This window comes from Nycticebus coucang, chromosome 14 (assembly GCF_027406575.1).
Source record: "Nycticebus coucang isolate mNycCou1 chromosome 14, mNycCou1.pri, whole genome shotgun sequence".
Taxonomy (NCBI): Eukaryota; Metazoa; Chordata; class Mammalia; order Primates; family Lorisidae; genus Nycticebus; species Nycticebus coucang.
Genome location: NC_069793.1, coordinates 77,439,906 through 77,728,263, shown reverse-complemented (window position 1 = coordinate 77,728,263; position 288,358 = coordinate 77,439,906). Strand labels below are relative to the sequence as shown.

The 288,358-nt window shown below is 39.3% G+C and overlaps 3 protein-coding genes, 1 long non-coding RNA gene and 1 pseudogene across 9 annotated transcripts; 3 read left to right on the top strand and 2 right to left on the bottom strand.

Moving 5' to 3' along the window:
* Positions 1-75,010: 75,010 nt before the first annotated feature.
* Positions 75,011-112,723, top strand: CCDC90B (coiled-coil domain containing 90B). Of its 3 annotated transcripts, XM_053560165.1 has the most exons (10): positions 75,011-75,492; positions 80,067-80,186; positions 81,541-81,644; positions 85,434-85,535; positions 86,731-86,772; positions 86,852-86,923; positions 87,020-87,073; positions 88,347-88,461; positions 93,529-93,666; positions 112,423-112,723. In XM_053560165.1, exons 1-9 carry the CDS (start codon positions 75,393-75,395, stop codon positions 93,621-93,623), a joined length of 804 nt encoding a protein of 267 aa, XP_053416140.1. In that variant the 5' UTR covers positions 75,011-75,392; the 3' UTR covers positions 93,624-93,666; positions 112,423-112,723. The 3 variants fall into 3 exon arrangements, with proteins under 3 accessions (XP_053416140.1, XP_053416139.1, XP_053416141.1); XM_053560164.1 differs by lacking the exon at positions 112,423-112,723 and having other exon boundaries at positions 93,529-97,227; XM_053560166.1 differs by lacking the exons at positions 93,529-93,666; positions 112,423-112,723 and adding an exon at positions 92,422-92,911 and having other exon boundaries at positions 75,015-75,492.
* Positions 97,586-194,930, bottom strand: ANKRD42 (ankyrin repeat domain 42). Of its 3 annotated transcripts, none has more exons than XM_053560163.1 (12): positions 193,917-194,930; positions 191,865-192,028; positions 184,810-184,917; positions 162,012-162,131; positions 160,784-160,919; positions 145,440-145,640; positions 140,495-140,620; positions 128,174-128,279; positions 114,515-114,690; positions 110,115-110,241; positions 106,850-106,994; positions 97,586-97,830 (listed from the first exon to the last, which is right to left on the bottom strand). In XM_053560163.1, the coding sequence occupies exons 1-12, from the start codon at positions 193,972-193,974 to the stop codon at positions 97,744-97,746; spliced, it is 1,554 nt and encodes a 517-aa protein (XP_053416138.1). In that variant the 5' UTR covers positions 193,975-194,930; the 3' UTR covers positions 97,586-97,743. The 3 variants fall into 3 exon arrangements, with proteins under 3 accessions (XP_053416138.1, XP_053416135.1, XP_053416136.1); XM_053560160.1 differs by having other exon boundaries at positions 191,865-192,031; positions 193,917-194,909; XM_053560161.1 differs by lacking the exon at positions 145,440-145,640 and having other exon boundaries at positions 191,865-192,031; positions 193,917-194,909.
* LOC128564643 (polyribonucleotide 5'-hydroxyl-kinase Clp1-like) lies at positions 173,472-175,093 on the top strand (annotated as a pseudogene).
* A 51-nt stretch (positions 194,931-194,981) lies between the features above and the next one.
* LOC128564641 (uncharacterized) lies at positions 194,982-204,264 on the top strand. The gene is made up of 3 exons (XR_008374138.1): positions 194,982-195,174; positions 196,444-196,563; positions 203,835-204,264. It is a non-coding gene; the product is annotated as an uncharacterized LOC128564641 (long non-coding RNA).
* Positions 201,762-226,451, bottom strand: PCF11 (PCF11 cleavage and polyadenylation factor subunit). Of its 2 annotated transcripts, none has more exons than XM_053560158.1 (16): positions 225,915-226,451; positions 222,099-222,224; positions 220,050-220,238; positions 219,527-219,721; positions 217,245-218,359; positions 216,696-216,879; positions 216,104-216,587; positions 213,989-215,547; positions 212,338-212,437; positions 209,488-209,607; positions 208,778-208,883; positions 206,268-206,451; positions 205,323-205,478; positions 204,828-204,920; positions 204,281-204,316; positions 201,762-202,874 (listed from the first exon to the last, which is right to left on the bottom strand). In XM_053560158.1, the coding sequence occupies exons 1-16, from the start codon at positions 226,104-226,106 to the stop codon at positions 202,659-202,661; spliced, it is 5,055 nt and encodes a 1,684-aa protein (XP_053416133.1). In that variant the 5' UTR covers positions 226,107-226,451; the 3' UTR covers positions 201,762-202,658. The 2 variants fall into 2 exon arrangements, with proteins under 2 accessions (XP_053416133.1, XP_053416134.1); XM_053560159.1 differs by having other exon boundaries at positions 216,497-216,587.
* Positions 226,452-288,358: the final 61,907 nt, after the last annotated feature.

Below are 288,358 nucleotides of genomic sequence, written 5' to 3'. Positions count from 1 at the left end.
GCCAGCAGGATTGTGACCCTCTCCAAGCATTTTGTGAGTATTTGTATTGGCATATTAGGGGTAACAGCCACTAGAACCACAGCATATTGAGGTAATGACTTCATCAGCACTTAAGGCATGAACCTGGAACTACTACAGACAGAAAGACCAAGAATTCTCAATACCTCGATACTAGGGAGTGGCTCTCTTAAAGGCCACACCTTCCCCTGCCAGTCTCAGTCCACTGCCTTCAAGCTTCTTTTGGAGTCAGACCACCGAGCCCCACACAGCTCACCTTTGCTTGCCAGACCAGTTGGAGTCAGGGGACCTCACCCCCACCTGCCTCTCTCATTCCACTGCCTGACAAGTCTCTGTTCGCAGGCTCTGTTACAGTCAGGGCACTGCACTCTGCCTGCAGGTCTCTGTCCTCACTTGGTAAGCCTCTGCTCACTGCCCCACTGGAGGCAATGGAGCACGCCCTAGCCCTCAGTGCTTGGTTCACACCCAATAAGCCACTGCTCGAGGGTTCTGTTGGAATCAGGGGACCACGCCCTTGCTCTCAGCCTCTGCTTGCAGGCCCAGCAAGGGCTGGGGACCAGCCCTGTCTTCCAAATTCAGTCCACACAGGGCAACCACTCTCCTGCTGTGGGTGCAGTCAGAGCCAGTGGTTCTGCAACCTGTCCCACCAGACACAGCCTGAACCGAGGGTCAACACTACCACTGCCCAGGCATAGTCATAACCAGGGGATTGCTCCTCCTCCCATCAAATGTCCCTTTCTTCCCACACCCTCTTTCTTCCCCATTAGTCACAGATTCTGTCCTGGTGGTTTGTGGTCCACACTATGCCCAGGTCTCTCAGGATAAGACCAAACACTCTATGTTCTGCAAGGGCCAGAACTTCAGACCACCATGCAAGGGGGAATGGATGGACTGGGAGTTTGCACTTGTGGGGAAAAACATCTGTTCAATTGTATGCCTGGCCGGGTGGTGTCTAGGTTTATAAGCAGGACCTCCTGGACAAAGAGACCTGGACTTTAGCAGCTCTCTCCATGAGGTAAAATGAGAGGTCTTTTGTTTCCTGCTCATTAGCAGACAGCCTGCAGCAGGCCTCCTGCTTGGGGGAGGGGTCTCCCATCCTCTAGTCAATAGTCTTTGTAGCTGTAATTTGTTTTCTTGAATGCTCTTCCTTGGATTTATAGCTTGCTGAACATATTTATTGGCTCAGCTCCCTGTCTTTGACTTCATAGAGCCTGATTCCATCTAGTTTTTCTTCCTCTGCTCAGGAGTCTCTGACGAGGGTTGCGACCAGTCAGCCATCTTCCCAGAATTCTCAATTATCTCACTTTAAAACAATCCTATATCATTCCAGTTTCACAAATGAGAACAACTGATGCTCTATTAAGTAACTCACAACATCACTCAACTGGTAAGTAACAACACTAAGACTGGCTTAGCAGCCCCATTCTTAACCACTGTAATACAGTGGTTCATACAGCTGAATCTTGGCATTTGTGAGTGGCATACCAAAATATCAGACTAAGCCCACAATTTTACCTCCTCCTTAAAATTCTATAAAATTGGAGGCAAGCTATTTTGAAAAAATTATAAATCGATTAACATGAGAGGGAGTATAGTACTTTGGGTAAGCACACAGACACTGGACTCAGACTACCTAAGTTCAAATCTCAGCTTTCTACCATCTGTCAGCTCTGTGACACTAGCCAAATTATTTAAACTCTCTGAGCCTCAGTTTCCTTGTCTTTAAAATTGGTTGTTTTGAGGATTAGAGAAATTAACACTGTAAGTGTATTAGTGTCCTTTCACTACTATAACAAATTATCACAAACTTACTGTCTTAAAACAATGCAAATGTATTATTATATGTTATAGTTCTGGAGATCAGAAATCCCAAAGGGGTATCACTGGGCTAAAATCAAGGGTTTTGTTCCCTCTGGAGGTTCTAGGGCAGAATTTATTTCTTTGCACTTTCCAGTTTTATAGGCCACTTGTAGTCCACCTTCAAAGCCAGAATCACATCACTCTGACCTCTGCTTTCCTTGTTACATCTTTTTTCTAATTCTGACTTTCCTGCTTCCCTCTTTACCTAATAAGTGCCCTTGGGTCCACCTCAATAATCCAAGATAATCTCATTTCATCATTTACTCATATCTGCAAAGTACGTTTGCCATGTAAATAAACATATTCATAGGTTCCAGGGATTAGGATATGGATATCTTTGGGCCCATTAGTCTACCTATCACAGTAAGAGATTTGCACACACTAATAACAACAGTAAAAATAAGAAAGGTTACCCATGACCAAGGCAGAACTTTGGGGAATTCCCAAAACACAGAAAATAATTGAGGTCATGATAATGATATAACCTTTGCCCAAAATATATTGAGAAGATTATTGGGGATAGTTCCAGGGGAGCATCAATCATGGAGTCAAAATAACTTAATATCAAGGTTAGAATGGCCCCAGGGTGCTTAACTAAGGGACTTTGCTAGCAGTCTGTGGGGCCTGCTGCATCTCTTGCTTCTTCTGGGCAGATGGCAGGGTTTGCTCAGTGAGAATGATCTGTGTGGTGTGACAGGCATGGAGTAGATGAGAAGCCCTGCACTCAAGAGACAAGCTGCCAGCACCAGGCTATATACAGCACTTTTTGCCTTTCCCTTTCCACAGCATAACATGTAAATCACGTTGAAAGGCCCTCAAACCTAACTAACATACACAAAGATAGGAACTAATTGAGAATCACCAACATTTCAATAAAGCAACACCCTTAAAGATTAGGACCAAATCCAACTAACGAGAACTAACACAGAAAAAGTAAGCAGAAGAAAACTTCCCACTTAATGTCATTACTATCCTCAAGGATATTTGAGAATATATTACTTACTAAAAAGAAACAATAAATTGCCCTGAAAGAAATAAAATCAAACATTAATGAAAATGGCATAAAGAAAAAAATATATTGTATTGAACATTTTAAAACATCCTTCTAAATTACTATTAGGTTAAAGAGGGAAAAAAATCTAAATTTCAAATTATTTTTTTAAATAAACAATAAGGTAAAGGGGCAGCACCTGTGGCTCAAGAAGTAGGGCGCTGGCCCCATATACTGGAGGTGGCAGGTTCAACTCTGGCCACAGCCAAAAACTGCAAAAAAAAAATACAAAAATAATGAAAAGTCTAATCTCAAAATGTGTTGGAAACTGCCAAGGTATCAGAAAAAAAAGTTCTATACCCTCAAATACATTTATAAAAAATAAAATAGAAGCTAGATGGAGGAAGAATAACAGTCAATAAACCCCAAATAAGTAAAAATCACAACTTAAAAAATTAAAAATAGCAGGAAAGAAGTTAAGCTGGTTAATAAAAATCCAAGGCTAATTCCTTGAGAGAATCTAATAAAATAAGAAATCTCTAATAAGTCCAGTCAAGAAAAATAAGACACCAAAAATTAGCATTAAAACAAGCAAAGGGGGCGGAGTCAAGATGGCTGACTGAAGCCAGCTTTCCACAGAGGCTCCCATCTAGAAGAAGAGTTAAAGGACGCAAATTTAGCAAGTAACCTGGTAGATTAGAGCTGCACCAAGAGAGAAGGTTGAAGAACACACATCAACCCTGCTGAGGTGAGCTGCGATCCCAAGGATACAAACAAAAGGTACAAAATCCATCGCCAAGCAGACAGGAGTCCCCTTCCCCATGAGAATGCCTCAGAGGACTCCATACAAACAAGCAGAGTCCAAAACTCCTCTCATTATGTCCCACAGGAGAGACCCTCTAAAAACTGGACCTACTTCCCCTACTAGGGTGCCACGGTGCTCTCCTGCCAGGCATAAAACTATATAAAACTGTACATATTCTCTACCTGCAATTTGGAACTCCCAGCACTCCTCTCCACTCTCATTCTGAGGTCTGGAAGCCTGTCCCCCAGGAGTCCAGATTCTTGGGTATTTTCTCGAGAGGTGTGGACAGGGCATGGACTGCTGCTGGTCAGTGCTGATTCTGCAGCACAGGAGAGAGGTGAGGATGGTCAGCTGAAAGGGAGCAATACAGGAGCAGTGGTGCCCTGAGGCACAGAGCAGCACACACTTTAGCAACAATAGGGCTAACCCCTGGATATCCCAAAGTCACACCCCCTGTCTCACTGGGCAACCAGAGGAGGCCGGCCATCTTCTCTGGTGGCAGCCACTGGCAGAACAGATCTGGGATGGAAACACAGGCCCCATGAGTAAAGGATTTGCCTGAGGTGGTATCGGCCTGGGCGGAGCACGGGGACTAAAATACACATGTGCAGAGCCCACGATTCCCAGGGTGGGGCTGACCCAGAGGAACGCTTTACTGAGGCTGGAAAGTACTGGCCCTCAGGGGATCATTAGGTGAGGCAAAGAAGGGCAGTCAAAGGCTGGAACTGACAGCTAACTGTGCTGCAAATACAAATACAGCTGAGACCAGGCAGCAATACAGACAGGGCTTGAGGCACAGGTCCTGTGAACTCAAAACAGCTTCTCTTCTGCGGGGAAATTTAGCTGGGACAGAAATAAATTCCACAAAATTGTTCTGTTCTGTCAGTAACATCAATCAGGGGCAGGGCTGGAACTGAGTGAACAGCCCCAGACTCCATTAAGCACCCGAGGTTGTCAGGACTCACATCCCCCTGCATGATAGTGGCAGAGACCAGCAGCCTGGCTGAGGAGACATAGATGTCCCTGTGATTCAGGCAGGTGGAAACTTCTGGAGTATTTGCTTATCATAGGCAATTGGGTCACAGCCCTGCGGGGTTATCAGTGACTGAGTGTGACATAGGTCCAAGATGGGGAAGGAGGCATCAAGCTTCCCAGACTAATCTATTTGCTGGGTGGGTCCTCTGGACCTCAGAGAGCACTGGAGCAAGTTATATTTGAGTTGTCAGCAGATCCCTGCAATCTAGTTTCCAGAGACCTTTTAAACTCACCCACCTGAGACAGGTGCTAACTGAGACAATTGATTGGACTTCTTGAACTGGGCCAATTGCCCAACTACTATCCAAGTGGTACCCTGGGTGTGTGGTTGTGGGAATGTTTGATTTTCCTTTTCCACTTGTTGCCTGTGGGGGCGGGGTACATAAGTGCTGGTATTTCTCCACAGCTGAGACTTCAACCAGAGTAACTGATACACTAGAGTAGGACAGAGACCAGCTGAAAACAAGACAGAGCCACTTAGCCACCACACCAAGCTGATCCCCAGTTTCTCAGGCTGTAGCATTGTACAGGTCCTTGGCAAAGCTGCAGGGGAAAAGGTACAGTCACCAGTCCCAGCTTTGGGGCAAAGGGCTGGTTAATCACTACTCCTGGAGCCCCAAACCCCAACCTTTCTTTATCCACTAATCTAGTCAAATGGTGTAAAATAATCATGGGGCAGAATCAGTGAAAAAACTCTGGTAACATGAATAACCAGAGTAGATAAACCCACCCACCCCACCCCCAAGGAAATATATGGCAGACATAACTGAAGATCCCATTCATAAACAGCAGGCTGAGATGTCAGAAATTAAATTCAGAATCTGGATTGCAAACAAGATTAATAGAATGTAGGAAAAGTTGGAATTAGAAATTCGAGAAGCGATTCAAAAGTTGTCTCAAGAATTCAACGAATTTAAAGAGAAAAATCACCAAAAGATTTTGACACATTGAGGCAAGAATTTGCAGCACAAAAAGATCTGAAAAATACAGTAGAATCCTTCAGTAACAGAGTGGAGCAAGAGGAAGAAAGAATTCCTGACATTGAAGGCACAGATTTTGAATGCTCCCAAACTCTCAAACAGGAAGAGAAATGGAGAGCAAAAATGAATCATTCTCTCAGAGAGCTCTGGGATAATTTGAAGAAGGTTAATATTCACCAAATTGGAATCTCTGAAAGCAATGAAGTGGCTTCAGAAGGCACAGAGGTTCTTCTCTATGATATTATGAAAGAGAATTTTCCAGATATGCCAAGTGATTCAGAAATTCATATAGCAGACAGTTTCAGAACCCAGCATGGCTCAACCCCAATAAGATAACCCCCAGGCATATTACCAAATTTTTGGAATGAAACAACAATGATGACATGAATTATCACAACCTCTGGGATACCACAAAGGCAGTCCTAAGAGGGAAATTTATAGCACTGCAAGCCTTCCTCAAGAAAACGGAAAGAGAGGAAGTTAACAACTTAATGGAACATCACAAGCAACCGGAAAAGGAAGAACATTCCAATCCCAAACCCAGTAGAAGAAAAGAAATGACCAAAATTAGAACAGAATTAAATGAAATTGAAAACAAAAGGATTATACAACAGATCAAAAAATCGAAAAGTTGGTATTTTGAAAAAGTCAATAAAATAGATATACCTTTGGCTAACCCAACCAGAAAAAAAAGAGTTAAATCTCTAATTTCATCAATCAGAAATGACTAAGACAAAATAACAACGGACTCCTCAAAAATTCAAAAAATCCTTAATGAACATTACAAGAAATTTTATTCTCAGAAATACGAAAATCTGAAGGAAATTGACCAATACTTGGAAGCATGTCACCTTCCAGGACTTAGCCAGAATCAAGTGGAAATGTTGAACAGGCTTATATCAAGTTCTGAAATAGCATCAAACATACAACATCTCCCTAAAAAGAAAAGCCTGGGACCAGATGGCTTCACATCAGAATTCTACCAAACCTTTAAAGAGGAGCTAGTACCTATATGACTCAACCTGTTCCAAAATGTAGAAAAAGAAGGAAGATGACCCAACACATTCTATGAAGCAAATATCACCCTGATCCCCAAACCAGGAAAAGACCCAACAAGAAAAGAAAATTATAGACCAACATCATTAATGAATATAGATGCAAAAATATTCAACAAGATCCTAAAAAACAGAATCCAGCAACACATCAAACAAGTTATATACACCATGACCATGTGGGTTTTATCCCAGGGTCTCAAGGCTGGTTCAATATATATAAATCTATAAATATAATTCAGCACATGAACAAATTAAAAAACAAAGACCACATGATTCTCTCAATTGATGCAGAAAAAGATTTTGATAAAATCCAGCATCCCTTCAAGATCAGAACACTTAAGAAAATGGGTATAGAAGGGACATTTCTTAAACTGATAGAGGCCATCTACAGCAAACCCACAGCCAATATCATATTGAATGGAGTTAAATTGAAATCATTTCCAATCAGATCAGGAACCAGGCAAGGGGGCCCATTGTGTCCACTGCTCTTTAACATTGTAACGGTAGTTTTAGGGAAAAAAATAGTAATTAGGGAAGAAAAGTCGATCAAGTGTATCCATATAGGGTCAGAAGAGATCAAACATTTGCTCTTTGCAGAAGATATAATTGACTATCTGGAAAACACCAGGGATTCTATTACAAAACTCTTAGAAGTGATCAAGGAATACAGCAGCATCTCAGGTTACAAAATCAACATTCATAAATTGGTAGCTTTTATATATACCAACAATAGTCAAGCTGAAAAAACAGTCAAGGATTCTATTCTGTTCACAGTAGTGCTAAAGAACATGAAATATTTGGGAGTTTATCTAACATAGGACATGAAAGTATAAAGAGAATCTCTATAAAGAGAATTATGAAACTCTAAGAAAAGAAATAGCTGAAAATGTTAACAAATGGAAAAACATACCATGCTCATGGCTGGGAAAAATCAACATTGTTAAAATATCCATAGTACCCAAAGCAATATAAAATTTTAATGCAATCCCTATTAAAGCTCCACTGTCATATTTTAAAGATCTTGACAAAATAATACTTCATTTTCTATGGAATCAGAAAAAAAAATCAAATAGCCAAGACATTACTCAGAAATAAAAACAAAGCAGGAGTAATCATGCTACCAGACCTCAGACTATACTATAAATCGATAGTGATCAAAACAGCATGGTATTGGCTCAAAAACAGAGAGGTGGATGTATGAAACAGAATAGAGAACCAAGAGGTGAACCCAGCTACTTACCACTATTTGATCTTTGGCAAGCTAATTAAAAACATTCAGTGGAGGAAAGATTCCCTGTTTAACAAATGGTGCTGGGTGAACTGCCTGGTAACCTGTCGAAGACTGAAACTGGACCCACACCTCTCACCATTATCTAAGATAGACTCTCACTGGATTAAAGATTTAAACTTAAGACACGAAACTATAAAAATACTGGAAGAAAATGCAGGCAAAACTCTTGAAGAAATCAGTCTGGGCAAATATTTTATGAGGAGGACCCCCAGGCAATTGAAGAGGCGTCAAAAATACACTACTAGGACCTGATTAAACTAAAGGCTTCTGCACAGCCAAGAACACAGTAAGAAAGGTAAACAGACAGCCCTCAGAATGGGAGAAGATATTTGCAGGTTATGTCTCCGACAAAGGTTTAATAACCAGAATCCACAGAGAACTCAAACGTATTAGCAAGAAAAGAACAAGTGATCCCATCTCAGGGATGGGCAAGGGACTTGAACAGAAACTTCTCTGAAGAAGACAGGCACATGGCCTACAGACATATGAACAAATGCTCATTATCCTTAATCATCAGAGAAATGCAAATGAAAACTACTTTTAAATATCATCTGACTCCAGTAAGATTAGCCCGTATCACAAAATCCCAAGACCAGTGATGTTGGAGTGGATGTGGAGAAAAGTGAACACTTCCACACTGCTGGTAGGAATGCAAACTATTACGTTCCTTTTGGAAAGATGTTTGGAGAAAACTTAGAGATCTAAAAATAGACCTGCCATTCGATCCTACAATTCCTCTACTAGGTATATACCCAGAAGACCAAAAATCACATTAGAACAAAGACATTTGTCCCAGAATGTTTACTGCAGCCTAATTCATATTTGCTAAGTCATGGAAAAACCCCAAGTGCCCATCAAGTCATGAATGGATTATTAATTTGTGGCATATGTATACCATGGAATATTATGCAGCCTTAAAGAAAAATGGGGACTTTAGGTCTTTCATGTTTACATGGATGGAGCTGGAACACATTCTTCTTAGTAAAGTATCTCAAGAATGGAAGAAAAAGCTCCCACCTCCAGAATAGCTATGTGGGGACCTGCAATTGGCACCCACCCAGTCCTCCAGAAGAGCTGCCCCAGGACCCATGATCAGCACCCTCCCACCTCCGGAAGAGCTGTGCTGGACTGGGATTGGCACCCTCCCAAACTTCTGGAAGAACTGCGCCAGGACCGTGATTGACACCCTCCCACCTGTGGAAGACCTGCATTGGGATCCATGATCAGTGCCCTCCCAGACCTCCAGAACAGCTGCATGGGGACCCGCAATCAGATCCCACACAGACCTCCAGAAGAGTTGTGCTGGGATTATGATTGGCACCCTCCCACCTCCAGAAGAGCTGCACTGGGACCCGTGATCGGCATCCTCCCACCTCTGGAAGAGCTGCTCTGGGACCCATGATCAGTGCCATACCGGACCTCCAGAAGAGCTGCCCCATCGGTGCCCCACCAGACCTCCAGAAGAGATGTGCAAGGACCTGTGATCAGTACCATCCCGGACCTCTAGAAGAGCTGCCCCAGGACCCGCGATTGGCACCCACCCGGACCTCCAGAAGAGCTGCACTCGCCCAGACACTAGTAAGTGCTGGGACCCTGACCAGGAATTGTGGGAGCTGTGCAACTCAGTGTCTACCCTCCTGTACTCTCCCTGCCTCCACATCGGCCCACTCATCTGGCCAGGGACTCTGGTAGCCATGTGCCCTCCGGAGACCTCCCTGCCTCTGCGCAGAACCCTATTCCTGGCCAGAGACTGCTGGAGCCTTGGGTCTTCGGTGCCAAACTCACTGGGCACCAGGCACTCGCAGAACTGTGTGCATCACCCCTGCCCTGTTGCTGGATCTGGGGTGTCACACTCTGGAGCTGCTCCCACAACCAGAACTCCTGGCGGGGGAAACCCCAGAAGAGCTACACAGGGTCACTCCCTACAAAGATCCAGCAACAATAGAGTGATCCCCCCAGGGTCTAATCTCAGAGAGATACCACCCTAACGCTGAGGACAGCCAGAGGCAACGGTGAAAAACAATCATCAGATTAAATCAAGGGAAACACTCTGGCAATATGAATATTGAGAGTAGATCAACTCCCCAAAGGAACAATGGGGCAGACACAGCACAAGATCCCATGCACAAACAAATAGCTGAGATGTCAGAAATCGAATTCAGAATCTGGATGGCAAATAAGATCAAATTAGAATTCCAAACAGTAACCCAAAAGATGTCTCAAGAATTCAACAAATTCAAAGACCAAATGACACATTGAGACAAGAAGTTGCAGCCATCAGACATCTGAGAAACACAGTAGAATCCCTCAGTAACAGAATGGAGCAAGCAGAAGAAAGGAATTCTGACATTGAAGACAAAGCTTTCGAACGCTCCCAAACTCTCAAAGAGGAAGAGAAATGGAGGGCGAAAACAGATCACTCTCTCAGAAAGATCTGGGATAATTCGAAGAAAATCAATATTCATCTTATAAGGATCCCCAAAAGTGATGAAGTGGCTTCAGAAGGCACAGAGTCTCTTCTTCATGAGATTATGAAGTAGAACTTTCCAGACATGCCAAGAGATTCTGAAATTCAGATAGCAGACAGTTTCAGAACTCCAGCATGACTCCACCCGAATAAGACATCCCCCAGACACATCATAACAATTTCACTAAAGTTAACATGAAGAAGAAAATTCTGAAAGCAGCCAGATGAAAGAAACCCATTACCTACAAGGGGAAGACTATTAGAATAACTGCAGATCTCTCTGTTAAAACCTTTCAAGCTAGAAGAGAATGGTCATCAACTTTTAATCTCCTAAAACAAAATAACTTTCAACCCAGTATCCTGTACCCAGCTAAACTGAGTTTCATTTATGATGGAAAAATTAAATACTTTAATGACATTCACAAGTTGAAGAAATTTGCCACAACTAAACCCACTCTCCAGGATATTCTCAGACCTATCCTCCATAAAGAAAAAAGCATAATCCTCCACCACAAAAGTAAACCCACCCAGAAAATTTTTATCAAATTCCAACTTCCACAGTCGCAAAAGGATTAAAAATGTCCACCTAACTCTCGAAAGGCTTATCAATATTCTCAATTAATGTGAATCCTCTAAAGAGGCATAGGTTGGCTGACTGGATACAAAAACTCAAGCCAGATATCTGCTGCATACAAGAATCGCATCTTACCTTAAAAGACAAATATAGACTCAAGGTGAAGGGATGGTCATCTATACTCCAGGCAAATGGAAAGCAGAAAAAAGCAGGCGTTGCAACTTTATTTGCAGATGCAATAGGCTTTAAACCAACCAAAATAAGGAAGGATAAGGATGGACACTTCATATGTGTTAAAGGTAATACTGAATATGATGAGATCTCAATTATTAATATTTATTCACCCAACCAGAAAGCACCTCAATTTATAAGACAAACTCTAACAGACATGAGCAACTTGATTTCCTCTAGTTCCATAGTAGTTGGAGATTTTAACACCCCTTTAGCAGTGCTGGATAGATCCTCCAAAAAGAAGTTAAGCAAAGAAATCTTAGATTTAACCTTAACTATTCAACATCTGGACATAACAGACATCTACAGAACATTTCATCCCAACAAAACTGAATTCTTCTTATCAGCCCACGAAACATACTCCAAAATCGACCACATCCTAGGCCACAAATCTAACCTCACCAATTTTAAAAAAATAGAAATTATTCCTTGCATCTTCTCAGACCATCATGGAATAAAAGTTGAAGTCAATAGCAACAGGAATCTGCATACCCATACAAAAACGTGGAAGCTAAAGAACCTTATGCTGAAGGATAGATGGGTATAGACGAGATTAAGAAGGAACCTACCAAATTTTTGGAACAAAACAACAATGAAGACACGAATTATCAAAACCTCTGGGATACTGCAAAGGCAGTCCTAAGAGGGAAAAGTATAGCACTGCAAGCCTTCCTCAAGAAAATGGAAAGAGAGGAAGTTAATAACTTAATGAGATATCTTAAGCAACTGGAGAAGGAAGAACATTCCAACCCCAAACCGAGCAGAAGAAAAGAAATAATCAAAATCAGAGCAGAAGTAAATGAAATTGAAAACAAAAGAATTATACAACAGATCAATAAACCCAAAAGTTGGTTTTTTGAAAAGGTCAATAAAAGAGATAAACTTTTGGCTGACCTAACCAGGTAAAAAAGAGTAAAATCTCTAATTTCATCAATCATAAATGGTAAAGCTGAAATAATAACACACCCCTCAGAAATTAAAAAAATCCTTAATGAATATTACAAGAAACTTTGCTCTCAGAAATATGAAAATCTGAAATAAATCGAATAATACTTGGAAGTACACCACTTACCAAGACTTAGCCAGAATGAAGTGGAAATGTTGAACAGGCCTATATCAAGTTCTGAAATAGCAAAAACTATACAAAATCTCCCTAAAAAAAAAAGCTCAGATGAGGTTGCTTTACGTCAGAATTCTACCAAACCTTTAAAGAAGAACTAGTACCTATATTACTAAACCTCTTCCAAAATATAGAAAGAGAAGAAATACTACCCAACACATTCTATGAAACAAACATCACCTTGATCCCTAAACCAGGGAAAGACCCAACAAGAAAAGAAAACTATAGACCAATATCACTAATGAATATTGATGCAAAAATACTCAATAGGGTCCTAACAAACAGAATCCAACAATACATCAAAAAAATTATACACAATAAAAAAAAAAAGAAAAAAAATTATACACCATGACCAAGTGGGATTTATCCCAGGGTCTCAAGGCTGGTTCAATATACGTAAGTCTATAAATGTAATTCAGCACATAAACAAACTAAAAAATAAAGACCATATGATTCTCTCAATTGATGCAGAAAAAGATTTTGATATATCCAGCATCCTTCATGATCAGAACACTTAAGAAAATGGGTATAGAAGGGACATTTCTTAAACTAATAGAGGCCATCTACAGCAAACCCACAGCCAATATCATATTGAATGGAGTTAAATTGAAATAATTTCCACTCAGATCAGGAACCAGTCAAGGTTGCCCATTGTCTCCATTGCTCTTTAACATTGTAGTGGAAGTTTTAGCCATTGCAATTAGGGAAGAAAAGGCGATCAAGGGTATCAACACACGGTCAAAAGAGATCAAACTTTCACTCTTTGCAGATGACATGATCATATATCTGGAAAACACTAGGGATTCTACTACAAAACTTTTAGAAGTGATCAAGGAGTATAGCAATGTCTCAGGCTACAAAATCAACACTCATAAATCAGTAGCCTTTATATATACCAACAATAGCCAAATCAAAAAAACAGTCAAGGACTCTATTCCTTTCAGAGTAGGGCCAAAGAAGATGAAATATTTGGGAATTTATCTAACAAAGGATGTGAAAGATCTCTATAAAGAGAACTATGAAACTTTAAGAAAAGAAATAGCTGAAGATGTTAACAAATGGAAAAACATACCATGCTCATGGCTGGGAAGAATCAATATTGTTAAAATGTCTATACTACCCAAAGCAATATATAATTTCAATGCAATTCCTATCAAAGCTCCATTGTCATATTTTAAAGATCTTGAAAAAATAATACTTCATTTTATATGGAACCAGAAAAAATCTCGAATAGCCAAGACATTACTCAGAAATAAAAACAAAGCAGGAGGAATCACGCTACCAGATCGGAGACTGTACTATAAAATGATAGTGATCAAAACAGCATGGTACTGGCACAAAAACAGAGAATTAGATGTCTGGAACACAATAGAGAACCAAGAGATGAATCCAGCTACTTACCATTATTTGATCTTTGACAAGCCAATTAAAAACATTCAGTGGGGAAAAGATTCCCTATTTAACAAATGGTGCTGGGTAAATTGGCTGGCAAACTGTAGAAGATTGAAACTGGACACACACCTTTCACCATTAACTAAGACAGACTCTCAATGGATAAAATATTAAAATTAAGACATGAAACTATAAAAATACTTGAAGAAAGTTCAGAGAAAACTCCTGAAGGAATCACCCTGGGTGAATATTTTATGAGGAGGACTCCCCAGGCAATTGAAGCAGTATCAAAAATACATTACTGGGACCTGATCAAACTAAAAAGCTTCTGCACAGCCAAGAACATAGTAAGTAAAGCAAGCAGACAGCCCTCAGAATGGGAGAAAATATTTGCAGGTTATACCTCCAATAAAGGTTTAATAACCAGAATCCACAGAGAACTCAAACATATTAGCAAGAAAAGAACAAGTGATCCCAACTCAGGGTGGACAAAGGACTTGAAGAGAAACTTCTCTAAAGAAGACAGATGCATGATCTACAATCACATGAAAAAAGCTCATCATCCTTAATCATCAGAGAAATGCAAATCAAAACTACTTTGAGATATCACCTAACCCCAGTAAGAGTAACCCACATAACAAAATCCCAAAACCAGATACGTTGGCGTGGATGTGGAGAAAAGAGCACACTTCTACACTGCTGGTGGGTATGCACACTAATACATTCCTTTTGGAAGGATGTTTGGAGAATACTTAGAGATGTAAAAATAGACCTGCCATTTGATCCTATAATTCCTTTATTAGGTATATACCCAGAGGACCAAAAATCACAATATAACAAAGACATCCACACCAGAATGTTTGTTGCAGCCCAATTCATAATTGCTAAGTCATGGAAGATGCCCAAGTGCCCATCGACCCACGAATGGACTAGCAAATTGTGGTACATGTATACCATGGAATATTATGCAGCCTTAAAGAAAGATGGAGACTTTACCTCTTTCATGTTTACATGGATGGAGTTGGAACATATTCTTCTTAGCAAAGTATCTCAGGAATGGAAGAAAAAGTATCCAATGTACTCAGCCCTACTATGAAGCTAAATTATAGCTTTCACATGAAGACTATAACCAACTATAGCACAAGACTATGGGGAAAGGGCCAAGGAAGGGGAAGGGAGGGGGGAGGTTTTGGTGGAGGGAGGGTAATGGGTAGGGCCACATCTATGATGCATCTTAGAATGGGTACAGGCTATTGCACTAATGTACACATGATTTAACAATAAAAAAAATAAAACATGCTATTGCACTAATGTATACATGATTTAACAATAAAAAAAAGAACGAACGAACATAAATACATACAGAAAAGGAATCAGACAATTGCTACAAAAAAAAAATTAAAAAAAGAAATAAATAAAATGCAATAAAAATAAAAATGCCTAGAGATAAGATTATCAACAATATGAAGAAAATACTGTGAAATACTAATGAAATAAAGTGGAAAACAATAAAACTTACTGCATGACATAGAAGGGTAAGTCATAAAGGTGAGCCACACTATTTTCTGAATTGTAAGACTCAGTGTTATCAAGATGTCTATTCTTACCAATCTCTAAATGCAATTCACAGTCTTCAACTCAGTTTCAAGAGTAATTCCAGCTAGATTTTTAATAAAATTTAAGCAGAATTCAGAATAGATTCAAAGGTCTTCAAATATTCAAGTTACAAATATTACCTTTGCTGATAATTTTCTTTCTAATACTTCTATTTTCCAGCTAAAATCATTAATTCTATATTTCATAAACAGTAGAACCAACTGACTTTCTTTTCTGGCCTACATTTTACAAAAAAACAAAATACAAGGTACTTATGAGATAAATATAAGGAAATGTATGTTTATTACATGCTTCACCCTTTATGTGAATGTATTAAGGCATATATTATTGCTTATAATACATAGAGCCCTGTATAAGATACCTTCAGCTATAAGATATACCATTTATTTTATCACTAAGAAACAAAAATCCCTGTCATTTAATCTATACATCCCAATTTCAGAGCTGATAAAAAGAAGATGCATCTTGGAATCAATGGAAGATGGTATTATTATCCCTATGGTATGGGAAAGAAAACTGAAGCTCATTCGTAACAAAAATTTTTTTGAGACAGAGTCTCACTATGTCATCCTCAGTAGAGTGCTGTGGCGTCACAGCTCAAGCAACCTCCAATTCTTGGGCTTAAGCGATTCTCTTACCTCAGCCTCCCAAGCAGGTGGGACTACAGGCACCCGCCACAACACCTGGCTATTTTTTGTTGTTGCAGTTGTTTAGCTGGCCCAGGCCAGGTTTGAACTCACCACCCTCGGTCTACGTGGCTGGCGACATAACCACTGTGTTATGATGCCAAGCTGAAGCTCATTCATAAATTTAAGCAGCTTTTCCCCAGTTAGTTCTGTTCATGCTCGAGCTTGGAATTCTCCTGCATGGGCTGTGTTTCCCCTTCTATCCTTCTCCACATCAAGAGACAGTTTGTTTTTGTTCATTTGTTTTTAATAAAGCATGTCCATAAAAGCACACTTTACTTACTAGAAGCATCCAATTTACCTGAACAGTTCCAGAAGGCCATGGCTATTTTGTACAGTGGGATTCCCTATGTTTGAAGGCAATTCTAATGTTTCATATGACCTGAAGACAGGGCCCTTCATTCAAATGGTATATTTCATATAATAATAGGGCTTTCCCTTTTATGTCAAAAGTCTCAGTGTTTGGAGGAGACTGACAGGGAACACTTGAAAAGAAAAGTAACATTCTCTGGGAGGAAGATCCAGAGGCCTTATTCTAGATCTAACCTTCTCCTTGGTCCACCACGATTGGTGAGAACATACAAGGAAGAGTAGCTATGGATCCTCAGGGACCTCTGTTCCAACCCTTATGTTATAATCAGGAAACTAAGGCCATGAGGAAGCAAGTGGCCAGCCCTCATCACACAGTCCAGGGAAAGAGCACAGGCTCTGGAGTTTATGTCAGGCCAAGCTGCAGGCCCAGCTTTTCCATTGGCTATCCATGTGAACTTGGGCAGGTCCCTTAACTCGCTTAACCTTGGTGGAAATGGATGTCATAATTCTTCCCCTTAAGAAATGAGAATTACTGAATACCTGGCACACAGCCCAGCATAAAGAACATGATCAGTAAATATCATTTACTAATTACTCTCTGCAATTCTCCATCATTTGCCTGGTTATACTTGCTCAAACTGTATGGTGTAAGTCTGATTTCTTCATATAGCTGAAGAACATAGTCTTGTCCCCTGAGTCTCAGCCAGATTAAACTACATAGTCCCTTTGATCCTATTTTGTGTGACACAGTTTTTTGACACCTCAGGAATCCTTCTAAAAAATTCCATTTGAAAGTCTCTTTAAAATACTACATACCACTAAACAGTCAATGTAGAAAGAAAAACAATAATAGATAATGAAAAAATATTCACAGCCTAAATAAAAGGAAGGATTACTATCTTTCTATTTGGGAAATTAAAAAAAAAAATTCTGCAGACTAACTAGAAATAGAAAAGTAAAATCTCTAATAACCTCAATCAGAAATGATAAAGGGAAATAACAACTGATCCCACAGAGATACAAGAGATCATCTCTGAATACTACCAGAAACTCTATGCCCAGAAATTTGACAATGTGAAGGAAATGGATCAAAATTTGGAATCACACCCTCTCCCTAGACTTAGCCAGGAAGAAATACAGCTCCTGAACAGACCAATTTCAAGCACTGAGATCAAAGAAACAATAAAAAAGCTTCCAACCAAAAAATGCCCTGGTCCAGATGGCTTCACTCCAGAATTCTATCAAACCTTCAAGGAAGAGCTTATTCCTGTACTGCAGAAATTATTCCAAAAAACTGAGGAAGAAGGAATCTTCCCCAACACATTCTATGAAGCAAACATCACCCTGATACCAAAACCAGGAAAAGACCCAAACAAAAAGGAGAATTTCAGACCAATCTCACTCATGAATATAGAGGCAAAAATTCTCAACAAAATCCTAGCCAATAGATTACAGCTTATCATCAAAAAAGTCATTCATCATGATCAAGTAGGCTTCATCCCAGGGATGCAAGGCTGGTTTAACATACACAAGTCCATAAACGTTATCCACCATATTAACAGAGGCAAAAATAAAGATCACATGATCCTCTCAATAGATGCAGAAAAAGCATTTGATAAAACCCAGCATCCTTTTCTAATTAGAACACTGAAGAGTATAGGCATAGGTGGCACATTTCTAAAACTGATTGAAGCTATCTATGACAAACCCACAGCCAATATTTTACTGAATGGAGTAAAACTCAAAGCTTTTCCTCTTAGAACTGGAACCAGACAAGGTTGTCCTCTGTCACCTTTACTATTCAACATAGTGCTGGAAGTTCTAGCCAATACAATTAGGCAAGACAAGGAAATAAAGGGAATCCAAATGGGAGCAGAGGAGGTCAAACTCTCCCTCTTTGCTGATGACATGATCTTATACTTAGAGAACCCCAAAGACTCAACCACAAGACTTCTAGAAGTCATCAAAAATTACAGTAATGTTTCAGGATATAAAATCAATGTCCACAAGTCAGTAGCCTTTGTATACACCAATAACAGTCAAGATGAGAAGCTAATTAAGGACACAACTCCCTTCACCATAGTTTCAAAGAAAATGAAATACCTAGGAATATACCTAACGAAGGAGGTGAAGGACCTCTATAAAGAAAACTATGAAATCCTCAGAAAGGAAATAGCAGAGGATATTAACAAATGGAAGAACATACCATGCTCATGGATGGGAAGAATCAACATTGTTAAAATGTCTATACTTCCCAAAGCAATCTACCTATTCAATGCCATTCCTATCAAAGTACCTACATTGTACTTTCAAGATTTGGAAAAAATGATTCTGCGTTTTGTATGGAACTGGAAAAAACCCCGTATAGCTAAGGCAGTTCTTAGTAACAAAAATAAAGCTGGGGGCATCAGCATACCAGATTTTAGTCTGTACTACAAAGCCATAGTGGTCAAGACAGCATGGTACTGGCACAAAAACAGAGACATAGACACTTGGAATCGAATTGAACACCAAGAAATGAAACTAACATCTTACAACCACCTAATCTTTGATAAACCAAACAAGAACTTACCTTGGGGGAAAGACTCCCTATTCAATAAATGGTGTTGGGAGAACTGGATGTCTACATGTAAAAGACTGAAACTGGACCCACACCTTTCCCCACTTACAAAAATTGACTCAAGATGGATAAAGGACTTAAATTTAAGGCATGAAACAATAAAAATCCTCCAAGAAAGCATAGGAAAAACACTGGAAGATATTGGCCTGGGGGAAGACTTCATGAAGAAGACTGCCATGGCAATTGCAACAACAACAAAAATAAACAAATGGGACTTCATTAAACTTAAAAGCTTCTGTACAGCTAAGGACACAATAACCAAAGCAAAGAGACAACCTACACAATGGGAAAGGATATTTGCATATTTTCAATCAGACAAAAGCTTGATAACCAGGATCTATAGAGAACTCAAATTAATCCACATGAAAAAAGCCAACAATCCCTTATATCAATGGGCAAGAGACATGAATAGAACTTTCTCTAAAGACAACAGACGAATGGCTAACAAACACATGAAAAAATGTTCATCATCTCTATATATTAGAGAAATGCAAATCAAAACAACCCTGAGATATCATCTAACCCCAGTGAGAATGGCCCACATCACAAAATCTCAAAACTGCAGATGCTGGCGTGGATGTGGAGAGAAGGGAACACTTTTACACTGCTGGTGGGACTGCAAACTAGTACAACCTTTCTGGAAGGAAGTATGGAGAAACCTCAAAGCACTCAACCTAGACCTCCCATTCGATCCTGCAATCCCATTACTGGGCATCTACTCACAAGGAAAAAAATCCTTTTATCATAAGGACACTTGTACTAGACTGTTTATTGCAGCTCAATTTACCATTGCCAAAATGTGGAAACGGCCTAAATGCCCACCAACCCAGGAATGGATTAACAAGCTGTGGTATATGTATACCATGGAATACTATTCAGCCATTAAAAAAAATGGAGACTTTACATCCTTCGTATTAACCTGGATGGAAGTGGAAGACATTATTCTTAGTAAAGCATCACAAGAATGGAGAAGCATGAATCCTATGTACTCAATCTTGATATGAGGACAATTAATGACAATTAAGGTTATGGGGGGGGGAAGCAGAAAGAGGGATGGAGGGAGGAGGGTAGGGCCTTAGTGTGTGTCACACTTTATGGGGGCAAGACATGATTGCAAGAGGGACTTTACCTAACAATTGCAATCAGTGTAACTGGCTTATTGTACCCTCAATGAATCCCCAACAATAAAATAAATAAATAAATAAATAAATAAATAAATAAATTCTGTACCATGTCTTATATACAGGTTGTCCATAAAGTTCGTGTGCAATTTAAAATTGTATAAAATTTTATGCGGCCGCCTTGCTATTTTCACGTGGGAACAGATCTTGATGTTGAAATTGTAAATGTGTTTTGTTTTCACTAGAAGGTAACAATATTAAAAGGACAACCAAGATAATATCTTCTTAGAAATAACTTCCCAAATAGCTCCTTGAGAACATTTTTCTTTATTTTAATTCATTAACTGGGTCTCGTGAAGACAGTCTAAGAAACCTCTACTCCAATCCTAGTTTTGATAGTAATAACTACAAGACTTTAAGGAAGTTATTTAACTTCTATAAACCTCAATGTTCACATCTGTAAACTGGTCGTGATAATACATAGTTACACAGAGGTGTGGTAAGGTTAAATGAGAAAAGGTATATGTTTGCAAGGACCTATCAAAGCATTAGAAATAGAAGGAAATAAGGGAAACAGCTGGGCACAGCACCCCCGATCCACAAGGTTCTTAAGGGAAAAGTAAGTGTGGGGCAAGGTCTGGCAAAAGAATACTCTGTACTCTCGAAGTCCTTGGCTTGGGCAATTCTCTTGCCTCAGCCTCTGGAGTGGCTGGGACTGCAGGTGCCCACCATAATACCCAGCTATTTTTTTAGAGTTGTGGTCTCGCTTTTGCTCAGGCTGGTCTCGAACTCCTAAATTCAGGCAATCCACCCTCCTAGACCTCCCAGAGTGTTGGGATTACAGGAGTGAGCCATAGTGTCTGGCCTTCTTTATATTTCTTAATCCCAGCAATAAATTAGTTGTATGCAACAATTGTCACATAAAAATAAAAACAATTATAATAGAAAAAAATAAAAAAGAATATTTTGTACTGAGTCCACAGAGACCAATGCAGCCTAGACCAGGTAGAGCACTCCCTTATCTAGACAGCCTGGATGGTATTTTTGAAGCTGACTGAGTGGTCTCTATTGCTCCTTCCCTATAGGCCCACCGTACAATGCCACATCTTACAGCTCAAGTCAGGGGAGCAAACCCATACAGGAAGATCACGAGCATACGCGAGGGCACACGTGCACAGCAGCCAGGCTAGAGAGCCTGTCTCTACCATAGCAAACCTGGGCTGGCTGGGGCAGAGAGAGCAGCCCCAGGCCCGTCTCACCTCCATACAGCATGGGAAAAGATGCTAAAAGAGCACAAGACAGCAGGAGAGAGACAAGTGCAGTCCTCCCTAAACAGGAGAAACCCAAAGCTTCTGAAAGAAAGAGGATCCCAAGAAACCAAAGAAACCAGACCTGCCTAAGCTTTAATTTTAAATGTTCAGTTTAATACAGTGAATACTCCACTTCCTGGTCCAACAAAATGTGTTCAGACATGAGGGATCAGTATGGGTACTTCTTATACAGGGTGGAGAGAATGAGGTGGCAGCAAGAACAGGTGGATCTCCCCCAGTGACGCATGACCAGGACCCACACACAAACACTGTTTCCCTTCCCCTTCTGGACTCCTGACATTGTTGATATAGAGAGCCTATCTATTCTAGGAAGGAGGGCTGGGTCCCAGCTAATTAGGAGTGGACAGAGGACCAGAAGAAATCCCTTGCCATCTCTCACCTGGAACCACCACCACAGAGTTTAACAGCCCTCTGGCTGATCTCTCCCTCCTGTCTGTTCCCCTCTATGTGTTGTCTGTGCTGCAAACAGAGATCTTTCCAAATTGCCCACCTGATCATGCTTCTTCCCTGCTGAAGCTGCTTCAGTGTTCTCACTGCGCATGAAACAAGGCTCCAGTTCTTCAGCCTGGCATTCACAGCCCTCACCTTCCTTGTCAGCCTCATCTCCCATCCTACCCCGGCACACCATGCTGTCTCACTCTCTACCACTCCTAGCTGCATCACCTTTGATGAGCTCATTAACTACTCTATGATTTTGTTCCCTCATTTGCAAAATTAAAATAACAGAGTCCCTACTTCATAGGGGTTTGTAAGGACTAAGACATTAACTATATGTGAGTTTTATTTAACTCATGTTAGTTTTGAGCCCAGGGCCTCATGGAGCTGTGAAACCTCTATTCATTGTTTTCTCTGTAAATCGTCATAGCTCCCTCACCTCCTGTCGCCCTCATCCAGACACCACCTAAGCTCACCACATGTGCTGGATTGTGTTCTCTAATTACCCAACTTCCAATTGCACGTTTCACCTTGAATTTTTGCCTGGAAGCTCTTTGAATTAAATCTATATTAATATAAGCAGTGAGGTGACACTGTTGCAGGTACTTTGGGGGGTATGATTCAGAGTTGTCATCCAGGGCCACTCAAGATCTACTCTGGACACAACTAAATATTTATGGAATGACAAAAGACTCAATTCTCAAAAACAAATTCAATAAGTATGTTGTGAGTCACAAACAGCTCAACATGATTTGCAGTGTAAAATTGATTCTATAAAAAAAAAAAAAATCGGGGCGGCGCCTGTGGCTCAGTCAGTAGGACGCCGGCCCCATATGCCGAGGGTGGCGGGTTCAAGCCCAGCCCCGGCCAAACTGCAAAACCAAAAAATAGCCGGGCGTTGTGGCGGGCGCCTGTAGTCCCAGCTACTTGGGAGGCTGAGGCAAGAGAACCGCTTAAGCCCAGGAGCTGGAGGTTGCTGTGATCTGTGTGAGGCCACGGCACTCTACCAAGGGCCATAAAGTGAGACTCTGTCTCTACAAAAAAAAAAAAAAAAAAAAAATCAAGCCACAAAAAAAGCATTGATTCTAGCGCCACATGAGTTGCATATAACTCATCCACAATAAAAACAACAAAATTTTCATTAAGTTAAAGTGGATTTTTTTTAAGTTTTTATTCCATTTTTGTAATAAAACACCATGGCCCCAAGGAAAAATATTTTTTCTAGTGTCGGAGTCGATGTATTATTAAAAGAGATAACACATGTGCAGTGCTTAGAGTAGTCCCTGGCACACAGAAGACACTCAGGACTTCTTAGCTGTCATCCTCACCATTCTCATCACTACCATATTATTTCATACCCTTATTTGTGTATTTGTGTTTTCCCTTTGCCTGGAATAACCTGCCTACCCTTATACATCAGCTAGCTCCTGCTCACCCCTCAAGATTCAATCCAGCATTGCCTTTTCCAACAAGCCTTCCCGGAATGCCTTAGGCTGGGCTGAGTGACCCTTTTCTTTGAGTTCACACTGCTTACCTCTATCATAGCGCTTACTCCAGCCCAATTCCCTGTGATCTGTCTCCCTCACTGATCTGGGGAACTCCTCAAGGGATGGGACCAAGTCTTATTTATCTTTGAACTGCCAGGCCCAACAGCATAAATGATGCATAGTAAGTAGTCAGTAAATGATACATTGAGTCAAAAGTATCATGAACCCAGCACTAATGAGCTAACTAGGAGGGAGACAAGGGGAGAATGGGATAAATCCTTGGACTAGAAGAGTATACATGCTTGCTGACCTGTCCCAAACCTTTGGGGTATAAACAAAAGAGCTCCAAAGCAGTTCTGAGATGAGGTACATTCCCAAGGCCTAAGGACACATGGACTGCCCAGACTGGGTCAGACACCAAATCAGCCTATCCAGCCCAGTTTCTGACATTTGCAGCTAAAAACATTGCTAAGAAAGCCCAACAGTCTCATCTTCAACAAGCCAAAAATGAGGCTAGCTGTGACCTCACCACCTTGAAATCATATAGGGGCAATAGGAGGCCATAAGTTATACAAAGTTGTCACAGCATTTGGACAAGTTCAGTTTATGCCGCCAAATCTGAGGGAAACCACCATGCCCATGCTCTGTATTGAAGGAAGAGTCCATGCTCTGAGCCCCTAGACTTGTCCTTCCTCCTTCGGCCAGACTGTTTGGAAGTGAGGGGAAAACTACTCAAGGACAGTCCGTCCAGAGGCTGGCCAGCAACCTACAGAGAAAAGTTCTGGCCAAACATGAACAACAGTAATTAACTGAGCTAATCTGATTCTCTCTCAAGAACTTAGTTGGAGAGTAAGAAGAATCAGACATCTGACAGAGAAGACTCAAGAACTTAAGAACACCATGCCAATTATCTTCTGCTTGCCCTCACCCCACCATCCCTTATCTATTCTCCACTCTCCTTCATCCTGGTCTCCCATGGGACTGACATATGTGGGTGCATCATTGAGTCCCATACATGCTGGCTTCTAGCTGGATTTGGATTCAACCAATGGGGCAACTGGCAGGAGGCTGAAGACAGGAGAGAGAGGTCACAGTATTTCTTCCCCCCAGTGCTTTCATCCCTCCTACTACTCCCTAGTTGTCATAATGTCCACTTTCCTCTAGAGCCACAGTTCCAGTTAGGCAACCCTTAAAAGACTCCAACTTCCAACCAAGCTCTCCAACTACCATCTCCACAGGCCTAGGAGTGACAGTGACTTCCTGGTGTTACAAGTATCTATGCCCACACCTTTATGAATATTCTCTGCATTAAAAAGTTTTCTTCAATAGAGAGTATAGATTGGTAGTCATCAGAGGCTGAGGAGAGTGGCAAGAGGAAGGGGGATGAAGAGAAGGTGATTGATGAATAGAAATATACAGCTTATATAGAAGAAATTAAGACTGAGTGTTAGATAGATCAATCAGTAGGGTGACTACAGTGAATAATAATCCAGTCTAGAAAAATTTGAATGGCTCTAGCATAAAAAAAGACAAATATTTAAGATAATGGGTATTCCAACTACGATAATTTTCTCTTTACAAATTATATAAATGTATTCAATGATCACATGTTCCCAGAAAATATCAAGTTGTCTCAAAAATCTCAGCTGAGGAAGACTGTCATCAAGCCCTGATGGCCCTGGATTGAATCCAAAGACTTCCCAAGAGGATCAGAGCAGTCAACTTAGAGGTGGAGCACTGGAAACAGAAGCTACAAAGTCCTACTACTGAGGCCCTGGATTCTGAACGTCCTTCCTGCTCCAGGTCTCATTCTGTCCAACTGTACTGAGGGCCTTGTACATCAACTTTCCCTGAACCCCAGGGCTGGTTCCCACATCTGTCTTCCATATTACCACATGTCCCTTCAACATATGACATTCTCTCTCATTCTCACACTATCCACAATGGCAAGAGAAAGTAAGAGGGAGAGAGAGATGTCACAGTATTTCTTCCCCCTGCTCCCCCCCCCCAACTCCCTGCAATGGCAAAGACGCAGACAGCCAGGCCCTGGTGGACTATAGAGAAGTACACATTTGAGAGAGCCCACCTTACAGCAGTTGCCATTAGCTAAGTGCTGGGCCCCATCAGATGTAGGGAAGGCCACTCAGAGCAGATGTGAACTCAGAATTAGACTCACACCGTTACCAAAGAGACAGAATAAATGAAGTAGGGACAATTTGGACACTGTTAGTACAAATGAGGCCCATTTAGACACATTCCTTTCTGACGTACGCAGTATCCTCAATAGCTGCTCTTTCTGCAAGGATCATCTTCCCATCGTACACCCTTCAGAGAGAACTCACAGCTCTGCCTCACAAGCCTCAAAAACTCAACACATTAACTAAGCTGCTGTGGGAACCAAACTCCTATGATTCCTTTGTGTCCTGATTTCATTAACATTTTTAAACTCACTGTTACTAAATTTTTTATTCTTATACCTGTTCGCATATTTTATCTGGGAGGAAACCTGCCACAGAGTATTGACCTGTAAAATGAGAACCTGAAAAATAAAACTTAAACCAAGTCAACATAAAGCTAAAAATAATCTCAATAACTCCTCAGAGACGCTGGAGAGAAAAAAGTGTGTACAGCCATCCCACTGGACAAACCAACCTCTAAGTCCCTTTCCGGCTCTGAGAATTTCACGCTGATAGGCCCAGCCTCATTCACTCCTGGGATCTGTGCCCCTTATCATCCAGTGGTGGGGTTAGAGGGTGCTGACTCCTAAGTGAAGAACCATCTCCACCCAGTCTCTGAGCTACTCCTGTCCTCAGGCATGGGTGAGAGTTTCATCCTGACCATTTCTGTGTTGCTTTTTTGAACTGTCAGTGTCTCAAGGACAGGAACTGTGTCATGCCTCTCCTGATTGAGGACTCAAACATGGTAGGTTCTCAGAGAATGTCCATTGAATGAATGAAGGAGTGTGGCTCCCTATGCCTAACTCATAGCCTGGCAGGCTTCCTAGTAGCACCTGCTATGGTAAACACACTGAATTGGCTTGTTCAGGCCCTCTTTGGTATTCTATATAGAGGCTTTAAAACTAAAAACAGGTGGGGGGAGATAAGACAGCTGACTGAAGCCAGCTTTCCACAGAGGCTCCCATCCAGAAGAAGAGCTAAAGGACAAAAATTCAGCAAGTAACCTGGTGGATTTCAGCTGCACTAAGAGAGAAGGTTGTAGAATGCACGTCAACCCCGCTGAGGCGAGCTGCGACCACAAGGATACAAACAAAAGGTACAAAATCCATCACCAAGCGGACAGGAGTCCCCTCCCCCATGGGAACAGCTCAGAGTGCCCCACAAACAACTGGGCAGAGTTCAAAGGCCCTCCCACTACACTCCACAGGAGACACCCCCTAAAAACTGGACCTCCTCCCCTACTAGGGTGCCACGGCATCCTCCTGCCAGGCATAAAACTGTATAAACTGTATATAGTCTCTACCTGGAATTATGAGCTCCCAGCGCTCCCCTTCACTCACACTGGGGTCTAGAGGCCAGTCCCGGTCGGTTGGCAGAGACGGGACTGCACCGGAGTGGCAGTTCCCTGAGGCACAGTGCAACAGCCATCTTTTGGTGACAATACGGCCAGGCATAAAACTGTGTAAAGCTCTGTGTGTTCTCTGCCTGCAACCCCAGGCTCCCAGCGCTCCCCGTGCTCTCCTCTGCTGTCGCTCCAAGGTCTGGAGGCCTGTCCCCCAGGGGTCCGGACTCTTGGGTGATTGCTCGAGGGGTGTGGACAGTGTTGGGCTGCAGCCGGTCGGTGCAGACTCTGGGGTATGGGAGAGGAGAGAGGATGGTTGGCCAGAGGGGAGCTACACCGGAGCAGCCGTTGCCTGAGCCATAAAGCAGCGGCCCCCTTTTGCTAGCAATACGGCTCACTACTGAATATTCTGAAGCCACACCCCCTGTCTCCCTGGGCAACCAGAGACTCTGAGTTTGCCTGAGGCAACTCCAACTTGCAAACCAGGGAAACTCCCAGGGTGGGGCTGACCCAGAGGTCCGCTTTACTAAACCTAAGACGCACCTGGCCTTCAGGGGATCGTCAGCCTATAGACAATACAGGAGCAAAGACAAGCTGATTTGGAGCTCAATTCAGCTTCTCTTCTGCAGGGGAACTGCAGAGTTGTTCTGTTCTGTTCTGTCAGTAACATTAATCAGAGGTGAGACCGGACCTGAGTGAAAACCCCTCAACCTTCATCAAGCCCCCGAGGTTGTCACTCCTCACCTCCTCCTGCTGGACAGAGGAAGAGCACAGTGGCCTGGAAGACTTCCTTGTGATCAGGCAAGTACAAACTCTTGGAGTACCGATTCACTACAGGCAACTGGGTCAGCCAACTGTAGGGCTATCAGTGACTGGGTGTGAAGTGGTGCAAGGTGGGGAAGGAGGCAGCAACCTTCCCTGACTGATTTATTGGCTGGGTGGCTTCTCCTGACTCCACACAGTACTGGAGCAAGCCACACCAGAGTAGTCACCAGACCCCTGTGATCCAGTTCCCAGAGACCTCTTGAACTCTCTCACCCGAGACAGGTGCAGATGGAGACAATTGATTTGGACATTTCTGAACTGAACCAATCGCCTGAGGACAAATCAGGTGGTGCCCTGGGTGCACAGTGAAGGTTTGATTTTTCTTCTCCAATTGTTTGCCAGTGGGGGGCGGGGTGACTTAATTGCTGATATTTCTCCACAGCTGAGACTTCAATCCAAAGTATCTGTTTCACTAGGTTGGAACAGAAACCAGCTGAAAGCAAGACAGAACCACTTAGCCCCATCACACCAGATAGGGCCCCAATTTCTCAGGCCACAACACTGTATGGGCCCTCGACAAAGCCCCAGGGGGAAAAAATCAGAGGGAGTAAAACAACCGTGGGGCGGAATCAGCGGAAAAACTCTGGTAACATGAATAACCAGAATAGGTCAACCCCCCCAAGAAAAGATAAGGCAGATGCAATTGAAGATCCCATTCATACACAACTGGCTGAGATGTCAGAAATCAAATTCAGAATTTGGATTGCAGACAAGGTTAACAAAGTGGAATTAGGAATTCGAGGAGAAATTCAAAAGCTGTCTCAAGAATTTAACGAATTTAAAGACAAAACCACCAAAGACTTAGACACACTGAATCAAGAATTTGCAGCCCTCAAAGATATGAAAAAATACAGTAGAATCCCTCAGCAACAGAATGGAGTAAGCAGAAGAAAGGATTTCTGACATCAAAGATAAAGCCTTTGAATGCTCCAAAACTCTCAAAGAGGAAGAGAAATGGAGAGCAAAAATGGATCATTCTCTCTGAGAGCTCTGGGATAATTTGAAGAAGGCGAATATCCAAATCATAGGGGTTCCAGAAACAGATGAAGTGGCCTCACTGGGTACAGAGGCCCTTCTGCATGAAATTATGAAAGAGAATTTTCCAGACATGCCTAGAAATTCTGAAATTCAGATAGCAGACAGTTTCAGGACCCCAGCATGAATCAACCCCAATAAGACATCCAACAGGCATATCATAATTAACTTCACTAAAGTTAATATGAAGGAGAAAATCCTCAAAGCTGCCAGGAGAAAGAAAACCATTACCTTCAAAGGGAAGAATATTAGAATGAATGCAGATCTCTCTGCTGAAACTTCTCAAGCCAGAAGAGGGTGGTCACCGACTTTTAATCACCTAAAGCAAAATAACTTTCAACCCTGGATCTTGTATCCAGCTAAACTGAGTTTAATTTATGATGGAGAAATTAAATACTTTAATGACATTCATATGTTGAAGAAATTTTCCATAACCAAAGACCTCTTCAGGATATTCTCAGACCTATCCTCCATAATGAACAACCCAATCCTATACCACAAAAGTAAACTCACTCAGAAACTTCGGATCAAACTCCAATTTCCACACTGGTGAAAGGATTAAAAATGCCCACTGGACTTTTGAAAAACTCAATACCAAAAAGTTCACCAGACTTATCAATAATCTCCATTAATGTGAACGGCTTAAACTGTCCTCTAAAGAGGCATAGGTTAGCTGATTGGATACAAAAACTCAGGCCAGATATTTGTTGCATACAAGAGTCACATCTTAACTTAAAAGACAAATACAGACTCAGGGTGAAAGGATGGTGGTCCATATTTCAGGCAAATGGTAATCAGAAAAAAGCAGGTGTTGCAATTTTATTTGCAGATACAATAAGCTTTAAACCAACAAAAGTAAGGAAGGACAAGAATGGTCACGTCATATTTGTTAAGGGTAATACTCACTATCATGAGATCTCAATTATTAATATCTATGCACCCAACCAGAATGCACCTCGATTTATAAGAGAAACTCTAACAGACATGAGCAACTTGATTTCTTCCAGCTCCATAATCGTCGGAGATTTCAACACTCCTCTGGCAGTGTTGGATCGATCCTCCAACAAGAAGCTGAGGAAAGAAATCTTAGATATAAACTTAACCATCCAACATTTGGATTTAGTAGACATCTACAGAACATTTCATCCCAACAAAATTGAATACACATACTTCTCATCAGCCCACGGAACTTACTCCAAAATCGATCACATCTTAGGTCACAAGTCTAACCTTAGTAAATTTAAAGGAATAGAAATTATTCCATGCATCTTCTCGGACCACCATGCAATAAAACTTGAGCTGAATAACAACAGGAATCTGCATACTCATACAAAAACATGGAAGTTAAATAACCTTATGCTGAATGATAGCTGGGTCAGAGATGAGATTAAGAAAGAAATCGCCAATTTTTTGGAACAAAACAACAATGAAGACACCAACTATCAGAACCTCTGGGACACCACAAAGGCAGTTCTAAGATGGAAATTTATTGCACTAGAAGCCTTCCTCAAGAGAACGGAAAGAGAAGAAGTTAACAACTTAATGGGACATCTCAAGCAACTGGAAAAGGAAGAACATTCCAACCCCAAACCCAGTAGAAGAAAAGAAATAACCAAAATTAGAGCAGAATTAAATGAAATTGGAAACAAAAGAATAATACAACAGATCAATAAATCAAAAAGCTGGTTTTTTGAAAAGGTCAACAAAATAGATAAACCTTTGGCCAACCTAATCAGGAAAAAAAGAGTAAAATCTCTAATCTCATCAATCAGAAACATCAAAGATGAAATCACAACAGACTCCTCAGAAATCAAAAAAATCCTTAATGAATATTACAAGAAACTTTATTCTCAGAAATACAAAAATCTGAAGGAAATTGACCAATACTTGGAAGCACGTCACCTTCCAAGACAGCCAGAATCAAGTGGAAATGTTGAACAGGCCCATATCAAGTTCGGAAATAGCATCAACCATACAAAACCTCCCTAAAAAGAAAAGCCCGGGACCAGATGCTTTCACGTCTGAATTCTACCAAACATTTAAAGAGGAATTAGTACCTATATTACTCAACCTGTTCCAAAAGGTAGAGAAAGAAGGAAGACTAACCAACATGTTCTATGAAGCAAACATCACCCTGATCCCCAAACCAGGAAAAGACCCAACAAGAAAAGAAAATTGTAGACCGATATCACTAATGAATACAGATGCAAAAATATTCAACACAATCCAAACAAACAATCCAGCAACACATCAAACAAATTATACATCATGACCAAGTCGGTTTTATCCCAGGATCTCAAGGCTGGTTCAATATACGTGAATCTATAAATGTAAACCAGCACATAAACAAAGTAAAAAACAAAGACCATATGACTCTCTCATGCAGAAAAGCTTTTGATAATATCCAGCATCCCTTCATGATCAGAACACTTAAGAAAATCGGAATAGAAGGGACATTTCTTAAACTGATAGAGGCCATCTACAGCAAACCAACAGCCAATATCATATTGAATGGAGTTAAACTGAAATGATTTCCACTCAGATCAGGAACCAGACAAGGCTGCCCATTGTCTCCATTGCCTTTTAACATTATAATGGAAGTTTTAGCCACCGCAATTAGGGAAGAAAAGGCGATCAAGGGTATGCATACAGGGTCAGAAGAGATCAAACTTTCGCTCTTCGCAGATGACATGATAGTATATCTGCAAAACACTAGGGATTATACTACAAAACTTTTAGAAGTGAGTACAGCAGTGTCTCAGGTTAAAAAATCAACATTCATAAATCGGTAGCCTTTATATATACCAACAAAAGTCAAGTTCAAAAAACAGTTAAGGACTCTATCCCATTCACAGTAGTGCCAAAGAAGATGAAATATTTGGGAATTTATCTAACAAAGGATGTGAAAGATCTCTATAAAAAGAACTATGAAACTCTAAGAAAAGAAATAGCTGAAAATATTAACAAATGGAAAAACATACCATGCTCATGGCTGGGAAGAATCAATATTGTTAAAATGTCTATATTACCCAAAGCAATATATAATTTCAATGAAATCCATATTAAAGCTCCACTGTCATACATTAAAGATCTGGGGAAAACAATACTTCATTTTATATGGAATCAGAAAAAAACCTCGAATAGCGAAGACATTACTCAGAAATAAAAACAAAGCAGGAGGAATTACGCTACCAGACCTCAGACTATACTACATATCGATAGTGATCAAAACAGCATGGTATTGGCACAAAAACAGAGAAGTAGATGTCTGGAACAGAATAGAGAACCAAGAGATGAATCCAGCTACTTACCGTTATTTAATCTTTGACAAGCCAATTAAAAACATTCAGTGGGGAAAAGATTCCCTATTTAACAAATGGTGCTCGGTGAACTGGCTGGCAACCTGTAGAAGACTGAAACTGGACCCACACCTTTCACCATTAACTAAGATAGACTCTCACTGGACGAAAGATTTGAACTTAAGACATGAAAGTATAAAAATACTAGAAGAGAGTGCAGGGAAAACCCTTGAAGAAATCGGGCTGGGCGAGTATTTTATGAGGAGGACCCCCTGGGCAATTGAAGCAGCATCAAAAATACACTACTGGGACTTTATCAAACTAAAAAGCTTCTGCACAGCCAAGAACACAGTAAGTAAAGCAAGCAAACAGCCCTCAGAATGGGAGAAGATATTTGCAGGTTATGTCGGTGACAAAGGTTTAATAACAAGAATCCACAGAGAACTCAAACGCATTAGCAAGAATAGAATAAGGGATCCCATCACAGTTTGGGCAAGGGATTTGAAGAGAAACTTCTCTGAAGAAGACAGGTGCACGGCCTTCAGACATATGAAAAAGTGCTCACCATCTTTAATCATCAGAGAAATGCAAATCAAAACTACTTTGAGATACCATCTAACTCCAGTGAGACTAGCCTATATCACAAAATCCCAAGACCAGAGATGTTGGTGCGGATGTGGAGAAAAGGGAACAGTTTTCACTGCTGGTGGGAATGGAAATTAATGCATTCCTTTTGGAAAGAGATATGGAGAACACTTAGACATATAAAACTAGATCTGCCATTCAATCCTGTAATCCCTCTACTGGGCATATACCCAGAAGACCAAAAATCACATCATAACAAAGATATTTGTACCAGAATGTTTATTGCAGCTCAATTCATAATTGCTAAGTCATGGAAGAAGCCCAAGGGCCCATCGATCCATGAATGTATTAACAAACGGTGGTACAGGGGTTTTTGGAGCAAGATGGTGGCCGAGTAACACCTTCCTTGCATCTGGGCACCGTGAGTCTGGGGAGATAGGACTCCATGCATCTCTGGCTGGTGGGAACTGCCTATCATCACTCCTATGAGGATACAGGGAGTCCGCGAGAGACTTCTGGACCCCAAGAGGAGGACTAAAACAGTGGAAAACCGGCAAGTGGTCGCGTGTGTTCAATCCGTCTAAACCCGCCCACAACTGTAAGTTCAGTAGCAGCGAGACTGCAAACCAGAAAGGCCTTACCTGTGAACTGTTTTGGTGTCTTTGGACTTGGCACTCAGCTGAACTGCCTTGGGGAGAGCGTGAGCGGGAGTGCGGAGAACTTTGGCCGTTGTCTAGGGCCCCAGTCTGAGCCGCTGAGCCAGATGGAGCTAATAGTGTTTGGCGGTGGGTCACACGGAACCATTGTCAGTGATCTGCCCCGGCAAGCTCCGCCCTCAGGGTCGCAGAGCTAGAAAACAGTGGGAGCTGGTAACCCAGCAACCAAGTATCCTAAGGGTGGGGTCTGAGCCGCCTTGCAGCCCTAACCCTCAGGGGCAGAGTGAGACCGGTTTTGGCACACTGGGTAAGTGGATAGCCACTCCAGCAGTGATTCCAGCAAGAAAGCTGGGAAAGCTTCTGCTCAGCAAGTTTACAAGTTCAAAGTGCCTTTTAAGTGGGCTGAAGAGAGACTTAGGGTGTATACCTGCTGGGGTTTGACAAATCAGCAGCCTCCAGTCATATCAGAACTGTGATTGATCTGTGATTGATCATCTCATACCCCAGAAGACCACGTGTTGCCCAGACAATATTCAAAAACATATACAAACTGCTTTGTTTTTGGTTGTGTATTTTTTCTTTTTTTTTTGTTTGGTTGTTTTTTTTTTTTGTTTATTTTGACATTGTTGATGTTCTTTTGTTCTTTACTTTCAATCTTTTCCATACAGATCCCTTTTTCTTTCTCAATTTTTCTAGTTTAATTATAATTTCCCATTGCTGCCTTTTTCAATAACTAGAACTTCATTTTTGCTAGTGTTTCTACCGCTATCATTTGGTTTTTCACCCAATTGTAACCCCGTAAAGTTTACTGTTTGCTTGTTTTGGTTTGATTTATAGCATTTTTCTCTTTCCTCTCTACTTGGTGGAGGTGGGGTACTGGGTCTGATCAGGTTAGCAAAGAGCCGCTGACCTCAAGGGAACCACCCAACTGGGCACCCCCAGAAGGTGGGGTTTTTTAAGGTTGTGTCAAAGTACCCTACTGTACACCTATATTGCCCTGTCTCCCTCTTTCTGTGCCTCTCTTCTTTTTGTCAATATTCCTTATAGCCACCCCCTCTCCTTTCTCTCTCTTTCTTTTTTTTCTTATCACTCGGTCCTCCTTTCTTTCATCCCTTTTTTGCTCTTCAACCTTCTCACCCTTCTGGTCCTGTAACCCTTAGTCACACAGGCACAAGAACTTAAAGAGCAAGAGGAAGTGAAAGGAAAATTAGGGCAAGGAAAAAGATAAAAGAAATCACTCATGAGGAAGAATCAGCAGAAAACTCCAGGCAACATGAAGAACCAGTCTAGAACAACCCCACCAAAGGGACCATGAGGTAGCTACTGCAGAAGATTCCACCTGTAAAGAAATGTTAGGAATGACAGAAAGGGAATTTAGAATATACATGTTGAAAACAATGAAAGAAATGATGGAAACAATGAAGGAAATTGCTAATAAAGTGGAAAATAACCAAAAGGAAATCCAAAAACAGAATCGAATAAGAGATGAACGATATGAAGACTATAAAAAGGATATAGCAGACCTGAAGGAACTGAAACAGTCAATTAGGGAACTTAAAGATGCAATGGAAAGTATCAGCAACAGGTTAGACCATGCAGAAGAAAGAATTTCAGAGGTAGAAGACAAAGTTCTTGAGATAACTCAGACAGTAAAAGAGGCAGAAAAGAAGAGAGAGAAAGCAGAACGTTCACTGTCAGAATTATGGGACTATATGAAGCATTCCAACATACGAGTTATAAGAATTCCAGAAGGGGAAGAAGAATGTCCCAGAGAAATGGAAGCCATACTAGAGAATATTATAAAAGAAAATTTCCCAAACATCACCAAAGATTCTGACACACTGCTTTCAGAGGGCTATCGGACCCCAGGTCGCCTCAACTCTAACCGAGCTTCTCCAAAACACATTGTGATAAACCTGTCCAAAGTCAAGAAAAAAGAAAAGATTCTGCAAGCTGCCAGGAGTAAGCGCCAGTTGACCTACAGGGGCAAATCCATCAGAGTGACCGCAGACTTCTCTAATGAAACTTTCCAAGCAAGAAGACAATGGTCATCTACCTTTAATCTACTTAAACAGAACAATTTTCAGCCCAGAATTCTGTACCCTGCTAAGCTAACCTTCAAAATTGATGGAGAAATCAAATCATTTACGGATATACAAACATTGAGGAAATTCGCCACAACAAGACCAGCTCTACAGGAAATACTTCAACCTGTTCTGCACACTGACCACCACAATCGATCAGCAGCAAAGTAAGAATTCAGAAATTAAAGGACAGAACCTAACCTCCACACTGATGCAAAAGATAAAACTAAGCAATGGACTCTCACCAAATAAGACGAATAGAATACTACCACTCTTATCAATAATCTCAATAAATGTTAATGACTTGAATTCCCCACTGAAGAGACATAGATTGGCTGACTGGATTAAAAAACACAAGCCATCCATTTGCTGTCTGCAAGAAACACACCTGGCTTCAAAAGACAAATTAAAGCTCCGAGTCAAGGGTTGGAAGACAATTTTTCAGGCAAATGGAATTCAGAAGAAAAGAGGAGTTGCAATCTTATTTTCAGATACATGTGGATTTAAAGCAACTAAAGTCAAAAAAGACAAAGATGGTCACTTTATATTGGTCAAGGGAAAACTACAACAAGAAGACATTTCAATTCTAAATATTTATGCACCCAATTTAAATGCTCCCAGATTCTTGAAGCAGACCTTACTCAGTCTGAGCAAAATGATATCTGATAATACCATCATAACAGGGGACTTTAACACACCTCTTACAGAGCTGGACAGATCCTCTAAACAGAAATTAAACAAAGATATAAGAGATTTAAATGATACCCTAGAACAACTATGCTTCATAGACGCATATAGAACACTCCACCCCAAAGATAAAGAATATACATTCTTCTCATCACCCCATGGAACATTCTCCAAAATTGATCATATCCTGGGACACAAAACAAATATCAACAGAATCAAAAGAATTGAAATTTTACCTTGTATCTTTTCAGACCATAAGGCACTAAAGGTGGAACTCAACTCTAACAAAAATGCTCGACCCCACCCAAAGGCATGGAAACTAAACAATCTTCTGTTGAATAACAGATGGGTGCAGGAAGAAATAAAACAGGAAATCATTAACTTCCTTGAGCATAACAACAATGAAGACACAAGCCACCAAAACCTGTGGGATACTGCAAAAGCAGTTTTGAGAGGAAAATTCATCGCTTTAGATGCCTACATTCGAAAAACAGAAAGAGAGCACATCAACAATCTCACAAGAGATCTTATGGAATTGGAAAAAGAAGAACAATCTAAGCCTAAACTCAGTAGAAGAAAAGAAATACCCAAAATCAAATCAGAGATCAATGAAATTGAAAACAAAAGAATCATTCAGAAAATTAATGAAACAAGGAGTTGGTTTTTTGAAAAAATAAATAAAATAGATAAACCATTGGCCAAACTAACTAGAAATACAAAAGTAAAACTCAAAGCTTTTCCTCTTAGAACTGGAACCAGACAAGGTTGTCCTCTGTCACCTTTACTATTCAACATAGTGCTGGAAGTTCTAGCCAATATAATTAGGCAAGACAAGGAAATAAAGGGAATCCAAATGGGAGCAGAGGAGGTCAAACTCTCCCTCTTTGCTGATGACATGATCTTATACTTAGAGAACTCCAAGGACTCAACCACAAGACTCCTAGAAGTCATCAAAAATTACAGTAATGTTTCAGGATATAAAATCAATGTCCACAAGTCAGTAGCCTTTGTATACATCAATAACAGTAAGATGAGAAGCTAATTAAGGACACAACTCCCTTCACCATAGTTTCAAAGAAAATGAAATACCTAGGAATATACCTAACGAAGGAGGTGAAGGACCTCTATAAAGAAAACTATGAAATCCTCAGAAAGGAAATAGCAAAGGATATTAACAAATGGAAGAACATACCATGCTCATGGATGGGAAGAATCAACATTGTTAAAATGTCTATACTTCCCAAAGCAATCTACCTATTCAATGCCATTCCTATCAAAGTACCTACATCGTACTTTCAAGATTTGGAAAAAATGATTCTGCGTTTTGTATGGAACTGGAAAAAACCCTGTATAGCTAAAGCAGTTCTTAGTAATAAAAATAAAGCTGGGGGCATCAGCATACCAGATTTTAGTCTGTACTACAAAGCCATAGTGCTCAAGACAGCATGGTACTGGCACAAAAACAGAGACATAGACACTTGGAATCGATTTGAACACCAAGAAATGAAACTAACATCTTACAACCACCTAATCTTCGATAAACCAAACAAGAACTTACCTTGGGGGAAAGACTCCCTATTCAATAAATGGTGTTGGGAGAACTGGATGTCTACATGTAAAAGACTGAAACTATACCCACACCTTTCCCCACTCACAAAAATTGATTCAAGATGGATAAAGGACTTAAATTTAAGGCATGAAACAATAAAAATCCTCCAAGAAAGCATAGGATAAACACTTGAAGATATTGGCCTGGGGAAAGACTTCATGAAGAAGACTGCTATGGCAATTGCAACAACAACAAAAATAAACAAATGGGACTTCATTAAACTGAAAAGCTTCTGTACAGCTAAGGAGACAATAACCAAAGCAAAGAGACAACCTACACAATGGGAAAGGATATTTGCATATTTTCAATCAGACCAAAGCTTGATAACTAGGATCTATAGAGAACTCAAATTAATCCACATGGATAAAGCCAACAATCCCATATATCAATGGGCAAGAGACATGAATAGAACTTTCTCTAAAGACAACAGACGAATGGCTAACAAACACATGAAAAAATGTTCATCACCTCTATATATTAGAGAAATGCAAATCAAAACAACCCTGAGATATCATCTAACCCCAGTGAGAATGGCCCACATCACAAAATCTCAAAACTGCAGATGCTGGCTTGGATGTGGAGAGAAGGGAACACTTTTACATTGCTGGTGGGACTGCAAACTAGTACAACCTTTCTGGAAGGAAGTATGGAGAAACCTCAAAGCACTCGAGCTAGACCTCCCATTTGATCCTGCAATCCCATTACTGGGCATCTACCCAGAAGGAAAGAAATCCTTTTATCATAAGGACACTTGTACTAGACTGTTTATTGCAGCTCAATTTACAATCGCCAAAATGTGGAAACAGCCTAAATGCCCACCAACCCAGGAATGGATTAACAAGCTGTGGTATATGTATACCATGGAATACTATTCAGCCATTAAAGAAAATGGAGACTTTACATCCTTCGTATTAACCTGGATGGAAGTGGAAGACATTATTCTTAGTAAAGCATCACAAGAATGAAGCATGAATCCTATGTACTCAATTTTGATATGAGGACAATTAATGACAATTAAGGTAATGGGAGGGGAGCAGAAAGAGGGATGGAGGGAGGGGGGTGGGGCCTTAGTGTGTGTCACACTTTATGGGGGCAAGACATGATTGCAAGAGGGACTTTACCTAACAATTGCAATCAGTGTAACTGGCTTATTGTACCTTCAATGAATCCCCAACAATAAAAAAAAAAAAAGAAAGAAAAAAGAAAAAAAAATAAATTGTGGTACATGTACACCATGGAATATTATGCAGCCTTAAAGAAAGATGGAGACTTTACTTCTTTCAGTTTACATGGATGGAGCTGGAACATATTCTTCTTAGTAAAGTATCTCAAGAATGGAAGAAAAATTACCTAATGTACTCAGCCCTACTAGAAACTAATTTAGGTTTTCACATGAAAGCTATAACCCAGTTACAACCTAAGAACAGGGGGAAGGGTGAAAGGGAGGGGAGGGAGGGGGGGTGGGTAGAGGCAAGGGGATTGGTGGGATTACACCAGTGGTGCATCTTACAAGGGTATATGTGAAACTTGGTAAATGGTCTATAAAGTTAGTGAATGATGCTCCATGATCATATCAATGTACACAGCTATTATTTAATAAAAAAAAAAACACTAAAAACACAATTTCCCAAACTTTCCATCACCTCGATTGTGAATGTCATTTAGTTTCTCTCCTCAGAGGTTCTTAAGACTTAAATTCAGAACTTAGTCGCACAGGGACAACAACTGAGACATAGCATGAGGCTGCAATTATTGTGTACAGATCAGAGTTGAACTGACTTGGTTCCAGAACCTAAGCTTGGGAGCAGCAGCTTCCTGATAATGTAGGTACCTGATTTGGGCAAAAGCAGCAATTCTGCAGTGGGATTTGGGGGAGCCATTGCTGGAAGCACAATTTAGATTCTGTGTCTTCAACCATAAATGCTTTGAGCCATAAATGGTTTCTTCTAAAGTCCTTTTACCTAGCCATGTATAACTGATTCTATTATTTCTGACTACAAGCCCTGACCGACCCCTTCATAGCCTCTCTGGCTGCTTCTGGTCTTCCATCTTCCAAAGTTGTTCCCCAAACTCAAACTCTCCCAGTCTTCCTCACAGCTTAGTTTACCTAAGCTGAATGAAGAGCTCATTCTACTCCAGGCCCTGACTGGATGCATGATACAATAAATTGTGTAATCAAATATCAATCAGATGGCTCGGAGGCTATAGCTCAGTGGCTAAGGTGCTGGCCACATACTCTGGGGCTGGCAGGTTTAAACCTGGCGGGGCCTGCCAAACAACAATGACAACAAAAAATACCCAGGCTTCCCTCAATGAATCCCCAACAAAAAATTAAAAAAAAAAATACATATATATCCAGGCATTGTGGCAGGTGACTGTAGTCCCAGCTACTTGGGAGGCTGAGGCATGAGAATCACTTAAGCTGAAGAGTTTGAGGTTGCTGTGAGTTGTGACACCACAGCACTCTACCAAGAGCAACATAGTAAGACTCTGCCTCAAAAAAAACAAGCAAACAAACAAATACCAATCAGAGAAATGGAATCCAAAAAGGTTTAAGGGAAGATACTGATGTCTTTAGATGGTTTTAAATGGGAGATGCTTTCATCTGAGAAAACTCTTAGAAGTGAGTTCATCTCTATTTCCCAAGTATTTGCTGAGCATCTTCTGGAAAAAGAACCAGGGACTAGTACATTTTTTTTCCCCATAATAACCCAATAATTGTTACAGCCACTTAAAGTGTCAAGCCCTCTTCAAAGGAAAAGGATATTTTGGATGAGAAAAATAAAAAACAAAAATCTTTTGTTTAGAAAGTGACAGACTCCATGAGAAATGTATAAATTGCCGTTTGGTTTATACTTCAGTTTTCCACAGGCTGGTAGTCCTGGATGAACTAGTATAATGGGTTCAAACAAGAAAAGCAAGGACCCAGATGCAGCACCAAGGCTCCTCTCTGCTTATGTGACCAGACATGGGCTGGCCACCTTTTAACTGCTGCAGTGTCTTTTACCTCCCAAGCACACCCCAGAACTCTCGGGAAGAAAACACACATGAAATGTTTATTCTCTCGCAGGACACTGTTACTGCTACCCAGCATGGACCTGGAAGCAACGATGTGGCTCCCAAGTTTCCTCTCTGCCAAGGTGCAGTTCTCAGAACTGCTGTGCTGGTGAGAGCCCTGCAATCTGAGGCCTGGTCTCTGCTCTGAGCAATGGCCAGCACCTTCCAGAGCAGGCTGGTGTGATGGGTGTCTTAATTCAGGTCCCCACAGCGTTCTTGTGTCTTCAATGAAGACCACGTTGTTAGAATGAAAACTGGGGCTCACTTGGGGTCCAGGCATGAGATGCCCCACAATGAGTGCCTTTTTCTTCTGTCCTTTGATGGCCAGCGGTATGTGGTCGCCCACCTTGCCCACACCATTCCTGTTATAACGTGGATGCACTGAAGAGGAGGACATATGGGGTATTCCCCAGGACCCTAGTGTCCACCACTCACAGCATGTGGTCTTCTGAATTGCACCGAGCTCCAGGTGATGCTGAAATAGCTATGGCTGAATGCTCTGCTTACACGGGTGAAGGCTCCCCAAAACCCAGCACAAAACCCGCTCTCGCCTTCCCAGAAGGTCCCATCGCCCCTGCCCCAGCCAAGTACCTGCCTTTCCCCCACACAGCCTCTTCCCCTGCACATGCTCACTGACCAAGCTACGTGCTCCCAGTAAACATTTTAGGAGGGCTTGGATTGTTGAGTCTGCCATGAACAGAAAACACGGCTCATCATAGGTTGACTTCCATTGGACAAACACTGCCTCACCCTGATTCTTCATAATAAAGGCTCTCCCACTGATTCCTCATGACCTACAACCCTCCAACAGTGCAAGACACAAAGTCTTACCCACCCGTAGCTTGTAGGGAAAAGAATGCTATTTGTCTTCTTTTGTTTTTTCCTTTTTGTTGTTGTTGAGACAGAGTCTCTGGCACCATGGGTAGAGTGCCATGGAGTCACAGCTCACAGCAACCTCAAACAATTGAGCTCAAGAGATCTCCTTGCCACAGCCTCCCGAGTAGCTGGGACTACAGGAGCCAGCCAAACTGGCCCCTTAAGTTTTCTATTTTTAGTAGAAATGGGTCTGGCTCTTGCTCAGACTAGTCTGAACTCCTGAGCTCCAACAATCCACCTGCCTGGGTATCTCAGAGTGCTAGGACTATAGATGTGAGCCACAGCACCTAGCCCTGCTGTTTAATGGATTCTAATGACTCTACAGTGTTCTACAGAGTGAAACTCTATTGTTTCACATTAATTCTTCCATTCATCCCGAGTTTTGGGCACATCTGACCTGCCCCACCCTCAACAGCCGTGCACCATCCCTACCCTAATTCTCCACACTGCTCTACTGCGAGGTCTAAATCCTACCCACCCTCCATGGTGTAGCTTAATGCCAGCTGCACTAAAAAGCCTTCATCCAAGTGTTAGAGACAGGATTAATTTGTTCTACATCTGTACTGCAGACCCTTGACATTTACAGATTTTAACATTTTCCATGTTGACCATTTCGAGCCATCCTAAAAGTCCAAGAACTGGACTAAGGTGGAATTTTCTTGAGAATTTAAATCACAGCTACTGGGAGGCTGGTATACAGGAAAATGTCACTGAGCCAAGTTGGTGGTGAGAAGGTTTGGTTTAAACAAGGCCCTGGAGGAGATAGAATGGTGGAGTTTCCTACTTCTACCCCCACCTTTACCCCACTGTAATAGGGAAGAAGGGACTACTTTCTAAACCCCAGCAAAATGGTTTGGGGCATCAGGAAGTACAGGCCAGGTCCTCTAATAAGGGGAAAAAGGAAGCCAAAGTAAGACAGATGCCTAAGGACCAAGGGAGTAGGACCAAAGCACTGCTGGTTAGGGGTCAGGGCTTAAGCACCTGTTGTTAGGTAGAAGCCCAGGCGTTAGGGCAAGAGAGCTGATGAGGTACCCAAGAGCCATAGTCCTTCTACTGACATCTACTGACTGAGCTTGATAGGGTTACATAGTTTTATTATACTTTTTCTGCCTTCTGTGGAGGACATACAAAGCTATGTCAGACACTCCAAGCACAGTGGTCCCAAAAAACTGGGCCAGTGCCCTCTGAAATGTGAATATCTACTGGACTTGGTCAATGCCTCTAACATAAGGCACCTGTCACTTGGGGGGGCTTGGGTTCCTGTTTCCTCCATAACCAGACTGGCCAGGGACTCATCTGGTGGTCCTTGTAGCAATTTAGAGGACCAGAGATCTAGTGAAGCAATCTTGTACACTTGACCATGTGGATTGGGCCAGGAGTAGAAGCAAACTCAAGCTTTTCCCTTCAGATGGAGCCAGAAAAAATTCAGTCAGCATCTCTCTGGTGGCTGATGTCAGATGCAACATTCAAGTGCTGCCAGAGCTTGTTTTCCTACTATCTGGAAGAAAATAATCTATAGTTCCAATCTACAGGATGTCCCAAAAGTCACCATACACAGGGAAAATGGGGAACTGTAGATAAATGTACCTTTATTTACAAAATATTTATAAAATACTGTCTACATGTTGGCCACTTCTTTGTAGTAATAACAGCTAACACTTTCTAGTAACTCTCTATATCCGAGGAGCTCTGCCAAGCTTTTTATGTGCATTAATTCATTTAGTCCTCACAGCAATCCCAGGAGGTAAATGATATGATCATCCTTGTTACCAGATGAGAAAACTGGGGCACAGCAAGGTTAAGTAACTTTCCCCATGTCATACAGCTAGGAAAAACAAAGGTTCTCTGGCTCCAGAGCCCATCATCTCAACCACTGCTCTATATCTTGTAGAGCTAGCAGGCAGAAGGGAGTAAAACTGAGAGATGGCAAGAGGTCTGGTCACATTAAAGCCCTTGTTCCAATGATTCCTGAAGCCAGTCTGCATCTGTAACCATGTAGAGGAGGTGTAGAGGAGGAAGCTTGTGCAAGCAACACAAGGCTGGTGTCACTAGCAACTAAAAAGTTCCATAATATAACATGCTGTCTACCAACCACCTTCTTCAACTGCATTTTGCCCTTCCCATCTGCACTGGGCAACCAAAATGAGATTCCAATCCCAAGTTAAATCATATCCTTAAAGCCTTCAAATAGCCTTCTAATGCCCTATGAGAAAGTCCACACTTTTCTTTGCAACATACAAGTCCCTTCAGGGTCTTGATTCTGCTTTATTTCTCACCATTCCCCTGACCCTGCCCCCTTCCCATCATTTTCTACAACTAGAACCAAGCTCACCTGGGTCCACCTCCTCACCACTGTTTTTTCTAAGCAAAGCTGTCCCCAACTGCTCACAGGTGACCCTCAGAATTGGTATCTGCCTTGGGTCCTGCTACCCTGAGTGGCTTTGGCTATTCCCTACTCCAGAGGTAGAATAAAGCCAAAGACCAACACTTAGGACCTCAGCAGACCACAAGAGGCCTGCCTATCTGGCTGACTCTCAGACACTGTTCTCAAACATTTCAGTCCATTCTGCTTCAATTATCTGTGCCCTGGCATCACACTGAAATGGCATATGAGGAAATGCCCTGTGCAGTGTCTAAAGCATAGTAGCAGCTGCTCAGCATGCAGTATTTCCCTTCCATCCCTCTTCTCCTCCTCTCCTGGTAATCCCATTATTAAAGAGTTATTGTCCCTAGCCTGCTCCTGTGAAAGTATCTCAAGACAGACTCCCGACTTCATCTGCCCTATAACATACCTGAGAAACATCAGCTCCTGTCCCAGTCCATGGATCTGGGAAGAATAGCTTTAAACCTTAAGGTCTGGGGATAAAGAGCAAGATGGCAGCCAAGGAACAGCTTCCTTACAACTGGGCACAGTGAGTCTGGGAAGACAAGACTTCAGGCATCTCTGGCTGGTGGGATCTGCCCATAAACATCCCTTTGAGGACACAGGGAGTCAGTAAGAGACTTCTGGACCCCAGGAGGATGACAAAAGCAGTGGAAAACTGTCAAATGGTTGTGCATATTTGTTCGGTTTAAACTTGCCGGCAGCTGACTCATTGAAACCCTGGTCCACAGGCACGGCAACTTAAAGAGCAAGAGGAAATGAAAAGAAAATTAGGGCAAGGAAACAGATAAAAGAAACCACTCATGAGAAAGAATCAGCAGAAAAATCCTGGCAACATGAAAAACCAGAGCAACCACCCCAAGGGACCATGAGGTAGCTACTGCAAAGGATTCCACCTATAAAGAAATGTTAGAAATGACAGAAAGGTAATTTAGAATACACATGATGAAAACAATGAAGGAAATGATGGAAACAATGAAAGAAACTGCTGATAAAGTTATTTGGACAATAACCAAAAGGAAATCCAAAAACAGAATCAAATAAGAGATGAACGATATGAAGAACATAGAAAGATATAGCAGAGCTAAAGGAACTGAAGCAGTCAGTTAGGAAACTTAAAGATGCAATAGAAAGTATCAACACCAGATTAGACTATGCAGAAGAATTTCAGAAGTAAAGGACAAAGCTCTTGAAATAACTCAGATAGTTAAAGAGGCAGAAAAGAAGAGAGAAAGCAGAATGTTCACTGAAAGAATTATGGGACTTTATGAAGCGTCAAACATACACATGATGAGTATCCTAGAAAGGGAAGAAGAATGCCCCAGGGGAATGGAAGCCATACTAGAGAATATTATAAATGAAAATTTCCCAAACATCACTAAAGATTCTGACACACTCCTTTCAGAGGAATATCAGACCCCAGGTCACCTCAACTCTAACTGAGCTTCTTCAAGACACATTGTGATGAACCTGTCCAAAGTCAAAACAAAAGAAAAGATTCTTCAAGCTGCCAGGTGTAAGTGCCAGTTGACCTACAGAGGCAAATCCATCAGGGTGACTGCAGACTTCTCTAGTGAAACTTTCCAAGCCAGAAGACAATGGTCATCTACCTTTAATCTACTTAAACAGAACAATTTCCAGCCCAGAATCCTTTACCCTGCTAAGTTAAGCTTTAAAATTGACAGAGAAATCAAACCATTTAGTGATATACAAACATTGAGGAAATTCAACACAAGACCAGCTCTACAGGAAATACTTCAAGTTCTACACACTGACCATCACAATAGATCAACAGCAAAGTAAGAACTCAGCAATTAAAGGACAGAACCTAACTTCCACACTGATGCAAAACATAAAACTAAGCAATGGACTCTCACAAGATAAGATGCATAGAACACTACCACACTTAACAATTATCTCAATAAAAGTTAATGGCTTGAATTCCCCACTGAAGAGGCACAGTTTGGCTGACTGGATTAAAAAACATAAGCCATCCATTTTCTGTCTGCAGGAAACACACCTACCTTCAAAAGACAAATTAAAACTCCGAGTTGGAAGGGTTGGAAGACAATTTTTCAGGCAAACAGAATTCAGAAGAAAAGAGGAGTTGCAATCTTATTTTCAGATACATGTGGATTTAAAGCAACCAAAGTCAAAAAAGACAAAGATAGTCACTTTATATTGGTTACCTTTCAATTCTAAATATTTATGCACTCGATTTAAATGCTCCCAGATTCTTCAAACAGACCTTACTCAGTGTGAGCAATATGATATCCTGTAATACCATAATAACAGGGGACTTCAACACTCCTCTTACAGAGGTGGACATATCCTCTAAATAGAAATTAAACAAAGATATAAAGGACTTAAATGAGACGCTAGAACAACTGTGTTTGATAGATGCATATAGAACACTCCATCCCAAAGATAAAGAATATACATTCTTCTCACCACCCATGGAACATTCTCCAAAATTGATCACATCCTAGGACACAAAACAAACCTCAACAAAATCAAAAGAATTGAAATTTTACCTTGTATCTTCTCAGACCACAAGGCACTAAAGGTGGAACTCAACTCCAACAAAAACATTCAGCCCCACACAAATGCATGGAAATTAAACAACCTTCTGTTGAATGACAGTTGGGTGCAGGAAGAAATAAAACAGAAAATCACTAATTTCCTTGAGCATAACAACAATGAAGACACAAGCTACCAAAACCTGTGGGATACTGCAAAACCAGTTTTGAGAGGAAAATTTATCACTTTAGATGCCTACATTTGAAAAACAGAAAGACGGGGCATCAACAAACTCACAAGCCATCTTATGAAATTGGAAAAAAAAGAACAATCTAAGCCTAAACCCAGTAGAAGAAAAGAAATATCCAAAATTAAATCAGAGATCAATGAAATTGAAAACAAAAGAATCATTCAGAAAATTAATGAAACAAGGAGTTGGTTCTTCGAAAAAATAAATAAAATAGATAAATCATTGGCCACAATAACTAGAAATAGAAAAGTAAAATCTCTTGTAACCTCAATCAGAAATGATAAAGGGGAAATAACTGATGCCACAGATATACAAAAGACCATCTCTGAATACTACCAGAAACTCTATTCCCAGATACTTGACAATGTGAAGGAAATGGATCAATATTTGGAATCACACCCTCTCCCTAGACGTAGCCAGGAAGAAATGGAGCTTCTGAAAAGACAATTTCATGCACTGAGATTAAAGAAACAATAAAAAAGCTTCCAACAACAACAACAAAACAAAAAATGCCCTGATCCAGATGCCTTCACACCAGAATTCTATCAAACCTCACAGCTACCTTCAAGGAAGAGCTTATTCCTGTACTGCAGAAATTATTCCAAAATATTGAGGAGAAAGGAATCTTCCCCAACACGTTCTACGAAGAAAATATCACCCTGATACCAACCAGGAAAAGGCCCAACTAAAAAGGAGAATTTCAGACCAATTTCACTAATGAATATAGATGCCAAATTCTCAACAAAATCCTAGCCAATAGATTACAGCTTATCATCAAAAAAGTCATACATCGTGATCAAGTAGGTTTCATCCCAGGGATGCAAGGCTGGTTTGACATATGCAAGTCCATAAATGTTATCCACCATATTAACAGAAGCAAAAATAAAGACGATATGATCGTCTCAACAGATGCAGGAAAACCATTTGTTAAAATCCAGCATCCTTTTCTAATTAGAACACTGAGAAGTATAGGCATAGGTGGCACATTTCTGAAACCAATTGAAGCTATCTATGACAAACTCACAGCTAATATTTTATTGAATGGAATAAAACTGAAAGCTTTTCCTCTTAGAACTGAAACCAGACAAGGTTGACCTCTGTCACCATTACTTTTCAACACAGTGCTGGAAGTTCTAGCCAATACAATAAGGCAAGACAAGGAAATAAAGGGAATCCAAATAGGTGCAAACTCTCCCTCTTTACTGATGACATGATCTTATACTTAGAGCCTGGAAGTCATCAAAAAATACAGTAACGTCTCAGGATATAAAACCAACATCCACAAATCAGTAGCCTTCGTATACACCAATAACAGTCAAGATGAGTGGCTAATTAAGGATACAACTTCCTTCACCATAGCTTCAAGGAAAATGAAATACTTAGGAATATACCTAACAAAGGAGGTGAAGGACCTCTATAAAGAAAATTATGAAATCCTAAGAAAGGAAATAGCAGAGGATATTAACAAATGGAAGAACATACCATGCTCATGGATGGGAAGAATCAACATTGTTAAAATGTCTATACTTCCCAAAGCAATCTACCTACTCAATGCCATTCCTATTGAGATACCAACATTGTACATTTAAGATTTGGAAAAAATGATTCTGCATTTTGTATGGAACCAGAAAAAAAAACCCTATAGCTAAGGCAGTTCTTGGTAATAAAAATAAATCTGGGGGCATCACCATACCAGATTTTAGTCTGTACTACAAAGCCATAGTGGTCAAGACAGCATGGTATTGGCACAAAAATAGACATAGACTTTGGGAATCAAATAGAAAACCAGAAAATGAATCTAACATCTTACAACCACCTAATCTTCAATAAACCAAACAAGATCATACCTTGGGGGAAAGACTCCCTATTCGATAAGTGGTGCTGGGAGAACTGGATATCCACATGTAAACGACTGAAACTGGACCCACACCTCTCTCCACTCACAAAAATTGATTCAAGATGGATAAAGGACTTAAATTTAAGGCATGAAACAATAAAAATCCTCTAAGAAAGCATAGGAAAAACACTGGAAGATATTGGCCTGGGGATAGACTTCATGAAGAAGACTGCCATGGCAAATGCAACAACAAAAATAAACAAATGGGACTTAATTAAACAGAAGAGCTTCTGTACAGCTAAAGAGACAACAACCAAAGCAAATAGACAACCTACACAATGGGAAAGGATATTTGCATATTTTCAATCAGACAAAAGCTTGATAACTCGGATCTATAGAGAACTCAAATTAATCTACATGAAAAAAACCAACAATCCCATATATCAATGGGCAAGAGACATGAATAGAACCTTCTCTAAAGAAGACAGATGAATGGCTAACAAACATATGAAAAAATGTTCATCATCCCTATTTATTAGAGAAATGCAAATCAAAACCACCCTGAGATACCATCTAACTCCAGTGAAAATGGCCAACATCACAAAATCTCAAACTGCAGGTGCTGGCGTGGATGTGGAGAGAAGGGAACACTTTTACACTGCTGGTGGGACGGCAAACTAGTACAACCTTTTTGTAGGAAGGCAGTATGGAGAAACCTCTAAGAACTCAGGCTAGACCTCCCATTTGATCCTGCAATCCCATTACTGGGCATCTACTCAGAAGGAAAAAAATCCTTTTATCATAAGGACACTTACACTAGACTGTTTACTGCAGCTCAATTTACAATCGCCAAATGTAGAAACAGCCTAAATGCCCACCAACCCAGGAATGGATTAACAAGCTGTGGTATATGTACACCATGGAATATTATTCAGCCATTAAAAAAATGGAGACTTTACAGCCTTTGTATTAACCTGGATGGAAGTGGAAGACATTATTCTTAGTAAAGCATCACAAGAATGGAGAAGCATAAATTCTATGTACTCTATTTTGATATGAGGACAATTAATGACAATTAAGGTCATGAAATGCGTGGGGAAGGGGAGAGCAGAGAGAGAAAGAAGGAGGGAGGGGTGGAGAAAGGAAGAGCAGAGAGAGGAAAGGAGGGAGGAGGTGGGGCCTTGGTGGGTGCCACACCTTTTGGGGGCAAGACACGATTGAAAGAGGGACTTTACCTAACAAATTCAATCAGTGTAACCTGGTTTCTTGTACCCTCAATGAATCCCCAACAATAAAGAAAAAAAACAGGTGCATTGTCGGGAGGCGGAGCAAGATGGCAGCCGAGTAACAGCTTCCTTCAATCTGGGCACCGTGAGTCTGGGGAGATAGGACTCCAGGCATCTCTGGCTGGTGGGAACTGCCTATCATCACTCCTATGAGGATACAGGGAGTCAGCGAGAGACTTCTGGACCCCAAGAGGAGGACTAAAACAGTGGAAAACCGGCAAGTGGTCGCGTGTGTTCAATCCGTCTAAACCCGCCCACAACTGTAAGTTCAGTAGCAGCGAGACTGCAAACCAGAAAGGCCTTACCTGTGAACTATTTTGATGTCCTTGGACTTGGCACTGAGTTGAACTGCCTTGGGGAAGGCCTGAGCGGGAGTGCGGAGAACTTTGGCCTTTGTCTAGGGCCCCAGTCTGAGCCGCTGAGCCAGACGGAGCTAATAGTGTTTGGCGGTGGGTCACACGGATCCATTGTCAGCGATCTGCCCCGGCAAGCTCCTCCCTCAGGGTCGCAGAGCTACAAACAGGTGGGAGCTGGTAACCCAGCAACCAAGTAGCCTAAGGGTGGGGTTTGAGCTGCCTTGCAGCCCTAACCCTCAGGGGCAGAGTGAGACCGGTTTTGGCACACTGAGTAAGTGGATAGCCACTTCAGCAGCGATTCCAGCGAGAAAGCTGGGAAAGCTTCTGCTCAGCAAGTTTACAAGTTCAAAGTGCCTTTTAAGTAGGCTGAAGAGAGATTTAGGGTGTCTACCTGCTGCGGTTTGAGAAATCAGCAGCCTCCAGTCGTATCAGAACTGTGACTAACATCTCATACCCCAGAAGACCACGTGTTGCCCAGACAATATTCAATAACATATACAAACTGCTTTGTTTTTGGTTCTGTATTTTTTTCTTTTTTTTTTTTGGTTTGGTTCTTTTTTTTGTTTGTTTATTTTGACGTTGCTGATGTTCTTTTGTTTTTTTAATTTCAATCTTTTCCACACAGATCCCTTTTTCTTTCTCAATTTTCCTAGTTTAATTATAATTTCCCATTGCCGCCTTTTTTAATAACTTCAACTTCATTTTTGCTAGTGTTTCTACCGATATAATTTGGTTTTTCACCCAATTTTATCCCCATAAAGTTTTCTGTTTGCTTCTTTTGGTTTGGTTTATACCATTTTTGTCTTTCCTCTCTACTTGGTGGAGGTGGGGTACTGTGTCTGATCAGGTTAGCAAAGAGCTGCTGACCTCAAGGGAACCACGCAACTGGGCACCCCCAGAAGGTGGGGTTTTTTAAGGTTGTGTCAAAGTACCCTACTGTACACCTATATTGCCCTGTCTCCCTCTTTCTGTGCCTCTCTTCTTTTTGTCAATATTCCTTATACCCACCCCCTCTCCTTTCTCTATCTTTCTTTTTTTCTTATCACTCGGTCCTCCTTTCTTTCATCCCCTTTTTTTGCTCTTCAACCTTCTCACCCTTCTGGTCCAGTAACCCTTAGTCCACAGGCAAAAGAACTTAAAGAGCAAGAGGAAGTGAAAGGAAAATTAGGGCAAGGAAACAGATAAAAGAAACCACTCATGAGGAAGAATCAGCAGAAAACTCCAGGCAACATGAAGAACCAGTCTAGAACAACCCCACCAAGGGACCATGAGGTAGCTACTGCAGATGATTCCACCAGTATAGAAATGTTAGGAATGACAGAAAGGGAATTTAGAATACACATGTTGAAAACAATGAAAGAAATGATGGAAACAATGAAGGAAACTGCTAATAAAGTGGAAAATAACCAAAAGGAAATCCAAAAACAGAATCAAATAAGAGATGAATGATATGAAGAATATAAAAAGGATATAGCAGACCTGAAGGAACTGAAACAGTCAATTAGGGAACTTAAAGATGCAATGGAAAGTATCAGCAACAGGTTAGACCACGCAGAAGAAAGAATTTCAGAGGTAGAAGACAAAGTTCTTGAGATAACTCAGACAGTAAAAGAGGCAGAAAAGAAGAGAGAGAAAGCAGAACATTCACTGTCAGAATTATGGGACTTTATGAAGCGTTCCAACATACGAGTTATAGGAATTCCAGAAGAGGAAGAAGAATGCCCCAGAGGAATGGAAGCCATACTAGAGAATATTATAAAAGAAAATTTCCCAAATATCACCAAAGATTCTGACACACTGCTTTCAGAGGGCTATCGGACCCCAGATCACCTCAACTATAACCGAGCTTCTCCAAGACACATTGGGATGAACCTGTCCAAAGTCAAGAAAAAAGAAAAGATTCTGCAAGCTGCCAGGAGTAAGCGCCAGTTGACCTACAGGGGCAAATCCATCAGAGTGACCGCAGACTTCTCTAATGAAACTTTCCAAGCAAGAAGACAATGGTCATCTACCTTTAATCTACTTAAACAGAACAATTTTCAGCCCAGAATTCTGTACCCTGCTAAGCTAAGCTTCAAAATTGACGGAGAAATCAAATCATTTACGGATATACAAACATTGAGGAAATTCGCCACAACAAGACCACCTCTACAGGAAATACTTCAACCTGTTCTGCACACTGACCACCACAATCGATCAGCAGCAAAGTAAGAACTCAGAAATCAAAGGACAGAACCTAACCTCCACACTGATGCAAAAGACAAAACTAAGCAATGGACTCTCACAAAATAAGACGAATAGAATATTACCACACTTATCAATTATCTCAATAAATGTTAATGGCTTGAATTCCCCACTGAAGAGACATAGATTGGCTGACTGGATTAAAAAACACAAGCCATCCATTTGCTGTCTGCAAGAAACACACCTGGCTTCAAAAGACAAATTAAAGCTCCGAGTCAAGGGTTGGAAGACAATTTTTCAGGCAAATGGAATTCAGAAGAAAAGAGGAGTTGCAATCTTATTTTCAGATACATGTGGATTTAAAGCAACTAAAGTCAAAAAAGACAAAGATGGTCACTTTATATTGGTCAAGGGAAAACTACAACAAGAAGACATTTCAATTCTAAATATTTATGCACCCAATTTAAATGCTCCCAGATTCTTGAAGCAGACCTTACTCAGTCTGAGCAATATGATATCTGATAATACCATCATAACAGGGGACTTTAACACACCTCTTACAGAGCTGGACAGATCCTCTAAAAAGAAATTGAACAAAGATGTAAGAGATTTAAATGAGACCCTAGAACAACTATGCTTGATAGACGCATATAGAACACTCCACCCCAAAGATAAAGAATACACATTCTTCTCATCACCCCATGGAACATTCTCCAAAATTGATCATATCCTGGGACACAAAACAAATATCAACAGAATCAAAACAATTGAAATTTTACCTTGTATCTTTTCAGACCATAAGGCACTAAAGGTGGAACTCAACTCTAACAAAAATGCTCAAGCCCACCCAAAGGCATGGAAATTAAACAATCTTCTGTTGAATAACAGATGGGTGAAGGAAGAAATAAAACAGGAAATCATTAACTTCCTTGAGCATAACAACAATGAAGACACAAGCTACCAAAACCTGTGGGATACTGCAAAAGCAGTTTTGAGAGGAAAATTCATCGCTTTAGATGCCTACATTCAAAAAACAGAAAGAGAGCACATCAATAATCTCACAAGAGATCTTATGGAATTGGAAAAAGAAGAACAATCTAAGCCTAAACTCAGAAGAAGAAAAGAAATATCCAAAATCAAATCAGAGATCAATGAAATTCAAAATAAAAGAATCATTCAGAAAATTAATGAAACAAGGAGTTGGTTTTTTGAAAAAATAAATAAAATAGATAAACCATTGGGCAGACTAACGAGAAATAGAAAAGTAAAATCTCTAATAACCTCAATCAGAAACGATAAAGGGGAAATAACAACTGATCCCACAGAGATACAAGAGATCATCTCTGAATACTACCAGAAACTCTATGCCCAGAAATTTGACAATGTGAAGGAAATGGATCAATATTTGGAATGACACCCTCTCCCTAGACTTAGCCAGGATGAAATAGACCTTCTGAACAGACCAATTTCAAGCACTGAGATCAAAGAAACAATAAAAAAGCTTCCAACCAAAAAATGCCCTGGTCCAGATGGCTTCACTCCAGAATTCTATCAAACCTTCAAGGAAGAGCTTATTCCTGTACTGCAGAAATTATTCCAAAAAACTGAGGAAGAAGGAATCTTCCCCAACACATTCTATGAAGCAAACATCACCCTGATACCAAAACCAGGAAAAGACCCAAACAAAAAGGAGAATTTCAGACCAATCTCACTCATGAACATAGACGCAAAAATTCTCAACAAAATCCTAGCCAATAGATTACAGCTTATCATCAAAAAAGTCATTCATCATGATCAAGTAGGCTTCATCCCAGGGATGCAAGGCTGGTTTAACATATGCAAGTCTATAAACATTATCCACCATATTAACAGAGGCAAAAATAAAGATCACATGATCCTCTCAATAGATGCAGAAAAAGCATTTGATAAAATCCAGCATCCTTTTCTAATTAGAACTCTGAAGAGTATAGGCATAGGTGGCACATTTCTAAAACTGATTGAAGCTATCTATGACAAACCCACAGCCAATATTTTACTGAATGGAGTAAAACTGAAAGCTTTTCCTCTTAGAACTGGAACCAGACAAGGTTGTCCGCTGTCACCTTTACTATTCAACGTAGTGCTGGAAGTTCTAGCCAATATAATTAGGCAAGACAAGGAAATAAAGGGAATCCAAATGGGAGCAGAGGAGGTCAAACTCTCCCTCTTTGCTGACGACATGATCTTATACTTACAGAACCCCAAAGACTCAACCACAAGACTCCTAGAAGTCATCAAAAAATACAGTAATGTTTCAGGATATAAAATCAATGTCCACAAGTCAGTAGCCTTTGTATACACCAATAACAGTCAAGATGAGAAGCTAATTAAGGACACAACTCCCTTCACCATAGTTTCAAAGAAAATGAAATACCTAGGAATATACCTAACGAAGGAGGTGAAGGACCTCTATAAAGAAAACTATGAAATCCTCAGAAAGGAAATAGCAGAGGATATTAACAAATGGAAGAACATACCATGCTCATGGATGGGAAGAATCAACATTGTTAAAATGTCTATACTTCCCAAAGCTATCTACCTATTCAATGCCATTCCTATCAAGGTACCTACATCGTACTTTCAAGATTTGGAAAAAATGATTCTGCGTTTTGTATGGAACCGGAAAAAAACCCGTATAGCTAAGGCAGTTCTTAGTAACAAAAATAAAGGTGGGGGCATCAGCATACCAGATTTTAGTATGTACTACAAAGCCATAGTGGTCAAGACAGCATTGTACTGGCACAAAAACAGAGACAGAGACACTTGGAATCGAATTGAACACCAAGAAATGAAACTAACATCTTACAACCACCTAATCTTTGATAAACCAAACAAGAACTTACCTTGGGGGAAAGACTCCCTATTCAATAAATGGTGTTGGGAGAACTGGATGTCTACATGTAAAAGACTGAAACTGGACCCACACCTTTCCCCACTCACAAAAATTGATTCAAGATGGATAAAGGACTTAAATTTAAGGCATGAAACAATAAAAATCCTCATAGAAAGCATAGGAAAAACACTGGAAGATATTGGCCTGGGGGAAGACTTCATGAAGAAGACTGCCATGGCAATTGCAACAACAACAAAAATAAACAAATGGGACTTCATTAAACTGAAAAGCTTCTGTACAGCTAAGGACACAATAACCAAAGCAAAGAGACAACCTACACAATGGGAAAGGATATTTGCATATTTTCAATCAGACAAAAGCTTGATAACCAGGATCTATAGAGAACTCAAATTAATCCACATGAAAAAAGCCAACAATCCCTTATATCAATGGGCAAGAGACATGAATAGAACTTTCTCTAAAGATGACAGACGAATGGCTAACAAACACATGAAAAAATGTTCATCATCTCTATATATTAGAGAAATGCAAATCAAAACAACCCTGAGATATCATCTAACCCCAGTGAGAACGGCCCACATCACAAAATCTCAAAACTGCAGATGCTGGCGTGGATGTGGAGAGAAGGGAACACTTTTACACTGCTGGTGGGACTGCAAACTAGTACAACCTTTCTGGAAGGAAGTATGGAGAAACCTCAAAGCACTCAACCTAGACCTCCCATTCGATCCTGCAATCCCATTACTGGGCATCTACCCAGAAGGAAAAAAATCCTTTTATCATAAGGACACTTGTACTAGACTGTTTATTGCAGCTCAATTTACCATTGCCAAAATGTGGAAACAGCCTAAATGCCCACCAACCCAGGAATGGATTAACAAGCTGTGGTATATGTATACCATGGAATACTATTCAACTATTAAAAAAAATGGAGACTTTACATCCTTCGTATTAACCTGGATGGAAGTGGAAGACATTATTCTTAGTAAAGCATCACAAAAATGGAGAAGCATGAATCCTATGTACTCAATCTTGATATGAGGACAATTAATGACAATTAAGTTTATGGGGGGGGGAAGCAGAAAGAGGGATGGAGGAAGGAGGGTGGGGCCTTAGTGTGTGTCACACTTTATGGAGGCAAGACATGATTGCAAGAGGGAGTTTACCTAACAATTGCAATCAGTGTAACTGGCTTATTGTACCCTCAATGAATCCCCAACAATAAAAAAAAAAAACAAAAACTTGAGGTCTTGTGTCAAGACCCATGCTACCTTGGGATCTGAGTCTGCGTCTACAGGTTGGTACCAATTGGCCCAGCCATGAAGAGGGGAAAGGCAAGAGTTTCAAAGGTGCCCACATACCACCTTTCCCTGACCCTAGATTCACTATAAAATGAACTGAACTAGCTCAAAGCAAGCTGTTCTGGGAGTACTATTCCATCTTCACAGCAATTCTATTTGTGTCAGCAGAAGGAAGAGGGATGGAGCACCTCTTTCTGCTACAATTGGAACAATTGCCTCCTAAATGTGATAATTACAGTTGGATCATTTTGTAGGTAGAGGGAAGATTTGCTCCTCCTTGTTGGAACTTTCTACAAAGAAACTGCTTATGTTCCAGGGCCACGGGCATCATATTTTAGAGCCAGATATGAATGTCTTCTAATCCCTACTTTCCCAGAAGGACAAAAATTCAGAACTTTCTCTTTATGTTAGGCTGCTAAATTTAAGATGAACCAAGGTGATTGTATGAATAATTTAAGCCAGGAGGACTAGACTGCACCCATTAACTCAAGAGTGGCCTGTCTTGTCTTGTCAGAAAGCATACTGGTATCTTGGTGTCCATTTAACCAATGTGACAACATAAATAGTGTCTCTATCAAGGCTCTGCATACGAAACAAGATATATTCGGACCACATTTTGTATGGTAAGTTGTGTAACTGGCCTGCCCATTCTGCACATCAGAATCTTATATGTGCAATTCAAAGTTTAGGACCTTGTAATGGCTGCAAAAAGTTGAGAATAAACAAACCCAAGGTATGGAATGACCTTTATACAGACTACTATGCAAATGACGTAAGCTTAAGTATACATAAAACCAGTTATAATCACCACTGTGGGGTAGGAGGGTATCTTCAGAAATGGTGAAACTCTTTGATCCTTAGCCAGATATGCATAAAGACAGAAATTTCTGCTGCATTCTTGTCCAAAAGGTCTCCATTTCTCATCCTGATGTTATGATGCTTCTCTAGGCCCCCTCAGGTTCCATGTTAACCATGCCTACCTTTAAGAGAGCCACTCCCTAGTTTCAAGGTATTAAGAATTCTTGGTCTTTCTGTCTGTAGTAGTTCCAGGTTCATGCCTTAAGTGCTGATGTAGTCATTACCTCAATACGCTGTGGTTCTAGTGGCTGTTACCCCTAATATGCCAATACAAATACTCATAAAATGCTTGGAGAGGGTCACAATCCTGCTGGCACCTCTACAGCATATGTCTCCTTCTAGAGACAAGAGTACCACTTCCAGATGAACTACCTCATTCAGGAATCTTCCACACCATCCAGAAGTCCTACTCTACAGAGGTCATTTCCCATGTCTCACAAACATCCCTACTGCCTACAGCAGCTGAGAGTGTCACACTTTATAGATGGCTTAGACATGTTCTGATAAAAGCTGGAGTGGAGAACTCTGGGAAAATGGCTGACTGGTAGCAACCCTTGGCAGAGGCTCCTGAGCAGAGGAAGAAAAACTGGACAGAATCATACTCTATAAAGCCAAAGATGGGGACATGAGCCAAGAAAGAAGTTTGGCAAGCAGTAACTCCAAGGAAGAGCATTCAAGAAAACAAATTACAGATACAAAGGCTATTGATTGGAGGACAGAAGACCCCTCCCCCAAGTAGGGGGTCTGCTGCAGGTTATCTGCAAAGGAGCAGGAAACAAAAGACCTCTCATTTTACCTTGCTGGAGAGAGCCACTAAACTCCAGGTCTCTTTCTCCAGGGAGGTGCCACTTACAAACCTGGACACCAACCCACCAGGCAAAATATTGAACCCCACAAGTCCAAAGTCCCACTCCACCCTTTCCCCCTTGCACAGCGGATGTAGTTCTGCACCCTGCAGAGCACAGAGTGTTTGGTCTTGTACTTAGAAAACTGGGCACAGTGTGAACTGCAAACCATCAGGACAGAATCTGTGACTAACAGGGAAGAAAGAGGTGTAGGGAAAAAGAAATACTTGGCCGGAGGAGGAGCAGAACTCTGGTTATGACTATGCCCAGCCAGTGGTAGTGTTGACCCTCAGTTTGGGCTGTGTCTGGCAGGACAGGTTTCAGAACCTCCAGCTCAGACTGCACCCACAGCAGGAGAGTGGTTGCCCTGTGTGGACTGAGTTTGGCAGACTGGGCTGGTCCCCAGCCTCTGCTGGGCCTGTGAGCACAGGCTTGATAGGCATGGACTGCAACCTGAGAGCAAGGGCATGGTCCCCTGATTCCAACAGAACCCTTGAGCAGTGGCTTCCTGGGTGTGAACCAAGCCCTGAGGGCTAGGGCGTGCTCCACTGCCTCCAGCAGAGCAGGGAGCAGAGGTTTACCAGGTGAGGACTGAGACCTGCAGGCAGAGTGCAGTGCCCTAACTGTAACAGAGCCTGCAAACAGAGATTTGTCAGGCAATGGACTGAGACAGGCAGGTTTGGGTGTGGTCACCTGACTCTAACTTGTCTGGCAAGCAGAGGTTAGCTGTGTGTGGACTAAGACCAGAGGGTGGGGCCCAGTGGCCTGACTCCAAAAGAGGCTGGCCAGGCAGTGGACTGAGACTGGCAGGTGGGGGTGTGGTCCCCTGAATCCAATTGGTCTGGCAAGCAGAAGCTAGCTGGATGTGGACTGAGACTGGTAGGTGGGAATGTGGCCCCTGGCTCCAGCTTGGCCTGTAAGCGGAGAAGCAGACAATAGGGTAGACTGAGTCTGGCAGGTGGGAGTGTGGATCCGTGGCTCCAATTGTGCTATTGGAGACCCTTGAATCCCTCTCTGTTGGGTAGTGTTTCCACTGCCTGAGACAATTTGGTTGGAACCCATGTCTAGGGCTGTTCCACTTGGAGACATTCTGAGGTTGACCTTCGAATTTCTGTAGCGGGAAAGAACTGAAGGGTAGGGGCTGGGCACCACTGTTGTATGTATATCTTCACAGTCGAGATTTAAATCTAAGAGTGTGGTTTCCTAGGATAGGGTAGAGCATGGCTGATATTAAAAGAGAGCTGATTTGCGCTATCTCACTAGGTAGGTCCCGAGAGTCTCTGGCTAAAACTCTGAAAGGGGCCTTTGTAAGCCCTTTACCAAAGCTCTAGGCTTTGCAATTGTGGCTTATCTCTACTACCTGGGAACCCCAATTCAATGTCACCCTACCAGTTCTAATAATCAAACAGTGGAAAATAAACATGGTGTGGACCCAACAGAAGAACTCTGGCAACATGAATAACCAGAGTAGATCAAACCACCACCACCCCCAAGAAATGACAAAAGAGATACAACTGAAGATGCCATGCACAGACAAATGGCAGCAATGTCAGAAATAATATTCAGAATACGGATTGCAAATAAGATAACTAGAATGAAAGAAAAGATAGAAATTGAATTCCAAAGAGTACTTGTAAAGTTGTCTCAAGAAATTAATGAATTCAAAGCCCACGTCACCAAAGATATGCACATAATGAGAAAAGAGATAGCAGAGCTAAAGGAAATGAAAAAGTTATTCAAGGAGCTCCAATATACAGTAGAATCCTTCAGTAATAGAGTTGACTGGCCAGAAGAAAGGATCTCTGAAACTGAAGACAAAGCTTTTGAACATTCCCAAACACTCAAAGAGGCAGACAAATGGAGAGCAAAAATGGATCATTCCCTGAGAGAGTTTTGATCCAAAAGATCAAACATTCGTCTTATAGGAATTCCTGAAGGAGAAAAGTATGATCCTGAAGGTACAGACGCTCTACACCAAGAGATTTTGGAGGAGAATTTCCCAAACACTGCAAGAGATACAGAACTTCAGATAACAGACAGTTTCAGAACCCTAGCAAGACTCAATCCAAATAAAGCATCTTCTAGACACATTGTGATTAACTTTGCCAAAGTTAAGGCAAACGAGAAAATTCTGCAAGCAGCCAGCCGTAAGAAAAGCATCACCTACAAAGGGAGACATATCAGAATGACTGCAGATCTCTCAGCAGAAACGTTTCAAGCCAGAAGAAGATGGTCATCGGCCTTCAGTCTCCTAAAACAAAACAACTTCCAACCCAGGATCCTATATCCAGCTAAACTCACTTTCATTTGTGATGGAGAAATCAAATACTTTAATGACATAGACATGTTGAAGAAATTTGCCATAACTAAACCAGATTTCCAGGATATTCTCAGACCCATTCTCCACAACAACCAGCACAATGCTCTACCTCCAAAGTAAATTTACCCAGAAATTATTGAATAAAACCCAACTTCCACAGTGGTGAAAGGATTAAAAATGTCCACTGGACATCCAAAAATCATGACACCCAAAACACAACCAGGTTTATCAATTCTCTCAATTAACGTGAATGGTTTAAATTGTCCTCTAAAGAGGCACAGGATGGCTGACTGGATATATAAACTCAGACCTGATATCTGCTGTATATAAAAATCTCACCTCACCTTAAAGGATAAAAATAGACTCAGGGTGAAGGGAAGGACTTGTATAATACAGGCAAATGGAAATCAGAAAAAAGCAGGGGTTGCAATTTTAGTAGCAGATACAATTGGCTTTCAACCAACAAAGATAAAGAAAGGTAAGAAAGGTCACTACATATTTGTCCAGGGAATCACCCAACATGAAGAGATTTCAATAATTAACATTTATGCACCCTACCAGAATGCTCCTCAATTCATAAAGCAGACCCTAATGGATATGAACAACTTGATATCTTTCTGCAATATAATAGTTGGAGATTTTAACACCCCTTTGACAGTTTAGGGTAGATCCTCCAAGAAGAAACTAAACAAAGAAATATTAGGCTTAAACCTGACCCTAGAACAAATGGACTTTACAGACCTCTACAGAACATTTCACCCTAATAAAACTGAATATACATTCTTCTCGTCAGCCCACAGGTCATCCTCCAAAATAGATCATATCCTAGGACACAAGTCTAACCTCAGCAAATTTCAAAGTGTAGAAATTATTCCTTGTATCTTCTCAGACCACCATGGAATAAAAGTTGAACTCAACAGCAACGGGAATCTTCATACTCAAACAAAGTCATGGAAGCTAAATAATCTTAGGCTGACTGATAGCTGGGTCAAAGACGAGATTAAGAATGAAATCACCAAATTTTTGGAACTAAATGATAATGAAGAAACAAATTACCAAAACCTGTAGGATACTGCAAAGGCAGTCCTAAGAGGGAAATTTATAGCATTGCAAGCCTTCATCAAGAAAACAGAAAAAGAGGAAGCCAAAAACTTAATGAATCATCTCAAGCAACTGGAAAAGGAAGAATATTGCAACCCCAAACCCAGCAGAAGAAAAGAAATAACCAAAATTAGGGCAGAATTAAATGAAATTGAAAACAAAAGAATCATTCTGAAGATCAACGAAACAATAAGTTGTTTTTTTGAAAAGACTAACAAAATTGATAAACCTTTGGCCAACAAACCAAAAATAGAAAAGCAAAATCTCTAATATCATCTATCAGAAATGATAAAGGAGAAATAACAACAGACACGTCAGAAATCCAAAAAATCCTGAATGATTACTACAAAAATCTCTATTCCCAGAAATGTGAAAATCTGAAGGAAATGGACAATACCTAGAAGCACGCCACCTTCCTAGCCTGAACCAGAAAAAATTAGAAATCTTGAATAGACCTATATCAACCACTGAAATAGCATCATCAATACAAAATCTCCCTAAAAAGGAAAGTCCAGGACCAGATGGCTTCACATCTGAATTCTATCAAACCTTTCAAACTAGTACCTATATTATACAACATTTCCAAAGGATAGAAAAAGAAGGAATACTTCCCAACACATTCTATGAAGCAAATATCACCCTGATACTCAAACCAGGAAAGGATCCAACAAAGAAAGAAAATTGTAGACCAATATCGTTAATGAATATCAATGCAACAATATTCAATAAGATCTTAGCAAACAGAATTCAACAACACATCAAAAATAAATTATACACCATGATCAAGTTGGTTTTATTCCAGGGTTGCAGGGTTGGTTCAACATACGCAAATCTATAAATATAATACATCACATCAATAAAATAAAAAGCAAAGATCATATGATGCTCTCAATTGATGCCAAAAAAGCCTTTGATAATATCCAGCATCCTTTCATGATCAGAATTCTTAAGAAAATAGGCATAGAAGGGACATTTCTTTTTTTTTTTTTGTAGAGACAGAGTCTCACATACTGCCCTCGGGTAGAGTGCCGGGGCATCACACGGCTCACAGCAACCTCTAACTCTTGGGCTTACGTTATTCTTTTGCCTCAGCCTCCCGAGCAGCTGGGACTACAGGCACCTGCCACAACGCCCGGCTATTTTTTTGTTGCAGTTTGGCCGGGGCTGGGTTTGAACCCGCCACCCTCGGCATATGGGGCCGGCGCCCTACTCACTGAGCCACAGGTGCCATTCTTAAACTGATAGAGGCCATCTACAGCAAACCCACAGCCAATATCATATTGAATGGTATAAAATTGAAAACATTTCCACTCAGATCAGGAAGGAGGCAAGGATGCCCACGGTCCTCACTGCTATTTAACATAGTAATAGAAGTCTTAACTATCACAATCAGGCAAGTGAAGGCAAGCAAGTGCATCAAAATAGGGTCAGAGTAGATCAAACCCTCACTCTTTGCTGATGACATGATTCTATACCCGGAAAATCCCAGGGAATTCAACTTCAAAACTCTTAGAAGTGATCAAGGAATAAAGCAGTGTCTCAGGATACAAAATCAATACTTACAAGTCAGTAGCTTTTATATATTCCAGCAATAGGCAAACTGAAAAACAGTCAAGGACTCTATTCCTTTTACAATAGTGCCAAAGAGGATGAAATATCCGGGAATTTACCTAACAAAGGAAAGCTCTCTATAAAGACAACTATGAAACTCTGAGAAAAGAAATAGCTGGTGATGTTAACAAATGGAAAAACATACCATGCTCATGGCTGGGTAGAATCAACATTGTTAAAATGTCCATACTACCCAAAGCAATCCACAGATTTAATGCAATCCTGTTGAAACACCATTGTCATACTTTAAATAACTTGAGAAAATAGTGCTTTGTTTTATATGAAAGCAGAAAAAAACCTCGAATAGGAAATACATTACCAGAAATAAGAACAAATCAGGAGGTATCACATTGCCAGACTTTGGGCTATAGTATAAATCTATAGTGATCAAAACAGCATGGTACTGGCACAAAAACAGCAATAGATATATGGAACAGAATAGAGAACCAAGAGATGAACCCAGCTACTTATCGTCATTTGATCTTCAACAAGATCTATTAAAAATATTCAGTGGGGGAAAGACTCCCTATTTAACAAATGGTGCTGGGTGAACTGGCTGGTGACCTGTAGAAGACTGAAACTGGACCCCCACCTTTCACCATTAACAAAAATTGATTCTCACTGGATAAAAAATTTTAAATTAAGACATGAAACTATAAAAATACTAGAAGAGAGTGCAGGGAAAACACTTGAAGAAATTGGTCTGGGAGAATATGGTATGAGGACACCCCAGGCAATTGAAGCAACACCAAAAATCCATTATTAGGATCTGATTAAACTAAAAAGCTTTTGCACTGCCATTTACACAGTAAGTAAAGCAAACAGACAACCTTCAGAATGGGAGAAGATTTTTGCAAGTTATACTTCTGATAAAGGTCTGATAACTAGAATCTATAGAGAACTCAAACTAATCAATAAGAAAAGAATAAATAACCCCATTTCTTGACTTGAACAAAAACTTCTCTGATGAAGAAAGGTGCATGGCCTACAAACACATGAAAAAAATGCTCATCATCCTTAATCATCAGAGAAATGTAAATCAAAACCACTTTGAGATACCACCTAACTCCAGTAAGATTAGCTCACATCACAAAATCCCAAAACTATAGATGTTGGTGTGGATGCAGAGAGAAGGGAATGCTTCTACACTGCTGGTGGAAATGCAAGCTAATACTACCTTTTTGGAAAGACGTTTGGAGAACACTCAAGGAACTAAAAGTAGACATACCATTCGATCCTGCAATTCCTCTACTAGGTATATACCCAGATGATCAAAAATCATTTTACAACAAAGACATTTGCACCACAATGTTTACTGCAGCCCAATTCATTATTGCCAAGACATGGAAACAGCCCAAGTGCCCATCAACCCATGAATGGATTAACAAATTGTGGTATATGTACACCACAGAATACTATGCAGCCATAAAAAAGATGGAAACTTCACATCTTTCTGTTTATCTGGATGGAGCTGGAACATATCCTTCTTAGTAAAGTATCTCAAGAATGGGGAAAAAAGTATCCAATGTATTCAATACTACTATGAATCAATATCTAACCACCTACACACTCATATGAATGGCAAAACATAACTATAGTCCAGAAAGTAGAAGGGAAGAGGAGAGAGAGGGGAGGGGAGGGGGGATATTAGAGAAGGGAGGGTATTTGGGGGGACCTCACTTAATGTGCACATTGGTAATGGTACATTTCAAAACTATTAAGAAATGAGTATAATTGTGATGGATGTGTTACTTAGTTCAATGTAAGCATTTCACATTATATATCGAAGCAGTACCCTGAACCCCATAAATGCATCAATGTACAAAGTTATGATTTAATAAAAAATAATTAAAAAATAAAAATAAAAAGCTGGAGAGGATACCCTTTGTCATCTCTGGGTCTTCGACAACAAACATGTACCTCTTTCACAAAGAATTTTCAATCCACTTCCCTACACATGGTCTTAAGCCTCTACAATGTAGCTACAGCTTTTGGGTGACTAATCCACAAGGAGCCAATCAGAGTCCCTTCCTTGGGCATCTGAAATTGGAACTAAGTGATTTCAGATTCACTGGCTACTCTCTTGAACAGGGGAGCTAGAAATGCCAACACTGTGACATGGGTATTTTCTCTCCCACACACTAAGTATCCGAGAAAACCAATGTATAGAAATAAGACAGCAGACACAGAAAGCAGGAACAAGAGATGAAGAGAGAGAAAATAGCTGGTTCTTAGAAACTTTCTGAAACCCAGTCCCAATCCTTCCTGCTACCCAGAAGCATTACTCTCTACGGATGTCCTGTGCCACCTCATACACTTTAGTCTATATTCTCCTTTCATGATTTCTGTACTTGCCGATCAAAACAATCTTCATATCAACACAGTATTACTGGAAGTTTAAAAAAAAGAAAAATATCTTCATAAATGTTATGCTTTTTATTGTGAAAAACTCTACAACAAAAGACTGCTTCTCATTTTTTATAAAAGCTCAACAATATAGCTGAAAACAGCAGCCTAGAAAGTTCTTGAGGAAGGCTGCATAGTGTAACAGAGTTGTCTGGAGTCAGACATAAAATGCTTCAAATTCCACCACTAGAAGCTACTAAATAAGCTCAATGGTTATATTTTGGATTTCAGCTTCATCAGAAATGGGCATAATAATTGCTTCTAGGCAATGTTGACCTGTAGAATACAGCTTGTATGCAAAGAGTGCCTCGCACTCCCCTCGGCACAGAGAATGCATGCAATAACAGAAAACAGCTATTTCTTTAAATCCCTAATTTCAAGTTTGCCACAGGGAGGTAATTGCAATTAACAAACCTTATTTAAAAGTTTCCAAGGTAGGGTGACGCCTGTGGCTCAATGGAGTAGGGCACCAGCCCCATATGCTGCAGGTTGCGGGTTCAAGCCCAGGCCCAGCCAAAAACTGTAGCTCAATGGTTATATTTTGGGTTTCAGCTTCATCAGAAATGGGCATAATAATTGCTACTAGGCAATGTTGACCTGTAGAATACAGCTTGTATGTAAAGAGTGCCTCGGCACAGAGAATGCATGCAATAACAGAAAACAGCTATTTCTTTAAATCCCTAATTTCAAGTTTGCCACAGGGAGGTAACTGCAATTGACAAACCTTATTTAAAAGTTTCCAAGGTAGGGTGATGCCTGTGGCTCAGTGGAATAGGGCACCAGCCCCATATGCCGCAGGTTGTGGGTTCAAACCCAGGCCCAGCCAAAAACTGTAAAAGTTTCCAAAGTAAAGCCAGACACCAAAATTATGTAACTCAGTAAAGGCTGGCTGTTTTCATTCTCAATATGTACATCTACCTCCAATAGGATCAAACAAAAATAGTGGGCCTTTCCTCAAAAAGTTAAATATAGAACAACCATATGACCCTGCAATTTCACTCCTTAGGCATTTACTAAAAGAATTGAAAAGAGGTACTCCAAGCAAGTACATGTACACATGTGTTCCCAGCAGCTCTCTTCATAATAGTCAAAAAGTAGAAATAGCCCAATGTCTATCAATGAATGAATGGGTAAACAAATTGTGCAATATATCTGTACAATGGAGTATTAGCAGTGCAAAGTAATGAAGTACTCTATGCTCCAATTCTCTAAAATATTTAAGTGAAAGAAATTATAAACCAAAGGTCACACACCGTATGATTCAATTTATATGCAATACCCAGAGTAAGTCAGTCCATGAAATAGAAGGCAGACTGGTGTTAGCCAGGGGTTGTGGGGGGTGGGGAAGGGGAGAAACTTACTTAATAGATAAGGAATTTTTGGAGTGATGGAAATATTTTGGAACTAGAGAGAAGTGGTAGTTGCACAATATTGTTAATGTACTATATGCTACTGAACTGTTCACTTTATTAAAATAGTTACATTTATGTTATGTGAATTTCACCTCAAAAATTTTTTTAAGAAATAAGCTAAATTACAGAAGAAGGAGCTAGCAATAAAAGAAAACCCCTATTAATAAAAGATGAAAACAGGGTGAGGATTGTAGTTAGTAAAATCAATCAAGGGACCCAAAATTTTCTCCACAGTAGTACCGATCAGCTCTTCGAGATGGCTTTGTGATGTCCAGGGCTTCTTCCCAGAGCCTGAGGTAATATCAGAAAAAGGCCTCATGTAGGAGCCAGGAGTTGTGACCATTTCACTAAATAGTCAGTCCTCTCTTCTAAGCCTCATACTCCCTCAGCTGCAGACCCAGAGAACTACCTCCCAGGGCTGTTGTGAACCTCAAACCAGTGAATATGAAAGTACTCACCATAAAAATGCAAAGTTTTCTATGTGGTTGAGGGTTCAAATTTCAGCTTGTTGTGAGTCCCCGAACAGGTTACTTAACACCCCCTCAATCTGTTTTCTGTCCCTACCTACCTACCACTCCTTTCAGGAGTGTTGTGAGGATTGGAAATAATACATGCAAAGTACCTAGCACTCAATACATGCTCAGTAAATTAAAGCTATTATTAAAAAGCTATAATTATTACCTAGCAGGGAAGAGAACTGTCAACAAAGAACAACAAGGTTCATAAATTTGGAAAGGAAAGCTTTGTTTCTTATAAACAGTTGCAGCCTGCAAATTGGCCATGTTGCAAACGGGGCAGCATAACCTCTGAGGAAGCTAAGAGGAAGTACCTCAAGGAAAAGGCAGTAGGAACAGGAATTTATGCTGAGTCGGGGGACCAAATATACATATTTAACAAGCTGCTAAATATGTATATTTGTAAAAGGAGAAACATGCACACAAGTGATTGAGCTTCATGTCATCTCATAAGACCCATGTTCAAAAATGGCAGAGTTAGCCCAATCCAAGAGTGGAGTTTTCCATTTCTGATATCAAAAGGTGAAGCAGAATACAGGAAAACCTCCACCGTGCAGCCTGCATAGACTGGGCAGAATTGCTCCATGGTTGGCGGGCCTCTTATCAGGAAGGAACAAGCTGGTCAGTTGCAGGCTGAAACCGCAGAAGGAGAGGAGCAGGCAGTTGACTGAAATCAGCCAGTGGGAGGCAGGGTGGGGGGCAGTCTTTCCAAAGGGCCAGTTATCCAATTATATTTAACCCTTAGGGAAGAAAGCCTAATGGCAGTTAACTGGAGGGGGTGTAACCAGGCATGTCTGACCTCTCCTACTGTCATTGGCTGGGAACTCAGCTCTAAGGTTTTGCTGGGGTCTCCTTAGCCAAGAGGGAAGTCCATGAAGTCTGTTGGTGGGGGGGGCCTTAGGATTTTATTTCTCAGAAGGAATAAGAGAAAATGAGCCAAATTCATGTTGGGGATACAAATAGGTGTCAGTGGAAGTGTCAAGACCCATGAGAATTGCGGTAGCCCAAGAACATGCCAGATCTGGAAATAGCTGTGTGCTGCCCCTTCCCTCTCCTGTATTCATGGCAGATATTACCAATGCATCATGGTGTTCTTTCCTGATACACCAAGATGTGGCCTCACAATCCTCATTCCTTTTTTCAGAGCAGCCACTGTCAATGGAAAGGAGTTGGAATGAAGATGAAACCTAGTTGCTACACCTATACTAGATAACAAATGAAAAAAGATGTGAAACCATTTCTTGGGGGATGAGAATTCATGTGTGGCATCTATAAAAGTACATATAATTTCACAATTTGTGCCCAGGAAAAATAAATGGAAGAAGAAATAGGGGTGACTTAACATGTACAGTGTACATCACATTTATGAGCTCCACCATATGCTCTGTGTCCTGAGGCAAGTCACTTTAGCCTTCTGAACCTCAGTTTTCCCATCTGTAGAGTAGGAGCAATGATACCCAGCTCATAGAGTTATTAAGAGTTCAAATAAGTTAATGTATGAATGAGCTCCAAAAGAAATTAGGCAACAGATATCTAGTGTGTTTTGTTGCGGATGGCAAGGATACAAACCAGGGTGAGGCTGGGGTAAGATTTTCTAGTCTCCCTATTCCCCAGCATAGAAGATGGGCTCCAACGTTGACAGCCCTCAAATCCTATTTCCCTGTGAGGTATGAGGCAGCCAAGCTATACAATAAGGAGCATTTCTCTGATCGGACACCTGGAGGCTGGAGCTGTAGGCTCTTCTAGGTGAGGTGTCCTGTCTGGTGAGGATAGGAAAGGATCTTTAAGGTCTCCCAGGTTAGTTTCCAGGACAGGCAAAATACGAGGCCCTGACTACCAAGTGAATAACCCAGGTAAGAGGACTAAGCAAAGAACAGGCAGAGACCATTTCTTTTTTATGCCATTCCCAGTCTAACATCCTTCAGTGGGATTCCTCTTAACCGTGAGTAAAGAAAAAGAGACACTGAGGTCCAGCCCCACCTTTTCCAACCTCATCTTCTGAATCCCTCTACCCTCAACCCATTGCTCCAGCCGTTCTCTCCATTCCCAAATGAACCAGTCTCCCTTGCACATATTTCTTGGCTTTTGAAAAGCTATTGTGTTTTGCACACAACCCCATACCAAATCTATTTAACTAAACCAAATCTATTTTCTTTTTACTTATCCTTCCAAACTAATGCCCTCCCAGGGCCCCCTACTTAGAATAGTGTAAGCCTCTCTTAGGCAGTCCCCTGGCAGCCTATACTTCTCTTCTCATAAAATATATTAAAACAACTGATGGCAACCTGAGAGCAAGTGTGTCCTGTGTCTGCAACCTCATGGCTTAACACAGTGCCTGGTACCATAAACAGTATTCAGTAAGGATTAGTTGAGAGAATAATTGAAGAGAGACACCAGGATATTAGGTAGCATTGTAAAGTAATATAATGTTTTGACAGTTCTTTTTCTTCTTTTCTTTTAATCATTCTATTCTTTGATTCACTGTAATTGGCTAACTTGTACAGGTAGTCTCGAGGTTATGAACAAGACAGGTTCTTAAGGTGAATTTGTAAGTAGGAATAGGTACATTTACCTGTAAAAGCCTCTATGCGAGTTGTACATCAGTTGGATATTTGTAGCTTGAGGAATTCCTGTAATAGCCTCTGTTTGTAAGTTTGTGAGTTGTACATAAGCCAGATGTTTGGAACTCAGGGACTGCCTATAATTAATTGGGTATCACTGCTAGCTTCCTACTACAATCAGGAAGGAGAGTTTTCCTAGATTTGCTGGGAGGGAGAGGTAAGCACTTTCAAGCCATGAAAAAAGTGAAATTAACATAAAGCTACACAAAGCTTTTATGACATGGGCTCCTCTAACTCAAGAATAACACAAAAACTATAAAATGAGCTTCAGAAATAAGAGTGAATTGTCCTCTGTTCTTTTCACACACTCCCCCCTAGTGTCAGGAACTCCAAGCAAGCTAAGGAAGAAAATAAAGCCCAATGAGTTCAAAACTATTTCTCAAGCCTCATTCACTAGCTTTAAACATGCACTGAGATTCCTTCACATCACTTATTCTGAAAGAAAGGGACCAATCAACATGAGTGGTGGTCCCGGCTGCTTTCTCCTTCCTTGAAATCGCAGAGCCATAGTCATAGGGCAGGGTGGCCCTTAGCTATCTTCATGCAATCGTGCCCTACCTGAATGCCCAGAACCCGGGGCATCAGAAGAAAGAGTATATTGGGGTCCTTGAGAGGGTTTAGGCATTTCAAAATGCCTAAAGAAGTTGTATTATCATTAAACGAGAAATTGAAAACCACAACAAAAGTTGGCAAGTATCTTTGCCTTCTGCTGGAAATTTATCAGCTTGGTACTGGATCAGCACTGCCCATCTCCCACTCACTAATGGTTTACCTTGAATTAATTGAAAATAGGAAAATAGGGTGGCACCTGTGGCTCAGTGAGTAGGGCGCCGGCCCCGTATACCGGGGGTAGTGGGTTCAAACCCAGCCCCGGCTGAACTGCAACCAAAAAATAGCCAGGCATTGTGGCGGGCATCTGTAGTCCCAGCTGCTGGGGAGGCTGAGGCAGGAGAATCGCGGAAGCCCAAGAGCTAGAGCTTGCTGTGAGTCCTGTGACATCATGGCACTCTACCGAAGGCGGTTAAGTGAGACTCTGTCTCTACAAAAAAAAAAAAAAAATAGGAAAATAAGTAATGGTTTCATACATGTGGTTGGTAAAAAGTGTAAGATATGTTTAAATTTGAGGCTCGTGTATAAAGTAAATAAAGTAGTCCTTTCAGGTGAAAAAACCAGGCCCACTTCCATGCTAACCTACTGGCCTTTGAGGTATGGATAAACAAGGCTGCTGTCACAGAGAAGTGTCCTTCGTGCCAAACCAACTCATCAGACATTGGGAGAAGAAATAATTCATTTGCCTATACTAGCAAACAGTAAATAGTTATTTTCTGGAAAGGAGTTCAAACTGCCTTTTATCTGTTTTGGCTCAAAATATTTCAAGATCTTTTGAAGTGAAATATGGAATGAAAAAACCCTATTAATTTCAAAATCTTCTGTAGATCTACTGTATGAAGCCCAAATTCCTGGACCTGTTTTTTTTTTTTTTTTTTGGTTTTGTATTATCACTCCCAAAACCATCCAATCTCCATATAATTCCTACCGGCAGCTGACCAGGTCTTCTCATCAAACTGAGACCATATTTTGAACGTTCGCTGTTCATTGAACACATATTTACCAAATCTACACGTTGTTTTGTGTGTGAGGTGGAGGGTGTGTGTGTGGGGGGGGTGACTTTCTAAAGAGGTGCATTGAAACTGGGATCTGTATGATACAGAGAAATTATCCAGGTAAAGGGGAGACACATTCTGAGTTGAGCGTTACATATGATGTTGTTCTACATGCAAAGACCCTGAGTGCTAGCTCCCTCCAATCTTCTCTCCTGGACCTCTTGCCCTACAATCTCTACTAAAACCCTTAAAAACAGGTTCAATTCTTATCTCTTCTTGATTACCATAACTAAAAAGTATCTCATTCTCAAGTGAACTACAGGATTTCTTTTAACATTTACAAGACACTAATATATTACTGCTTAACAGGGAAGGACATTAACACACTTGTTCTAAAGAGTTATATTACCAGTTCTTAGAAAGCAGAAATCCCTGCAATCCTTGGAAAATCTTTACACATGATAGGAATTCAAAGAGTTGTTGCTCTGAGTTATTTTTCTTTATATTTTTCAAAACCTCCAGCCTTAAACCTAGCTGGCACTCAGATATTTCTATGAGTGAACTAGAAAGAATGAAAATGTTTCAAAAGTCCAAAGAGTAATAATTGTCAAGAATCATGAAGGGTCTTACCCTATTTGCAAGCTATCAAGTTATCCTGTCATGATTGCCTGTGAAGGAGCTAAGGAAATTTCATCCCATAATACGACTCTTTGGCATAAAGAATATTTTGAATTGAAGGCCATTCAAGGTCAAGAAACACTGGAGGCCTTCCTTCTCTCTGCATAAATTGGACTGGCCTGAGGATCAAAGGAGACAGTTGACTCTCCTTTCCCCTTCCTGTTATCACAAAATATTTCAGGAATGAGACCCTGGAATGTAGGTGGATCTGGCCCAAATCATTTGGTCATAATTCTCTTTCCCAGGTTAATCTAAATGTCTCCCCAATCTATTTCATCCTCCATAGCAACCCTCCTTACAACTATACTCCTCAATTTCTCCCTCACCCCTCTAAAATGTCTGTATAAAGACATCTGAACTCCTTTGGAAAATTGGGTTATCACTCTGTGATTTCTCCCTGTGTGCACAGTAAATAAAGCCTTTCTCTTATTAACGTGCCTTATTTGTGAGTTGATCTTTCAGTGACCTTTTGAGGAAAAGGGCAAGCTTCCCCTCACCCTTTCACAGTGATACTGGTAGAAGAAAGATACTCCTTGACTAGAAACAAAGAATGCAATTATAGATGGTGCAGCAAACAGTATAAGCATCAGCATATATGTGTCAGTTCCCTTGGCTCCAGTCCTGTGGGGGTGATGCAGATGGATGTCAGGTGGATGTTCCAGCATGTGCCTCTGATTGCATTACAGAGAGGAACTTTGAACTAGGAGAACCCAAATCTTTTATAACACGCAGTAAGCAGGAGGTCTTTTGTTCCAAAGGGAGACACTATACTTCCCAAGGTTATTATACAAACTGCTTTAAAAAAGAGAGTCCATAACAAAAGGCAGAGAGACCTCTGCATTAAAGGCATGCAGAAACACAGGAGACTCCTAGAGAATTACCTCACCACATTGAGTAAACAGGCATTATTATTATAATCATAGTTATTATTGTTGTTGCTTATGAGTACTTCTATGTGCCAGGTCCTTGATAAGAATTTTATATACATTATCTCTTATTCCTCTAAACAAACTTATAAGAAAATATTAAGAAATGTATGGGGAAATAATTTGATAAATTAAGACCTTCTGTATACAAATAACAGCAACAATGGAGAATTTGAAAATAGACAGGTGCATTAGAGAGGTCTCAGAGAGAAGCTATGAATATTAGCTGAAAACCACTGGACTCTGAGTGTACCTACTATCCCCACTTCTCCCTCACTGTACTTCTCTGGCCCATTTGGTAGAATATGGTTGCTCCCAGCTCTTGAGCTCACTTGATATAGATCCAGCCAGCCTCAGAAAACGAACTGCCAGTTCCACAAAAGAATACATGATTGGCCCAACTTTGGTCAGATTAACAATTGATAATGTATACGTCTGTTGGGGAGAGAGCTTTACAGTAATATAAACAATAACATGTAGTAACAAAGAGGCTCATTTTTTTCCCATAGTCTTTATTTAAGGTAAATAAAAACATCATGGTACTGTTTACTGGTCTGTTTCTCTTACTGTCCTCTGAGCCATCAGTTTTAAAACTCTTAACTACAGATGTGTTTATTTTCTCAAGAAATAGATTCTTAGAAGGGAAACTCTGGCTATTACTTTCTAGAGTTTCATATATACTATTAAATTTCTTTCCAAATATATTGTTCTAATTTACACTTCTGCCAATAGCATGAGTAATCTATCTAATTGCATATTCACAAGAGTTGAGAATTATTTTTCCAAAAAAAAACCCAAAAAACTCTGATAGGTAAAAGTGGTTTCTGTTTTTGTTTTTTTTAGTGGTGAGATTAAACTTTTTTCCAATTTTTAAAATAGTAATTTATATTTTCTCTCCATGAATTTTCGGTTATAAAGTCCTAGTCAGTGGGAATCAATTTTCTTCTTTTAATGTGCCTCAATACTTAGAATAGTGCTTGTTACATAGATGATTCTTACAAAGCTTTGAATACATATAGATAGGAAACCGGGAGGTAACTGGTGAGAATTAAGCCACTACAACCTAACGATTGTGCACCATTTTAGAATTTACAAAGATATTCATGTATATTAACATAATCACCACACAGCTACTGTGCGTTATTACTTTCAGCATTTTACCATGCGAAGCAAAGTCCAGAAAACTGAAGCCTAAGAAGGATAAGTGGTGAAAATTTGGTCCACGGAGGAATTCAGTTCCTAAAGAAATAAATAAACCAGATAAAATTATTTGGTCCTCCCGAGCACCAGAGGGCGAAGCAGCAGGATGTGAAGTACCATGAATGAGCTGCTCGCTGGACTCCATTTCCCAGAAGGCTTCGTCCGCCTCTACGTTACGCGCGATCTTCCAGACGCTCAGCGGCCGGGACTTCAAGCCCTGGTTGAAGGTCGCTGTGCGGCTAGACGGTCCTCTCCCTCCCACTGGCCCAAACGTGTGACAGCCGCTGACTAGAGGGAGTCGGCTGTCGGAGTGTACCTATTTGCCAGGATATGGGCGCCGAAAGTTTCTTCGACAAGATCCTACTGACTTAGGGCGGTAACGGTATTCACAGGTTGGGAAGGGGCGGTGGGAGGAGCGGAGAAGCTCTGAACCATGCTAGCGAACTGTGATGAGGCCCGGTTTTCCGGGGACGCGGTGGGCGTCTGCGCTGGAGGTGTGTCTTGTAACAGACCGAAAACTACATTTCCCGGCATGCTTGTGGTGCCAGAACTACCTTTCCCGAAAGCCTGAGCGAAGCTCATCCGGTCTTGCGTCTCCTCCCGCCCACCAGAAAACACTGAGGACATGTGGAGTCGTTGGGCCTGGCGGCTCCTGAGCTCTAAAGACAACCGGGGCTGCTGGGTTTCGACCCCCCGCCGGCCTTTCTCACCGGTCCTGCAGAGAGGTGAGACGAGGCATCGTGTTAACGTTGCCCGAGTGCTTTCTAGGGATACAGTTCCCGTGGGTCGTGCCTGCTCGGTGAACCCGAGGCAAAAGTGCCACGCCCTCCTCAGCCCATGCCAGACACTGGCGATTCCAGTGCCCCACCTTCCCCAGCTCGCCGCACGGGGGAAGGACTGAAAAGAGGACCGCCTTTGAGCCAGACTCTGAAGGCCTGGGCGTCTCCCCCGGCTTCTTTCTCAGACCTTGTTTCCTTTCATTCTGTGACATGAGGCCTCCTGCAGGTCTCAGGAGCAAAGGTGGGGTAATCTGTGTTTGGCGGTGGGGGGTGTCCTGATTTCTTTTCTGGCCTGTTCAAATTTATACGTATTTAGGTTCTGGCCTCGAGCCCATGTCAGGACTGCTTTATTCTTGTTGTAATTCTCGGTACAGTACATTGTAATCATATCGTAGGCATTCCAAAAAAAAAAAAAAAAAAGAAAGAAAGAAAAAACAGTGAATAGTGGGGCCTGTAAGTTGGCACCCCTGTAAGTGGATGTCCCTGAAGAACATCTGACTTTATTCTGAAAAATGTTTCAACAGTTGGGTTGTTGTTTTTCCCAATTTTAAACTCTTTACATTTGTCCACTATATAGACACCTTGTACCCACCTAGTACTTAGCATTCTGTTTACGTTCTTGAATCCTCATTGCCGGGTAAACTGAGCCATTCAGTACCCAAACACATCTTCCTTCGTCGACGTTCTTGTTTGTGCTTCTAAGTTTCATTCTATTGCTCATTGTTTATTCAGACCAGTGACAGCTGCACTCAAAACTACAGTTGATCTGTCATGTGTGACACTGCCTTAGCTAGCAGGGTCGTTCACGAGGTCTGGTTACATATTTGGGTGTGTAGCACACATACACATTATGATGACCTTTACAAAAAGGAGTAGCATTTTTTGAATCCTAGAAAATCATCCAAATCTTGTCTTTGTTAACTTTTTAGAGATATCCTTTGTTTACATACTCAAATGAAAACAATCATTTTTAGAGAATGAACTTTTAAGTACATGTCATACTGGAAAATACATAAGGGTTAACTGTTTTAACAATTGAATTATCGCACTTGTCCTTGGAGAAGCTTTAAGTCTCCTCTTAACTAATAAGATTTGTGTCCCTCCTCACTAAAATATATTTATTGAATGTTTACTGTGTACGGTAGTTTAAGTTTCCTTAACAACATCAATAATCATGGAATTGAAACCTTTTGACCACTGACCCATGGAAGGACCTTAGTTGTCATTTGGCACTTCTCTTTAGAAATAAATAAGCAAAGGCACAGGAAGGTAATGGGATTTTTCTTAGTTTTATGCCTAATTTGTGCAGGATTTCTAGTTCATTTCTACTTTACAAACTTAGCAAAACATCAGAAACATTAATGTAGAAATGTTTTTATTGTTTTATTTTTGTTTTATTTTGTTTAGTGGGCCCAGGCCAGGTTCGAACCCACCAGCTCCTGAGCATGTGGCCAGTGCCCTAACAACTGAGCTACAGGCACCCATCCAAAATGTTTTTAAAAATAGAGATTCTCAGGCCCTTTTCAAGAACTACAGAGTCTCTCTAGGGGTGGAGCCAGGGATCTCTGTCACAGTTTATTATTTAATGTATTAATCCTGGTAATTATGATGCAACTAGTATAGCACAGATTAATAGGCCAGTATTTAAGACTATATGCTATAATGCCCATTCTTTCCTGATAGAAAAATAACCATGTTACTAAAATGTTTCAGCTCTAAAGTTAGCAGTAAATTAATATAAAGCTTGTAGCTTAGATTTACTGAGACACCATTTTCCATGTTTTTCAAAAATAAGATCTGGACTTTTTTTAGTAAAAAGGAGCTTGGTACAAGGTAGGTCAGAGTTCAATCCACAGTATACTATTTAGTAGGTTCATGAAGCCTTTAAATTCTGAATTTGTTTCTGTCAGAAAAACATAGGTATGAAAGAATCAAAAGTAACAATGAAAGGAAAGATTTAGGGGGTTGTACAGATATCTAAGTTGTAGGAACTTGTAAATTATTAAGGACCTGTTATTCCTTGAGTGGAAAACACTGATTCTGGTCACTTCATCTCTACCTATTAATATGCCTGCAAAGACTTAAGGGGTGCTTGTGAGTCAAACTGCTCACAACAGAATGGTGACCATGACATTTTATTATGACTATCCAGTGGCTTTTCCAGTTCTTTATTGCCTCTAAAGAGGAGTGCAAATTAAGTCCTACTGCCAAGGATGGTATCAGCACCTACCCCATAGGACTGTGGGAGGGACTAAGCAAAATGTTAACAAATATTTGGGCACCTATAAAAATAAATGTTCCACATATCTTCCTGTACTCTCTTCAGCTCTCCTTAGCACACATACTAAATAGTACTAAATCTTTAGGGGTAACTTCCCTTTAAGATTTAACATAGCTCTAGCATCATTTCCAAATAGGCATTCTTGATCTTTTATACTCAAGGAGGGCCAACTGTCCCTCCTCTGTATTCCTTTATGGATATATCTCATATCAAATCATTAAAAACCACAGCCTTGGGCGGTGCCTGTGGCTCAAGGAGTAGGGCGCTGACCCCATGTACCAGGGGGGCAGGTTCAAGCCCGGCCCTGGCCAAAAACTGCAAAAAACAAAACAAAACAAAAACCACAGCCTTTTTCATCATTGTATTCATAATAATGAACACAGTGCCTTTCACTCAACAGATACCTATGGAACATCCAGACTTGTATTAAGCAGTTTGGGACCCAGTGGAGAGTAAGAACAGATGCCTCTGTTCTCAAGGACTTTATAGTCTAGTGCAAGGGTTGGCACTTTTTTTCTGTAAAGATCCAGAGAGTATTATCTATAAGCTTTGTGGACCACACAGTTTATCACAACTACTCACTTTGCCATTATAGCATGAAAGTAGCCATAAACTGATCCATAAATGGATGAGCAGGGTTGCAATAAAACTAGTCTTATTTAATAACACTAGAAAAACAGAGGTAGCCTATGGGCTATAGTTGGCCAATCCCTGGTCTAGTAAGGAAGTTAAACAATTAACAGTTACATAAATGTGTAAATTGTGAGAGGTTTTACAAAAGAATGTTATGTGACAGCAGTCTCAACCTTTTTGGACAGTTTTTTCACAAATTGGGAGGGAGCAGTGAGGGTGGTTTTAGAATAATTTGAGTAGATTACATCTCTACCTCAGATGATCAGGCATTAGATTCTCACCCTCTGCTCTGTGGCCATGCCTCTAATAGCGTAGGAGTCAGGGACCACAGTTGTGTGGTATTATGCAAGACAATACCGAGAGAGAGACAGAGAAGAGAAAAGAGAGAGAGAGAGAGGGGGGCAGGCAGGCATTCGGATTGAGCTCTGAGCAGACAGGCCGGGTGCAGTGGCTCACACCTGTAATCCTAACATTCTGGGAGGCCAAGGCGGACAGATTGCTTGAGCTCAGGAGTGTGAGACTAGCCTGAGCAACAGTGACACCTCATCTCTAGAAAAAACAAGCCAGGCATGGTGGGTACCTATAGTCCCAGCTACTCAGGAGGATGATGCAAGAGGATCACTTGAGCCACAGAGTTACAGGTTGCTGTGAGCTATGATACCACATCACTCTACCCAGGGCAAGTGAGGCCACAGAGTCAGAAAACAAAAGAAATTGTATATAGGAGAATTCTCCCCCAAAGCAAATAACTTCATAATAAAATTCATCAGCAGTATATAGAAAAGTACTGTAGTGTCTTCTAGGCTAAAAATAGGAATTTACCGAAATTAAGACCAAAAAGTTGTTTCAAAAATGAGAAATTTTGGGCGGTGCCTGTGGCTCAAAGGAGTAGGACGCCGACCCCATATGCCAGAGATGGCAGGTTTAAACCCAAAAACTGCAAAAAAAAAAAAAAGAGAGAGAGAAATTTTTCCTAGGGCTCTTACGTTGATACCAGTAAATAATCCAGGTTTTAAAATCAAATTCACTAAAATACTGCAATTCAATTATGTGCCAAAGCACTACTATAGGTGCTGAATATACAGTATGAAAAATACAGTCAAGGTATCATAGAGTTTATATTTTGGTTCAGAGACAAATAGCAAATCATACAATTCCAGATTAAAGCTGAAAACTATGTAGGAAATAAACTGGATATATGAGTGAGTGGAAGTATAGGAACCTACTTTAGATAGGAATACAAGTACAAAGTTTTTGTAGTAACTCTCTGAAGACTTCTACAAAGAACTGAGGAAAGTTGGGCAGTTTCTGTTCTGGGTGATGATATCCAAAGCATTTGATGAACACTTTATTATAATTTTAAACTCAATAAAACATTTCTGAATATTGAAAGAAGGTAAGGAAATATTCATTGAAAGTTTGCCTTGTGCAGGATAATGTGAGAAAAAAGGCTCAAAAGTGTCAGTTACCTTTGTGTGATTATAAAAACTAATGAAAAGAGCTGAAACCATGTTATAAATAGATGGGGAAAATGTTACAGAAGCTAAAGTGTGATACCTCTACCAGTTACTATAAGGAAAAAGCAAGCCTTATCTTCTCTTTTCAGATTTCTTTACCACCATAAACAAGGAAGGATATGATAGGAGGCCTGTGGACATAACTCCTTTAGAACAAAGGAAATTAACTTTTGATACTCATGCATTGGTGCAAGACTTGGAAACTCATGGTGAGAAACATAAACACCTCTTGAAAGAAGTACTAGCACTTACATAATAAGACTGCTTAGTCAAGACAGCATCACTATGATAATGAATATTTTACCATCATTAAAAATAGTGTTGCCTGAAAAATATTTACTGATGGGGAAATGCTCAAGATATGTTAATTGAAAATACATTTATATAAAATTGTAAGTGTAGAAATGATTACAAGTATGTAATAAAGAAAAACTAGAGTTCCTAGGCTGATACTAAAGTCTATGTGGAAGTACAAATATGCAATAATAATAGAAAAAAAAGAACAACACAAAAATTACCTGATATCAAAACAGTGACTTAAATCGAGTGTTGGTATAAGAATAGAAAAATTGATTAATAAAATGGTATTTGGAGACATACATAAATGAATTGAGCATGTGTTAAAGGTAATACAAATTAGGGAAAGGAAGGATTACTTAAATAAAATAACTATCCATTGGGAAAAGATATATTAAATCTTTGCTGAAAACTAAATTTCACATAGATGAAAAGCTAAATGTAAAAGGACAATAATTTTATAGAAAAAATGGTGAAAACCTTTAAACAAGCAGCACACAGAAAGCTAAATATAAATAACAAAAAAAATGTAAAGGTGCTTGACCTCATTACCAAGGAAATATAAATTTAAGTACAAATTTAAGTAGCAGTACAATACCATTTTTAATGCCAATTATACACTGCCCCAAAAGACTGGCGGGGCACAATGACTCATACCTGTTACCCCAGCACTTTCAGAGGCCATGACTGGAGGAATGCTTGAGACCAGGAGTTCAAGACTAGCCTGGGCAACATAACAAGACCCTGTCTCTGGGCAGTGCCTGTGGCTCAGTGGGTAGGGCACCAGCCCCATATACCAAGGGTTTCAGGTTTGAACCTGGCCCCAGCCAAACTGCAACAAAAAAATAGGCGTTATGGCAGGCACCTGTAGTCCCAACTGCTCGGGAGGCTAAGGTAAGAGAATCACCTAAGCCCAAGAGCTGGAGGTTTCTGTGAGCTGTGATATTACAGCTCTCTACAGAGGGCGACAAAGTGAAATGCTGTCTCTACAGAAATTTTTTTTTAATTTAAAAAAATTGGCCAGGTATGGTAGCATATGCCTGTAATCCCAGCTACTTGGGAGGCTGAGGATGGAGGGTCACTTGAACCCAGAAGGTGGAGACTGCAGTGAGTTACGATCGGGCCACTGCACTGTAGCCTAGGCAACAGAGCAAGAACTTGTCTTTTAATAATATTAAAAATAAAAAAAGGCTGGTAAGATCCAGTGTTGACAAACATGTGAGTGTGTACTTTTCTAAAAATACAAATACCTATTTGCTCCTACAGGATTTGACAAAACACAAGCAGAAACAATTGTATCAGCATTAACCACTTTATCAAATGTCACTCTGGATACTATCTATAAAGAGATGGTCACTCAAGCTCAACAGGTAATGTTTTCATCACTTCTGACAGTTTCATTAGATAATCTTTCCCATAATTGCATCTCTGTATACCCACTGGCCTTCCTGACACACCTGTGTCTTCCTTATTCTCTCTGAACAGACCACAAAAAAAAAAAAAAAAAAGAAAGAAAGAAAAACCATTTGCAAAGTCAGTATCTAGAGAGGCTAAAGAGTTAGAATAAGTGTAACAAGATTATAGTAACACAGAACAGAATTTTGCCAAATCTTTTATTATTAGCTTTCCCCCCTAGAAAGCCCACCACAGTAGAAGAGCTAAGCTGTCTATACAAATAGTAAGTATATTTTATTGCTGGCATATGTATGTTTTGGCTAATTTTCACAGACTCAGAAAGCTGGAAGGGACTTACATGCCAAGGAACAACTTCATAAATTGCTTGGCTGAAATGATTTAATTTGACTGGAGATAAAAATCCTTAAAGTCAGATCATGCTATTTACTAGAAACTTAAGATACAGGAAGCACATTGCTGAGTACTTTACATATGTTACTTAATCTCTAATAACTTTGAAAAGTAGGCAGAATTCTATTTTGCCATAGAAGACAGGTTCAGAGAGGAGTCACTGGCAAGTTTTCATCATAGTGATACGGACAAAAAGCAGTAATTTTATATAAAGAATAGAATAAGCTAAATGAATTTAACTGGAATAATACTTCATTTTTGTCAGTTATGAATAATTCACTGTGTTCAAGAATCTGTTTTCTTATGGTTATATTTTTTTAATTTTTCAAATCTAGTCTTCCTCAGATAAATATTTTAGCAGCACAGAGAGAAAAACTAGGATTCTTACGTAAAATTAAAATCTCTCACATAAAATTTGAATCTGTTTTCTTATGGTTATATTTTTTTAATTTTAATTTTTCAAATCTAGTCTTCCTCAGATAAATATTTTAGCAGCACAGAGAGAAAAACTAGGATTCTTACATAAAATTAAAATCTCTCACATAAAATTTTATTACTTTAAGGTTCATGGATAATGAAAAGCTATTAAAAATTTTTACTATAGGGGCGGCGCCTGTGGCTCAGTGAGTAAGGCGCCGGCCCCATATGCCGAGGGTGGCAGGTTCAAACCCAGCCCCGGCCAAACGGCAACAAAAAAATAGCCGGGTGTTATGGCGGGCGCCTGTAGTCCCAGTTACGGGAGGCTGAGGCAGGAGAATCGCCTAAGCCCAGGAGTTGGAGGTTGCTGTGAGCCGTGTGACGCCACGGCACTCTACCGAGGGCAATAAAGTGAAACTCTGTCTCTATAAAAAAAAAAAAAAAAAATTTTTTTACTATAATGTCCAAATAGACACTTAGAGTTCAAACATTCAGTCCCTACTTTTAACTTACCTTTAATGCACCATTTTAGCTAGTTTATTTGGGATCATAGCAGACTACTAAATCCACTAAAGAAAAAGCCAAGCATTTAATTAATTCCCCCAAAGCTCTGAGCCATCCTGAAAGAGCTACTGACATTTTTAATAAAGTAATTTAAATTTTTATATGTCTTCCTATAATATAAGCAGTGAATTAAAATATGACTTGAGGAATCTTCATGATGCTAGGACCATTTAATCCTATATACAAACTGTAGGATTAGGTATAGGAATATTACTATTAAACTTTTAACTTATTACTGTTGTGTGAAGTTACAGTCCTGTTCCACCCTTGAGCTTATACCTATTACTGACCTAGGATAGAGTAAGGCTCAAAGATGTCATGAACAATGGAGCTAAGGCCAGGGCCATCAGGCACACAAGCTCCATGCTTTTATCACTTCAGAAAGGTCTACACTAAGTCAAGCTTCCTCAATCCAAGAATTCATGTATATTATGAATTCACTTGTAATCCAAATTTTCTGGTGGTTCCACGGTAGTTACAATAAGCACACTTAATTGCATTGACTCCTTAATAATGGATTACCTCTTTCCATTTAAATTTTTGAGGATAGACACCTATGCTGTTTCATAAGTCTTTTGAATCTGTATTTAAAGCAGCAGTTCTCAAACTGCAAACCACAGGAACTGTATTAAAGGGCCGCAGCATCAGGAAGGTTGAGAACCACTGATTCAAAGGAAGAATGAGGTTTAAAAAAAAAAAAAAGCAACAGCTATTAGGGCCACAGTGCAATCTATTATTCCAAGGTTCACACTCCACAAGACATCTGAAATTATAATACATTTTCACTCTTCCCCATGTAGTCTCAGTAATAAAAATACATTATATTTAATATCATAAAACTCCTTTATAATGATATTTAGGGGGGAATAGAACTAATAGCCACTAGATGCCACAACTATATGACTGCAGAACTAATTCTCACAAAGTAAAACCTCCGCAGTTGACCACCTCCCTCCAATGACCTCAAGTTGACCTATTTTTAATAGACCCGAGATGTACCACATGTATTGGTACAATAGGCCTAGTGCCTTATGTTGACCACCTCCGTATGTTAACCAATTTGTTATAGCCCTGTGTGTGGTCAACTTACAGAGGTTCTACTGTATTTCAAGCAGAATTAGATACAAAAACTCCCTATCCAGTATTATTATGAGGGTTAGGGAAGGCATATCTTTTGTACACAGCTAAAAACTTTTTTATGTTAGAATAAGATTGATATTTAAGTCAAAACTTTTATAATTATATTATGATATAATGAAAGTCAAAACTTTCTCCATATCAAAACATCAGTCAGACTACCCTGCTTTAGCCATCAGTAGCTAACAGTGAGTGCTAACCATGTGCCCTAGTACTATTTTAAGCATTCTACCTACATTATCTCATTTAATCCTCAAAATAGCTGTAAGGTATAGGTACTATTATTATTTCCATTTTATCAGTGAAGAGACCAAAGAGTTAAATAACTTTCCAAAGTCTTATGATAAATGGCAGAGATTGAATTCAAACCCATATAGCTTGACTCCAGCCTCTGAAAGTTGTGGGAGATGTTTGCATACCAGACCCTTTGAAGATTGAGTCCTTTCAATCTACGATTGTTATAGCCTCCCTTTTCTAAAAGTCATATTAGTTTTTAAACAGTCTTTCTAACCCAAGTTAACTCAGGCCACAAATTACGACTTTAAAAATGGGAGTTCCAGGTACTAATCCAGTTCTTGTTTGGGCTTTTTTGTTTTGTCCTTACCAAAGTTTTACCCTCATCTGTTCTTTCTTTTGGTAAAGAAGGAAAAATGATGAGTTAGCAAGCTACCTAAATTTTAAGAAGCATAGTGGTACAGGTTGAGTATCCCTTATTCAAAACGCTTAGGATCAGAAGTGTTTTGGATTTAGCAGCTGAGGATCCAAATCCAGAATCTGAAATACTCCAGGGAACATTTCCTTTGTGTGTCATGTGGGTACTCAGATTGTTGAACATTTCAGATTTTTGGATTAGGAATATTCAATCTGTAACAGTTATATTTTCTTAAAGCATTTCCATAAAAATGTCCCTCCCTAGCAAAGCAAAGTTTATAAATCTATCAGGTAAGAACCACCTTTTTTCTCCACAAATTCTTTGTAGCACCAGATATGGAGAACATAGCCAACAATTTGAACAAAACTAATTATGCTGACAAAGGGCAATTATTGTAACCACATAGGCATTTATTTTGTGTCACCACAGAAATTTCCAGTGGTAGAAAATCTCTCAAATTCAAAGCAATGAAAGATGATAAAAGACTCTATCAAAAAAATAATAAAAACAAGACATTAATTTGTTGAGGAACTCTTAGGGGCTAAAAGTAAGCATTTCACTGGGAATTCTTTTTGTTTTCTAGGAAATAACAGTACAACAACTAATGGCTCATTTGGACTCCATCAGGAAAGACATGGTCATCCTAGAGAAAAGTGAATTTGCAAATCTTAGAGCAGAGAATGAGGTAATGCAGATTTTAATTTATTACTGATAAAATAACATCTCTAGGCTAAGGCAGGCAGGTTCGAACCCAGCCTGGGCCTGCTAAACAACAGTGACAACTGCAACAACAACAAAAAAGAAAAGCCAGGCTGTGTGGTGGGCACCTGTAGTCCCAGCTACTTGGGAGGCTGAGGCAAGAAAATCACTTAAGCCCAAGAGTTTGAGATTGCTGTGAGCTGTGATGCCGTGGCACTCTACCAAGGGTGACATAGTGAGACCCTGTCTATAAATAAATAAATAAATAAACAAACAAATAACATCTCTACAGTAAAAATAAGGTATAAAAGAAAAAATATTTAGAAATAAACAACTGATCTCACAAGTATTTTACATGGTAAATAAGTTAATAAAACCAACTAACAATTTTATGTGGTTATTAAACAATAAGAGGTTATTTTTATTTCATTTATTTATTTATTGAGGTAAATCTCACTTTGTCACCCTGGATAGAGTGAGGTGGTGTTATCATAGCTCACATAAATCCCAAACTCTTGGGCTCAGTCCCAAGTAGCTGGGACTACAGGCCCCCATGCCACAATGCCCAGCTAGTTTCTCTATTTTTAGTAGAGACAGGGTCTCGATCTTGTTCAGGTTGGTCTCAAACTCCTGAACTCAGACAATAATCTACCTGCCTTCTCCTCCCAGAGTGCTAAGATTTAGGTGTGACCTGTATGATATATTTATATATTATATACTATGCCCAGCCAATTAGCAAGTTTTTAGTTTAACGATACCTAATCTTTTTATATATAAATGAAAATTTTTACACACTGAAAAATAAGTTATATTTTATACATATAAACGTCATATCAAAGAGAAAATCTTTGAGTTCTATATTGATTATATAAAATTTTTAGTATAGCATATAGTATAATGTTCTCCAAACTGAAAGTAATGTAGCATTTTCCATTTGAGTTGATCCTGTATTAATTGTCATTATCACTTAATAGAAAAATGTTTCTGTAGTTAAATCAGAATTTTAAGTTATTAAATATTTTTAAATTGAGAAAATCTTTCTTTTCAATTTTCTTGCTCAGATTCTGTATTATAAACCCATTGAGTGTCCAAATTTTGCTAAAGGGGGGTTTCAGATTTTTTAAATAAATCATGATACAGAATTTCGTTTAGTGCTAATTACATGTGATCTTTCATCCTAGAAAATGAAAATTGAATTAGACCAAGTTAAACAACAACTAATAGTAAGTGAAATTTTTTTCCTACTAATTTCAGAATATTCATTACAAGATCATTTTTTTAAAACCTTTATTTTCTTTAAAGCATGAAACCAGTAGAATCAGAGCAGATAATAAACTGGACATCAACCTAGAAAGGAGCAGAGTAACAGATATGGTAATATGCTTTTAAATGTACTTTCTTGACTACTTATTCCTTTTTAGTGTTCTTTTTTTTTTCTTTTTAAACTTTCTGCTGCTTCATATCCTGTAGTTTACAGATCAAGAAAAGCAACTTATGGAAGCAACCACAGAATTTACAAAAAAGGTAAAGTAGTATGTAAAAATTTCTCTTTTATATACTTCTTGTGCCTTTATAACCGCTTTTATATCAGTTCTTAAGTTTGGACTTTTAAAAAGCTATATGGTTTCCTTATACCTCTTGTAGTTAGCAGCATTTTGTGGAGGCAGTCAACAGGTAGATGGTCATACAAGAGCCATGACCTCAGAGTAACAATCAAACTTTTCACATAGTGTACTTTTTTTTAAACTAAATTATTTTTATATAGAAAATAACTACCTTTTAAAAGCAATGATTCACTACTGGTATTTCCTAATTGGTATTTAAGTAAGTGCCTAGGCTCAGGTAAGTATCTTAAAAAAATTTTTTTAACCTTAATATTTTTTGTTTATGTGCCAGATACTGTTTTGTATGCTGTACTTGTTATCTTTTAACTCATTTAATCTTCATATTACCCTATATGAATAATCTTCATATTCATCCTATTTTACCAATTTGGAAAATGAAGAGAGGTTAGTTACCAGTTAATAAGTGATAGAGCTTGGGAAAGAACCTGGATTGTAAACCCCATGAGAAAAATACTGCTTACCTTCTCAATAAATCCTGAAGTGTAATCTTTACTCAGTCTCTATGGTTTGATTAAAACTCTTTTTGACTCAGCCTAGTCTTTTCTTAAAAGTTCAAAGCCAGCACTCTTGCTCATAATTTAATAAAAGAACAGTCACATTTGTCCTTTCAAGGATACCAATCTCTTCCTAACTATAAAGGAGATAAAGAAATCAGCCAATTCTCTCACAACTAATTTCTGAGCTCTAAGTCCCTTCTTAATCTCCCCTCTTAACCTTTCCTTGGCCTGTACACCTAAGTGCCAGTTCACAGTATAAACGTTGATTTCTTTTTTCATTTACAGAATATATTTAAAGTTTTAACTACAATATGCTAAGGACTTTACACCTATAAAGTGATAGTTCTGTGACTAAAATTTTTGTTTCTTAGTTTATCATCTTATATGTTTAGAATTCAAATATTTTATTAGGAGGTTAGGATTAGAATATGCCCAGTGTGGGATAATCCTAAGAAATGATCTTCAAATGTGAAAGCAGAAGGAAGGTGATTTGTCAGTTTGTAGTGTACATTTAATGTTTTTTTAATACCACTATGTTTTTACTGTTTACCCAACCGAGACTTTTCTAATGCACAATTAGCCCATAAGTGAGGAGGGTTTCTAATGTAAATGTTTTTTTTCATTTAATACATAAGGAAAAAATTTAGTTCTCTTATTTATTCTTATTTACTACAGGATACCCAAACAAAAAGTGTTATTTCAGAGACCAGTAATAAAATTGACACTGAAATTGCTTTCTTAAAAACACTGATGGAGTCTAACAAACTTGAGACAATTCGTTACCTTGCAGGTAAGACTTTGCCAGAAAAAGGAATTGCTGTCATTTAATTTCCAGACTTGTTAGTTCTTTTTACTTTTTTTCTTTCCTTTTATAACAAAGTGACCTGTTATTCTTATCTCCCAAGGTAACCATGTAGGCACAGAGAAAAATCAGAAGGAGCTATAATAAAACTGCTTTATTGCTTGTTCCTCTCTAGTGGTTTAAGAAGGTTCCAAATCTCAGGTATAAATTTAATGGGCAACTCTGTAACTCATTAATAGATAAAAGCATATAGATATCAAAGAAATATATAAACACAAGTACAAAATGATGTAAGGTAAAACTAGGTATTCTACAGTGAAAAGAATGAAAATTTGTTTTTTATTGTTCATATCCTTTCATAAGGATTTGAGTGGAGTTAGAGAAAAAGATGAGTTCAGTATATACAGGCCATTAAAACCACGGAAAGTTTGGTGGGGGTGTGTAAAATTCTGTCTTCTATCAACTGACTCAGCACAGATTGTATGCAAATGTTAGATTACCAATACTGGGCTCCTCAAGTACCATGTGTCCTGACCCAACTACAGGGCCCCAGTTAGTTAGAAAGAATGCCCTAGTCAAGTATTATTTGTCTTTTTTCTTTCTTGTTTATAAAAGCAGTAAAAGTGAAAACCTTCAAATCTGCTCCCCATAAGGATTTACTATTAGTAATAAATATTTCTAAGTTTTTCTTCTGCATATAAATACTATATATACTTTCTAAATATAATCATATATTACAGTCTGCTCCACAACTTTTAAAAGTTTAACTAAATATCTTTCCACATGAGTATATACACATAAACATCTTTTTGTTAGAAAGCATAGTATTTCTTTTTATAAAAGTGTCATAACTTATTTATCCGGTCCTCTGTTAACCGGCATTCCACTTCTAATTTTTCATTATTAAAATACTGACTGAACAGTATTGTTCACACACACAGTTTTGTGCCCTTGTGCTAGTATAACAAATTGGCTATGCACATTTAAAACTGGGGAATCAAAAAGATAATGTACATTTTAAAAATTTTGATTTTAACAAATTGCTGTCCACAATAAAGTTGCTAATTAATCAGTGGTTATCTTGGCAGTCACCACTGATGTAGAGGTGAAGATGGAGCCCCTGCCCTCAACTGATGAATACATACCCCTTTTCTTTCTGCAACCTGAATTGCTCAATTTTTATCTCTTTGAAACCTTGGGCTTCTGTTTAAGATTGATTTGAAGAAATGATTCTAAGGCTACACCAACTTTTGAAAACCCTTAACTCTGGCAAAGTTTCTGGAACTGGAGCCCTTCAGTTCACTTATAGTGCACAGGAAATACTGAAACAGCCTAGTTTGGAGTGTTCATTTTCAGTTTCAAAATCAATCCCAGAGCAACACAGGAAAGGCTTCAAATTCCATTCAGCTTCCTTTAGAGTATTTACCTAAAGAATCAGTATCTTAGTTAATAACAAAATCCTTTTTAAAGATGGTGATGATCTCCAGAAAACTTTCATTCAGTAGTAGATATATACAAGGCAGAATCTAAAAGATTTGGTAGCACTGGCCAAAGAAATCAGCAAGTTAGTGATTGTTTAGGAAAAGACCTTTCCTAAGTCGTGATCCTTTTCTTTTTTACCCGAGAACTTGCAACCAAAAGTATTGAGGTATTTCTTTCATCTTACCCATCTCAAAATAGTGTTACTACTACTTTACTGGTAAGCCTTTCAGGAAAACTGAATCCTACACTCCCAGTAGGTGGGAAGTTAATGTCATGAATGGATCTATTGGATTCTAGAACACTTGAGAAATTGCCAATAAGACAGTAATACCCCATTTATCTGAGATTCACATATTTATTCATGAACATGAGGGAAATGTGAGAAAGAAAATCCTTACTCAGCTGTCAAAGCCCTAGCAATAAAGATCTTACATTTCCCTTACAGAAGAAATCCTTATCAAATTATAAATGTTAATCAGTTTGATTATTTGATTTCCCCACATGTATCAGTCAGTACTCTTCATTTTAAGTCTCATATCCAGCTTGAACTAGTTTAGGCATAAAAGGAGAGCATTGGCTTACTATTGAACTATGCAGAGAGCAGAGTGTATAGCTTAACCATGAGGATAATTAGAATAGACCTATCTTTATGTTGTCTGTGAATGTCTGCCTCATTTTCTCTTACCAGCTTCCTCCATAGGATAGAAACATTGCCACTAATAGCTTCTAGACACTCTTATTCCAGTTTCACTAAGAGAAAGAGATTATCCCCTTTCTTTTGTTCCAATTAAGAAAATCCCATGAAAGGAGTCTTAGAATGTCCATCTTGGATCAGATGCTATCCTTTAGCCCAGAACAATGTTGGCAAGGAGGCAAGAACTGAGTTAATGTAGCTTATTTAATCTGTATAGTTAATGTGGCAGATTCTGTTCTGGGCAGATAAATAATAAAAGCTGATGTTTACCAGAGTGCTGAAAGTACTTGAGCATACTCACCCAAGTATTTTACTATATGTAGAATGCTTCCTGGACTGAAGATAAATAAAAGCAATTTAGGATGACTCCATATAACATAACAACGAGAAATAAAAGCTGAAATAATAAGAAACAAGAAACTTAAATGCAGTTACAGTTATGCTATACAATTCTAATAAAGGAATGAAATTAATTCTCTCCTCATAATTGTTCATTTGGTTATCTAAAACTTAGCCGCTCTTGAGGTACCAGAGGATATACCAGTAACTACATGGAATATCCCCTGAGCACCCTGTGGCTCAAAAAAAGAGATAAGTCCTTCAGTCAGGTGTCAGGCTATAAATAATGGTAACAAAATGTTTAAAAATGAAACAGCCGGTCAGCGCCTGTGGCTCAGTCGGTAAAGCACCGGCCCCATATATATATACTGAGGGTGGCGGGTTCAAACCCGGCCCCAGCTGAACTGCAACCAAAAAATAGGTGGGCGTTGTGGCGGGCACCTGTAGTCCCAGCTACTCGGGAGGCTGAGGCAAGAGAATCGCTTAAGCCCAGGAGTTGGAGGTTGCTGTGAGCTGTGTGAGGCCATGGCACTCTACCGAGGGCCATAAAGTGAGACTCTGTCTCTACCAAAAAAAAAAATGAAACAGCTTTCAAAGCTCTACCTGTGGAGTCAAGTATACTTGTCTTAAATCCTGGCTCTACCACTTGCTAGCTTGCTGCCTCATCTGTAAAATAGGGATAATACCACTAATCTCCTAGAGTTTTAATTATGGTTGAATAAGGTAGTATATATAATTGTCCAGACACTAGGACACTACCTAATGTGTAGGTTGCAGTGAGGGAGAAGAAGTTTAAGAGTTTTTATGAAAAAGCATAGAACGTAGCAAAGGATTCGGACAACTTGTAGTCAGAAGCACCTTCAGAAGTAAAAGTCCTGGCTTGGTGCCTGTAGCTCAGCAGCTAGGGCTCCAGTCACATACACCGGAGCTGGTGGGTTCAAACCCGGCCCAGGGCCTGCCAAACAACAATGACAACTACAACCAAAAAATAGCCAGGCATTGTAGCAGGCACCTATAGTCCCAGCTACTTAGGAGGCTGAGGCAAGAGAATCGCTTAAGCCCAAAAGTTTGAAGTTGCTGTGAGCTGTGATGCCAGGCACTCTACCCAAGGCGATAGCTTGAGACTATGTCTCAAAAATAATAATAATAATAATGTTATTAAATAGTTAAAGATTGTAACTGACATCTACACTTTTTTAATTATTCTGTTTAAAATACAGTAGTTTTTAAGAATTGGCATTAATCTTGCCCTTCAGAGTATCTTTATCCTTAGTTTAATTTTCTAGGTAATAAAAAACAGGGTAGAAAATCAGTTGGATTTCCTTTGTTCTTTGCTCTTTATTTAATGAACGTAACTTATAAACATTATTCTGTTTATCTCTGCAAAATAATCACAAATATGTAACCTTTAACATAGCTGCTTCTTTTCACAGCCTCAGTATTTGCTTGCCTGGCAATAGCATTGGGAGTTTACAGAATCTGGAAGTAGTATTAATGCTCCTACTGCAGCTTGCTGTTGACTTCATAGAACACTAAACCAGCATAGGTTTATTTTGAACATTGTCAGTTGCAGCAGAAACTTACAAGATTATTCAAAGTATTATGGACTAAAGAGAAGCGTTTCAGAATGCAAAGAGATATTTTGTCTTTATTTTGCATGTGTGTCTTTATTTTATTGTTATTGAAAAGCTACCACACAAAACCCTGATTTCTTTGAAGGGCATTTTGTCCTTATCTTTTTGACGGTTCATAGAAACTTAACCAGTTTTCTTGTGTTTGTTTGAACAACTGTGTAAATTGTTGAGATTTTGTTGGAATCTGCTGAAAATTTTGAAAACTACTCCCTAGCCTTATATACTAATTATTGGACTTTCCTGATAACTACTGCATAATTACATTTTTATATAAAATAAAATATTACTATAACAAAGTTTTTGGACTTTAAGTGACTAACCATATAACTGGAGATTGATTTGTTTTTGTAATGAACTAAAACAATACATTTTAAAAATAATGTATACTCTAGTACAAATACATAAAATTTAGTGTGAAATCTATAGTTTTGCTAAATACTAAGTTCTAGTTATTATACGTTTTTAAATTTTTTGATACAAAAAAAAAAATTTATCCCTGCTTCTTAACACCAGTTGACATTAACCCATCTTAAATGTATTACATACAACCAAGCTTTTCTTAATTATTCATTAAACACAGCAGACATTCATACATAGTACCTACTTTCAGGAAACCCATAGGGAAATTCAGATTTTTGTTATGTTTTCATATTGGGTCTACTGTTTTTTCTTACTTATCTATTAATAGATCTTATGTAATTACAAAGTATCATTTTCATCTCAGTTCTTTAGTTTTATCCAGATTGAGGAAAACAAGGCCAGAAAGTGGTAAATATTTCAAAAGATTTCAAAATGCCTTGGCAATAGCTTTATAAGTTTGAAAGGCATATCCCTTTTGAGAGGACTTTTTGAAGTTTGGATTCAAGGCATATCCCTTTTGAGAGGATTTGTGTTTACTTTTCCCAGATCCTACGGAACACTACCAACCTGGCATCACTTCAAAATTAATTTTCACCCTGAAGTTTTTCAGACCACTTGGGTGGTGTGAATTCAGGCTGTAATCCTCTAGGAATTGGCTTATGGTTGTGAATTCTGAAGAGATCGGTACGTTACCTTGTCATTTGTTTAGCTATAAACAGTAATCTATAGCATAAAGTAGTCAAGATAACCGGTCTATATGTTCAGAGGCTTTCCAACTAATTTTCTGCAAGGATCTGTTGAGTTGTTTTCTTTCTTTTCTTTTTTTGTTTTGTTTTCAAAACAAACTCTATTTTAACATTATTCTGCTGCATTCTGTTTTGTTTTTTTACCTCAGAATCCTCTTACCTAAGAGAGTTTTTGCATACTATAGATAAATTTGTTGAGTTGATAAATAAGGCACCATATATGTTAAAACACACTGTAACAAACTACAATGCATTTGTTCACTCAACCAGTATGACTGCCTGCTATGTGACAAACAGCATGCCAGTCCTCATGTGCATAAAGTGAGCATAGTGTCACACTCATGGAAGTGACAATTTTAGTGGAGAAGAGAGACATTAAACTAATATCATTGGTTTGGTAACAATTTAAAATATGCTACTAAGAGGGACTGCTTCTTTCCTCCATGTGAAGGAACCTCCAGTAGCATAACATTGTCATCATCACTCCATCCCCTCATTCACTCTGCTCTAAGGGAGGTAAAGTGACTTAGTCATTGTAAATCTGGAAGGTGAAGTAAGGCCCAAATAGCCCAACTACTTCCTTCCCATTCCCTCACTCCTGCTTGTGACCAGCCTGTCTGCAGAAAACATTGATTCTCTCTGCTCTGCTCTCATGTGATCAAGCTCTGCCTCTGCAGGGTGAGACCTTCCCCAGTATAGCAATGCTTGAGGTGGAATAAATCTATCCAATCCTAGAAGCTCAGTGGGCTGAGGATGGTAATTCCTGCAAGTTACCCTGTACTGTTTAAAGAGGGGAGGGGCCCTTGGTTCCAGGAACTTCACACCCCTTCCCAGAAATCTTCTGAATAATACTCTGCTTAACATAAAACTAAACAGAAGATATAAGACCCTAGAAACTCACAGAGGGCTATTCTGTCTTACTCTAAGAGATAACTGCTGCTCTGCCTTCTGTTTGTAACTTCAATAAAATTGATTTTGCTTTACTCGGTCAGCTCACTCTTGAATTCTTTCAACCCTCAAGCTAAGAACCCACTGGGCTTTCAGGGCAGACCCCAGTTTAGAGGTCAGCTTTCCTATATCATTAAGACTAGGCAAGAGTCAATAAAAACACTGCACCTTATTTGTAAAACATTTCAAGGCTTTTATGATGCCCATTTTGTCAAATTTTAGATGTGTACCATTTTAAGTTAATTTTTAAAGCATATTTTTTAATATAAAGAATAAGTGGAAAAGGCTCTGGTCACTGTCATTGAAATTAATGACCATCATTTGAAGAAAAATAGCAACCATTTACTATATGACAGAAAATAAACTAGGTAATAGGTGTCAACAAGCCTGTTTTTCACACTCTCCTAAGAAGGAGATATTATCCTGATTTTACACCTGAACAAACAAGCTTAGTGAAGGCAAGATCACCCAGCAAGTAAGTCACATGGACTCAAGTCTTTAAATCTTGTGCTGTCACTCAATATACTAGTAATCTCCAACTTGAGTACTCAAGACATGCATCTCCTGAGTCTTAGGAACAAAAATAACTTAAGTCTCTTTTTAACATCATTTTCACTCCTGTTTTTTGTGTTTTATTAATGTAACAACCCTATTCTGGTATTTCCTTCCTCACTGGGAAAGAAACTAGAGAAAACTGGAGCAAGTATAACACTGTTTCCAAGCTTGGGATTAAGTTTTTCGCTTTATCAGTTTAAAAGGAAAAGTAAGGCTGTGTGTACTCCCAGAAGATAAGGGAAACCTTATTTAGAATTCCAGCAGCAGTTAAGAGAATTCAGACTCTTAACTTTTCCTGCCAAGGTTAGAATCCTGGGTCTGTATTTGTCATCCTAGACACAAGTACTTAATCTCCACCTATAAAATACACTTAGCTTGTAATGGCTATTGTGAGAATTAAGAGACAGTAAAGGACTTGGCATAGATCTCACATGAAGTACCCAATAAATGTTCACAACTATTATTACTATAGTTTGAAAGCCTATTGGAAACCACAGAAAAACTAACAGTATTGAATATGAGAGTTATCAAAAGGACAAGCCATTTTTTAACCCTAGTTTATAGACCTTTGACCAGGTAAACTGGTCTCAGCAATCAAATGTAGTCATGTCAGGTCAAACTAGTCCCAGTGATACTGGATCAAATGGACTTTAGCATCCATGTAAGGTGCATCTAGGGTCCAGGTGGGCATTCTGGTGTATGGTGAGGAGGCAGCTGCCAGTGAAGCCCAAAGCTAGTGATCAGATCTTCAGGGGGAAACAGAAGCTAGATAACTGCCCCCCAAGACAGTCACAAATATCTGCTAACTCTTGAAGGGAAGAAAGGAAAAGAGATGGTGAGGCTAGGGGAAAAGAGAAAATTCAAGTCACAACTGAACTAAAATTCGTTTTTGGTCAGTATAGTACAACTAATCTTGGGGAGAAAAGGAAAAGAATTATAAAGCCGTGTGTTCCTTACCCTGTCCAATCTGCCTCTTCTCTACATTCCTTTCTTTAAAAGCTCACAAGACAGAACCGGTTGAATTCTGAAGCAGATTATTTAAATGAGTATCCTTAGCAAGCACACCTTTTTTTTTTTTTTTAAGATAGTTTAATTTTGTCACCCTCTGTAGAGTGCAATGTTGTTATGGCTCACAGCAACCTCAAACTCCTGGGCTTAAGCAATCCTCTTGCCTCAGTCTCCCAAATAGCTGGGACTACAGGTGCCGGCCACAATGCCTGGCTATTTTTAGAGCCAGTCTTAAACTCCTGAGCTCAAGCAATCCACCCACCTCAGCCTCCCAGAGTACTAAGATTACAGATTTGAGCCACCACATCTGGCCTAAGCACACATTTCTTGCCTTTTACAAGACCTCTGTTTCAGGGTTTGGTGGCAGGGGGAGGGGAAGAGGAAAGGGGCATTGAGACAGAGTCTCACTGTTTCGTTCTGAATAGAGTGCTGTGGCATCATAGCTCACAGCAACCTCAGACTCTTAGACTCAAGTGATCCTCTTGTCTCAGCCTCCTGAATAGCTGCTATTATAGGTGCCTGCCCAACATCTGCTAGTTGTTCTATTTTTAGCAGAGATGGGGTCTCACTCTTCTCAGGCTGGTCTCCTGGAGCTCAAGTAATCTACCCACCTCAGCCTCCCAGAGTGTTAGGATTATAGGCATGAGCCACCGTGCCCATAGAGTTTCACTTTATATAAAACTTTCCTCAACGAGATACTTGATTGCTAACCATAAAGTTCTTTTCTAAAACTTAATGGTCTTAAGTTGCAGTTTCTTCTAATTCTAGGTGCTTTTTAAAAATTAAGTCATTTGAAAAATTAAAATTATACATATATACGTATATATATATTCTACATTAATAGTGAATGGTACTTTCTAGAAATTGAAAGAAACATTATGGAGCCAGAGTAGTTTTTTTTTTTTTGTTTTTTGGGGTTTTTTTTGAGACAGAGTCTCACTATGTTGCCTTTGGTAGGCAGAGTGCCATGGTGTCACAGCTCACAGCAACCTCCAACTCTTGGGCTTAAGTTATTCTCTTGCCTCAGCCTCCCAAGTAGCTGGGACTACAGGCACCTGCCACAACACACGGCTATTCTTTTGTTGTAGTTGTCAGTGTTGTTTGGCAGGCTGGGGCCACAGCCCCGGTGTGTATGACTGGCACGCTAGCTGCTGACCTACAGGCGCCAAGCCTCAGAGTAGATTTTTTAATATCTAAACCTCGATTTCTTTTGATACTAGACTGTACCATCTAATATTTGAGTTTATGTAAATGCTTGCAAAATTAATTGCTCATAAATTTCTTGACTTGCTTATGTAGAGATATAAAAAGTATATTGGAAGTAGGTGCACAACTGAGTCCATATAATTTTAAAAATTTCTCTGCGATGTTACGTATTTTTGCCTTCAGAATTGGAATAGCAGACCCTCAAGAGTAATCCTGAGAAGAGTTTACATAGACTTACATTTATATCAATATTTAAAATGAAAGAGAAAAATCAGTTTATTTAAAATTATTTCAGTGATTAGTACCTTCTCACAAACATTCCCCTAGAAGACATCTTTTTTTTCACTCTCCTCTTCTCTTTGCTTGATTCACAAGAGCTCTCTTCCTATAAACAAAGGAAAAGAAGGTTAAATACAATTTTAATACTAGCACGCATTTCTTCTTTCTATAATGTCCTTTCAAAAGAAAAAAATTAACCATGCTAGTATTTTCAACTCTGATAAAATTTCTTTTAGGATTCTGTATAAATTTCCTAATCTGACATAGGAGTGTATCACATTGTGCTGAATCATAAGATTGGGAGGCACCTTAAGAAACCATTCAGTCCTTCGTCTATTAATACATCCTCAAAACACTAGCATTTCACAACATGTTGCTAACTGAAAAACAGAAAGTATTAGTATGTTATCTTTGGGATTCTTTATAAGTCCCTTACTGCTAAGAGTCACATTTCCCAGCTCCTCCAGTCCCTTTTTCATGTTGAAACATCTCTACTGCTCTGGTCTCATTTTCCACTTTGCCCTATCCTTCACTATTTCTGAATATTTCTCATCCATCTTGGTATTCTCAGGACCTAGCACAGAAGAATCAATAAATGCCATAGAAAGGAACAAGGAAGGCTAGGAACACATGGATGGCCCCTAGATATTAATCATATTTGAGTAATTCTTCTAGTCAAAAATGCTCTCAACTTAGGACAGATCTGAATGCAGAGGCTCCAAGAACAGCACAAAACATATGTCTGTGGGGAGCCCAGGGTTGCAGTTAGTTCCCCAAAGTGTTCCTGCCCAACCTTTGCTAATGAGCCCCATTAGTTCAACATAGAAGCAAGCTGCCATCATGCAACACTACCTGGAAAAACAGAAGCACACATCTGTTCTCTTCTCCTCCCTCAGCTACAAACTTGAAAATGGAGTAGCGAAACTCCTCCCCTACAGTGGCCAGGCTTATGTGGGTATAGAACAATATAGATGGTCTCTAGTCTGAAGAGTAATAACAAACCTTTGACAGGGACCTAGCATATGACACCACTGTACTTCATACTATGTGTTATATACAATAAGCTAAAGTAGGTAGGATTACCAACATTTTATAGATGCAGGAACGTAAGTCAAAAAAGTTAACTTCCGGGCAGCGCCTGTGACTCAAAGGAGTAGGGCACCGGCCCCATATGCCGGAGGTGGCGTGTTCAAACCCAGCCCTGGCCAAAAACTGCCAAAAAAAAAAAAAAAAAAAAAGGTTAACTTCCTCCAAGGTCACAAAATTAATTAAATGGCAGGATCCAAACTAGATTTTGTCTGATTCCAAAGTTCATGTTTACTCAATCATTCAGGTCCTACAACTGCACTATATGCTGTATATGATTTTATGTTACAAGAAGGACTAAGACCTCCCACTCAGGAGTCTGCAGTGCTTAGTGCTCAAATCACCCATCCCCCTTGCCCATGTTTCAGGCACCCCTTGAAATCGTTAGAGGACTGGGTGCAAAGATTTCCATGAAAGAAAAACACTGAGGTGGGACATGATTTTAACCTCATGTAACTAGATGGAACCAGTGAAAGAAAGAAAATGCAAGTAGCTACTTGTAGCCAATTTTCTGGTGCTTTAATACTTACAAGACCTCCAGAAACAGTAATAAATTTCTTTACCTTTCCCATATGCTAACTTATTAGAGGAGATTTTAAGAATTCCAAATATTCTAGAAATTACAGTTAAATACCAAAGCCTCTACTAACAGCAAATATATAACTTATCAAACTAAGTCTTAATACACAATAAGTTCAAAAGAAAATATGTGCTTGGCATTCAACAGGCCTTCAAGTGCTCACTGGAGGTTCCAAAATTTCAAATTCTGAGAGTTTATGAATTTGGAGAACATCATTCACCAAGATTACTCATTTTCTCATTAAAAAGTAGCTAGAAGTATATTTCTCCCTGTAAGTTTAGTCCTTAACTCAGAAAAAGAGACCTATTTATTGATATACTAAATAAGTGAATCATGGTGCTTGGGCACCAAAAGAATTCTAAATGTAAGTCAACCTTTCACTAGAACAAAGTTAGATAAAAATTTCTGCATATGTTTTAAATGCACATATTTTGAATAAAACCAGTATTTTTGGTCTGGGAGAATTTACAGGCTTATTGAAGAGATTAATAATTCTGCACACGAAAATGTTCACAGAGTTTATGAATTATTTTTTTTAATTTCCATGCAATCTCTAGACTTCATATGAAACTAAAAGAAGAAAACTCCATGGGTGCTGTGGCTCACACCTGTAACCCCAGAACTTTGGGAAGCTGAGGCAGGAGGATCGTTTGAGGCCAAATGTTCAAGACCAGTTTGGGCAACATAACAAGACTTTATCTCTACAAAGCCTTAAAAATTAGCTAGGTGCAGTGACATGCACTTGTATACAGTCCCAGCTACTCAAAAGGCTAAAGGTGGAGTATCACTTGAGCCCAGGAGTTTAAGGCTACAGCGAACTCAGCCCCAAACTTGCACTCCTGCTCTGGCTCAAGTGACAAAGCAAGACCCTGTCTCAAAATAAAAACAAAGAGAAAACTTCTTGCTTAGCAGGACAGATTCTTCTTAACAGTGTCAAAACAAAAATTAAAATTAAATAAAGTAATATGAAAGGAGACAATCACCAAAGAAAAAGAGAGAGAGAAAAAAATCATACCCAAACTTCTAAAATTTCTCCAGACTAAGAGGTAGACCTGCGTAAAGTTCATGTAAGCCCTCAAATTGATCCAAGGACTGTTGTAGCTAGGATTGAGAGGTCAGAATGAAGCCTAGCAGAGCCATATCGAGGTCCAATCCAGTTCCAAACACTTGTAAGGTATAAAGTAAGTTTAAGTTAAACATAGACATAATCATGGAATAGTACCAGTTCCAGGTCAGCCATACTTGATTAGCAAATATGGCCCGCTGCTTTAGACCAATGATTCTGAATAATACTGGCCCTGGAGACAGAAGTGATGAATTCTGTGCTACATAAATCTCTAACAGATATCTCTGCCAAAGTTATTATGGTGCCCATCTATTGTTAATTTTACATTTAAATTTCCATAAGTAAATTAACTATTAAGGAACTATCACAAACTTTTAAAGATGAACTTTTTCAAATCTTACAAGCACAATGAGAAAAAGAGGATAGTGGTATGGATAGAGGATAAAAGTATGGACTTGGGTGGGAGGAGGGAGTGTATTTGATGGGACTTCAATTATTGTACACAATGCAATGGTACATTTCAAAACTATTAAGAATTATAGTAAAAATGTATTACCACAACAAAAAAATAAAAATAAAAGCATGGACTTAAGGCTAATCAGGTTGAAATTATGGCTACTCATCTGACAAGCTATATAACTTTATATGATACTTCATTTCTTCATTTGTAAAATGAAGATAACATGGGCTACAAGTACTTAGTGCATGATGACCAAGATGTAATTATTAAGATAAATTAGATGATCTCCTGAAACTTAAGTTTACAGTACTGTGGATAAAGTTAAGCAATAGTCAAGCTTTAATACAAAAGACAAGAAGCCCTCAGAATAGTACAAAGAGCTTGGTGGAAGGAGAGATCCCATACAAGGTGGCAAATTAATTATACACAAACTTTATGGCCACCCTGTATAATCAAGAGGATTAGGAAAGGGGTGACAAATGAGATGGGTCCAAGGTATATGGACAAAATGAACAAAGCCTTATTGGTGGGAAAGTGTGGAGTAACTTCAGAAAACACAAGCTATGGACAGACCAGGCTTATAATCCCAGCACTTTAAGAGGTTGAGGAAAGGAGGAATGCTTGAGCCCTGGAGTTGGAGAATGCAGTGAGCTCTCATGATGCCACTAGAGTGGGTAACAGTGTAAGACCCTGGGCAGGAGAGTGAGATCTTGTCTTAGAAAAAAAGGAAAGAAAACCAGACTATGTGTGAAATAGACAAAAAATAAAACTATTGTAGTAGATTAGGGCCAAATGTCAAACTGAGGAATTAATACTTAATTCAAAGGAAGAAGATTTTTCCGTCTAAAGAGTGACAAAACAATGAAGCTGTCTGCATGCAATGAGTCAAATGGATTTGGACAGGAATGGACTAGATACTAAACTTCCATCATAGAAAGAAAGACAGAGAAACCTAACCTGGAGAAGCAGTGAAAGTAGAGAGTATGTTCTCATCTATGGGATGGGCCCACTTTTTGTATGAGCTAAAGGAGAAAACAAGATTAATCGTGACTAAGAGTCTAAGACTGAGTAGTTGAGATAATGATGATGCCATTAATTTAAATGCAGAGACAGAGGGGGGAATCTAGTCTTGATGTTGAGTTTGGTTCTAGCCATTTTTTTTTTTAATTAGGAACTACCAGGAATTTCAGGTAGAAAAGTACAGCTAACAGTGAGAAATACAGGCGAAGAGCCCTGGTGGGACGTAGTCCTAAAGCATGGATTTAACTGTCATTTACACAGAAGTATTAGAGAAATATGACTTGGAGCTACAGATTTTGAGTTTGTTCCTGTTTCATACTAGCTATGTGCTCTAAAAAGACACTCAATGTTTCTGAGCTTCAGCTTCCTCTTCTGTAATAAGGGGATCAAAAAACAAATATCAGTTCTATCTCCTCATAGTGTTGATGTAGACTAAAATGAGATGATACCTGAGAAAGTACTATAAAAACAGTTGTTTGTGTTACAAAAAACTAATAACGTGTTTTATAAATGTCATGCTATCCTAAAATATTATTTTAATTAAGTTAATTTTTTTTATTAAATCATACCTGTGTACATTAATGCAATCATAGGGTACAATGTGCTGGTTTTATATACAATTTGAAATGTTTTCATCAAAATGGTTAACATAGCCTTTACAGCATTTTCTTAGTTATTGTGTTAAGACAATTTATATTCTACACATAGTAAATTTCACATGTAACCTTGTAAGATGCACCATAGGTGAGGTCCCACCAATTACTCTCTTTCCACCCATCCTTCCTTTTCCCTTTCCCCTTCCCCCTCCTCCCTCTCCCCTTTCCATGGTGTACATATACCACAATTTATTGATCCATTCATGGGTCGATGGGTACTTGGGCTTCTTCCATGACTTAGCAATTATGAATTGGGCTGCAATAAACATTCTGGTACATATATCTTTGTTATAATGTGATTTTGGTCTTCTGGATATATACCTAAGTAGAGGAATTGTAGGATCGAATGGCGGAGGAAAAGATTCCCTATTTAACAAATGGTGCTGGATGAACTGGCTGGCAACCTGTAGAAGACTGAAACTGGACCCACACCTCTTACCATTAACTAAGATAGACTGTCACTGGATTAAAGATTTAAACTTAAGACATGAAACTATAAAAATACTAGAAGAAAATGCAAGGAAAACACTTGAAGAAATCGGCCTGGGCAAGTATTTTATGAGGAGGACCCCCAGGGCAATTGAAGCAATACCAAAAATACATTACTGGGACCTGATCAAACTAAAAACTTCTGCACAGCGAAGAACACAGTAAGTAAAGCAAGCAGACAGCCCTCAGAATGGGAGAAGATATTTGCAGGTTATGTCTCCAACAAAGGTTTAATAACCAGAATCCACAGAGAACTCAAATGTATTAGCAAGAAAAGAACAAGTGATCCCATCTCAAGCTGGGCAAGGGTTTGAAGAGAAACTTCTCTGAAGAAGACAGGCGCACAGCCTACAGACACATGAAAAAATGATCATCATCCTTAATCATCAGAGAAATGCAAATCAAATCTACTTTGAGATTATCATCTAACTCCAGTAAGATTAGCCCACATCACAAAATCCCAGAACGTTCCTTTTGGAAAGATGTTTGAAGAACACTTAGAAATCTAAAAATATTATTTTTTTGAGACAGAGTCTCACAGTAAAACTATGGCATCATAGCTCACAGCAACTTCAAACTCTCGGGCTTAAGCCATTTTCTTGCTCCAGCCTCTCAAGTAGCTGGGACTACAGGCGTCTGCTACAATGCCCAGCTATTTTTTTGTTGCAGTTGTCATTGTTGTTTAGCTGGCCCTGGCCAGGTTCCAACCTGCCATCCCTGGTGCATATGGCCAGTACTGTAACCATTATTTTAATCTTACATTTTTCTAAATAAAAATTATACCATTACAGAGTTCTTTAAGTTACAATTGTATGCAATCACAGATCCCAACCAGAAGGTGGCAGGAGAAAGCTTTAGTCAGAGCTTTTTGAGGAATCCATATAAATGAGTGCTGAATGAAAAATTCATTTTATTTATACACATATAAATAAACTCTCTTGTTCTTAGGTGCAAGAGGTCTACACATCTGAGAGAGAGGCTATTCATCTCTCATATCAAAAATGAAAGAAAGGAAAGAAAAGAAAGGAAAGAAGGAAAGGAAGGAAGGAAGGAAAGGAGAAAGAGAGAGAGAAAAAAAGAGAGAGAGAGAAAAGAATACAGTAAATACCATTACATAGTGAGTACCTCCGTGTGCCAGGAAATGTGCTCAGGATTTCTATGCCATATTTCATTTAACATCAACACAAGCCCATAAGATAAGTATTAACAGCCCTCATTACTAAAGATAAGGAAATAGACTCAGGCTTTCACAGAAGAGAAAATAAGCAGTGCACCTGCCATGAGGGGTCAGTGACATATGCTTATTTACAAAAACTGGGCATAACTTAAACTGCAATTGAAAAAAAAAAAAATGGACCCAATACAGGGACTTTGAGTCAGCTCTCCTAAAAGCCTACACTTTGGTAAAGTGAGGTTTTAGGGAAGCTGGTCTGCATACCCAACCTGAAAACAGAATTTTTAAGTAGCTAGAAAATTTAAAATGTATAAGCAAACCATCAGTTTGGAATGGCTCAAAAGAAAGGAGGCAACTTAGAAGATTCCCAAAGACTGTCTCACCTATGCAGCTGAAGAACATCTTATGATACTACCTTTGAGGAGACCAGGAGTCACAGAGTCCCTGTGACAAGGTAGAGAGGTAATGGATTTGAGTGTAAGTGGTAGATTATGAATGGTGCTGTGTCCACATGACTGCAGAGATGGCCTTTATGATACTAAAGTTTCCTTGGGGGCTAACAGTGGTACAAGGGCACTGCAGAAATGAATAGATTAATATCCCTTGGAAAATCAAGTACTGGTAAGACACCAAACCCTAGAGAAAATGAGGAAGTATTTGTATTTATATATGCAGAGAAGTATACATATGTGTTTGTAGATAAGTAGAATTTTATCTAATATGAGATGTACCAAACTGTTAACAGTAGCTCCTCTAGAGGGCAGAACTTGGGGTAAGAAGGAACATTTGTCCTGTTTTTAACATTTTACAACAAGCACATATATTACTTTAATATTTTTAAAGTGGCAATTAAAGAGACTAATGGTTAGTTTTTGCAAAATAAATGCCAGGATCAGATCAGAGTTGACATGATACACTTCTGGAACAGAATTAATTGCCCATGATGACTGAAGGAGAAACTTCCCCATGGAAAGAAAATGTGAAACATACCTGAATCCCCACACTATGTCACAAACAGGTGTACACAAAGACCACATCCTTTCCACCTTCACTCACAGAAGAGAATTAGGGTCAAAGTTTTCCCAGTGTACTTCCTGCCTGCTCTACTCTAAGACTAGATAATTAGGAGACATAAGTACCAATTTAGGGTTGCTTTCTGCCAATCTGTTTTCTGTATTTTCTGCCCACCTGCTATTTTGTATTTGATCTTTATATTCATGTGTTCATGTTTCTCTTTTGCTTCCTTCTACACAATTGTCCCATTTGTCACTCTAACCATTCTTCTGTTTTCTAAAGCTATATTCTGAATTCCAAATTAATAATTCCTATTACGAAAAGAGCAAAGGCTATGGGGTCAAAAGACTAGAGAGTGAATAGTGATCCCATTGTTAACTAGTTGTGTGAATTTAGACAAATCACTTAACCTCCATGAGCCTCAGTTTCCTCATATGTTAAATGGGGTCAGGAGCCACACAATAAGATAACATGTGAAAGAACTCCATAAAGGCAAAGTGTTCACACAAATGTTATTTTATTACTCTGTCTTCTGAGTACAAGGATGCTATGACCAACTTCTATGCTGGCTCTTTTCTACTCTCGAAGCTGTTCTTTGGAGAAGCTATAGCTTTCTAAAATGTATTCCATCCAAGTACTTTATTTTGGTTATTTAGAATATTAACTATACATACCCTCTAGCTGAATTCTATTTTTTTTTAAGTTGCATCTAAGCTTTATTTGCTAGAGGCTGTTACTAAAATAAAATGTTGATGCTGTTCAAGTAATCAAGAAAGTCTTCATCTTCTGATTTTTTGGTTCTTCTGAAGGTGCTTGCTTGGATAGCTGCATGGATAATTATTTAATGTGGTGTAAAGGGACAATCGATCACTGGATTAAAGATTGGAGATTTTTCTTTTTGAGACAGAGTCTCACTATTTTCTTTTTGAGACAGAGTCGCCCTCAGAATGCCATGGAGTCCCAGCTCACAGCAACCTCAAACTCCTGGGCTTAAGCAATTCTCTTGCCTCAGCCTCCCAAGTAGCTGGAACTACAGGCGCCTGCCATGGCGCCCAGCTATTTTTGGGGGTTCGAACCCACCAGCCTCAGAACATGTGGCTGGCGCTGTAACCACTATGCTACGGGCACCAAGCCTGGAAATTTTTATTTAGCCATCTCACTCTGCCCTCTCCTAACAGTCTTAGAATTCTTATCAATTACTCTGCATATAAAAATATTTTCTCCTTATATGATATAATAATAACATTTATTATACACTTATGAACTAGGATGTTATTCTAATCTATATATTAATATATGTATATGAATACATACAGATATATGTGTATATATGTTTATATAGTTACATAAATAGTTTATATACATAATATATTCCAGCAATTCTAACATCAGTTCTAGGAAGTATAAATTAGTATCTTCAGTTTACAACTGAGGCACCAGAAGTTTAAATGATTTGCCCGAATCAAAAAAGGTCATAGCTAAGATTCTAACCAAAATAGCCCTAGGCCAAAAATTGCACTTTTAGCCCCTCTTGTATACTATTCTTAAAGAAAACTAAATATGTTAAATATGATACCAACCATAGGAGTAATGCTGGGGGTAGGAATTTTTTCCAGTGTTTCCCTGAGTTGATCCACCTCTGCTCTATATTCATCCAGCTGACATTCTAATTTTTCTCTACGTAATCGTTCATACTCCAGCTGGCCCTGCAGTTCTTTGATGGTCCTGTCAAAAAAATTTTTTTTCAATCAATCTCCAACGTCAACTAACAATTATTTAGCAATACTGGAAAGCATCTATGCATTGTATTTAAGGCAAATAAAGTGCAAAGGCCCTAAGAGAGGCAATGTCCAGCTCAGTCAAACATGGGTGCGTAAAGAGACCCAAGCATGGATTCCCTTCCTTATTCTTTTTTTCCTTTCCCTTTCCTTTGTTTTTTTCCCTCATATTCTTGGAACCTCCCGATTTTTGTTGTTTTTTTTTTCCCCTCTTCCCTTTTGAATCTAGTCTCATTAAGAGGTCTGGTAAATGTATTCAGAGTAACATCTAAATCTCTGGTAGGGATTAACGTATTATATACTTCCATGTATGAGCACGTGGAGGCCCAGCCCCAGCCCTGGACAAAAACTGCAAAAAGAAAAAAAAAAAAAAAAAAAACAGAAGGCAAAACATTAGACCCAAATACCATATTTTTTTTTTTTTTTTTTAGACAGATTCTTACTATATCGCCCTTGGTAGAGTGCCATGGTGTCACAGCTCACAGCAACCTCAAACTCTTGGGCTTAAGTGATTCTCTTGCCTCTCAGCCTCCCATGTAGCTGGGACTTACAGATGCCCGCCATTCCTAGCTATTTTTTTGTTGTAGATGTCATTGTTTTTAGCAGGCCCAGGCTGGGTTTGAACCCACCAGCCTCGGTGTATGTGGCCAGTGCCCTAACTGCTGAGCTATGGGCACGAAGCTCCAAATACCATACCTCTTAAACTGATTTTAGACACTAAGGAAGCTGTAACAGGTCAATTTTTTTTTCAAGGCCTTTCTTGGTATCTCACATCACATCATGTAGGTAGCTATCCACTGTCTTTATATCACTTAAAGTATTTTGAGATATAAAGTATTTTTAGTGTTAGCCTTGGCCTAAGAGACTGGCTTAAAGTTCTTTGATCTCTTGTAGTCCAAAAAAGAACTTCACAGTGGAGTAGCTGTTTCCTAATAATGAGTTTTAAATTTGGATTTTCTTTGCTTTTCTTCTAAAGCCAATTACCATATTACCATTAGTAGAGCTATATTACTTCAGAGAACTCCTATGTACTAGACACTAGGTAAACCCCTTACATACATTATCCCATGCAATCTTCACAACTACATGAACTATTTTCTTACCATGAAGATTGGGAAACCAAGACTTACAGAGGTTAAGTAACTTTCGTCAAGTCACAGAGGAAGTAGTAATGGTGGGGGAAGCCAGGATTTGAGCCTGAGTCTATGATTCTATCCCTAGTTAAGATCATTATAATTTTAATAGTCCTTAATGGAACTTTTACTCTAATGCAATGATTTTTAACAGCCATATAGTGGCACACTGGCATGCCATCACAGGATCTTAGGTGTGCCAGGAAAATTTTTTAAAATCATTAAATTATTTTCAAAAGAAGTTCAAAACACAGTAAGTACATTATTTTTTTACTGTTTTTTTTTTTTTGACTAACATAATTTAAGTGAGCCATAGAATTTTAACTATGGGTTCAAGTGTGCTATGAGATTAAAAAAAAAAAAAAAGATTGAAAAACCCTGCTCCAATGGTCATAGAACAGTCTTGTAAGTTTGAAATGGCCATATTATGTGATTTGTGAATGTAAGGCAGTGGGGAAAAAGAAGCACAAGGCAGCCTCTATGCCAGCAGCCATTAATTTCAGCCATCCCTTGGTATCTATGGGTATGGATGCTCAAGTTTCTTATATAAAACGGTGTAGCACTGTATCTGCATATAATCTCACACAGCTTTCACTGTAAGTCATTTCTAGATTACTTATAATACCTTATACAATATAAATACTATGTAAATAGTTGTTATACTGGGATATTTAAGAAATAATGGCGGGGGAGGGGCAAAGTACATACATGTTCAGTACAGACAGAACCATCCATTTTTTACTGAATATTTTCAATCCACAGTTGATTAAAGCTATGGATACAGAAAGCCAACTATAATTCAAGAGGCCCCCAATGCCCAGAGAGCCAATTTAGGGTACATGAAGTGAAAAGTGTTGAGAGTTATGCACCCGCTCATGGCTTCTAGATGCAAACATTCTCTGATGAGTATGACAGTCAGTGAACACAAGACTGAGTCTGGCTAGGTGCAGTGGCTCATGTCTACAATCCTAGCACTCTGGAAGGCCGAGGCCGGTGGATTGCCTGAGCTAAGGAGCTTGAGACCAGCCTGAGCAAAGTGAGACCCCTTCTCTACTAAAAAAGAGAAACTAGCCAGGTATTGGTGGCAGGTGCCAGTAATCCCAGCTACTTGGGAGGAAGAGGCAGAAGGATGGCTCAAACCCAGAGTTTGAGATTGCTGTGAGTTATGATGATACCATAGCACTCTACCCAGGGCCACAGAGTCAAACTCTATCTCAAAAAAAGCAAACCAAAAAAAACAAAGACTAAAAAGACTGAGTCTCAGATTCATGAGTGATGCAGTCCAACCCCATGTGGATGTTTAAAGACTTTGTCACCTATACTGGTTGAAAAGGTCATACTGGCTGTGGTCTAAAAAAAAATCTTACTTCCTTATGTGTCAGTTTTGCAAGATGAAAAGAGTACTAGAAATTGGTTGCAAAACTTATTTAGCACTACTAAACTGTTACACTTAAAAATGGTTAGGATGGGCTCACGCCTGTAATCCTAGCACTCTGGGAGGTCGAAGAGGATGAATTGCTTGAGCTCATAAGTTCAAGACCAGCCTGAGCAAGAGCAAGACCCCGTCTCTAAAAATAGCTAGGTGTTGTAGGAGGAGCCCGGTACTAGGGAGTCCAAGGCAAGAGGATCACTTGAGCCCAAGAGTTTGAGGTTGCCATCAGTTGTGATGCCACAGCACTCTACCCAGGCTGACAAAGTGAGACTCTGTCTCAAAAGGAAAAAAAAATGGTTAAGAGGTAAACTTTATGTTATCTATATTTGACCACAATTAAAAAATATTCTAAACTCCTCTATCTGGGGTCATTGTGAGGGAAACAATGAAAAGTGACACTCTTTGGCAGGATGAAAGAACAAGCTGCAGATCAACAAACAAACCCTCAGGCGGTGTTTAGACGGGTCACTAAAAACAAATTATTAAGTTTTAAAAACATTACTTTTCAGACTCAAGCTGTTCTTTCTTCTGTTTTACATCTTCTTCTGTGATGCCTCCCAAGTGTTTATAGTTGCTTTCAGCAATTTCCAGGAGTTGTCTCAATTCTGTGATTTTCTTATAAGCTCTCACTGTAAGACAGAGTTGAATAGGAAATTAGTTAAACAGGTCATAGCTCATGTGCTCACAGGGCAGAACATATTCTTCCTCTAGAACCACTGTCTGTGTTTTGGGGTGGGAGAGGAAAAGGCTGGAGGAGAGGAGGCTGGAAGGAAGGTGGCAGATATTAGTAACAGAAAGTTAGGATGAACAAGCAATAAAATATCTAAATGAAGGATTCTTTCCCTACTACTACAGCATGTATCAGACTATTATGAATGTTAATGCTATAAACAAGAAATTTTAAAAAAAGCTATCAGTATTGTAGGACTAGTGGCATATTATAGGACCATGCATATTCTACTGTATTTAAGAAAATTAGAAAAATGAAAATATGCTTAAAGTAAACCAGAAGTAATCTGGCCCCAAATTTTGTGATTAGTCATTTGTAATATTTATGCAAGAGGATAGTGTGATGGGTGGAATTGAAACACATTCTTCTTAGTAAAGTATCAAGAATGGAAAAGCAAGTATCCAATGTATTCAATTTTATTATGAAGCCCATAGATGATCTAATACGTGCCCACACAGGAGAAAAACTTAATTCTATTCAAGTTGGGGGGAGGGGAGATGTGGGAGAGGGAGAGGAAAAGGGGGGATTGATTTGCTTCCACTTAAAGGGCACAAAGTAGAGGTGTATGGCACACCATCTGGATGTAGGACAGAAGTATAAGAGGGACTCTACCAAACAAATTCAAAAATTGTGATCTGATTGTACCTGCACAGTAATCTGAAATAAAAATAAATAAGGCCAGTACAGTGGTTCACACCTGTAATCCTACCACTCTGGAAGCCAATGCAGGCAGATTGCTTGAGCTCAGGAGTTTGAGACCAGCCTGAACAAGACAGAGACCCCCAACTCTAAAAGTAGCTGATGTGTGGCAGGAGCCTGTAGTCCCAGCTACTCAGGAGGCTGAGGCAAGCAGATCGCTTGAGCCCTGGAGTTTGAGGTTGCTGTGAGCTATGATGCCACAGCACTCTACTGAGGGTAACAAAGTTAGACTTGGTCTCAAATAAATAAATAATATGTAAAAGAATCATATCTGACTTATCCTCAGAAACGATGCAATCAAGAAGAGAATGTAAGAAAATATTTAAAGTATTAAGAGGGGAAAAAACATCAACTCAGAATTCTGTATCTTGTGAAATTAATCTTCAAAAGTAAAAGAGAAATACTTTCTCAAAAAAAGAGGATAGTGTGAAAAGGAAGTATGTTGAGAAATAATTTGAAGGCCGGGTGCGGTGGCTCACGCTTGTAATCCTAGCACTCTGGGAGGCCGAGGCAGGTGGATTGCCTGAGTTCAGGGGTTTAAGAAATATTTTGAGCTATTTTGCAACTATCAAAACTATAGTTTTTCCATCTTTTATAGCGGTTGTTCATTACCTAGGATGATCTCCTCCCCCTCCCCAAAGGTTATTTGTCAACACCTAGAGCCCTTTTGCTTGTCACAGTTTGGGAAAGGGGAGAGTTTGGAAAGAGAGGGTCCTGGCATGCAGCAGGTAGAGGCTCAGGATGCTACTAAACATCATACAATGCACAGGAAAGCTCCCTCAAAAAAAATAATTACCTGGTATATATAATGGAATCCAAATTGTATCCCCTAATTCTATTAAAGGTTTTTTAAAAAATAAGTCAATTACCAAAGACCATTTACTTTTTCTTCACTTTCCCGCCATCACCATGGATTAGTTAATGCCACCCATTTGTTTTTTAGAATGAAATCTACTGATTATTTTCTTAAAAAAATAATTATAAGACTCAAAATATCGAGAGTACGAAAGTTGAGAAACTGTTTTACAAGACCAGTTTAGCAAATCACAGCTGCTTCTTCCTAACACTTTTATCTACCAATAGGTTGGAGCTGTAAGATCCAAACTGCATACACCAAAATTAACTGGGGTGCTTTTAACAAAGGTACATGCTTGAACCTCATTCCAGACCTACAGGTATCTATACTTAATAAAAGCTCCTCAGACAATTCTGATGGGCAGACAGAATTGTCTGAATTTGGAAACCACCATAATAACTACTGAAAAAGATAGGGAGGATAAAAAAAAAAAGTCAGGAAAGATTGGAAAGATTTAGCTTGTATAATAATTTCTTTGATATTTGGAAGGCTATGTTTTAAAAGACCTATTCTCTGGAATCCTAGGAGTAAGAGCTCGGATTAATTGGATTTAGCTCCAGGAATCCAGGAAGAGAGATTTCAAGTCAACAAAGGAGAAACTTTCCAACAAAAACAGTAAGAACTGGCTGGGCCCAGTGGCTCATGCCTAGCACTTTGGGAGGCCACAGCCAGTGGATTGCCTGAACTCAGGAGTTCAAGATCAGCCTGAGCAAGAACGGGAGACCCCCTCATGTCTGAAAAATAGCCAGGCATTATGGTGGGTGCTACTTGGGAGGGTGAGGCAGAAGGATTGCTGAAATCCAGGAGTTTAAGGTTGCTGTAGGCTAGGCTGATACTACAGTACTCTCTAGGCAACAGAGAGAAACTTGGTCTCAAGAAAAAAAAAAAGAAGAGACACCAAAGATGGCCATATCACAATCAGAAAGAGGGCCCTCACCAGAAATTGATCCTCGACATTGATCTGGGACATCTAGCCTCCAGAACTGTGAGAAAATAAATTTCTATTTATTTCTACCCAGCCTATGATATTTTGTTATGGTAGCCCAAGCACACTAAGACACTATTCAATGAAATGAGATTGTCCTTCAGGTGGCAGTCATGAAAATTAAATCTTTGGCATATATGTCACCATAATAAAATTAGTATGAAAAGGGAAAAAAAAGTAACACCTGTAAAGCTGTTTTAGGAACTCTCAGTAACAAATATGGTAGGTTATTAATCTTGTTGTGGGACTCAAAGAGCAGATGATTGACACTTTCATAGCTTTAAAAATAAAATTGGGCCAGTTCAGGAAAGAAGCACATATAGAGAAATGATTTGTCTGTTTATCACGGAACCATAGCACCTAGCACACTGTCTGACACATAAGAGATACTCAATAAACATGCTGAATGATGGGATAGAAGAACTGAAAAGCACAATTTCAGGCCTACTTTTAATACTTTATTGAACAGATTCAGAATGTTTTCTAAATTCTGGAGAAAAGGACTATAATGTTTGACAATTAAGAGTGCAAACTCATCCTAGACAATGTGCTACATACCTCATTGCTGAATATCACTACAGTCACCTTCTGAGTACTCCCCTTGGGGAGCTATGCACCGACACCAGCACCTAATCCACCCTTCAAATCAATTTTGGAACTCTTTTTCTGGAATGGCCGTCAGAGTTGTTGTAGTATGGGGTCTGACAAGTAAGTTCATGAATTTGCCACTGTGCACTTATGTTGGCAGCACTGTACAAACAACTCAGTGAGGTTTAATAACCTTGGGATATCAGTGTTTAACAGCTGTGTTCATGTCAACCTGTGGCAGCATCTTGCTGAGCGGCATTCATTACTGTTGCTGTGTGTTTTTATGTGCTGTACAATGACACTTCTGATGGTCATTCTATAAAAAGAGTTCCAAAATTGGTTTGAAGGGTAGACTAGGCACTGGGGTCAATGTATAGCTTCTCAAGACTAGTACTTCTATGGGGACCATAGTGATATTCAGCAATGAGGTAAGTACCCCTTTTTCTAGGATGAGTTTGAAAACTTAATTTTATCAGACCTTGTGTGTATAGTGTAAGTATTACCTTAACGGGAAATAAGTAGATTGTTAATGTAAGCTCTTTTGAAATAGTAATGAAAGTTTCTAGTACAAAAGGCTGACCCAAAACAAGAATAGAGATTTCGAGTTCCACTGGTAGATAAAAGCCTACAATGAGGGATTCTAGAAGCCCAGGAAATCTGTGCAGATACTCCACACCTGCTCTAATGTGTACCTGGCACACAGTAGACAATAAATACTTGTTGCTATTATTAGCTGTAAAAATCATTTGCAAACTGACCACAAAAATCCTTGAGATGTCTCATTCCCTATTTCCTATGATCCATTTAAGTATTTTTTTCTCTAATGTAACTTTACCCCTCTTTAGGACACAGACAATATCTTACACTTCTTTATATGTTCAACAACCCTAGTACAAAAATCTGTGTTAGTTCTGATTCCCCAAAACATATCAAATTATTTTACTTTATAGGCAGTAATTATCTTTAAAATACTTTCCAATTTTGTAGTAAAAACTGATTGTGGTATTTCTGTAAGGATAAATTGCAATGGGGTGGCATACTTACTGCGGGCATCTGTTTTATCTGACTCACTCAGAAGTAAATCATCCTTGGCATCAGTGCTTCCCTCAACACCATGTCTTACAAAAAATTTCATGTCATTTTCATCAAGTTCATTCTCATCATCTATATCATATTTCTGTAGCCCCTCTAATAGTTTCACTGCTGCCAGATGGGCAAACCTATAGAAAAGAATCAGATTATTAAACAGAACAGAATAATTAAGCAAATTATTAAACAGAATCTTCTTCAAATTGAAACTGTAGCTTGTACTAACAGGGAATTACACTGTGTACACTCTGCCACCAATCCACCCACCAGTCAAGCTGAAAAACTGTACCTGAAGGTTAGTGACAATTTGAAATATATTCAGGTACGTGAGAAACTCAGTTACTAGATAATAAGGACAAGTATTCATATTAAAGACTGATCAGCAAAATTTTTATCAGCAAAAATTTACTCAGCAAAAATTTTTTATCAGCAAAAATCTACTCAGAATGGAGCTTCATATCAAAAGAATATTTGGTGTGCTTCCAAACAGTTGCTCAAATGCATAGAGAGCCCAGCACAACCCTACTTGATTACCTATAGTTACTGCCTTTTGTTGGCCTCACTTATAATTGCAGGGTCATTCTGGTTCCAGTTTTAGGGCTAACTATAACTCCAGTCCCCTCAGTCTTCATCCTTTCTCAACCCAAAGCATCTGGCATGGCTTTGAAATTTAATGGAAAAATAATGACCTTCTCATTCATGTGTTCTATTCTCTTGGCTCTTTCCTTCATCCCTGTATACTCTTGGGTTTGGAGCTATTAATTGTATGTATTTTCCACAATTTTGCTAGTTGGAATTTTTGATACTTTCTCTTAGTACATTCAGAATTATTTACTAAACATAAAACCTCAAATCCTATTTTCCCATACTTACGTAATCACACATGCACATACATATGTTCTTACCTTTCACCAGGTGTTGCAAATCATTAAAGATACATTAATAAACAAATGTAGGAAGTTGTGACATTTATACAATTCCTTATCTCTATTAGTAGGTTGAAATTCAATAGCTTTCATTTACTGAGCACTTGCGTTATGCCAGATTCAAGGTTATTCTTATAATAACACTACACTCACACCTAACACTTAGGTACATGAGCAAAAAAAGTGAATCAGAATTTATGAATCATTCCAGAAACATCCATGGTACTCAATCATCCATGTAACACTGGTACAAAAGTAGATAAATAGACCAATGGATAAAATAGAGAATTAAGAAATAAGCCCACACATATATGGACAATTGATTTTGACAAAGTCACAAAGGCAATGAAGAAAGGATAGCCTTTCACTAAATAGTATTAGAACACTTGGATATCCATAAGCAAAAAAAAAGAATTTAGATACATACCTCATACTACATATAAAAATTAACTGAAAATGGATCATATACCTAATATAAAATCTAAAACTACACAAATTCTAATAGAAAACATAGGAGAAAATCTTTGTGATTTTATGTTAACTAAAGATTTCATAGGTAAGACTCCAAAACTATAATCCATAAAAGAACAAATCAGTAAAAAAACCTTTGTTCTTCAAAGACACAAGACACAACTGAGAGAATATCTTTGCAAAAATCTAGTATTCAGAATGTATATAAAGAACCTTTAAAATTTGACCAGGCATGGTGGCATGGGCCAGTAATCGTAGCTACTTAGGAAGCTGAGGCAGGAGGACTGCTTGAATCCACAAGTTTGAGGTTACAGTAGGCCATGGGTCACTGAACTATAAGCGGGGCAAGAAATAAGACCCTATCTCTTAAATGAATGAATGAATGAATTTTAAAAAGTGTTTAAAACTCACCGTCAAGATAATAATCCAATTATTAAAAGTGGGCAAAAGATCTGAACAGTCACTTCACTAAAGAAGATGCACGGGGGGGTGGGGGGGTGGAGACAAGATGGCTGACTGAAGCCAGCTTTCCACAGAGGCTCCTGTCCAGAAGGAGAGTTAAAGGACAGAAATTTAGCAAGTAACCTGGAGGATTAGAGCTGTGTACATGAGCAAAGGTACATGTGTGAAGAACACACATCAACCCTACTGAGGCGAGCTGCAACCCCAAAGATACAAACAAAAGGTACAAAATCCATCACCAAGCAGATGGGTGTCCACTCCACCATGAGAACAGCTCAGAGTACCGCATAAATAAACAAGCAGAGTTCAAAAGTCCTCCCATTACTCCATGGGAGAGACCCTCTAAAAATCTGAACTCTCTGGCCAGGCATAAAACTGTGTAAAACTATATATATTCTCTACCTGCAATTCTGAACCCCCAGCACTCCCCTCCACTCTCACTCTGCAAGAGTGGTCTGGAAGCCTATCCCCCAGGAGTCCAGAAGCTTGGGTGTTTTCTCAAGAGTTGTGGACAGGGCATGGAATGCTGCTGGTCAGTGCTGATTCTGCAGCACGAGAGTGAGGAGAGGACTGTCAACTGAGAGGGAACCACACAGGAGCGGCAGTGCCCCAGGGCGCAGAGCAGCAGCCATTTTTGGCAACAATAGGGCTCACCCCTGGATATTCCGGAGTCACACCCCCTGTCGCTCTGGACAACCAGAGGAGGCCAGACATCTTCACAGGTGGCAAACACCAGCAGAACAGATATGGGATAGAAACGCAGGCCCCATCAGTAAAGGATTTTCCTGAGGCGGTATGGGCCTGGGTAGAGCGCGGGGACTAGAAAACGCACACCCAGTGCTGGCAAATTCCCAGGGCAGGGCTGACCCAGACGACCACTTTACTAAGCCTAAGACACACCCGGCCCTCAGGGGATCATCAGCCTAGACAAAAGAGGGCAGGAGGCTAGAACTGACAGCTAATCATGCTGCAAATACAAACCTGCAGCAGCAAAGACAGGGCCTGAGGCACAGGTTCTGTGAACTCAAAACAGCTTCTCTTCTGTAGCAGAATTTAGCTGGGACAGAAACAAATTCCGCAAAGTTGTTCTGTTCTGTCAGTACATCAATCAGGGGCGGGGCTGGAACTGAATGAACAGCCCCAGCCTCCAGCAAGTGCCCGAGGTTGTCAGGCCTCACCTTCCCCTGCCAGATAGTGGCAGAAAGCAGTGGCCTTGCTGAGGAGACATAGATCTCCTTGTGATTCAGGCAGGTGCAAACCCATGGAGTATCTGCTCACTGGAGGCAACTAAGTCACAGCCCTGATGGCTTATTAGTGACTGGGTGTGACACAGGTGCAAGGTGAGAAAGGAGGCATCAACCTTCTCAGACTAATCTATTTTCTGGGTGGGTCCTCCTGAGCTCATGGAGCACCACAGCAAGTCATATTTGAGTTGTTGGCAGACCCCTGTAATCTAGTTGCCAGAGACCTTTTAAACTCTCCCACCTGAGACAGGTGCTGACTGAGACAACTGATATGGTCCTTTTAAAGGACCAATCACCCGAGGACTATCCAAGTGGTACTCTGGGTGTGTGGTTGTAGGAAGGTTTGATTTTCCTTTTCCAATTGTTGCCTGTGGGGGGCAGAATGACTTAATTGCTGGTATTTCTCCACAGCTAAGACTTCAGAATAACTGTTTCACTAGGGTCGGACCAAGACCAGCTGAAAAAAGACAGAGCCACTTAGACTCACCACACCCAGCAGGTTCCCAGTTTCTCAGGCCATAGCATGGTACAGGTCCTCAGCAAAGCTCCAGAGGAAAAGGTACAGACACTAGTCCCAGCTTTTGGGCAAAGGGCTGATTATACACTACTCCTAGAGCCCTGAACCCAACTTTTTGTTATCCACTCATCTAGTCAAACAGGGTAAAATAATCATGGGGTGGAATCAGCAGAAAAACTCTGGTAACATGAATAACCAGAGCAGATCAACGCCCCCAAGGAAAGATATGGCAGATGTAACTGAACATCCCATTCATAAACAGATGGAAGAGATGTCAAAAATTGAATTCATAATTTGGATTGCAAACAAGATTAACAGAATGGAGGAAAAGTTGGAATTACAAATTCGAGGAGCAATTCAAAAGTGGGAATTTCAGGAGCCGCACCTCGGACAGCAGCAGCGAAGGCCACTTTAGGGTGAGTGTGGCACGGGGCGGCAGGGATCTGAGTGCAGAGTGGGACAAGATGCGGAGAATGCAGGCAGAGGGTCTACGTGGTGGGATCCGGCACTTAGCAAACCTGACTCCAGGAGCCGCCAGGGTACAAGCCACAGAAAAGCGACTCAGGAACAAGTGTGGGAGAAGAAGCGGTGGTGGCGGTGACGCCGGGAACAGGGGTGGTGACAGCAGGTCTGAGAGGCTCCCGTCCAAAAGGAGAGTTAAAGGGCAGAAATTTAGCAAGTAATCTGGTGGATTAGTGCTGTACCAAGAGAGAAGGTTGAAGAGCACACATCAACCCCACTGAGGCAAGCTGCAACCCCAAAGATACAAACAAAAGGTACGAAATCCATCACCAAGCAGGCGGTAGTCACCTTCCCCATAAGAATGGCTCGGAGTACCCCACCAACAAACGAGCAGAGTTCAAAGGTCCTCCCACTACACTCCATGGGAGAAACCCTCTAAAAACTGGATCTACCTCCCCTACTAGGGTGCCACGGTGTTCTCCTGCCAGGCATAAAACTGTATAGAACTGTATATATTCTCTACCTGCAATTCTGAGCTCCCAGCACTCCCCTCCACTCTCACTCTGAGGTCTGGAGGCCTGTCCCCCAGGAGTCCAGATTCTTGGATGATTTCTCAAGGGATGTGGACAGGGCCTAAACTGCAGCTGATCAGTGCTGATTCTGTGGCACAAGAGTGAGGAGAGGACAGTTGGCTGAGAGGGAGCCACACCGGAGCAGGGGTGCCCCGAGGCGCAGAGCACCAGCCGTTTTTGGCAACAATAGGGCTCACTCCCAGATATTCCAAAGCCACACCCCCTGTCTCCCTGGGCAACCAGAGGAGGCCAGGCATCTTCTCAGGTGGCAACCACCGCGGAACAGATCTGGGACAGAAACAAAGGCCCCATGAGTAAAGGGTTTGCCTGAGGCGGTACCAGCTTGGCTAAAGCGTGGGGACTAGAAACGCATGCGCAGAGCCGAGAAGTTCCCAGGGCAGGGCTGAAGCAAAGGACCGCTTTACTGAGCCTAAGACGCACCCGGCCCACAGGGGATCGTCAGCTTATAGACAAAGGAAGGCAGGAGGCTAGAACTGACAGCTAACCAAATACAAACCTGCAGGAGCAAAGACAGGGCCTGAGGCGCAGGCTCTGAGAACTCAAAACAGCTTCTCTTCTGCAGGGGAATTTAGCAGGGTCAGAAACAAATTCCCACAAAGTTGTTCTGTTATGTTCTGTCAGTAACATCAATCAGGGGCGGGGCTGGAACTGAGTGAACACCCCCAAGCCTGATCAAGCTCTCGAGGTTATCAGGCCTCACCTCCCCCTGCTGGATAGAGGCAGAGCACAGCGGCCTGGCTGAGCAGAAAGATTTCCTTGTGATTCAGGCAGGTGCAAACCCCTGGAGTATCTGTTCACTAGAGGCAACTGCGTCTCAGCCCTGTGGGGCTATCAGTGACTGGGTGTGACAGAGGTGCAAGGTGGGGAAGGAGGCATCAACCTTCCCAGACTAATCTATTTCCTGGGTGGCTCCTCCTAACTCCACTGAGCACTGGAGCAAGCCATATCTGATTGACACCTGACCCCTGCGATCCAGCTGCCAGAGACCTTTTAAACTCTCCCACATGAGACAGGTGCTGACTGAAACAATTGATTTGGACCTTTTGAACTGAGCCAATCACCTGAGAACTATTCAAGGGGTGCCTTGGGTGTGTGGGTGTAGGAAGGTTTGATTTTCCTTTTCCAATTGTTGCCTGTGGGGGGCGGGGTGACTTAATTGCTGGTATTTCTCCACAGCTGAGACTTCAACCCAGAGTAACTGTTTCACTAGGGTCAAACAGAGACCAGCTGAAAACAAGACAGAACCACTTAACCCCACCACACCAAACAGGTCCCCAGTTCTCAGGCCATAGCACTGTACGGGTCCTCAACAAGGCTCGAGGGAAAAAAATAAAACGGTGTAAAACAATCATGGGGCGGAATCAGCGGAAAACCTCTGGTAACATGAATAACCATAATAGATCACCCCCCCCCCAAGGAAAGATATGGCAGATATAACTGAAGATCCCATTCATAAACAACTGGTCGAGATGTCAGATACAGAATTCAGAATTTGGATGGCAAACAAGATTAATAGAATGGAACAAACTTTGGAATTAGAAATTTGAGGAGCAATTCAAAAGTCAGAATTAGAAACTTGAGGAGAAATTCAAAAGTTGTCTCAAGAATTTAATGAACTTAAAGACAAAACACCAAAGATTTTGACGCACTGAAGCAAGAATTTGCAGCCCTCAAAGATCTGAAAAATACAGTAGAATCGCTAAGAAACAGAGTGGAGCAAGCAGAAGAAAGGATTTCTGACATTGAAGACAAAGCCTTTGAACGCTCCCAAACTCTCTAAGAGGAAGAGAAATGGAGAACAAAAATGGATCATGCTCTCAGAGAGCTCCGGGATAATTCGAAGAAGGCTAATATCTGCCTCACTGGAATCCCTGAAAGTGATGAAGTGGCCTCGCAAGGCACAGAAGCCCTTCTCCATGAAATTATGAAAGACAATTTTCCAGACATGCCAAGAGATTCTGAAATTCAGATAGCAGATAGCGTCAGAACCCCAGTACAACTCAATCCGAATAAGACATCACCCAGGCATATCATAATTAACTTCACTAAAGTTAATATGAAGGAGAAAATTCTCAAAGCAGCCAGACATAAGAAATCCATTACCTACAAAGGGAAGAATATTAGAATGACTGCAGATCTCTCTGCTGAAACTTTTCAAGCCAGAAGAGGGTGGTCATCGACTTTTAATCTCTTAAAGCAAAATAACTTTCAACACCGGATCCTGTATCCAGCTAAACTGAGTATCATTTATGATGGAGAAATTAAATACTTTAATGACATTCATATGTTGAAGAAATTTGCCATAACCAAACTAGCTCTTCAGTATATTCTCAGACCCATCCTCCATAATGACCAGCCCAATCCTCTACAACAAAAGTAAACTCACTCAGAAACTTTTGATCAAATTCCAACTTCCACAGTGGTGAAAGGATTAAAAATGTCAACTGGACTTTCGAAAAACTCGATACCCAAAATTTTACCAGACTTATCAATATTCTCCATTAATGTGAACGGCTTAAAATGTCCTCTAATCAGGCACAGGTTAGCTGACTGGAAAGAAAAACTCATTCCAGATACTTGCTGAATACAAAAGTCACATCTTACCTTAAAAGATAAATATAGACTCAGGATGAAAGGATGGTCGTCCATATTTCAGGCAAATGGTAATCAGAAAAAAGCAGATGTTGCAATTCTATTTGCAGACACAGTAGGCTTTAAACCAACAAAAGTAAGGAAGGATAAGAATGGTCACTTCATATTTGTTAAGGGTAATACTCAATATGATGAGATTTCAATTATAAATACTTATGCACCTAACCAGAATGCACCTCAATTTATAAGAGAAACTCTAACAGACATGAGCAACTTGATTTCCTCCAGCTCCATAATAGTCAGAGATTTCAACACTCCTTTGACACTGTTGGATCGATCCTCCAAGAAGCTGAGCAAAGAAATTTTAGATTTTAACCTAACCATCCAACATTTGGATTTAGTAGACATCTACAGAACATCTCATCCCAACAAAACTGAATACACATACTTCTCAGCAGCCCACAGAACATACTCTGAAATCGATCACATCTTAAGTCACAAGTCTAACCTCAGTAAATTTAAAGGAATAGAAATTATTCCTTGCCATCTTCTCAGAACCCCATGCAATAAAAGTTGAACTCAGTAAAAACAGGAATCTAGATACTCATACAAAAACATGGAAGTTAAATAACCTTATGTTGAATGATACCTGGGTCAGAGATGAGATTAAGAAGGAAAATGCCAAATTTTTGGAACAAAATGACAATGAAGACACGAATTATCAGAACCTCTGGGATACCCCAAAGGCAGTCGTAAGAGGGAAATTTTTAGCACTGCAAGCCTTCCTCAAGAGAATGGAAAGAGAGGAAGTTAACAACTTAATGGGACATCTCAAGCAACTGGAAAAGGAAGAACATTCCAATCCCAAACCAGTTGAAGAAAGGAAATAACCAAAATTAGAGCAGAATTAAATGAAATTGAAAACAAAAGAATTAAAAAACAGATTAATAAATCAAAAAGTTGGGTTTTTGAAAAGGTCAACGAAATAGATAAAACTTTGGCTAACCTAACCAGGAAAAAAAGAGTAAAATCTCTAATCTCATCAATCAGAAACGACAAAGACAAAATAACAACAGACTCCTCAGAAATTCAAAAAATCCTTAATGAATATTAAAAGAAACTTTATTCTCAGAAATATGAAAATCTGAAGGAAATTGGCCAAAACTGAGAAGCACGTAACTTTCCAAGATTTAGCCACAATCAAGTGGCAATGTTGAACAGGCCCATATCAAGTTCGGAAATAGCATCAACCATACAAAACCTCCCTAAAAAGAAAAGCCCGGGACCAGATGGCTTCACGTCAGAATTCTACGAAACCTTTAAAGAGGAACTAGTACCTATGTCACTCAACCTGTTCCAAAAATGTAGAAAAAGAAGGAAGACCACCCAACACGTTCTATGAAGCAAACATCACCTGATCCCCAAATCAGGAAAAGACCCAACAAGAAAAGAAAATTATAGACCAATATCACTAATGAATATAGATGCAAAAATATTCAACAAGATCCTAACAAACAGAATCCATCAACACATCAAACAAATTATATATCATGACCAAGTCAGTTTTATCCCAGCGTCTCAAGGCTGGTACAATATACGTAAATTTGTAAGTATAATTCAGCACATAAACAAATTAAAAACAAAGACCATATGAATCTCTCAATTGATGCAGAAAAAGCTTTTGATAATATCAAGCATCGCTTCATGATCAGAACACTTAAGAAAATTGGTATGGAATGGACATTTCTCAAACTGATAGAGGCCATCTACAGCAAACCCATGGCCAATATCGTATTCAATGGAGTTAAATTGAAATCATTTCCACTCAGATCAGGAACTAGACAAGGCTGCTCATTCTCTCCACTGCTCTTTAACATTGTAATGAAAGTTTTAGCCACCGCAATTAGGGAAGAAATGGCTATCAAGGGCATCCATTTAGGATGAGAAGAGATCAAACTTTCACTCTTTGCAGATGATATGATCGTATATCTGGAAAACACCAGGAATTCTACTACAAAACTCTTAGACGTGATCAAGAAATACAGCAGCATCTCAGGTTACAAAATCAACATTCATAAATCAGTACCCTTTATATACTGATAAATATCAGTACCAACAATAGTCAAGCTGAAAAAAGAGTTAAGGACTCTATTCCATTCACAGTAGTGCCAGAAAAGATGAAATATTGGGGAGTTTATCTAACAGGACATGAAAGATCTCTATAAAGAGAACTATGCAACTCTAAGAAAAGAAATAGCTGAAAATGTTAACAAATGGAAAAACATAATATGCTCATGGCTGGGAAGAATCAATACTGTTAAAATGCCCATACTACCCAAAGCAGTATACAATTTTAATGTAATCCCTATTAAAGCTCCACTGTCATACTTTAAAGATCTTAAAAAAATAATACTTCATTTTATATGGAATTAGAAAAAACCTCAAATAGCTAAGACATTACTCAGAAATAAAAACAGAGGAGGAGGAATCATGCTACCGGACCTCAGACTATACTATAAATCGATAGTGATCAAAACAGCATTGTACTGGTACAAAAACAGAGAAGTAGATGTCTGGAACAGAATAGACAACCAAGAGATGAATCCAGCTACTTACCGTTATTTGATCTTTCACAAGCCAATTAAAAACATTCAGTGGGGAAAAGATTCCCTATTTAACAAATGGTGCTGGGTGAACTGGCTGGCAACCTGCAGAAGACTGAAACTGGACCCACACCTTTCACTATTAACTAAGATAGAGTCTCAATGGATTAAAGATTTAAACTTAAGACATGAAACTATAAAAATACTATGAGAGTGAAGGGAAAACCCTTGAAGAAATCGGTCTGGAGAACCCCCCAGGCAATTGAAGCAGCTTCAAAAATACACTACTGGAACCTGATCAAACTAAAAAGCTTGTGCACAGCCAAGAACACAGTAAGTAAAGCAAGCAGACAGCCCTCAGAATGGGAAAAGATATTTGCAGGTTATGTCTCCGACAAAGGTTTAATAACCAGAATCCACAGAGAACTCAAACGTATAAGCAAGAAAAGAACAAGGGATCCCATCGCAGGCTGGGCAAGGGATTTGAAGAGAAACTTCTCTGAAGAAGTCAGGTGCACGACCTACAGACATATGAAAAAATGCTCATCATCTTTAATCATCAGAGAAATGCAAATCAAAACTACTTTGAGATACCATCTAACTCCAGTAAGATTAGCCTATATCACAAAATCCCAGACCAGAGATGTTGGCGTGGATGTGGAGAAAAGGGAACACTTATACACTGCTGGTGGGAATGCAAATTAATACATTCCTTTTGGAAAGATGTTTGGAGAACACTTAAAGATCTAAAAATAGATCTGCCATTCAATCCTATAATTCCTCTACTAGGTATATACCAAAAATAGAAGACCAAACCTCACATTATAACAAAGATATTTGTACCAGAATGTTTATTGCAGCCCAATTCATAATTGCTAAGTCATGGAAAAAGCCCAAGTGCCCATCGATCCATGAATGGATTATAAATTGTGGTATATGTATACCATAGAATAGTATGGAGACTTTACCTCTTTCCTGTTTACATGGATGGAGCTGCAACATATTCTTCTTAGTAAAGTATCTCAAGAATGGAAGAAAAAGTATCCAATGTACTCAGCCCTACTATGAAACTAATTTATGGCTTTCATATGAAAGCTATAACCCAGTTATAACCTAAGAATAGGGGGAAAGGGAGGGGAGGGAGGGAGGTGGGCAGAGGAAGGGTGATTGGTGGGATTACACCTTTCGGTGCATCTTACAAGGGTACATGTGAAACTTACTAAATATAGAATATAAATGTCTTAACACATTAACTAAGAAAATACCAGGAGGGCTATGTTTAACAAGTGTGATGAAAATATGTCAAATGGTATATAAAACCAGTGTATAGTGCCCCATGATCACATTAATGTACACAGCTATCATTTCATAAAATAATAATAAAAAAAGAAGATGCACAGATGGCAAATATGTATATAAAAAAGATGCTTCAAATCATTTTCCATTAGGAAAATGCAAAGTAAAACCATAATAAGATACCACTATTTGAATTACTAAAATTTAAACAACTGACAATACTAAATGCTAGTGAGAATATGGAACAACAGAAATTCTCACTCATTGCTGCTAAGAATGCAAACTGGTACAGCCATGTCAGCAGGCGCTTTGACGTTTTCTTATAAAGCTAAAGCATACGGTCCAGCAATACTACCCAAGTAATTGAAACCCTGTGTTAACATAAAAACCAAGACATGAATGCAGATTTATTCATAATCACCAAAAAGTGGCTACAGGTCAGATGCCCCTCAACAGGTGAGTAGACCAGTCAACTATGCAATACTATGGAATTCTACATACAATGGAACAGTACTCAACAATAAAAAGAAAATGGACAGTGCCTGTGGTTCAAAGGAGCAGGGCACCAGCCCCGTATGCCGGAGGTGGTGGGTTCAAACCCAGCCCCAGCCAAAAACTGCAAAAAAAAAAAAAAACCAATAAAAAAGAAATGAACTACTAATACACATACAGGGATCTCAAAATAACTACACTAAATGAAAAAAGCAAGATATAAGTATATATTGTATAATTCATTTTATACATGTATACAACTCTGGAAAATGCAAACTAACCTATCATGACAGAAAGCAGGTCAGTTTTTGCTTTAAAAAGCAATACTAGGGAGCAATGGCAGGGAAAAAGATTATAAAGTGGCAGGAGGAAACTTCAGGGTGATGAATACGTTCACTATCTTTAGTGTTGTGATAGTTGCACAAGTGTTTACATATATCAAGACTCATCAGTTTGTACTATACAAATATGTGCATTGATTTTGATAAAGCTCTTTTACAAACGTAAAATGTCCTGAATTGATAATGAATCTCAGGTACAACAAAACCACACTCCAAAACATCAAAGAAATCCCATAGACAAAATTTTAAGGAATATGAGCTCACAAACAAAATTTGTGCAGCAATTTAGTGAACGACTGGGCCCTAGCATCCGTCAAGCCTCATCTGCCATGGTTAGCCCACACTCCTACTTTAGATTCAAACAATGCTACACCACATGCAATTCCTCAAACACACAGGTGTTATCTTACAACTTCTTCTTCAAATGTCAGTATAAATGTTGCTTTGTCAAAAAATAATAAATAAAACATTTTCCCTGAATCAACTAAATTCTTGCCCCATGCAGTTTCCTGTATAATAACTTTGACCATCATCTATATTAATGTCTCTCCCTCAATACTTTCAAATAGGAAGACTTAGATATTTTTTCTACCACATTCTCACTATAACATATACATACTAGTTAATATGGTATAATGATTATAATAATGAAGAATTTTGTTTGTATAATCTCTCTCCACTATACTGTAAGCACCTTGAGGGCACAAACTGTGCTTTCTCATCTTTGTAATAATCCTAATGCTAACCACAGAACCAGGAACATAGTAAGTATGTGGGAAGTTGAATGAAGGAACAGTCAAATGAACCAATGAACAGGCTAAATATTCCTTAAGAACCTGACCTGATGGGTGGCGCCTGGCGCCAGTGGCTCAGTGAGTAGGGCGCTGGCCCCATATACTGAGGTTGGCGGGTTCAAACCCGGCCCCAGCCAAACTGTAACAAAAAATAGCTGGGCATTTTGGTAGGTGCCTGTAGTCCCAGCTACTCAGAAAGCTGAGCCAAGAGAATCGCCTACGCCCAAGAGCTGGAGGTTGCTATGAGCTGTGACACCACGGCGCTCTACCAAGGGTGACATAGTAAGACTCTGTCTCTAAAAATAAAAATAAGAAGAAGAAGAAGAACCTGACCTGAATGAGCTGGAGGTGTTGAATAGTAGGTGCTATATTTAATTCAAGTGTAAATACAAAAATATATTTCAAAATCCATGTGATTTATTTTTCTATCATCAATGTTAAATATTTTTTTTTAGACACAGTATTTCCAACAGGGTGCTATAGGCACTTAGATGGACAGTTCATTGTGCATCACTGTTCTGAGGACTGCATACTTAGTATCTCCAAACCCTACCTTATTAAATGTAGCGGTGGTCTCCAGTCATTATGACAACCTTCTCCCACATTTCTAAACACCCCCTCCCCTCCCACTTGAGAATCACTACTTTAAAGAGAAGGGCTGATATACTATCAAATGTAAATTCAGCTTGAAAATTGTCATTTCATTTGCATTTGATTGAGTCCTTTTAAAATTCCATTAAATCCTCAGATTTGTAAGTACAGAGTATATGCAAAACACTATAAAAACAAAAGAAAGCAGCAAAGCAGATAAGAATATATACCTCTTAGCAACATCACTGGGTCTCTCTCCTGCTTTGTTAGTAATGTTATTATCTGCTCCCATTTTAATTAACCACTGCAAACACTCTATGTGGCCTTGCCCAGCCGCTGTTAAAAGAAAAAAACAAGAAAATGAACACATACACAAAAGGAAAAAAAGGAAATACACAAAAATTATTAGTAACAATTTTCTAAAAATTTGGACAGTACCATTATAGACTAATTTCTTAAGTACTGATCCTTGTAGTAACTAATAAAAGTAGGTTGGGCACTTTATTTTATTTATTCATTCATTAGACATTTAATCAAATATCTAGTGCTTATCTCCTGCTATAAAAAGCTTTTAACCGGGAGGCACCTGTGGCTCAGTGAGTAGGGCGCCAGCCCCATATGCCGAGGGTGGCGGGTTCAAGCCCAGCCCCGGCCAAACTGCAACCAAAAAATAGCCGGGCGTTGTGACGGGCGCCTGTAGTCCCGGCTGCTCGGGAGGCTGCGGCAAGAGAGTCGCGTAAGCCCAGGAGTTAAGAGGTTGCTGTGAGCCGTGTGACGCCACGGCACTCTACCCGAGGGCGGTACAGTGAGACTCTGTCTCTACAAAAAAAAAAAAAAGCTTTTAACCAATCTTGTCTCATATTAGAATGTGAGCACATTCCAGCCATAGGGACCTATAGAAAATTTGAAAATGTTTATCCTCCATCAAACATATATGCACATCTATTCCTCTGACTCTCACAACTCAATAAAAAAAATTTTTTGAGACAGAGTCTTGTTATATCACCCTCAGTAGAGTGCAGTAGCATCACAGCTCACAGCACTTCAAACTCTTGGGCTTATGCGATTCTCTTGCCTCAGCCTCCTGAGTAGGTGGGACTACAGGCCCCTGCCACAATGCCTGCCTATTTTTTTTTTTAATTGTAGTTGTTGTTTAGCAGACCCGAGCCAGGCTGGAACATGCCAGCCCCAGTGTACGTGGCTGGCGCCATAACCACAGAGCTACAGGCACTGAACCTCAAAACTCAAAATTCAGACTTTTTTTTTTTTATTGTTGGGGATTCATTGAGGGTACAATAAGCCAGGTTACACTGATTGCAATTGTTAGGTAAAGTCCCTCTTGCAATCATGTCTTGCCCCCATAAAGTGTGACACACACCAAGGCCCCACCCCCCTCCCTCCTTCCCTCTTTCTGCTTCTCCCCCCATAACCTTAATTGTCCTCATATCAAAATTGAGTACATAGGATTCATGCTTCTCCATTCTTGTGATGCTTTACTAAGAATAATGTCTGCCACTTCCATCCAGGTTAATACGAAGGATGTAAAGTCTCCATTTTTTTTAATGGCTGAATAGTATTCCATGGTATACATATACCACAGCTTGTTAATCCATTCCTGGGTTGGTGGGCATTTAGGCTGTTTCCACATTTTGGCGATTGTACATTGAGCTGCAATAGACAGTCTAGTACAAGTGTCCTTATGATAAAAGGATTTTTTTCCTTCTGGGTAGATGCCCAGTAATAGGATCAAATGGGAGGTCTAGCTTGAGTGCTTTGAGGTTTCTCCATACTTCCTTCCAGAAAGGTTGTACTAGTTTGCAGTCCCACCAGCAGTGTAAAAGTGTTCCCTTCTCTCCACATCCACGCCAGCATCTGCAGTTTTGAGATTTTGTGATGTGGGCCATTCTCACTGGGGTTAGATGATATCTCAGGGTTGTTTTGATTTGCATTTCTCTAATATATAGAGATGATGAACATTTTTTCATGTGTTTGTTAGCCATTCGTCTGTCGTCTTTAGAGAAAGTTCTATTCATGTCTCTTGCCCATTGATATATGGGATTGTTGGCTTTTTTCCTTTGGATTAATTTGAGTTCTCTATAGATAAAATTCAGACTTTTTAACCCACCTTTAGCCCACTGTTTACAACCTTTGTCTAAATCTTGTACTCAAAACACATGCACTCTATATTAATTTTCACCTCCACATCTCTGCTTATATGTCTTTCCACCTAAAGCCCATCACTCAACTATGTGTTCATTTAACTTCTATCTATTCTTGTTCTACCTCAAGACTCAGGGGAGCCATGGAAAACAAACTGAATAGACCTAAAGACCTGAGTTTAAGTCTACTAAACAATGAGACTTGAGGACAGGATGAGGATCTTAATACCCCAGAACTTACTTAGCAAGTGTCTGGCACATATAGACCCTCAATAAATAAATAAATAAATAATAACAATAATAATAATAAAATAATAAATAAGGTTAATAAATGAATGAATATATGAAAAACATCAATGAAATCATAACTCAGCTCTTTTTTTATCTGTGAACAGATGAAGAACCAGACTTCTTTGAACTTTAATTTTCCCACCTTTTACTTAGATGATTTTTTATTTATAAGGAGAACACACTGCTATTTCACAAAATTGCGATAAAAATAAAGGTGATAAGAGCTCTGTACATCAAGTGTCATATAAACATTATTACTAAATTATTATTACTAAACCCCCATGAATAGCAAATCCTTAGCAACTTCTTCCACTCCTCATTTCCTATTCCTGAATTCCTCTCTTAACAATCTGATATTTTTGGCCATTAATTACATCCTATCTTTAAAAATATCTAGTTGTTTCATGATGGTAAGTATGTAGCTCCTTGGTGGTGGAGCAAGATGGCAGCCGAGTAACAGCTTCCTTGCATCTGGGCACCGTGAGTCTGGGGATATAGGACTCCAGGCATCTCTGGCTGGTGGGATCTGCCTATCATCACCCCTGAGAGGATACAGGGAGTCAGCGAGAGACTTCTGGACCCCAAGAGGAGGACTAAAACAGTGGAAAACCGGCAAGTGGTCGCGTGTGTTCAATCCGCCTAAACCCGCCCGCAACTGTAAGTTCAGTAGCAGCGAGACTGCAAACCAGAAAGGCCTTACCTGTGAACTGTTTTGGTGTCTTTGGACTTGGCACTCAGCTGAACTGCCTTGGGGAGAGCCTGAGCGGGAGTGCGGAGAACTCTGGCCTTTGTCTAGGGCCCCAGTCTGAGCCGCTGAGCCAGATGGAGCTAATAGAGCTTGGCTCTCGGTCACAGGCAGACATTGTGAGCGATCTGCCCTGGCAAGCTCCGCCCTCAGGGTCGCAGAGCTGGAATTGGGTGGGAGCTGGTAACCCAGCGACCAAGTAGCCTAAGGGCGGGGTCTGAGCCGCCTTGCAGCCCTAACCCTCGGGGGCAGAGGGAGACCAGTTTTGACACACAGGGTAAGTGGATAGCCACTTCAGCAGTGATTCCAGCAACAAGCACTTCCCTGAGAAAGCTTCTGCTCAGTAAGTGAACAAGTTCAAAGTGCCTTTTAAGTGGGCTGAAGAGAGATTTAGGGTGTCTACCTGCTGGGGTTCGAGAAACTAGCAGCCTCCAGTCGTATCAGAACTGTGATTAACATCTCATACCCCAGAAGACCACGTGTTGCCCAGACAATATTCAATTCCATATACATACTGCTTTGTTTTTGGTTGCGTCTGTGTTTTTTTTTTTTGTTTGTTTGTTTGTTTGTTTGGTTCTTTTTCTGGTTTGGTTTTTTTTTTGTTTATTTTGACGTTCTAGATTGTTGTTTTGTTTTTTAAGTTCAACCTTTTCCATACAGATCCTTTTTCTTTCTCAATTTTTCTAGTTTAATTATAATTTCCCATTGCTGCCTATTTCAATAATCAGAACTTCATTTTTGTTAGTGTTTCTACCACTATTATTTGGTTTTTCCAGCCAATTTTATCCCGTAAAGTTTTCTGTTTGCTTGTTTTGGTTTGATTTATAGCATTTTTGTCTTTCCTCTCTACTTGGTGGAGGTGGGGTACTGTGTCTGATCAGGTTAGCAAAGAGCTGCTGACCTCAAGTGAACCACCCCACTTGGCACCCCCAGAAGGTGTTTTTTTTTTTTTAAGGTTGTATCAAAGTACCCTACTGTACACCTATATTGCTCTGTCTCCCTCTTTCTGTGCCTCTCTTCTTTTTGTCAACATTCCTTTCACCCAACCACTCTCCTTTCTCTATTTTTCTTTTTTTCTTATCACTCGGTCCTCATTTCTTTCATCGCTTTTTTGCTCTTAAACCTTCTCACACTTCTGGTCCTGTAACCCTTAGTCCACAGGCACAAGAACTTAAAGAGCAAGAGGAATTGAAAGGAAAATTAGGGCAAGGAAACAGATAAAAGAAATCACCCATGAGGAAGAATCAGCAGAAAACTCCAGGCAACATGAAGAACCAGTCCAGAACTACCCCGCCAAGGGACCATGAGGTAGCTACTGCAGAGGATTCCACCTATACAGAAATGTTAGGAATGACAGAAAGGGAATTTAGAATACACATGTTGAAAACAATGAAGGAAATGATGGAAACAATGAAGGAAACTGTTAATAAAGTGGAAAATAACCAAAAGGAAATTCAAAAACAGAATCAAATAAGAGATGAACGATATGAAGAATATAAAAAGGATATAGCAGAGCTGAAGGAAATGAAACAGTCAATCAGGGAACTTAAAGATGCAATGGAAAGTATCAGCAACAGGTTAGACCATGCAGAAGAAAGAATTTCAGAGGTAGAAGACAAAGTTTTTGAGATAACTCAGATAGTAAAAGAGGCAGAAAAGAAGAGAGAGAAAGCAGAACGTTCACTGTCAGAATTATGGGACTTTATGAAGCGTTCCAACATACGAGTTATAGGAATTCCAGAAGGGGAAGAAGAATGCCCCAGAGGAATGGAAGCCATACTAGAGAATATTATAAAAGAAAATTTCCCAAATATCACCAAAGATTCTGACACACTGCTTTCAGAGGGATATCGGACCCCAGGTCGCCTCAACTCTAACCGAGCTTCTCCAAGACACATTGTGATGAACCTCTCCAAAGTCAAGACAAAAGAAAAGATTCTGCAAGCTGCCAGGAGTAAGCGCCAGTTGACCTACAGGGGCAAATCCATCAGATTGACCTCAGACTTCTCTAATGAAACTTTCCAAGCAAGAAGACAATGGTCATCTACCTTTAATCTACTTAAACAGAACAATTTTCAGCCCAGAATTCTGTACCCTGCTAAGCTAAGCTTCAAAATTGACGGAGAAATCAAATCATTTACGGATATACAAACATTGAGGAAATTCACCACAACAAGACCAGCTCTACAGGAAATACTTCAACCTGTTCTGCACACTGACCACCACAATGGATCAGCAGCAAAGTAAGAACTCAGAAATTAAAGGACAGAACCTAACCTCCACACTGATGCAAAAGATAAAACTAAGCAATGGACTCTCACAAAATAAGACGAATAGAATACTACCACACTTGTCAATTATCTCAATAAATGTTAATGGCTTGAATTCCCCACTGAAGAGACATAGATTGGTTGACTGGATTAAAAAACACAAGCCATCCATTTGCTGTCTGCAAGAAACACACCTGGCTTCAAAAGACAAATTAAAGCTCCGAGTCAAGGGTTGGAAGACAATTTTTCAGGCAAATGGAATTCAGAAGAAAAGAGGAGTTGCAATCTTATTTTCAGACACATGTGGATTTAAAGCAACTAAAGTCAAAAAAGACAAAGATGGTCACTTTATATTGGTCAAGGGAAAACTACAACAAGAAGACATTTCAATTCTAAATATTTATGCACCCAATTTAAATGCTCCCAGATTCTTGAAGCAGACCTTACTCAGTCTGAACAATATGATATCTGATAATACCATCATAACAGGGGACTTTAACACTCCTCTTACAGAGCTGGACAGATCCTCTAAACAGAAATTAAACAAGGATATAAGAGACTTAAATGAGACTCTAGAACAACTGTGCTTGATAGACGCATATAGAACACTCCACCCCAAAGATAAAGAATATACATTCTTCTCATCACCCCATGGAACATTCTCCAAAATTGATCATATCCTGGGACACAAAACAAATATCAACAGAATCAAAAGAATTGAAATTTTACCTTGTATCTTCTCAGACCATAAGGCACTAAAGGTGGAACTCAACTCTAACAAAAATGCTCGACCCCACCCAAAGGCATGGAAATTAAACAATCTTCTGTTGAATAACAGATGGGTGAAGGAAGAAATAAAACAGGAAATCATTAACTTCCTTGAGCATAACAACAATGAAGACACAAGCTACCAAAACCTGTGGGATACTGCAAAAGCAGTTTTGAGAGGAAAATTCATCGCTTTAGATGCCTACATTTGAAAAACTGAAAGAGAGCACATCAACAATCTCACAAGAGATCTTATGGAATTGGAAAAAGAAGAACAATCTAAGCCTAAACTCAGTAGAAGAAAAGAAATATCCAAAATCAAATCAGAGATCAATGAAATTGAAAACAAAAGAATCATTCAGAAAATTAATGAAACAAGGAGTTGGTTTTTTGAAAAAATAAATAAAATAGATAAACCATTGGCCAGACTAACGAGGAATAGAAAAGTAAAATCTCTAGTAACCTCAATCAGAAATGATAAAGGGGAAATAACAACTGATCCCACAGAGATACAAGAGATCATCTCTGAATACTACCAGAAACTCTATGCCCAGAAATTTGACAATGTGAAAGAAATGGATCAATATTTGGAATCACACCCTCTCCCTGGACTCAGCCAGGAAGAAATAGAGCTCCTGAACAGACCAATTTCAAGCACTGAGATCAAAGAAACAATAAAAAAGCTTCCAACCAAAAAATGCCCTGGTCCAGATGGCTTCACTCCAGAATTCTATCAAACCTTCAAGGAAGAGCTTATTCCTGTACTGCAGAAATTATTCCAAAAAATTGAGGAAGAAGGAATCTTCCCCAACACATTCTATGAAGCAAACATCACCCTGATACCAAAACCAGGAAAAGACCCAAACAAAAAGGAGAATTTCAGACCAATCTCACTCATGAACATAGACGCAAAAATTCTCAACAAAATCCTAGCCAATAGATTACAGCTTATCATCAAAAAAGTCATTCATCATGATCAAGTAGGCTTCATCCCAGAGATGCAAGGCTGGTTTAACATACGCAAGTCTATAAATGTTATCCACCATATTAACAGAGGCAAAAATAAAGATCACATGATCCTCTCAATAGATGCAGAAAAAGCATTTGATAAAACCCAGCATCCTTTTCTAATTAGAACACTGAAGAGTATAGGCATAGGTGGCACATTTCTAAAACTGATTGAAGCTATCTATGACAAACCCACAGCCAATATTTTACTGAATGGAGTAAAACTCAAAGCTTTTCCTCTTAGAACTGGAACCAGACAAGGTTGTCCTCTGTCACCTTTACTATTCAACATAGTGCTGGAAGTTCTAGCCAATACAATTAGGCAAGACAAGGAAATAAAGGGAATCCAAATGGGAGCAGAGGAGGTCAAACTCTCCCTCTTTGCTGACGACATGATCTTATACTTAGAGAACCCCAAAGACTCAACCACAAGACTCCTAGAAGTCATCAAAAAATACAGTAATGTTTCAGGATATAAAATCAATGTCCACAAGTCAGTAGCCTTTGTGTACACCAATAACAGTCAAGATGAGAAGCTAATTAAGGACACAACTCCCTTCACCATAGTTTCAAAGAAAATCAAATACCTAGGAATATACCTAACGAAGGAGGTGAAGGACCTGTATAAAGAAAACTATGAAATCCTCAGAAAGGAAATAGCACAGGATATTAACAAATGGAAGAACTTACCATGCTCATGGATGGGAAGAATCAACATTGTTAAAATGTCCATACTTCCCAAAGCAATCTACCTATTCAATGCCATTCCTATCAAAATACCAACATCATACTTTCAAGATTTGGAAAAAATGATTCTGCGTTTTGTATGGAACTGGAAAAAACCCCGTATAGCTAAGGCAGTTCTCTGTAATAAAAATAAAGCTGGGGGCATCAGCATACCAGATTTTAGTCTGTACTACAAAGCCATAGTGCTCAAGACAGCATGGTACTGGCACAAAAACAGAGACATAGACACTTGGAATCGAATGGAAAACCAAGAAATGAAACTAACATTTTACAACCACCTAATCTTTGATAAACCAAACAAGAACATACCTTGGGGGAAAGACTCCCTATTCAATAAATGGTGTTGGGAGAACTGGATGTCTACATGTAAAAGACTGAAACTGGACCCACACCTTTCCCCACTCACAAAAATTGATTCAAGATGGATAAAGGACTTAAACTTAAGGCATGAAACAATAAAAACCCTCCAAGAAAGCATAGGAAAAACACTGGAAGATATTGGCCTGGGGAAAGACTTCATGAAGAAGACTGCCATGGCAATTGCAACAACAACAAAAATAAACAAATGGGACTTCATTAAACTGAAAAGCTTCTGTACTGCTAAGGAGACAATAACCAAAGCAAAGAGACAACCTACACAATGGGAAAGGATATTTGCATATTTTCAATCAGACAAAAGCTTGATAACTAGGATCTATAGAGAACTCAAAGTAATCCACATGAAAAAAGCCAACAATCCCTTATATCAATGGGCAAGAGACATGAATAGAACTTTCTCTAAAGACGACAGACGAATGGCTAACAAACACATGAAAAAATGTTCATCATCTCTATATATTAGAGAAATGCAAATCAAAACAACCCTGAGATATCATCTAACCCCAGTGAGAATGGCCCACATCACAAAATCTCAAAACTGCAGATGCTGGCGTGGATGTGGAGAGAAGGGAACACTTTTACACTGCTGGTGGGACTGCAAACTAGTACAACCTTTCTGGAAGGAAGTATGGAGAATCCTCAAAGCACTCAAGCTAGACCTCCCTTTTGATCCTGCAATCCCATTACTGGGCATCTACCCAGAAGGAAAAAAATCCTTTTATCATAAGGACACTTGTACTAGACTGTTTATTGCAGCTCAATTTACAGTCGCCAAAATGTGGAAACAGCCTAAATGCCCACCAACCCAGGAATGGATTAACAAGCTGTGGTATATGTATACCATGGAATACTATTCAGCCATTAAAAAAAATGGAGACTTTACATCCTTCGTATTAACCTGGATGGACGTGGAAGATATTATTCTTAGTAAAGCATCACAAGAATGGAGAAGCATGAATCCTATGTACTCAATTTTGATATGAGGACAATTAATGACAATTATGGTTATGGGGGGGGAAACAGAAAGAGGGAAGGAGGGAGGTGGGTGGGGCCTTGGTGTGTGTCACACTTTATGGGGGCAAGACATGATTGCAAGAGGGACTTTACCTAACAATTGCAATCAGTGTAACCTGGCTTATTGTACCCTCAATGAATCCCCAACAATAAAAAAAAAAAAAAAAGAAAAGAAAAAAAAAAAAGAATGATCAAATTGTAACTATCACAACAGTATAAATAAATCTCAAAACCAAAAAAAAAAAAAAAAAAAAAAAAAAGTATGTAGCTCCTTAACAGTAGGGTCCAGATCTCATTCTGTCTCCACATCATGGGTACATGGTTGGTGCTGAAAAAAATATATATATGTATACACACACACACACACACACACATACAATATATACACTTACACACTTATTTGACTTTACAAAATGAATCAAAGAATAGAAACTCCGGGTATGAATTTGGTTCCTTAAAAAGGGAACTACCTGCAATACTGCCAACAGAAAGGCAAGGACATAGAGCTGTATCAAGTGACTAACAACTCTTTCACAACAGTTGGCAAAGGTCTGTAAGAACTCTTGCTCTGTCCTTCTCTGCCTTACTCAGAGCCATGTGCCAAACTCCTGGTTGGCTCCCAAAGTCTGGAAATTCTTTTCTTCCTACAACCTATTCAAACTAACTAACAAAAAATACTACAGGATTTCCCACACTCATATGAATAACCCCACTTTAGATAAAAACATCAACATTATTTTGTCTTTTCTGTCATTAAGACTCATAAAATCACATTTATGATCATGGATAATGGTGTGTTTCACAAGATAGAATGAATTTAGCCCAACATTTCCATTTTATCACAGAGGTAATGTTTTTAAAATGGAGAGAAGAGAGATGGGAGGCTAAGTAATTTACCTACAATGAAATACTATAAAAGGATTTTTTACCTACGACTCTAATTTAATATCAATTAGGATATATTAATATGATCAATGTTTCATAAGAGAGTAAGATAAAATGATGCCATAGTTAGAAATTTTTAAGAAATGATTGAAATAATTATAGTTAAAGAGCAAGTGAAAGAAAGGGGAACTCATAATGGATTTAAACAATTATTAAATGACTAAGAAGAATGTCTCATTAATAGATTATCTACTGAATCAAAACTAAAATGAAAAGAAAAGCAAGGAGATAGACAAAATATGGAAACATGAACTGAACTGTAAGGAGATATCAACTTTCATATGCCCAACTAGGATACAATCTAAACATACAGATGGTCCCCAAGAAGGCTCAATGTCATCAAGAATGCCCTTTTGCAGCTGTAGTCACTTATCACTCTTTCACCACACTATCTGAATCACCCCTGGTCCTGGGAGTCCTTGACAGACTCATTAAGAGAGAGGGTAAAGGGCAAACTCGTAACTACTACTCACTTTCACCATTCCCACCCACTAGCAATGTCTATGTTCCTGTTGTAGATGAATGTTTTTAGACCCAGCTTTCAGATACCTTATTTCTATCTTAGTTCAAATAGTGAAGAAATTACTGGGATAGTCTGAAAGCTAGCCGTCAATGACAGCTTAACTTACTGTTCCCATAAAGATGCACAATGAACACCATGAGTGAGCCTATCATTTGTTACTATGTCTAAATGACACCACACATATACATTAGTAATATCTAATAGGTTATATCTAGGATATTAAAAGGGAGCTATAAGTAATTGTGCTATGGTGTGAACTGTGTCCCCCCCAAAATTCTTATGTTTATTTCTTAACCCCTGGTACCTCAGAATGTGACAGTATTTGGAGAGAGGGTCTTTAAATAGGTAATTAAAATGAGATCATATTGGTGGGCCCTAATCAAATTTACTTATGTCCTTGTAAGAAGAGGTGCATAGAGGAAAAAAATCGAGAGCACGATGAAAAGCCAAGGAGAGAAGCCTCAAAAGAAATCAAACCTGCCAATAACTTAATCTCAGATTTCTAACTTCCACAACTATGACTCAATGAATTTCTGTTATTTAAGCCACTCAGTCTGTGGTGTTTTGCTATGTCAGCCCTAGTAAACTAATATAGGAACTTTGCTCCAAATAACCACATTCAAAAAAAAAAAAACTTTATTTTTGTAAACATGTTAAGCCTCCCCCTCATTCACAAATCTGCAGTGAACAGCTCAACCCAAGCTCTGACTGGCAAGCAGAGATGGGTAGACTGAAATATTCAACTCTAGGGCAGAGAGCTTACCAATCTGGAGACTGTATGTAGAAGAAAATTTCCTTTGCATTCCCCCTCTACCTACTCAACACTCCCCATAAAATTATTGGTACACATGGTGTTTAGATTTTATACTTTGAGATACATTATGGGTTAAGCAAAGATTAAAAACCTAACCAATGGAAACATAATATATAATCTGAGGCCTGTCAGAAGTTATTTATAAAATAAAGCCCAACTCAGACAATTGTATTAATAACCATACTATCTTTTTGCTCTTAAGAGTTTTATAAAAATCACCTGACATCAGATCATGAAGAAATCTTTAACATAATGTCACAAATAAGTAGGATGTAAATTTCAGGTACAGTAGGTTAAAGATTATTTTTTACTTTTATAAATAAAAAGAAGAGTAGAAAACATAGCTCCTAGACTCCCAACACTGAGTCAACAATGTGACAAAGTCTAATTAAAAACCAAAAACTCTGATCAATATTATAGGATTCCACATGGAAGAAAGAGTATAGAGAAAAGTGGCAAACATCTTGAAAATGTGTTCAAATGTAATGTTCATTGATATTTATACAAAACATTTTTGTAGAACAGGAGATCTAAAGAAGAAAATTCTGCTACACCTTTATCCAAGAGACACGCTTTCTATGTTAGCATGAGTTAATAAGTCATTCTAAAATTTTATCCAAAAAACTTCTCTGACAGTACATTTCATATCTTTACTAGTATAGCAATTCACAATAGATGTTCTATTGGAATAACCCTCAAATGTGAATATTTGGCATCGTAAAAGAACGTTATACTTTAATTGAAAATAAGGCATCATGTATTCCATACAATATAAACCTGCTAGACCAGCATCAGAAAAGTTTTATGTTTTCATGCGTTTCTGATTGATAATTACTTTAAAACAGAACTCAGCAACAAATGTATGAAAGAGGAATTTTTAATAACTCACCTTTATGCATAGGAGTTGATCCATTATCAGCACGCTCATTAATATTGATTACTCCATCTTCTACTAATTTCTTAAGCATTTCCAAATCACCCTTAAAGGCAGCAACATGACCTGGAAATGCTAAAGCTAAGAATAAAAAATTAAGAAATTCAATAAATACATGAGTTTATTCTTTTCCCTGTCTTAAGCTATCATATATTTTAGGTTTCAATATTATCTCAATTATGAGACTTTTATGTTAGATTGACTTCAGTTGATGCAATGTCAATTAATAAAAAGAGAATTATAAAGTAAGATTGTGCCACCATTCCTCCTCTCAGGAATTCAAACATATCAGAAGTATTGCACTACAACTATTCTTACCCTGCTCTCTTTTCTCCCTCATGCTAGCAGAAAACACAAAGAGATAGTCATTTTCAAATCTTTATATGAAGACACACTTGGTCTCAAGGCCTGCATTTGCACAGACCACTTCCTCTCTGCTTTCAAGGAAGCAAAGAAAGCAAAATAGACTAGAAGCAGATTAGAAGTGTGTGCACCATATACAGTCATTCCTTAGTATCCTCAGAAGATTGGTTCTAGAACCTCCTCAGATACCAAAATCTACCAATGTTAAAGTCCCTTACATAAAATGGCATATCTACATATAACCTATGTACATCCTCCAGTACACTTTAAATCATATCTAGATTATTTATAATCCCTAATACAATGTAAATAGTTGTTACAATTTATTGTTTATTTGTATTTTTTTTATTGTTGTATTGTTTTTTCCTGAATATTTTCAACACATGGTTGGTCAAATCTGTGGATGAAAAATCTATAGATATGGAGAGCCAACCATGCTTATACAAACATAGACACACACACATACACACAAGTACCTAACCTAGTGCCTACCACAAATGCTTGATGTAATGTCTCTAGTGATAATAATTACATATGAGTATATTCAACCCCTACTAAATGCCAAACATAGTACTAAGCACTTGTAAGTACTGCCATATTTAACCCTATTAACAAACTGAGATATAGCTGTTCTCGTTTGTACATAAGGAAAGAAACAACTTAGAATAGCCAAAGAGTATTTTAAAAAGAACAAAGTTGGAAGACTTACACTATCTTGAGGTAAAGACTTATTGTAAAGCTACAGTAATCAAGGTGGTAACGGTAAACAAATAAAACATATAGGTCAGGTTGGGCACAGTGGGTCACTCCTATAATCCTAGCACTCTGGGAGGCAGAGGTGGGTGGATTGTTTGAGCTCAGGAATTCGAGACTAGCTTGAGCAAGTGCAGTCCCCATCTCCACTAAAAATAGAAAAACTGAGGCAAGTGGATCACTTGAGCCCAAGAGTTTGAGGTTGCTGTGAGCTATGATGCCCCGGCGCTCTACCCAGGGAAACAGAGTGAGATTCTATCTCAAAAAAAAAAGGCAAAAAGGACATATAGATCGATAAAACAGCAAGAATAGAGCCACACATTTAGGCAAATAAATGGTTTTTGCCAAATGTACCACATTTCAATCAGTAAGAGGGTGTCTTTCTAAAACATCATGCTAGAACAAATGGCTAGTAAAAAATATACCTTATTTCATTCCATAAAACTTAATTTGATATAGATCAAAGATCTAAATGAAAAAGCTAAAATTTAAGATTTCCAGAACAAAATATAGGAGAATATCTTGCTGAACTTGGGATAGACAAGTAATTCACAGCTAGGACTAAAAAGCATTACCCATAAAAATTGAAAAATTGTACTTAACCAAACTTTAATAACTTTTGCTGTTTGTAAGGCACTATTAAAAAAACTAAAAGTTTATGAATAAGAGAAAATATTGGCAATGCACATATCTTGTGTTCAGAATATATAAGGAACTTTTAAAACACAATAATAAACAAAGAAGCAATCTAATTTTAAAATGGGCAAAAGAACTTAACAGACACTTGACTTCATAAGAGATATATGATCAGCCAGTAAGTATATAAAAAGGTGTTTAACATGATTAGCTATCAAAGAAACATAAATTAAAACTACAAGATAATACTACACACCCACTAGAATGGTTAAAATAAAATAGACTGATCACAAAGATGTGGAGCAAATGAAATTTTCATATATTTCTGGGGAGGGATGTAAAAGGATACAACTACTCTGAAAAACATCTGATGGATGCTTAAATACACACCCATACCATAAGTCCCACTTCTATGTATTTACCTAGAAAAATGTAAATACTTCCATATACATGTTCATAGCTACACTATTAATAATAGCTAAAATTGAAAACAATCCAAATGCTCGTCAACAGGCCAACATAAACAAAATGTGGTACATCCATACAATGAAATACTACTTGGCAATAAAAAGAAATGAACTACCAATAAAGACAACATGGATGAATCTCAAAATTATTCAATATATATATAAAACTCTAGTAAATACAAACTAATCTATCTTGACAAAGTAGATCAACAATAGCATGGAGCCAGGGTAAAAGGAGGGATAAACTGCAAGACGTAAGAAAAAACCTTTTGGGTGATATAAATTTTTTGTACCTTTATTGTTACGGTGCATACACAGGTATAGACATGTCAAAATTCACCAAATTGTATATTTTAACTTGTAGGTTTTTTTTGAGACAAAGTTTCACTTTGTTACCCTGGGTAGAGAGCCATCGCATCATCATAGCTCACAGCAACCTCACTCTTGGGCTCAAGCAATCCCTTGCTTCAGCCTCCTGAGTAGCTGGGACTACAGGGACCTGCTACCTTGACTGGCTAGTTTTTTCTACTTTTTTTTTTTTTTAAGTAGAGACAAGCTCTCACTTTTGCTCAGGCAATCCACCTAAGCAATCCACCCACCTTGGTCTCCCAGAATGCTGGGATTACAAGAATGAGCCACCACACCCAGCCTGATGTTGTTTATTAAAAGTAAATTATACTCCAATAAAGATGATTTTTTTTAAAGATAGCATAATCAAAGTGAAAAAAACAAGCCAAATATTAGAGAAAATATTATATCAGATAAAATCAATAAATGCTTGGTATCAAGAATATATAAGGAACTGCAATTAATAGAAAACTAGAATAGTTAATAACTTTATGAAAAGATGTTCAACCTCATTAGTAATCAAGAAAATACAGAGGGACTTCACCTAACAAATGCAATAAGTATAACCTGGTTCTCTGTACCCTCAAGGAATCCCCAACAATAAAAAATTAAAAAAAAAAAAAGATCACAGAGGGAAAAAAATGCAAATTGAAACACAAATTAAACCTTTTCACATTCAACTGATTGGTAAAAGTTCTAGAGTCTTTTGACCAAATTGAATATTGCATTTCTCCAAATCCTTCCCCAACACTGCTAAGGGGAGTGTAACATTCTACAACCACTTTGATGAAGAATGCAGCAATACCTTCTATATCGAAGATGGGCATTTCATACTAAGCAAAACCTAAAGTAGTTCTCCAACTATTCAGACATAAAGCTGAGACCTTAACTCTGAGAAGACAAGCAGAACCTTAAGAAGCCTCATCCAATGATTCCAGCCATTCAAATATCACCACTTTCTATAGGGGCTATAGGTGAAAAGGGTAAGGAAGCCCTTCCCTACATGCACATGAGGAGACATGTACAAGAATATCCATTACCACACTGTGATAGTGAAAAATTATAAGGAACCTAAATGTCAAATGAAGAATAGATAAATAATGGTTTTCATAGGATGAAATAAAAAAAGTAGGACACATTTATTAACCTAATAATAAAATAATGTTTTGTGAAAAAAAAAAAATCACAGAAGGATAAGTACTTTTTTGTGCCATCTATATAAAGTTTTAAAAGAAGTTTCGAAGACTGCTAGTTGTCTACCAAAATCTCCCTTGTTCAACAGTAAGAGCTGCAGCTGGGATGAGGACTCCCAGCTATGTGTTGGATTTGCAGCTATTTATGGCCATGTGAGTAAACTCTTGCCAATGGAGTGTTAGTAAAAGTGCTAAGTGCAATGTCCACCTTGGAAATCTCTTGTCCTAGGCTTACAATACCCTTGTTTCCTCCTCCCCAGGAGGGAAGCTAGTTAGATTAGCAACAACTAGAGAGAGTTTAGAAGACAATAGGTCCCTGAATGACTACACAGAAGAGTTTCATTCACTCTCTAAAGCAAGATGTCTTATACAAGAAATAAACATCTGTATCATTTAAGCCACTGAATTTTAGGATTTCTTTGTACAGCCATTTAGCATCTTAACCTAACAGATATACAAAACTATACCATATGTTTTATGATTATTTGTACATTATAAACTAAAATAGAAAATCATAGAATGATAAATTCAAAATAATCGTTTATCCTGGAGGAAGAAGAAAAGGTAATGGCATTAGTAAGAGAGATTCAAAGGACTTCAACTTTATACTACTTTTTTTTTGAGACAGTCTCACTCTGTCCCCCTGGGTAGAGTGCCACGGTATCATCATAATGCACAACAACCTCAAACTCTTGGGCACAAGCGATACCTTTGCCTTAGCCTCCGGTGTAGCTGTGACTATAGATGCCTGCCACTACACACAGCTAATTTTTCTATTTTTAGTAGAGATGGAGTCCTGCTCTTGCTCAGTTTGGTCTCAAACTCCTGAGCTCAGGAGATCTACCCATGTTGGCCTCCTAGAGTGCTAGGATTACAGGTGTGAGGCACCATGACAGTGCAATACTTTATTGATAATCAGCACTATTATATCAATAAAGAAGTCTTTCGTGATACAAACAGTGCTCATTATGTTAATCTCTACATATTTTTATTTAAAATAGTTCATAATAAAGAATCTATATGAATGTATGGACAATGATATATAATAAATTTTAAAATAACATTTACCTTATAACCTTTCCTAATATTATCATATCATATTATTATTATATGCTAAAACATATCAGCTTTATTACTTACTTTCCTGATCTTCTGCATCATTTCCTTCATACTCAACTCCCTGGATAAAATGTAAAATGTTCTGCTTAAAGAACCTCTGGGCCAAGTCCAGTACATTTTCTCCATTATCATTGAAGGCTTTTAAAGCTTGTGTTGCACTGTTCATTCTACTGAATAGGAATTTAAAACAGTGAAGGTGGCCTTCCATGGCTGATAAGTGAACTATAGATAAGAAGGGGGAAAAAAGGTTAATTGTCAAATTTGAAATTAAAATAACTTGAAAAAAATAATTAACATATTAGCTCTAATCCTCACAAGGAAATGACTCTTCCTACCCTTGATCTTAACCAAAAGGCCGAGAAGCTGTAAATGACTCTTCCTGACCTGTATGACAGGGACTTTCCCTGAGCAAGAAGAAAAGACCTTTTTCCATCCTGTATCTCTTTACCCAGTAAATCTTCTAGTCATCCCAAAGCAGTAGACTAAATGGTTGAATGGTACACTTACTGTGCATATAGAGAGCCCAGATGAGAATCACCGAACAGCAGGCCCCCAAAAATTATCTTAAAAGTAAAATCCAAATTATCTATCTACTCTGGATTACATGAGAAAATGCTCATTATGTAAAAAAAATAAAATTTAACATTTGGGGGAAAAGTATTAAGAAATAAACCAAAATAGTCACTATGAAAATATGAATGATATTATTTTTATCATTATGATTTCTCACTTTTCTATAATAATATATAACTTTTATTATAAATAAAAAGAATAGATCAAGGGCAGCACCTACTGCTCTGTGAGTAGGGCACCGGCCCCATATACCAACGGTGACGGGTTCAAACCTGGCCCCAGCCAAACTGCAACAACAATAACAAATAAAAAAAAAAATAGCTGGGTGTTGTGGCGGGCACCTGTAATCCCAGCTACTCAGGAGGCTGAGGCAAGAGAATCACCTAAGCCCAAGAGCTGGAGGTTGCTGTGAGCTGTGATGCCACAGTACTCTACTGAGGGCAACAAAGTGAGACTCTGTCTCAAAATTTAAAAAAAAAAAGAATGGATCAAAACTACAGACTAAGCACACACATTCTGACTTCACCATTTCCAGCCTAAATCCCTGAAGATAATAGAAAAGGTATTTTTGTAAAGCCTCAAAGGACTAAGAAACAAGCATGCCATGAACAGACAAGAAGTTCTAAGGAATCGCTGAAATATCTATTGGATCAGACTGAGGGACTGCGGTACCCCAAAACCTTCTGGGAAAAAAAAAAAAGAAATGGTTCCGGGATTATTACAAGCTTAGTAGCAATGATAACAAACCCAATATAATGATAAATCCCAAGGAATTAGAAAAGCAAGAGCAAACCAAACTCAAAATTAGTAGAAGGAAAGAAATAATAGATATTAAAGCAGAAAAAATGAAATTGTTACTATTTTAAAAATCAACTAAACCAAAACATTGTTTTTAAAAAAAAATAAAATTGATAAACCATTAGCTAGACTTAGAAAAAAGAGAGAAGACCCAATTAAATACAATTGGAAACAAAACAGAAGGGATAACAACTAGAACTGCAGAAATACAGTCATTAGAAACTATCATGAACAACTAAATGCCAACAAATTGGAAAGCCTAGAAGAAACAGATACAAACTTGACATAAACAAACTATCAAGATTGAACCATGAAGAAATAAAAAACCTCAAAAAAACAATAACAAGTAATAAGACTGAAGCCATAAGAAAAAGCCTCCCCAGCGAGAGACTTCTGGACCCCAAGAGGAGGACTAAAACAGTGGAAAACCGGCAAGTGGTCACGTGTGTTCAATCCGTCTAAACCCGCCCACAACTGTAAGTTCAGTAGCAGCGAGACTGCAAACCAGAAAGGCCTTACCTGTGAACTGTTTTGATGTCCTTCGACTTGGCACTGAGTTGAACTGCCTTGGGGAAGGCCTGAGAGGGAGTGCAGAGAACTTTGGCCGTTGTCTAGGGCCCCAGTCTGAGCCGCTGAGCCAGACGGAGCTAATAGTGTTTGGCGGTGGGTCACACGGAACCATTGTCAGTGATCTGCCCTGGCAAGCTCTGCCCTCAGGGTCACAGAGCTAGAAACGGGTGGGAGCTGGAAACCCAGCAACCAAGTATCCTAAGGGTGGGGTCTGAGCCGCCTTGCAGCCCTAACCCTCAGGGGCAAAGTGAGACCGGTTTTGGCACACTGGGTAAGTGGATAGCCACTTCAGCAGTGATTCCAGCGAGAAAGCTGGGAAAGCTTCTGCTCAGCAAGTTTACAAGTTCAAAGTGCCTTTTAAGTGGGCTGAAGAGAGATTTAGGGTGTCTACCTGCTGGGGTTTGAGAAATCAGCAGCCTCCAGTCGTATCAGAACTGTGACTAACATTTCATACCCCAGAAGACCACGTGTTGCCCAGACAATATTCAATAACATATACAAACTGCTTTGTTTTTGGTTATGTATTTTTTTCTTTTTTTTTGTTTGGTTGTTTTTTTTGTTTGTTTGTTTTGACGTTGTTGATGTTCTTTTGTTTTTAATTTCAATCTTTTCCATACAGATCCCTTTTTCTTTCTCAATTTTCCTAGTTTAATTATAATTTCCCATTGCTGCCTTTTTTAATAACTACAACTTCATTTCTGCTAGTGTTTCTACCGCTATCATTTGGTTTTTCACCCAATTGTATCCCCGTAAAGTTTTCTGTTTGCTTCTTTTGGTTTGATTTATAGCATTTTTGTCTTTCCTCTCTACTTGGTGGAGGTGGGGTACTGTGTCTGATCACGTTAGCAAAGAGCTGCTGACCTCAAGGGAACCACCCAACTGGGCACCCCCAGAAGGTGGGGTTTTTTAAGGTTGTGTAAAAGTACCCTACTGTACACCTATATTGCCCTGTCTCCCTCTTTCTGTGCCTCTCTTCTTTTTGTCAATATTCCTTATCCCCACCGCCTCTCCTTTCTCTTTCTTTTTTTTCTCATCACTTGGTCCTCCTTTCTTTCATCCCTTTTTTGCTCTCCAACCTTCTCACCCTTCTGGTCCTGTAACCCTTAGTCCACAGGCACAAGAACTTAAAGAGCAAGAGGAAGTGAAAGGAAAATTAGGGCAAGGAAACAGATAAAAGAAATCACTCATGAGGAAGAATCAGCAGAAAACTCCAGGCAACATGAAGAACCAGTCCAGAACAACCCCGCCAAGGGACCATGAGGTAGCTACTGCAGAGGATTCCACCTATACAGAAATGTTAGGAATGACAGAAAGGGAATTTAGAATACACATGTTGAAAACAATGAAAGAAATGATGGAAACAATGAAGGAAACTGCTAATAAAGTGGAAAATAACCAAAAGGAAATCCAAAAACAGAATCAAATCAGAGATGAACGATATGAAGAATATAAAAAGGATATAGCAGAGCTGAAGGAAATGAAACAGTCAATCAGGGAACTTAAAGATGCAATGGAAAGTATCAGCAACAGGTTAGACCATGCAGAAGAAAGAATTTCAGAGGTAGAAGACAAAGTTTTTGAGATAACTCAGATAGTAAAAGAGGCAGAAAAGAAGAGAGAGAAAGCAGAACGTTCACTGTCAGAATTATGGGACTTTATGAAACGTTCCAACATACGAGTTATAGGAATTCCACAAGGGGAAGAAGAAAGCCCCAGAGGAATGGAAGCCATACTAGAGAATATTATAAAAGAAAATTTCCCAAACATCACCAAAGATTCTGACACACTGCTTTCAGAGGGCTATCGGACCCCAGGTCGCCTCAACTCTAACCGAGCTTCTCCAAGACACATTGTGATGAACCTGTCCAAAGTCAAGACAAAAGAAAAGATTCTGCAACCTGCCAGGAGTAAGCGCCAGTTGACCTACAGGGGCAAATCCATCAGAGTGACCTCAGACTTCTCTAATGAAACTTTCCAAGCAAGAAGACAATGGTCATCTACCTTTAATCTACTTAAACAGAACAATTTTCAGCCCAGAATTCTGTACCCTGCTAAGCTAAGCTTCAAAATTGATGGAGAAATCAAATCATTTACGGATATACAAACATTGAGGAAATTCACCACAACAAGACCAGCTCTACAGGGAATACTTCAACCTGTTCTGCACACTGACCACCAGAATGGATCAGCAGCAAAGTGAGAACTCAGAAATTAAAGGACAGAACCTAACCTCCACACTGATGCAAAAGATAAAACTAAGCAATGGACTCTCACCAAATAAGACGAATAGAATACTACCACACTTATCAATTATCTCCATAAATGTTAATGGCTTGAATTCCCCACTGAAGAGACATAGATTGGCTGACTGGATTAAAAAACACAAGCCATCCATTTGCTGTCTGCAAGAAACACACCTGGCTTCAAAAGACAAATTAAAGCTCCGAGTCAAGGGTTGGAAGACAATTTTTCAGGCAAATGGAATTCAGAAGAAAACAGGAGTTGCAATCTTATTTTCAGATACATGTGGATTTAAAGCAACTAAAGTCAAAAAAGACAATGATGGTCACTTTATATTGGTCAAGGGAAAACTACAACAAGAAGACATTTCAATTCTAAATATTTATGCACCCAATTTAAATGCTCCCAGATTCTTGAAGCAGACCTTACTCAGTCTGAGCAGTATGATATCTGATAATACCATCATAACAGGGGACTTTAACACACCTCTTACAGAGCTGGACAGATCCTCTAAACAGAAATTAAACAAAGATATAAGAGATTTAAATGAGACCCTAGAACAACTATGCTTGATAGATGTATATAGAACACTCCACCCCAAAGATAAAGAATATACATTCTTCTCATCACCCCATGGAACATTCTCCAAAATTGATCATATCCTGGGACACAAAACAAATATCAACAGAATCAAAAGAATTGAAATTTTACCTTGTATCTTTTCAGACCATAAGGCACTAAAGGTGGAACTCAACTCTAACAAAAATGCTCGACCCCACCCAAAGGCATGGAAATTAAACAATCTTCTGTTGAATAACAGATGGGTGCAGGAAGAAATAAAACAGGAAATCATTAACTTCCTTGAGCATAACAACAATGAAGACACAAGCTACCAAAACCTGTGGGATACTGCAAAAGCAGTTTTGAGAGGAAAATTCATCGCTTTAGATGCCTACATTCGAAAAACAGAAAGAGAGCACATCAACAATCTCACAAGAGATCTTATGGAATTGGAAAAAGAAGAACAATCTAAGCCTAAACTCAGTAGAAGAAATCTCCAAAATCAAATCAGAAATCAATGAAATTGAAAACAAAAGAATCATTCAGAAAATTAATGAAACAAGGAGTTGGTTTTTTGAAAAAATAAATAAAATAGATAAACCATTGGCCAGACTAACTAGAAATAGAAAAGTAAAATCTCTAGTAACCTCAATCAGAAACGATAAACAGGAAATAACAACTGATCCCACAGAGATAAAAGAGATCATCTCTGAATACTACCAGAAACTCTATGCCCAGAAATTTGACAATGTGAAGGAAATGGATCAATATTTGGAATCACACCCTCTCCCTAGACTTAGCCAGGAAGAAATACAGCTCCTGAACAGACCAATTTCAAGCACTGAGATCAAAGAAACAATAAAAAAGCTTCCAACTGAAAAATGCCTTGGTCCAGATGGCTTCACTCCAGAATTCTATCAAACCTTCAAGGAAGAGCTTATTCCTGTACTGCAGAAATTATTCCAAAACACTGAGGAAGAAGGAATCTTCCCCAACACATTCTATGAAGCAAACATCACCCTGATACCAAAACCAGGAAAAGACCCAAACAAAAAGGAGAATTTCAGACCAATCTCACTCATGAATATAGAGGCAAAAATTCTCAACAAAATCCTAGCCAATAGATTACAGCTTATCATCAAAAAAGTCATTCATCATCATCAAGTAGGCTTCATCCCAGGGATGCAAGGCTGGTTTAACATACGCAAGTCCATAAACGTTTTCCACCATATTAACAGAGGCAAAAATAAAGATCACATGATCCTCTCAATAGATGCAGAAAAAGCATTTGATAAAATCCAGCATCCTTTTCTAATTAGAACACTGAAGAGTATAGGCATAGGTGGCACATTTCTAAAACTGATTGAAGCTATCTATGACAAACCCACAGCCAATATTTTACTGAATGGAGTAAAACTCAAAGCTTTTCCTCTTAGAACTGGAACCAGACAAGGTTGTCCTCTGTCACCTTTACTATTCAACATAGTGCTGGAAGTTCTAGCCAATACAATTAGGCAAGACAAGGAAATAAAGGGAATCCAAATGGGAGCAGAGGAGGTCAAACTCTCCCTCTTTGCTGACGACATGATCTTATACTTAGAGAACCCCAAAGACTCAACCACAAGACTCCTAGAAGTCATCAAAAAATACAGTAATGTTTCAGGATATAAAATCAATGTCCACAAGTCAGTAGCCTTTGTATACACCAATAACAGTCAAGATGAGAAGCTAATTAAGGACACAACTCCCTTCACCATAGTTTCAAAGAAAATGAAATACCTAGGAATATACCTAACGAAGGAGGTGAAGGACCTCTATAAAGAAAACTATGAAATCCTCAGAAAGGAAATAGCACAGGATATTAACAAATGGAAGAACATACCATGCTCATGGATGGGAAGAATCAACATTGTTAAAATGTCTATACTTCCCAAAGCAATCTACTTATTCAATGCCATTCCTATCAAAGTACCTACATCGTACTTTCAAGATTTGGAAAAAATGATTCTGCATTTTGTATGGAACCGGAAAAAACCCCGTATAGCTAAGGCAGTTCTTAGTAACAAAAATAAAGCTGGGGGCATCAGCATACCAGATTTTAGTCTGTACTACAAAGCCATAGTGCTCAAGACAGCATGGTACTGGCACAAAAACAGAGACATAGACACTTGGAATCGAATTGAACACCAAGAAATGAAACTAACATCTTACAACCACCTAATCTTCTATAAACCAAACAAAAACTTACCTTGGGGGAAAGACTCCCTATTCAATAAATGGTGTTGGGAGAACTGGATGTCTACATGTAAAAGACTGAAACTGGACCCACACCTTTCCCCACTCACAAAAATTGATTCAAGATGGATAAAGGACTTAAATTTAAGGCATGAAACAATAAAAATCCTCATAGAAAGCATAGGAAAAACACTGGAAGATATTGGCCTGGGGGAAGACTTCATGAAGAAGACTGCCATGGCAATTGCAACAACAACAAAAATAAACAAATGGGACTTCATTAAACTGAAAAGCTTCTGTACAGCTAAGGAGACAATAACCAAAGCAAAGAGACAACCCACACAATGGGAAAGGATATTTGCATATTTTTAATCAGACAAAAGCTTAATAACCAGGATCTATAGAGAACTCAAATTAATCCACATGAAAAAAGCCAACAATCCCTTATATCAATGGGCAAGAGACATGAATAGAACTTTCTCTAAAGACAACAGACGAATGGCTAACAAACAAATGAAAAAATGTTCATCATCTCTATATATTAGAGAAATGCAAATCAGAACAACCCTGAGATTTCATCTAACCCCAGTGAGAATGGCACACATCACAAAATCTCAAAACTGCAGATGCTGGCGTGGATGTGGAGAGAAGGGAACACTTTTACACTGCTGGTGGGACTGCAAACTAGTACAACCTTTCTGGAAGGAAGTATGGAGAAACCTCAAAGCACTCAACCTAGACCTCCCATTCGATCCTGCAATCCCATTACTGGGCATCTACCCAGAAGGAAAGAAATCCTTTTATCATAAGGACACTTGTACTAGACTGTTTATTGCAGCTCAATTTACAATCGCCAAAATGTGGAAACAGCCTAAATGCCCACCAACCCAGGAATGGATTAACAAGCTGTGGTATATGTGTACCATGGAATACTATTCAGCCATTAAAAAAAATGGAGACTTTACATCCTTCGTATTAACCTGGATGGAAGTGGAAGACATTATTCTTAGTAAAGCATCACCAGAATGGAGAAGCATGAATCCTATGTACTCAATCTTGATATGAGGACAATTAATGACAATTAAGGTTATGGGGGGGGGAACAGAAAGAGGGATGGAGGGAGCGGGGTGGGGCCTTGGTGTGTGTCACACTTTATGGGGGCAAGACATGATTGCAAGAGGGACTTTACCTAACAATTGTAATCAGTGTAACTGGCTTATTATACCCTCAATGAATCCCCAACAATAAAAAAAAAAAAAAAGGAAATTTTTACTTGAATTAAATATTTAAATCAAAAAAAAAAAAGAAAGAAAAAGTCTCCCATCAAAGCAAAGCCCAGGACCTGATAGCTTCACTGCTAAATTTTACCAACCATTCAAAGAAAAATTAACACTGATTCTACTTAAACTCTTCAAAGAAATTGGATAGGAAGAAATATTTCCAAACTCATTCTATGAGGCTAGGATTTTCCTGATTCCAAAACTAGACAAGGACACGACAGAGGAAGAAAATTCCAGGCCAATTATCATTGATGAACATAAATGCAAAACTTCTCAACAAAATACTAGCAAACCAAACTCAACAACAAATTAGAAAGATCATTCACCACAATTAAGTGGGATGAATCATACATACAAATCAATAAATATAACATATCACATTAATGGAATCAATAACAAAACCCATATGATTTTTTTCAATAGATGCCAAAAAATCATTTGATAAAATTCAGCATCCTGGCTTGGCGCCTGTAGCTCAAGTGGCTAAGGTGCCAACCACATACACCAGAGCTGGCAGGTTCAAATCCAACCTGGGCCTGCCAAACAATGACAATTACAACCAAAAAATAGCCAGGCATTGTGGTGGGTGCCTGTAGTCCCAGCTACTTGGGAGACTGAGGCAAGAGAATCACTTAAGCCCAGGAGTTGGAGGTTGCTGTGAGCTGTGATGTCACGGCACTCTATCCAGGGCCACAGCTTGAGGCTCTGTCTCAAAAAAAATTCATCATAAAAACCCTCATCAAACTGGGTACAGAAGGAACATACTCAAAATGATAAAAAGACATATATATGACAAACCAATAGCTAACACTGTATTAACTGGGGAAAAAAATTGAAGGCCCTTCCTCTAAAATCTAGAACAAAATAAGGATGTCCACTTTCAACACTGTTATTCAACATAATACTAGATATTACATTCTGGTCAGGACATTAAGCAAGAGAAAGGCATCTAATTGAAAAGAAAGAAATCAAATTAGTCTTGCCCAAAGATGACATATCTTATATTTAGAAAAACCTAAAGACTCCACCAAAAAACCCTGTTAGAACCAATTCAGCAAAGGTGAAGGATACAAAAATCAGCAGCATTTATATATGCCAATAGAAACAATCTGAAAAATAATTCAAGAAAGCAATCCCATTTATAATAGCTACAAAAATATATAAAATACACCTGGTAATCAACCTAACTGAAGAAGTGAAAGATCTAGACAAGGAAAACTATAAAACTCTGATGGAAGAAATAGAAGAGGTCTTAAATAAATGGAAAGCTATCCCATGTTCATAGATTAAAAGAATTAACATTGTTCAAGTGAAAACAATACCCAAAGCAATTTATAGATTCGATGAAATCCCTATCAAAATACCAATGACATTCTTCACAGATATAGGAAAAAAATTCTAAAATTCACATAGGCCCACAAAAACCCCAACTAGCCAAAGTAATCCTGAGCAAAGGGAAAAGATCTGAAAAAAATCACTCCCTGACTTCAAAATTTACTACAGAGCTATAGTTAACAAAATACTATGGGACTGGCATAAAAAGAGACACAGACCAATGGAACAGAACAGAGAACCCAAACATAAATCCACACATTTAGAACCAACTCATCTTCAACCAAGGTGCTAAGAGCATTCAATGAAAAAAGGACAATCTTTCTTTTCTTTTTTGTTTTTTTTTTTTTGTTTTTGCAGTTTTTGGCTGGGGCTGGGTTTGAACCCACCACCTCTGGCATATGGGGCTGGTGCCCTACTCCTTTGAGCCACAGATGCCACCCCAAAGGACAGTCTTTCTAACTGAATAACATAAATAGAAATCTAAAACTACACTCTTATCTCTCACCATATACAAAAGTCAGATCAAAATGGATTAAAGAATTAAATCTAAGACTTGAAATTATGAAACTACTAGAAGAAACCATTGGGGATACTCTCCAGCACATTATTCTGGGTGGAGAATTTTTTGGGTAAGACCTCAAAAGCCAAAGGAATCAAAACAAAAATAGACAATTGCTAATACATGAAACTAAAAATTTTTTGCCAACTTTCAACTAAGTAAAGAGACAACCCAGAGAAAAGGAGAAAATATTTGCAAACTATACATCAGATAAGGAATGAATAACCAAAATATACAAGGAACTCAACTCAGTAGCCAAAAAAAAAAGTCCAACCAAAAAATGGACAAAAAGATCACAATAGATATTTCTCAAAAAAAACAGGTATATGAAAAAATGTTCATCACTAATCATCAGAGAACTGCAAATCAAAACCTCAATAAGATATCATCTCCAGTTAAAATGGCTTTTATCAAAAAGATAGGCAACAATGGATGCTGGCAAGAATGTGGAGAAAGGGGAACCCTCACCTATTCTTGGTGGGAATGTAAATTAGTACAGCCACTATGGAGAACAATATGGAAGTTCCTCAAAAAACTCAAAATAGAACTACCATATGATCTAGCAATTCCACTACTGGGTATATATGCAAAAGAAAGGAAATTAGTTTATCAGACAGGTATCTAAAGAGGTATCTGCACTCCCATGTTTACTGAAGCTCTATTCAGAATAGACAAAACACAACACGAGAGCAACAAAGTAAGACTCTGTCTCAAAAAAAAAAAGAGAAAACACTCGATAAAATCTTAGCCAATCTATTACAGCCATACATTAAAAAAAATTATACATCACAGTCAACTAGGTAAGCTTCATTCCAGGGATGCAAGGCTGGTTTAACATACATAAATCCTGGGGCAGCGCCTGTGGCTCAGTGAGTAGGGCGCCGGCCCCATATGCCGAGGGTGGCGGGTTCAAACCCAGCCCCGGCCAAACTGCAACAAAAAAAATAGCTGGGCATTCTGGCGGGCGCCTGTAGTCCCAGCTGCTTGGGAGGCTGAGGCAAGAGAATTGCTCTAAGCCCAAGAGTTAGAGGCTGCTGTGAGCCGTGTGACACCACGGCACTCTACCGAGGGTGGTACAGTGAGACTCTGTCTCTACAAAAAAAATAAAAAATAAAAACATACATAAATCCATAAATGTAATTCACTACATCAATAGAAGTAAAAACAAAGATCGTATGATCCTCTCAACAGATGGAGAAAAAGCATTTGATAAAATTTACCATCCTTTTCTAACAAGAACACTTACCAATATAGGCAAAGGTAGCACATTTCTAAAAATGATTGAAGCCATCCATCTATGACAAACCCACAGCTAATATCATACTGAATGGAGTAAAACTGAAAGCTTTTCCACTTAGAACTGGAACCAGACAAGGCTATCCTCTATCGCCACTATTCAACATAGTTCCAGAAATTCTAGCCAATGCAATCAGGCAAAAGAAGGAAATAAAGGGCATTCAAATGGGGGCACAGGAGGTCAAATTCTCAGTCTTTGCCAATGATATGATCTTACATGTAGAGAACCCCAGTGATTCAACCACAAAACTCCTAGAAGGAATCAAGAAATATGGTAATGTCTCAGGGTATAAAATCAATGTCCACAAATCAATAGCCTTTGTATATGCCAATAATAGCCAAGTTAAGATGCTAATCAAAGACACAATTCTCTTCAAAAAAGCTTCAAAGAAAATGAAATATCTAAGAATATACCTAACAAAAGAGGTAAAGGACCTCTACAAAGAGAATTATGATACTCTAAGAAAAGAAATAGTAGAAGGCATTAACAAATTTAAGAACACACCATGCTCTTGACTGTAAAGAATCAACATTGTTAAAATGTCTATAGTACCCAAAGCAATCTACAGATTCAATGCAACCCCCATTAAAATACCAACATCAGACTTTGAAGAACTGAACAAAACAGTCCTTTGTTTTGTATGGAACCAGGAAAAACCCTGTATAGCCAAGGACACTCTTAGCAATAAAAACAAAGACAGAGGCATCACTCTACCAGACCTCAGATTATATTACAAGTCCACAGTAATCAAGACAGCATGGTATTGGCACAAAAATAGAGACATAGACATATGGAACAAAATAGAAAACCAAGAGAGGAAACCAGTCTCTTACAGTTATCTTACCTTTGATAAAGCAAACCAAAACATACACTGGGGAAAAGAATCCCAAATTCAATAAATGGTGCTGGGAGAACTGGATAATTACATGTAAAAGTCTGAAACAGGACCCTCAGCTTTCACCATTTACAAAAATTGACTCAAGATGGATAAAAGATTTAAATCTAAGACATAAAACAATATAAATCCTAGGCCTGGGGAAATATTTTACGAAGAAGACATCATTGGCAATTGCAACAAAAAAAATAAACAAATGGAACTTAATTAAACTGAAAAGGTTCTGCACAGCTAAGGACACAACAATTAAAGCAAATAGACAACCTTCAGAATGGGAAAAGATATTTGCATGTTACCAATCTGACAAAGGCTTGATAACCAGAATCTATAAAGGACTGAAATTAATCAACAAAAAAAGCAAACAATCTCACCTACCACTGGACAAGAGACATGAACAGAACCTTCTCTGAGTAAGACAAACAAATGGCTATCAAACTTATTAAAAAATGCTCATTGTCCCTAATCATCAGAGAAGTGCAAATCAAAACTACCCTGAGATATCACCTATCACCGAATGAGAACAGCCCACAACACAAAGTCCCAAAGTTGCAGATGCTGGTGCTGGTGCAGATGTAGAGAGAGGAAAACACTTTTACACTCTTGGTGGAACTGCAAACTAATACAACCTTTTTGGAAGGAAGTATGGAGAGTCTTCAAAGAACTCAGACCTCCCATTTGATCCTGCAATCCCATTACTAGGCATCTACCCAAAAGAAAAAAATCATTTTATCATAAGGACATTTGCATTAGATTGTTTATCACAGCTCAATTTACAATTGTCAAGATGTGGAAACAACCTAAATCTTCATCGACCCAGGAATGGATTAACAAATTGTAGTATATGTATACCAAAGAATACTATTCAGCCATAAAAAAATATGGAGATTTTACATTTTTTTCATTAACCTGGATGGAGGTGAATCACATTCTTCTTAGTAAAGGATCACAAGAATGGAAAGGCAAATATACAATGTACTCAATACTAATATGAAGTCAGTAGACCATCTAATACATACCCACACAAGAGAAAAACTCAATTCAATTCAAGTAGGATGAAGGGGGAAAGTAGGGGAAGGTACTGGTGTGCTCCCACTTATTGCCTGGTACAATGTATATGGCTCCCGCTTATTGGGTACAATGTATTGGGTATATGGCACATCTTTTGGGTGTGGGACACAACTACAAGAGGGGCTCTACCTAACAAATGCAAATATTGTAACCTAATTGTTTGTACCCTCACATTAACCTGAAATAAACAAAATAAAAAGTATAAAGGAGAAGAATGAGAGAAAAACTCACTTTCAGATACACAAAAGTTAAGATTGCACGCCAACACACTTTCACTAAACAAACACTACAACATGTATTTTATAAAGAAGAAAATGATCACAGAAGTAGGGTAAAGTTGGGTCCCCAGTCTCTGGGCTGCAGATCAGTGTATGTTCATGGCTTGTTAGGAATCGGGCTGCACAGCAGGATGTGGCGGGGCAGGAGAACAAGTGACCAGGGAAGCTTTATCTCCCATCACTCCCCAATGCTCCTATCACCACCTAAGCTCCGCCTCCTGTCACTTTAGCAGCATTAGATTCTCATAGGAGTGTGAACCCTACAGTAAACTGCACATGCGAAAGATGGAGGGATCTAGGTTGTGTGCTTCCTGTGAGACTCTAATGCCCGATGAGGTAGAGCTGAGGCATTGATGTTAGTAATGGGAAATGGCTGCAAATACGGATTATCTTTAGCAGAGTGGTTTAACTGCACAGAGACCAAGATCAATCAATTGCTTGCAGACTCATATCAAAACCCTATCATTGGGTGGAGCCTGTGGCTCAAGGAGTAGAGCGCTGGTCCCATATTCCGGAGGTGGTGGGTTCAAACCCGGCCTTGGCCAAAAACTGCAACAACAACAAAAAAAAGCCAGGTGTTGTGGTGGGTGCCTGTAGTCCCAACTACTCGGGAGGCTGAGGCAAGAGAATCGCCTAAAAAACTCTATCAGTAAGGGGCAAGTGACAATTAAGCTGCCTCTGGTGGCAGGCTTTATAAGCTACAACACATTTCAGGTGTCAATGTCTCCCATTACCCCCAGATGAGACTGGCTACTTGTAGGAAAATAAGCTCAGGGCGCCCACTGATTCTGCATAATAGTTAATTGTATAATATTTTATTATATATTATAGTGTAAAATAATAGAAATAAAGTATGCAATAAATATAATGTGATTAAAATTACCCTGAAACAATCCTCCCACCCCAGTCCATAAAAAAATTGTCTTCCATGAACCAAATCCAGGGTGCCAAAGAGGTTGGCAACCACTGGTATAAAGAGATAGATGAGGCCAGGGAGGTGGGTAGGAGTCAAATTATGAAGGTAGAGCATGCTACATTAAGGAATCAGAGGCTCCACAGAGATCCAGGAAGGTTCTAAATAGCAAAGTGATTTGATCGTACCTATTAACATTACTCTGTCTGGCTTTCCCTTCGTGTTTTTTGCCTTTTAAGATATAATACAAATATCATTTTCACTCCAATGTCACTATGATCTATCCCTCTCCTACATTCCTACAGCACTTCTTAAAGAAGATAGGATACTTAGAACTTAGGTCTAAATGGCCAGCTTATGACATTTAGACAACTGAAGTAGTAAATCAGCTCAAATACTTTAGTATCCCCCATTTATATGGTGGTGTTTAAAATATAAAAAAGTTGTCTGTGGGGCAGAGAAGTCTGAAGTTAAGAAATAAGAACACTATAAATAGATAAAAGAAAGAGCTGATGGGAAGAGAATATCTGTGTTTAATTTTGCCAATTTCTTTTTTGCTGATATGGTGCTAGAAAAAAAATCAATCACATGGGGGATCCATAACATAGGTGTAATATAACATAAAAAAATGTTCATATCAACATATTCACTACTTCATTTTTTGGAAGTAATTAACAGAATGGTAAAGTTAAAATTTCTTAAACATTATCAAACATTTAAAAGTTTACTGAAAAACTAAAATATTTGCTTTCTGTTGAATACCTGGAAGGTTCCCATTACAGTCCACATCTTCTATGCTACATCCCCATTTAACAAGAAGTTGCAAACAGCCAAGTCGCCCATGAAAAGCTGCATAATGTACAGGTCTCCATTCTCTCTTATCAGTCATGCTGGGATCCTAGAGTTAACATTCACAAGGACTTGGTTTCTTTCCATTCTATAGAGAAAACGTTAAGCCTAGCAACTTAATTCTACTAATAAGAACTGGAAACTGTTCATAAAACTATAAGGCAAACACTAAATACAACAGAAAAATTTACTGCAACCACTAATTTGAACATATGAGCTAATAAGACATTAGTGAACTTTTACAAAATAGCCTTTTTAAAAAGAACTAGTCACATTAAAGAATTTTTTTAAAAGAACTTAACTAGTCATTTTACTAATCACAATTTTCTAATGAACAGGATCATGCCGATAATCCCAGCACTCTGGAAGGCCGAAGCAGAAGGACTGTTTGACCTAAGGAGTTTGAGACCAGCCCGAGCAAGAACGAGACTCTGTCTCTACTAAAAACAGAAAAATTAACCGGGTGTGTTAGTTGAATGCCTGGAGTCCCAGGTACTTGAGGCTGAGACAGGAGGATCACTTGAACCCAGGAATTTGATGTTGCCATGAGCTAATGCCATAGCACTCTAGCCTGAGGCAGGAGGAAGGGAGGGAGGGAGGGAAAAACATATCATTGAGAACACAAGCAGTTAACAAAAAATATCGAATAGCTTTTTCACTTTTTCTCTAACTATAGTAACACTTAACTCTTACCATAATGCCTTCCATATCAGTAATAGGGTAATATTAAAAATTAATACTATAATAAACACTTCAGGAGAAATAAATCAATTTCTAAATTTGTATGTGAAATAAGAGTTTCAAAAGAAATACATAAGACAGAAATTCATAAAGATTTATAATCACCTGGTTAAAATTTGTTTAGAAGTTTCAGAATCTACCCAGTTAAACTCTGAACTGGTATGAAGAACCAAAAACTTTGGAAATACTTTGTAATACTAAACTGGTTGTTTTGGGGAGAAGGGAAGTATCTCTGAATTATTGCTCCCATGTTTAAAGATGGAAAAGCTAGAGAGAAAAATTAAATTACTTTCCCAAGTCACATTAAAGATTTAAAAAGTCAGAAAGAGATAACCAGACTACCCAATGCTATCCCATCCATGTGCTTATACATTAGCATGTATTCACAGGAGTCCCTCACCACTCCACTTCGGAGCATCATTTGTAAAGTGAAAGAATGTCCATGAGTTGCAGCAAGATGTAAAGGAGTGCATCCACGATCATCTTGAGCGGTCAGATTTGCTCCATTGATTATAAGAGCCTAAAAATAAAGAAATAAAATAAGTTGACATGAGCATAGATGTTAAATCGTAACAGGAGATATAGTTTGGGGGGTTTTTTGTAGGCTCTTTTTTTTTTTTAAATTAAATCATAGCTGTGTACATTAATGCAATCATGGGGTACAATGTGCTGGTTTTATATACAATTTAAAATGTTTTCATCAAACTGGTTAACATAGCCTTCACAGCATTTTCTTAGTTATTGTGTTAAGACATTTATATTCTACACCTAGTAAGTTTCACATATACCCTTGTAAGATGCACTGTAGGTGTATTCCCACCAATTACCTTCCCTCCACCTTTCCACCCCCTTCCCCATCCTCTCCCCTTCCCATCTTCTTGGGCTGCAATTGGGTTATAACTTTCATAAGAAAGCTTTCATAAGAAAGCTATGAATTGGTTTCATAGTAAGACTGAGTACATTGTATACTTTTTCTTCCATTCTTGAGATACTTTGCTAAGAAGAATATGTTCCAGCTCCATCCATGTCAGCATGAAAGAAGTAAATCTCCATCTTTCTTTAAGGCTACATAATATTCCATGGTTTACATATACCACAATTTATTAATCCATCCATGGGTCGATGGACACTTGGGCTTCTTCCATGACTTAACAATTATGAATTGGGCTGCAATAAACATTCTGGTACAAATATCTTTGTTATGATGTGACTTTTGGTCTTCTGGATATATACCTAGTAGAGGAATTATAGGATCGAATAGCAGGTCTATTTTTAGATCTCTAAGTGTTCTCTAAAAACATCTTTACAAAAGGAACGTATTAGTTTACATTCCCACCAGCAATGTAGAAGTGTTCCCTTTTCTCCACATCCACGCCAACATCTCTGGTCTTGGGATTTTGTAACATGGGCTAATCTTACTGGAGTTAGATGGTATCTCAAAGTAGTTTTGATTTGCATTTCTCTGATGATTAAGGATGATGAGCATTTTTTCATATATCTGTAGACTGTGCACCTGTCTTCTTCAGAGAATTTTCTCTTCAAGTCCCTTACCCAGCCTGACATGGGATCGCTTGTTCTTTTCTTGCTAATACATTTGAGTTCTCTGTGGATTCTGGTTATTAAACCTTTGTCTAAGACATAACCTGCAAATATCTTCTCCCATTCTGAGGGCTGTCTGCTTGCCTTACTTACTGTGTTCTTGGCTGTGCAGAAGCTTTTTAGTTTCATCAGGTCCCAGTAGTGTATTTTTGATAATGCTTCAATGGCCCAGGGGGCCCTCCTCATAAAATATTCTCCCAGGCCAATTTCTTCAAGAGTTTTCCCTACACTTCCTTCCAGTATTTTTATAGTTTCATGTGTTAAGTTTAAATCTTTAATCCAGTGAGAGTCTATCTTAGTTAATGGTGAGAGGTGTGGGTCCACTTTCAGTCTTCTACAGGTTGCCAGCCAGTTCATCCAGCACCAGTTGTTAAATAGGGAATCTTTTCCCCACTGAATGTTTTTAACTGGCTTGTCAAAGATCAAATAACGGTAAGTAGCTGGGTTCATCTCTTGGTTCTCTATTCCATACATCTACCTCTTGGTTTTTGTGCCAGTACCATGCTGTTTTGATCACTATCGATTTATAGTTTAGTCTGAGATCTGGTATCGTGATTCCTCCTACTTTGTTTTTATTTCTGACTAATGTCTTGGCTATTCAAGGTTTTTTCTGATTCCATATAAAACGAAGTATTATTTTTTCGTGGTCTTTAAAGTATGACAGTGGAGCTTTAATAGGGATTGCATTAAAATTGTATATTGCTTTGGGTAGTATGGACATTTTAACAATGTTGATTCTTCCTAGCCATGAGCATGGTATGTCTTTCCATTTGTTAACATCTTCAGCTATTTCTTTTCTTAGAGTTTCATAGTTCTCTTTATAGAGATCTTTCACATCCTTTATTAGGTAAACTCTCAAATACTTCATCTTATTTAGCACTACTTGAACGGAATAGAGTCCTTGACTGTTTTTTCAGCTTGACTATTGTTATTATATATAAATGCTACAGATTTATGCATGTTGATTTTGTAACCTGAGATGCTGCTGTATTCCTTGATCACTTCTAAGAGTTTTTTTGGTAGTAGAATCCCTGGTGTTTTCCAGATACACAATCATATCATCTGAGAAAAATGAAAGTTTGATCTCTTCTGACCCTATATGGATACCCTTGATCACCTTTTCTTCCCTAATTGCGATGGCTAAGACTTCCATTACAATGTTAAAGAGCAGTGGAGACAATGGGCAACCTTGCCTTGTTCCTCATCTGAGTGGAAATGATTTCAATTTAACTCCATTCAATATAATACTGGCTGTAGGTTTGCTGTAGACGGCCTCTATCAGTTTCAGAAATGTCCCTTCTGGGTCGGGGAAAAAAGATGGTGGCTGAATAACCAGCTTCCGTGTAGCTGAGCGCAGTGAGAGTGGTGAGAGAAGACTCCAGGCATCTCTGGCCCGTGAGTTTTGCCCAGAGGCTTCCCTTTGGTGACACAGGAAGCTGGTGAGAGACTTCTGGATCCCACGAGGAAGACAGAAGCAGTGGAAAATCTGGCAAGTGGCAGGTGCATTTGTTCGGTCGGAAGCTGCCTGCAGCTGTACCCATAGCAACAGCAAGACTGCAAGCAGGAAAAGCCTTACCTGTAGGCTGTTTTGGTTTCCTTGGACTTGGGCACTCAATTGAACTGCTTCAGGAGATCTTGGGCAGGTGTGTGCAGAGGACTTTAGGTGTTGTCTGGGGCCCCGATCTGAGACGCTGAGCCAGAAGGGAGCTAATATCGTTTAGCTGTGGGCTACCAGCACAGCTGCTGTGGGAGAGTTGCCTGTGTGTTGCAGCATGGAGATCAGCCAGGAGACCTTGGGCGAGCAATCTAGTGACTGAGCTGCCCAAAGAGGGTACTGAGACACTGGGGAAGTGTGGAGTTCCAAGCATGGCAGATACCCTTGGCCCTCAGGGGCATAGTGGGCATCTGGACTTGGCGCACTGGATAAGCAGGCAGCCACACCAGGAGAGATCCCAGGGTTAAGTGCTTTCCTTGGAAAGCTTCAGCTTGGCCAAGGTTCATAGCTTGGAGTGACTTTTAAGTGGGCTGTGGACATTTTTGGGCTCCCAAGCCTACGGGTTCTGAGAGATCAGCAGAGGCCTCTAGTCTCCATCTCATACACTTGTATCAACATTGTGATTAACATCTTATACCTCAGAAGATCACCTGTTGCCTGGACAGTATTCAGCAAGATATATATACTAATTAGTTTTTCGGTTTGGGGTTTTGGGGAGTTTTTTGGGTGGTTCATTTTTTTCTTTGTTCATTTTTTTTTTTTCTTAATTTCAACATTTTTCCTCGGCATTTTTCTTGTTTTTTCTTTTCTTTTTTTTTCTTTTTTTCACTATCCTAAATATAATCTTCCATTTTTGCCTTCTTTAACAATTAGAATTTCATTTTTGCTAGTGTTTCTGCCCCTATTATGTGGTTTTCTTCTAATGCTCCCCCATAAGGGTTCTTGCTTGTTTGTTTTGGTTTGATTTATAGTATTTTTGGCTTTCCTCTCTACATGGTGGAGGTGGGGTACTGTATTTGATCCGGCTGGCAAACAGCTATTGACCTCAAGGGAATCACCCAACCCAGCACCCCCAGAGATTGAGGATTTTCAAGGTTGGGTCAGAGTACCCTAGTATACACCTATATTACTACTGTTTCTTTCAGTGCCTTTCTTCTTTCTGTCAAAATTTCATTTTACTCACCCCCTCTTCTTTCTCTTTTTTCTTTCTTTTTTAAATCTTTTTTCCCTTCTTGCTCTTCAATTTTCTCTTCCTTCTGGTCCCCTACCAAAAGAACTCATTAAAACTTTAAAGAGCAAGAAGAAGTAAAAGAGTAATTAGGGTAAGGAAACAGATACAAAAAAGCACTCATGAAGAAGAATCAGCAGAAAAATCCTGGTAACACAAAATACCAGTTCAGAGTAACCCCTTCTAGGGATCGCAAGGTAGCTACAGCAGAGGACTCCTCCTATAAAGAAAGGTTAAAAATGTCAGAAGGGGAATTTAAAATACAGATGATAAAAACAATAAAGGAAATTGCTGAGAAAGTAGAAAACAATCAAAAAACAATGAAGGAAATTGCTGAGAAAGTAGAAAATAACCAAAAGGAAATCCAAAAACAGAACCAAATAAGAGATGAAAGATACGAAGAATACAGAAAGGAGATAGCAGAGCTGAAGGAACTGAAGCAGTCAATTAGGGAATTTAAGGATGGAACAGAAAATATCAACAACAGATTAGATCATGCAGAAGAAAGAACCTCAGAGGTAGAGGATAAAGCTCTTGAGATAACTCAGATAAAGAGGCAGAAAAGAAGAGAGAGAAAGCAGAATGTTCACTGACAGAATTATGGGACTCTATGAAGCATTCAAACATATGAGTTACAGGTATCACAGAAGGGGAAGAAGAATGCCCCAGAGGTATGGAAGCCATTCTAGAGAATATTATAAATGAAAATTTCCCTAATATCACCGAAGATTCTGACATATTCATTTCAGAGGGATATCGGTCCCCTGGTTGCCTCAATTCAAATAGAGCTTCTCCAAGGCACACTGTGATGAATCTATCTAAAATCAAGACAAAAGTAAATATTTTGCAAGCTGCCAGGAATAAGCACCAATTGACCTACAGGGGCAAACTCATCAGGGTCACCATGGACTTCTCTAATGAAACTTTTCAGGCCAGAAGACAATGGTCATCTGTCTTTAATCTACTTAAACAGAACACCTTCCAGCCCAGAATTCTATATCCCGCTAAGCTAAGCTTTAAAATTGAGTGAGAAATAAAATCTTTTATTGATATGCAAACATTGAGGAAATTTGCCACAACAAGACCAGCCCTACAGGAAATATTTCAACCTGTTCTACACACTGACCATTACAATGGACCTTAAGCAAAGTAAACACCCAGAAATTAAAGAACAGAACCTAGTTTCCACAATGATACAAAAGACAAATCTAAGCAATGGACTTTCACAAAGTAAGATGAATAGAATGCTACCACACTTATTAATTATCTCAATAAATGTTAATGGCTTGAATTTCCCACTGAAGAGGCACAGACTGGCTGATTAGATTAAAAAACACAAGCCATCTATTTGCTGTCTGCAGGAAACACACCTCACATGAAAAGACAAATTAAAACTCAGAGTTGAAGGCTGGAAGTCAATTTTTCAGGCAAAAGGAATTCAGAAAAAAAGAGGGGTTGCAATCTTATTCTCAGATACATGTGGATTTAAAGCAACTAAAGTCAAAAAAGACAATGATGGTCCCTTCATATTGGTAAAGGGAAAAATACAACAAGAAGACATTTCAATTCTAAATATTTATGCACCCAATTTAAATACTTCCAGATTCTTGAAACAGACCTTGCTTAGTTTGAGCAATATGATATCCTATAACACCATAGTAACAGGGGACTTCAAACCCCTCTCTCAGAGCTGGACAGATTCTCTAAACAGAAATTAAACAAAGATGTTAGAGATTTAAATGAGACCCTAGAACAACTGTGCTTGATAGACATATATAGAACACTCCATCCCAAAAATAAAGAATACACATTCTTCTCATCGTCCCATGGAACATTCTCCAAAATTGATCATATCCTAGGACACAAAACAAACCTCAACAGAATCAAAAGAATTGAAATTCTACCTTGCATCTTCTAAGACCACAAGGCACTAAAAGTGGAACTCAACTCCCACAAAAATGCTCAACCTCACACGAAGGCATGGAAATTAAATAACCTTATGCAGAATGGCAGTTGGGTGTGGGAAGAAATAAAAAAAGAAATCATTAACTTCCTTGAGTATAACAACAATGAAGACACAAGTTACCAAAACCTATGGGATATAGCAAAAGCAGTCCTGAGAGGAAAATTTATCTCTTCAGAAGCCTATATTCGAAAAACAGAAAGAGAACACATCAACAAACTTACAAGCCATCTGATGGAATTGGAAAAAGAAGAACAATCTAAGCCTAAACCCAGCAGAAGAAAAGAAATATCCCAAATTAAATCAGAGATTAACGAAATTGAAAACAAAAGAATCAGTCAGAAAATTAATGAAACAAGGAGTTGGTTTTTTGAAAAAGTTGATAAAATAAATAAACCTTTGGCTGGACTAACTAGAAATAAAAAGTAAAATCTCCAGTAACCTCAATCAGAAATGATAAAGGGGAAATAACAACTGATGCTACAGAGATACAAGAGATTATCTCTGAATACGACCAGAAACTTTATGCCCAGAAATTCGACAATGTGAAGAAAATGGACCAATATTTGGAATCACACCCCCTCCCTAGACTTACCCCAGACGAAACAGATCTCCTGAACCAACCAATTTCAAGCACTGAGATCAAAGAAACAATAAAAAATCTTCTAACAGGCTCAGCGGCTAAGGCGCCAGCCACATACACCTGAGCTGGTGGGTTCGAATTCAGCCTGGGCCTGCCAAACAACAATTACAGCTGCAACCAAAAAAAAAAAAAAAACAACAATCCCATACATCAATGGGGAAGAGAGATGAATAGAATCATCTCCAAAGATGACAGACAAATGGCCAACAATCATATGAAAAAATGCTCATCATCCCTAATTATTAGAGAAATGCAGATTAAAACCACCCTGAGATATCACCTAACCCCAGCGAGAATGGCCTATATCACAAAATCTCAAAACTTCAGATGCTGGTGCAGATGTGGAGAGAAAGGAACACTTTTACACTGCTGGTGGGACTGCAAACTAATACAACCTTTTTGGAAGGAAGTATGGAGAAACCTCAAAGGACTCAACCTAGACCTTCCGTTTGATCCTACAATCCCATTACTGGGCATCTATCCAGAAGGAAAAAAAACCTTTTATTATAAAGACACTACTTGTACTAGACTGTTTATCGCAGCCCAATTTACAATTGCCAAAATGTGGAAACAACCTAAATGTCCTTCAACCCAGGAATGGATCGGTAAGCTGTGGTATATGTATACCATGGAATATTATTCAGCCATAAAAAAATGCAGATTTTGCAGAATTTGTACTAACCTGGATGGAGATGGAACATATTATTCTTAGTGAAGCATCACAGGAATGAAGTGTGAATCCTATGTACTCAATTTTGATTTGAAGACAATTAATGACACAGTGGGCATGGGGGAAGGGGAGAGCAGACAAAAGAAGGAAGAAAAGGGTGAGTGAAAGGAAAAGAAGAAAAAAAAAGAGCAAGAAAAGAAAATAGTGACTAATTTTCACATAAATTGGTTTTAATTTTGACCAAAGTATATTATTTGAACATTAATTTTTAACTCAACTTATTAATATGTTGATTAGGATATTGTATCTTCATTTATAAGTGACATATGTTTGTAATTTCTCCTTTATAATAATATATTTTCTCCAATTTTAATATCAGGTGTACCCAGATCAAAAAGAATGATTTTGATGTATTTCTGCTTTTTCCATTGTCTATAAGATTTGGCATGATCTGTTTTTTGAAATTATCTTTTACTTTTATTTATTAATATAAGTAGTCTAATTTTTGTTACTTAAAAAAATAAGTTAACTGATGACTCTATACTGAATCTCAGAGTCAAAGCATTCTATAATAGACATACTCTTATTTGACAATGTGAATGTTACTCTCTTTGCATTATTATTATCTCTTAATATTTCGATATAGCAATTGATACCTTTTCTGAATGTATTTATGCTCATTCATTCTTTATGAGGTTTTTGTTTCTAGTCCTTATCTTAAACATTGTAATTGTTATTAAATTTCAAGTCTTTAATTTCCTGAAGGCAAATAAAATGGAAACCTATTAAAAAAAAAAAAAAAGAAATGTCCCTTCTATACCCATTTTCTTAAGTGTTCTAACCATGAATGGATGCTAGATATTATCAAAAGCTTTTTCTGCATCAATTGAGAGAATCATATGGTCTTTGTTTTTTAATTTGTTTATGTGATGTGATTTATAGATTTACATATATTGAACCAGTCTTTAGACCCTGGTATAAAACCCACTTGGTCATGGTGTATAATTTGTTTGATGAGTTGCTGGATTCTGTTTGTTAGGATGAAATTAGAGAATTTAGAAATTAGAGATTTTACTCTTTTTTTCCTGGTTAGGTTAGCCAAAGATTTATCTATTTTATTGACCTTTTCAAAATATCAACTTTTTGATTTATTGATCTGTTGTATAATTCTTTTGTTTTCAATTTCATTTAATTCTGTTCTAATTTTTGTTATTTCTTTTCTTCTGCTGGGTTTGGAGTTGGAATGTTCTTCCTTTTCCAGTTGCTTGAGCTGTCACATGAAGTTGTTAACTTCCTCTCTTTCCATTCTCTTGAGGAAGGCTTGCAGCGCTATAAATTTCCTTCTTAGGACTGCCTTTGCAGTATCCCAGAGGTTCTGATAATTCGTGTCTTCATTATCATTTTGTTCTAAAAATTTGATAATTTCCTTATTAATCTCGTCTATGACCCAGCTATCATTCAGCATAAGGTTATTTAACTTCCATGTTTTTGTATGAGTATGCAGATTCCTGTTGTTATGGAGTTCAACTTTTATTCCATGATGGTCTGAGAAGATGCAAGGAATAATTTCTATTATTTTAAATTTGCTGAGGTTAGACTTGTGACCTAAGATGTGATCAATTTTGGAGTATGTTCCGTGGGCTGATGAGAAGAATGTGTATTCAGTTTTGCTAGGATGAAATGTTCTCTAGATGTCTCTTAAATCCAAATGTTGAATAGTTATCCAACACTGCCAAAGGAGTGTTAAAATATCCGACTATTATGGAGCTGGAGGAAATCAAGCTGCTTATGTCTGTTATAGTCTCTCTTATAAACTGAGGCGCATTCTCTTGAGTGCATAAATGTTAATAATTGAAATCTCATCATGTTGAGTGTTACCCTGAACAAATATGAAGTGACCATCCTTATCTTTCCTTACTTTTGTTGGTTTAAAGCCTATTGTATCTACAAATAAAATTGCAAGATATAGATTTTTTTAGATTTTCTTACATATGTGCTACAGGCAAACTGTGAAAAAAATGTTTAAGGTCTTTTTTATATAGTCCCTAGGAGACACTTATAATACCTGATTTATAATATTCTGATTTGAGCATTACATACAATTTATAAGAACACCTTTCATGAGCAGAAATTAACAACCACTGTGATACTTTACTGCTAAGCTAATAAAACTGAACTTTAAACATCCACTATTTTAAAAGCAGAATCTGCCAGATGTGGTGGCTCACACCTATAATCCTAGCACTCTGGGAAGCCAAGGCATGGATCACTTGAGCTCAGGCATTCGAGACCAGCCTGAGCAAGACTAAGACCCCATCTCTAAAAATAGCCGGGCGTCATGGTGGGCACCTGTAGTCCCAGCTACGTGGGAGTCTGAGGCAAGAGAATCGATTGAGTCCAACAGTTCAAAGTTGCTGTGAGCTATGATACCATAGCACTCTACTGAAGGCAACAAAGTAAGACTCTGTCTAAATAAATAAATGCAGAATCTTTTATTAACTGGGTTTTGACTCAATGAAAGAATTTAATTATTAAAGTTACTAGGTCTAAGCTCCAAATCAAGCTTCTAACTACATCTAACTACATTCCATGTGAATTTGCAATTGGTCCAGTTTCTACATACAGGTTATATCATAAACACAGTATATCCCTCTACATAATATACAGAGTAAATGATTTAAAAGAATTATTACTACCCAACTTCAAGGGTAAGTACTGTAAAGCAATTACTATAAAGCTACAGTAATCAAGATAGTGTGTTATTGGCCAAAGAATAAACAAATGATTGATGGAACTGAATAAAGAATTCAGAAACTGACCTTTGACAAAGGATCAAAGGCAATATGATGGAGAAAAGATTGTCTTTCCAACAAATGTTGCTGGAAGAACTGAATATCCACATTCAAAAACAATGAAACTAAACACAGAATTTACACCCTTAAAAAAATTAACATAAAATGGTTCACAAATCTAAAACCATAAAACTCCTAGAAAATAGCACAGATACATAACACTAAGAATCTGTTTCCTCAGTGTAACCTGGCTTATTGTACCCTCAATGAATCCCCAACAATAAAAAAAAAAAAAAGAATCTGTTTCCTAATCTATAAAAAGGGGAACTCATAGAATTGTTGTGTTAAATGAGATGATGCATGGGAGACTGTGATTGATACATAATAAATGTTCAATAATTGATAATCATTATTTTTACTGGCTCCAAACATATACTCCATGAATAAGGCTTTCTCACTACTTACCTCTTTAAAATCAACCCATTCTTTTTTTTTTTTTAAGAGACAGAGTCTCACTTTGTCACCCCTGGTAGAGTGCGTGGCATCACAGCTCATACCCTGTTTCCCCGAAAATAAGACATCCTCCGAAAATAAGACATCCTCCGAAAATAAGACCTACTTACAGGAAAGATAAGACATCCCCTGAAAATAAGACCTAGCGCATCTTTGGGAGCACACCTTAAAATAAGACACTGTCTTATTTTCGGTGAAACAGGGTAGCAATCTCCAGCCCCTGGGCCTAGGCGATTCTCCTGCCTCAGCCTCCCGAGTACCTGGGACTACAGGCACCTGCCAAAATGCCCAGTTATTTTTTTGTTGCAGTTTGGCCAGGGCTGGATTCAAATGCGCCACCCTCAGTATATGAGGCTGGCACCCCACTCACTGAGCCACAAGCGCTGCCTAAAATCAATCCATTCTTTTGGGCTTAGCTTATGTTATAGTTTCCTCCATTTATGATTATTCTACCTCCTCCTAAATTCTATAATTCTTATCTATACTTTTCATTAAAACCTTAATCACAGACTTTGCTTAGTATTGTTTTATAACTAAGTAAAGTTCCTGTCACTTCAAATAGAATGTCAGGCTTCTTACAGATAGAGACAGTTTACTTACACAACCAAATTCCAGTCTATTTCAGTAAACTGATTAAGTCTACTTACTCTAATAAAACTAGATCCCACCACATATTCATGTGTTACTCTAATCAGGCAACACATTAAGTAGAGAATTTTAGGCGTGGCAAGTGTCTTAGTCTGCTTGGGCTAATGAAACAAAATACCAGAAACTGGGTAGCTTATAAACAACAGAAATTTATTTCTCACAGTTTTGGATGCTGGGAACCCTAGGAACAAGGTGCCAGCAGATTCTGTGTCTGATGAAGGCCCGTTCTGCATAGGCAGTGCCTTCTTGCTGCATCCTCATATAGTAAAAAGGGCTATCTAGTGTTCTGGGGTCTGTTATAAGGGCATCAATTCCATTCATGAGTGGAAAGCTTTTATAACATAATCACTTTCCAAAAGACCCCCCAACTCTTATTACCATCACCTTGGGTGTTAAGATATCAACATATTAGTTTTCCGGCGCGGATCTGGGCAAGCGTGGCAGGGCTTTCGAATTTATCGACTGGGCTTGTGGCTGTGCAGGCACAGCATCCACACAGATGAGATGGGAGAGGAGGCCAGTGATGACAAGAAGCCAACAACTAAATTTGAACTAGAGCGAGAAACAGAACTTTGCTTTGAGGTGGAGGCATCTCAGTCAGTTCAGTTGGAGTTGCTGGCTGGCATGGCAGAGATCTTTGGCACAAAGCTGACTTGAAATAAGAAATTCACTTTTGATGCTGGTGCCAAGGTGGCGGTTTTCACTTGGCATGGTTGTTCTCTACAACTGAGTAGCCACACCGAGGTGGCTTATGTCTCAAAAGACACTCCTATGTTGCTTTACCTCAACACTCACACAGCTTTGGAGCAGATGAAGAGGCAGGCAGAAAAAGAAGAAGAGCGAGGCCCCCGAGTGATGGTAGTGGGCCCCACTGATGTGGGCAAGTCCACAGTGTGTCACCTTCTGCTCAACTATGCGTTTGGGCCGCCATCCCACATATGTGGAGCTAGATGTGGGCCAGAGCTCTGTGTCCATTCCTGGGACCATGGGGGCCCTCTACATTGAGAGGCCAGCAGATGTGGAAGAGGGTTTCTCCATCCAGGCCTCTCTGGTGTATCATTTTGGTTCCACCACTCCTGGTACCAACATCAAGCTTTATAATAAGATTACATCTCGTTTAGCAGATGTGTTCAACCAGAGGTGTGAGGTGAACAGAAGGGCATCTGTGAGTGGCTGTGTCATTAACACCTGTGGCTGGGTCAAGGGATCTGGTTACCAGGCCCTGGTGCATGCAGCTTCAGCTTTTGAGGTAGATGTGGTTGTGGTTCTGGATCAAGAATGACTGTACAATGAACTGAAGTGGGACCTGCCTCATTTTGTACGCACTGTGCTGCTCCCTAAATCAGGTGGTGTCGTAGAGCGGTCCAAGGATTTCCGGTGGGAATGTAGGGATGAACGCATCCGTGAGTATTTCTATGAATTCCGAGGCTGTTTCTATCCCCATGCCTTCAATGTCAAATTTTCAGATGTGAAAATCTACAAAGTTGGGGTACCCACCATCCCAGACTCTTGCTTGCCTTTGGGCATGTCTCAGGAGGACAATCAGCACAAGCTAGTACCTGTCACCCCTGGCCGAGATATGGTGCACCATCTATTGAGTGTTAGCACTGCTGAGGGTACAGAGGAGAACCTTTCTGAGACAAGTGTGGCTGGCTTCATTGTGGTGACCAGTGTGGACCTGGAGCACCAGATGTTTACTGTCCTATCTCCAGCCCCCCGCCCACTGCCTAAGAACTTCCTTCTCATTATGGATATCCGGTTCATGGATCTTAAGTAGATATCAACAGGAAGCCTTGCTGTCTGGTGCATCACAGTCTCTGGCCCTCACCAAAGGCAGATGGACGGATATATGAGAATCTGTTGAGGCCAGCTGACCAGAAAACATTGGTGGACTAGAGGAAAACATACATACATATATATATATATATATATATATATATATATATATATATATATATATATATATATTTACCTCTAAAAACTGGTAGCAATAACAGGACTTTTCTAATCTTGATCAAAAAGAAAAAACAAAACTATAATTGGTTTTTTAGATCACCTAAGATGCCATTTTGAATTCCATTTCTTTCACTGTGCTACTACACACTGTGGGTTTTTTAAATCACTATTTCATATTCCATATTATAGTACTTGGTATCTCATTTATCCAGGGTAAAAATGTGATTTAGAAGGGCTCCTTCCAGTAAAGTTCAAACTTGAAAAAAATTATTTTAATAAATGTTTTTGCCATTAAAAAAAAAAGATATCAACATATTGGCCCGGCACCTGTAGCTCAAGCGACTAAGGCGCCAGCCACATACACCAGAGTTGGAGGGTTCAATTCCTGCCCAGGGCTGCCAAACAACAATAACAACTACAACCAAAAAATAGCTGGGCACTGTGGCAGCCGCCTATAGTCCCAGCTACTTGGGAGGCTGAGGCAAGAGAATCGCTTAAGCCCAGGAGTTGGAGGTTCTGTTAGCTGTGATGTCACGGCACCCTACCCAGGGCAACAACTTGAGGTTCTGTCTCAAAAAGAAAAAAAAAAAGATTTCGACATATTTATTTGGGGGAGCTCAAACACAGACTATAGCAGCAAGCTATAAAGAAGATCATCTGAGCATGACTGAAACATATCTTAAAACAACTGAAACAGCCAGCTACCTCAGAGATAAAATCATCTCTTATACCACATGTTTAAATGAATAGCTGGTATCAAAATATCTGAGTCCACGGAGGCAGAGCATGATGGTGGACAGGACGGACGTGTAGCCCACCTCTCCCAAGCCACCAGGTGAGAGGAAAGGCGGTCTGGACCTTCCCTGTGTGTGGATTATTGGAGTGGACAGACAGCTGGAGACGCCCAGCGAACTGGCGGTTTGCTATATATGAGGAGTAACTTAAAATCACAGACTCTGTTGTAGAGATTCTTCCCTGCTCGGCTGTGCCGGCCAGCAGGCCCCTCCCCTACGGAGGTCAGCAGCTTGTAAATGCTGACAAAATCCAACTGACAAATAATTAATCCTGAACTAAGGGAGGCTTCCGAAAGGAGAGCCACTCAAAACCACGGGGAGCTGGGCAAACTGTTGGACAATTGAAGGGAAGGGATCCTGCCCAGGAAACAGACATTTTGAACTACCCAAAAGGGCGGGCACCTTTCCCCCAAGCGTTGGAGGGGGCTGGTGGTTCAGGCTGCGCAGCGAACTGGCAGGCACCCATCCAAATGGGAAACTCTGATCCATAAAACTCAGAATAAGTCCCCCGAGCGCTCCAACCACGGGAACCGGCTTGAAGCTTAGGACCCAGCTTTGGCTTCTGGAGCCATGAAGCTGCTGAAGCCACGGACAGGCTTTGGCTGCTGAAACCGCGGGAACTAGCTACAGGAGATAGAGCCGGGAGCCCGCCAACGAAAGCGCTAACTCAGCACCGCTCCCCTTATGGCCGATTGCAGTCGCCAGTTTGCAGGGGAACCTGGGAACAGAGTGGAGGGACTTAAGAAGCGTGGACACCTGCACTGAGTGGGAAAGTCAGTCGCAAGTGCTGTCTGGAAAAGAACAGCCGAGGTTGCATAATTCTTAGGCGACAATCTTTTACGGAAACTCCAAAATGGTGATCGGCCATGGAAGGTGGTTACCATGGTAACGGTATAAACTGTAAATCAGGTATAAGTCTCAGAACCACTCACAGCGCCACCTGGTGTCCAGAAAGTATATCGCAGTATGAATATATTCCTATGAAAGTTGATCCCTACAGCAGACATATAGATATTTATAGGTATATTTCTACACACAAGAATATTTTTGTAGTTGGTACCTTTTTTTTGTTTTGTTTTGTTTTTGGTTTTCATGGGGTTTTTTTGGTTTCGTTTTTGTCTTTTTTCCTCACCATTTTCTTAGAGGAGATTTCAATAATTTTTTATTATTACTTTTTATATAGATATATCTTTTATTTCTATGTCTTCTAATTTTAATTTCTTCTTTCTTCTCATTTAACATTCCTTCCAACACCACTTTTTTCTCTCTTTTTTTCCCTTTCTTTCAATTATTTTACGATTATCACTATTTTTATTGCAGTTGTTCTTATATTGCTGTTGTCATGGCTGTTACCTGTATGTCTATGTGTTTCTGTCTGTCTCTGTATCTATGGGCCCAGGTGCCTGGTAACCTTTGTATCTGTTTCTTTGTTCATTTGGTCTCAATGAGCTTGGTATTACGACCTACAACTCTGAGCTCCTAACACTCCCCTCCACTCTCACTCTGTGATCTGGAGACCTGCACCCCCAAGAGTCCAGATTCTTGGGTGAACTCTCGAGAGTTGTAGACAGGACCTGGACTGCAGCTGGCCAGTGCTGACTCTGTAGCAAAGGAGCGAGAAGACGATGGTCAGCTGAGTGGGAATTACACTGGAGCGGTGGTGCCCCGAGGTGCAGAGCAACAGCCGTCTTCAGCAATAACAAGGCCCACCCCCAGATAACCCATAGCCTCTCCTCCTGTCTTCCTGGGCAACCAGATGAGGCCGAGCATCTTCTCAGATGGCAACCACCATGGAACAGACCTGGGACTGAAACACAGGCCCCATGAGTAAAGGGTTTTCCTGAGACGGTACCGACCTGGGTGGAACACGGGGACTAGAAAACACACCCACAGAGCCTGGAAATTCCCAGGGTGGGGCTGATCCAGAGGACCGCTCTACTGAGTCTAAGACGCACCTGGCCCTTAAGGGATCACCAGCCTATAGACAAAGGAGGCCAAGTGGCTACAGCCAACAACTGATTGTGCTGCGAATACAAACCCGCAGGACTAAAGACAGGGCCTGAGGCACAGGGTCTGGGAACTCAAATCAGCCTCTCCTCTGCAGAGGAATCTGGCAAGGTCAGAAACACACTCCCACAGGGTTGTTCCCTTCACCCAGTAACATAAACGAAGGGTGGGGCTGGAACTGAGTGAACACCTCCAGCCTCCATCAAGTGCCCGAGGTTGACAGGCCACACCACCCCCTGCTGGATAAAGACAGAGAATAGCGACCTAGTCGAGCAGACACAGACTACCCTGTGACTTAGGCAGGTGTAAACCCCTGGAGTATCTGCTTACTGCAGACAACTGACTGGGTCACAGCCCTATGGGGATAGCAGCGACTGGGTGTGACAGAACTGCAAGGTGGGGAAGGAGGCATCAATCTTCCCAAACTGATCTATTTACTGGTGGCTCTTCCTGACTCCACGCAGCACTGGAGCAAGCCATTTTAGAGCAGTCACCATACCCCTATGATCTAGTTCCCAGGGACCTCTTGAACTCTCCCACCCGAGGCAGCTGCTGACTGAGACAATTGACTTGGACCTTTTGAACGGAGTCACTCACCTAGGGACTATCCAGGTGGTGCCCTGAGTGTGTGGTTGTAGGAAGGTTTGATTTTCCTTTTCCATTTGTTGCCTGTGGTGGGTGGGGTGACTTAATTGCTGGTATTTCTCCACAGCTGAGACTTCAACCCAGAGTAACTGTTTCACTAGGGTCACATAGAAACAAGCTGAAAACAAGACAGAACCACTTAGCCCCTCTACACCAAACAGGGCCCCAGTTTCTCAGGCCACAGCACTGTACGGGTCCTCAACAAAACACCAGAGGAAAATCAAAGGGAGTACAACAATCATGGGGCAGAATCAGCGGAAAAACTCTGGTAACATGAATAACCAGAATAGATCAACTCCCCCAAGGAAAGATACGGCAGATGTAATTGAAGATCCCATTCACAAACAACTGGCTGAGATGTCAGAAATCGAATTCAGAATTTGGATGGCAAACAAGATTAACAAAATGGAATTAGGAATTCATGGAGAAATTCAAAAGCTATCTCAAGAATTTAACGAATTTAAAGACAAAACCACCAAAGACTTAGAAACACTGAAACAAGAATTTGCAGCCCTCAAAGATATGAAAAATACAGTAGAATCCCTTAGCAACAGAAAGGACCAAGCAGAAGAAAGGATCTCTGACATCGAAGATAAGCCTTTGAATGCTCCCAAACTCTCGAAGAGGAAGAGAAATGGAGAGCAAAAATGGATCACTCACTCAGAGAGCTCTGGGATAACTCAAAGAAGGCAAATATCCGTCTCATAGGAATTCCTGAAACAGATAAAGTGGCCTCACTGGGCGCAGAGGCCCTTCTGCATGAAATTATGAAAGAGAATTTTCCAGACATGCCTAGAGATTCTGAAATTCAGATAGCAGATAGCGTCAGAACCCCAGCACGACTCAACCCCAGTAAGACATCCCCCAGGCATATCATAATTAACTTCACTAAAGTTAATATGAAGGAGAAAATTCTCAAAGCGGCCAGGCGAAAGAAATCTATTACCTTCAAAGGGAAGAACATTAGAATGACTGCAGATCTCTCTGCTGAAACTTTTCAAGCCAGAAGAGGGTGGTCATCAATGTTTAATCTCCTCAAGCAAAATAACTTTCAACCCCGGATCTTGTACCCAACTAAAATGAGTTTCATTTATGACGGAGAAATTAAATACTTTAATGACACACATATGCTGAAGAAATCTGCCATAACCAAACCAGCTCTTCAGGATATTCTCAGACCTATCCTCCATAATAACCAACCCAATCCTCTACTACAGAAGTAAACTCACTCAGAAACTTCTGATCAAACGCCAACTTCCACAATGGCAAAAGGATTAAAAATGCCCACTAGGCTTTCGAAAAACTCAATACCCCAAATTTGACCAAACTTATCAGTACTCTCCATTAATGTGAATGGCTTAAACTTCCCTCTAAAGAGACATAGGTTAGCTGACTGGATACAAAAATTCAGGCCAGACATTTGTTGCAATACAAGAGTCACATCTTAACTTAAAAGACAAATACAGACTCAGGGTGAAAGGACGGTCATCCATATTTCAGGCAAATGGTAACCAGAAAAAAGCAGGAGTTGCAATTTTATTTGCGGATACAATAGGCTTTAAACCAACAAAAGTAAGGAAGGACAAAAATGGTCACTTCATATTTGTTAAGGGTAAGACTCAATATGATGAGATTTCAATTATTAATATCTATGCACCCAACCAGAATGCACCTCAATTTATAAGAGAAACTCTAACAGACATGAGCAACTTGATTTCCTCCAACTCTATAATAGTCGGAGATTTTAACACTCCTTTGGCAGTGCTGGATCGATCCTCCAACAAAAAGCTGAGTAAAGAAATTCTAGATTTAAATCTAACCATCCAGCATTTAGATTTAGCTGACATCTACAGAACATTTCATCCCAACAAAACTGAATACACATACTTCTCATCAGCCCACGGAACTTACTCCAGAATCGATCACATCTTAGGTCACAAGTCTAACCTCAGCAAATTTAAAGGAATAGAAATTATTCCATGCATCTTCTCGGACCATCATGGAATAAAACTTGAGATGAGTAACAACAGGAATCTGCATACACATACAAAAACATGGAAGTTAAATAACCTTATGTTGAATGATAGCTGGGTCAGAGATGAGATCAAGAAGGAAATTGCCAAATTTCTGGAACAAAACGACAATGAAGACACAAACTATCAGAACCTCTGGAACACCACAAAGGCAGTTGTAAGAGGGAAATTTATAGCACGCAAGCCTTCCTCACGAGAACGGAAAGAGAGGAAGTAAGCAACTTAATGGGACATCTCAAGTGACTGGAAATGGAAGAACACTCCAACCCCAAATCAAGTAGAAGAAAAGAAGTAACCAAAATCAGAGCAGAACTAAATGAAATTTAAAACAAAAGAATAATACAACAGATCAATAAATCAAAAAGCTGGTTTTCTGAAAAGGTCAACAAAATAGATAAACCTAATCAGGAAAAAAAGAGTAAAATCTCTAATCTCATCAATCAGAAATAACAAAGACGAAATAACAACAGACTCATCAGAAATCCAAAAAATCCTTAATGAATATTACAAGAAACTTTACTCTCAGAAATACGAAAATCTGAAGGAAATTGACCGTTACTTGGAAGCATGTCACCTTCCAAGACTTAACCAAAATCAAGTGGAAATGTTGAACAGGCCCATATCAAGTTTGGAAATAACATCAACCATACAAAATCTCCCCAAAAAGAAAAGCCTGGGACCAGACAGTTTTACATCAGAATTCTACCAAACCTTTAAAGAGGAATTAGTACCTATATTACTCAACCTGTTACAAAAGGTAGAAAAAGAAGGAAGACTACCCAACATGTTCTATGAAGCAAACATCACCCTGATCCCCAAACCAGGAAAAGACCCAACAAGAAAAGAAAATTATAGACCAATATCACTAATGAATATAGATGCAAAAATATTCAACAAGATTCTAACAAACAGAATCCAGCAACATATCAAACAAATCATACATCATGACCAAGTCGGTTTTATCCCAGGATCTCAAGGCTGGTTCAATATACGTAAATCTATAAATGTAATTCAGCACATAAACAAATTAAAAAACAAAGACCATATGATTCAATCGATGCAGAAAAAGCTTTTTTTTTTTTTTTTTTTTTTAATAGAGACAGAGTTTCACTTTATGGCCCTTGGTAGAGTGCCGTGGCCTCACACAGCTCACAGCAGCCTCCAACTCCTGGGCTTAAGCGATTCTCTTGCCTCAGCCTCCCGAGCAGCTGGGACTACAGGCGCCCACCACAACACCCGGCTATTTTTTGGTTGCAGTTTGGCCGGGGCCGGGTTTGAACCCGCCATCCTCTTTGTATGGGGCCGGCACCTTACCGACTGAGCCACAGGTGCCGCCCAGAAAAAGCTTTTGATAACATCCAGCATCCCTTCATGATCAGAACACTTAAGAAAATTGGTATAGAAGGGACATTTCTTAAACTGATAGAGACCATCTACAGCAAACCCACAGCCAATATCATATTGAATGGAGTTAAATTGGAATCATGTCCACTCAGATCAGGAACCAGACAAGGCTGCCCATTGTCTGCACTGCTCTTTAACATTGTAATGGAAGTTTTAGCCACCGCAATTAGGGAAGAAAAGGCGATCAAGGGTATCCACATAGGGTCAGAAGAGATCAAACTTTCGCTCTTCGCAGATGATATGATTGTATATCTGGAAAATACTAGGGACTCTACTACAAAACTCTTAGAAGTGATCAAGGAATACAGCAGTGTCTCAGGTTACAAAATCAACATTCATAAATCGGTAGCCTTTATATATACCAAAAATAGTCAAGTTGAAAAAACAATTAAGGACTCTATCCCATTCACAGTAGTGCCAAAGAAGATGAAATACTTGGGAGTTTATCTAACAAAGGACGTGAAAGATCTCTATAAAGAGAACTATGAAACTCTAAGAAAAGAAATAGCTGAGAATGTTAACAAATGGAAAAATATACCATACTCATGGTTGGGAAGAATCAACATTGTTAAAATGTCCATACTACCCAAAGCAATATATAATTTCTTTTTTTTTTTTGTAGAGACAGAGTCTGACTGTACTGCCCTAGGGTAGAGTGACGTGGCATCACACGGCTCACAGCAACCTCTAACTCTTGGGCTTACGCAATTCTCTTGCCTCAGCCTCCCGAGCAGCTAGGACTACAGGCACCCGCCACAACGCCCAGCTATTTTTTTGTTGCAGTTTGGCTGGGGCTGGGTTTGAACCCACCACCCTCTGCATATGGGGCCAGCGCCCTATTCACTGAGCCATACCATGCTCATGGTTGGGAAGAATCAACATTGTTAAAATGTCCATACTACCCAAAGCAATATATAATTTCAACGCAATCCCCATTAAAGCTCCACTGTCATACTTTAAGGATCTTGAAAAAAAAATACTTCGTTTTATATGGAATCAGAAAAAACCTCGAATAGCCAAGACATTACTCAAAAATAAAAACAAAGCAGGAGGAATCACGTTACCAGACCTCAGACTATACTACAAATCAATAGTGATCAAAACAGCATGGTACTGGCACAAAAACAGAGAAGTAGATGTCTGGAACAGAATAGAGAACCAAGAGATGAATCCAGCTGCTTACCGTTATTTAATCTTTGACAAGCCAACTAAAAACATTCAGTGGGGAAAAGATTCCCTATTTAACAAATGGTGCTGGGTGAACTGGCTGGCAACCTGTAGAAGACTGAAAGTGGACCCACACCTCTCACCATTAACTAAGATAGACTCTCACTGGATTAAAGATTTAAACCTAAGACATGAAACTATAAAAATACTAGAAGAGAGCGCAGGGAAAACCCTTGAAGAAATTGGGTTGGGTGAGTTTTTTATGAGAAGGACCCCCCTGGGCAATTGAAGCTGCTTCAAAAATATACTATTGGGACTTGATCAAACTAAAAAGCCTCTGCACAGCCAAGAACACAGTAAGTAAAGCAAGCAAACAGCCCTCAGAATGGGAGAAGATATTTGCAGGTTATGTCTCCGACAAAGGTTTAATAACCAGAATCCACAGAGAACTCAAACGCATTGGCAAGAAAAGAACAAGGGATCCCATTGCAGGCTGGGCAAGGGACTTGAAGAGAAACTTCTCTGAAGAAGACAGGCGCACGGCCTTCAGACATATGAAAAAATGCTCATCATCTTTAATCATCAGAGAAATGCAAATCAAAACTACTTTGAGATATCATCTAACTTCAGTGAGACTAGCCTATATCACAAAATCCCAAGACCAGAGATGTTGGCGTGGATGTGGAGAAAAGGGAACACTTTTGCACTGCTGGTGGGAATGCAAATTAATACATTCCTTTTGGAAAGAGATACGGAGAACACTTAGAGATCTAAAAATAGATCTGCCATTCAATCCTGTAATCCCTCTACTGGGCATATACCCAGAAGACCAAAAATCACACCATAACAAAGATATTTGTACCAGAATGTTTATTGCAGCCCAATTCATAATTGCTAAGTCATGGAAAAAGCCCAAGTGCCCATCGATCCACGAATGGATTAATAAATTGTGGTATATGTACCCCATGGAATATTATGCAGCCTTAAAAAAAGATGGAGACTTTACCTCTTTCATGTTTACATGGACGGAGCTGGAACATATTCTTCTCAGTAAAGTGTCTCAAGAATGGAAGAAAAAGTACCCAATGTACTCACCCTTATTATGAACTAATGTAGGACCTTCACATGAAAGCTATAACCCAGTTTCAACCTAAGAATAGGGAGAAGGGGGAAAGGGAGGGGAGGGAGGGGGGAGGTAGGTGGAGGGAGGGGGATTAATGGGATTACACCTGCAGTGCATCTTACAAGGGTATATGTAAATCCTAGTAAATGTGGAATGTAAAGGTCTCAGCAAAATAACTAAGAAAATGCTATGAAAGCTATGTTAACTAGTGTGATGAAAATGTGTCAAACGATCTATGAACCAAGTGTATGGTGCCCCATGATCATATTAATGTACACAGCTATGATTTAATAACAATTAAAAAAAAGGAAAAACAAATATCTGAGTCATGTAAGTTGTGGAATCCAGTAAGGTCTTGTTTAGGATATACAACTAAATGCAATGGATCAAATAATTAGAATAATAGCAGTAGCCCACCAGAATTATGCTAAAGTAATGGAACTTAATGAATTTTTAAAAAGCAATTATTACTGCTGGTTGTAAATCCTTGTAAAAAAGGTAACCAAAGTTATTATTACCTGCATACAAGCATCCTGACCCCTGATTGCAGCTATGTGAGCAGCTGTCCAACCTCTTGTTGTTACTTGTGTGATGTCAGCTCCATGCCATAGTAGCCAATGAAGACACTAAGTTAAGAAAATAAGCATGTTAAGAAGTGATAAGGTAGATTTTTAAACATTTTTATATCTTTTAAATTTAGTCTATTATCATGAAATCTCCGCTGCAGCCTGTGAAGCATCATAAGTAAATGAGGGGATAAGATAAAGGAAAAACAGGGCGGTATGGTGGCTCATGCACTCTAGGACACCCAGTCAGGAGGATCACTTGGGCTCAGGAGTTAGAGGCCAGCCTGAGTAACAGCAAGACCCCATCCCTACTAAAAATAGAAAAATTAGCTGAGCGTCAAGAGTCTGTAGCCCCAGCTGTTTGGGAGGCAGAGGCAGGAGGATCACCTGAGCCAGGAATTTGAGGTTGCAGTGACCTATGATAATGCCATGGCACTTCAGCTGGGCGACAGAGTGAGACACTATCTTAAAAAAAAAAAAGGAAAAACAAAAGCACAAGCCCAGTGACATGAAAACCAATATTTGGCCTCATGTATTAATGATAACTGTGGCAACCTGGAAACATGACAATTACAGCAAGTTGTTGCTGTGAGTAAAATGCTGATCCAATGTTGATCAATATACTGTTTGGCCAATACTGTACAAGCCAAACAAAACATATCTATGAATCAAATTTGCTCAAGGGTTACAGGTTTGCAATCTCTACCACGGATCTTTAAATGAGCCCACAAGCCTTTGTTTCAAAGCAAACATTAATATTCTGAAGATACTCTCTAAAACATAAGTATATTATCTTTAAAAAAGGAAGGTAATCAAATGTATCTTAAGATTTTTTTAAATTAACCTAAATCTCAATATAATATTTCACAAGGTTTGTATCACAAACCTGTATTTATATGTCCAAGTTTATAGATTTACCTCTAAAGAGCCTCTTTGTTTTTAAAAGAATTGGTCATATCATTAAAATGCTTTCTTACAACAGTAAGAAATAAAACTAAAAGCCACCAAGAAATATATATAACTATATATTGGTTAAAAAGTTTCATTGGACTCAGTGCCCATAGCTCAGTTAGTAGGGCCCCGGCCACATACACTGGGGCTGGCAGGTTCAAACCCAGCCCAGGCCTACAACGATGACAACTACAACAAAAAAATAGCCGGATTTTGTGGCGGGCACCTGTAATCCCAGCTAATGGGGAGGTTGAGGCAAGAGAATAGCTTAAGCCCAAGAGTTTGAGGTTGCTGTGAGCTGTGATGTGACAGCACTCTACTGAGGGCAACATAGTGAGAATCTTTCTCAAAAAAAGGTTCATCACTTAGGTATAATTTCCCTGTCACAGAGATTAATGACCAACAAAATATATATATATATATTTTTTTTTTTTTTTTTTTTTGGCCGGGGCTGGTTTTTTGAACCCGCCACCTCCGGCATATGGGGCTGGCACCCTACTCCTTTGAGCCACAGGTGCCACCCATAAGCCACAGGCGCCACCCCCAACAAAATATTTTAAAAGTTCGATGCAGTGGCTCACACCTGTAATGCTAGCCCTCTGCGAGGCTGAGGCAGGTAGATCACCTGAGCTCACAGGTTGGAGACCAGCCTGAGCCAGAGAGACCCCATCTCTAAAAACAGCTGGGCATTGTGGCAGGCTTATAGTCCCAGTTACTTGGGAGGCATAGGCAAGAGAATCACTTGAGCCCAAGAGTTTGAGGTTGCTGTGAGATATGATGCCATGGCATTCTACCAAGGTTGACAGTGAGACTGTCTCAAAAAAAATTCGACCTCACTAACAAACACAGAAAGTTGCCTTTGCATCTCTGTCAAAAATCAATGACCAAATTGGGCGGCGCCTGTGGCTCAAGGAGTAGGGCGCCTGTCCCATATGCCAGAGGTGGTGGGTTCAAACCGAACCCTGGCCAAAAAAAAAAAAAAATCAATGACCAATTCATCAGCAGGACTTCAGAAATGACTAAGTGAGGAATCTGTACATTTTATAAGAAGAACCTACAAAACTAGACAAAGTTGTCAAAACAACCATTTAAAGATTCTGGAAATTGACCCAGAGTGTATAACAAAATGTGAAGCATTTATTCAAGAAAAATTACTGAATTCCAGTAAGAATAGGGGAAGTCTATGATGTTTTAGCCTTGGGGCTATAACTATTCCTACCCCAAACTCCGCAGTACAAAACTTCTGTTCAAATGGATATCTCCATTACCCTGCCAAAGAGACTGACTTTATTTGGAACTAAACATAAAAAATTTTAAATCCAGACACATTGTCAAAAACAATTCTGATCTCTGGCCAATGATCTGGAAAAGTCAACATCAGAGCAAACCTAATGTCATGATACTGGTTGGAACAAGCAATAAAACTAAAAGCCACCAAAAAATTAATAAGGAAACCAAGAATTCAGACAGCCAAAGTGGGCCTTGCTAAGAGTCTACTTATTCCTTGTGAGTGAAAAGGTTGTGTGTGTGTACAAAGCTGCTTATATTCTTGAAAGACTAAAGGAGGCTAGTCATCCCTAGCTAACTAAGCATGAAACACATTTTTAAAAAACGGTCAGGCTGACTCATGAACTGCTTTGCAAACATTCCCTGAGCCATACATAGACCCATGAGTAAAAGGTGGAAACCTTCCTGCCTCAAGGTATTTACGTACAACCTCTGACCAATCATTAGTTGACCACTAAGCTGTGCTAATCGAGGAGTAGCCTCTAACAAATCAGGCTTAAAAATAAAAACAAGAATTTTAAAAAATATTAAAAAGGTGAGCAGAGACATCAGTGGCCACATACTGCGCAGGAAACAGACTCTCCACGATAAGTCCAACCAAGACACTAAAAAAAAAAAAAAAAAAATAGCAATAACCCCTCTTGGGCAGAGGTAAGACAGAAACATCAAAATACAGAGAAACCTAAAATGTCCAGTTTTCAAAATGTCAAGTCAAACTAAAAAGTATTAGATACACAAAGAAAATCAAAATGTGTAACCAACACACACACAGGAAAAAAAGAATCAGCAGAAACTGTCTCTGGGGAAACCAGATATTGGACTTAGTAAGACTTCAAAGTAGCTATTATAAATATGTTCAGAGAACTAAAGAAAACTATATTTAAAGAATTAAAGGAAAGTATGATTACATAACTCATCAAATAGAAATACATAGTTAAACATAGAAGTATAAAAGAACAAAACAAAAATTCTGGACTTGAAAAGTACAGTAGAACCACCTCCTTACCTAATTTTCATAGACCTGACATACATCGCATGTGTGTATCAGTACAGTAAGCTTAGTTCCTTATGTTGATCACCTCTGTAGACCAGTCTGTTGCAATCATTTGGGTGATCAACTTGGAGAGGAAATGAAAAGCACTACAGGGGCTCAGTAGCAGATTTCCTCTGAAAAAATGAAGTCTAATAAAGCACAGTTTTCACCAATTGTTAATTTAGTTATTATTTCATGCTGTCAATATATTAAGTACCACAGCTATTAAGAAATTTCAAAAGGATAATAAAATACATATGTATAAAAGTATAAATACAATGTTCAAGTATTGGAGATTTAGGAGATGATCTTTAAGTAGGAAAGGAGAAAAAAGGTACCAAAATCTTTTGGTTTACATTTTTTTCATCAAAACCCAACAAACATTTATTAAACATCTGCTATACTAAAACATGTGCCAGACACTAAAAATATAAATTTAATTCAACAAATTCAGCAATACAACAAATATATATTCAGAACCTATGATGTGACTCCATTATGCCTGTTACTATGCTATGTGTTCTGGAAAAAAGATGAATAATATCCAAATGTTATCTTCAAAGAGCTTGAAATCTAATAAAGAACACAACTCAAAAAATAAAAATTATTTTTCATATATAAAATTTAACCACATGTTCTCACTTACAAGTGGGAGCTAAGCTGTGGGGATGTCGGGACATGTAGTCATACAGGATCATTTTTTTTTAAGTTTTCAGGTGTCCCTGAACTGGGTGCTAGGCTTATTCAGACTTGTACCACATTGTCGCTTCCACCTGTCCTCAACGCACACAGACACACACCCACACACACACTTATATGGAAAGCACAATGAACAGTGGAGACATAAGAGGTAGGAGGGTAGGAGAGGGAGTGGGGGATGCAAAACAACATGTTGTATACAATGTACACCACTCAGATGATGAGTATGCTAAAAGCCTAGACTTTACCACTATATAATTCATCCATGTAATCAAAAAACATTTGTACTCCTAAATCTATTGAGAAAAAAAAACATGTAAGATGTAAGAGTAGAACTAGGAGTCAGTAGCTAGTTGGGAGATATTGAGAGAGGAAACACATAAGTTTTACCAAGTTAGTGATGGCCGACCTGGGTTTCTAGTGATGCCTGACCTGGGTTTCAGCCACAGCTACAGAAGGAAGGGGTGAGACCAGGTAGATAAAAGAGCATGTGCAAAGTCTACAATAGTATTAAACAGTAGGCTAGTTCGGGAAATGATAGTCACCAATACTACAGCATAAAATTATGATGGGGATGAAGTTAGAGAGAGAAGTCCTATCATGTTAAATGGCTTGAACTTTATCCTTTAGGGGACAAAGTAACTAGAGAGTTTTAGGGAAGATTTTAAGTGATATAAATTTTAGTTTTATAGAGATAGCCTTGTACAGAATATGAACTAAAGGTGGACAAGACAAAAAAAGAAGGAAATCAATTAGATCTGATGTAATGGCTGTGAGAATAGAGAGGACAAATTCAGGGGACAAATACAGAACAGAATCAAATGACCTAATGATAAGTTCTCACTGCATCAATGTGTATGCAATGAAATGCACCTTCACCTAGACAAAATGTTGATAATGTGGTTTTGCTTTTGTGAAATATTGAGATAATTCAATAATGATTCAAAGGTTATTGCCCTTGAAAATTATAAAAGAGAGGGAAAAGAATAATGGTTTTAGTTTTAAACCAACTAAACTTGAGATGCCAGTCAGATATGCATTAGCTAATTGATGAAGCAACTGATGTATAATCCAAAAGTCAGGAAAGAAAGCAAATAAATGTACTATGTAAAAGTAAAAAAATTAAGGAAGTCCAAAAGACTGCTTGAAGAGAGAGAGCATAAAGGGCAGTGCCCATAGCTCAGTGGGTAGGGCACCGGCCACATAAACCAGGGCTAGAGGGTTCAAACCCAGCCCGGGCCAGCTAAAATAACAATGACAACTGCACCAAAAAAATATCCAGGCATTGTGGTGGGCACGTGTAGTCCCAGCTGCTTGGAAGGCTGAGGCAAGAGAATTGCTTAAGCCTGTGAGTTTGAGGTTGCTGTGAGCTGTAACACCACAGCACTCTACCCAGGGTGGCAGTTTGAGACTCTGTCTCCAAAAAGAAAAAAAAAAAAAAGAGAGAGAGAATGTAAAGAAAGAGAGGATCAATGGGAGAAATGTAAAGAATACCTGTATTTACGGAGTAGAAAGGGTAAGTTAACCAAAGAAGACAAGTGAGAGTAATTACACAAGATGTCCTATTTGGATATGGCAGAGTAAAATCAGTATTTTCCTCTCTCTCTAAAACCACTCAAAAGCAAAGAGATAGAAAAACAAAAAGAAAACTCCAACTTTGATGAAACTGGGAAACATCTGTAAGTCAAACCACAAAACAGATTAATAAGACTCCAAACAGCAGATCAAACTGGGAGGTGGCAGGGAAGAGCAGAGAGAACATTTACCCAGAGCTACATGCTCATGGAGATATTTCTCCCATGTAAGAAGGATCCACTGAAAGGCCAAAGTGAAAATTCCATGCTTACAACAGTACAAATGAGGCACAAACTGACAGAGGAAGATTCTCTGAAACAAATTTGGTTACAAAATGCAGAGAAGTCCAAACAAAAAAGAAATCACAAACCACAGCCATATTCATAGAAAACTATGTATGTGGCAGAAGTGCAAAAGAGAGAACACATTGTATTTATACCTGCTATGGCCTACCAGCTGGGAAAATGTAGCAGCTAAAATAAGGTAGCCTCCACACAACCCTGAATCATGAGAAAAAATCCAGTTGGCCTATACACAGCCCAGGAATAAAAAGGCTTGCATAAATATATTCACTAAGCAGTTTGTACTACTTACAAATTAAAATCAACTAAATATCCATCAATAGAAAAACGAATAAATTCTGGTATCAGTCTAAGAATAGACTATTACAACATGGCTGAAGGAAATAAGTACATATATTTACAGTTAAAGCTCAAAAACATTTTTGAACAAAAAAGCAAGCTCCAGAATGATACAATGTGATGTCATTCATATAAAGCATGTCATTCAAAATAATTATATAATCATATGTAATAATAATGTAAAAGCATAGATGGGAACAATAAACACCAAAATCTCTAAAGTTATCTCTAGAGTTGGAAGGAAAGGAATGGTACCTGAAAAGGGTATTCAGGAACTTCAAACTGAAATAAGCCATCTCTTTTCTAAAAATCTGAAGCAATTATAGCAAAAATTTCAGGATAGGTATTATTTTATCCTCTATAAGCCATCCTCTATGCTTGCCTCTGGAACCCACCCTCTATATTGTGAGGAAATATAAACTATTCCTTGTGGAGAGACCTCACAAACAAGCCCACATGGAAAAGCATTAACATGCCCAGTTCACAACCAGAATCAACCATCAGATTTCTGAATGAGCAAGCATTCAGAAGATTCTAACACCAGCTTTTGAATCTTCCAGCTGAAGCCCCAAATGCCATGACTTGGGGATCCAAATTCCTGATTCACTCATGAGTATAAACAAACAGTTATTTCATGTCCCAAAGTTTTAGGACAATTTGTTATAAAGCCCTAGCAAAGCAGACTATCTACATATTAAACTGAATTAGACTTTAAAAAAAAACTATCTGCAGTACCTAGCATAAGGTCTCAGCCCTGTTCACTAAATTTGAAAAACTGCTACAGCAGCTACCTCAGTTTAATAGTATGGATAGCTTCTTACCTCCAAACTTCCAGAATGTGCTGCCCAATGTAAAGGGGTAAATTTATGAAGAACATCGACTTCATTAATGCTGGCTCCACGTTCCACTATTTCTGAAAGCTGCTTTACATCTCCAGCTCTTACTGCATCATGTATGCTGCCAAAATGCACTTTCCTCCTGGTACCTGCTGAAAAATCAAAATTTCCAGCTTTCTCTTTATATCAGAAAAAAAATCAAATTACTTAAAATGTTCTACAAAACTGTGAAAGAAAAATAAACTAAAACAATGATCCAATAGAAAGCACAAATTACTTTGGATTTCTAAATAATTTACTACAATGATGTCCGTATCTTAATCATATTTCCAGTTACAGCTGGGACATGGAAAGAGCATAGACGTTTTCTTGCCCTCATAAGGAAAAAAACTGAATAAACTGAAAATCAACAACTTTTCTTGGACCCATCAGAGAACTAAGGTTTCTGGGCAAATACAGAGAAATATAATCAAGTTCAGCTTATCTGGAGCAGAAGTTGCTGGAACCACAAACTGGTAGAAGTAGTTAAATGGCAATTTTGATGACTTGCCAAGGGCTGCATATATACCTGCCTAAAAATGAGAAACTTCTAAGAGTCACAGTCTTAGGAAATCCTTATACTTTCATAGATTTTTTTATCTTCAGAAATCCCACCAGATTATCACTATGAAGCCAAGAAAAGTCACCTCATGTCCTTGGCAGGGAGAGGAAAAAAGTAACCATTTCAAAACATGCCCAGTGTGTCTCCATAATAAAGGCCTCCCTAGTGAAAAAGATTTTACCAGAGCCTTAGCTGACATATTTTATCAATATTTTTTATTTTTCTAACTCATAGGTCTTACACGAAGAAAGCAGTCATAGGCTTGGTGCCCAAAGCTCAGTGGTGAGGGAACCGGCCACATACACCAGGGCTGGCAGGTTCAAACCGGCCCAGGCCAGCTAAACAACAATGACAACCACAACAAAAAAACAGCTGGGCGTTGTGGCAGTGCCTGTAGTCGCAGCTACTTGGGAGGCTGAGGCAAGAGAATCACTTAAGCCCAAGAGTTTGAGGTTGCTGTGAGCTGTGACACCATAGCACTCTACCAAGGGTGACATAGTGAGACTGTCTCAAAAAAAAAAAAAGAAAAGAAAAGAAAAAAGAAAGCAGTAACAAGTCATAATTAGGAGGGGGGGCAGAGTGCCAGGCAAGATCATAGCTCACAGCAACCTCAAATTCTTAGGCTCAAGTGATCCCAGTGATCCTCCTGCTTCAGCCTCCTAAGTAGCTGGGGCTATAGGCACCCGCCACAACACTCACCTGATTTTTCTGTTTAGTAGAGCCAAACACTCACCTGATTTTTCTGTTTAGTAGAGACAGGGTCTCACTCTTGCTCAGGTTGCTCTTGCACTCCTGAGCTCAAGCAATCCACCCGCCTTGGCCTCCCAGGGTGTTAAGATTATGGGCATAAGCCACCTTGCCCAGCCAAGGTCAGAATCTTTAATTCATATGCTATTAGTGTTATATTTTATAATTTATAATTTAATGTTCTAAACATCTAGAACATCTTTTCAGGCCCACTGTAATGTGAAACATCTTAATGTGTATTGTGAACCAAAGACAAATAAAGGTATCTAAGCATGAACACAGTTACTAGAGGAGAAAGAAGGAGTAAATAGTTCAGCTGGAACAGTCCCTAAACCCAGGAAAAGGCCTGATGGCAAACCTCAAGTTGTTTTGAAAACAACTCACCAACACTTCTGGCAAATAACTTGTGCAGCCTTTTACTACTGCTTATATACAGTAGAACCCCTGTAAGCTGACCATCCAAGGATCTGTAACAAACCAGTCAACATACAGAGGTGGTCAACATAAGGAACGAGGCCTATTGCACTGATACATACATGTGGTGCATGTTCAGTCTATGAAAAGTAAGGCATTTTAAGGAGGAATTACAACTGAGAAAGGGAAATGCCAGAAAAGGCTAAGACTGCTGTGGCCTGAAGTGAGAAAAGCAGTGTGGCAGAGATAAGGGCCAAAAAAATAGTCTGACTCACACGGGTTTGCAGCCTCCCTAGAGGAAGTGGAGGGGCCTGAATTGGCCACCCCGGGCATGGTGCAGCCTCTCCGTCTCTGGGGAGGAGTTGATCCCAGTCCCCTGCTGCTGCGGCGGTCTTCACTTGCTCTCACCCATCCCCTGGGGCGGTAGTGGCCCTCTTCGGGGTCGTCGCTAGGACGGGGGCCAAGGTACTCCCTTGCTCTCTCCAAGGAGGTGCCGAAGCGGGTAGCTTCGTCTTCACTTACTCTCTCCCAGAAGCCACTGAGACGGCGGCCGGAGTCTTCACCGACGCTCACTCCGGAGGAGTCGCTGGCTGCGTAGCCGCAGTCTTCACTTACTCCCTCCCAAGAACTAAGGCTGTGGCCGCCGTCGACACTTGCTCCCTCCCAAAAGCCACTGAGGCGGCGACTGCGGTCGTCACTTACTCTCTCCCCACAGCCACTGGTTCGGGGACCCCACACTTCTTCGACTTCCTCCCAAGTATCGCTGAGGCAGAGGCCACGATTTTCTCTGACTGTTCCCCCAGAGTCGCCAGTTTGGTTGCTACCGATTCTACTTAAATTCACGTCACTGCTGCGGAAGCTGCGATCTCCCCTTACTCTCTCCCAAGAGCTGCTGTGACAGTGGCCAATGTCGCCCCTAACTCTCTCCCGAGAGACACTGCAGTGGTGGCCTAGGTCTTCACTGACCCTTCTCGAGTCACTGTGGGAGAAACCGGCGTCTTCACTTACTCTTTCCGCAGGGAATTTGGAGCAGCGGTCGCCGTCTTCACGTTCTCTTTCCGGGTCTTGGCTAACCCTTTCCCTTGACTCGGCGTCGCGATGGCCGTCTCGGCAGTTTACCGTCCACACGGGGTGGCCAGTGCGGCGGCCGCCGTCTTCGTTTGCTCCTTGCCGCGAGTTGCTGTGGCGGCTGCCGCCTTCAGCAGGAACCCTATCGTAGTCGCTTTCCAGCTTCCCGACTCCTGCCACCAAGCTGGCAGGGCCGCGGAGCCGTCACCTTGGAAACGAGTAAACTTCCGGCGTGCTGAGGTAATTTCCTGTTCCTCGAGGAGCACGTCAGTTCCGGCTTCCTTCCTTTCACCTTTTTCCAGCTTTCCCCTCTAGAGATGCTGGGCGCTGGTGTGGACTGGTTTTCGGTGAAATTCTTCTCGGTCTCACACGAGCCTACCTAGGCCGGTCTCTGGAATGGCCTGTCATCGATCGCGCCCTCTATCGCTCAGCTACCCAAGTGGAGGCCTCAGGACTGCAGTCTGCGTAGGTGACCTGTGTGGCGCGGGCCGGGCGGGGCCTTTTCGTCCTTGAGCAAACCTAGTATACTTTTTCAGGATGGAAGAAAATCTGTTCCTACCCCGTCATTTCACAAAAGACCTAAAGGAGAAGTTAGCAGCTGCAGCCGCTGTCATTATTGAGTACTAGTGCCAGGCTCTTTGATAATTGCTTGTTAGGTGTCATCCGTTGTATAGGCTCAAGATATCAGTGAGGCCAAGTAGCAGGTAAGTTGTAAAGCTAGTATCAGAAAATACAGGCCATCAGTCAAAAACTGCTCTTGACCCCCAATCCAAGGTACTTTTCACTCTAACGTGTATACTTTAAGCAGTTGGGCCCAAATCTTTTCATTTCAACAATATTGCTTAACAATATGAATGAATTCTTCCACTCGCTATATGTTGCAAACATGAGTCAGGTTTTGTACTAGAACTGAGAATACATAAAGTGGTATAAATTCCTTACCCTTCAAGGGCATCACCCACCTTGATTTCCTGCCCTGTTCGTTTTGTCCATGTCGCCTTGCCATGTATTATCTTTTCCCTTAAGTAATGATGAATTGGGGTCCTGGAAATACACTTGTTCATATCTCTGCCTTTGTATATTGCTGTTCCTCTTATCAGGAACCCTTCCCTCCTCCTATTTTTGTTCTGTGAACACATTTGAGAAATTTTCTTGACCCTACCTCTCCTCTCTTGAGGTACAGTATACTTTCAACTTTCATGGTCTTTGTAATATTAATAATAACGTTTATTAAGTTCATAAGTCTGGCATTGTACTAAGTGCTTTATATTAGTTTTCTTATTTTTCCTTTATACAAATAATGAAATAAGGCACAAAAAAGTTGCCTGAGGACACACCTGAAAGGATTCTAACCTAGGTCTTAATTTTGTTAGACATGTTCCTCAAAGTCTCTGAATTTCCATAGCCTTTATTAGATTAGTTATTGTATTGTAATTATCTATTTAACAACTTTTCTCCACTCCCACCTCCCCAGGACTCTGAACTACTAGAAGGTAGGGACTGTATCTTATTCATCTTGGGATTCCTAACATCTAGAATAGCTAAAAATAAAGTTTTTAACTGTTAGAAGAGAATTTAGGATTAGTCATCCCCTTCCCCTCCTTTTTAGACATGGGGCAATGAGGCCCTATGTCTACCAGACATTTATTGAGTTATTAATGTAGACCGGTTTCTATGCTAAGTGATTTGCAAATAGTTTCAAACTTACTCTGTATTGTTAATTTTTTTTTACAGATGAAGAAACAGTTCAGATTTGACCACGATCACATAAGTAGGAGTTAAGGAATTGGAACCCACTATGACTGACTCCACGTTAATACAGTCTTTGTAGCCACTTACACTCATATAATAATGGTAAAGACTTTATTTTTTGCTATGCAGTATGGAATGGATAAGCTTAGGGAATGAGGCAGCACATGAAAAATCTTTAAAGTATATACATATGGCAAAAAGCATCAGAAAAGAAATTAGGGAAAAAGGTAGCAGATAAGCAGACAAAGTAAAATCTTACAAAGTAAACTTGAAAAGAATTTAAAATTAATGAAACAGAATAAAATTGGTCATGGTAATAGCTGGTGTTTGAAAAGAACTATAAATAGACACTCAGCAAATCTGAGGAAGAAAAGGAGAGAAAACAGTGTTGGAAACAAGGAGAATCTAGATGTGGAGACTTTGAAAAATTAGAAGTGAATTATTTTGTGTAATCTTATACAGGTTGAGTATCCCTTATCTGAAACGATTGGAACCAGAAATGTTTCAAATTTTGGATTTTTTTGGATTTTGGAATGTTTGCATATACATACATAATAGATAACTTGTGGATTAGACCCAGGTCTATACATAAAATTCTTTTGTTTTGTATGCATAGCCTAAAGGTAATTTTATGTAGTATTTTAAATTATTTTGAGCATGAAGCAAAGTTTTGTTAAGTGTGTAGAATTTTCTACTTCTGGCATCATATCAGCGCTCAAAAAGTTTCACATTTTGAAGCATTTAGGATCTTGGATTTTCAGATCTAGGATAATCAACTTTTACTCAACAGTCTTAAAATTGACTTGGAAAATACAGATTTCAAAAAATTGATTCAAGAGTTGGAATACCTTAGTAAGTTGATAATCATAAAAGAATGTCCTGGCCAGGCATGGTGACTTATACCTGTAATCCTAGCACTAAGAGACCAAGATGGGAGGATTGCTTGAGCCCACGGGTGGAGATCAGCCTGAGCAAGAGCAAGACCCCATCTCTACAAAAAATAAAAAAAAGTTAGCCAGGCATGGTGGCATATGCCTGTAGTCCCAGCTACTCTAGAGGTTGAGGTAGGAGGATTACCTGACGCCAGGAGTTTGAGGTTGCAGTGATCTATGATGATGCCGGTACACTCAAGCTCAGGCAACAGAGCTCAAAAAAAAAAAAAAAACGCCCTGAAGTAGTCTGTCCCCAACAAATGTCACCAGGGAGAAAGCATAGAGAAAGATGGAGCCTTTCCCAACTATGAAGCTAACAACTAACAACGCTAATCCTGTTAAAATATATATTATTCATGATTCAACTATATGGTTGTAGGTCTTCAACATGACTTGTTCAGATGAATGTTCTGTAATAGTCAACATAGCATTTTGTAAAGATAATTAGAAATTTGAATATCAGTAAGAGAATGAATAAATTATGCTACATCTGTAATATAAAATATTACACAGTGGTAGGAATGTTGATCTGCATACATTAACCAATATGGAAAAGGTTGTAAGACACAGGCAATGACAAAGGGTGCAAAACAGTAGGTGATCTCATTTTTTAAAAATTACTTTATAATTTCTTTTTAAATTTGGAAAAGATCTATACCGAATTGTTGCCTCAGTGATTATTATGTAAAGCAAGAAACAGAGGGTGTGAAAGAAGACTTTATACTAGTATATGGTTGAAAAAATGTTGTGATCCTCCTAAATAAATATATAGAAGCCCAGAAGAACTTGTGGTGTTGAATAAGACAAAAGAAGATAGTTTTAAGGAAAAGTATGTAGTCCAGGAGAGGTGAAGAGGCTAAGAAAGCACACTGGTTTTAGCACAGGGTTATTGATGATACTTAGGAGAGTAGTTTAAATATAGTTGAGATACAAGAACTAAGATTGCACAAGATTTCAAGGTAAGTGACTATGGAGGAAGTTTCTCAGCTGAAACAAAGTTCAGAACACAGATGCTGAAGTGGGCATCTCATCATTCCAGGAAATCAGAACCTTCATGAGTAGGTGGCTATGGTTACAATTACTGAAAATGGCTAATCTTCCATCCCTACTTCAGTTTTTCTAAAGTGGGGTGATAAAGCCGGATATCCCCCATAAACCAACCCTTTTCGTCTAATTTCAGAGGAGGAAGCAGGGTGCCCAGGCTAAAAAGGAATAAGTGGGTTTTGGTAACTCTACTCCCCGTTGCCCATGTGCCCTCTTCTCTTGCTTCCCAAGCATTCTAGCTCTCCCTTTGGTGTCCAGCCCAAGATCCTCACTACAGTATCCCATGGCTTTTTCTTATTTACCTACTCTTCTCCACCTTGCTCAACAAAGTACCCATTAACTCTGGAAGCTAACCTCCTTTAGGATTGGGAAAGAACTTCCACTTCTACAGAAGGTTTAGACTTTTCTTCACAGTAGCCTCCTAGTTTTCCACCATTTCTACCTCCAAAGTTAGATCTTTCTGCTTGCAGGCTTATTAAAATGCCTCCTAGATGTTCATGAATATTTTGTATAAACCTTTGTTAGGGTTCTTGGTGCTAAACAATATGTAACCTCAGCCATACAGAAGAACATAACTAGAATATAGAATTCTCTTTTTAGGCTAAGCTATTACATAAGAATTTTTTTTAATTATATATAATTAAGTCTTCATTATTTTTCCCAAAACTTGTAGGTTTGGGTGAATAACAATTGAGATAGTTTTATATTTCCTATAACATCGAAATTGGAAGTTTTAAGTAGGAAAATGATTTTAAAAACCAAAAGGGTACAAAATTAATAAAATTTGAGCCAGGAGTGGTGCCATGTGCCTGTAGTTCCAGCCTTTCAGTTAGCTGAGACAAGGATAGCTTGAGCCCAGGAGATCAAAACCATCCTAGGCAACATAGCAAGATCCTGTTTCAAAAGAAAAACTTTTTAAACTTAATGAAATCTCTAGATCAGGCGTCCTCAAACTGTGGCCCACGGGCCACATGAAGCGGTGTGAATTGTATTTGTTCCTGTTTTGTTTTTTACTTCAAAATAAGAGATGTGCAGTGTGCATAGGAATTTGTTCATAGTTTTTTTTTTTAAAAAACTATAGTCCGGCCCTCCAACAGTCTGAGGGACAGTGAATTGGCCCCCTGTTTAAAAAGTTTGAGGACGCCTGCTCTAGATTTTAGGAATTACATAATCTTTGTTCTTACAGTCTTCACCTCTCCATTGAAAAGACAATGTTGCATCTTCTATGGAGTTTCCTTCAGCTTTCCTTGCTGTGTTTACAGTGTTACATTACTAATTCTATCTCCCAGCCTTATGTGTTGACTATTATTTTGCCATCTTCTTTGGAGGCCAAAAGTTGAAGTTGTTGATTTTTAGATTAGTCACCTAATCTGGCTGTTCACTGGAATTAAACAGGAGCTTGTTAAAATTAGAGGTGTCCCAGGATAGGAATCAACTACATGTGACTCTCCTTTCTAGATCCGGCTCTGGCCTCCTACCTCAAAAAGAAAATAAGAATTGAACTTTCAATTCCAGCTCTGAAACTGATACATCCTATCTTGACCCTTTGTCTCCACAGAGCTCCTTTTAATATATATACATCCTGATGTCTACTTGTCTCATTCTAACTACCAATTAATCTCAACACTTAAATTTCATAACAGCTTTTAATATGTTGTTACTTTTCACACAATACCCATTGCACCAGGTGGTAGCACCCAACTGTTCTTGGATCAACAGAGAATATTTCTTAACCTCAATCTTACCATATTTTCTTGACTTTTTAATTTTTGGATTACCTATCCCTTAACATTTTTCCCCCTTTGCTGGTTCTCTTTTAATACCTTTTTTTAGCGCTTCTGTCTCCCCTTAACCACCCACCAGTCTTTCTTTATTCCCCAGGAAACCATCCCTTCCTTTTGAACATTGCATGTTAAGCACGTGATAAAAAGCTATAGGTGGTCTCAGAAAAACATTAAACAGTAAGTTCTGCCTGCATTTTTGGATTCAAAGACCTCCGTAATTCTTTTTTGTGGTGTTATGTACATTTGTAAGTTCAACTATCATATAATTTGTTTTAAATCTAGAGGACACCAGGGTTTTTTGGGGGAAGGGTACGGGGGGTTTGAGAGAGTCTGACTTTGTCCCCCTCAATAGAGTGCTGTGGCATCATAGCTCACAGCAAACCTCAGACTCTTGGGCTCAAGTGATCCTTCTGCTTCAGCCTCCCAAGTAGTTGGGACTACACATGTATACCACAACACCTGGCTACTTTTTAGAGAATGGGGTCTCACTCTTGCTCAAGCTTGTCTCAAACCTAGGCAATCCACACATCTTGGCCTCCCAAAGTGCTAGGATTACAGGCGTGAGCCACCACGCCTGGCTACACTATTTTTCTTACTGGACCTCTCTGTAGCACATGATTTGAAAAATTTATTCACTTGATTCTTTAAAACGAATATTTAGATGCAGATAGCATTTTACTTTTGTTTAAAATTTCTAGTGGCTGTCCTGGTCATCAGTGTAATATAGACTTCATAATCTATTCAAAATTACCAAGTATTAGTCATATAAAAACAAATTGCTGAAAACACATGAAGTGTTTGAAGCTTTTAACATTTGCTGTCATTCTCCACAGATAACCCTTCCCATCAGTATGGACTCCACTCTTAGTGGAGTCCTTCTTTAACCCACCTTCAGGTAGTTTGGTGTGTATGTTTCTATTTGGCATATGTCTTGTGGTTTTTTGTTTTTTGTTTTTTTAATGTAGAAATAGTATGTAATGAAGTGAGACTGCTAGGTTTAAATTCTTTTTTGAAAGGGAGTGAGACAGTTGGCCTTGATAGAGTGCCATGGTGTCATAGCTCACAGCAACTTCAAACTGTTAGGCTCAAGTGATCTTGCTTCAGCCTCCTGAGGCAACTACAAGTGTCTGACACAATGCCCAGCTATTTTTAGTTGGTGTCTCTTGCTCAGGCTGGTTTCAAACTCCTAAGCTCTCACTTTGCCTCCCAGAAAGTGCTCGGATTACAGGTGTGAGCCACAGCACCCAGCCAACACAATTTTACTTGAGGGGGTGCTTTAATTTCAACTATAAACTGGGGACACCAGTACAGCAAAAGATGTGAGTACTTGTTACAATTTATGCTGAAAATCTTGTAGTGCCAACCACATAGTAAATGCTTGGTAAAACTCTGTTTATATATCCATCTCCCATAAATAGCAGAAAAGATTATCTCAGAGTGACTGGCTCGTAGCAGGCACCACCATCATGTTTTAAAGAACAGAGAGATGAAAACGAAGTTACATTCTAAAGCCATTCAAGAAATAAAGAAATACAAACAGTTTCTTCATCATTCTATTTATTACATGTATGAATATTAACATCTCATGGTATCCATCTAATTCAGTCAAAACCAACAAAGGAAAAAGGTTAACCATGTTTCAAATGAACATTCTTACAGATTCCCCTGTAACTTAAAATAGAAATATGTTCTTCTGCATTAAATCATTTGACAATTTGAAAAATGACTTAAAAAAAAAATTACCTTTAGTACTTAAATATATCTGTTAATTGGTTGATGGCATCAGTGTCCAATTTCAAGAATAAAAGTTGCTTCATTAGATACTTTCCAAAAATGAACATCTGGATGGTTCTCTATAGCTAGATATATATGTATATATATGCAAATATGTCCTATCTCATTTTTTAAAATATTTTCAAATCTGGCTTTTCTATTTGAGAAAAGTCCTGCAGTGCTCTCACAACCCCTTTTTGAAGGATAAAACTAACTTCAGACTTTGCTTTAATCATGGAAAGCTACTCCCAAAAAAAAAATCTTACATGGAGGTTGCTGTTCAATTCCATTTTTACCTAATAAAAAGTACAGAAACACTTTATTTGATGGTGTGCATAAATATTACACTCCATGGATAGCAAAAATATTTTTTATTTATAATTTACAGTTTCACAAGTGAAAATCTTACATTTTTTACACATACAATTTCATTTTGTTAAATTTGCACACATCTACAGAACTTTCACACAACAAGCACCTGAAACTGTGCAGGCAGTAGGAAATGCAAATACTAAAATGTATTTATTAACCAAATGATAGCTGAAGGCCCTGCCTCAGCTAGACAGTTTATATAGATATGTCTATATATACATAAAAAAATTCTTCACCTTCTAGATTCAACAGCAGCTTTTTTAAAAAAGAAAACATACCTTTCTCATTTTATTTAGACTGACTCAACTGTATCATTTTCAGTTTTAATTTCAGTGGGTGTTGTTAAGCTTTCCTCTGTACAAGCTGGTGGGGTATCAATTTGTTCTTCCTTAACTTTAGGACTTTCACAAGGTTCCTGCAATTCGTTTTTGACAATGTTCAACATAATGTTCAAAGGGTTTTCAACTGGTGTCTTGCTGGGAGATGGTGTACAATCAAATGAAGACGTCTACAAAATGAAAAGGCCCTATAAATACTGAGGAAAGTTCAAAAGTATCACATTTAATGACATCTGGTTTTATAAGACCCTTGTATAGACAAAGGAACATATACATACCAAATGCAACTGAAAACCTGCTTCCCCACAAACATAAAGGCAATCAAATAATTCTTAAGGTACTCAGCAATGAGCTAGCAGTAACAGCTAAGCTGTGGCAGATATAGAGCAAAAAAAATGTAGATTAGATATGCTTCTACATTTCATCCCACATAGATGGTAACCCCTCATATATCCTAGTATTTTGGTCACTGTCTTAATTTCAAATATTCTGAGGAATTTTTAAGTCCCCACAAACGGAGCCGGGTAGGGTGGCTCATTCCTGTAATCCTAGCACTCTGGAAGGTCGAGGAGTTTGAGACCAGCCTGAGCAAGAGTGAGGCTCCATCTCTAAAAAAAAAATAGCCGGACATTGTGACAGGCACCTGTGGTCCCAATTAGTCAGAAGTCTGAGGCAAAAGGTTGCTTGAACCCTGTAAGTTTGAGGTTGCTATAAGCTATGATGCCATAGGCACTCTACCAAAGTTAACAGAGTAAGACTCAAAAAAAAAAAAATCCCCACAAACCATCCTAGTAAATTCTAGGCTTTTTTTTTTTTGGCCCAGGACCAGGTTTGAACCCACCACTTCCCAATATATGGGGCTGGTACCCTACTCCTTGAACCACAGGCACTGCCCTCAACTCTAGTGTTAATAACCTGAACATAACCTTCTAAACTGCCTCCTGAATTCAATTTTAAAGTTAAGTTATTCCATTATTTGGTTTAAAAAATAGTCATGTTGCAACAAAAACAACAATTTGAATTTTTAAGGCCAGGAAACAGACTGTGTCTTTTTTAATTTTACACGTGAGCATTTAAAAATTATGCCTATATTAGATGGCTAAATCTGTTTTCTTTTTTCTTTTTTGAAGAGACATGGAGAGAAGGGGAGCCTGCACAGCCCTGGCAGGCTGAGTCCCCACGCCCAGATGGCTAAATATAAGAAAAATATAGCAGTAAATGCTACCCACAGCTCTAGAAACCTATTTCCATGAATGATCTTTCTCATCTTCAGTTTTCCTTATATTTCCCTGGGCCTACGGGTCTAATAAAAAACATCAAGATTCAAGTGAATAAAATTTAAGGAATGACACAGAAATTTCAGAGTTCAAATTGTTTGCATGTTATAAAAAATGGTATGTTGATATATATCAAATCCTATCTAGCACCAATATTTAGTGAACCTAAATGCTATATCAGTACATAAAAACAGCTCAACATAGTAACAATATTAAAATAACAAAATTTCTCTTATGCAAAAGAAAATCACTGAAAGGTAAAGGTTATTAATGAGAACAAACAGTTACCAAAAACTTACATTTTGATAATCTTCATAACATGATGGATGATAAATCTGAAGCAAAAAAGAAAAAAGTAAATATAGGCACATTCATTTCTAATAGGCTATCTGATAAGATTTTTCTTTTAAATTTTAACCAAAAGATAGATGTCTTTGGAAAGGTGACAAAAATCATTTGGTCACAGAAATGAATAAAGCCATAATTTTCACTGTCACCCAGAAATCTAAAATACTGTTTTCTCTTTAAACTTGGTTGGCACAACATGGTTTGTTTTCAAGACAGCACAGTTTTGATGATGAAACATAAATTTGCAATCAAAATAGTGTGGTTAAGCAGAACTAACCAGATTCAGAAGAATAGTCCTGGGTCTAGCATTAAGTAATTATGTAACCTGTCTAAAATAAATATAGAATCAGATGATTGTAAAGATTCCTTACAAAGACTCTAAGGTCCAATACTTTTTTATTAAGGCCAAAAAACAAGAACCTCCTTCTTCCAAAGTAATGAGCTACCCCAACAAAAATATACTAATCTTAGCACTTTCTTATAAAAGCTGAAAATTACCTTTCCATCTACTCTAATAGCATTTTTTAAATGCCATTCCTCCTCTTCTTCATCCCAGTATTGTTCAAATTGTTCTTGACAGATTTCACAACTCTAAAAGAGAATCACAAAAGTAAAATTTATATAATAGTATAAATACATTGAAAACCATTAAAGTATAAATATATAAACATTTAGTTAAGTGGAAGTATATTAAGAGTGTTAAGAGTCAAGTAATGTCCAATATAAAATACAGATAGAAAATAAGTTTCAAGGATTCTGTCAATCTTCCATGTAAAAATAGTAAACATACCACTGCTATTGGTCACTGATATTTTCTACTTTAGTTAAGAAACGCAAAGCCGGATTCCAAGAGTAAACTTGAAGAGAAGACCTTGCAAGAAATCTTACCATTAAAAGGGATCTAAATAAAGTGATACATTTACCACTCCAGAAGTTCCTGACTTAAGTGAGGGATACTCCCAAAGAAATAAAATTTAAACATTCTTCTCTTACCTCAACTGCTCCAGCTGGTCCAGCAGGTACACTTTGGAACTCCTTTTCCTTAGCAGCCTCCTGGGTTTTGAGCACAACTTCCTCATGTACTTTTTCAAAAAACTGGCTCTTGGCACGTTCTTCCAGATCAGCTATTTCCTCAAATTCTATCCAGTCCTTACAAGAAATTAATTTAAATACAGTATTTCCATTTATTTCTAAACTTTTACAGCATGTCTCCAACCTAATGCCATTTAAAGGTAAGGACACATTCTCCTACAATATGCACTAATATTATTTAAAATTACACTTTGTCTTTGAGCCCAGTAGATAACATATAGCAACTAATGAACAATTAAGATTTTTTTTTTTTTTGAGACAGAACATGAAGCTGTCGCCCTGGATAGAGTGATGTGGCATCACAGCTCACAGCAACCTCCAACTCCTGGGCTCAAGCGATTCTCCTGCCTCCACCTCCCAAGTAACTGGAACTACAGGCGCCTGCCACAACACCCAGCTATTTTTTGGTTGCAACCATTATTGCTTGGTGGGCCAGGGCTGGATTCGAACCCGCTAGCTTAGGTATATGTGGCTGGTGCCTTAGCCACTTGAGCCACAAGCGCCGAGCCAACAATTAAGATATTAATGTTAATTTTCATCATCTCTAGAATTACAACTATTAATTTAAACAAGATAAAGTCCAAGTACAACTTTTTACAAAATAATTCATTCACAAAAAACCTTGGAATTTTAAAGCTAGAACAAGCTTGTGTACTACTCTGATCTCAACAAAAAACAAAATCCTTGCTGTTCCAAATTCCTTTTTTAAAAACCTTTTGTTTTCCAGGGGCCAAATTTTTTTTTCAGAAGATTTACATGGTAGCTTTCAGGAATTACTTACACTAATAAAGTTTAGGACGATATAATTTAGGCCTAAAATATAGTAGAGGCATATGGATTACTTACTGTTAAACTGTAGTACCAACGTCTATGAGTGACTTTTCTGCTAACATCTTTTTCTGTTCTATTTTGCCGATAATGCCAGTCCAAGTGATCTGCATATACGTCTGTCTGTGATGTTGTAAACCTCATTCCACAAGAGTAACACTGAATGCCAGTGTACAGTCGATTTATAACACTATCATAGCGTCTATTTTGAAAAAAGAAATAATCTTTAGTGTTGATAACATGGATTAGTGCCCTTTAAAGAAGCCAATTACAAATATATTCCATTTTCCATATTTTATGAAACCAAGAACTAGCTGAAACAGTCACTAGTCAAAGATCAATATTAGTAGTGTGTTACTGACTCTTTTTACCTTAACTTTTGTGACTTTTTGAACATGGAGCCTATCTTATTGATAGGTTTAACCCACTTATTTCCTTTTAGCTAAAAATGGAATGATCCTATGCTAGCTAACAAGGCAACAGTTGGCCTAGTCTTAGCTTGGAGTCAATATTGAGATGGACATGCCTTTTACCTTTCTAGATCTTTGGAGTTTTAAATACTTTAACTCCTCTAGTTTGGTCTAAAAACATTTTTTAAAAAAAAAGGTATAGAAGATACAATATTAATAACATGAATAACTAAAAGGAAAAATTAAAAGACATTGGGAAACTTGGTCGGCAATAATCAGTTTCTTAAAATTCTGTGCTTCCTAAAGAGGCATACTGACCAAGTAAATAAAGAACAGCTATTAACACCAAAGAAGAAAAAAATAGAATAAAGCGAAGTATAAAAAACTGGTACTTCACATTAAAGCAAACTAAATAGTCACACATTAATACTGAATGATTTAATAAAATATAGTTTTATAACTATATGGTGTTAGTAGAACATTGAGATCTAACCTGTCACTTTCAGAAAGTCAAAAGATTTTGGGTGGCGCCTGTGGCGCAAAAGGGTAGGGCACCGGCCCCATATGCCATAGGTGGAAGGTTCAAACCCAGCCCCGGCCAAAAACTGCAAAAAAAAAAAAAAAAAAAAATCAAAAGATTTTATGTACATATAATAAATCAAAAAGCAGAAAAATATGGCCTGTGGCTCAGTGAGTAGGGCACCAGTCCCATATACTGAGGGTAGCGGGTTCAAACCTGGCCCCAGCCAACCTGCAACAAAAAATAACCAGGCATTGTGGCAGACGCCTGTGGTCCCAGCTACTCGGGAAGCTGACACAAGAGAATAGCCTAAGCCCAAGAGCTGAAGGTTGCTGTGAGCTGTCATGCCATAGCACTCTACCAAGGGCAACAAAGTGAGACTCTCTCTTAAAAAAAAAAAAAAAAGGAAGAAAAATAATGCATATTTTAAGAAATAAAGAGATAAATGCCAAAAAATAATGAAGAGTTTTTTAAAAATGGTTGCCTTTGAGGGACAGAGTTGGGTGAAGAGTAGTAGCAGGAGAAAGAGAAGTCACCTATTATTAAGTCTTTATGTGAAATTATTGCTTTGAAAAAAAGAATACTGATTTTGAGAGTGAAACTCATGTGTTTTTTAATAAAGTACTCACAAGGATATAATGAATCCATTATTAGAAAACAGCTTTAAAACTATTTTTATATCAGTAATATAAGCAATACAGGCCAGGTGCAAGGGCTCATGCCCATAATCCTATCACTCAGAGAGGATCACGTCAAGCCAGGAGTGTGAGACCAACCTGCGCAAAAGAGAGACCCTGTCTATTCCAAAAACAGAAAAATTAGTAGGGTGTTATAGTGGAAGCCTATAATCCCCACTTCCCATGAGGCTGAGGCAGTGGATCACTTGAGCCCAGGTGTTTGAGGTTGCGGAGCTGTGACGATATACCACTACACTCTACCTACCCCTAAGCAACAGAGTAAAAACCTTGTCAAACAACAAAAAACATTTTTTGTAATACTGGACTATAAAAGTCTCATTTCTAAACCTCAAAAGTGTAAGAATGTCAATATAGAAAAAAATGATGTTAAAAATGAAAATACAGAGCAACATATGAACAAATTATCAATACTTGGTACTTAAATTCCCTATATTTTCTGAATCAACCACAGATATAAAAATGAAAATTCAGGGGTGGACTTTTGGCCTAAGTACTTGTCCAACATACATATTTTAAAGGGAAATTTAAAAATAGGCTACCCAAAGATTACGTTATGTATATGTTTTACTACATTAAAAAAAAAGAGACACCGGCACAGTGGCTCACACTTGTAATCCTAGCTCTCTGAGAGGCCGAAGTGAGCTCAGGTATTCAAGAACAGCTGAGCAAAAGCGAGACTCCCATCTCTACTAAAAATAGAAAAACTGAAGCAAGAGAATCACTTGAGCCCAAGAGTTGGAGGTTGCTGTGAGCTATGACACCATAGCACTCTACCCAGGGGGACAGCCTGAGACTCTGTCTCTCACACACACACACACACACACACACACACAAAAGAGAATAAAATGAAATAGCACTAATAGTGCCAATATCCACTGTTATTAAAATTAGATTACATACTGTTTCAATTCTTCAATTGTAAAATTAGTAAGATCTGGAACATCTTGATCTTCATTTTGATCATCTTCTTCTTCAGGTGGGGGCTGAGCAGCAACTTCATTTACTTCTTCAATTGAGAAGAAAGACATACAAATTTCTTGTGTACCATTCTCCATGTACTCTTCATAGAGGATCAGTATAAGCATATAAAGAGGTCTACGTAGACTTAGTCTATTTAGTGCTTCTAATCTGAGTTTATTTGCTAAGGAACCTAATATAATTATTTTAATACACGATGTTGTTAGGTCTGATCTCTTAAAAGTCAATCTTCATCAAAGTTTTTTTTTAGCAATATTCAATCATTTTCAAAAGTTAAATCAATGTGCAATAACTATATGTCTACAGCAATGTTCATTAACTGAAACAAATGCTTACTGTAAGAGTAACAGTTCAATCTTAGAAAATTTAAAAGAATTTCCTTATAAACCACTTTCAAAAATAAAAAGTATATTTAAGAATTTGATTATTCTGGGCGGCGCCTATGGTTCAAGGAGTAGGGCGCTGGTCCCATATGCCGGAGGTGGTGGGTTCAAACCCAGCCCCGGCCAAAAACTGCAAAAACAAAGAATTTGATTATTCTAAGGACCTTTATCACAAAATCATTATATCATATCATACAACTCTAAAATTCAATGAAGCTTCGTGTACATAAAGTGTAAGATCATACTTACGTGTTGTCGCTGAATCAGGCTGAGACAATTTGAGAATTCCTGTTTTTAGCAGTTTTGAAAACAATTCATTTACATCCACCTGACTGAGATGATTATCAGGATATGCCTTAGGAAGGGCTCCTTTAAAGAAAATAACACTCTTAAAGTAAAGTAGAACTTTTTTTTTTGGAGACAGAGTCTCACTTTGTCGCCCCTGGTAGAGTACCATAGTGTCATAGCTCACAGCAACCTCAGACTCTTGGGCTCAAGAGATCCTCTTGCCTCAGCCTCCCGAGTAGCTGGGACTATAGGCACCTGCCAAAATGCCCGGCTATTTTTTTTTTTTTTTTTTAAGAGATGGGGTCTCACTCTACCTCAGACTCGTCTGGAACTTGTGAGCTCGGGCAATCCACCCACCTCAGCTTCTCACAATGCTGGGATTACAGGCGTGAGCCACCACATGGGGCATAAAAGTAGAACTTAAAGTAGTAACTTATACTGAGCATTTTTCAAAGTTTTCTTCAAGATGTGTCCTACCAACAGTAACTTTAACAAAATCTTACTAGTAATGGGTTTAATTACTTCATTAGGTCAACAAATTTTTACCACTTGAAAATATATTCTAGGACAAATGTTGAAAACTAACCTGAAAACCGTGATACTTTATGTAACTCTGAGTACACCTGCCCTGTGACCTTTACTGAATTGTATTACCCTTGCCAAGAAGCTCAGGCTTACTAAAGCTTCAGTAACTTGAAAGGGACAAGCATTAACAACCTCATTATGGTAAGTGAGGAATCCTCTTTGGTGAGGAACCATTCCAATTCCACATTTTGCTAAGCACTATAAAAACAGTATTTTAATGTATTTAAAAGTCACTATGATGTACCTCACTATACTTCTAGAACAAAGTTCTAAAATTACTAAAAGTCCCTCTTAATGGCAGAAATTCAATTAACACCCACAATACACATAATCCCTAACCTTAATCACTTTATACTCTGAATTTATCACAGTGCCTAATACATACAGTAGCCTAATTAATGTCTGTTCAAATTAAATGTCTGAATGCATAAATGAATAAATCAACTTCAATAGCTAATTACAATAGCCATTTCAGACACAACTCTAACATTTACATTCTATTAGAATTTGCTGCTTATGTATCTAAAAGATATAATCAGCCATTCATATGTCTGAAGGCAGCCAAGTTCAGTGATCAAGAGCATTGTATACACCACACAGTATTTGTTCAACCAAAAACAATAAAATAAAAATCAATAGATCTGCTACATTATAAAGCTCTTTGAAGGACAACCTTATTAAATTCATCCTCACACAATGCCTAGCAAACAGTAAATGATCAATGTAGGTCTGAAAGAATAAATGAACATGACTATATTTATTATTGGGAAAAAGACGTTTTTACTTTCAAATGAAAGAACCTTGAAGAGAGAAGCTGAATATAACATACTGTTTACACCTCATAAGTAGAACTTCAACCCAAGGGAATAAGAAATAAGATGTGATTTCTTCTATGACACTACTATGCCCTGTGTGTGTGTGTGTGTGTGTGTGTGTGTGTGTGTGTGTATATATATATGTGCATGTATGTATGTGTGTATACCCAAGGTTGTAAATGGAAAAATAAAATCTATAGTTTTTACACTATCTCACACCACTAACCTTAGTATGACAAATCCTCTACTCAACAAAAAAAACTGAGTTCTACAGGAAAATATAAACTATGTCTCATTTGATTCTCTTAGAACCAAAAAAATCCCTGGCTAATTACTGATACTACCATATCCTGTTTACAAAGAAAGAAACTGAACCACAGGGAGGATACTCCCTTAAACCATGCCCACTCTTAAGTGACAGCATAAAGATTCTAACCCTGGTCTTCTGGACTTTAGCTCCCAAATTCTTCCCTTTTCATTATAGTGATAACAAAAAACCTAACAAATACTAATTGATCCTAATTGTCCATCTAGAAATTAAAAGTAAAAAGCTTTCAAATTAATTGAATAATTTCTTGAGATAACACAATTTAAGAACTAAGGCATAAAAGAAAGCTTTGCTAGGACTTCTCTAATTACTTTCTAAGTCTTGGAAAACTTCCAAAATTTGTAAACTGAGTAATTGAATGCTATACTAAAGCACATTTCTGAAAATGGCTTTTTTAATAATTCAGAAATTTAAGAAAGTAGCACTACTATTTGGTTAGGCTAGTTCTCAATATATTAACTTTATAGTTATGTAACAAATCACCATAATTTATATAATTTCCATTTACCAAATAATAAAACTAAAATTCATTTTTAAAGCTCTTACATCCAGCATTAGTTACATCTCACCCTGTAGTAACAAAGACACTCATGAGATGACCTGGCTAGGAAATCAGTTTTTTTCTATTTGAGTATCAATAAAAAAAAAACATACAAATGAATCCACTTTGTAAGGCAGTATTCCCCAGTATTCACTTATTAAATGTTTACTGTGTCGTAACATACACATACAAAACAAACTCAAAATATCAAATAACTGAGATTTCTGAGGTTTGTCATTTATTTCATTCTACAGCAGCAACACACATCATACGCACCACCCTACCTCCCAGCTTCCACCCAATAGGTTTCATTCCCTCTTTCTTTTGGTCTACAAGTCCTGCTAACCATGTCTAGCAATAAAGAGTAAATACACATCAACAACAATGTAAACGAACTTAAAATAGGAATAAAAACATTTTAGCCAAATTAAAGTTCTCTAAAGTACGTCCTCTGAAAACTGTCATTTTCTAAAATTGACAAAGTTAGCTATTCAACAAAACGGTAATTGTCTTTTGAAAAACAATGTTCAGAAAGTGCTTACCTGAAGGATTCTGAACAAATGCTCCAGGATTTTGCGGATGAACTGGTAAAAATTGTTGTCCTTGGCCAAAAGCCACTGGCTGACCAACACCAGTCAGAACCTTTAAGATAAACCTTGATTTTAAAAATGTCCTTTCCATATTTTAAGTAAACCTTTAACATTCTAATCACATAAAAATATTCATAGATATCACAAGGCCTAGCTGATAAAATAATAAAGATTTAGAAAGGTAACAGGGGTAGGGCAATGTGACCTCTATACAATCACAGGGGCTAATTAGCAACAAAGCTAAGGCCAGAATGCCCAACCCTTGACCTCTTTCCACAGGTATCAAAATTATTGCTTTAATTAGTGATCTGAACTCAAGGTGATTATCTTGCTTGGCCATCATTATTGAATACAGTTATGGCTAGATTACAAAGGAGACTGTAAAAGATATCAAAGGGAATGTTAAAAAATAAAATAGTAATGAAGCAGGACTGCTTTGTTCTAGTATACAAATATACTAAATATTTGTAGTCCTAAGGGAGGCAGGACTTCTGCATTTTGTTGCTATATAAATATCCATTTGTAAGTCTTGTTCAGTATCCGTATGAATTTTCAGTGTTATATATACATAATAAAAACCCCACCAATTCTGTATAAAGTGTAAGTAAAGTCACATTCTAGAATATGTGTCAATAACAACATCGTTTTTTTCAAGGGCATACAACAGAGTAAATCTAACTAGTCAGGCCAACGTTTTTTTCCAACCATTGGATATGAACAGAAGACTACTTTCTATCAATAATGCTCATAATGTGCTTTCAAAATCACTTATATTATGTTCCACGTAATCTTACTAACATAAATTTGTCCTATTAAGAAAGTATCAAAAGCTGATTTAAAAAAAAAACAGTAAGCTTAGCCCAGGTAAATTCCAGCAGGCATGCAAACGTAGAAATTCAAAACGAACTAAATGAGTTAATCACAAATTGTATGAACATCCCTTTAAAGTTATTTCAATATGAATTTTAAAATGTATGCTGAACAAATGCAAAAAAAAACACCAATGGATAACTATATGTATTTAGGTAACTAGACTGTACTTGAAAGGCAAGTAGCAAGTTCTGTGTTGACATTATCAGTATCAACTGTTTGGAGTGACTGAAAAGGGTGTAAAAAGTAGGGAGAGAGGATAAAAAAAAAAAAAAAAGAAATGCAGACTGTAAAAGCATGGACATTTTGATTTTCTTATTTAACTCAAGCTAAAGGTCAAAGAACAGTCTAAATAATCAGCTCTGTATCTACTTTAAAATATATCAGAGCACAATAGTTTTAAAATGTACCAGAGACCTATGAAACACAATTCTACAATGGTTGACCAGCTTTGGTAAAGCAAAACAAAAACAAAAACAAAAAAATGGGGATTGAGGAGGATGACTGAAATAGTCTGTATCCAAGAACAGCTAAAACCAGTTTTGGATTTAAGTTTCAAATTTCATCCCCCAAAAGATTCTCATCCTATTTCCCTAGAAAGTGAGGTTTTAGAGTACATTAAAAACTTCTTTCCAATCTATACAGTAAACTAGGTTCTGAAAACCTTCCTCAAACCCTTTTAAAAACATTAAAAAATAATTAATTTAGCTGGATACAACTACAACAAACTTACCTGTTGAGGTGCCTGAATATTTCCTACTGTTATTGGAGCAGGTAAATTGCCAAAGTTTCCAAATTGAGAACTCTGAAGATTTTTTTCTTCAAAGTAGTGTCCAGAAGCTCTATTAAGGGGACTTGAAAAACTCTGGTTTCCAGGACCATGTGGTCCATTAAAATTTGGTCCTTGAGGTGAATCAAATATTTGTTCATGTCTTTGGAACTGTAGTCCTTGGGATGGGACATTAAAAGCATTGCCAGGTGGATCATTATATGGACCAGTCTGATTGAAAGATACTGCTTCAAGCCTTTGTGAAGGATGATTGTCAAATCTTGTGCCTTGAAGACCAAGAGGAATATCAAACCTTGACGCTTGCTGGTGTTGTGGACCATCAAATCTTTGAGGTACACCATCAAATCTTGGTTGAACCTGTTGTCCAGGTGGTCCATCGAACCTCTGTGGGCCTGGCTGACCAGTTCTTTCAAATCTAGGACCTGGCTGACCATGTAATCCATCAAATCTTGGCAACAGTGATGGCTGGCCTGGCTGTCCATCAAACCTTAAAGCATGACAACCTTCAAATCTTGGACCACCCTGACCCAGAGGACCTTCAATTCTCAGACCACTTCCTGGAACAGAAGGACCCTCAAACCTCATTCCACCTCCTTGTTGGACTAAAGGTCCTTCAAACCTGATCCCAACCCCTGGTTGACCATGTGGACCCTCAAACCTAAGGTTCCCACCAAGTTGATTATGTTGTTCAAATCTCAGACCAGCTACTGACTGACCATGGGGGCCCTCGAACCTCATTCCAACTCCTTGCTGTAGCAAAGGGCCCTCAAATCTGATCCCTCCTCCTGGCTGACCATGAGGTCCATCAAACCTAATTGCAGCCCCTGATGGACCATGACCTCCCTCAAATCTGAGTCCACCTACAGGCTGAACTCGGGGATTATCAAATCTAAGTCCACCCACAGGCTGACCATGAGGTCCTTCAAACCTTAGGCCACCCAGAGGTTGACCACGATGTCCCTCAAACCTGAGACCACCTACAGGCTGGCCCCCTGGTCCTTCAAATCGCAAACCACCTGCAGATCCCTCAAACCTCAGACCAGGGGAACCTTCAAACCGAAAACCACCTCCTCCTGCTTGACCAATTGGCCCCTCAAACCGCAGAGGCGTCCCTACTGGTCCTGGAGGACCTTCAAATCTCAAAGGACACCCACCTCCTAGCTGACCTTGTGGTCCTTCAAATCTCAAAGGGCCTCCTCCCCCCATTTGTCCTGGTGACCCATCAAACCGAAGAGAACCTGGTGTGGGAGGTCCATCAATTCTAGGGCTTAATTTATTAGGTCCTTCAAAAATCATCTTGGTTGGGCCATCTCTCGTTACTGATGGCCTGGTAGGTCCATCATATAACGGTCTGTCTTCAGCTAAAGCCGTAAGTCGCTGATTTGTATCTAGACCGGCAAATCTTGCTGGGCTATCTACAAAAGGTTTATCTGAATCTTCATATCGAGGTCGCTTAAGTGGAAATCGATCATTGAATGGCGATCTCTGCTCTTCTCGTACACCTTTGAAAAAGAAAAAAAATATTTCACTAAATCCAAATTTATATCAAATTATCTCAAAATCATCTTTCTATATTCACATTAATGTTTATCCAAAGATATACATAGCAACCTCACTATATTAGAGGGGCAGGAAGAGACAGACAACATCAAGCAGCAGACAAATGATATCCTCCAGCATCAGACAAACCTGGGTGAAAGATAAAAAAAACCCAATCCTCTCAACTTACTAATTATTTGACCTTGAGAGCTACTGAGTTAACCTCTCTAGTTTTATTTCCTATCTGTAAAATAGGGATAATATATTTCTTCATTGGGTTATTGTTAGGATGAAACCAAATTACATGTAAAAGAACCTAGTGAAGTACCTGATACACAACTGGCCTTAAAAAGTATTAGTTCCCTTCCCTTCCATTTCCTTAGGTGGAAAAAAACATAAAATAGATGTAAAAAAACAAGTAGTCTGAACAGTCATAAAAATCCATCCCCACTTAGCTTGTTCATTTTCCCTTCACTGCTCTGTGATTCAATAGGCATAATCTGATTTAACTTTTTCTACCTTTAGCAGAGACTTGCTCGTCATGTCTTCTCCGGCCCTCATGGGGTGAAAGATTCTCAGCATAAGTACGACTCCCAGATATAGGAGAAAGACGTCTTGCTCTTTCACTAAATTGTTCTTTTCTGTCAAACTGTGCTCCACTATTCCTACTTGCATGTTTACTTTTGGATGGCTCACATTCTATTCCAGACAACAAGGCATCAGTCAAAGGGTAGTCAAAAATATCAGGATCTAAGAGATCAAGTCTTGGAAATGAATGCTGAACCTGTGTCCTTTTCAGTTTTGCTTTATGTTCATAGTAGGTTAATTCAGCATCAGATAAGAGAGGTTTCTTTTTTAATCCACCTTTATTTTCTTCTGTAGGACTATCCCGTACATTGCATCTATGTTTACCTTCTTGATACTGAAATATCTGTCGAATTTGATGCACAACAACAAGGAAGTCTTCCTGTGAAATTTCACCAGATGCTAAACGTTCACTCGTCTGCACAGGGATGACAAAGAAAATTAAACATTTTAATATAAAAAGTAGTAATTTTGCTTAAACTAAGACTAAAGAGAATAACGACTACATAGGACTAATAATAACTACCTTTTGAAGCAATTCTCTTTTGCTTGCAAGAGTCAACTCTTTAGGAATCTGAAGATTGGCATCTACACTTAATCGATGCTGCTGCTGCTTTGGGGCTCGAGGTGACAAAATTCCTTTAGTGCTTGACCAGCTGTCCCTATGTCTTAGATGAGGAGATTTACTATGTTCGTCAGTCTGTTGTAAGCTGAAATCATAAAAGCAGTGTGTCAGTTAAAAATATTTTAAAGAATACTCAGCATGATATTTAAGGATTCTTTTCAAAAGATATGGTTAAAATGGATATATGTAACAAGAAAAGCAATTAAATGTTAAAAGCACAAAACATGAAATCAGGAAACGTATAAATTCTGATTCTTGCCAAGTCCTGGATTACAACCTTAGGTAGATTATCTAGCCTTTCTAAACTTCAGTTTCCTTCTCTGTAAAATACAAATAACAGTATTTAATCCACAAGAATGGAAAAACAAGGTACTATTAAACATGTCCCAATTTTTAAAATTAGCAGTTATTTTTAAAATATTATTCTACTAACCAAAAATATCATCATACCTTTTATTTTCTTCCCAACCAGATTTCCATCGTTTGGTAGACTTGGAACTTGGCCAATTTTCTATATTCTCCTTTGGTTCACTGCCTGACTTTGTAGAATGCTGATTTGTAGTTTCTTGTGGTCGTTCCTCTTCAGACTTTTTCATTCGCCTCTGATCTCGAACATCCTGTTTAGTACTTCTCTTAGCATTTCTGTCTTCCCTAGAAGGTGGTGTGAACTCTTCCATATGTGACTGTTTAATTCCTGATTGGCGAATCTTGCCAGCTTTGGGTGTTGAAGATGGAGACATACTCCTTTGCCTTCTTTTGGGTGACCGCCTATCCCTTCTCTTTGGGGAATGTATAATTGGTGACCGAGACTTGGGTGATCGAGATCTTGATCGCTTTCTAGTACTTGATCTCCCTGGTTTTGTCCCCTGTTTTTCTGATTCTTCCATTATTGTATCCTGTTTTTGTACAATGCCATTTATGATTTTATTTCTACTTCCAACCAGTCTGTGTTCAGATGATTTCATGTGCTCATCTTTATCCTTTTTTTCTGCAGTTTTTCTCTTCTCTTTTACATCATCATCTTTGCCATCAGTCTTATCCTGAAGATGTTTTTTTAATCTTGGATCTCTCTTGTTCATATCAGACAACCTCATACTTTCAGATTCTTGATTTTTCAAGTCTTTTGAGTGAGATAATTTGTTTTTCAGAGGTGATGGTGATTTAGATTTAGATTTAGATTTAGAATCTAATTGGTCAAGTTCTTTCTTGGTTATTTTTTCACCTGATTTACTTTTTTCTTGCTTGGATGAATTTAATTTTTCAGAGGGTACAGTTTTACTTGTCTTAATATCAGACTGGTTCAATGTGTTCATTAAGAATTCTTTCCTGTGACTTTGATCTTTTCCATGAGAATGTTGGCTTATCCTATTAAGACGGGGATCCCGGTTAGTCCCTTTCAACTCCTGAATTTGTAAAGATGGACCTGGACGGGTTTTCTCAGGTTGCACAGGAACTTGATGAGGAGCTTTAACTGCCATAGGGGGGATTTGTGAAACATGTAATTTGGAAGGTGCAGATCCAGGACCTAAGTTGGATGTCTCCTGCTGAACACTAAGAGAAACTGCCTGAAATACAAATAAATATTTATGTTAATACAATGAAATATGCAGATTATTTATCAAGAAACTAAATAAATGAAGAATATAATGCTTTATTCAATAAATCTATTTGCTCGACGTGGTTATTTGCATTGTATATTTCTAACGCATAAATTGAGAAAGTCCATTATTTCTTACTAGTCCTTTATGTTGAAATTTTTTTTTGTAGACAGAGCCTCAAGCTGTTGCCCTGGGTAGAGTGCTGTGGCACCACAGTTCACAGCAACCTCCAACTCCCGGGCTCAAGCGATACTCCTGCCTCTGCCTCCCAAGCAGCTGGGACCACAAGCGCCTGCCACAACACCCAGCTATTTTTTGGTTGCAGCCGTGATTGTTGTTTGGCGGCCCGGGCTGGATTCGAACCCGCCAGCTCAGGTGTATGTGGCTTAGCCTCTTGAGCCACAGGCACCGAGCCTGCGTTGAACATTTTATAATCTCCAAATAAAATGAAAAAAAAAATTCCCTCTTCCTAATTATTCAGGATTCTGAGCCAGATTGCTCCAAGGAAATTGCTAAATCACTACACTCCAGCTACCCAAAAGTCAGAAAGCCATTACAGCTACATAAATTCTAAGTAACAAAATTTAGCTTCTCCCAAAACAGTACTGTTAATGAACTTATAAAATTCTGCCTTCCTGTAGTTCTTCTCTCTCAAACTCAGAAGCTAAGTAAGGTAACTTAGCATAAGGTCATTCATGCATAGAAAGATATAAAATCTTCCTGGACTCCTAAATTTTGTGATGCCTTTCTTTTGCAAACTTTGGAAACCTGATCTCTGTTCATGAAGCATAAGCTCATAAATCAAAAGTTATGCAAAATATTTACAACGCACCTACCATATTGAAACTGAAATAGTAAGTCCACATAATCTAATGGCCAAACAAATTAAGGTGCTACCTTATAACTATCTAACCGAATAATTATTGGACGAAATAGTATACAAGTTTTCAATCAAGTGAATTTTACATTAAGGCTATAAAAATACGGTCGAACATATATACTTTCATTTTCAAAGAAAGTGGAAAAAGCATGTATTGTTAATAAAAGTAACATGTCAATACAATCCAAACACAAAATAATTGCTTCCCTATTAGAAGTTTAAAGTATTTAAAAATACCAATCTCCCCCACTTACCAATTGTGCCTTAGCTTGCTCTAGCTCGAGCTCAAGCTTTTTCTGCTGAAGTTCTAATAACTGTTTTTGCTTTGCCAGTAACTGTTGCCGTATTAGTTGTTCTTGGGTAAGATTCTTTTGTATATCTGGAACAATTGGAGGAGTAGAGATGCTAGGGGAACTGACCACTGTGCCAGGTGTTGAAGGCTCCTCAGGCTGTAAGAAAAAATAATTTGTTAAGAAAAAGGTATCATAGCCAAAAAGGAAGCTTAGGGGTAACTAAAAGTTATCAATTTAACCCTTAATGCTATCTGTATTCTTAATTATAACAGAAAACTTTTCAGGAATTTAAAACCTAAAATAAATATTATATATAATACCTAAATAAGTGAATATGTTTTTAAGAAATCTTAAGTATATAATACTGTTATTTTTTCAAATTTAAGTTATTTGGCACAGGGTATTCCATTTTTGCTTTCTGGCAATAAGTTTCACAGAATTCAACATCTAATAGTCATTATATACCATTCATGTCAAAACTTACCGATTTATTTAAAAATTTAGGATTCACATGGATGCTAGATGTATTCACATTGGGGGGCAGAGGTTTAATAGGCCAAGCAGGATCTAATGAATTGACTCTGACATCCAAGGCATAAAGTTTCTTCAAAGGGAATATTTCATCCCATGTGGAACGTAACTTAAATAAACTTTTTCTAGTGTTTTCATCCACCTAGAACAACAGAACAATTCTATGGCTTGTTAAGTTACTATAGAATGTTTTGTATATTAAGTATAAAAATTATTTAAAGTCCTCCTCTTTATATAGAACATAAGAACATATATAACTATACTACCCATTGGTAAATATATATAATTTACTAAAGGCGCATTTCATTTGCAAATGTAAAGTTAATACAGAAATTTCTTCTTCAAAAACCATTAGAATTATTAAAGTCATTATCACCTAGACTTTATACAAGCAACAACTAGGCAAGTCTTAGTATGTACAAAACATTTCCACCATTTTAGTGCTTGGTATAATAGTATTTCTAATATTACTCTCATTCTCGACAAAATATAAAACTAGAAAATGGTTGGTTTAACAGATGGCTGAAATTTTTTAAATTACCAATATGGTAGTATAAAGCTAAAATTAAAACACTATGTCAGTAACCAATCTTTTGCAATACAACAGGTTAGTACCCATGAAAAGGCTATTTGCGGAGTGGAAAGCACCTTAATAACTGAAATTCACAAAATCTTAACCATTGGTAAGTTTTATTGTTATCTGACCTATCTGCTCACATTTGTAAGGGGTGTTAACAATTTTTTATAAAATTAACTATTATAGAAACCTAGTACTTGAGAAAACTTAGATTTTCATCTGCAGGACACACAATAAAGCCTTAACTATAACTTAGAAGTCATTTTCTACAGATCATTTCTATCAACTGTTGTTAATGCCCAATTAGATTTAGTAAAGGTATGATATCCAATATCCCCAACGAATTTGAACACACTGAAACTAGCCTCAGGTTAAGTAGTATTCTGCAAATGTCTACAATACATTTACAGGATACAGTAGCATTTAACAATGTTTTTAATACTATCTGAATTTTAACTTTCCAAATTTCTTCTGTATTATTTCTCTAAGAAATTTTTAAAAATTACTCAAGTAGCAACTACACATTTTTTAACAAACAAGTAAAATCTGCCAATAGTCTTTCCAAAGAAAATCCCAGTTTTATAACTCTAACAACACAACTGGTGCTCATCTACTAAAATTTAAGAAAAACTACCAATTGTTAAACTTTGTAAAAGATTATATGCCTACAATCTTTAAACCTAAGTATCTTCTAAGTGCCCTTTGTGCAAAAGATAAAGCCTGACCCACAGATAATTATGTCAGCAAATCCTTTGTCTTCCTCAACATAATGCTGTATTCACCAAATTACCACGATAATGTTAAGAATTTACATGTCAATCACTAGACAAACTAACAAGCTTTTCTTCTGAACACTAAGGGGGAAAAATGTATTTCCAAAATAACCTAATTTCCAAATTAACCAGGCAGTATTCACATATACCTACAACATTCACATAAAAATTACTTGAACAAAGTAACAAAAGGGGAAACATCTCTAGGGAAAAAAGAAAACCAGAAGTTTCAGGAATCAATCACAAGTTGAGACACACTGAAGGATTGCTTTTTTCCCAATTTTTTTAAGATAGGAACAGTCACTATCCTAGCACTAGTAATTTAAACAATGAAATTTGAAGTATTCTTGATAATCTTTTTGCCCACTTTTTCGTGATGAAATACATCTTCAATCAAATAAACTCAATTAAAAAAGAACACAATTCCAAGAGCAAACTCATCTATTCTTAAATGAATGTAAATCGCTAGTCTTGTTTTTAAAACCTAACATAAAATATTAAAGTTAGCCATTTATGAAATAGTACTTAAAACAATAAATGTCCAAAAGAATAAAACATTTTACCACCCAAGAAAACCCAACACAAAGCAAGTATTTATTTAATCAGGAACAAATTGTTTTTAAAATTCAAATGTTTCTAAATGCATATATACCTTTTCAAACACACAAATAAATGTTGCAACTAGATTTTTAGTAAAGGCAGTGAGATACTCTCTTCCAACGTTTTTCACGATAGAATCCATAAGGTACATAACAGGAAGCTTCTCTGAGGAAGGAGCCTGAAGTAATAAAAAGAAACTGAGAAGTTTAGTATGATGAATTGCCACCAAAGAATTACTTTCAATAGTGAGTTTTTAAGACCTATAATACAGACCTCAATTTTTGTTGGTACTACTTTTGAATTGATATTAACCTTTATGAAACTTAAATGTTCAAGTTCTCATTTCTAACAAGGATCTTCAGTTGAGCACACAAAAGCTCATAATAACCAGGATGAAAATCTGTAATCTCTGGTACACTCAATCAACATTCGATGGAATTTCAAATTCATGTGGTAAAAGACCCATGTTGTGACGAAAAAAGGGGGAGGCAAGAGAAAATTATTTTGGGATCCAAGTGTCAGCTTTGGGAACCATTACAATGGTATGCCTTGAAGTAGTTTTTAGACCTCTGGTAAAAACCCTGATTTCCACAGGCATTATTTTATATGTTAAAGTCTATGAAGCTTTTGTTACCTGTAAAATCATTAGGATTACTTCTCTATAATCTCTATAACAAATTAAAAAGCACTTCACATATGAAGTCAACAGCAAAACACTTAAACTTGCACATGAACATGCAGGAAGGTGCAAGTTTGTGATACAAGAAAAACTGGATGGAGTAGCCGCTGAATCATGTAAACCAGGTTGAACTTGACTCTGGAAACCAGTATTTGTCCTGAAGATTTTCTTCACAGCATGGACTCTCCGTCGAAATATTATTCCTCTGACATGCACAAATCAGAGGTTCTAAATTTGTGCAGAGCCAGTGTTATGATGCTGATACAGGTGGCCCTTTCCAAAGCAAAAAAAAAAAAAAAAGAAAAAGATGTTGCCCCAGTTTAACTGCAATGCCTACCCATCACTGGCTTTAAGGCACAGCAAGCTTCCAGAAAGCATCAGCAGGTTCACAGACTTGTTGAGGAACATTAAGACATACCATATAATCTTTTTTCTAATTCGGACTCCACAGAACCCATTAAAAAAAAAAAAAAAAAACCTAACAACAGAAAGAGGTTATCCCCTTTACCCACCCCATGTGTATAGGAATCTTACCCTTGAATAACACCCATAGCTACCTGTAGCTTGGGTAGGCTCACAGTTCTGAAGTACACAATGCCATATTTCACAAAACGAATTGCCCCTACAAGTGTGTGGAAATGCTCTTGCTTCTGATGACACTCTCACAACCGAAAGTTGGCTAAGGAAACCTTTGAGTAACTTTGTATGGAAAAAAATTTTAAGGTACTAATAACAGGATCCACAAGGCCACTGGCATGTGGGTAAACTACATTAAGTACCAACATGTCAAATGCTTTATTGCTGTGTCTGTATCTTACCATGTCATGTTTTACACCATTTTAGTCATTATTGTACTTATGAAGATAAACAGGCTCTCTTTAACACCAAAATCTGTTCAGCAGGCTAATTTTTTTATTGTACAAGTGGAATCCTTATATGTAATGCCCTTTTTCACTACTGCTGCCTCATGGGAATTAATTAGGTGTGAATTTTAAAAGTTTAGTAATGCTGAGATGCTAAAGAATAAGGACACAAACATTCACCTCCAGAAACACAAACCAAGGCAGATTGCTACCAAATGACGGAAAATCCCTCCCCTCACCCTCAATCCCAACCCAGATTAAGATCAGTCCCCCGAAGTGACTTTCACATCTTTCCTCAATCTGGCTTTACAAAAATAACCAGGAAACGTGTGCCCCCAAAATTGCAGCTGTCTTTTACCAGCAAAATAGTCCATCTATTTTCACCACTGTGTAGCGATACACAAACACGAGTTTTATGTGGTCATTATAGTCAGCATATAGTTTTCAGTTCTCGAAGATCTTCTGGATCCATTAAAAATCAGCAAGGAAACTGCTGAGTGACAACCTGAGCTGGTTAAGTATTACGCACTGTGGGATATTAATACTCATAATATGAACTAGATTTTTTTTAAAATCAATGTTATTGACTTAAAAATGCAAATGCTTTAAAAAAAAAAGGCAATGTCAAGTTAAGCCTTCAACAAGGCAAAAACTAAGATTTCATGTCCAACATGTTTGTGGTTATCAATACGATAGGTGTTGAGTATGAGGAATGCTTCCTTTTAAATCTCATACTTTTAAACAAACAAAAAAACAGCTGTTTTACATAGACATTCACAGGAAACGGTGAATGAAGATTTGTATTTTAGCTGTCAGGCTGAGCATGACAAACTTGTTGAACCCTTTAAAAAAAAAAAAAGAAAAGAAACCTTACTCTTTGTCCTCTTTACATTAAGGTATGAAAGGACCACTTGAAACCGTGTATCTTGTGAACAGATTTACCCAAAAGAGTGGATGGAACCTAAAGAAGAATGAACCCAAGTCACTTAAAGACTTTTGTTTAAAACACACAACCACGTAAATAAAAATAAGTCTTGGAAACAGATTCTACACCTTACAAAGGTAAATAAAAAAGACAAATACATATTTTATATGTTTTATTCACAAATTTTATAATACCAGTCACACATTTCAAAACCATTTATTAAGAGTCAGACCACTCAGTTTTACACTAGACAGAAACCGTCTCTAAACAATATATTGGTGGTTGTTGTTAAAGTGGCCTTTTAAAAGGGGTTCACTCTGCTAAAAGGAGGCTCATCCTGATAATTGCAATCACTAACAACTAGAAAAAACTAAACCGTAAGTACAAGCTTGAAAAATAACTTAAAATGTAGTACTGGGAAACTATTAGAACTCATTATAACTAAGTTTAACAATAACTTTACTTAAATGACATATTGCTCCCACATGAATCCAGAGAAGAGGAGGACTACAGGGAAATGTAAGGTGGCAAAGGACCACTTCTGTCAAGGGGTGAAGAAAAGCACGCCTTCACTACCAGGGAAGGGAGAAAAAAAGAGAAAAGGAAGAGGAGGAGGGACTGAACTTTTCAGAGAAACTAGAAGTACTTGTTACCCACTGGGCCAGTTCTCCACCTACAGGTTGGATAAGATGTCCTCCCCCACCCAAGCCCCACCCTCGACCCCAACTGCCCCTATTTGGGGACAAATTAGACCCTCCGATAGGAGAATAAAAGTTTTATCTCGCCGCCCCCACCCCAAAGTGGGGCTGACGGGTGTGAGCAGCTGCCTGGCTGGCAGGGAATGGATTCTCCTCTCTTCCCTTTCGCATCATGTGCTTTTCGGGCGCCATGTTGGGCTCCTAACAGGCGGCTGCTCCACTCGGGGCCAGTTTCCTATTCCCACCCACCAACAGCTCGCTCCCAGGTCCCCCTTCACCTCCTTCCAACCCAGAAAGCATAATTACCCAAAAGGGTAGTGGGGGGAAATGGGGAAACCGCTCCCCACCTTCCCATGGGGTTAAAATGGTTCATTTTAACTCTTTCTTCCCAAAGCACAAACTGCCTCCGAGTCCCCCACCCCAGAGGGCTCTGTTGGAAGCTTGCGAGTGTCGGGGTACACAAAGCGGTGGCCGAAGCGGGGAGCTGGTGAGCGGAAGTGGGACTCCACCCTTCATCCTCCCCCACGCCCTCCCCCCGAGAGGCCCCCGCTCCGAGCCAGGGCCGAAGACCGAGCCTGAGTGGGGAGGGGAGGGTTGGAGGAGGAACGCTGTCCCCCTTTGGATGGAAGCGAGACCTGGGATGAGGCTGACACTAAAATCAGGGAGTATTAGAAGAATAGGAGGCTGCGGGGTGTATAAAAACCTTGGCGGTTTGGGCCTCGATGAGAGAGACGATCTCCTTGGCGAAGGGCAGGTTCTCCTCGGCTAGAATGGTCAGCATATTGATGTGCGGTTTGCTATTGAAGGTCAGGTCTTCCAGCGACGACTGATAATCCCGACAGGCGTCCTCCCGGGCCCCCGCAGCACCGGCCTCGGCCGGCGTCTGCTCTGACATTGCGCCGCGGCCCCCCTCCGAGGTCCGCCGCAGCTGAAGCTGAAGCCGCGCTTGATACCCCGCCTCCCTTCCGACTCCTCTTCCTCTCCCCTGCTCTCTCGCGGCTCCGGCTTCACCACATGCTGACCGCGGAGGGGGGGTTGGGGACGACACAGGGGGAACCTCGGGTATGAAACGCCGCCGTCTCACAGGTGATCTCCGTCCACTTCCAGCCGCCACAGAAGCTTCTTTCTACACAGACACAAAATGGCGGCGGCAGTGGTGGCTCCAGGTCCGAAAATGTCTGTGTTCCCAACCGCTGCGTCGTGCGAAATGAGCTAGGGGAGGGGAAATGTGCGGTAAAAGGGCGGGGCCGTTGACAAAACCAGGCGTGATTGGCTGGCCCGGCAACGTCATAAGCCCCGCCTCTAGCTCTTCCGCCCGACGTATTGACACTGCCTTCTTCTCCGGCCCCCTACCCAGACCTTCGCAACACCTACTGCTTAGAGGTGCGGTGGAAAAGACGGCCTTTCTCATTGGCAGATTCATAAGGGACTGTTCGGTCATATGTTACCATAACAACCCGTACAGGGAAGCCAATAGGCTTGGGGAAGGTTGTTTCCAAGGCCCAGCCCAACCACTTTAAGAAGAAAGCTCCACTGTCTCCTCTTTGTCCCTCCTTCCGCAGTTTCGCAGTAGCTGAGAGGCTCTGTCAATCATCCCTTCTGCCGCCAGCGCTAGCCGCCGTAGACGACGGTGGTGTGCAGAGGGATACAGGATTCTGGACCGGCTGTGCACCCTTTCCCCTCTTACCCCAGCTGCTCCCGAGAGCCTGGGCGGGTCTAGCTGTCCCTCTGGGATCTAAGACCAGAGAGGGAGGCGCCGATTTGCCCGGAATCTCGGGAAGGCTCTCTAGAGAATAGACCAGTACGCCGCCTTCCACACGCGCAAAAACACCCAGGCCAGCTTGATTGTGTTGAATCCCCAGAAAAATACCCTTATTTAAGAGGTTGTGTGTGTGAAAGGTTTTTCCGTAGGGGTTTGGAGGAGCTCTTTGGGGACCCTACACATTTCTCACAAAGGTTTCTGCCTTCTCTGAATCTTCTGCACTCAAAAACGGCTTTAGAATACACTATTTCAGACATTTAGGGGAAAAAAATACATGTACTTTTTTGTACATGTATTTGTTGTTTTCATTCGTTTGTTTTTAAACTTGTGGGATCTGTGTCCAGTTTGGGACTGATGCTTGCATAACACACAAAGCATTTAAATAGTTCTATAATACAGCTGTGGCATAGCATAACTAAATATAGTTTTTTTCACTAACTACAGATATTAACCTAAATATAGGCTTGAAAAGTATTAATTGCATAAAATTTGCCTTAGCATTGTCCTCCATAAACTACTAGGCATTTGAGAGATAATTTGTTATTTGCAGAAGAAATTGCCCTTAAGAAATAAACTGTTCTTGGCTCGGTGCCCGTAGCTCAGTGGTTACGGTGCCAGCCACATACGCCGGGCTTGAAGGGTTCGAGCAGGCCCAGGCCAGCTAAACAATGACAACCACAACAAAAAATAGCTGGGCGTTGTGTTGGGTGCCTATAGTCCCCACTACTTGGGAAACTGAGGCAAGAGAAGTGCTTAAGCCCAAGAGTTTGAGGTTGCTGTGAGCTGTGACACCACAGCAATCTACCAAGGGCGACTCTGTCTAAAAAATAAAGCTTGTTATCAGATAAATGACTTCAATTGAAGAAACGTATACGTTATTATTGCATGGTGAAACCATAACTCAGAATAGTGGTTTAAAGCATAGAGTCTTTAAACCACTAACAGTTTTATTCTGTCTTGTGTAGCATCTTCTTAGCCCCAAGCCTCTAAGAAAGTTATTATTTATTGTTATTGTTATTATTTTATTATTTAGCGATGGGGTCTTGCTCTCTACCCAGGTTGGAGTGCAGTGACACTGTTGTAGCTCACTGCAGTCTTGCACTCCTAGGGTGAAACAATCCTCCCACCTCAGCCTTCCTAACTGGCTAGTATTAAAGGCACACACCACCGTACCCAGCTAATTTTTAAAAAAAAATTTTTTTTAATGATGGAATGAAACAGGCATTTATTTAGTCACCTCAGTTTTCATATATATGTTTCATATTATATGTGTATGAATATATGTATATATATGTAAGAACAAGTGATTTATCATACTCCTTTGTATACAAAGACATGTTAGGAAAGAGCAGTTCCAATTTCTACCCTGGGGGGGAATTACTACAAATAGTGCCTCTCAATGTCTTATCTTCTGCACAGTCAATTTATTTATTTATTTATTTATTTTATTGTTGGGGATTCATTGAGGGTACAATAAGCCAGGTTACACTGATTGCAATTGTTAGATAAAGTCCCTCTTGCAATCATGTCTTGCCCCCATAAAGTGTGACACACACCAAGGCCCCACCCCCCTCCCTCCTTCCCTCTTTCTGCTTCCCCCCCATAACCATAATTGTCATTAATTGTCCTGCACAGTCAATTTAAAAAGAATTTCCCTACATGGGTGTCTTCCCAAGGATCCTGTCCCAAGGGTCTGTCCCTTAGCGGGTCATACCACCAGAAATATTACAGGCATTCTCACATATGTTAAACATTGGTTTATGGATTTATATTAAAATAATTCCTACTTCCAAAATTATCTAAACCCTGTAAGACAGACTAGAGATATTTCAACATGTCATTAGCAATAATGTCTATGTTCACATATTTGAAAACTTTATTTTTTTTTATTCTTTTTTTTTATCGTTGGGGATTCATTGAGGGTACAATAAGCCAGGTTACACTGATTGCAATTGTTAGGTAAAGTCCCTCTTGCAATCATGACTTGCCCCCATAAAGTGTGACAGATTTTTTTAAATTTTTTAGAGACAGGGTATGGCTATGTTGCCCAGGCTGGTCTGTAACTCCTGGCCTCCTTAGCAGCTGGGATTACAGGTGTGAGCCACTTAACTTAGCTTTAAGAAAATTATCTAACTTCTGTCAACTTCTATGCTTCTATTTTCTCATATGTAAAAAGGAAATAATGACTCACCTAATAAGGTTATTAGAAAGATGGAATGAAGTGACATATATCATTGTGGGACTTTGCTCACAATGTATATTTTGTTCCAGTAATTACACTTCTAACACAAGACAGATTATAAGGTTATTCTTTTCAGCATGGTTTCTAGTAACAACAAATTAAAAATGATTTACGTAGCTATTAGTAGAGGATGAATTTAGCAATGGAATATCTATGCAATAGATCAGCAATTCTCAAACTTTTTAGTGTAAAGATCATGTTACACTTAAAAATTGAGAACCCCAATAGCTTTAATTTATATGGATTATATACATCTGTATTTATTATTTTGGAAATTAGACTTAGAAATTACAAAAATATCTATTCATTTAAAAATAACTATAGATGGGCTCAGCACCTGCGGCTAAGGTGCCCACTACCTGAGCTGGCGGGTTTAAATCCAGCTCGGGCCCGCCAAACAACAGCTGTAACCAAAAAATAGCCGGTGTTTTGGCTCGTGCCTGTAGTCCCAGCTATTTGGGAGGTGGAGGCAGGAGAATCGCTTGAGCCCAGGAGTAGGAGATTGCTATGAGCTGTGATGCCACAGCACTCTACCCATGGGGACAGCTTGAGGCTCTTTCTGAAATAAATAAATAAATAAATAAATATAGATGGCTCAATGCCTGTAGCTAAATGGTTAGGGAGCTGGCCACATATACAGGGGCTGGCGGGTTTGAACCCAGCCCCAGCCTGCTAAACAACAACTATGACCAAAAAATAGCTGGGCATTGTGGTGGGCACCTGTAGTCCCAGCTACTTGGGAGGCTGAGGCAAGAGAATCACTTAAGAAATAAACTGCTCTTGGCTTGGTGCCCATAGCTCTTAAGCCCAAGAGTTTGAGATTGCTGTGAGCTGTGATGCTACAGCATTCCACCAAGAGCGGCATAGTGAGACTGTCTCAAAAAATAAAAATAAGAATAACTAGGCCTAGCCGGGCGTTGTGGCGGGCGCCTGTAGTCCCAGCTACTCGGGAGGCTGAGGCAAGAGAATCGCTTAAGCCCAGGAGTTGGAGGTTGCTGTAAGCTGTGTGAGGCCATGGCACTCTACCGAGGGCCATAAAGTGAGACTCTGTCTCTACAAAAAAAAAAAAAAGAATAACTAGGCCAAGTGCAATGGCTCACTCCTATAATCCTGGTGTTCTGGGAGACTAAGGCAAATGGATCACCTGAGCTCAGAAGTTTCACACTGGTTTGAGGAACAGCAAGACCCTGTCACTACTAAAAATAGAAAAACTAACTGGGAGTCATGCCCACCTGTAATCCCAGGCAAGAGGATCACTAGAACCCAAGAGTTTGAGGTTTCTTTGAGCTATGATGCCACAGCACTCTACCCAGGGCAACAGAGGAGGACTTTGTCTCTAAAATAAAAATAAAATAAAAAAATGAACCCTTTACATGTTAATATAAAGAATACTTTTCTTGAAAAGTAACTGTATTCTAAAATACATAAACATCAGTTTACATTTTTGCAAATTTCTTTAATATTGATTTAATAGAAAACAAAGATTCTCAGGTCTCCTTCTGTACTCTTGGGATAACACAGCTTATGTAGCCTCTGGAAAACTCCACTTTAGCCTAAAGAGAATTAAAAAGGAAAATAACCTGTTAGAATTATTATGAAAAGAACTTTGACTTTAGGCTTGGCGCTGGTAGCTCAGCAGCTAGGGCACCAGCCACATACACCAGAGCTGGTGAGTTCAAACCCAGCCTGGGCCTGCCAAACAACAATGACAACTGCAACCAAAAAATAGCCAGGCACTGGGCAGCGCCTCTGGCTAAGTGAGTAGGGTGCTGGCCACATATACCGAGGGCGGTGGGTTCAAACCCAGCCCCAGCCAAACTGCAACAAAAAAATAGCCGGGTGTTGTAGTGGGCTCCTGTAGTCCCAGCTACCTGGGAGGCTGAGGCAAGAGAATTGCCTAAGCCCAAGAGCTAGAGGTTGCTATGAGCTGTAATGCCTTGGCACTCTACTGAGGGTGACAAAGTGAGACTCTGTCTCTAAAAAAAAAAAAAAATAGCCAGGCCCTGTGGCAGGTGCCTGTGGTCCCAGCTGCTTGGGAGACTGAGGCAAGAGAATCTCTAAGGCCCAGGAGTTTGAAGTTGCTGTGAGCTGTTACGCCATAGCACTCTACCAAGGGCAACATAGTGAGACTGTCTCAAAAAGAAAAATTTTTTTTTTTTTTACTTTAAGACTCCCTGTCACTTTGAAAACTACTGCATTGAAATACTATGTGGCTTTAAAAAAAAAAAAAAAGGAAGCTCTTAATTTGCTGATGTAGAACAATCTTTTTTTTTTTTTTAAGATAGAATCACACTTTGTCACCCTCAAGAAAGTGATGTGGTATCACAGCTCACAGCAACCTCAAACTCTTAGGCTTAAGCGATTGTCTTGCCTCAGCCTCCCAAGTAACTGGGACTACAGGTGCCCACCAAAACACCTCCCTATTTTTAGAGACAGGGTCTCTCTCTGGCTCATGCTGGTCTCTAATCCCTTAGGGCTCGGCCAGTGCCTGCTAAGCAACAGTGACAAGGGATCCTCCCAGCTTGGCCTCCCAGAGTGCTGGGATTATAGGTGTGAGCCTCCTTGCCCAACCTTAAAAACAATCTTTAAGATTGTTAAAGATTCAGTTAAAAAAAATTACAGAACCCAGCATATAGAATATCAGCACTAACTTAAAAAACAATTTTTTTAAGAATATATAAAATGTATTTGTACATATATGTAATATCTCTGGAAGACTATCCAAAAAAACTGGTAATATTAATTGCCTCTGGACTGGGCAAAATGAAAATAGAGAAAGAAGAACTCTTTTCAGTGTTTTGAACTTTCAACCTTAGGAAAGTATTAACAATTCAAAAAATGAATTGTTTTTAAAGATAGAGATAATACACACACACACTCATACACAGTGTGTATGTATACACATTTTAAGAAAGGAAAAAACTATATTAAAATTGCAATACTCAGGTGGTGCCTGTGGCTCAGTGGGTAGGGCACCGGCCCCATATACCGAAGGTGGTTCAAATGCAGCCTCAGCCAAACTAATGCAATACTCAGGCTCCGCGCCCATTGCTCAGTGGTTAGGGCACTGGCCACATGCACTGGCTTGTGAGTTCGAACTCTGCTGGGGCCTGCTAAGCAACAGTGACAACAACAATAAAAAAAAAAAGCCAGGTGTTGCAGCGGGCACCTGTAGTCCCAGCTACTTGGGAGGCTGAGGCAAGACAATTGCTTGAGCCCAAGAGTTTGAGGTTGCTGTGAGCTATAACGCCTCAGCACTCTACTGAAGATGACATAGACTCTGTCTCCAAAAAAAATTGCAATATTAAAAATATACTGATAATGTTTGTTATCTTGCATATTCTATCTTGTATCTCTAATTGTAGAAGTCAAATATGACTTGAGTATTACGATTTTATTTTTTCTCTTTTTTTTTTCTTGTTTTTTATTCTTGCTTTCCCCTTTATGACCTACTGCAGTGCCAACAGCCTATGAGTACTATGGGTAGAGCCCAGGCAATAGTTTGGGGCCAAGTATGACAATTGTAATACAGCTTTTTCCTTTCTTAAAATGTGTCTACACATATACATTTTTTGGAAACCTTTGCACAATCTCTCACAGGCATGCCTAGCAGACACTCGATTAATATAGTGCCTTTCTAATCTAAGATAAAACTTTCTTTTCTTTGAAACAGAATCTCATTAGTCGCACTGGAGTTGAGTGCTGTAGCATCATAGCTCAAAGAAACCTCAAACTCTTGGGCTCAGGAGGTCATCTCTGGCTCCCGAGCAGATAGGACTACAGACACCTGCCACAATGTCTACTTGTTTGTTTGTTTTTTCTATTTGTATATGTGTGTGTATGTGGGGGATGAGCTTTTCTTTGCTCAGCCTGGTTTCGAACTCCAGCTCAGGCAATCTGCCAGTTTCAGCCTCCAGAGTGCCAGGCAAACATCACATCACCCAGTCAATAAAACCATTATTTGAAAAGCTTTTTTAACAATAAGAAAAATGAGAGCCAGGCAGCACCTATGGCTCAGTGAGTAGGGTGCCGGCCCCATATACTGAGGGTGGCCGGTTCGAACCAGGCCCCAGCCAAACTGCAACAAACAATAGCCGGACATTGTGGTGGGGGACCTGTAGTCCCAGCTACTCAGGAGGCTGAGGCAAGAGAATCGCCTAAGCCCAAGAGCTGGAAGTTGCTGTGAGCTGTGACGCCATAGTACTCTACCGAGGGTGGTAAAAAAAAGAAAGAAAAAGGAAAAGAAAGAAAAATGAGAGCCAGGCATAGTTTCTCACACTTATAATCCTAACACTCTGGGCTGGGCAGCTGAAGTGGGAGAATGGCTTGAGCTCAGGAGTTCAAGACCAGACTGAGAAAGAGCAAAACCCCATCTCTACTAAAAAAAAAAAAAAAAAACAGAAAAAGTAGCCAAGCTTGGTGATACACACCAGTAGTCCCAGCCACACAGGAGGTTGAGGCAGGAGGATCACTTAAGCCTAGGAGTTTGAAGTTCCAGGAAGCTATGACGAAACCACTGCACTCTAGCCAGGGTGACAGAGTGCAACTCTATGTCAAAAAAAAAGAGGAAAAATGTAGAACAATTGAGAATCTTTTATTCTTTTTTTTTTTTTTTTTTTTTTTTGGCCGGGGCTGGGTTTGAACCCGCCACCTCCGGCATATGGGACCGGCGCCCTACCCCCTGAGCCACAGGCGCCGCCTGAGAATCTTTTATTCTAAATTAAATACACACGCTCTTATTAAACTGCCTTGTAATTAAATACACAAAATACAAACATCCTGATTATGGCAGTTATTTTAAATCTTTTATTAATAATTATCATAGCAATTGTAGAGATTGATAGCCAAACATTAATCTACTGTCCAGTTTAATCAGGGAACAAATACATTAGCTACCTAATCATTCAAGTGAAGAAATCTGAAGGTGAATTTCAAAAATTTTTAGAGCCAAATCAGCATCAACTTTTAAAATGTTTAATACTAACAATTAGTTTGAAAATTTTTGCTGTTGGCCAGACCAAATGCTGGCACCTTGATCTTGGACTTCTCAACCTCCAGAACTGTGAGAAATAAATTTCTGTGTTTTATTTTTAAAAGAAAAGAAAAGAAAAAATTACGTCTATCAATCTACTTTAAACTCTCAGAAGCTTATAACAATAAATATTTATGTCCCTTCTCATAGTTCTGTAGCTTGGCTGTGGTTCTGCTGGGCTTGGCTTGAATCAGTTGGGCTTGACTACTCTAGGCTGCTGATTAGATTCGAGCCTGTTCCATATAGTTCCTCATTCCTCTCTGACCAGTGGCTACCTGGGACATGTTATTCTCATGAAGGGTTATTAGAGTCCAAGAAAGTAAGCAGAAACATAAGATATCCCCTAAGGTCTTGGCCTGGAACTGGCACACTCATCACTTTGGCTCACATCTCTTTGACCAAAACAAGTTATGAAACTAAACACATTAGTTGGGAGGACAGAAGGTGTTCTCTCCTTACTCTAGTGGGATACACAAAGACATATATGGTCAGGATATAGATGTAGCTTTCTAATACAGAAAGATAATGAAGCATTGGGAGCAATGATTCAATCTAGCACATCATTTTAAAAGCGCTAAATGTGATCCTTAAGCTCAAGAACAAATGAATCTGAGTATATGCTGCTCGAAATACAAAATGTCTGGTCTATAAACAACCGCTGTGCTGGTAGCCCCAGTTTCCTTAGATTGGCAAATATAGAGACAAAAGTAAATCAAACCCATATAGGCATAAATTGTATGTGTTTATTATTTAAAGTAGTATTTGAAGGAGAAAGGAGCAAGACAGTGGCAGCAATAGGAGTTTGTGGGTAGACAGAGCTGCCACCTCAGGTGGCTTATTGTCAGCCTTTCAACCTTGAGTATGTCAGCTCAAGGTGTCTTTGGCACCACACACCTGAGTCATCATGGAAGAGGGGAAGATTCAGCAGCAGAGAGTACAATTGAAGGCTGGGCTAGAAGGCAAAGATAGGGTCTTGTGGTGCTTAGGTTTCAACATGCTGCGAGAAGAGTCCTCTGTGTATTATACACAAAATCTATCCTTCCTTGAAAACATTTGAAACCAAAGATGAAGTGAAACTAATTAAAGATGCAACCCATTGCTGACCAGCTCAATTGTTGGCCTAATCAAAGTGCTTAGCCTCTTCTCTTGACCAAAAAAAAACAGAGGTGCATCAAATTAGGTACTCTAGTCTTCATTAGGAAGATTTGTTCTGTCTTGTTTTGAAATGCAGTTTCTCACTATGTTGCCCACGCTGGAGTCCAAGTCCCCTGGTTTAAGTGATCTTCCTGCCACAGCCTCCCAGATAGGTGGCATTGTAGGCACACACTGAGTCTATATATATGTATATATATATATATATATATATATATTTTTTTTTTTTTTTTTTTGTAGAGACAGAATCTCACTTTATGGCCCTCGGTAGAATGCCGTGGCGTCACACGGCTCACAGCAACCTCCAACTCCTGGGCTGCAGCAATTCTCTTGCCTCAGCCTCCCAAGTAGCTGGGACTACAGGCACCCGCCACAACGCCCAGCTATTTTTTGGTTGCAGTTAAGCCAGGGCCGGGTTTGAACCCACCATCCTCGGTATATGGGGCCGGTGCCTTACCGACTGAGCCACAGGCACCGTCCAAGTCTATATATATTTTTTAAAACAATGTTTGGCAGGCTTCAATTTAAAATTAAAAACATGGGCGGCGGGTGGTGCCTGGGCTCAGTGAGTAGGGCGCTGGCCCCATATACCAAGGGTGGCGGGTTCAAACGCGGCCCGGCCAAACTGCAACAAAAAAATAGCCGGGTGTTGTGGCAGGAACCTGTGATCCCAGCTACTTGGGAGGCTGAGGCAAGAGAATTGCCTAAGCCCAAGAGCTGGAGGTTGCTGTGAGCTGTGATACCACAGCACTCTACTGAAGGAAACAAAGTAAGACTCTGTCTCTAAAAAAATAAATAAATAAATAATAAAATTAAAAACATGAGAGGCAGCAGGCAATTGACCCAACAGCAAGAAAAAAAAGTCAATAGAAGCAGATGACCCAGAGGTTATTAGATTAATATACATGGAAGTTAATAAATTATTATAAATAAGTTCAAGAATTTGAGAAAATACTAATAAATGGAAAGGTAAAGAATTTCAAAAGGAAAATTAATCTCTAAAACAAACAAAAAAAAGGGCTCAGTGCCCATAACTCATTGAATAGGACACTAGCCGCATACACCAAAGCAGGTTCGAGCCTGACCTGGACCTGCTAAACAGCAATGAGAACTGCAACCAAAAATAGCCAGGTGTTGTGGTGGGCACCTGTAGTCCCAGCTACTTGGGAGGCTGAGGCAAGACAGTCACTTATGCCCAAGAGTTTGAGGTTGCTGTGAGCTGTGATGCCACAGCGCCCTACTGAGGGCCACATAGTGAGACTCTGTCTCAAAAAAAATGAATGAATGAAAATAGAACCACATGGAAATCTCAGAAATAAAAGAATGAAATTTGAAGCTAAAAATGTAACTCAGTAATCTGATCTGAGAAACACCTTGACTTCAACCTCCTCAGCAACCCATTAATTTTCTAGCTTGTAAGTGAATCATTTCCTCTGAGGATTTGTTTCACCTTTTGCCAAAAGTCTATGAATGTTCCTTATTTTTTTTTTTTTTTTTTTTGGCCGGGGCTGGGTTTGAACCCGCCACCTCCGGCATATGGGACCGGCGCCCTACCCGCTGAGCCACAGGAGCCGCCCGAATGTTCCTTATTTTGGATGCTTGACCTCCTTTACACCTTAACCATCTATAATACTCCACAGGTATTTCTATATAACAAAGAAGCAAATACAACTATATATTTTTAAAATATTAATAGCTTTTATGTTCACAGATTAATCCAGAAAAATTAGCTGCCCTAAGATCTCTGAAGAGCCTGAGTTTTCATATGCTTGCATTTATTCACTTTATTTTAAACCTAACAAAAATTCTGCTTTTGAGTTTTCATTGTTTTGCTTGTAGCATCCTTGAAATGTTTTTACTTTTCCTGTTACAGCTCAAAGGCCTCAACAACCAGTCTTTAAGAACTTGCTACCTCTGTTTCAGAATTATAATAGCATGCCTCAGATGATCTACTTCATGTATTTTGTGAGATGCTCAAAGAACTCTTGTTGTGTTTTGAGATGTAATACTCAATTTATTTAAATAATACCACTCATCTCTTTCGAGTATTACATCTGTTTAGGCATGTCAGTCTTAAAAAGTACTACTTGTAATTTTAGAGAATTTAGTCTGTTAGAGAATCCGACACTCTACCTTACAATTCCAAATTTAAAATGTGTAATTGAATAATTGGATTTTAGACTTATAAAATAATTTATCTGTTTATAAATAGTATTTGGAATATTTAAAACAACTTAAAATTTTAGAAATGTTTTCCTCATGATGTTAAGCATGTAAAGTGCTTGAAAGACCAGCCTAAGCAAAACTAAGACCCATTTTCTACTAAAAATAATTTAGCCAGGCATTGTGGCAGGCACCTGTAATCCCAGCTACTCAGGAGGCTGAGGCAGGAAGATGACTTGAGCCCAGGAGTTTGAGGTCACTGTGAGCTATGATGATATTTCAGCACTCTACCCAGGATGACAGAGTGAGATTCTGCCTCAAAAAGGAAAAAAAGAAAATAGATTTAATTTTTGATAAAGGTTTGAGTGAAGTTGATTGATAATTTTAAATATTTTATAGGTATATAAAAATAAACTTTATTTTAACTCAAAGTCAGTGAAAATTGTTATCTTAATGTATTTAATATTAATTTTAAATTCATGAGAACTTTTCTTTTTTTTTTTTTACATTTCAATTTTTTTCTTTAAAAGGAGTGAGTTGTGTATAGGGGGGTTAAATGCTTTATAGACAAGAAAAAAAAACTGCGCTAGAACCAACTTATTCATCATCATCATCTTCTTCATCATCTTCCTCCTCCTCTTCATCCTCTTCATCCTCCTCATCTTCCTCCTCTTCCTTCTTTTTCTTGCTTTTTTCAGCCTTGACGATTCCCTTTTTCACTGCATCAGGCTTTCCTTTAGCTCAGTCTGCAGCAATATCCTTTTCGTATTTTTCCTTCAGATTTGCGGCCTTCTTTTCATCAGGCTGCATGTCATTTGCAGCAGTGTTATTCCACATCTCCCCCAGCTTCTTTGCAACATCACCAATGGATAGGCCAGGATGTTCTCCTTTGATTATTGGGTGATACTCAGAACAGAACAAGAAAAAGGCCGAAGGAGGACTCTTGTGTGCATTGGGATCCTTGAACTTCTTTTTTGTTTCCCCTTTAGGGGGGATATAGGTTTTCATTTCTCTTTCATAACGGGCCTTGTCCGCCTTTGCCATATCTTCAAATCTTCCTTTCTCTTTAGCAGACATGGTCTTCCACCTCTCTGAGCACTTCTGAGAAAACTCTGAGAAGTTGACTGAAGCATCTGGGTGCTTCTTCCTGGGCTCCGCCCGACAAGTTTGCACAAAGAATGCATATGATGACATTTTGCCTCTTGGCTTCTTAGGATCTCCTTTGCCCATCTTTAGTTATTTTTCCTCAGCGAGGCACAGAGTCGCCCAGTGCCCGTCCGGCTCTCACTTGCCCCGGCACTGTCTCTATGGAGCTCAGTGTACTGCAATCCATGAGAACTTTTCTATGTGTAAAAGCAACTTTAAAATTTGCATAAATTTTTTTTCAAGGGTCACTTTGTCACCCTCAGTAGAATGCCATGGTGTCACAGCTCACAGCAACTCCAGCTCTTGGGCTTAGCCGATTTTCTCGCCTCAGGCTCCCAAGCAGCTGGGACTACAGGTGCCTGCCACAACACCCGGGCAGTTGCCATTTGGCTGGGGCCAGGTTTGAACCTGCCACCCTTGGTATATAGGGCCAGAGACCTACTCACTGAGCCACAGGTGCCAACCTCGCATTAAATTTTTCTATTGAATCATATTAGATAGGACAAATTAATCGTATCTCTGATTATTTGAAATGAATATGTCAATCTTTTGTTTAAATGTAACAATAATTGGCCTATTACAAAGTTTAGGATGCATTCTTGATAGGCTGATATATTCTTCACTTTAAATCTCCAAAGAACTTAAGAAGCTAAGTCAGGTAGCATGAGTTCCTATTTGTCTACTCCGTAATCAGAGCCATTATTCTGAACATCAGCTGCAAAAATTAAGCTCCTTCATATCTTCCCATTGTCCCCAGACTCAAAGACCCAAATCCTGCAATGTACCATTCACTCTAGCCCTTGCCTACCCCATAAGTCTCATGAAGCCAATCTTCCCTGGGTATCTATATTCAGCCACATAACTCCTTTTTTTTTTTTTTTTTTTGCAGTCTTTGGCCAGGGCTGGGTTTGAACCCACCACCTCTGGCATATGGGGCCGGCGCCCTACTCTTTTGAGCCACAGGCACCACCCTCCAGCCACATAACTATTTTAGGCTCACCATAAAACTCTTTAGCCTCTTTCCCCTCCTGGGGTTTTAGCAATGCCTTAATTTTTAAATGTACATCCTATTTGATTTCATGTAGGATTTGAGGCATATTTCTAGAAGTGAGCAACTATTGGCCAAATTATTACTAGCATCTTTTGGTAACTTATTAAGAAAGCAAGGTCTGGCTCAGCGCCCATACCTCAGTGGTTACGGCTACAGCCACATACACCAGGGCTGGCACATACACATACACATACACCACATAAACCACGAGCCCGGCTGAGCCTGCTAAATAACAATAACAACTGCAAATTAAAAAAAAAAAATAGCTGACATTTTGGCAGGCACCTGTAGTCCCAGCTACTTGGGAGGCTGAGGCAAGAGAATCATTTAAGGAAGGTTGGAGCAAGATGGAAGCCAAGTAACAGCTTCCCTGCAACTGGGCACGGTGAGTCTGGGGAGATAAGACTCCAGGCATCTCTGGCTGGTGGGATCTGCCTATAAGCATCCCTTTGAGGATACAGGGAGTCAGCAAGGGACTTCTGGACCCCAAGAGGAGGACAAAAACAGTGGAAAACTGGCAAGTGGTTGCATGGGTTCGATCGACTTAATCCCACCGGCAGCCGTAAGTACAAGCAGCAGTGAGACTGCAAACTGGAAAGGCCTTACCTGTGAACTGTTTCATTGTTTTTTGACTTGACACTCAGTTGAACTGCCTTGGGGAGAGCTTGAGCAGGAGTGCGGAGAACTTTGGGCATTGTCTAGGGCCCCAGACTGAGCCGCTGAGCCTAATGGAGCTAATAGTGTTCGGCTATGGGCCAAAGGGAGCCATTGTGAGTGAACTGCCCCCGGCAAGCTCCGCCCTTGAGGTTGCACAGCAAGGATTGGGCGGGAGCTAGTAACCTAGTGACTGATCAGCCTAACGGTGGGGAATGAGCTGCCTTACAGTCTTAACCCTCAGGGACAGAGTGAGACTGGTTTTGGCACACTGGTTTTGGTTTGGCCTTGACCTGTTGCCCTGGGTAGAGTGCCATAGTGTCACAGCTCATAGCAACCTCAAACTCCTAAGCTTAGCACCACTGGGACGTCCATAAGAGCTGCACTATGACCCCCGACCTAGGACCCACGCCCACCGTGTCTACACATGCTCTGACCAGGAACTGCTGGAGCCGCGCAACCCTGCATCTTCCCTTCTGTACCCTCCCTGTGTTGGGCCTTCTCGCATGGGCAAGGCCTATTTGAGGCCTAGAGGAACTTCCAAAGCCTGAGTTGAGTTGGTGCTATCCGTGCACTTCCGCATAGGAGTGACTCGGCAAGACCAGACCTGAAAGGGCCTCTACCTGGATACAGGTGATGGGGTAAGATTTTATTGGCTTGAAGCCCGTCACCCCATTTTACATACCCCCTCCTTCCTGCTCCCACCTCTTGCCCCCTAGCCGAAGTGTATAAAAATTGCAGCATGTTACAATAAAGTCGAGTTCCTGCTTCGACAGACTCCAGGCTCTGTGTGTCCCTGTTTGAGCCGCCGACACTCACCATCCCACTCAGCCCCTGGGACGAAATCGGGCTGGCCCTGATCTTCCCACAACTGCGACTGCCGGAGGACCCAGCATCCCTGCCGACACACTGGCCCGCTCGTCTGGCCAGGGACTCTGGTAGCCGCATGCCCTCCAGAACCGTCACTGTCCCTGCACAGAGCCCTTCTCCTGGCCAGAGACTCCTGGAGCCTTGGGCTCTCCATGCCAAAGTCAAAGGGCGCCAGGCACTCCCAGAACCATGCGCATCACCTCCCGCCCTGTTGCTGGATCCAGGTGTGTTGCACTCCAGAGCTGCTTCCACAACCAGAACTCGCTGGCTGGGGAAGCCCCAGAGGAACTACACAGGGTCACTCCCTACAAAGACCCAGCAACAATAGAGTGATCCTTCTGGGGTCTAATCTTGGAGAGACACCTCCCTAACTCTGAGGATGGCCAGAAGCAATGGTTAAAAACAATCATGACATGAAATCAATGGGAAAACTCTGGGAATACAAATAATCAGAGAAGATCAACTCCCCATAGGATCAATGGGGCAGACACAGCACAAGATCCCATGCATAAACAAATAGCTGAGATGTCAGAAATCGAATTCAGAATCTGGATAGCAAATAAGATCGAATTAGAATTCCAAGCAGTAACCCAAAAGATATCTCAAGAATTCAATGAATTCAAAGACCAAATGATCAAAGATTTTTGACACATTGAGACAAGAAGTTGCAGCCCTCAAAGATCTGAAAAACACAGTAGAATCCCTCAGTGACTGAATGGAGCAAGCAGAAGAAAGGATTTCTGACACTGAAGACAAAGCTTTCGAACACTCCCAAACTCTCAAAGAGGAAGAGAAATGAAAGGCAGAAACAGATCACTCTATCAGAGAGCTCTGGGAATATTCAAAGAAAACCAATATTTGTCTTATACGGATCCCTAAAAGCGACAAAGTGGCTTCACAAAGCAGAGTCTCTTCTCCATGAGATTATGAAGGTTAACTTTCCAGACATGCCAAGAGATTGTGAAATTCAGATAGCAGACAGTTTCAGAACTCCAGCATGACTCAACCCAAATAAGACATTCCCCAGCCACATTATAATCAATGTCACTAAAGTTAATATGAAGGCGAAAATTCTGAAAGCAGCCAGATGAAAGAAAACCATCACCTACAAGGGCAAGAACATTATAATAACTGCAGATCTCTCTCCTGAAACCTTTCAAGCTAGAAGAGGATGGTCATCAACTTTTAATCTCCTAAAACAAAATAACTTTCAAACCAGGATCCTGTTCCCAGCTAAACTGAGTTTTATTTATGATGGAGAAATTAAATACTTCAATGACATTCACATGTTGAAGAAATTTGCCATAACTAAACCAGCTTTCCAGGATATTCTCAGACCTATCCTTCATAAAGACCAGCATAATCCGCCACCACAAAAGTAAACCCACCCAGAAAATTTTGATCAAATACTATCTTCCACAGTCACAAAAGGATTAAAGATGTCCACTGGACTCTCGAAAGGCTTATCAATATTCTCAATTAATGTGAATGGTTTAAATTGTCCTCTAAAGAGGCACAGGTTGGCTAACAGCATACAAGAACTCAAGACAGATATCTGCTGCATACAAGAATCACATCTTACATTAAAAGACAAATATAGACTCAAGGTGAAGGGAGGGTCATCTATACTCCGGGCAAATGGAAAGCAGGCGTTGCAATCCTATTTGCAGATGCAATAAGCTTTAAACCAACTGAAATAAGGAAGGATAAGAATGGACACTTCATATTTGTTAAAGGTAATACTCAATATGATGAGATTTCAATTATTAATATTTATGCACCCAACAAGAACGCACCTCAATTTACACAAGAAACTCAAACAGACATGAGCAACTTGATTTCCTCCAGTTCCATAGTAGTTGGAGATTTAAACACCCCCTTTAGCAGTGCTGGATAGATACTCCAAAAAGAAGCTAAGCAAAGACATTTTAGATTTAAACGTAACCATTCAACATCTGGACTTAACAGACATCTACAGAACATTTCATCCCAACAAAACTGAATACACATTCTTCTCATCAGCCCACAGAACATACTCCAAAATTGACCACATGCTAGGCCTCAAATATAACCTCAGCAAATTTAGAAAAATAGAAATTATTCCTTGCATCTTCTCAGACCATCAAGCAATAAAAGTTGAACTCAATAACAAGAGGAACCTACATACCCATACAAAAACATGGAAAGTAAACAACCTTATGCTGAAGGATAGATGGGTTATAGACGAGATTAAGAAGGAAATCACCAAATTTTTGGAACAAAACAACAATCAAGACATGAATTACCAAAACCTCTGGGATACTGCAAAGGCTGTTCTAAGAGGGAAATTTATAGCACTGCAAGCCTTCCTCAAGAAAACGAAAAGAGAGGAAGTTAATTACTTAATGCAACATCTCAAGCAACTGGAGAAGGAAGAACACTTCAACCCCAAATCCAGCAGAAGAAAAGAAATAACCATCAGAGCAGAATTAAATGAAATTGAAAACAAAAGAATTATACAACAGATCAATAAATCCAAAAGTTGGTTTTTTGAAAACCTTTGTCCAACCTAACCAGGAAAAAAAAAGTAAAATCTCTAATTTCATCAATCAGAAATGCTAAAGATGAAATAACAGCAGATTCCTCAGAAATTCAAAAAATCCTTAACGAATACTACAAGAAACTCTACTCTCAGAAATATGAAAATCTGAAAGAAATCGACCAATACCTTGAAGTACGCCACCTACCAAGACTTAGCCAGAATGAAGTGGAAATGTTGAACAGGCCTATATCAAGTTCTGAAATAGCATCAACTATACAAAATCTCCGTAAAAAGAAAAGCCCAGGACCAGATGGCTTTATGTCAGAACTCTACCAAACCTTCAAAGAAGAACTAGTACCTACATTACTAAACCTCTTCCAAAATATAGAAAAAGAAGGAATATTACCCAACACATTCTACGAAACAAACATCACCTTGATCCCCAAACCAGGGAAAGACCCAGCAAGAAAAGAAAATTATAGACCAATATCAGTAATGAATATTGATGCTAAAATACTCAATAAGATCGGGCGGCTCCTGTGGCTCAGTCGGTAAGGCGCTGGCCCCATATACCGAGGGTGACAGGTTCAAACCCAGCCCCGGCCAAACTGCAACCAAAAAATAGCTGGGCATTGTGGCGGGCGCCTGTAGTCCCAGCTACTCGGGAGGCTGAGGCAAGAGAATCGCTTAAGCCCAGGAGTTGGAGGTTGCTGTGAGCTGTGTGAGGCCACGTCACTCTACCGAGGGCCATAAAGTGAGACTCTGCCTCTACAAAAAAAAAAAAAAAAAATACTCAATGAGATCCTCACAAACAGAATCCAACAACACATCAAAAAAATTATACACCATGACCAAGTGGGATTTATCCCAGGCTCTCAAGGCTGGTTCAATATACATAAATCTATAAATGTAATTCAGTGCATAAACAAACTAAAAAATAAGCACCATATGATTCTTTCAGTTCATGCAGAAATAGGTTTTGATAATATCCAGCATCTCTTCATGATCAGAACACTTAAGAAAATTGGTATAGAAGGGACATTTCTTAAACTGATAGAGGCCATCTACAGCAAACCCACAGCCAATATCGTATTGAATGGAGTTAAATTGAAATCATTTCCACTTAGATCAGGAACCAGGCAGGTTGCCCATTGTCTCCATTGCTCTTTAACATTGTAATGGAAGTTTTAGCCATTGCAATTAGGAGAAAAAAGGCAATCAAGGGTATCCACATAGGGTCAGAAGAGATCAAACTTTCACTCTTCACAGATGATATACTCATATATCTGGAAAACACTAGGGATTCTACTACCAAACTTTCAGAAGTGATCAAAGAATACAGCAATGTCTCAGGCTACAAAATCAACACCCATAAATCTGTAGCCTTTATATATACCAACAATAACCAAGCCAAAAAAAAAAACTGTCAAAGACTCTATTCCTTTCACAGTAGTGCCAAAGAAGATGAAATATTTGGGAGTATACCTAACAAAGAACATGAAAGATCTCTACAAAGAGAACTGTGAAACTTTAAGAAAAGAGATGGCTGAAGATGTTAACAAATGGAAAAACATACCATGCTCATGGCTGGGAAGAATCAACATTGTTAAAATGTCTATATATAATTTTAATGCAATTCCTATTAAAGCTCCATTGTCATATTTTGAAAATCTTGAAAAAATAATACTTTATTTTATATGGAATCAGAAAAAACCTCGAATAGCCAAAACATTACTCAGCAATAAAAACACAGCAGGAGGAATCACGCGACCAGACCTGAGACTGTACTATAAATCGATAGTGATGAAAACAGCATGGTATTGGCACAAAAACAGAGAAGTAGATGTCTGGAACAGAATAGAGAACCAAGAGATGAATCCAGCTATTTACCGTTATCTGATCTTTGACAAGCCAATTAAAAACATTCAGTGGGGAAAAGATTCCCTATTTAACAAATGGTGCTGGGTGAACTGGCTGGCAACCTGTAGAAGATTGAAACTGGACCCACACCTTTCACCATTAACTAAGATAGACTCTCACTGGATAAATGATTAAACTTAAGACATGAAACCATAAAAATACCTGAAGAAAGTGCAGGGAAAACACTTGAAGGAATCGGCCGGGGTGAATGTTCTATGAGGAGGACTCCCCAGGCAATTGAAGCAGTATCAAAAATACACTACTGGGACCTGATCAAACTAAAAATCTTCTGCACAGCCAAGAACACAGTAAGTAAAGCAAGCAGACAGCCCTCAGAATGGGAGAAAATATTTGTAGGTTATACCTCTGATAAAGGTCTAATAACCAGAATCCACAGAGAACTCAAGTGTATTAGCAAGAAAAGAACACATGATCCCATCTCAGGGTGGGCAAGGGACTTGAAGAAAAACTTCTCTAAAGAAGACAGATGCACGATCTACAAACACATGAAAAAAAGCTCATCATCCTTAATCATCAGAGAAACGCAAATCAAAACTACTTTGAGATATCGCCTAACCCCAGTAAGAGTAGCCCACATAACAAAATCCCCACACCAGAGATGTTGGCATGGATGTGGAAAAAGGGCACATTTCTACACTGCTGGTGAAAATGCACACTAATACATTCCTTCTGGAAGGATGTTTGGAGAATACTTAGAGACCTAAAAATAGACCTGCCATTTGATCCTATAATTTCTTTACTAAAAGACCAAAAATCACAATACAACAAAGACATCTGTACCAGTATGTTTATTGCAGCCCAATTCATAATTGCTAAGTCATGGAAGAAGCCCAAGTGCCCATTGACCCACGAATGGACTAGCAAATTGTGGTACATGTATACCATGGAATATTATGCAGCCTTAAAGAAAGATGGAGACTTTACCTCTTTCATGTTTACATGGATGGAGCTGGAACATATTCTTCTTAGCAAAGTATCTCAGGAATGGAAGAAAAAGTATCCAATGTACTCAGCCCTACTACGAAGCTAAATTATAGCTTTCTCATGAAGGCTATAACCCAACTATAGCACAAGACTATGGGGAAAGGGCCAAAGAAGGGGAAGGGAGGGGGGAGGTTTTGGTGGAGGGAGGGTAATTGGTGTGGCCACACCTAGGGTGGATCTTAGAATGGATATAGGCGAAACTTACTAAAGGCAGAATATAAATATCTACATACAATAACTAAGAAAACGCCATGAAGGCTACTTTGAACAGTTTGATGAGAATATTTCAGATTGTATATGAAACCAGCACATTGTACCCCTTGATTGCACTAATGTACACAGCTACGATTTAACAATAAAATAATAATAATAATAAAAAGAGAATTATTTAAGCCCAATAGTATGAGGTTGCTGTGAGCTGTGATGTCACAGCACTCTACCAAGGGCAGCATAGTGAGACTCTGTCTCAAAAAAAAAGAAAGAAAGAAAAAAGAGAGCAAGGGCTTTGGAGTCAGGGAAACCCATGTAGGATAATATTTAGAAATAAACATATCCTACATCAAACACACAAAGTGAACTCAGTGTGAGTTTCAAATGGCTTGCTTTTTTCCCAGAGGCTTAAGGGACCTGGCCCCCCTGGGACACGTGCAGAGTTGACTTGCCTGGAGTTAAAAATTCCACAAGCCCATTCTCTGAAGCTGTGCACCCTGTGAAGCCTGAGATCAAAGGGCATGCCACCCTGCCTCAGAGATAGGGGCCAGAGGGTTGACGTATGTTAACAACATCTTGTCAGAAGTTTATAGGTGCTCTGCCCTGAGGAAAAGACACAGTTGTTACTTCATACTGAGTAAACTGAGCGAATGCTTGAAGATACTCTTCCATTAACTCTGTTCCCCTGTGGCTACTTTCTTCTTTGTGATCTTTATATAGATAGCTGCCCAGAGATTAGTCAGTGTCTAGAAGATGATGTTTACTACAAAAGTGATTGTGTTGATATGGTAACAGGATATTTCCTTTCAAGTTAATTTCAGATAGGTAAAATGAGGTAATGGTGAAACTAACAGATAATAGATTAAGTGTGTACGTGACTAGAAAGGTATAAAATCAAAACCCTGAATAAAGAATTTCGCTACACGCCATCCCATCCTATGTAGTCTGTTTCTTGACTTAATAATTACAAGAGCGAGTTTACACCCACAGCAAAGCTGCTGTTCGTTCGCATCTCCAGTCACGCAACAACCCAGATTAGAGTTCCACATTTTACTCTTTAATTTATGTATTAAGTATGTGACTTTGGCAAGTTATTAAGATTTCTAAGCACTGGTTTCTTTTTTTTTTTTTTTTTTGAGACAGAGTTTTGCTTTGTCGCCCCTCAGTAGAGTGCTGTGGCATCACTGCTGGGCTTAAATGATTCTCTTGCCTCAGCCTTCCAAGTAGTTAAGACTATAGGCACCTGCCACAATGCCCGGCTATAAGCATGGGTTTCTTTATACCTAAAATAAGCAAAAAAAAAAAAAAAAAAAAAAAAATCATTATTTATTGGAGGATTAAATGCAATATAGTAGGAAAAAAAAAAGAGCTGGGATCACGCCTGCAATTCTAGCACTCTGGTAGGCTGAGGTGGGTGGATTGCTAGAGCTTATGGGTTTGAGACCAGCCTGAGGAACAGCAAGACCCCATCTCATGAAAATAGAAAAACTAGCTGAACATAGTGGTGCTTGCCCATAGTCCCAGCTATCCTGTTCCCCCGAAAATAAGATATCCTCCGAAAATAAGACCTACTTACAGGAAAGATAAGACGTCCCCTGAAAATAAGACCTAGCGTATCTTTGGGAGCACACCTTAAAATAAGACACTGCCTTATTTTTGGGGAAACAGGGTACTTGGGAGGCTGAGTCAAGAGGGTGGTTAAAGCCCAAGAGGTCGAGGTTTCTGTTAGCTATGATGCCACCCATGATGGCACTCTACCAAGGGTAACAGAGTGAGACTCAGTCTGAAAAAAAGAAAAAGAAACTTAGAGTAGTGCCCAACAAGTAGCGAGAGCCCAGTAAATGGTAATTATTATTACTGTAGTGAAAGAACAATGACATTCATATTCACGTTCTCTAGTACTAAGCTAAGTACATAACTGGGATCTAGAAGATGCTCAAATGTTATTGAACTGTGTTACTTATCTACACAGTTACTGTAGAGATCGAACAACAGAATGTGTATAAAAGTATTTCAAAAACTAGAAAATACTGGAGAAACATGCTCCTACCTGTCCCATTTAAACTACTCTAAGCCTCCTTTTTTTTTTTCAGAGAACAGGTAACTAGATGTGTGTCCTCTTCCTATTCTCTTCTAAAATCAATATTTGGAGGCATTTTTAGACTTCACTGCGTAAAACTGCCATTTTTCTGCTTATTTGGCTGCTGCTGCCCCCATTTGTCTGTGAGGGGCAGCTGCCTTCAATTTGGAATCTTATGGCAAATTATCCTCAATCAAGCTCCGCCAGGCTAGAGTGTGTTCCTGCCATAGGCAGTCCTGCCGAGGCCAGAAGTATAGAGGTTTTGGTCTGAATGTTTTGAAACAGTCCAAATTTCAAATATGCAGACTTTTAAACTGACTTCTGTGAATTGTTACATTTCTTTTGATATAAATTTATTATTGTTAATTTATTCATTCCTTTCTCAGATTTTTATTGAGTACCTATTATGAGGTAAACACTGTTATAACTCTGAACAAGATAGATATGATCCTTGTCCTCATGGAGCAAGCTCTAGATGTGATTTAATTTTTATGCCTTTGTAAGACTTTCCATATAATAAATTTACAGGCCAGTAAGAAAAGTTTTTCAGATTTTTCATTTAAAAAATATGTTCAGAGGGCGGCACCTGTGGCTCAAAGGAGTGCGGCACCAGCCCCATATGCTGGAGGTAGCGGGTTCAAACTCAGCCCCAGCCAAAAAACTGCAAAAAAAAAAAAAAAAAAAGGAAATGGTCAGAGAGGAGCAAAAAGATTATAACCTTGCTATAGTCCTCTCAGAAAGAGGGAGAGGAAAAAGAGTTTTACTTTAAAACCAGATACTTCACTTAAATTATCTAATTAAATCATAACAACTTGTGAAGAAAATGTTCTTACGTCCATTTTAAGAAAAAGAACTGAGACTCAGCGAGGCTAATAGTCTTGCCAAAGTCTACCACTAACAAATGCCATTTCTGGGCAGCGCCTGTGGCTCAGTGAGTAGGGCGCCAGCCCCATATGCCGAGGGTGGCGGTTTCAAACCCAGCCCCGGTCAAACTGCAACAGAAAAATAACTAGGTGTTGTGGCGGGTGCCTGTAGTCCCAGCTGCTTTGGGAGGCTGAGGCAAGAGAATTACTTAAGCCCAAGAGTTACAGGTTGCTGTGAGCCGTGTGACGTCACTGCACTCTACCCGAGGGCCGTACAGTGAGACTCTGTCTCAACCAAAAAAAAAAAATGCCATTTCTAAAATTAGAACTTAGCATTTCCTGGTTCCCCAATCCAAGCTCTTCTCCAACCCCATTCTACCCCAAGTCAAGCAACTAACTAATAAACCAAATAGGTGCTGTTGAATGTCGCAGGCTATGCGTGGGATATAAAAAAATGTAGTTCTTAAACTCAACTAAATCTGGTTGTGATGCAAAAATGAAATAATCTAAGTGACTTCATGCAGAATTGGAGTTCCTAGGGAATATACATCATGTGGGCTTGAGTGGCTCAAGACAGTTTCATAGAAAATCCATAAATTGCCATAAACAATCCCAGATTTCACATACCACTAAGTGATATTCTGATCACATTGGATTCAATTAGTTTCCTTACCTTTTTTCCCTCCAAGAATGTGAGCTCCATGAGGTCAAGAACTATGGTCATGAGTCATTAACTTTTGTGTGCCCATAATTTAATGTAATGCCTACCTCACGATAGATAGCAGGAGTTTGAGAAAAGCTGAACTGAAGTGAGATGTCTCTGGAGAACTGGATATGGAAGCACGATTTACCACTAACAAGGGAACAGCATTCTGGGTGGCGGCAGTCGTGGAGACAAAGGTAAGGTAGTAAGATTGAACATGGTGTGTGTGGTAGGAGTCATTCTGACAAAGCAGAGGTAGACGTCTAGAAAACTGAAGACTGTAGCCGTTTCAGTGTTCACAGAAGAGGCACCTAAGCTGGAAAGGAAGCCTTCCCAGTCCATAACACAAACCTGACACTACAGGCCCCAGGAAGGAAATGGGAAAAGGTAGTCCCAGACCATCCTGAAGACAGAAGCAGTGGTAGTCCTGGAGAAACCTGCAAGATGCTCATGAAGCCCTTACAACAACATGGAGCCACTGTGTACAGCCAGCCCAGAGGAATCAGATGGTGACAATAGCCTCATCAGTGTCGCTAGACTGCATTCCACCGCTGAGTTGATGATTCCATCTTTCCATTTGATCGTAAGTATAGCTCTGGGTGAGGCCCAAGAAAACATCCCTGAATGCTAAAAGTAGCCAATTAGAAGGCACTTCCTTCACCTTGATCTTCCCCTTGCTCCTTTATCCGCCTTTCCCACTAAATCATGATTGCCACCCCCATTGGAGGAGTTGCTAAATTCTTTAACCTACCAGAGCAAATCAAAGTGAGATGCACATGACCAGAGCAAAACAAAATGAGTGTTATATACTGTTTGTCAGCGAACAAAGTGGCCTAATTTTGAGAGGCTGCAGCAAAGAGTCTTCCGTGTGTTGGAAGCCATTTAGCCCAAATTTTGAGCCCAGACCTCAGAATTTGGCTGCTAATTAATGTGGAATTTTCCAAGGGTAGGGAAAGGACTTGTCATAAATATTAATCCTAAATATATGAATCCTGGCTCAGCACCTGTAGCACAGTGGTTATGGGCCAGCCATATGCACCAAGGCTGGAGGGTCCGTACCCGGCCCAGCCCAGCTGAAACAACTACGACAACTGCAACAAAAAAAATAGGTGAGGGCAGCACCTGTGGCTCAAAGGAGTAGAGCGCCGGCCCCATATGCCAGAGGTGGTGGGTTCAAACCCAGCCACAGCCAAAAACTGCAAAAAAGAAAAAAAAAATAAAAAACAACAACAACAAATAGCCAGGCGGTGTGGCAGGCACTTGTAATCCCAGCTACTTGGGAGACTGAGGCAAGAGAATTGCTTAAGCCCAAGAGTTTGAGGTTGCTATGAGCTGTGACACCATAGCACTCTACCAAGGGTGGCACAGAGAGACTCTGTCTCAAAAAAATATATATATATATATAATATATGTATATAAATGAATCCCTATGATGATCTTTATCAAAGGATAAAATATTGGTTTAAGGTAAGTGAAACCTGCCCCACCTTCATGGAGGCTCATTCAAGGTCTAAGAATAAAGCAAACAGATCTAAACTACAGCATAGTTATTTTTGTTCCTAGAGAACTGAGAGGAGAATTTTCTGGGAATTATTGCTGTTTTTAAAAAGGTAAAGTCTCTGGTTGGGGCGTTTAAAATTTGTTCTTGCCTGAAAGTTTAGTTTCCTCTAGAAGTCCAATGTGCTATCCATTGCACCACGGAGCCACCTAAAGTTTAGTTTCCAAGAAGAGATTTTGCCCATAATTGTTGACATGATCCTTACAACAGCCCTTCAAGACATTATGCGTGCACTTATCAGAGTTTGTAGATGACAGGTTAGACCTACAAAGAGGCTAAGGTCACTCACTGGAAGGACGTTCCAGGAGTGGGACCAGAATCCAGGTTGTCCCTCTCTTGGTGCAGTATTTGGTTTGTTTCTTTCCCCACTGAACATGCAATCCAAAAGTGGCTTTACTGTTTTTATTTCCCACCAGCAGTTTCGAATCACATCCTCAGACCTGTAATCTTGCTAATAACCAACATATACTGAATCTGACCATGAACGAGGCATCAAGCTAGGTTCTCAGAACACAGAGATAAATTAAGTCAAATACCCTCAAGAACCCAGAATCTAGTCAAGAAGGTGGCTAATATAAATAATTAATGGCAATGCAATGTTAAGCGCTATAATTCAACTACAAATTGCATATAGAGTGAAATAAAGAAAGATCAATTCTACTTGTGGTGACTGGGGGATAGACTCCCAGAAAAGGGGATAATTGAGTGAAAACTTTGGAGATGCATGAAAGTATGACTGATGGGCAAAAGGGAAAAGGCATTCTTGGTAGAATGAACAGCTTGTGCAAAGGCATGGAAGTATGAAACAATATAATGACTTCATTATACACAAAAAACAAATGAGTATAAGAGTTATAATGAGTATAACTTCCTGATACAGTGCTTTCAAACCTTGCTCTATACTCCTTCTTTTGGGATATTATTCCGTCTCCCTGCCTATTCCTAATTGTGCTATTAGACTCTTCCTGATTTAGGTTCCACCTTTCCAACAAGCAACACTTCACAGGATCACTTCCAACCTCCTTATCTACTACTAAACTCTCAGAAACTATCCTCAGGGGATATGTTCCCACTTCAATCTATTTCTATCCTGGGAACAAGGTAGTCCAAATATCATAGAAGTTCACAAAATCTGAAATACAGAGAGCTAATCAATAGTGATGAAAATTTAACTTAAAGATCAGCACTCTTCAAACAAGGATAATTTCAAAATTTTTAGCTATCCTTTTTGCATTTACCATTATTCCTAAACTGCTGTTAATTGTAGTGACCTGCTGGTCTCCTTTGGGATTCTGGGTGACAGCTAGTAATTTAAAAAGTTGTAGTACTTCCTCAAGCTTAACAATCACTGTCTTGATGTTCCTTGCTGAAGATACTAATGATTAATTAAATAAGTAAATTCTGGGAACAGGGCAGTCAACACAGGCACAATATCTGATTATCAAATAAGCATCAATGCATATGGGGCAACTACAAATTCTAGTAGAGAAAGAGAAAAATGTTGGATACTAAGAATGGATTGAGTATTTCTATGAGTTTCCTCTTCTGTGATTTGTTTTTCTGAGCAGTCTGGGCAGTAATTACAACATCCATCTCCACAATCATTCATTTTTCACAACAACAATAAAATGATTTAAAATATTTAATAAATACTGAGATAATAATTATTCTCTTTCTTTTTTTTTTTTCTTCAGACAGAGTCTCACTTTACTGCCCTCAGTAGAGTGCTATGGCGTCACAGTTCACAGCAACCTCCAAATCCTGGGCTTAGGCAATTCTCTTGCCTCACCTACCGAGTAGCTGGGACTATAGGTGCCCGCAACAAAGCCCGGCTATTTTTTGTTGTTGTTGAAGTTGTCATTGCTGTTTAGCAGGCCCTAGCCAGGCTTGAACCCACCAGCCTTGGTGAATGTGGCTGGTGCCCTACTCAAGGAGCTACAGGTGCTGAGCCTAATTATTCTCTTTGTATAAAGAAACCACCATTAAGAATTCAGTATTTAGGGCGGCAACTGTGGCTCAGTGGGTAGAGTGCCAGCCCCATATACTGAGGGTGATGGGTTCAAACCCGGCCCCGGCTGAGCTGCAATAAAAAAAAAGCCAGGCATTGTGGCGGGCACCTGTAGTCCCAGCTTTTTCAGGAGGCTGAGGCAAGAGAATTGCCTAAGCCCAGGAGTTGGAGGTTGCTGTGAGCTGTGACACTATGACACTCTACTGAGGGCGGTAAAGTGAGACTCTGTCTCTAAAAAAAAAAAAGAATTCAGTATTTATATATTCAGAACAGAATTAATAGGATGAGTTTTAATCTTATTTGCTACAGTTCCAACCATTTTGAGACTTGACTTCAAGCAAGTTACTTCAACTCCTACACCTTAATTTCCTCATCTGTTAATTAAGTGTAGAAACATCTACCTCAGTGAAGGTTGCAAGGATTAACTGAGGTAAAGTTTGTAAGCTGATATCACAATGCTTAGCATTTAGTAGGCACTCAAGAAATGTCTGGGTTTTCCCATCCACTCATTCTTTATGAGAATATCATTTGAGATATAGAGACAGCACTGGGGCAAGTGAGAGCCGGACAGGCACTGGGCAACTCTGTGCCTTGCTGAGGAAAAATAACTAAACATGAGCAAAGGAGATCCTAAGAAGCTGAGAGGCAAAATGTCATCATATGCATTCTTTGTGCAAACTTGTCAGGAGGAGCACAAGAAGAAGCACCCAGATGCTTCAGTCAACTTCTCAGAGTTTTCTCAGAAGTGCTCAGAGAGGTGGAAGACCATGTCTGCTAAAGAGAAAGGAAAATTTAAAGATATGTCAAAGATGGACAAGGCCCGTTATGAAAGAGAAGTGTTTCCTAAACGGGAAACAAAAAAGAAGTTCAAGGATCCCAATGCACCCAAGAGGCCTCCTTCAGCCTTTTTCTTGTTCTGTTCTGAGTATTGCCCAAAAATCAAAGGAGAACATCCCAGCCTGTCCATTGGTGATGTTGCAAAGAAGCTGGGAGAGACGTGGAATAACACTGCTGCGGAGGACAAGCAGCCTTATGAAAAGAAGGCTACAAAGCTGAAGGAAAAATATGAAAAGTATATTCCTGCATACTGAGCTAAAGGAAAGCCTGATGCAGCAAAAAAGGGAGCTGTCAAGGCTGAAAAAAGCAAGAAAAAGAAGGAAGAGGAGGAAGATGAGGGAGAGGAGGAAGATGAAGACAAAGAAGATGATGATGAATAAGTTGGTTCTAGTGCAGTTTTTTCTTTTCTATAAAGCATTTAAACTCCCTGTACACAATTCACTAGTTTTAATAAAAAAAATTGAAATGAAAGGCTGTGTAAGATTTGTTTTTAAACTGTACAGCGTCTTTTTTTGCATAGTTAACACACTACCAAATGTGTCTTTAGATAGCTCTGTCCTGGTGGTATTTTCAATACCCCCTAACCTTGCCTGGTACAGTTTGGGGATTATAAATTGGCATGGAAATTTAAATCAGGTTCTTTAAGGTGCACAGCACAAATTATATATGGGGATAGTAGTTTTTTCATCTTCAGTTGTCTCTGAGGCAGCTTTATACGAAATAATTGTTGTTCTATTAACTGAATACCACTCTGTAATTGCAAAAAAAAAGTTGCAGCTGTTTTGTTGACATTCTAAATCAGGGGTCCTCAAACTATGGACCGCGGGCCACATGAGGCGGTGTGATTGTATTTGTTCCCATTTTGTTTTTTTAATTCAAAATAAAATGTGTGCAGTGTGCATAGGAATTTGTTCATAGTTTTTCTTTAAAACTATAGTCTGGCCCTCCAACGGTCTGAGGGACAGTGAGCTGGCCCCCTGTTTAAAAAGTTTGAGGAAATTGGGCGACACCTGTGGCTCAAGGAGTAGGGTGCCGGTCCCATATGCTGGAGGTGGTGAGTTCAAACCCAGCCCTGGCCAAAAACCAAAAAAAAAAAAAAAGAAAAAAAAAAAGTTTGAGGAAATAAACGCTTCTAAGTAAATACAATTTTTATTAAAAAAAAGAAAATATCATTTGATATAAAAATCTGTACTTAAAATACATACACTTCATCTGGAAGAAATCATTGATAAAAAATAATTTTAGGTTAAAAATTTCCCGGAGACTTTCCTTCTACTTACTAACACAGATAACAGATGCTCAAGAAGTTTGTGTCGAATGACTAAATGCCTCCGTGAACAATTAATAGAATTCTCTCTTCTTTGAAGCTCTATATCATATTATTTGTGATTATCTTTTTTTCATAAATTTTAAATTTTTGGTGTTTTTTTTTTTTTTTTTTTTGAGAAAGAGTCTCACTCTGTTGCCCAGGCTAGAGTGCTGTGGTGTCAACCTAGCTTACAGGAACTTCAAACTCCTGGGCTCACTTGAACTGTCTGCCCCAGTCTACTCCTAAGTATCTAGGAGTACAGACAGGCACCACCATGCCCAGCTAATTTTTCTATTTTTAATAGTGACAGGGATAACAATTAAATGTGTTATTTTTTCATTTATTTGTATCTTCTTAAATTTTTTTCATAAGCGTTTTATAGTTTTCAGTGTATAGATCTTTCAGCTTATTTATTAAATTTATAAGTATTCTTAGAGTCTGTAAATGTGATTTCCTATTTTTTCTTATTGTTTATTGCTAATGTATAGAAATTCAAATGATTTTTGTATATTGGTATTGTATGCTGCAATTTTACTGACTTAGTTTATTAGTACTAACACTTTTCTTTTTCATGAAGTCTTTAGGGTTTTCTAACAGAAGCAATTTCACTTCTTTATTTCCAATTGAGATTACTTTTACTTCTTTTTCTTGCCTAATTGCTCTGGCTAGGACTTCCACTACTATAATAAATAAAAGTGGCAAGGGTGAACATCCTTGTCTTGTTCCTGATTTCAGAGAAAAAGCTTTCAGCTTTTCACCACTGAGTACGACATTAGCTATGTGCTTGTCTCATGTTCCTCATTATGTTGAGGTACATTCCGTCTGTATCCAATTAAGAGTTTTTCCTATAAAACAATGTGGAATTTTGTCAAATACTCTTTCTGCAGCTATTGAGATGATCATATAATTCTTTTCTTTTCTTTCTTTCATTTTTTTTTTTTGCAATTTTTGGCCCGGGCTGGGTTTGAACCCACCACCTCCAGCATATGGGGCCGGCGTCCTACTCCTTTGAGCCACAGGCACCACCCAATCATATAATTCTATTCTTCATTCTGTTAATAAGGTGTATCATATTTATAGTTTTGTGTAGTTTTCTGCATTCTCTCTCCTTGCATCCAGAGATAAATCCCACTTGATCATGTCATGTAATCTTTTAAAGTGCTGCTGAATTAGATTGGCTCTTACTTTTTAAAGGGTTTTTGCATCAGGAATATTGGCCTGAAATTTCCTTTTATTGCAGTGTCCTTGTCCGGTTTTGATATCAGGGTAATTCTGGCCTTTTAAAATGAGTTTGGAGGCTCGGCGCCTATAGCACAGTGGTTACGGTGCCAGCCACGTACACCAAGGCTGGCGGGTTCAAACCCAGCCTGGGCCAGCTAAACAACAATGACAACTGCAACAAAAAATAGCCGGGTGTTGTGGTGGGTGCCTGTAGTCCCAGCTACTGGGGAAGCTGAGGCAAGAGAATTACTTAAGCCCAAGAGTTTGAGGTTGCTGGGAGCTGTGATGCCATGGCACTCTACTGAGGGTGACATAGTGAGACTCTTTCTCAAAGATAAATAAATGAATGAATGAATAAATAAATAAATAAATAAAATGAGTTTGGAAATGTTTCCTTCTCTTCAACTTCTTGGAAGAGTTTGAGAAGTATTAGTGGGTGGTGCCTGTGGCTCAAGGAGTAGGGCGCCAGCCCCATATACTGGAGGTGGTGGGTTCAAACCCGGCCCTGGTCAAACTGCAACAAAAAAATAGCTGGGCGTTGTGGCGGGCACCTGTAATCCCAGCTACCTGGGAGGCTGAGGCAAGAGAATCACCTAAGCCCAAGAGCTGGAGGTTGCTATCAGCTGTGACGCCACAGCACTCTATTAGGGGCAACAGAGTGAGACTCTGTTTCTAAAAAAAAAAAGAAGAAATAGTATTGAATTGATTCTTTTTTAAGTATATGGTAGAATTCACCAGTAAAGTTGTCAGCTCCTGGGCTTTTTTTTTTTTTTTTAAGCTTTTCTTTGATTTTTAAAAAATTACTAACTTTATCTCCTTATTTATTGGTGTGTTCAAATTTTCTGTTTCTTCATTCCAAATTGGTAGGTTGTACATTTCAAGTAATTTATACATTTCTTCTAGGTTATCAAATTTGTTCACATGTAATTGTTCGTAGAAGTCTTTTATGTAGTCTTTTATGTAGACTCAGTTGTAGACTCCTCTGTCATTTGTAGTTTTATTTGAATCTTCTCTCTTTTTCTCTTAGTTTTGCTAAGAGAAAAGTTAGCAAAGTTTGTCTATTTTGTTCAGCTTTTTTGAAAAAAACTTTTATTTTTTTTTCTATTTTTTTCCTACTCTTCATTCATTTCTGCTCTGATCTTTACTATTTCCTCCCATTAACTCTGGGATTAGTTTATTCCTCTTTTTCTAGTTCCTTGTGGTGTAAATTTGGATTGTTTACTTGAAATATCCCTTTATTAAAACAGTAAGCATTATCACTATAAAAGTTCCTTAGAATTGCTTTTGCTATATCACATAAGCTTTGGTATGTTGTATTTCCTATTTCATTGTCTCAAGATTTTTTTAATTTTTCTTTTGATTTTTTTTCTTTGACCCATTGGTTGTTTGGAAGTGTATTTTTAATTTCCACATTTTGTGAATTTTCCAGTTTTCTTCCTGTTAATTTCTGCTTTCATATCATTATGGTCAGAAAAGATACTTGATATGATTTTAATATTCTTACATTTGTTACAACTTATTTTGTCACCTAACATACAATCTATCTTGAAGAACGTTATGTGTATGCTTGAGGAAAATGTATATTCTGGCTCAGTGCCCATAGCACAGTGGTTACACGGCACCAGCCACATACACCAAGGGTGGAGGGTTCAAACCTGACCCAGGACAGCTAAACAACAATGACAACTGCATCAAAAATTAGCCAGGTGTTGTGGTGGGTGCCTGTAGTACCAGCTACTTGGGAGGCTAAGGCAAGAGAATTGCTAAAGCCCAAGACTTTGAGGTTGCTGTGAGCTGTGATGCCACAGCACTATACAAGGGTGACATAGTGAGACTGTCTCAAAAAAAAAAAATGTATATTCTATTGCTGTTGAATGGAATGTTCTGTGTGTCTGGTAGGTCTATTTGGTCTACAGTGCTGTTCAAGTTCATCATTTCCTTATTGATTATCTATCTAGATGATCTGCCCATTGTTGAAAGTGTACTATTGAATACCCATACTATTGTTGCATTACTGTATGTTTCTCCCTTCATTTCTGCTGTTATTTGCTTCACATATTTTGGTGCTCCAAGGTCGGGTGCATAGATATTTACAATTGTTATAGCCTCTGGAGGAAATGATCCTTTTATCATTGTATAATGCCCCTCTTTGTCTCCTGACTTTTTCACTTAAAGCTACCCCTGCTCTCTGTTGGTTGCCATTTGTGTGAAATATCTTTTTCCATCCTCTATTTTCAGCTTATGTGTATTTTTAAAGCCAAAGTGAGTGTTGTATAATCAGCATATAGTTGGGCCTTATTTTTTAATCCATTCAGCTACTCTATGTCTTTTATTTTTTTTTCTTTTCTTTTTTCTTTTTTTTTTTTTTTTTTTGAGACAGAGCCTCAAGCTGTGGCCCTGGGTAGAGTGCCATAGTGTCACAGCTCACAGCAACCTCCAACTCCTGGACTTAAGCAATTCTCTTGCCTCACCTCCCAAGTAGCTGGGACTTCAGGTGCCTGCCACAACACCTGGATATTTTTTGGTTGTAGTTGTCATTGTTGTTTGGCAGGCCCAGGCTGGATTCAAGCCCACCAGCTCTGGTGTATGTGGCTGGTGCCTTAGCCACTTGAGCTATAGGCACCGAGCCTACTCTGTATCTTATCACTGGAAAATTTAATCCATTTACATTTGATAGTTTTGCCATTTTGTTCATTGTTTCCTAACTCTTTTGTGGTTCCTTCTTCATCACTTGATATCTTCCTTTGTGATATGAATTTTTGTAATGGTATGCTCTAATTTCCTTCTCTTTCTCTTTTGTATATCTAAAATAGACTATAGTCTTTTTCTTTGTGGTTACCATAAGGCTTACATAAAATGTCTTATAATTATAACAGTCTATTTTAAGCTGATACGATTTCAACTTTGACCATATATAGAAAATCCTCATTTTTGCGCCTGTAGTTCAGCCAAAAACTATTTTGGCTTCTGGATAGTTATTTAAATTGATGTTCCTTCTAAGGGAGAGGTGCTAAAAAGCACCTATCCTACCATGTTGCTGACATCACTCCCAAATCTATACCATATTTTCAGCATTCCTCTGTGGTCTTATGAAACACTTTTATTAATTTATACTTTGGAACAATAATTCTCAAATATTCACCATCAAAGACTTTTTTTTTTATGTGTTTGACATTATGGATCCCAAATTTTAAACATTTTATCAGCCAAACTATATTAATTCATAATAAGTATTTCTTTCTTTTTTTTTTTTTTTGAGACAGAGTCTTCCTGTGTCACCCTCAGTAGAGTATCGTAGCGTCACAGCTCCCAGCAACCTAAACTCCTGTGCTTAAGCAATTCTCTTGCCTCAGCCTCCCAAGTAGCTGGGACTATAGGTGCCCGCCACAACAGCCAGCTATTTTTTGGTTGTAGTTGTCCTTGGCTGGATTCGAACCCACCTGCTCTGGTGTATGTGGTTGGTGCCCTAGCTGCTGAACTACAGGCACTGACTCTATTTCATTATTTTTTCAATAGTCAAGAACATCTCTGACTGCCCATTAGAGCTGATCTGTCACACTCTTTTGATCATCACAGCCCCAAAGTTAACATGTGAGTTAGCCTATCCTAATTCAAGGTCCCACTTGAGATCAAAAATTGTTCTGAAATCTCCTTTACCACTTTCACAGATCTCGTAAATATCTAGGAACCTGGCATTTATGAGTAAGTCTTAAGGAGAAAATATTTGCTAAGCCAGGTAAATTTATTCTTAACCCAGTCAAAATTATCTCTAAATCTAACTAGGTAATACATAGATTAATGAGAGTTCAGAATCCATTTGTTCTTATGATCTTGATTTTCAACTTAGAACTAGAAAATTTACTCATTAAAAACATACCTTGAGATAGAATCACTATGGATTTATTTTTGGGTAGCGTGTAGGTTTTTTTTATTATTATTTTTCTGTAGGTTCTTTTTAAAAATATAAGTTTGTGGAACTTTTAGTCACATTGTTTACTTCAAGAAAAGTCACTGTCCATAATGATTTCAATAAGAAACATCAACATTAAAGGTGTTAACTATATATCCCTAATCACATTCTCTTAATGGGGCACTCATAGTAAAACCTACCCAGCAGGATGAGATGTTGAAGTGGAGTTAAATATAATTGAAATCCAGGACTTTTACAATTCATCTTCTTTTAGAAGTCTGAATCTTCAAAGTGTTTTGGTATCATTAATTTTGATGAATAGAGCCATAGCCTGCCTGGAACAAAATGTTTTCTGTTCATTATCATGTCCTCATATCAGAGCTACTAACTTGGTGTCCTGAAGACTTACTCTAAATGTTCTTTTTTAAAAGAAGCTATTATTGCCAGAGTTACCCCTTATTGTTGATTAGGAACACTGAGTACTTCCAAATGTTTACAAAGTTAGAGTCACACTCCTCCATAGCACACCTGAGTTCACAAAGTAGTTACAAGTCTAAGTCTCCAGGTGAGATACCTGAGTCTAGTGGTGAAAAGGGGAAGATTTTCAGCACAACCTTATAGATATTGCCATCTTTAAGAGCAGGAAAACACGCCTGTAATCCTAGCACTCTGGGAGGCTGAAGTGGGTGGATTGCTTGAACTCTTGAGTTCAAGACCAGCCTGAGCAAGAGCAAGACCCTCATCTCTAAAACATAGTCAGGCATTGTGGTGGCTGCCTGTAGTCCCAGCTCCTTGGGAGGCTGAGGCAAGTGAATCGTTTGAGTCCAGGAGTTGGAGGTTGCTGTGACACCACAGCACTCTACCTGGGGCAAAAAGTGAGACTCTGTCTCAGAAAAAAAAAAAAAAAAAAGAGTAGGACAACAGACATCATCAGTTTTTGTCAGTTCAAAATTCAAATCCTATCACTTCCTAGTTTGACTGACCTTGAGGAGCATTTATGAGTGCCAGTTTTTCTTTCAGTATAAATGGAGTCTACAAATGGTACTTATTCATAAGATTGTTGTGAGAAAATGAGGAAACAAATATAAAAGGGGCTTAGCATATGAATTCTCTCCCAGAGATTGTGTAATATAAAGGAGCTTTTGAAAAATGTCAGTCTCTTTATATCTTGGGGTGTTTATTATTACAGAATCACTAGCCTGAGGGAAACCAGATTTATGTTAGTAAAGGGACCCCAATTTTCTCTGTCTCATTTGCACCAAACTGGATCTGCACTATACACTTTATGCAAAGCAGTCAACTGTTTCGATTAAAGAAAAGCTAAGGCTTCCTTTTCTAGGAGTGTATGATTGTTACTCTTTACTTTGGTCAGGAAAGTTAAAGGAGAGATTTGCAAACATTTATTTCATTCTTACTATGTAAAAGGCAAGAGTGAAAACATTATGATGCAGTAGTGACAAGTATGGACCCTGGTACCAGATTGTAGGCTCTGCCTCTTATATGTCTTAACTGTTGGATCCATGGGGACATCAGTTTCCTCATCTTAAAACTGGAGTTACAATAGTGCCTGTTGAGGAGTAAATGAGGCAATCTTTTTAAAGTTCTTTTAATAGAGTACATGACACACAATAAGTGTTATGTGTTTGATAAATTCATTTTTATTATGTTTGTGCCTACTTTTTATAGATCTTGTTTTTTCCCCCACTGGGTTACAAATCCCCTAAGAAATGAATGCACCTTGGAAAGGGAAGGAAAAATTCACACTCCCCTCTATGTTAGTATCCCTACACCTGCTCAGTGTTAGATTGTGTCTTATATTTACTTTACACACATTTAATTCCCACCTTTTGATGTACATGTTATCATCTTCTTTTTACAGACAACAAAGCTAAAGCCCAGAGGGGATAGTGAATTGCCTACATTGTACAGTTGGAGACAGAATTCAAATGTTGTCTAATGCCAAACCCCGTAAGCATATGCCTTAATAGTTATAAAGATACAGAGGGAGAGAATCCAGTGTTGTTTTTGTATGGCCACATTCTGCTACTGTTATTATCTCTTACCAGCTGTCCTAAAGTGTTTAGTGTATTTTTCTCTAATAATAAAAGGACATCTATTCAATATTGTGCCTATGGATCATGGATAAAAGAGTACTCACTCTACCTGCCCAAAGCAAATACAAATCTATGTCATAAAGAAAGAAAAGAATAATTAATAATTATATTTTCAGGGGAGAGGGAGAAAAAGTAGAGAGATGAGAGAGAGATAGACGAGGGAGGGAAGAGAAGCTAGTTTGCTGCCTTGCAAATTTAATTTACAAGACTGGTGGACGCAGACATGGAGGAAGCATCACAAGGACCATAGAATTAGCTTCTGCCTGCAGGAAAGGAAAGGTCAGCAGACAAACATCACAGGATACCAGGAAGCACCAATGTGAACAAATTAAGGTACAGTCAACCACAGTAGTCATCCATAGGACAGATGACTCTCAAGCCAGGTATTAATAAACTAAGGAGCAAGAGTGAGGAAAAGACTGGAGCCCATTGTCATTGTTGGTGACCCTTAGGTAAGGCTGACAAACCAGTGGCTTTTGAAAAATGCTATTCTGGCCCAGGCATGGTGGCTCACACCTGTAATCCTAGCACTCTGGGAGGCTGGGGAAGGTGGATTTCCTCAGCTGAGGACTTTGAGACCAGCCTGGGCAAAGTGAGACCTCAACTCTACTAAAAATAAAAAAACTAGCCTGGTATTATGTGGCATGGGCCTATAGTCCTAGCTACTTGGGAGGCTGAGGCAAGAGGATCACCTGAGCCAAAAGTTTGTGTTTGCTGAGGCTATGACACCACAGCACTCGGGTGACTGAGAAACTCTGTCTCAAAAAAAAAAAAAAAAAAGGAAAAAGTCTATTTAGAGTACTTATGAGAGATTGTTCCATGAGAAATGGGATGTGGGGGAGGAGACAAGATGGCTGACTGAAGCCAGCTTTCCATAGAGACTCCCGTTCAGAAGGAGAGTTAAAGGACAAAAATTCAGCAAGTAACCTGGTGGATTTGACCTGCACTAAGAGAGAAGGTTGTACAACGCACGTCAACCCCGCTGAGGTGAGCTGCGACCACAAGGATACAAACAAAAGGTACAAAATCCATCACCAAGTGGACGGGAGTCCCCTCCCCCATGAGAATGGCTCAGAGTGCCCCACAAACAACTGAGCAGAGTTCAAAGGTCCTCCCACTACACTCCACGGGAGAGACCCTCTAAAAACTGGACCTACCTCCCCTACTAGGATGCATGGCGTCCTCCTGCCAGGCATAAAACTGCATAAACTGTATATAGTCTCTACCTGGAGTTCTGAGCTCCCAGCGCTCCCCTTCGCTCACACTGGGGTCTGGAGGCCAGTCCCAGTTGGTCGGCAGAGAGGGGACTGCACCGGAGTGGCAGTTCCCTGAGGCACAGTGCGACAGCCATCTTTTGGTGACAATATGGCCAGGCATAAAACTGTATAAAGCTGTGTGTGTTCTCTGCCCACAACCCCAGGCTTCCAGCGCTCCCCACGCTCCCCTCTGCTCTCGCTCCAGGGTCTGGAGGCCTGTCCCCCAGGGGTCCGGACTCTCGGGCGATTGCTCGAGGGGTGTGGACAGTACACCAACCGGCTGCAGCCGGTCGGTGCAGACTCTGGGATACGGGAGCGGAGAAAGGACGGTTGGCCAGAGGGGAGCTACACTGGAGCGACAGTTGCCTGAGCCATAGGGCAGCAGCCCTCTTTTGCTAGCAATATGGCTCACTACAGAATATTCTGAAGCCACACCCCCTGTCTCCCTGGGCAAACAGAGACTCTGAGTTTGCCTGAGGCAACTCCAACTTGCAAACCAGGGAAACTCCCAGGGCGGAGCTGACCCAGAGGTCTGCTTTACTAAACCTAAGACGCACCTGGCCCTCAGGGGATCATCAGCCTATAGACAATACAAGAGCAAAGACAAGCTGATTTGGAACTCAATTCAGCTTCTCTTCTGCAGGGGAAACGCAGAGTTGTTCTGTTCTGTTCTGTCAGTAACATTAATCAGGGGCGAGACTGGACCTGAGTGAAAACCCCTCAACCTTCAGTTAGCACCCGAGGTTGTCAGGCCTCACCTCCTCCTGCTGGAGAGAGGCAGAGCACAGCGGCCTGGCAGACTTCCTTGTGATTCAGGCAGGTACAAACTCCTGGAGTACTGATTCACAACAGGCAACTGGGTCAGCCAACTGCAGGGCTATCAGTGACTGGGTGTGAAGTGGTGCAAGGTGGGGAAGGAGGCAGCAACCTTCCCAGACTGATTTATAGGCTGGGTGGCTTCTCCTGACTCCACGCAGCACTGGAGCAAGCCACACCAGAGTAGTCACCAGACCCCTGTGATGCAGTTCCCAGAGACCTCTTAAACTCTCTCACCCGAGACAGGTGCAGAATGAGACAATTGATTTGGACATTTTTAAACTGAACCAATCACCTGAGGACAAATCAGGTGGTGCCCTGGTGCACAGTGGTAGGAAGGTTTGATTTTTCTTTTCCAATTGTTTGCCGGTGGGGGGCGGGGTGACTTAATTGCTGATATTTCTCCACAGCTGAGACTTCAATCCAAAGTATCTGTTTCACTAGGGTGGAACAGAAACCAGCTGAAAACAAGACAGAACCATTTAGCCCCACCACACCAGACAGGGCCCCAGTTTCTCAGGCCACAACACTGTACAGGCCCTCGACAAAGCCCCAGGGGAAAAAATCAGAGGGAGTAAAACAACAATGGGGAGAAATCAGCGGAAAAACTCTGGTAACATGAATAACCAGAATAGATCAACTCCCCCCCCCCCCAAGGAAAGATATGGCAGATGCAACTGAAGATCCCATTCATAAACAACTGGCTGAGATGTCAGAAATCGAATTCAGAATTTGGATTGCAGACAAGATGAACAAAGTGGAATTAGGAATTCGAGGAGAAATTCAAAAGTTGTCTCAAGAATTTAACGAATTTAAACACAAAACCACCAAAGACTTAGACACACTGAAGCAGGAATTTGCAGCCCTCAAAGATATGAAAAATACAGTAGAATCCCTCAGTAACAGAATGGAGCAAGCAGAAGAAAGGATCTCTGACATCGAAGATAAAGCCTTTGAACGCTCCCAAACTCTCAAAGAGGAAGAGAAATGGAGAGCAAAACCGCATCACTCTCTCAGAGAGCTCTGGGATAATTCGAAGAAGGCGAATATCCAAATCATAGGAGTTCGAGAAACAGATGAAGTGGCCTCGCTGGGCACAGAGGCCCTTCTACATGAAATTATGAAAGAGAATTTTCCAGACATGCCTAGAGATTCTGAAATTCAGATAGCGGACAGCTTCAGAACCCCAGCACGACTCAACCCCAATAAGACATCCCTAAGGCATATCATAATTAACTTCACTAAAGTTAATATGAAGGAGAAAATCCTCAAAGCTGCCAGGAGAAAGAAAACCATTACCTTCAAAGGCAAGAATATTAGAATGACTACAGATCTCTCTGCTGAAACTTTTCAAGCCAGAAGAGGGTGGTCATCAACTTTTAATCTCCTAAAGCAAAATAACTTTCAACCCCAGATCTTGTATCCAGCTAAACTGAGTTTCATTTATGATGGAGAAATTAAATACTTCAATGACATTCATATGTTGAAGAAATTTGCCATAACCAAACCAGCTCTTCAGGATATTCTCAGACCTATCCTCCATAATGACCAACCCAATCCTATACCACAAAAGTAAACTCACTCAGAAACTTCGGATCAAACTCCAATTTCCACACTGGTGAAAGGATTAAAAATGGCCACTGGACCTTTGAAAAACTCAATACCCAAAACTTCACCAGACTTATCAATATTCTCCATTAATGTGAACGGCTTAAACTGTCCTCTAAAGAGGCATAAGTTAGCTGACTGGATACAAAAACTCAGGCCAGATATCTGTTGCATACAAGAGTCACATCTTAACCTAAAAGACAAATACAGACTCAGGGTGAAAGGATGGTCGTCCATATTTCAGGCTAATGGTAATCAGAAAAAAGCAGGTGTTGCAATTTTATTTGCAGATACAATAGGCTTTAAACCAACAAAAGTAAGGAAGGACAAGAATGATCACTTCATATTTGTTAAGGGTAATACTCACTATGATAAATTCTCAATTATTAATATCTATGCACCCAACCAGAATGCACCTCAATTTATAAGAGAAACTCTAACAGACATGAGCAATTTTATTTCCTCCAGCTCCATAAACATCGGAGATTTCAACACTCCTTTGGCAGCGTTGGATCGATCCTCCAACAAGAAGCTGAGCAAAGAAATCTTAGACTTAAACCTAACCATCCAACATTTGGATTTAGCAGACATCTACAGAACATTTCATCCCAACAAAACTGAATACACATACTTCTCATCAGTCCATGGAACTTACTCCAAAATTGATCACATCTTAGGTCACAAGTCTAATCTCAGTAAATTTGAAGGAATAGAAATTATTCCATGCATCTTCTCGGACCACCATGGAATAAAACTTGAGCTGAGTAACAACAGGAATCTGTATACTCATACAAAAACATGGAAGTTAAATAACCTTATGCTGAATGATAGCTGGGTCAGAGATGAGATTAAGAAAGAAATCGCCAATTTTTTGGAACAAAACAACAATGAAGACACGAACTATCAGAACCTCTGGGACACCGCAAAGGCAGTTCTAAGAGGGAAATTTATAGCACTGCAAGCCTTCCTCAAGAGAACGGAAAGAGAGGAAGTTAACAACTTAATGGGACATCTCAAGCAACTGGAAAAGGAAGAATATTCCAACCCCAAACCCAGTAGAAGAAAAGAAATAACCAAAATTAGAGCAGAATTAAATGAAATTGAAAACAAAAGAATAATACAACAGATCAATAAATCAAAAAGCTGGTTTTTTGAAAAGGTCAATAAACTAGATAAACCTTTGGCCAACCTAATCAGAAAAAAAAGTGTAAAATCTCTAATCTCATCAATCAGAAACAACAAAGATGAAATAACAACAGACTCCTCAGAAATCAAAAAAATCCTTCATGAATATTACAAGAAACTTTATTCTCAGAAATTTGAAAATCTGAAGGAAATTGACCAATACTTGGAAGCACATCACCTTCCAAGACTTAGCCAGAATCAAGTGGAAATGTTGAACAGGCCCATATCAAGTTCGGAAATAGCATCAACCATACAAAACCTCCCTAAAAAGAAAAGCCTGGGACCAGATGGTTTCACGTCTGAATTCTACCAAACCTTTAAAGAGGAATTAGTACCTATATTACTCAACCTGTTCCAAAAGGTAGAGAAAGAAGGAAGACTACCCAACACATTCTATGAAGCAAACATCACCCTGATCCCCAAACCAGGAAAAGACCCAACAAGAAAAGAAAATTATAGACTGATATCACTAATGAATGTAGATGCAAAAATATTCAACAAGATCCTAACAAACAGAATCCAGCAACATATCAAACAAATTATACATCATGACCAAGTCGGTTTTATCCCAGGATCTCAAGGCTGGTTCAATATACATAAATCTATAAATGTAATACAGCACATAAACAAATTAAAAAACAAAGACCATATGATTCTCTCAATTGATGCAGAAAAAGCTTTTGATAATATCCAGCATCCCTTCATGATCAGAACTCTTAAGAAAATCGGTATAGAAGGGACATTTCTTAAACTGATAGAGACCATCTACAGCAAACCCACAGCCAATGTCATATTGAATGGAGTTAAATTGGAATCATTTCCACTCAGATCAGGAACCAGACAAGGCTGCCTATTGTCTCCATTGCTTTTTAACATTGTAATGGAAGTTTTAGCCACTGCAATTAGGGAAGAAAAGGAGATCAAGGATCTCCATATAGGGTCAGAAGAGATCAAACTTTCGCTCTTTGCAGATGATATGATAATATATCTGGAAAACACCAGGGACTGTACTACAACACTCTTAAAAGTGATCAAGGAATACAGCAGCGTCTCAGGTTACAAAATCAACATTCATAAATCGGTAGCCTTTATATATACCAACAACAGTGAAATTGAAAAAACAGTTAAGGACTATCCCATTCACAGTAGTGCCAAAGAAGATGAAATATTTGGGAATTTATCTAACAAAGGATGTGAAAGATCTATATAAAGAGAACTATGAAACTCTAAGAAAAGAAATAGCTGAAAATATTAACAAATGAAAAAACATACCATGGTCACGGCTGGGAAGAATCAATATTGTTAAAATGTCTATACTACCCAAAGCAATATATAATTTCAATGCAATCCCTATTAAAGCTCCACTGTCATACTTTGAAGATCTGGAAAAAACAATACTTCGTTTTATATGGAATCAGAAAAAACCTCGAATAGCCAAGACATTACTCAGAAATAAAAACAAAGCAGGAGGAATTACGCTACCAGACCTCAGACTATACTACAAATCAATAGTGATCAAAACAGCATGGTATTGGCACAAAAACAGAGAGGTAGATGTCTGGAATAGAATAGAGAATCAAGAGATGAATCTAGGTACTTACCGTTATTTAATCTTTGACAAGCCAATTAAAAACATTCAGTGGGGAAAAGATTCCCTATTTAACAAATGGTGCTGGGTGAACTGGCTGGCAACCTGTAGAAGACTAACCCACACCTTTCACCATTAACTAAGATAGACTCTCACTGGATCAAAGATTTAAACTTAAGACATGAAACTATAAAAATACTAGAGGAGAGTGCAGGGAAAACCCTTGAAGAAATTCGGCTGGGCGAGTATTTTATGAGGAGGACCCCCCGGGCAATTGAAGCAGCTTCAAAAATACACTACTGGGACTTGATTAAACTAAAAAGCTTCTGCACAGCCAAGAACACAGTAAGTAAAGCAAGCAAACAGCCCTCAGAATGGGAGAAGATATTTGCAGGTTATGTCTCCGACAAAGGTTTAATAACCAGAATCCACGGCAAACTCAAACACATTAGCAAGAATAGAACAAGGGATCCCATCACAGGCTGGGCAAGGGATTTGAAGAGAAACTTCTCTGAAGAAGACAGGCGCATGGCCTTCAGACATATGAAAAAATGCTCATCATCTTTAATCATCAGAGAAATGCAAATCAAAACTACTTTGAGATACCATCTAACTCCAGTGAGACTAGCCTATATCACAAAATCCCAAGACCAGAGATGTTGGTGCGGATGTGGAGAAAAGGGAACACTTTTGCACTGCTGGTGGGAATGCAAATTAATACATTCCTTTTGGAAAGAGATATGGAGAACACTTAGAGATCTAAAAATAGATCTGCCATTCAATCCTGTAATCCCTCTACTGGGCATATACCCAGAAGACCAAAAATCACATCATAACAAAGATATTTGTACCAGAATGTTTATTGCAGCCGAATTCATAATTGCTAAGTCATGGAAGAAGCCCAGGTGCCCATCGATCCACGAATGGATTAATAAATTGTGGTATGTGTACACCAAGGAATATTATGCAGTCTTAAAGAAAGATGGAGACTTTACTTCTTTCATGTTTACATGGATGGAGCTGGAACATATTCTTCTTAGTAAAGTATCTCAAGAATGGAAGAGAAAGTACCCAATGTACTCAGCCCTACTATGAGACTAATTTAGGGTTTTCACATGAAAGCTATAACCCAGTTACAACTTAAGAATAGGGGGAGGGGGGAGGTTGGTAGAGGGAAGGGGATCGGTGGGATTACACCAGTGGTGCATCTTACAAGGGTATATGTGAAACTTGGTAAACAGTCTGTGAAGTTAGTGAATGATGCCCCATGATCATATCAATGTACACAGCTATGATTTAATAAAAAAAAAAAAGAAAAAAAAAAGAAATGGGATGTAATGAGAAAAAGAAGGAAGATGAAAATGACAGATCTGGAAAAGACAGGAGGAAAAGAAAAGTGGAAGAAGAGAATGAGGTTAGTGAAGAAGAATGTTATAGATATAGAAACAATCAAACCATCTAGCAGCTGTTTTAATTTAGCATCTACGACATGCAAAAGACTAAAACTATAATTATCTGAGGATACAACAGAATAATAATCGACAACACTACTTTTGAATGGTTACAAAGTGCCAGGTACTATAGTAATAGTCTACATACTGTTTTCTGTTTTAACAGCTTTCCAAGGTGAGGATCCCAGGCTTGAGAGGTTAATTTCAGTCAGTGGAAATCAGTGATTACTAAACAAGGTTAATAAAATGCACTTTTCTTCTCCTCCCTTCTCATTTTTCCTTCCATTTTTATAGAATTTTTAAAAATGCATGTACATTTATTGTTAATTATAAAAAGGATACACATTTATTATGGAAAAGTTGGAAAATACTGTTAACAAAGTTAAAAAGCAATATGATTCTTCAAATCTATGCTATGTTAAGGGAGTACAAGAAAGAACATCCTAAAATTGATAAAGCATCTGTGAAAAACCCTGTTCTGGTACTTTCATCAACATTGAGTATGAGCTATTAAAAGTAGCCATTTGATTAAAGGGAAGAGAAGCTCCTTGCTACTTTAGTCTGCATCTCTCTGATGCTACTGACATTTTATGATTTTTTCATGGAATCTATTTCATGTGTCATGCATTGACATCAACTTTCCATTTTCTTTGGAATGTCTGTTTCTAACTGATTTGCAAATTATAGTAAGAACATTAACTTTGTCTACTCTTCTTAGCGAGTGTTTTTCCTACTTTCTCTTGTTTTGTTTATAGACATTTTAACATAAAGAAGGTTCTTGTGCTTACATCATCAAATGTACTGAATTTTGTATTTTCCTCTTTTGCTTTCTTTTCTTTGAAGAGGCTTTCTCTACCCCAAGATTGGCTGTATTATCTTTTAATGAGCTGGGTTTTGAAGGAGGCAAGGGACATGGACTGATCCAGGAAGGAGGGAAGAGATTTGGGTATTCAAGGCAGATTCAATGATGGGGCTGATTCAGCCAAAAGTAGGAATGAGGCCCAGAGATTGGCAAATAGAAAATGGATTGCATCAGTCTATACATGGCAGACAGAGAGGAAAATAGATAGGCTAGGGGCTGTGAAAGCTGGACTGTGGAGTGTGATATTGATTTGTTAAAAATTAAGAGTCATGCCAGCTTCTCCCAAAGGGGAATCCCAGGTGTAAAAAGGACACTATATGATAACAGGTTTGTTGGGAGTTGTACAAATGCAAGAAGCTGAAATTGCCAAGGCACTGTTGCTGCAATCCAAGCCCCAGGTGATGACATATTAAATTGGCAGAGCTGGTTGGAGCAGTGGAAAGGAAGAGACAAACATAAGAAATATTTCTTCAGGGAAAACAGCAAAAAAAAAAAAAAAACCACAAAACTGCAACAAGAAAAAAACAGGATTTTTAAACTATAGAAACCATAGAAAAGAGGGAGTTTAAATATTTCTGCTGTTTGGAGAGAGAGGTAAGGTTTCTGTGTTTTAATAACAGAAGCAGGGAGATGTAGAAGACTGAATTGATTTCAGAAGGTGTGAAATGGAGAAACTTAAACTTGTTGCTCTAATTTTTGGGCTTTGGTGGAACATCCATAACTTTCTACACTTAGGCTAAGAGGAGAAAGGATAACTCATTGGTTCAATGAAGGAAATGAGATCAAGCAGAAAACTGAAGGATTTGATTCTTCCTTACCCAACATGTGACTCTGAGCAAGGCCTGTGCTTAAAGAAAGACAAAGCAGCTTTCTATTTCCTTAGGGATGTTTGGGAACTGACTAATTAATGAGTATGAAGCCTAAAAGGTATAATTTTGAGACAGAATGACTTCTGTGTTGGTGTCAGTACTTGGAGTGAAACCCTGTGAGGAGGATTGACAGATAAAATATACTGCTACATTTGAATTTCAGATATACAATGAAACAATTTCTGGTAATAAATATGACCCAAAAGTTGTACTGTACATATTTATACAAAAAAATTATTAATTGTTTATTTAAAATTCAAATTTAATTTGTTGTCCTGTATTTTTATTTGCTAAATCTGGCAACTCTGCCTATAAAAGGAGATTCCAGAAATCTCCAAGAGTACGGCAGTTTGTTCTAGCGGTTGGTGGCAGTTGGGAAATGGAAACTACAACAGTAAATTTCAACTTCCCAGTAGGAGAAGATGCAAGTGAAGCCAGAGGAAGAGATGACAAACACAGCTCAGATTCATTCTTGCATTGTGCTGAGTACTTTGGGGGCTTCATTCAAGTAGCTTACAATGAATTTTAAATTAATTCCTACAGTCAGTCATTCCACAAGCATGTATTGTGAACATACTATGTCCTGTGTTCAGCCCTTGGCATTAAATTCTTAGATGAAAAAGTGTTGCAGCTCATAAAAAGAGGAGACCAATTCAAACGGAATCTATTGGGGCACTGAAAGTGTGGCTTCTACGAGCAACAGGGGGAGGTAGGAAGAAATTTTTCCTCTGTGTTCATGGCCTTGCCTGGCTTTGAGAAGCAGCCATAATACAAAGGAAGTAGCGATCAACTGGTCATACATTAATTAAAGAATGGAGGCTTTTAGCTAAGCCTTACTCTAAAGCTCCTTGCATTACGCAAGACTGCTACTGGAAGAAAGATTTCATGAAACATGCCAATTATTTGCAGTGATACGAAGATGAAAAAGTCTGCTCTCACTACAAGCATATCTTCTGAGAGGAAAGTGCTGGAGCAAGAGCATTCTTCCTCCAGACCCCCTTTCTACTTCAAGTTCCTGGATTCCTTATAAAAGAGATTTCTTATGTCAGAGCGTTGAGAGCACAGGTGAGTTTTCCTGATCCTGGTGAGAGATGGTAAAAGATTCCTTGCTTAACAGACCTGGGAAAGCTGATCTAGAACTTTATGGTGTCAGACCTCTTCTTTATGTCCCCTTCTACCCTGAAATGTCAATGGCCTGGCATCTGATACAAGCATGGCCACGAAGTCTTGAGACATCTGCAGCCTATCTGACGGGAAACCTGACACCTCGCTTTATAGAACCATATCTACTTTCTTAGGGCAAGACTGTTACAGAACTAGAGATAAAAGGACTCACCAGGGTTTTTAGGAGTACATCATGATTTACAAAGGGCTGTAATCTACATCATCTCTTTTGTTACTCAGAAGAATCATTGGAATTATTTTCAGATGGAAAATTCAAATCTCAAAGATGACATGTATAGGTAATTAGTCCAAGTACACATTGCCTAAAAGTGTTAGGGTCAGAACTGGAAGTCTAGGTTCTTTTAGTCATAAATCTCATGCTGACCGCACATCACAGGTGCTTATCTTCTAGGCAATTCCTTTCACACATATCAATAAAACCCTGCTTCTTGAGACCACCTGGGAATCCTTAAATATGAGAACTTATTGTCAAAGGATTTGACCTCTACCATTCTTTCATAATAAAAACTACTATTTATTGAGCACATTCTGTGTACTATGCATCATTGTGTTAAGTAGTTAATGCTACCCATCTATTCAATAGATGGCTGTAGAGTCAGACAATTATCTATTTAAACCATCCATTTAATCTTCACTACAATTGTATGTGTATATAGTTGTGTGTGTGTGTGTGCAGTATGTGTGTATGACTTGCTCAATCTCACATACTGTAATAATAATTGATTGTGCCAGCATTCTAACCCAGGATTGCCTGACTCTAAAGTCACTATTATAAACTGGACGTGGTGGCTCAAGCCTGTAATCCCAGCAATTGGGAGGCCCAGGCAGATGGATTGCCTGAGCTCACGGGTTTAAGACCAGCCTGAGTGGGAGCAAGACCCTGTTTCTAAAAAATAGCTGGGCATTGTGGCAGGCACCTGTAGTCCCAGCTACTCAGTAGGCTGAGAGAAGACAATCGCTTGAGCCCAAGAGTTTGAGGTTGCTGTGAGCTAAGATGCCATGGCACTCTACCAAGGGTAACCAAATGAGACTCTGTCTCAAAAAAAAAAAAGAAAGAAAGAAAAAGTCGCTATTATAGACCATAATTTTCCTCTTTCTAGATTATTGTTTTTACCCTTGAAATGCACAAAGTGACATTCAAACATGGTTTCATAGGCCAGGTACAATGGCTCAGGCCCTTTGGGAGGCTAAGATTGGAGGAACATTTGAGCCCATGAGTTTGAGACCAGTCTGGGCAACATAGCGAGGCCCCCCTCTCCTCTCAAAATTAAAAAATTAGTTGGGTGTGGTATATACCTATAGCCCCAGCTACTCAGGAATCTGAAATGGGAGGTGGAGCCTAGGAGTTTGAAGACGAAGTAAGCTATGACCACACCACTTCACTCCTGCCTGGGCAACAGAGGGAGAGCTCATCTCCAAGGAAAAAAAAAAAAAAGAGCTTCATTTTTAAATTTTCAAATGCATTTACTTATTTTTGCTGTCACAAACACAAAAGAATATTAAACTATGATCTTCAAAAGGACTTTCAAATTTACACTTCACTAGTTGACCAAGAACAATCATTTGCACGAGCATTTTTAGGATCATGCTTATATTTCTGCTATAGGTCAAAATATGTCTATTTAAACTGAGGCCCCTGGGAGGCGCCCGTACTCAGTGGGTAGGGCGCTGGCCACATACACGAAAGCTGGCGGGTTTGAACCTGGCCTGGAACAGCTAAAACGACAACTACAACAACAGACAAAAAAATTGCTGGGCATTGTGGCGGGCGCCTGTAGTCCCAGCTACTTGGAAGGCCTAGGCAAGAGAATGACTTAAGCCCAAGAGTTTGAGGTTGCTGTGTGCTGTGATACCATGATACTCTACCCAGGGCGACATCTTGAGACTCTGTCTCAAAATAAATAAATTAATTAATTAATTAATTATAAAACTTAAAAAAAAATAATAAATACATAAGCTAAGGCCCCTGAAGCTTAACTATTGATTTATTCGGGCTTTAAACATGTTGTTTGCTAAAAAGAACAGGAGACCTGCTCATTCTCAACAATGTTACAGTCTCTCTAGTGCCCAACATTAAGAAAGAATCTACCACGGTTTCCCAATCAGATGTGAATGGCTTGGTTTTTTGAACTTTGGATACAATTTGCAGGGTTGACATCTCAAGGAAGGGCCAAGTTTTGTGGTTTTTTTTTTTTTTTTTTAGAGACAGAGTCTCACTTTGTTGCCCTCAGTAGAGAGCTGTTGCGTCACAGCTCACAGCAACCGCCAACTCCTGGGCTTAAGCGATTCTCTTGCCTCAGCCTCCTGAGTAGCTGGGACTACAGGCACCCACCACAATGCCCGGCTATTTTTGTTGTTGTTGTTGTTGTTGCAGTTTGGCCAGGGCCAGGTTTGAACTCACCACCCTCGGTATATGGGGCTGGCGCCCTACTCACTGAGCCACAGGCGCCACCCTCAAGTTTTATTTATATCCTCTCACCTTCCCATGAAGACATTGTGTTGATTTACCTGAAGTTTTAAGGTGAAGAAGGAAGGAACAATGAAGAGAGGAGGACTAAGGCAGGGATGGGGGCTGATGCAGCTTCTCACCAGGAAGATCAGAGCAGAGCCCCTGTCTCTGCCCGCTGATCTGATTAACCAATATTTACTGAGGACCTGCGATGATTCTACATGCCTGCTGTTCAGGGACTCCAACCACACCCTTCTAGCACAGACAAGTTAATAGACTCTTTCAGTTTCTCCTTCCTATACAAAATGCCTGTAGAGAACAGAGGGTTGGTGTTCCTTAGCTATTGGTTTTTTCCTTTTTTAAAACTCATCTATGGGCGGCGCCTGTGGCTCAGTGAGTAGGGCGCCAGCCCCATATGCCGAGGGTGGCGGGTTCAAACCCAGCCCCGGCCAAACTGCAACCAAAAAATAGCCGGGCGTTGTGGCCGGCGCCTGTAGTCCCAGCTGCTCGGGAGCCTGAGGCAAGAGAATCGCGTAAGCCCAGGAGTTGGAGGTTGCTGTGAGCCGTGTGACGCCACGGCACTCTACCGAGGGCGGTACAGTGAGACTCTGTCTCTACAAAAAAAAAAAAAAAAACTCATCTATGGGCTTTTACTATTTTCCCGGTGATATGCTAAGTATTTGTATGTTCAAATCTAAAATTCTGTTTCCTTGCCTGTAAAATAGAGGAAGCTATCTCATGTGGTTATATGAAATGAGAGGATGACAATAAAAGCTACAGTATTAGTTGAGAGGAAGTCTTGTGCCAAGGTACCCTGGTAGGCATGGTAATTATTTCATTTAATCCTTTAAAAAAATAAGGTGGGGACTCTTGTTAGCCACATTTTATAGATAAGCGTATAGAGCTTCAAATTGGTTAAGTCAATTGCCCAAGCCCACAAGGAAAATAAATGACAGAACTTGAACTCTAATCTAAGTTGGTCAGAGATTGAAGCTATATACTCAACAACTGGGATCCATGGTGTCTTCATAACAAAAGCATAAAAGCAATGGCTGCTGTCTGTTGTTTGTTTTAAATACATTTTGTAATACTATAGATAAACAGTTTTGAAAACAAAAATTTTAAATGTTCTATGAAACAACATTGGACAGATTCATTCTTGACCAAACACATAGAAAAGCAGGGCCACCTCATGGGGACTTGGAATCTGAAGTGAATACACATTTCCACAGCATGCTCCCTCTTTGCTTTCATTGATTCTTGGTTTGTTTGTTTGTTTGTTTGTTTGTTCAATTTGTTTTTTTGGTTGAAAACAGGCCTTGGTGATTTTGAGGGGCAATCTTTTTTTGTTGTTTTTTTTTTTTGAGACAGAGTCTCACTTTGTTGCCCACAATGCCATTGCATCACAGCTCACAACGACCTCAAATTCTTGGGCTTAGGCGATTCTCTTGCCTCAACCTCCCTTGTAGCTGGGACGCTAGGCACCTGCCACAAGGCTGGGCTATTTTTAGAGATGGGGTCTTGCTCTGGGTCAGGCTGGTCTAGAACCTGTGAGCTCAGGCAATCTACCTGCCTCAGCCTCCCAGAGTGCTGGGATTATAGGCGTGAGCCACCACACCTGGCTTTTGGGAGCCATCTTAAAATTCACCAAAGCACAACATAGAGGGCAAACTGAAGGTGAGAAGGGCAAAGAGCGGAAAGGATATTTATTAAACTCCTCAATACTCCAGTCATCTGAAGTATGTTATTTAGTCATTGTGTTCAACTTCAATAAGATTTATTGAGTACCCACTGTGTGCCTGGAACTACGCTGATGATGATCTATCAAATTTGTACTGGAACGTTGCAAAATGAGGACTCAAAGCCTGGAAGAAAATTAAGTAATTCGCCCAAGATCATATAACTGGTTGTTGACAGAACCTAGTTTCATACTCAGTTTAGTCAGTTTTCAATCTGTGCTCTTCCCATTGCACCTCTTTTCTTTGTTCCGGTAATGTTGGGACAGGAATTACTGGAGAATCTAAGTTGATAACTCCAAACTTTAAGGTATGCATTGATAGACTTACCTCCGCACCCAGCCTGACCTCATTCTCTCACTAGTTGATTTGTGCTTTCACAAAATCTGGGAAATTAGGGATGACCAATAAAAGGATAGGTTTCTTATAGATTCAGGAAATTAAGTGTTGCTTTAAGCACTGTTCTGGAAAATTCCCAGTAACTTTAAAGAAATGCCTTTTAAGAGTTAAGTTTTCCAGATGCTGAAAGCTTTGCAAGTAAGTGCAGTGCTTGCACATCTCAGAGGCAAGTCACTAGAGCTGGTAGGGACATGCTTCATTGCCATGTGAACTTCATTGCCACAGAACCCTACAGGCAAAGGGACTGGAGGCCAACTCCTGCTCTAAGCAGGACAAATGCAGATAGAAACAAGCCGCATCTAGTAAAATGTTTCACTGGATAAACTGCGGGGTCAATCTCACACTTACTCTGTCAACTGTGTGGAGAGACAGGTATTTGTAGAATGTTTTGAACTACACTCTTGTGCACTGGAAAACCAAACACCTTCAAAGAAAACAGCTTGCTCTGCTCGACGCCTGTGGCTCAAACAGCTAAGGCTCCAGCCACATACACCTGAGCTGGCGGATTCAAATCCAACCTGGGCCCACCAAACAACAATGACGGCTGCAACCAAAAAATGGCCGGGCGTTGTGGCAGGCACCTGTAGTCCCAGCTACTTGGGAGGCAGAGGCAGGAGAATCGCTTGAGCCCAGGAGTTGGAGGTTGCCGTGAGCTGTGATGTCATAGCACTCTACCCAGGGTGACAGCTTGAGGCTCTGTCTCAAAAAAAAGAAAGAAAACAGCTTGCTCCTGGGGGCAGTGTTTACCATACCATCCTGTTTTTTCCTTCTTAAGTTGCTTGGCCTGATGAAGACACAGATCAAAGTAGTCTACCTTTTAGAAAAGATGGCAGGTTATAACATTTACATCTCATAACTATCTGGTTGCTTAAAGAAATCATCTAATTCAGTGGTTCTCAACCTTCCTAATGCCACAATGTATTTTCATTGTTAAAAAGGGGTTGCGAACTACAGGTTGAGAACTGCTGATACTGCTCACATCAATAAAGTTTTATAAGCATTTACGAGGCACCAGTCAGTGTGATAGTGGCTGATTGATACAGAGATGGATGCTTTCCCCATCAAGAAGCTCTTAGTCTAGTGAGGAAACATCACAGACGTGAGTGATAGTAAGTAAGAATACAACAAGATATTTTTCATAGCTGAAGTACTTTGAAAGCCGGCTGAAGGGGGCTGGTGCCAGAGGGCTGAGGTTATATTCCTGTTGCTTCTTAATGATAGAAAGTCTTCAGCTAGATACTCAATCCCGTCAATCATTAGTGTATCCCTCTGTTAATCAATGCTATTCCATAGGACCATTTTGAGATGCAGCACGGTACTAGGCTCGTATATCATCAAGGTGATCTGCCACAATTTGCATAATCTTTGATCTGTTATACATAGTATTGGAAAAAAATACACGTGCCTGGTAAAAGAAATCCAAACAAGCAAACAAAAAAAAAGAAATTCAAACAATACTGAAGAGTATAGAGTGGTCTCTCTACCACTCCTGATCCCTTAGTTTACCTCCTCAGGGGCAACCACTCTGTTTAATCCTTTGTATATTACTCCAGAGATATTTTAATATTTAATACATATATTACATATATACCTTTAGAATTTTTCTTAAAATATATGATCACAACTCACTGCAACTTCCAACTCCTGGTTCAAGTGATCCTTCTGCCTCAGTCTGCTGAGTAGGTGGAACTATAAGCACACACTGCCATACCCAGCTATTTTTTTAGTTTCGTAAATTTTTTGTAGAGAATGAACATCACTATGTTGCCCAGGTTGGTCTTGAACTCTTGCCCTGAAGTGATCCTCCCATCTTGGCTTCCCAAAGTGCTGGGATTATAAGTTTAAGATGCTAAACCTTCAATGATTTTTAAATGTCAATTCACTCCAAATTATTTATAGAGTCAATACAATTGCAACACAAATCCCAAGAGGATTTTGTTTTGTCTATGAGACTCTATAAGGTGATTCAAAAAAAATTTTTTTTGTTTCTAGTTTAAGGTTGCAGTGAGCTATGATTATGCCACTGCACTCTAGCCTGGGCAACAGAACAAAACCTTGCCTACAAACAATAAATAATAAAATAAAATAAAAAGTGTACAGTCTCTAGATAGAAAGATTGTGTTTGTTTTTGAGACAGAGTCTCACAATGTCTCCCTTGGTAGAGTGCCGTGGCATCACAGCTCACAGCAACCGCAAACCCGTGGCCTTAAGCGATTCTCTTGCCTCAGCCTCCCAAGTAGCTGGGACTACAAGCGCTTGCCACAACACCCCACCATTTTTTTTGTTGTAGTTGTCATTGTTGTTTAGTGGGGCTGGGCTGGGTTTGAACCCGTCAGCCCTGGTTGTATGTGGCTGGTGCCCAAACCACTGAGCTACAGGTGCTTAACCAAGATGATTAAAAAAAGTATAGGGATAAGTAAGGAACCAAAAACAACGAAAATATATTTGAAAAAGAACAAGGTAGAAGTAATTGCTCTATTGGATATTAAACTTATTATAAAGCTACAATAATTAAGTCAGCATTATAATGGTGTAAGGATAGAAATTATAAATAGAACAATGGAATAGAAAAAATCTAGAAATTAACTGCCGTTTGAACATCTGATTTATAACAAAGGTAACACTTCAGAATAGTAAGGAAAGGACAGTCTTTCTATAAATGATGCTGAGTCATTAGCTACTTATGTGCTACAAAAGGTAAGATGATAGAAAAACTCAACTTCAGGTATATTATTTTCCTAAAGATAGCAGATAGAATGATGTAACTTCTTCTGAGATAAAATAGGAGAGTATCTACCTTGAGATTAATGAAAAGTTCCTAAACATAACCCCCAAAAATACTATATAGGAAGAGACTGATACATGATTACATTAAGATGAAGACCTTCTATTCATTAACAGATAGCATTAAGAAAATGAAAAAGCAGGCCAGACACAATCCTCTGGGAGGATCACTTGAGGTCAGGAGTTCAAGACCAGCCTGAGCAAAAACAAAACCCTGTCTCTACAAAAAATAGAAAAAGTAGAGGGTATGGTGGCACGTGCCTGTAGTCCTAGCTACTAGAGAGGCTGAGGTAGGATAATCACTTGAGACTAGGAGTTTGAGGTTGCCATAAGCTATGATGATGCCATTGCACTTTAGCCAGGGCAACAGATTAATTATCTCTAAAAAAGGAAAAAAAAAAAAGAAAGAAAAGAAAAAGCTAACCGCAGAGTGGGAGAAGATAGATGCTGCAACACATATAATAATAATTTAAGGATTCATATCTGACATATAGAAAAAATAGCTACAAATCAATTAGAAAAAGCAAAAAAAATCCAATTTTATAAATGGGTAAAAGTCTGAGACAGACACTTTACAAGAAAAATATATGGCTAGTGGACATCAGTACTCAGGGAAATGTTAATTAAAACCACAATGAGGTACCACTACACAGCTACTGAAGAAGAGAGACAACCCCAACTGTTTGTGAAGATGTCAAGAAACAGCTCTCATACAATGCTGATGGGAACGTTCAGCCCCATTGGCTGTACTCTTGTTTTTGTTTGTTTTGTTTGTTTGTTTGTTTTGTTTTGTTTTTTGAGACAGAGTCTCAAGCTGTCACCCTGGGTAGAGTGCCTTTGTGTTACAGTTCACAGCAACCCCAAACTCTTGGGCTTAAGCAATTCTCTTGCCTCAGTCTCCCAAGTGGCTGAGACTACAGGCACCCGCCAGAACACCTGGCTATTTTTTGTTGTTGTTGTTGAAGTTGTCATTGTTGTTTTAGCTGTCCTGGGCTGGGTTCGAACCTGCCAGCTTCAGTGTATGTGGCTGGCACTCTACCCATTGAGCTATGGGCGCCATCCCATGGGCTGTACTCTTGTACTCACTGGTGTTAGCTAGGAAAGCTGAATATACACATACCCATATATGTGACCCAGCAATTCTACTCCTAGGAATATAGTCAATAAAAATGCATGCACATGTGCACCAAGATATAAATGAGCATGTTTATAGCAGCATTCAGCATTATTCATAAGAATAACAAACTAGAAAGAACCAATATCACCATAAACGGTAGAATGAATGAATAAATATTGGCACAGTTTTATAACAGAACACGATATTGAAAAACACACAACATTCGGGAGGCTGAGGCAGGAGAATCGCCTAAGCCCAGGAGTTGGAGTTTGCTGTGAGCTGTGTGACGCCACGGCACTCTACCGAGGGCAATAAAGTGAAACTCTGTCTCTACAAAAAAAAAAAAAAGAAGAAAAAGAAAAACACACAACATATTGAGCTAAAGAAGTAAGATATAAAAATATTACTATATGAATGATTCTATTCTTGAAGTTCAAAAACAAGCAAAAATTAAACTGTACTGTTTAGGAATTCAAAGTGTATAATCTCTACATAGAAAACTATAAACTTTATAGTTTCTTTAAAGAAAAGCAGAAGTTACTACTATGAAATTCAGTATAGTATATACTTATCTTATAAGGGGACAGAGGGAACACAAGTGGACTTTGGGGATGCTAGCAGTGTTCTATTTCTTGATATTGATGGTGATTACAGGTGTTTTTGCTTTGTGCTCATTCATTGAGCTATATATTTTGTGAACTTTTTTATATATGTGTTATATTTAATAATTTGAAAACATGTTTAAAAAAACAACCCTCTCTCTAGAGAGGAAGCAAATATGGCAAAATATCACAATTGCTGTGGTGAGGTGAAGGGGATATAAATATTTTACTATTCCTTCAACTTTTCTGTTAGTTTGAACATTTTTTAAAAGTTGCAGAGGCTGGGCGCGGTGGCTTTCACCTTTAATCCCAGCACTCTGGGAGGCAAAGGTGGATGGATCATCTGAGCTCAGGAGTTCCAGAGCAGCCTGCGCAAGAGTGAGACCCCATCTCTACTAAAAATAGAAAAACTAGCCAGACATGGGGGCATGTGCCTATAGTCCCAGCTGATGTAAGAGGACTCCTCAAGCCCAAGAGTTTAAGGTTGGTGAGCTATGATGCCATAGCACCCTACCCAGGGTGACAGAGTGAGACTCTGTCGCAAAATATCAAAATTAAAATTAAAATAAACTGGGCATAGTGGCTCATGCTTGTAATCCTAGCACTCTGGGCGGGGGAGGCAGGTGGATTGCTTGAGCTCACATGTTCAACACCAGACTGGGCAAAAAGCGAGACCTCCGTCTCTACTAAAAATAGAAAAAACTAAAAAACTGTAAAAAAATAAAAAAATAATAAAATGTAAAAATAGAAAAAACTGAGACAAGAGGATTGCTTGAGCCCAAGAGTTGTAGGTTGCTGTGAGCTATGACTTCACAGCACTCTACCCAGGGTGACAGCTTGAGACTCCCCACCACCACCAAAAAAAATAAAAAGCCGGGTGTGGTGGTTCACACCTGTACTCTTAGCACTCTGGGAGGCTAAGGCGGGTGAATTGCCTGAGCTCACACGTTTAAGACCAGCCTGAGCAAGAGTGAGAACTCATCTCTAAAAAAAATAGCTGGGCATTGTGTGGATGCCTGTAGTTCCAGCTACTAGGGAGTCTGAGGCAAGAGAATCGCTTGAGGCCAAGAGTCTAAGGTTGTTGTGAGCCATAACACCATGACACTCTACCGGAGGTAACAAAGTAAGACTCTGTCTCAAAACAAAAAAATAAAATAAAATAAAATAAAATAGCAGTTGGAGAAAAAAAAATCTCTTTAAATCTAACTTCTCCAGTAGCTATTGTCCCATTTCAAAGCCTTTACCTTATGGCAAACTTCTCTCTTCTCCAATTCTCTCCCAAACATACTCCTAACAGGGTTTTGCCTCCACTATAGCAGCCAAACTGCAGCACTGACCTCCATATGGCTAAATCCAATAATCATGTCTCAGTTCTAGTCTTCATCTTTATTTCCTATCTGCACCATTTTACACTGTTGATCTCTCCCTTCCCTGAAACACGTCTGAGCTTTCAGAATATGTGCCTAATTTTTCTCTTACTTTTTCAAATGCTTTTTTTTTTTTTTTTTTTTTGAGACAGACTCCATTGCCCCAGGTGAAACTGCTATGGCGTCATAGCTCACAGCAACCTCAAACTCTTGAGCTCAAGTGATTTCTCCTGCCTCAGACTCCTTAGTAGCTGGGACTACAAGTGTCCACCACAAAGCTTGTCATTCTCCTTTCCCAGTCCTCTTCCTGACTTCTAAATGTGAAGTGGCCTAGGGTTTTGTCCTGAACAACACACTTCAAATATTTACATAAATGTAACTTTTTTAAGTGAAGCCTTATCTGGCCCTTCTTATCTAAAATTATAATCCTATGCTTCTTAACTCCTTTTCTTGGTTTGTTATATTCTCCTTAGCACTATCTAAAAGTGGTTTAGATATCTATCTATTTTGCTTATGTGTTTATTGCCTACCTTCCCCACTAGAATATAACTTTCAAGAGGAAGGGATTTTTATGTTTTGTTAAAGCTCCATGTCCAATGTCTAGAACAGTGCCTGGCACACATTGGCCATTCAAACAGTGTTTGCTGACTGCATAATGAATTGTACCTAAAGTAAAATCCATAGTCATAGGTCAGGCGTGGTGGCTCACTCCTGTACTCCTAGCACTCTGGGAGGCCGAGGCTGGTGGATGGCCTGAGTTCACAGGTTCAAGACCAGCCTGAGAAAGAGCAAAACCACATCTCTAAAAATAGCCGGGCATTGTGGTGAGTGCCTGGAGTCCCAGCTACTTGGGAGGCTGAGGCAAGAGGATCACGTGAGCCCAAGAGTTCAAGGTTGGCTGTAAGCTGTCAAGCTATGACACCGTGGCACTCTACCGAGGGCAACAAAGTGAGACTCTGTCTCAAAAAAAGAAAAAAAAACAAAAAAAAAGTAAAATCCATAGTCCTAGCTTACAAAATCCTGCTTAATTTGTCTTCTGCCAGCTTCTCCATTCTCATTTTATATCCTTTCATTGCTCTAAAGATACCAAGCTCTTCTCCAACTCAGAGGCTTTGTGCTTACTATTTCCTTTGCTGAGAAACCTCTTTCCTGGCTCTTCACATTATTGACTCCTTTTCATTCTTCAGGGCTCAATTTAAATATTAACTCCTTAGAAAGGTCCACTCTGACAACTCCTATCTCTATTTACCTCCCTTCCTCCATAGTACCCTGCCCAGATACATTTTCCTGTTTATTTTCTTCATAGTATTTACCACAATTTTCTTGTTGATTTATGTGATGACATGATTGTTTGGTCTGTCAGCCCTGGTAGAATGTAAGTCTGTCTTTTTCAGTGATGTATCTTCAAGATCTATCCCAGGTCTGGCACATAGTTGTTGATCAATAAATGGCTAATGTATGAATGAATAAAGGAATAAGTAAATTAAGAAAACAATTCTTTCAGTGCTTAGGGCAGGGTCTGAATATACACAAAGAATCAATACCATCACTGTCAGAGAAGACAAAGGGCATTTGTTCTGATTCATGGAGAGCCAAGGAATGAAATATTCAGCATTCCTTTAGAGTCAACTTCCTTACAAGATCTTTTCCCTCTGAATAGTCTGAACAATTACCAGAGAATAAAAACAAATGTGGAAATAGGCTACCTAAACCAAATGGACTTCTTTTGATGCACTAATCAGAGATAGCCTAAAATGCTCAGTTATGGACAATTTAGGAAGGATGGCCTTTGACACCCAATAGTTGCTGCTTGAAACAATGATGGCTATATGGAAAGAGGAGTGGGAGGATGACTTCCTAGTTAGAGGCAAAGTACACCATGTGTTCCACCCACTTTTCCACTTATTTTATCATTATTATGTATATGAGAGCAGGTTTTACAATAAATTAAGACCAGGCTTAATGGGGAAAAAATGTCACAAAATAGAAAAAATGCAACTTGGAGTGAAGTTGAAGAGGCAAAATACCATAATGTTTTCATGAGAAAGAGGAGCCATTAAGGGCCAGGCATTTTACTTATGTAACCCCCCTGAATCTTTTTTTTTTTTTTTTTTTTTTTTGAGACAGAGTCTGACTCTGGGCTAGAGTGCAGTGGCATCACCACAGCTCACTGCAACCTGAAACTCCTGGGTTCAAATGATCCTCCTACCTCAACCTCCCAAGTAGCTGGGACTACATGTGTATGCCACCGTGCCCAGCTAATTTTTATATTTTTATACATACAGGGTCTTGCTTTTCTCATGCTGGTCTTGAACTCCTGACCTCTAGCAATTCTCCTGCTTTGGCTTCCCAATGTGCTTGGATTACAGGTATGAGCCATGATGCCCAGCCCCATTCAATCTTTACATGAGTATTAACCTATCATGGAATGCATATCATTCCCATTTAACATATCAGGGAGTGAAGGTTTGGAGTTGTAATGGATTTTTTTGAAGTTCACACAGAAAGTAAGTTACATCTGTTTGAAACTCTGATCCTACTGATGTCCTAGATTATGCTTTTTCCACCATACTTGCCAGTCTGCCACCTTCTCTTCCAAATGAACATTCCTGAATACCCAGAGCTATGAAACCAAAATGCCAATGAGTTTCCTCAGCTATGTATCTTGTGACATATTTCTCTCATTCTCAGTGACTAGTGTGGTACCTAGTACATAACTGGCTCCTTAATAATGGTGTATTAAATTAAAAAAAAAAAGATGAAATGAACACAGGAGATATCTTTAAAAATGTGGCTTCCTTTGCAAATCACATGCTGAGAACGAAAATCCACTTATTCCTGGATTTTTTTCTCCCCACTGCAGTTGTCCAAGGATAGGATGTCTCTTCAAGAAGAGCACAAAAGACCAAACCAAAAGTAGGCTATAGTCAGTGTTGTGCCTCCTTTGTTCTGATTTGGGGAACAGGCTGGTTGTAAAGCCTACAAGATTGTCTTCTGGTGGTACAGTAGTTGTCAGTACCAACAGCTAGCATTAATTGAACATATACTAGTGCTAGATACTGTGCTAAGCCTTTTTTGGTTTTATTCCATCCTCATTTTATTTAATGCTCGTATTCTCAAGAGAGAGGTACATCTATTATCTCAATTTCACATTTGTAAGAAGGGAGATTTTGGCTTGCCTTAAAAACAACTGTCAATTTATAAGACAAATACTGTAAAGTCTCTTATTTTCTCTCTCCTTCCTTCCCTTCCCTTCTTAAGATATAAAAATATAATCCCCTCAGAAATTCAATTGTTTGAAAATAGAGGCACGAGGAAAAGGTTTGTGCAGTCATCCAAAATTTAGGAATCCATAAGACACCATATTTGCCCTAATGAATGTGGTAAGACAGGGCTAGTCTCAAAAAATACACTGTTTTTATAGATAAGAATGATTTGAGGCTCGGTGCCTGTAGCTCAGTGGCTAGGGTGCCAGCGACATACAATGGAGTTGGCAGGTTCAAACCCAGCCCGGGCCTGCCAAACAACAATGATAACTACAA

Coding starts and splice junctions, on each gene's coding strand:
- CCDC90B (XM_053560165.1), top strand. CDS start 75,393: ATGTGGAGTCGTTGGGCCTGGCGGCTCCTGAGCTCTAAAGACAACCGG. Junction 86,773..86,851: donor AAGTTAAACAACAACTAATA/GTAAGTGAAATT, acceptor TTTTCTTTAAAG/CATGAAACCAGTAGAATCAG. Junction 86,924..87,019: donor GGAGCAGAGTAACAGATATG/GTAATATGCTTT, acceptor CATATCCTGTAG/TTTACAGATCAAGAAAAGCA.
- ANKRD42 (XM_053560160.1), bottom strand. CDS start 193,974: ATGCCCGGGGTGGCCAATTCAGGCCCCTCCACTTCCTCTAGGGAGGCT. Junction 184,918..191,864: donor CACATTCTGGAAGTTTGGAG/GTAAGAAGCTAT, acceptor TTCTTAACTTAG/TGTCTTCATTGGCTACTATG. Junction 140,621..145,439: donor TGATGCAGAAGATCAGGAAA/GTAAGTAATAAA, acceptor TTTTATTCTTAG/CTTTAGCATTTCCAGGTCAT.
- PCF11 (XM_053560158.1), bottom strand. CDS start 226,106: ATGTCAGAGCAGACGCCGGCCGAGGCCGGTGCTGCGGGGGCCCGGGAG. Junction 220,239..222,098: donor TTATTTGTGTGTTTGAAAAG/GTATATATGCAT, acceptor CTGTTGTTCTAG/GTGGATGAAAACACTAGAAA. Junction 212,438..213,988: donor ATATTCAGGCACCTCAACAG/GTAAGTTTGTTG, acceptor TTTATCTTAAAG/GTTCTGACTGGTGTTGGTCA.